Below are 288,358 nucleotides of genomic sequence, written 5' to 3' on the forward strand. Positions count from 1 at the left end.
AAGAACTCACCCGCTCTGGATCACAGGAGGAGACTTCAATATGATAACAAAACTAGAAGAAAAGACAGGAGGTAGGAATAAACTAGATAATAAAAGCAGCCATTTAAAAAACTTCATCCAAAACAATTGGCTCATTGATATGCCATTTAACAATGGAATCTATATATGGAATAATAAAAGAGTAGGCTCACAATAGATAGCCTCTCGATTGGACAGATTCCTGCTCTCCGACAATGCAATCCATTTGGGCGGGGACCTCTCAGCTTCAATTCTGCCTCTCTCAGGCTCAGACCATTGGCCAATTTCGCTTCAATGGATAAGACCAGGCAACACTACACGTCGGCCCTTCTGCTTTGATGCTTTTTGGCTGTCACATCCAGATTTCAATAACCTAATAAATACGGTCTGGAATAGCTTCAAACCTTCAGATGGCTCAAAAATGTATCAATTCCAGCAAAAACTCAAAATCTCAAAATCAACATCAAACGGTGGAACCACTCTACCTTTGGTAATATCTTCTAGAAACAAATTGCTCTAGATCAAGACATGAAAAGACTACAGCAGAGGATCATCATGGAAGGAGGATCATAGGAACTCTCAGAGCAGGAAAAACACCTACAATCATAAATATCAGAAAGAGCCAAGAAAGAAGAAATACTTTGGAAGAAAAAATCAAGAGTTAGATGGCTTAAGGAAGGCGAAAGAAAGAAAAAGTTTTTTCATCGCACTACTGTTCAAAGGAGAATGAACAACAACATCACTCACATCCAGAATAGAGAAGTGGAAAGAGTAGAAAATCATGAGGATATAGAGCAAGAACTTCTCACCTACTTCAAGCAAGTTCATCAAGAACCACAGATAGATAGTAAGTTGGCCATAGAGAAAATAACCAAGACTATACCAAAAGTCATAACAAAGGAACAGAATCAGCTCCTCCTCAGATCGATTTCTTTACAGGAGGTGGAACATGCGATGCACCAATTAAAAGAAGGAAAAGCGCCTGGTCTTAATGGCTTCACATCCAACTTTTTCCACAACTACTGGGATCTAATTAAAATGGAGGTTTGGCAGGTAGTTGAGGAATCCAGGACACTTCGATGGATGCTTCCCTCCATGAACACAACCTTCATCCCCCTCGTTCTCAAGGAAGCACAATCTCAGACCCCTACAAATTTAGGCTTATCTCTCTATGTAACGTCATCTACAAAATTGTCTCCAAAGTCATTGCCTCAAGACTCAAACCACTGCTACCACTACTCATATCGCTTGAGCAATCAGGCTATGTGGAAGGCCGATAGATCACGGATGGCATCATACTCACTCACGAGATTATTCATTCCTTGAAGTAGTCCAAAAAAGCTGGTATGCTTCTTAAAATAAATCTCTCTAAAGCCTTTGATAGTTTAACTTGGAAGTATAATCAAAAGATGTTGATTGTCTTTGGTTTCTCCCCCACCCTAGGTTAGATGGGTCATGAGTCTCATAACCTCAACCTTTTTTTCCATTTTGGTCAATGGCACCCCCTCCACCACTTTTCATCTCTCCAGAGGAATTCGACAAGGAGATCGCCTATCCCCTTTTCTATTTGTCATGATGGTGGAAGGACTTGGTAGAAGCATCGAAAAAACTCTTCATTCCCAAAAATTAAGAGGCCTTTCCTTTCCTAACTCCCCTACTTTTACCCACCAGCAATTCGTGGACAATAACATGCTATTTGGCCATCCTTCAGTCTAGGAAGCTCTCAAATTAAAATCCCTGTTGATTGATTTCTCGGATGCCTTTGGAGCAAGCATAAATAAGGCTAAATCCCATATTTCCTTTTTTCATACCCCTACTATTACCCAAGATTCTATTGCTCCTATCGTTTGTTTCCCGGTAGTTTCTCTCCCATCTAAATATCTAGGAGCTCCCATGACTGATACAACTCTGAAGCACTCATCTGGGCACCTACTGTTGGAAAAATTGGAAGCTTGCCTCTCTTCCTAGACTCACAGATCCCTCAATATGGCCAGTCGCTTAGTCTTAATCAAAGCTATTTTACAATCTATGCCTCTGTATCTCTTTTCTGTCCTGGAAATGCCAAAATGGGTCCTCAAGGAAATCAAACATCTCCAAAGATCCTTTCTGTGGGGAAACTCGGGCCAAAATCGCAAATGGGCTCTGGTAAAATGGGACATAGTTTGTCTTCCAAAGACATCAGGAGGCACAAGGCTTCACGATCCCTATCACAGCAATGTTGTCATGGGAGCGTGCATCTGGTGGAAATGGCTCACGGTGCTGCATACTCCCTGGGCTACCCTCTGGACATCTAAATATGCCAAAAACCAACCTGTAGATGATCTAATTCGACTCACAGAAGTTGGCCCAGGATCCTTAATCTAGAATGTAGCTAAGAAACATAATAACTTAATCCAGCAGCACAGTCTCTGGGAAGTTAGGGATGGTAAAACTGCAAGGTTTTGGGAAGATTCATGGCAGCAGAAACCTAGGCTAAAGGCACTGATCAAACCTCACCAAATACTGGCTTGGGAAATGAAAATGCTAGATAAGGTCAATCAACACTGGAGGCCTACCATAACGCAGGGATACATGGATAATCATGGACCACATAATCAGGCAAGGCATGGAGTCTGTTCAACAGATTATGGGGACAGAACTCTCTAATAGGAACATTCGTTATTCAGATGAGAAGGATGTTCTCAAATGGGGCTACAAGGTAAGAGGAACATCTACCACACATGAGGCTTACAATATAATCATAAGGGATCACATGATCAAAGATCCTCTTTGGAACAAATTCTGGGCCCCTAATATCTGGCCAAAAGTGAACACTTTTCTTTTTTTCCTATGTCAAAACAAAATCCTTACTTGGGACAATCTTCGGAAAATAAGCTTCCACGGACCCTCCATATGTCCCAACTGCAAGCAAGAGGAAGAAACCACTCTGCACCTCATGAATACATGCCCATTACCACACAATCTCTGGGAAAAAGTGAGCTTTTGTTGCCAAAAGGATGGAAGAATAAAAGAGGACATAACCACCACTGTACGCAATTGGGTAGAGAATCCATATAAGAGAAAATTACTAAACTCCTTATGGAAACTCATCCCAGGCCTTCTTGTGTGGACAATATGGAAAGAGAGAAACTAACGCATCTTCAAGGACCAATCCTTAGCTTTGGAAATCCTCTGAAACATTGTCTACCAAAACCTCAAGGAAACCTTATCGCTACAAACTTGGCACTAAGAAGACATTCCATCCCTTCCACAGAAACAGAATATATGGGTCAACTGGAATCTACAGTGGAACCAAGAGTTGCTAATCCATGGTAAACCTTCAACAAAGAGCAAGATACGAGACAAATGGCTCCCTCCACCCCAATACATGATACAACTGAACTTTGATGGAGCCTTGAAAGGAAATCCAGGCAAAGCGATATTTGGAGGAATATTTAGAGATCATAAAGGTGCACCCCTTCTAACATTCATAGGCTCAATCAGATGGGATACAAATAACTCGACAGAATTAGAAGGCTTATGGTAGGGGCTCCTTCTAGCTCAAATTCATGGTTTCTTCCCACTCATGATTGAAGGTGATTCACAAATCCTAATAAACATGGTGAATAATATTCTGCAGGGAACTCTTTCAAGCAAAGTGGGCAATAGCTGGAGATTGGCAGAAAGACTGGAACTCATTGAACTGTGGCTCTCTACCCACAGAGCAGTCAATCTCAAGAACATTTGTCAAGATGGCAATAAAGTGGCTGACCTTTTAGCTAATATAGGAGTGGAGAGTGGAATGGATCTACATGCAGCCTCGCTAAGCATTATAGCCACTGGGCTCCAGCTAAAGGATTACAATGAACTAGTGAAGATTGAAATGGCACAGGGAGAAGAAGCACACCCAGATGTGGGTGAAAATCAAGGTATTAATGAAGATTAAATTGGTAGGCGACAAGAGGATAAGCCATTTGGCCATCAGCGTTCCCTCCCAAGGAAACCTGATCTAAATTCATGGTTGCCTGCAACCAGCATTTAATGGGTGTTGCGGCCAAGACCTAGCCATTATTTGCATAGCTATGGACTCCCCTCACCATGTTGTTGTCCCTCCCCCCTGCTCCATTGCAATAATCTACCCCAAGCTGCTACACCCTGCTCTCGAACTGTCACAGGGAGCCGTTGCTAGTTAGTGAGTTGTGTCGACCTTGGAAATGGGCATCACTATTCTCAATCCAGGCTTTGCAATTTGACCTCTGCCCAACCTTGCCTTGTTCATCCTCTGCTTAATTCCTTAGCCATCTCTCTCATTGAAAACTCAGCCTGGAATTTTTCCATGGTTCGCTTTCATCATCGCATGAGGAGCCGCAGAGGTGGTAATCGTGGTGGTAGCATCTACCCTCAGGTGACGCCGAGCCCTGACTCCGCCTCCCCCTCTCCTTCCCCTGAACTTACTTACCCCCATAGCTCTATTTCAAGCAATTATCCTAATACCCGTAGTGGTCGAGGTCGTGCATAGTTGCCAGGTGTTTGCCAAAGTGATGTCGCTATTCACACTGCCAACTTCCCATTGCCCCCTCACCCAACTCCCCACTCGACCCAATTAAGATTCCATAGCAACCTGAAAAGATCAGTTATTACTGCTACCATTACCATTGTTTTCACTGAAGAAAATGAGCCACAAGCCGCCCTGTCAGGAAGTACTAAAGTGTAGCAACAGGAGGCTCACAAACATAAGAATGGCCGAGATACTAGAAAGAATTCGGTGGATGAGGAAATGGGTACTCTACATGGCAAGGCCCTGGGTGGTGGTCAACATGCAGTGAGAGGAAGTTCTGGAGCCATGCTGTTATAGACATTTTTGTGCCTTGCATCACTGAGCATGAAATGTCAATAATTAAGGGATCCAAAGTCCCTAAACATGTTGTTCCTACCCCTAGAGGAACAAGGCCAACAAACCACAACAGTTTATAAAAGTTCTCCACCTGAAAACACTAAAAAACAAGCAATTTCTGGATCATGTCAACTGCTCCACTGAGCATCTGCGCTGAATGTCAAGTGCTCCACTCTGTACCTGCGCTGAATGTCAACTGCAAAGAAGGCCACCTGCGCTGAGCATACTTGGACAAGTGGCAGACTCATTCCTCAAGGTGTCAATGCCCAGGAAGCTTCCAAAATGACACTTGGATCAAGGAATTCGACTGGTGATGAGTAAGAGGTTCCAAATCTCCAAGTGGAAGTAAGAATCTCCAAGTGGACTCAAGAACTGAAGTGGGAGAGGACACTAGTCAGCTTCATGCAAGCCTCAAGCTGACTCATCCTTTCTCCAAAACTCCTATATATAGAGCTCTCTCATGAGGTCTAGGGAGGTTGGATTGTATTGTAAAGAATTGTTGTTGGATTGTGGTCGGATCATTGGGTGTTTATGCTTTTGAAAGGGGCTGAAGAAGGAATTCCTTGCTGCTGGGAAGGAGATGCTGGGTTGGAACCCTATGGGTTGTATCTCTTCCTGAACCCTGTTTATCAATCAATAAAGCTTCTTGGTTCTTTCCTATATGCTGGTGTTTATTGTATGATTTGCATTAGTGTATTTGATTTACTTCTAATCCTGAATCATTTATGAATATGTATATTTGCCTTTGTATTGTGTCCTTCTCTTGTTGCATGTAGCTGCTCTCTTGTCACAGGTAGCTGTTCTCTTGTGATCTTGTGAGTGTAAAAGCAAGGAGGCAAGTAGCTGTGGACACACAAAGCGGAGAGGATCTAGATCGAGGGACAACCGAAAGATAACGGTAAGTCTACCAATCTCCTCTCTTTCATTTTCATAAAGGAAAGAAACCGAAGTAGCTACATTTGTTTGTTGCTAAGGCACTATCACGCCTTAGGTGGATAGGATCGTCCTGCATAGGCATTTTTCCCCACAACACATGCAACCACCAAATGGAAGCATGGTTGATGCGTCAGGATTGCATGCAGCTGCTGGCAGCTCTGGTGGCGTCCAACCTGTGCGTGGGCCACATAACGGCATGTCGAAGGAGGAGGATGATTGGTATCAGTATGTGTGCCCTGTCGAAGAGATACATGTCTTGGACGATATCAAATGACGACGCGTAGTAGCCAGGTGCCATCCATATGCCAGCTAAGGTCTCCTTTCCTGACTGGCTCTTCTCTGTTATGATTGTTGTTTTGGAACTTTTCTGGGTTTCTGATTGTCTCGTTGGAACTTCTCTTGTTTTGTTTTTCCCTATTTTAAAGATTGATATCCCATATATGGGTATTTTTTTCCCTTGTTGACTAGTTTCCCCATCGATGGGGTAGTCAAGTTATTTTCTGAAAACAATGTTCAGCATTGTTGAGGCCTGTGCCTCATTGTACTCATATTTTGTTACATATTAATAGATTAAATTTACTTAGAAAAAAAATGTATCACGTCAGTCCACTGGAAATAATTCTGTAAACCATGACATATAAGGCCCAAAATCCACATAAGACAAACCAAAATAAATCACCCCACTTGTATAAAAATTTAAGAGGATCTGTAGCCAGCAAAGTAATGTATTAATATGATAAGACACGTATAGGTACAAACCCCGAGGAAAGGAATGTATTAATATCACAATACATGTACCAACCCCAAGGAGGAGACTAGCTTAACTTTACCCTAAAGAATAACAATTAACGTAACAACATATTATCTAGAAGTCGGTCAGAAAAGGTCCTTACAGGTGAGCACAAGTAAAGATCAGACAAAATAAGATGGCTTGGTGTTTTCGTTTGTTGAAAGATTATATGGAATTAACATATCTGGAAAGGAAGCATGGTAGTGTTCTATATGCCTCTCCTCTAGGCGCATGCAATGGGCTTCAGAGGTTAGGGAACAAATTGAAACTATGACGAATATGAACTTAATATGGAGATGAAAGCTTTCTGTATGCAATTTCATATACGCAACGTATTCCCAAGAAGGCGGACGAGGAGGTTTCGAGCGTATGGCAGGATTCTACAATGAGCTACCCCATATGTAGAAGATGTAATCCTCCATAGGAATAATCACAAACATAATTTCCAGTTTTAGTGGACTTAGTACATATGGTTTTCTAAGAGTCTAGAGCTTGGCCAATTGAAAAGATTAAAAATCCCTCTTCTTATCTTATCTAAAGAATACTTCATCGACCAGTATATTTTTTATTTTTTCTTGTAATTAGTCCATAAAATAATTGAAGAATTAGATTACACATTCTGTACATAGAGAGGAACCACACAAATATTTGGTTTATTTTTAATGGAATTCTTAAGGCCATTTTAATGAACAGATTTCATGCACCACTATCTTCAACTTTATTTTAACTTGTAAATATTCCACAAAATAATTATAGAAGAGTATTATATATATCTATGGTTTATTCCTACTGGAATATTATTATGGCCATTCTAACTAATAGAGTTGAAGTTTAGTTTATCTTTCTTGTTGGACACCTAATCCTCTAAGGGTTAGTGTGGAAGCCGAATAGACTAAGGAATTCCAAGAGACCTTGGGATGTGGAACTCAATGGTCACACCATGTACTATAAATGTATATCATTTGTTAATAATAAATGTACTCTCATGTTTTATCTTTCATACTCTTTTTGCCATGTGTGTGTTTAACATGGTATCGGAGTGGGCGATTACTGGCTCTGCTCCATTTTGAGCCATTATTTTCTTGTGAATACTCATATATCATTTAGGTTGCCTTGAGCGCTTTTCAGCCATGCGCTCCGTATATTCTCCTATATTCTCCTATGCAAAAACGCTTCTGCCATTATTCTCTTTCCAATGTTGCTGCTGTGAGCGTGGAGACCAAGCAGTGAACGTGGAATAGTTTGAAAGTTGTGGAGGATTGAATGCTGGTGTGCTCAGGAGTGATTGGCGAAGGCTCAAAATAAGGTAATATCGCTCCTCTTATGAGCACGAATTACACATTGTCAGCGTGACTGTGGTTTGGAAAATCTCATGTTTTAGCATCAAACTGTCATTGTTTTGGCATCAGAACATCATTGTTCTAGCATCGTGGCATCAAACCACCATACCACCCATCGTGGCTCCACCGAACAGTTTCTCCCATTCTACAGTTTAAATAATGCCCCAATATGCTGCTCTCTGAAATCTGCAGCATAACGCCCCAATACGTTGCTCTTTGTGTAGCTATCATAAAAATTCCTCGCAAATAATTATCTTTCATTCTGCTCTGTGTAGCCATCATCAAAAAAAAAAACCCTCGCAAAGTTGTCCTAAATAACGTTGGGCTGACATATTAATGCCTCTCACCTACACGTTGTCCATTAATATAATTGTGTCTCAGTTGAATGAATACTTAATTAGTGCAATACCACCAGTTCCTCCCATATCTGGTCATTGTTTACCTTGTCAGAAGCATTTCTTTTTCCCACTTTCTGAATGAACTGATGGCACAGTAACCGACCAGTTCTCTTGTCATATTTCTTCAAAATCTTCGCAAGCCCTGTATAGTTGAGAGCATTGTAATTGTCAAGCATAACCATATCGCCATGAAAATTCACAATGTATTTCCTTAATTTGATCATTTCTTTGTTGTACTCGATTTCGAAGAAAAATGCCCCGTTCTATCTATTGTTGCTCTTCAACCTTTCCATCCTGTTCTGTAACTCCTTCTTACGGATGATGTATTTTTACTCTTGAAGTCATTAAAATTGTCGATCTTAGCATTAAGCAAATCAACGAAGTCAGACTCCTCTATAGTCGTTTTGTGCTTATTGCATTCAAAATCTAGAATCGGCGAACCCTATTCCAAGCACAGGTTCTATGTGTCCTTAATGCCATCCCTACCACCATTTGTTCTTTCACTCTCACCACTTACGAATTGAAAGTTTCACATTCTATTTCTTATTGAATTCATTCAAGGCAAAGCTCGCAAGAGATCAATGAGGGGGCTATGTTGAACTATTGCTAGTGGTGCCAGCGCAGGAATGGCATCATAAGAAAAACCGTGGTAACAAAACCCTAATGTGTGTGATGTTGAGTAGACATGATTTGCTAAAATAATGCGCTTCTGAAGACCAAATATGAGCGAATGGCAAAAGAAAATGAGAAGAGTCAGGATAGTTTTTCTTGAGTAAATTGTGTGCCCTGCCTAACTATCAAGCCTATGTTTGTCTGATACAATTGTTACCACCGAAGTCAAACACTCTGTCCCTTATGAATGCTCAATGCCTTTGAACCGATGAAGATCATTCTTGTTATACACTGCATACTCGGAGCATTGAATTGATTGTGCGTTGGATCTGCATTAACCCCTACAAATAGTGATTGTCATCTTGCTAAGTTGATTGACGATGTTGAGAGAAGAGTCCAGGTGGACTCGACGTGAATATGGTAGTCGAACGCTGCTTTAGTGGTGTTGTGATGTCCAAGACCTAATGTCCTGAACTGTTGTGTGTTGAAATTTTGAAGGCCTCAGCAAGCCATTGTTGCACAATGCTTGATAGACAGATTTCTAGGCAACACATCGAAGGTATACATTAAAGAGCTACAAAAGGTACGAGAAGTCGATTTGTAGAGGGTGGAAGAGTCATGGAACGATGCCACCATTGCACAAATAAGTTGAGACATGCAATATATGCATAACAACTTCGGTGATCTGACACAGAAGAAATCCAACGATTTTCAGAGGGTGGTGCCCGGGCGGGATCGCAGCAAGCGGCACAGAAGCTCATGAGAACCCAATTATTGCCTATGCATTGGACATTTATGCATGAGTTCCCGTCATGAAGGCAGTCATGATTCTGAGATCTAAGACTTCGACTTCGATTAATCCAAATTATTGGTAAATGCTGGGCCCCTAGCGATCCTTGCAACATAGATCAGCAAGACATAAAATCTTTAAATAATTATTGGATTCCAAGGATCAACACTAACTCATCAACATTAGCTTCGATCCACATGAAAAAAATTGAAATGGATCACGCACTGTTGATGCAAAAATGAAAATAAAACAAGGCGAACATAGGGAAGGAATAAGGTTGTAAGTGGGCACATGTACATATTATTGGCACTCTTTCATCCCAGTATAGCTAAGTTCGAGCCTCCAGATATTGTTGATTGACCATTCTACATTGGTGTGGCACTCGATGGCCTCATTTTCAAGGTCTCATTTGTTCTTGGTTTTCGTTTCCAATAAATTCGTTGAGACCCTATAGTGCATTATGATCTCTTCCCAAGTGCATTGAAACATCATTTGTTGTGTTGAAATTAGTACTGGGTTCTTTGCTACAGTGACTTGCTAACATTGATATCCTATTACTCATCTAATAGTTACGGCTATTTATCAGTTTATAGGTCAATTTGTAGCTCAAGATAACTCACTTCTCTGAATATATTGGATTGAAATGGATCAAATAGATGATGTATTGAAACTACTGAATAATTTAATACATTCTACTATTGATGATATGGTTAAGATCAACAAAACCTCTCTTTCCAATATTAAAATTTGTCTCCAAAATGCACATGAGAATATTGAGTTTTTGCAGCTTGAATATCAACTACAACAGGAAGAATTACAATAGTGGAGTCATTATTCTAAACATGTTTCTATTCAGAACATTGAAATAGACTCCCATAAGAAGCATGTTGATTTAGATCTAGTGCCCAATAAAGTAGTAGAATTACGTGCAGATGTAGAAATTTAGTCTACACTTCCCAAGTTGGTCATCAGACCTTGGGAAGAGCTTGTCCACAACAAGCATAGAACTGGTTTTGGATATGACAAGGACATGTCCTTTCATATTCCAGACTACCACAAACCAATCCAATTTCAAAGTGATATATTTCTTCAGGACAATTCATCTTCACTTGCTCGTCATGACAGTTCACCTCCAGCTGTTCCATATTCTACCCATCTTCCACAACAACAGCAACAACAACAAATTGTGAAATGCCAATACTGTGACTGAGTTGGCCATCTGAAACATCATTGTTTTGATCTTCATGCATGTAAGAACTATCATAAAATGAGTCATTCTTCAAACAGATGCTTCAGAAACAAACCTCTTGCAAGAACAAAGATTCATCTTGGATGGATTGCTTCTTGGCAATGTCCATTAACAGCCAAGAAGATATTCCAGTCACATGTTAGAACTTGTTCTAGAGAATTGAACAGTCTTGCAGTTGAGATTTCTCCATCATCTCACCTTGTATCTAACAGGGGGGGAAATGATGGTCATCTACAAGCTTCAAAGCCACATCAAGCGAACTTGAGTCACAACCTGTCATACCAGACTCAGAGTTGTAGCTAGAGACAAAGGTGTACCTAAGCATGCCTTTAGTTGGTAATTTGGGACACTTCCTCTAGCAGAAGACTTCAACTTCTTGCCAGGAATTGCATTAAGCATTCCAGAGTTGTTGGTCATCCTTAAACCATCGAAGGTTGAGACTTTCCTTTTCAGGTTGAATTTCTCCCTTTTATGCGAGGTGAGACCTCCCTTTATTGGTTGAAGGTTTCCCTCTTCAAACATTAGGAGCACTTCCTCTAGCAGAAGAGCTGAGCTTCATGCCAGTCTTGGAAGACTTCCGGGAGCTACACTAAGCATTCCAGTGTTGGTGGTCATCTTTAAACCATCGTCCTTTATACCGACATTTCAGAGAGCACATTCAACCTAGTGCTGCCATGCATTTTTGCACATTTTGTATTACAACTCTCTTCTTGGACTCATACATAACCCTTCGGATTAAGGGGATAATGTTGGACACCTATTCCTCTAAGGGTTAGTGTGGAAGCCGAATAGACTAAAGAAGTCCAAGAGACCTTGGAATATGGAACCCAATGGTCACACCATGAATTATAAATGTATATCATTTGTTAATAATAAATGTACTCTCATGTTTAATCTTTCATACTCCTTTTGACATGTGTGTGTTTAACATTTCTATTTATTTTTTAAAGATATGTTCTTTGGGTTCCATTAAAGTTCATTTAATTATTATTTAAGTTTTAAAAAAAAAAATTTAATAGTAAAATTAATATTTTTTTAATTTATAACATAATTTTTTAAGTTTTAATTCATTATTCTTAAAATGGAAATTGAAATATTTTGTTATTAACACTACTTTTAGACGGCATACATTCACTTATAGATATCTTATAAACTATATGCTTCTTATATTATAAGATTGATATTGAAATAATTTAATTTATAAAAATATTTAATTTAGTGTTCTTTTATTATTAATATTTTTTTTTGGAAATGTTCACCCGCAAGTCTATATTAAATTTAAATACACCCCTTCCTCTCCACATGAACACAATAAATGACAATGGATCAACTTAATTGGAATCATATAAATGATATAAAAAAAATTATATTTTTAAATATTTGTTTGGACCTTTAATTATTTTCTATATAAAAAGTTGACATGAAATAATATATTTATGATAAAAATTTAAATAGATTTGGTTATTAGTATATTTTTTGAAAGGTGAAATGTCAATTTTTATATTTAACATATAAAAAATTACCCAACACCGAGTTGTAAAGAGAACCTCTTGACATACTAAATGAATGAAGAATTATAATAATTTTGATTAGAACTAGTCATATATCTATATAATTATTTTTTCCTTTTATTATAATTGACATTGTTTTTAGTTTAGTTTAAATTTTATTTTACTTTATTTTAAAATACAGGTCTATTTTAAATTAGGAAGGAACTATAGATGGTAAAAGTAGTTCAGCTATATAAATTAAATTGATAATAAAATTTAATAAAAAAATTTCATAATAAACATTATAACATTGGTTTATGATACTTGCTAAAGTTATAAAAAATTATTACTATTTTTAAAGTTATTATTATTATTAATCATAAAACAATTATATATATATTCACTTTAGGCTGATTCTCAATTTGTAAATAGGTTGTCTTATATTACGAGGCGTTACTATCATGGATTATCAATACCAAATGTGTAACAACTAAAAACCTTAATTCTATGGAAGTTACACACATAATAATAAAAAGTTTAAAAAATTAAACCATAACTATGACCCACATCTGCCATCAGGTAATGGGTCTCTCGTAAGGTTACAAAACTTATTAATGTGAAATTGAATTTTAATCCATAACACTGGACAATATTCATAAGTCTTTCGTGTGTGATATCACATTACGCAGTTAACAAAGTATAAATGGTGGCTAAAATTTACTGCGCACATGGCCTTTGACGAGGTATCTGAACCTGAATAGACCTTTGATAGCTATCCCTTGTACGCTGCAACACATGGCACACTAGTTGCCGAGGTTGTTTCATGCATCTGCCAGTTGGTAATGATCTCTTGCAACACCTATCTTGATTCATGTCCATTGATCTCTGCTAAGCAATCCGACGGTGGAGAGGGTTTAGGGTTTAACCCCCTAACTAATTTTTCACGCTCAGTAGACGGTGGAGTCATTGTTGTCATCAGCCCTTGGTATATATCTTCTCTACAATGCAATCATCTGGTGAGGGTTTTAGGCCGGCACGGGATCCTTCAGTGGTTGCCATGGTAGCTATGGTCAATCCTGCGGAGGCAGGTAGCCCCAACAGCCTCACATTACGTTATTTCACTTATCTGCTTTGTGTGGGTTCATGTCTCACTTTGGACATCTGCCTGGTATCAAGTTTGATTGATTGCTTCCATTGTTAAGGGTGGCTCAAAGGTCTTCCATTCCTACGGAAAATACTCTGCTCTGACAATCCTTTCTGAAAGGTAAGCCCAAAGATCTCAAAAATTTGAAACTATAGAAGCTTTCTCCGAGTTGTTTATATATTCTCAGTTCCATATTTGGTTAATGATGAGTTTTGTTGTCATGCCAGTGGACTGTTCGATGTGAAAATCCTCCAGTTTCAGGTAAGGATACCCCTCTTCTCGGCATCGTGCATTATACATATTTCGTGGGGTTAATATTATATTGACTCCATCATTGTGCGGTTATATGGAGGTATTTTACAATATATGCCTAGTTAATAATGTCTTGGACTACATTCTTCCAGGGTTTAGGAGCTTACATCCTCCGTGGTTGTTTTTAGGTTGGAAAATATCATGCTTGGTTTTTGAATGTCTAGCTGTTAAAGGTTTAATTGCTCAGCGAAGGGAAACGAAGTCTCGAGCTGAGGCCTTACGCCGAGACTTGATGGGTTCTCTGTTAGTTAGTTAACTGTGTAAAAAAAAAAATTGAATGCAGTGCACTGCACTTGGAAGGTTTTGAATAGTCGGCACTTGGCCGACTGTGAGTTTTCTTGAATATTTCCTCTGTTATGCGTTTTAATAGCTACAGTTGTATACAGGAAGGTCTTTTGGGGTTTTCTTTCATGTTCACGAATTCAGAGAGTTGAACCCGTGCTATTATCAAAACTTTATTTTAAGTTATATTTTCCAGCAAATTATATTTGTGTGAGCACAATCCATCTCATTAAATGAATGGATGTGTCACTAGTTTTTTTCTGTTTAATGATGGGTATCTGTTACCTCTACTACATTTCTCACGGTAGTAACTTAACGAGTTTATCTTAGTTCTTCTACTTGTACATTCAACATTTCTAGAATGGTTCCTTTTAAGGTTATTTACAATGATTGTTTCTGTAATGATTTTGTGATACATTACTCCGAAATCTCTATAGTACTTTTGTATCATTTTACATAGATTACTTCTACAGTAATTTTGTGATACATTACTCCGAAATCTCTATAGTACTTTTGTATCATTTTACATAGATTACTTCTACAATAATTTTGTAGCATAAATTATTTCTACTCTAGCTTGTACCATTCCACATAGATTATTTCTACTATGACTTATCTCTACATTAACCTTGTAGCATTTTGCACAGATTATTAATATGTGACTTTATATCATAATACATAGATGAATTCTACAGTAACCTTATAGTGTTTCAAACATATTGTTTCCACTACTTATTATAAGAAATTACTCTCAATGATTTAAGAGAGTATGAATGTTTATTATAAGAAATTACTCTCAATGATTTAAGAGAGTATGAATGTTTATCTGCTATATGAAGTTATTTCTCCATACTTTACTAGTATTACTTGCTACCTTTCATGCATTGCCATAACATATTGTCTATTGTTTTGATTGCGAAACTGGTAATTTCTATTCTCTTTTTTAATGCATTTTCAAGGAATTTCTTTCCTTAGTTTGTTCTGTCACTTAAGTAATTCTTCTAGCATCAATTCATAATGAAAAGTTATATTTTATCATTTAAATAATTTTCCACAGTCCAACATTAATTTGTAATGGAACTTCTATGATACTTATCTGTTCAATATTAGCAAACATGTAATATTCAATCCTTTCTAGAAAGTCTCTCCTCACAGTCGCGAGCCTAGAAATTATGTCTAGACCCTCCCCTGAGCACTTTCTTCTGTTTTACAGTTAAGATAATTCTAGCAACATTCAAGTACCTTAGGCCTCCGGACTCCTGTCCCACCTCAAATCCTGTACTTTTTACCAACTGTTCTTGAGAATTCTCCCACTGGTTTATTCGACCCAGCTCTAGGATACCTCTTGGATTCTTTCCCCCATCTAAATCTCCCTTTAGGGAGATGGGTACCTGTCTTTTGTAACCGTTTCTTTTAATTAACACAAACAATTTCTATTTTTTGTTAAAGTATCTGAACTCATAACTACCAATAATTTAGGTAACCAAATATATGTTTCTTGGCATTCCAACCTCAGTCATTTATTATTTAAAATCATAGGGCAAGAAAACTAAAGTAATAAATGGTAAAGATCAAACTTAGTAACCATAGTAATTTTTATGCATCTTGGGGTGTTACATCTCCCCCGCATATGAGGAACATTGTCCCTGGTGTTCTTTATGCTTTCAGAAAATAATGACGAATAAGATTTCTGCATAAATTCCTCCTCTTCCCAAGTGGCCTCATCTTGGCCAAAATGCTTCCACTTCTCTTTAACCTGGGTGATGGCTCACTTCCGCAAGGTGGTTTCTCTCTGATCGAGAATACGAAGAGGTTTTTCTAGAAACTCTCCTTTTGATTCGACCTACACAAAAACAATTCATAGTCACAACCTCTTCAAATCAGTCTATTCAAAATTCATATATTCCACTTGACCAATTACCTAAATATTTTCCCAGTTAATGATATGATGAGGATTGTATACATATTTGTTTAGCAAAGTCACGTGGAACACATTGTGGACCTCTATGTGGCTTGATAACACAAGATTATAGGCTACCAGCCCAATCGGTTCCAAGACTTGAAAAGGTCCACAGTACCAGGGTGCTAACTTAGCACAACCCCTCCATTGTAAGGAACCTTTTCGGGGCTTTACTCTTAAATATATGTGATCTCTCGGCTAAAATTATCTATATGTCCTCTTTCTATCTACATACACTTTTTTCCTACCTTGGGAAGCCCTTAGATTTTGTCGAAACTTCTTAATAGTCTCCTTCGTTTGTGATAACATGTCAAGACCTAATGCTAGCTTATTAACTAGATTATTCAAATCTATGGGTACACTGCGCCTTCTTCCATAGAACACCTCAAAGGGGCTCATGCCTAGTAATTCATGATGTTCATTATTATATGAAAATTCCACTAGGTGGAGATTGTCTTCCCACTTATGTGGCTGTTGCATAACAAACATGTGTAGCATTTCCTCCAACACTTGATTTACCCGTTTAGTGTGTCCATCCATTTGACTATGGTAGGTAATACTAAATTGGATTTGAGTACCCAATCCTGAAAAGAGAGTTTTCCAGAATGTAGATGTAAATTTTACATCCCTATTGGAAATTACCACCTTGGGTATTCTATGCAGACGAAAAATTTCTTTCATAAATATGTCTGCAATTTACACAATTTTGTAAGTGGATTTCATAGGTATGAAGTGAGAAATTTTGCTCAATTTGTCTACTACCACCATAATTGAGTCATGCTGCTTCCTGGTACGAGGTAAGATGATGATGAAGCCTAGGGATATGGTCTCCCATTTCCATTCTGGGATGGGCAATGGTTGCAACAAACCTTTGGGATGTTGATGTTATTCTTTCACCAGCTGACACTTCAAACATTTAGATAAGTACTAAGTAACATCCTTCCTTAACCCGGGCCAAAAATACCATTTCTTAATGGCTGAAAATAGTTTCTGGTAACCTGGATGGCCAACACATGGTTTCCTGTGAAACTAATCCAATATTAATTGTTTAACAGAGTTTTGGTTAGGAACATAAATTCTCTCCTTGAAAGTAAGGATGTTGTCGAAATTTATTTTGAAATCTGATTTTTCCTTTTTTAACAAAGCTTTCTTTTTCTGCTGCCAAAGAAAAATGTACTCTAGATCTTTGATAGATGCTTCTTTTATGATTTTAAGAATGTTTGGGTGTACTTGACTGATTTGGACCTCATAAAAACAGTATACTTTTCCACTTAGTGCGTTGGCCACTCGATTTTCCTTCGCTTTAATATGTTTCATTTCTAAATCGAACTCACTTAAAAATGATGTCCATCTAGCCCATTGAGCATTTAATCTAGATTGGTTGAAGAGATTTGTAAGGCTATTATGATCCGTCAACAACAGAAATTTCTTCCCCAACAAGTAGTGGTGCCACATTTTAAGTGCATGCACTATCGCTGTCAATTAAAGGTCGTAAGTAGAATATCGATGTTCATAATCCTTCAATTTCCATGATTCATAAGCAATAACATTTCCTTCTTGTGTCAGCACTCCACCAACACCTTCTTTACTCGCATCCATGCAAACCATGAAAGACTTTTCCGTATCTGCTACTTTTAACACAGGTGCAGTGGTAAGTAGGTGTTTCAGCCTTTCAAAGCTTTGATGAGTTTGAAAGTGCATCCCTTTTTCTGTAAAAAGGTCATTCGAAAGGCGATTTTTGAAAATATCTCGATGAACCGACGATAGTACCCGACCAAACCTAGGAATGATGTGATATCAATGACATTCATTGGAGCTGTCCATTCCATAATGGTTTTGATCTTCTCCGAGTCCACCGCTATTCCATCTGCTGATATAATGTGACCCAAGTATTGAATCTCATATTTGAAAAAGTTACACTTGCTAAATTTAACATATAATTCATTTTCCTACAGAGTTTCCAATACTATTCTCAGATGTTCTTTATGCTCATCCTGATTCTTAGAGTATATTAAAATGTCATCAACGAAAATTAGTACAAATTTATCAAGGTAGGGTTGGAAAATACCCTGCATCAGACTCATAAAGGTAGTTGGGGAATTTGTGAGGCCAAATGGCAACACCACAAACTTGTAATGACCATAACGAGTGCAGAATGCAATCTTGTAAATGCCGTCCTCATTTATCCTTATTTGATGGTAGCTCGATCTTAGGTGGATTTTTTAGAATACTTTAGCTCCTTTAACCTCATCAAATAGATCACCGATACGCGATAAAGGATATTTATTCTTGATTTTCTATTTATTTAATTGATGATAATCGATCCATAATCTTAGGGTTCCATCCTTCTTTCGTACAAATAGTACGGGGCTCCCCAAGGGGACACACTAGGGTGAATATACATTTTCTCTAGAAGATCATAAAGTTTCATTTGAGTTCTATTAACTTAGGTATAATCATGCGTTAAGGGGCCCTGGATATAGGGGCTACACCCGGAATTAGTTCAATGGTGAAATCAATATCACACTTTGGTGGTAATCCTGGAATGGATTCAAGAAATACATAAACAACTTCCTGAATGACAGGAATGTTTTCCAAGGAGGTCATTTTATTTTTGGTGTTTGTAAATCCCACCTGAACAACATATATTTGACAGCCCTTCCTAATACATTTTCCTAGCTGACTAGTAGTGATAGGAAGTAACTTGGTATTGGTTTTAATTCCTTGAAGTTCCTTCCTTTGGCCTGATTCAATGATAAAACTGACAGTTTTTTGTTTGCAATCAACTAGGGACCAACATTTTTCCATCCAATCCATCCCGATTAAAATTTTGTATGAACCGAGAGGAAGTATATTAAGGTCAACTTAAATTGGTTGTCATCAGATTGTTATGTGACAACATTCTGTTTTTGCATTTACCCTTTTTTTTGTTCGAGTGGCTAATTGAACTAGAAATGGTTATGGAAACTTACTCCTATGAAGTCGACACTTTTCTACCACCTTAGGACTAACATAGCTTAAGCTAGCACCGAGATCAAATGAAACAAAAATAGGTTGCTTAGCAATCATACCTTCACATTCGATCATGGTTGGCTGATATTCTGCTTGATGATCATCCAGAGTAGCATTAATTTTGGGCATGCTCCTTGCCACTTCTCCAACCGTGGATGCTTCCTACATATTTTATAGTTGTTTCATCCTTGCCTTATGCGAACAATTTTTGTAATATTGGTGTTCTCTGCATCCCCAACATTCTAGCGACAGATTTGACTGCTGGTCATTAACAGATTTAACAACTTCTGGCTATATGTTTTCAGAATATGCAGCTTTGGGCTGATTCCTTGCTGGAAATTTTCTGAGAGGTTTTTGTTGTATATTTATGCCATTAGAAAATTTTGGGTGTCTGTTTGGGATCAGGCTTCTACCCTTACTCTTCGACCCTCCTTTAGGTCCTTCATTTTTATGTTCCATTTGCTGGTATCAGATGCAGCCATTCCATACTGCATCATCCATTATCTTGGGGTAATCAAACTCAAGTTTCTCCTTCATAAAATTGGGTAGGCTACTGATGAAGCACTAGACTTTGGCCTTTTCCTCTTGCACATAAGGCACATAGCACAACAAGGAGGTGAAGCGTGTCACATATTCATCCATGGTTAAGGTTACCAATCTTAACTCATGAAATTCTTTTGCTTTTTTGTCATAATAACGTTCAGTTAGATACTTGTTTTTGAAATGTTTTTGGAATTCAGTCCATGGAACCTTCTCTTCGTCAATTTTCCTTACTGTTTTGATTTTTTCCCACCAAAGGGTAGCCTTACCCCTTAACTGATATTCTATCAATTGTGCCTTTAGTTTATCAGTGTACTCATAAATCTAAAAATATTTTCGCATATCAATTAACCAAGCTTCTGCTGCCTCTTCAAATTCCCCTTCAAAGAGTGATGGTTTAATCTTTTTAAATTCTCCTTGTAATTCAGATTCTTTTCCTTTTGTTTTGCATTGGTGAGAGACTTGTTTGAGATCCCTTCTTTGTCTTCCCCTTGTTTTTCAGTTGACTCAATGTTTTCCTCTCCATGCTGAGCTGTTGGGGTCTTATCCCTGTCTTTGGCACTGGGGTTTGGATGTCATTGCTTTTGTCAATTGGATAGAATGTTGAGAATTTTCTCCTGTTCCAAACATAACCGTTCATTGTCTGTTCTTAAATTTGTCATCTCAGCATGCAACTACTAAACCGTTTTGAGTAAAACCACATTAGCTTGATGAGATTCCTCCTAGATGTATCCAATTATCAGGATTAGCATTCACATACATTGTTTTTTGCCAGTTGGGTGGTCCTGGGCTCCTTTGCATTCTGACCTTTTTGTATTGATGCGATCTTTGTGTTCACACATATATTTACTTAGCAAATTTTAAAGAAATCATATCCATATCAAATATATATATTTCCCAAAGAGTCTCAGTGTACGAACCTGAGCTATGATACCATTTGTAACAACTAAAATCCTTAATTCTAGGGAAATTACACACAATAAAAAATAAAATTAAAACCATAACTATGACTAACATCCGACATCTGGTAATGGGTCTCTCGTAAGGTTACAAAACTTATTAATGTTAAATTTAGTTTTAATTCATAACATGAGACAACATTCATAAGTCTTTCACGTGTGATATCACATTACGTGGTTAACAAAGTATAAATGATGGCTAAAATTTATTATGCACATGGCCTCTGGTGAGGTATCCAACCCTAACCAGGCCTTTGATAGATGGCCCTTGTACACTAGAACACATGACACACTGGCAGTCGAGGCTGTTCCATGAATCCGCTAGTTAGTAACAATCCCTTGCAACACCTGTCTTGCTTCATTTCCATTGATCTATGCAAAGTGATCTCATGGTGGAGTGGGTTTAGGGTTTAACCCCCTAGCTAATTTTTCACGCCCAGCAAATGGTGGAGTCATTATTGTCGTCGGCCCTTGGTATCATTTTGCTCTGCAACGCAATTATCTGGTAAGGGTTTCAGGCTAGAAGATGATCCTTCTGTGGTTTCCATGGGTGCTATGGTAAATCCTGCAGAGGCAGGTAACCCCAACAGCCTGAAATTATGTTATTTCACTTATCTGCTTTGTGTGGGTTCGCCTCTCACTTTGGACCTCCACCTGGTGTCAAGTTTGATTGATTGCTTCCATTGTTCAAGGTGGATTGAAGGTCTTCCATTCCTGCGGAAAATACTCTACTCTGACAATCCTTTCCAAAAGGTAAGCCCGCAAATCTTAAAACTCTGAAACTATAGAAGCTTTCTCCCATTTGTTTATAGATTCTTGGTTCCATATTTGGTTAATGATGATTTTTTTTGTCATGCGGGTGGATTGTTCGATGCGGAAACCCTCCAGTTTTAGGTAAGGATACCGCTTTCTCGTCATCATGCATTATACATATTTTGTAGGGTTAATATTATATTGACTCCATGGTTGTGCGGTTGTGTGCAGGTATTTTACAATATCTACCCAGTTAATAATGCCTTCGATTGAGTTCTTCCAGGATTTAGGAGCTTATATCCTCTGTGGTTGTTTCCATGTTGGAAAATCTCATCTCTGGTTCTTGAATGTCTAGTTGCTAAAGGGTTAATTTCTTAGGGAAGGGAAACTAAGTCTCGAGTTGAGGACTTATGACGAGACTTGATTGTTTCTCTGTTAATTAATTAACTATGTAAAAAAAAGTTGAACGCAGTGCACTGCACTTGCAATATTTTGAACAATCAGCACTTGACCGACTGTGAGTTTTCCTGAATATTTCCTCTGTTATGCATTCTTATAGCTACAGTTGTATACAGGAAGGTATTTTGAGATTTTCTATCATGTTGATGAATTCAGACTGTTGAACCCATGCTATTATCAAAACTTTATTTTAAGTTATAGTTTCCAATGAATTATATTTGTGTTAGCACAGTCCATCTCATTAAATGAATGAATGTGTCGATACTCTATTTCTATTTAATGATGGACATTGGTTACCTCTGCTACATTGCTGTGTGTAGTGCCTTAACAAGTTTATCTTAGTTCTTCTTCTCGTCCATTCGGCATTTCCAGAATGGTTCTTTTTAATGTTATTTATAGTGCTTCGTCTAGATTGCTTCTGTAATGATTTTGTGATACATTACTCCGAAATCTCTATAGTACTTTTGTAGAATTTTAAATAGATTAATTCTACAGTAATTTTGTAGCATAAATTATTTCTACTATAGCTTGTAGCATTCCACATAGATTATTTCTACTGCGACTTATCTCTACATTAACCTTGTAGCATTTTACACATATTATTTATATGTGAGTTTGTAGCATAATACGTAGATGAATTATACATTAATCTTATAGTGTTTCTTACAAATCGTTTCCACTCCTTATTATAAGAAATTATTGTTAATGCTTAAGGGCATATGAATGTTTATCTGCTATATGAAGTTATTTCTCCATACCTTACTAGTATTACTTGTTATCTTTCATGCATTACCATAACATATTGTCTACTATTTTTATTGCTAAACTGGTAATTTCTATTCTCTGTTTTAATGCATTTTCAAGGAATTTCTTTCCCTAGTCTGTTCTATCACTTAAGTAATTCTTTCAACATCAATTCACAATCAAAAGTTCTATTTTATCATTTAAATAATTTTCCACAATCCAACATTAATTCGTAATGGAATTTCTATGATACTTATCCATTCAAAATTAGCAAACATGTAATATTCAATCCTTTCTGGAAAGTCTCTCCTCCCATCTGCGAGCTTGGAAATTACGTCCAAATCCTCCCTAGCCACAGTCAAGTACCTTGGGCCTCCGAACTTTTGTCCCGCTTCAAGTCCTATAATTTTTACCAATTTTTCTTGAGAATTCTCCACTCGTTTATTCCACCCAGCTCTAGGATATCTCTTGAATTCTTTTCCCCCTTCTAAATCTCCCTTCAGAGCAGATGGGTAACTGTCTTTTGTAGCTGTTTCTTTTAATTAATGCAAACAGTTTCCATTTTTTGTTAAAGTATCTAAAGTCCTAATTACAAGTAATTTAGGTAACGAAATATATGTTTATTGGCCTTCCAGCCTCAGTAATTTATTATTCAACATCATAAGGTAAGAAAACTAAAGTAATAAATTGTAAAGATCAAACTTAGTAACCACAGTAATTTGTATGCATTTTGGGGTCTTACAATATGACCAAAAAACGATAACCCATAATTAGACACTTGTTCATGTAGAATTTTTTTAATTAATCAATATAATTAAAAGAGAAAAATGAGCATAAATTCATTGGAGATAAATAACAACATTTAATTTGTATATATGATTATTTAAATATTTTGTATGAAAGTAAAAACCATGTTATTCATTTAATAAATATTGATAATTAATTTTAATGTTTAGAAACTCAACTTCAAAATAAACACACATATTTAAATAATAAAATAATATATTTTCCTTATCTTTCTTAAAATATAAATTTATTTAAAAAAAAAATTATATAAATTTATTTATATAATTCTAAACTATTTTTTTCAACTACCTTTTTTATGTGAGAATTTCTCTTATTTTAATTTTTTTTTAAGTATTTCTTGCAAACTATGTTGGCTGTGTAATTAAATAGTGCAAGCTATGTTAGTTGTGTGATTAAATTTATCTGGTTGGATATTAATATTATATTTTTGAGATAAATATTTAAAATTGTATATTAATTTGAATATTATTAATACCTTAATTATATAATAATATTTTATGGCAAATGGTTTTTATTTTTCAAAGATGAAATTTAACATATATGTCATTTTATTTTTATTTCCTTCCAATGCTCTTGATAATTTCGATAGCATATTAAATAGTTAGATTTATGTCATATAAATACCAAATTATTTATACATAATGAAAGAGTTGGTGAACAAAATTAAGAAAGAGAAAGAATAGTTCTATAGCATAACTCCAAAATATATTTTTAGTTTTAGGTATGAACTAATTGAGAAATGGAAAGTGGCTAAGGTTTTCACTTGAGATTGAAAAGTAGGGATTGACATGTAAAATGGTAAGGTTATATTCTTATTACACCATGGAAAATGGTAAGGAATTAGCTTAATTTCTTGTTACACTTCTATTTTAGGATAAAGGGGATGGTAGAGAGTCCAATCGAGATGAAATTCTTTAAAAAGTAAAGTTAAATATTGGAAATATTTAACATTTAAAATTCAAAGGATTAGATTAATTATATGGAAAATTTTATTTTTATAAAATAAAATTTCAAGGGTTAATAATTTTTGGTAGTTTAATTTTGCATACTTTAAAAAAAAATCATCAATTTGTATTTCTTTTGTAAAAATGATTCACTAACTAATTTATAGTATACAAATATTTTACTCAAAAAATTTCTTAATTTTTATAGATACTATATAAAATTATTATAATTTGAATGTGTATAATAATATCACAAACATTTTGGACCAGTAAAATTTGCCAACATTTACTAACTTTAAGATAATTTTTTATCCTTAAAATTTTACTTGATTGCCACTCAACTCTTAGATGATAAATAAAGCATTTTGAGTGGCATAATCTTTGTTCAGAACTAGGATCTTCCTCAAAATAAGAATTATATGATCGTGTGAAGGAAGATTGGCGGGAGCGAGAAAATATAAAAAAATTGAATGTTAGGGAAAAATAGAAAAGAGGCGAAGTACATCAAAAAGAAAAAGAAGTGGTGGGGAGAGTATGGGAAATGACATAAGTGTGGAGGATATTTTCCCTTTAATTTAATTTTTTTTATAAAAATAGTTCATTGGCATGTTAGTATCATAAGGTCCTAAAAAAATAGTTCATTGGCATGTTAGTATCATAAGGTCCTCTATATTTATGGATGAACATGATCTCATTAGGGTTTGAAAGTTGTACCCCAATGTTTCATCTCCCAAATCATAGTTGATTTTCACTTCAATATTGATTTGAGGTTGATATGGAAAATATCTTAGTAAAATAATATTATAGGGTTATCTATATGAAGGTTTCCTAGAAAATATGGCTGAATTTTATAGGTCTTTCCATAGAAATTTATAACAAATAGGCTCTATAGATAATGGTGGAAGGTTTAGAAAAGCCAAATAAATTACGGGTGAATATTTACTCCAAATTTGATATGAAATTTATTAAAATTTAGATACAAATTGATCTTGACGATGGTATTCCATGAGAATTAGTAGAAAATTAGGGTAAATGGAATTTATTCAATCATTAAAATTCTAAATTTCTTTTTACACACCTAAATTTTCATGTCATAGGGCATTTATTAGAATTATGGGTCTAATGGAAAGTTGAGACATTTCCAATAGACACTTTGAATGTGGAATATATTATTGTTATATAATGTGAGGTTAAAGAAAATATACAATACATCCTAGCTCGTGTAGGAAGAAGATAAATGGATAAACTAAAGGGAGATGTTGTAGCTAAAAAATCACTTAGGGATGATTTTGGATAGGCTCTTATATCACATATAGAAATATGATGTAATTATCTTGCTATTCAAAAGAGGTGCAATAAAATTGTATGGTATGTTTTCTTACTCCATTCTTGGCTAAGTTAAATTTGAACTTGGATAAATTTAGTGATAAATATTCAGAGTCTCCTAAACCCAAATTCATCTAAGAACTCTTTTATTTATGTCCTATTATTGCAAAAAAATCCAAAATACCATTTTTTTTTTAGGAGATATAACATATGGAATATCTTACATTAATATATTCTAAACGATTGATGGCCTTTAGTTCTTATAGCAACTTTCTAGTTCATTTGAAGAGGTGAAGAATATATAAATTAAAGAAGAAGGCATCAAATTGTCTCAATATAAGTTAAGGATTAAGAAGAAAAAACCTACAAAATGAAAAGTAGGATAGTGGGAGGTTTGGTCTTACACCCTACACAATTTTCCATGACTAGAAAATAAGGATCCTTTTGTTCTATATATGAAATGGAAGGTTGATGTGTACAATAATAGAGTGATCCTTTTGTTCTAGAGATGGAATTGAAGGTTTATGTGTACAATAATAGAGTGATACTTTTGTTCTATAGATTAAAATGAAGGTTCATGTGTAAAATAATAGAATAGAATAACTTGATTGAGATCATTGATTCATATTTTATAAATGTATATGTTAAGATAGAGTTACAGTTAAATGAATAGGTGAAATCTGTTGGGTTGTGTTATATTATTCCATGACTAGCCCATGTAGTTAACCAGGGTGTTAGAATGGGGGCAGAGCCCCCCCTTCGTTGCGCTGATTGCATAGCGGGGGGAGTCATAGGGGGTTTGAGGGGTGCAGGTAACCCCACTCTAAAAATTTTCTTTTGGACCCTATATTAGGTTGGGCAGACCTACCTATGGTTTTGTGCATGTTTTTTGCACATGGTTTTGGATGAGTTAGTTTTCAGTCCATGGTTTTGGACATGATTGTTTTTTGTCCATGGTATTGGATGCTTCGACATATGTATTGTAACATTGAAAGGAAAATGATGAAAAATAAAGCTAGTAGTCTTGGTTTTGGGATCCAGGAGAAAATATTTGTGTATATGTGTTTTATGTGTTATGCTCTCACATTGTTTATTTTCTATGTTTTAAGAATTTGTCTATGCTGCATGGGTTCCCGAATCCGGGGTGGGGTTCTCGAACCCGTCCCGGGTTCTCGTCCCCAAGTACTGGATTCGAGTTCGGGTGCTTTTGAGAACAACCCATAAGAACCGGGTTCTTCTATGAAGAACCGGGTTCTTCATTAAAAAAAATTGGGTTCTTTTGTCTTGACGGGTACGGAGAACCCTGATGATGGGTACTTGGAACCCCAAAATCAGGTTCTTTTGGGTTCTTTGGGGTTCATTTTAGTTTTTATATTTTATTTTTTAATTAATTTAATGGGCTTCCCCTAATATTCTAGGTAGCTAGTTCTTCATCTTGTGAGAGGAATTGGAGTACTTATGCCTTTATCCATTTAGTAAAGAGAAATATGTTGGGCTCAAAGAAGGCAAAGAACTTAGTGTACGTTCATAGCACACTTCGTCTCATATCTCGAAAAGACCCTGGATACGAGGGTCCTTTCAAGAGATGGGACCAATACACAAACGATGCTATGTGTGTGGATGAGGAGATACAAACATATGGACTTACTGAGCTACTTCAAATTGATATGGATGAGCAAGAGCCTCAAGATGAGAGTGATCCATACCTGGAGAGCATGCTAACTGAAGATCTGAGTGATGTTGATGACATCGCTTGAGGAAGTCATTGTTCACTCTTAGATACTTTTATTTTAGTATTTTAAAATTTCCCAGTTCTTGTTTGGAGATGCCTTAAGACAAATTTTGAATGTAGTATGATGATGGACATATATCATGATTCTTATTAATATGTAAACTTCAATTTTCACTCGATATTTAACTAGAAATTTTGAAATTTCATTGTGAATGTTGAATGTTCAATGATGTGCATGTTTAAATATTTAAAGTTTAAATCATAAATATTTTAGTTTTCTTGTTTAAATTTGAAAAATATACAAATTCATATATATTATAATTTATAAAATATAATATTTATATTATATATATAAATTATAATATACCCCCGACGAACCCACGCACCCTGTTTCAAAAAATGACGTACCCGTCCCCGTCCCCACACCTGTACCCGTCCTCGAACCCACGTTTCCTGGCAACATAGGAATTTGTATGTAGGTAGTTTATGTACGGGGTTAAAACCTACATTTGGTATCATAGTTGTTTTGGTTTCAAGGGGATTCCTTTGTTGCTGAAGGGTTTCGCTCAGGCCTGTGGTAGACCCTATTCAGTGAGAGATCTGCGAGATTGATTCTGGTGGTGAAAGAAAATGGCGATCAGTGGAAAGATAGAGATCGAGAAATTTAATTGTCAGAGTTTTGAGTTGTGGAAACTCAAGATGGAGATTTGTTGGTGGATAAATATCAGTGGATTGCGGTAGATCTGGGTATTAAACCAAGGGGAGTGTCCAATGAAGAAGGGAAGAAGTTATATCGGAAGGCAAAGAGCGCAATACGATTGTGTGTCTTAGATTTAGTATTGTTGAATGTATCAGGGGAAGCTACGACTAAGGCTTTGTGGGACAGGTTAGGGACTTTGTACCAATCCAAGTATCTGGTGAATAAACTGTTCTTACGGAAAAAGTTGTATAACCTGAGGATGAAAGATGGAGACTCGATGACTAGGCATCTGAACACATTTAATACTGTGGTAAATCAGTTATTATTTGTTGAAATTAAAATTTCAGATGAAGATAAGTGCATCAGTTTGTTGTGTTCTCTACCAGATTTGTGGGATAGTCTGGTTATTGCAATAGGTAGCAATACAACTGCATTGCAGTTTGATGAAATAGTCTCATCCTTGCTAACAGAGAAGATGAGGCAGAAGAATATAGAGAGCCAGAATTGTGATGCCTTGTCTGTACGACGACGGTCCCAGAACAAAAGCAAAAATAAGTCATCGAGTGGGAGATCTAAATCTCCAAGAAAACATGTAAAGGTGGTGTGCTGGAAATGCAAAAAGGAATGGCACTACAAAAGGGATTGTAAATCTAAAGATCCTAATAAAGGATAGGGATCTGATGATGCTCCTTTTGCAGAGGCGAAAACCACCTCAGATGAAGGTGGGGATATGTACATGGCTTCTTCAAGTACACATGTAGATCATGAGGCACGGTTGATTGACTCAGGTGCATCCTTTCACTTCAATCCCCATAGAGAGTGGTTCTGCGAGTATGAAAAATACGATGGTGTTGATGTCTTCTTAGGGGATGATAGGAAGGCTAGAATTGTTGGTCGCAAAAAAGTAAAGTTGAAGTTACAAGGTGGAAGGGTTAGAACACTTCCAGGTGTTCCACAGATTCCTGCATTGGCCAGAAATTTGATTTTTGTAATCAAGCTAGATGATGCAGGTGTAAAAACATTGTTTGAGAAGGATACCTGCAAGATGGTTTAGGGAGAGATGGTATTGATGCAGGGAGATCGAATTGGAACTCTGTATAAGCTGCAAGGTAGAATTATTGTTGATGGGTGCAACAATTCTTTGGTTCTTGAAAGTGGAGCAGAAAATATTGGAGAGAAGGAAGGGCTTTTGAATACTTTATGGTAAAGGTATGGTAGAAAGTATGAGTAATAGCTCTTTGAATTTTGATTTCTATGAAAATTGTGTATATGGGAAGAAGAATCAGGTGAGTTTCTCCTTTGGTGGTAAGAGGGCGAAACAGATATTAGAGCTTGTGCACACTGATGTGTTTGGACCTGTGAAGGTTCCATCACTGGGTATATCTGTATACTGTGTATCATTTATAGATGACTTCTCAAGGAATACATGGATATATTTCTTTAAGATTAAATCTGAAGTCTTTGATACATTTAAATAATTTAAGGCTCTGGTGGAAAACCAGACAGAGAAGAGGATAAAAGTGCTAAGGACAAATAACGGTGGAGAGTTTTGCAGTAAGGAATTTGAAGAATTCTGTAAGAAGTGTGGTATAGCATGGTAGAAGACTTCTCCATATACACATCAACAAAATGGAGTTGCAGAAAGAGTGAACAAGACATTGATGGAAAGGGTAAGAACTATGCTCAGTGGTGCCGAGTTACGACATAAATTCTCGGTAGAGGCGGTGGAGGCAGCACGTTACCTGGTCAATAGATCACCTTCATCAGTGTTGGAGGATATGACTCGACAAGAGGTATGGGCTGGTAAGAAACCCTATATTTCACATCTTAGGGTATTTGGATGTGATGCATATGTACATGTTCCAAAGGAGAAATGAACCAAGTTGGATAGTAAATCTAAAAAGTGCATCTTTATCGGGTATAAGGATGGTTTAAACGGTTATAAGCTTTGAAACCTAGTAACAAGGAAGATTGTGTACAGCTGAGATGTGGTGTTCAAAGAGGTAAAAGATGTTATTAAACATGAAGTCCAACCAAAGGAACCTGAGAAGAAAGAGTTTGAGCTAAAGAAGGAAGAATTAGACCCTACAATAGAGGAGGAATCAGAAGATGAAGAGCCACAAATTCCAGGTGTGAAAAGATTAGTTCGAGAAAGAAGGTAGCCAAAAAGGTATAGTCCATCTGCTTTCAATTCAAATTTTCCTTTATCTATTACTGATGGTGATCCCAGAACTGTGAAGGAAGCAATAGATTCAGAGGATGGAAAACTATGGAAAGAGGCCATGGTTGATGAAATGGAATCTTTGCACGAAAATGAGGCTTGGGATATGGTGGAATTGTCGGTTGGAAGGAAACCCATTGGCAGCAAATGGGTATTCAAGAAGAAGACAAATGCAGAAGGAAAGGTGGAGAAATACAAAGCTCGGTTGGTAGCAAAAGGTTATTCCCAGGTGCGGGGAATTGATTTTAGTGATATTTTTTGTCCTGTTTCCAAGGTAACTTCTATTAGATTACATTTATCTGTTGATGTTGCTTTTGATTTTGAGGTAGAATAGATGGATGTGAAGACAACATTTCTTCATGGGGATCTGGAAGAGGAGATCTACATGAAGCAACCTAAAATCTTTGTGGTGAAGGGCAAGAAAGAATTGGTATGGAAGTTAAAGAAGTCTCTGTATGGGTTAAAACAGTCACCAAGGATGTGGTATTAGAAATTTGATACACTTATACAGAGACATGGCTTCACTAGAAGAAAAGAAGATCATTGTGTGTACTTTAAATTAATTGGTGACTGTGTTATTTATTTGGTCTTGTAAATGGATGATATGTTGTTGGTTGGAAATGACAAAGAAAGTATCTAGGATTTGAAGACCCATTTGTCCTCCAAATTTGACATGAAAGATCTTGGTGTTGTAAACTATATTTTGGGCATGGAAATTAAAAGAGACCGGACAAAGAGGAATCTCTCATTAAACCAAAGGAAGTATGTCGAGACAATATTGCAGAGGTTTAATATGTAGGATAGTAAACCAGTGAAGGTTCCTATTCTTGTAGGTGTAAATTTATTTGTTGAATAGTGTCCCAAAACACAAGAAGAGGAAGAGGACATGTCCCGTGTTCCATATGCAAGTGCAGTCGGTAACCTGATATATACGATGGTTTGTACTAGACCAGACATTGCACATGCAGTGGGAGTATTGAGAAGGTTTATGTCTAAACCAGGGAATGAGCACTGGACAATAGTGAAGCAGGTTTTCAGGTATTTGCGTGGCACTAGTGATTATGGTTTGTTCTACCATGGAAGACCAGGATTAGACATAGTGTTGGATAGTCATGGCTTTGTTGATGCAAACTGGCCTTGAGATCTAGATCAAAGAAGATCTACAAGTGGGTATGTGTTTAACCTATTTGGAGGTGCAGTCAATTGGATGAGTAAGAAATAATTTGTAGTGGCACTATCAACTACAGAGGTAGAATACATAGAAGCCACCCATGCAAGCAAGGAAGCAGTTTGGTTGCATAGATTGTGTTCAAGTATGGGGTTAGTACAGGGAGCTATAAGGATAGATTGTCACAACCAAAGTGCAATATTACTGGCAAAGAACCCTGCATATCATTGAAAGACAAAGCACATTGATGTTCAGTATCACTTTGTGAGGGATATGATAGAAGACAAAAAGGTGTTGCTGGTAAAGGTGGACACTTTGAAGAATAATACAGATGCATTGACAAAATCTCTGAGCTCTGAGAAGTTCTCTTGGTGTAGAGAAACAATGGGCATTGCAGGTCTGGATACTAAGCTCTCTTGTGGCCCCCTGTGGAAATAAAAGAACAAGTGGGAGAATGTTAGGTTATGTTATATTCTTTTCACGACTAGCCCACGTAGTTAACCGGGGGTTAAAATGGTGGTAGAGCCCCCCGTTCATTGCGCTGATTGCATAGAAGGGGGAGTCACAGGGGGTTTGAGGGGTGCAGGTAACCCCACTTTATGGGGTCTGGGGCAGCTCCCTGGAATTTTTTTGTTTGGGACCCTATATTAGGTTGGGCAGACCTACCTTTGGTTTTGTGCATGTTTTTTGCACATGGTTTTGGATGCGATGGTTTTTAGTCCATGGTTTTGGACACGATATTTTTCAGTCCATGGTATTGGATGCTTCGGCATATGTATTGTAACATTGAAAGGAAAATAATGAAAAATCAAGTTGGTAGTCCCGGTTTTGGGATCCAGCGGAAAATATCTGTGTATATGTGTTTTATTTGTTATGCTCTCGCATTGTTTATTTTCGATGTTTTAGAATTCGTATGTAATCTGTAGAAATTATTATTTATATAATAATATACTTTATGCCATAATTTATGCCGTAATTGAATTGTAAGTTAATTTTAGAGCTTAGATTTTAAATTTAATTTCAAAGATAAATTTTTAATTGTACATTGATCATCGTCCCATGCAGTAACTCAACTTCTTCAAACGGCACGGGGAAGAATCTTTAATTCTACCTAAACCTGCACAGAGAAATAATGACATTAAAGGGCCAAAGAAGACACTCAAAATCGAGAGAGTGACCGTTAATGATTTTGGGTGACAGTAAAGTTATGATAACCAGAGACCCTCATCTTCTCGACACAAACCCAAATCATGATGGCCAAAGACCTAAACATTGCAAAGACGAAATAATGTTGAAAATATCTGTAAAGAGGAAATAAAGTCGAAAATATTTATAATAATGAAATTTTATATACATAAGATTCAAATCCTCCATTTTTATAGCGATAAATATCCGGTGATAACTATGCTTAGTGAATCATTAAGAAAATACAAAATCAGTTTTTGGTATGCGTAACAGGGAAAATTAGAAGCCATGCGCTTGCGGAATCCTCAATAGCTACAGGCCATCCAATGACCTTAAAAAACGGTAAACACAAATTGAAATCCTTGTACTTTGGCACATACCTAAAACCCTACCAGAGACATAACTTTGACACAAATCGAATCAGAGTTATATTATCAAAATTTCATAAACATTTTATGAAATGGACGCTATTGATTATGAAATAAGCACATGTCAAAATTTCATAAACCATTTACAAAGTTGATGTGATTGATTATGAACCAGAGACAGATTCATGTAAACAAGAATATACAAACTTTTTGTGACTCCCAAGATCTCTACAAAATGGAAAGTCTCCTCCTGGAGGTCGCCTTTACGATTCTTTCACAAACCGGTATGTTTGCACATGTTTATGTTTGTATGTTCTCATCGATACATTACCTACAGTACAATTCGAATTCCTAAGCTTTTACAAATGAAATATTTCAGACATAATTGAATATCAAGGATAATTAGACTTGCATTCAAACTTCACAACAAATGTTCTGTAGTTCAGCAATTTTCCCTAGTCCCGAACACCAAAAAAAACAGCTGAAAGCCCTAAAAACATATTTTTGTGCTTTCAATTACGACAATCTCTCTTTAAATTTTAGAAAATTTATAGACTAAAACATGTTGGAGATTGCATACAATGATTTCGGGTATGACAAGAGGCTGTCGAATTGGCTTGAGGAGTAATATCGCTTAGGTCTAGTTCATCCTCAAAACATAAAACTTTATATAAGTGACCAATTCTGATGAAGAGGAAATCAGAAAGACTGGCAGAATTAGGGGCACAAACCTTGAGCTGGATATTGATAAACATATTTGATTCAACAAAAGTGTAGTTGTTCTGCCAAACCATGGACCAGGCATAAGGATTCTGCTATGTGCAAACCACTTTTATAACTACTAGAACGTTAATACCTTATTCAAGTCTGGTTCCAACTGTTTCCGATGGCGTACAGTGCGAAAGAAATATAATGACCACTTCCGTGGTGGTGACAAATTCTTCTGCGGTCTCAATATTACCGATGGGAAATTGAAACCGTTGATTCAAACGGACAGACATTGGAAGACCACCAATGGAATGGACAGGCACGAAATGCACAGATCAGATGCGTCGTTTAGATCTTTTAGCTCTTTTTTAAATTTTGCCAGAGCAAAAAACTGTTAAAGTTAGAGTTTTAAATGAACAGCAACCCATGCTTTTTATATACAACCAATGATAATAGCTTCAGGTGGCTTGTCCAATTGATCTTCAACAATTTGTTATTCTTTACACCCTTTTTGAAGATCAGCTTGTGTGTCTTGAATCTCATGATCTTGCACAACACACTGTGTCTCTTGATTCTCGTGGTCATAAACAAAACCACATTGTTTTTCTGAGATTTCATCTCACTAGAACATACTACTCATGCTAATGCCTCCAAATGCCCACATGAAAAAAACATCATCATCAGAATAAAAAAATATCTGAAGAAATAGACATGTTAAAGTCCAACTTATCTCGCTTTAGGTTGCCTTGAGATTTCTTGTTAACTCCACACGATCCTCTAATGAGCTCCAACAACTCCATTACCACGCACGCAAGAAACGTCTCCCTTTGGCAGCTCTTCAACTATAGAACCTTGTAGACTGTGGCTTATGTGCCACACAGGTTTCAGTGCCCTTGGCTCTGGCGACAAGCATCAAAACAACCTCTCACAAGCTCGAAACGCTATCAATATCCTCCCACAAGCTCGAAACGCTATCAATATCTAATTCTGATGTATGTAATTAGCAATTTCTGATAACACATATTTCTGAAGATGAGTTCAAATTAGCAAGAACTTTCGCATTTTCGTTGTGGCATATAATAACTTAGAAGAAAATTTACCCAATCGGTTTTGGAATCTCCTCAATCTGCAACTTGAATTTCTAAAACAATAAGATTTCCAAGACAAATCTGGTAAATGACGCTCTGAAACATGAAGCTCTTCGAACACGCCTGAACAACACGCTACCTCCACGCAACTTTCTTGCTCCACCGACATCACTGGGAATCTGCTTTACTGGAGATGTTACTACTGCAACGGCATGAGAATGAGCCAAACCCATGAAGAATTGTTGGGAATTGGATAATCCAACGTTCCCCATTAATGGCAGTGTAGAAAGATAATTCAACGCTCCCCGTGTGTTTCGTGGCATGTGCTTAACACTAGCGATGTGTCTGTGTACTGACACTTGCGGGTTTTGGTGTAACGACAATCATGACTCCAACAAGTGGTATTGAAGCGAAAGGTCTCCAGTTCAAAACACACCAAGCTCATATTAAGGGCGAGATTGTTGGGAATTGGATAATCCAACACTCCCCGTTAATGGCAGTGTATAAGGATAATTCAACGCTCCCTGTGTGTTTCGTGGCATGAGCTTAACACTAACGATGTGTCTATTTAATAACACTTGTGGGTTTTGGTGTAATGGCAATCTTGACTCCAACGATAATTAGATGGCTTCCACATTGAATTCATGCTAAAATTCCAAAAGCGCTTCTTTCTTGAGATGTAAATGTTTAGTGCCTCATTGTTTTACCATGGAGAAAGAATGTGCCAACTCCTTCTGCAAAAAATTAAACTCCACGACCTCCACACCTCAATCACGATCTCCTTCCTTCTTGGAAGACCACAGCAACCTCAGCCTTAGGATCATATCCACGACAATATGGTAGCGAAACCATGCTTACGTAGCAAATCTTTGCCACCTTTGCTACTACAGCAGGACTCCTATTCCACTGTGCAAGTCTCCTCCACGAATCAACAACTTATTCCCTAGATCAAAATCCACCACACTACCTCTGCTCGATGCACACCTCTAGGCATCTGTGTCCTCTACTGGTTGAAAAAATTATGACACTCACTCAGGAAGGATCCATTGTTCAGACAAACCAATCATGGATGCCAAACTTTGCACACCATCGCCTGTTTCAACATCAATTACACCCAAATCCATTGTATTGCCGAGGCACCCGAACATTCGAAATTTAGAAATTATTGCGATTTCCAAATTTAGAATTCATGTCGAGTCAACGTTGAGGGAAACATCACAATGGCTATATATTTACTGGAATCTGAAGACGTTGAAATCACAACACTTGTGGTTGAAGAATTTGAATTTCCTGAGGTTTTTCCTTTTCCTTCTGTCAGTACCCGGGCTGATCTGTTCACAATGCCCCACCCGATTGATGAATACCATGTTAAGATTCCAGCAGACGCAAACATTTCATCTCAAGGCATCCAACACGACCTTCAGAGGGCAGTGAGGAGGAAGACTACAACAATTTCACACAGCAAGCTGTCACAGGGTCGATGAGATTTTATGCCAAGCCCTCGCACTGATTTGCAAAATAAAAACCACGTAAATATTTCGAGTGAATCGGCACGATTTTCTCGCTGACACACGCGAATCAGAACTATTTCGTGCCCAAACCATGCGATACTTTTGACTCAGGTGTGCAAGGCAGATTCTTCACTCAGCATATAGGTTCCTCCGTCCTGTAGCTCTGATACCATGATAAAATCTGAATATATTAACTATAAACTAAATGGCTCTCCAGGTGAGATACCTGGAGAGTGTACAAACACTCATACAAGCCCACTTACATTGAGTCAGATGAGCCTCAAATATATAGGCTTTCACACTAACAAGATGGTTTCAACCACTCCCTAGATATTAGGATTTGAGGTCTAAGATTAGAGTCTCAAACCTATCATCATCATAACAATAATCTAAGTTTAGCTTTCTCCATTACTTCCAACAACCAATAAATATTTCAGTGGTATGAAAGCACAATCGTCCATCACAATCCTCTATCTAATTTCTTTTATACAAAATGTACATGCTCTGTTTCGAAATAGATACAGCTATTGGCATAACGAGATAATATAGTTTTTTCATAAAAAAAATATACATGCTCAATTTCGAAATAGATACGGCTATTGGCCTAATGAGATAAGATCATATAGTTTTTGCTCCATTTATCTCAAAGAACTCTTTTTTTTTTGTAAGTTTGGTAAGATTTTTTTTTCTATTCATTTTCCTCGGAGAAATATCTTCTTTTTTTTTTTAAGTTTGGTAAGATTTTTTTTTTTCTATTCATTTTCATCAAAGCAGATTATAACTATAAAAAAACGTAGCTTCAACCTGTCCATCGGAAAACAAGGTTTATTGTCCACCGAACCCCATTATATGTCATCTAAAAATGCAATAAGTTAAATATGTCTAACAAAGCCTTATAGGACTAAAGATTGAATATCTGGAAACCATCTACTACCTAAGTAGCTAGAGTATAGATTACTAGTCAGCATATACTTCCAAGAAAATTAAACTAAAATAGGTATTTCCATATTAGAGCAAATTACTACTCATCTGAGTGCTCCATACGAGTTGGGTCCTTTGCATTGGAACCTACTAATTCGAACTGAGGAAGACACAGAATGTGTTGCTTGATGCGGCCAAGATGAACATTCCTATGCTAAATTTGGAAATGGATAAGCTAGAATTCTCTCTGGATTTCTTGAAAACCTAGATTTGATTTGGCAGAGCCTGAAGGATAGGTCATGATAGCTTTGGCCACAATAAATTTCATCAACCAATAGAGATGGACAATTTGCTTGTATTGAGTAGTGTGTCCTCGAATATGTCCTGAGTTAGGAACCAAGTCATGCCAGTATTCAATCTGTACTTCAACTTCTGCCTGCTGATTTAAATAAACTTCCCATGTTGATATCAATTGTTTAACTTGGGTCGGAGTTCTTGTATGATAACCTTGACCTGCCTCTCTCATGATTTGAGCATCAATTTTATGACCACTTCTCCTCGGCTACATGGCCGAGAATGAACCCCTGCCTCTTCATTTCCCCGACTGTCAATTGTGTCCTTGGTCCCCACTTCCAGAGGATATAGCTTCAAGGGATTGGTGAGCCATTTGAATTATAAACCAAACAACAGTGCTGCAAGCCGTCAACCAAACAAAACAAGCCACAATCGAGAACCAAACTATCTGCTCACAATCAAGGTGTTTACAGAAGTTCTGAGGACTTGACACAATAACAAAACATGAAAGCAAGAGGCAAAGTTTGTTAGGTTCAAGCCTTTGATAAAAACTAAGGGTCGAATGGAGCAGCCACCATCGACGCTCATGACGGTGTTTCAACACCCCGTGCCCAATTGAGATGATATATAGAGATAAACCAAGGTTAGTTTGTTGCCTCAGGGAAAATGCTCCACAGACCGGCGCCCCGAGCCCAATTACAGTGAAGTCCACACCATAGTGGCCATAGCTTAGATGAAGGGAATTTAGACTCTTTCCAATGCCTAGGACTAACAATTCAAATATATAACTAGCACTGACTAACATAAAAGTATCCACAGAAGATTCCAAACCAAAGGCTAACCATACATTCCCATTCGAGAGAAGAATGCCAAAGAAGACAGATACCAACATAGAAAAAGAAAACATTACATAAGGAAAAAAAAAAAAAATTCTAATTTCCTAGAGATCGATTCCCAATTCTCACGAGAAACATATTGTAGAGAGTGCCATAAAGGTTTCGAGAGACATTAGAAGAGTATAGAGGCTAAGGTCGAAGAGGGGAGATAAAGAGAAAAACATACCCAGCGAGACAAGCCATGAACCAAAGAAGACCTGCTGCGTCTGAGAAATAGACCCCCTAGCCTTCCTTGGAAACAAGGAAGCACTTACCCAAAGCGTTCTCTTACCACCGAGAACCAAACCCCAACAAAAGACAAATAGATACTTGGAATGATGAGCCCTTCCCACTTAGAGATTAAGAATCCTGCTACTCGTCACATCACCATTTACGCATCCCATGTGCTTTACCACCCCCACTGTCACGCCCCCAAGCCTACGGTAGTCTTTCAACTGTGCTAGCGAGGTGCGCACCACCGAACACTTTCTTTTCACCAATACTCGTGCACATGGACTACGCCTAATTCACTTGTCCTTACTTAGTTTGTGTTTCGCAACCAAGTAAAATGCATTTATCCTTTATACTTAATGAAGCCCATACTCATTCATTATCCATATGCAATTAACCAAGAACATCAACAATTGCAAACAAGTATAAAGGGAGGGGCAACTCCTAAACAGTCTGCCCAACAATAATATATTATAACAGTTCTTCAATAATACATCATCAAGTATGCTTGGCAAATCTCCAAGTCTATACTTAGAATAATTTACAATCAAGGCATAGACAGCCTTTACAATACATGTGCCAACCTCATACGGTAGGAGGGTGCTCACCCGAGACACCAAGAACTCCACCTCTAAGTTCTGCACACAACCACCTCAAAACTGCACTCTATCAACCTATGACTGCTTCCGGTAAATCTACACACTTCCTCCTTGAGCGCATGAGTTATGCGCACTTAACTGCGCCCTTTTACCCCTGCTCCAAGCGTAGAAGAGAACTGCGAGTTCGTTGAGCGATGATGCTCCAAATGAGCTTTAGGCTCACCAACTTATACACAAATCTGCGTGAGGTTTGGGAGGGGTGTCCAGCCTTAAGGCCGACCCCTTAAACCTTCGCTCAACACCCAAATGTGCCTTTCCACAAGTCGGCCTAGCTCCACTTGCCATCGCATATAAAGAGGGTTCAACACTTACTTTAATTTCAAGTGTTCGTCATATCGTCGCATATGTTCGTCGCACAAGTTCGGAGGTTCGTTGCACTTTGCTGCCCAAGGTGCGCCCGCCCGTCGCACGACCGCCCGCTCGTCGCACCAAGGCGCACCCGCCCGTCGCGTTAACCGCCCGCTCGTCGCACCCGTGTGCGCCCGCTGTGCCGCGCGCTCGTCGCTCGCCTGCCCGAGTTGCGAAGGCCTTACATCCTCCTCCACTTGAAATCGTTGTCGTCCTCGACAACATACCATCCCGGTAGCTCTCCACCAAGAGCATCATCAACCATGATGTCAACTCCTCCACATAAGGCAAACATCCCTGCAACATATGTAGAATCCCATCTCCATCATGCTCCATCTTAGCAACCAACTGTCACCAAGATACTTCATACTAATGTATGTCATATATCAGATATCCATGATGATTGACCACCTTGTCACAATCTCCCCATGCTGCTCTCCATCATGGAAGGTTGATCCTCCCAACTCAAGCTACATGTCCACCGCAACAATGTGTCAACTCCATCATATCATCATCACCATGTGCAAAACTGCCCATGATATGTCAACAAGTGCTAACACACCTCAACCATGTGTCAACATCTCATCTCAATATATCAGATGTCATCTCAATCCATGATGATCAATCATCATGTGTCACCATGTGAACTGCTGCCATGATACTCCAACAAAATGCCAACACATCTCTGTACACTTCGCGACCCCATGTCTGAACTAGTTGGGTAGCTAATCCAACCATCACGCTCAATCCATGAGAGTGAACATCCTCATGCCATCATCTGTTGTTCCTCAAACATCTGCCACATCCTTGACTCATCAAGAATCCATCTCTACAATCCATGCTCAGGTCCATGGAAACTCCATCCATCTGCAACATGTCATGATGCTTGATGCCAAGCCATCCCTGCACCATCAATCATACCTGCTCAAACATGTTTAAGGACTCACTGCCATGAGCAGCTAACAATGAGCCCCATCTTCTCTTTTCATCTAAGAAGATGTAGAGGGAGTAGAGCCTGAAGGCTCTCCCTCACTAATCAACTCAATCCATCTATCAGGATCCTCAACCTCCATCCTTTGTAGATATGCCTCCCGGTCTTCCTTTTGGACATCCGGTCTCACATACACCTCTTCAACATCATCATCGTCCTCCACTAGTTCTAGCCTTCTTGTCAAATCCAAGATGCTATCTGAAAGTGATCTAATGACCAATGACTGCTCCACAAGCTTTGCCTCAATAGTGGACAACCGCTTGTTCACCTTCTCCTTATCCTCCATTTGCATTCCTCCTAATTTATGATCAGGTTTTGTTACACCAATGGTTGGAACACCAATGGGTACATCTTCCCTTCCATCATAAATGTAGAGTTTCCTCAAATGTGGTACAACCATAGCCTCAAATTGTTTCATGAATTCCATCCCCAATACAGCTTCATAGTCATCAATCCGCACTATAATGAAGTCCACCTTCCCGGTCCATTCACCAAGTGTAGTGTCCACCTTCTCAGCTATACCAAGAATCCCCATAGGAGGAGAATTCACTGTCTTCATTTGTGCCTTTACCGGTACAAATTTCAGTCCAATTCTTCTCGCAGTATCTTCACTCATGAAGTTGTGAGAAGCCCCACTATCCACCATAGTGAGTACATCCGCACCTCCAACCTTCATCTGGACATACTCCAATCTGTTTCTTTCAGGATCTCTTCTAGAGACCACTTCCGTAGTAGCAGAAGCACCAAGTATCTGCATCATCCCTACAGAATCACTTTCATTCTTTCCATCAGATTGTGCAATAGCAGCCACCTTGACCTTTGTCTCATCATCAGATAGACCCAACCGTTCCAAGTATTGCTCCATGTCCCATAGAAAGTTGCCAAGAGTTTTTGCATTCCTTGTGCCATCATAAGATTCCGGTTCCTTGATTTTCATATGAGGTACTCCTCCACCTGAGTTGTGCCTTACTGCCTTCTTCAACACCGCTATCTCATCATTGGCCGTGTCAAGAGTTTTCCTCAAGTTCACGATCTCTGCAAGACCTTGATCCCTTGATTCTTCATCCTCCTTGACCCTTACTTCAAGTTGTGTACATATAAGATCAATGTACTCATACTGTGCTCGGAGTTAATCATGTTGTACCTGGAGTTCTTCAAGCTCTTCCTTGGTCTTCAAGTTAGTCTTTTGCTCTTTAGCAAGCAAGTCCATCTTCTTGTCCCAAGAAGTCTCCAAAGCCTCCATCTTTTCAATCACCTTTTCAATGAACCCAAGAGTAGTATCCTTCATCGTATGACTAGACCCAACCTGAGATTCAGTTGCCATCTCTAACAACTTCTTTCTCTTTTGCAATCTAGTTTCAACCATTCAACAGCTTCACCAAGTCACCTGCAATTAGAACCAACCCTTGTTCCACTTCGTGTGAAACGGTTTCCTTCACCTGTAGTACCTGTCAAATTTCCAAGTGTGTGTGCATACACTTGCTTCATCCAGCTTCCTGCAAGACTTCTCCAAGTCTTCAGATCTGCTCTGATACCACATGTCACGATAGTGCAGTGGGATCAGCACCTTATCATCAATCTGAAAACGAGCAACCTGGATCTGATACCACCTGTCACGCCCCCAAGCCTACGGTAGTCTTTCAACCGTGCCGGCGAGGTGCGGCACCACCGAACACTTTATTTTTACCAATACTCATGCACATGGACTACGCCTAATTCACTTGTCCTTACTTAGTTTGTGTTTCGCAACCAAGTAAAATGCATTTATCCTTTATACTTAATGAAGCCCATACTCATTCATTATCCATATGCAATTAACCAAGAACATCAACAATTGCAAACAAGTATAAAGGGAGGGGCAACTCCTGAACAGTCTGCCCAACAATAATATATTATAACAGTTCTTCAATAATACATCATCAAGTATACTTGGCAAAACTTCAAGTCTATACTTAGAATAATTTACAATCAAGGCATAGACAGCCTTTACAATACATGTGCCAACCTCATACGGTAGGAGGGTGCTCACCCGAGACACCAAGAACTCCACCTCTAAGTTCTGCACACAACCACCTCAAAACCGCACTCTGTCAACCTACGACTGCTTCCGGTAAATCTGCGCACTTCCTCCTTGAGCGCATGAGTTATGCGCACTTAACTGCGCCCTTTTACCCCTGCTCCAAGCGTAGAAGAGATATGCGAGTTCGTTGAGCGATGATGCTCCAAATGAGCTTTAGGCTCACCAACTTATACACAATCTGCGTGAGTTTTGGGAGGGGTGTCCAGCCTTAAGGCCGACCCCATAAACCTTCGCTCAACGCCCAAATGTGCCTTTCCACAAGTCGGCCTGGCTCCACTTGCCATCGCATATAAAGAGGGTTCAACACTTAGTTTAATTTCAAGTGTTCCTCATATCGTCGCATATGTTCGTCGCACAAGTTCGGAGGTTCGTCGCACAAGGCGCGCCCGCCCGTCGCACGACCGCCCGCTTGTCGCATCAAGGCGCACCTGCCCGTCGCGTTAACCTCCCGCTAGTCACACCCGTGTGCGCCCGACATGCCGCGCGCCCATCGCTCGCCTGCCCGAGTTGCGAAGGCCTTACACCCCACATTCATAATCAAGCATGCGAGTGTGTGGGGTTGAGCCGCCCTCCAACCCTTTGAATGATCAATTTACATCTGACGTAAGTCCGGAGATGGGTAATGAGCTGTCTCACACCCCGATTATGGAATTTTGGAGAAACATCTCAGTTTTCTGTATGTTAACAAACTCATGATTCCGTTGAAACGGCATAAGAAGGTTTGGAATGTATAAACATGCAAAATATGGTTTCTATGTTTGACAAAGTTAAATTTGACAAAGATGTACGACATTGTAAGCGGGAACTACGTCAAGTTAGTGCTAGTTTGTATAGGGATGAGTATACATTATGTGAATTGGATTATGGAATGTTCTCTTGTTCTTCTTTATGCAATTTCAATAAATGAAATATATATATATTTCCTTTTAGAGTCTTTGAAAGGTTTTTTATTTAGTTTATTTTAGTAAGAGGGAATAGTTTTCGACAGGTTTTTTATTTGGTTTATTATAGTAATAGAGAAAATTTAGCGGAATGAATTATCTTATAAGATATACGATTTTTTTAGAAAGGTTTGAGAAAAGATTAATTAAGGATAAAAATATTTTACTAAAAAAAATTCCAAAGAAAAATATTTTACTGCAAAAATTTCCCGGGTTTATTAGATAGTATTTAATTTTTTTATTAATTTAATTTTACATTTATAATGATTATTAACTTTCTCTAAAATTTCCACCCTTTATAAGTATTGAGCTTTAATGTGTTCCTCATTTCCTACTGTTATTGGTTTCCAAAAGGTAAAAAAAATGGTAAATACTTCAAAAAGGAAAGATACCATAAAAATCGTGAAGATTGGGAGTTTTCTTTCTTTGTCTCATTTTTCTTTTGTAGAGTATGTTATTCTATTTGATTTTGTTTAGGTAAGGGAAGAACAAAGCTATAAGGAAATTCTTGATTTGTACAATGATGCAAGATAGATGAAACGAATCTCTCCAAAATTTCAATTCATGGATGAGGAATCAGAAAGATAACTAGGTTTATGAAATTATATCATTTATTATCTTTCCCTTTGATAATATCGTTGAATATATGTGATTCTAGCTAAAATTTAATGACTATATGTCTATAAATTGGAACTAGCATTATAAGATAATTAAAATCATAGTGACTCATTGGTGTTGTATGATGTTATAAGGTAAGGTAGATAGATTGATTTTGGTAAGATTAATATGGGAATATATTAACATATATTGACATTTTTTATCTTACAACTTAAAATAAATGTTTTTATTTTACCACTCAAAATAAATGTTATAAGTAAATTTGAATTTTTTTTAAAATAGTTTTTTATTGGCAAAAGAGAAATAAAAGGTATTTTATTGGTAAAATGAAAATAAATAAAAAATCAAGATGTAGGTGGATGGCATTCAAATTTGCGTTATTCATATTGTTAAGAAAGTTAAAAGGCCGAGGAGATTAACACAAATAAATGTTATAACTAAAAATAATGATATTGAAATAGTTTTTTTAATTGGGAAGAGAGAAATAGAAGGTATTTTATTGGTAAAATTAAAATAAATAAAAAATGAAGAGGTAGGTGGATGGCATTCAAATTTACGTTATTCATATTGTTAAGAAAGTTAAAAGGCGGAGGAGATTAATAAAAATAAAGGTTATGACCAAAAAACAATGATAGTGAAAGATATAATGCTAGGCTCAATAGATAATTAGATTAGATGTTTGGTAAAATGTTATGAAAATATTTTGGTTATTTGGAAAGAACTAGCTAAACGTTTTCCATTGTTAGCAAAATGGTCGATATGGGATGTTTGAAAAAGTGATAGAGTAAGAGTAGGGAAGGGTCCTTGGATGGGATGAATAGATAATTTTAAGATATCCAAGTCTATAAAAAGTGTAATTTGATGTTAAGGTATTTATTTTTAATAGGTGTAGTCGATTAAGGGTAATTTTCCATATAGATCTATTGATAAATAATTGTTAAATAATGTAAATTGGTGCTCTTAAGCTTAATATGCATGAAAATGAAATTATTTTTGTGAAACAATAATATTTCTAGAGGATATGAGGTTAAAATGGAAGAAAATGAGTAGAGGAGAAGGAACAGGTGGTGGGAAAATTTATGGAAGATAAGAATTCAAATGATAAAAAAACATATTTTTATGATTCACATTATCAAATAAAAAATGAGTAGGACAATTATAAGAAGAGGACTTGAAAGGGCCCAAAATATGTATTTTCTTATAAGAAAAAGTAATGAAATAATTGCTCACATATTAGCACAATTTCATTAAACAAAATAAGTTCGATCTAATGCTCTAAAAGTAATAGATCGGGAGGAAAATAAGGAATTCAATATCTCATCTTATTGATAGATATTTTAAGGATAAATTGTTGTTAATGAATAAAGATATTCTTTGCATTATAACACAGAGATGATATTTCAAAACATGGATATTCCTCATGTGTACATTACTTATCAAATTGATTATTCTCATGAAACCATTTAGAAACATACAAAAGAAAGATTTTGAAAATCTTGAAAATATCTAGAGCAAATGGTTATGAATATATTTGATGGGGCTTGTGAGGAAGAGATGGTGTGTATAAAAGAGAAACACAATCTATCATTTAAATATGACATTAGAGAATTAATACAGTAAAATTTAATTATTTGTTCTTTAATTCATCTTGATAATTGCTTCATAAGGAGATATCGAAAGTGTTAAGGAGGAATTTCATGTTTTTTATAAATCAAATAGAAAAAAAAAATCATCATTCTTCCAAATTTTTTTGTGAAGCTTGGCAAGACCATTCCATTTTCTATTAAAAACAAGCAATTTTACACCACACAAATTTACAAGGTGGCCTCAACTTGCCCCGAAGTGAAACCAAGTATGTTGGCCACCGGTCCACATTGTAGGCCATCCAAAAACAATACAATATTAATCTTTCCAAGCAAGATAGATATGTCTCTATTTTGTTTCAATACACTACATAACTATATAAACTAATATTTGCAACATAGAAATTAAAATCTATCCGCATAAAACAAAATAATGCATGGGTAATAGTCTAATCATTTTGTTCCTCTGAGGCAGATGCAATAGGTGCAAGATCCTTGGTAGACGCCCTTGTCATATCATTCAACTCCAGTATGCAAGGGATATGGAGATCAATTATGTCCAACCTGATATCTTGTTTCTGCAGCTGAAAAGGGATTTTCTCCAAATAATTCTTATAGCTCAGCATTCCTTGAAGTGTCACCACCATTCCCACGGAGATATGCTCCATCGCCTTGCCTAATAAACTATTCATTAACCAATACAAGTACAAAGTTTGCTTGAACTGTGTGATTCTTCCATGGGTGTTGCCCGGATCTGGGACTAAGTTCCTCCAATTATCCATTTCTTCCTAAATCTTGTTTCCTTGTTTTACTTCCTCTTCCCATTCTTCCATCACTTTCTAAATTCCAGCATCTGTCCCCTCTCAATAAGCCTCTGCTTCTTCAGTGATGAGATGTTCTACCGACTTCCTGCTCGTGCATGGTTTCGACATGCTTGTCTCCTTGTATTTCCTTGTTGCTGGGCCGCTCCTACCATGCCCACGACCTCTTGTAGCACGAGCGACGACATGATTTCTAGAATGCTCGTGACATCCACAATTAGTTAAATAAAAACATAGAATTTCAGTTTTATGCCACCCCCTAGTGGATCTGTTCTGAGTGTTGTTTCTAGCGTAATACGTCGTTCTTTGTGTCTACTCTCCATTAATTCTCACCATATTCAGGTTGGGGTGGACAAAAGCCTGCAACCCGAAATGGGGAGGTCCATAGCCCATAACCCCTGTTACGCCCTTTTCCCCTCCTACTTGCTAACATTTGCATGCAGGTCAACTAACCATTGCCCAAGTCAAGCTCTCAAATCCCCCTTGCTTCTTGCAATTTTCTTGTTGTAGTTCAGGTTCTTTTCCCCCTCTTCCCAAGGATTAGTGGCTCTGCCTCTCGGTTCCACCCAACTAGGTTTCCACCCAGAGTTTCTAGCCTTGTCATCATTCCGGTAGGGGTTCTAGTTAGCCAAGCACTTGCTTTGCAGGCCGTGGGAATGGCTGCACCCCAAGCCTCCTACCAGCTACTTCCCCCCTCCTACCTTTGTCTGCCCCTCATGCATTTTCTTACCATAGTCAAACTCCCACCAGACCTTGTTTAAGGAGTGTGGAGCTTCCAAAACCAGCATCACGCAATTTCCTCCCCAACTATCATGGGTATTACCCACTTAGAAGAAGGTATGGACACAAAACTAGTCAATGGAAAGCAATTGCCTTCCCCATTTCCACTAGCAGTTTCCTACCCCCAGGCTCTCTTACTAATTACCCTCCTTTCCCCCCAGCAAAACCCCAACCAGAACATAATTACAATGTTGGAGCAAAGTCAAATTACATAACCGATGTCCGTAGGCATTCATCGTCAAGCTTGGTTCTTCACGTTCTGACGTCCTCCCGCAGCACTGCAATGCCACCCTTCTCCACAAGATAACTCTCTAACACTGTGCGTCAAGTTACCTCTCCCACCTATATGCCCTGTCTTACCTCCAGTCCTGCCACCTTTCCCACCTCCCCAACATGCATTCGTGCCAAGGGTCACTGCACCCCCTACCTTGAGCATGTGGGGGATGATAGTACTAATTGCCAGGGTACCAGTTATAACTACACCCAACCTATCCCAACTGTCGACCTGTATCTCGATTGGGATATTGAGTTACTCATGGTCTACATTCTTAGCTCTGTCTGATGTCTTGAACCAGTATTTCCCCAAGGGGTTTGAAGTTTTCATCCCAGGGTTGAACTGGCCACTGTTTTTCAAACCTTTCCTATTGATGATTGCACCCCTAGTTGACCAAGAAGTCAGCCCCTTTGTTCTCCTCCCTCCTGACATGTCTAACCTGAATGTAGTCAAACTTGGGGATGATTTCACTATCTCTTGGATGAGCCTTGTTATCTGCCAGCCCTGGCTGAGCTTATCCCACTTAGTGCCATTGTTTAGTTTTTCCAATGTATTTATGACCAAGCTTGAATCCCCTTCCACCTCTAAGTTTTGATATCCCATTCTGACAGCTATTAGGAGACCCTATTGCACTGCAACAAACTCTTCCTCATTGTTACAGGCTATCCCATAGCATTCAGCATAAATGAGACAAGTGTTAGCATGGGGGTCCCGGAAGAGGCCACCTAGCCCTGCCTCACCTAGGTTCCCTGTGGATGCCCCATCGAAGTTTAGTTCATGAAGCCTTCTTCCAGACAGGTAAAATGGAACTGGGATGTTGAGCCTACCTTGTTTATCTTCCATGCCATGGTGGCAATGATTCGTGGGGATAATTTGAACTTCTAAAGGATACGGGCTTCTTGGGGGTGCATGTGCCAGTCATCTTGATGCCATGGCTCAACAAGAATTGTTTCCCTGATATTCTGGACTATACTTTCCCATACTTTCTCCTATGTAGTTTCTTTATTTTTAAAGATTCTATGGTTTTGTTCCTTCCAGATCGCCTAGAGGTTGAATCCTAGGGCCAGACCCCATGCTCAATTTACCACTGGGTTTGAGTAAATATGATTTCTCCATAGGAGGATTGTTCCTTTAATTATATTTTGGTCTCGGTCCATTCTTTCGAAAACTCCTTGCATTTGCCTCCACTTTTGCTCCACAAATGGGCATGTGTTGAGGATATGCTCCATGTCTTCTCTGTGTTGATGGCATAGCCAGCAAAAGGAAAGCCCATGAAATCCTCTTTTCTGCAATTGGTCCCAGGTCAAGATGCACCCTTTGCAAACCATCTAGAGGAAATGAGTTACCTTGGGCCACCATCCTCCCTTCGAGATTTTTTCCATATGATATCTTTCCTATCCTAGTCTTGTCTTACTTAGATGTCATAGGCTTCATTTATAGTAAAGGTGCCTTTAGTGGTATGTCCCCATCTCAAAATATCTGGATCATGATGGGTCGTTAGTTGTCTTGACCTCAATTATTTGTCAAGAGCTTTCCATTGTTCCGTTTCTATTGCCTAGTCCCAGTGTTCCCTTGTCTTCCATCTCCTCCAGCTTCCCATTCCTTGGTATTCTTTCCAGAATTGTTCCACCACATGCTTATTCCTGTCTCTCTTTCATTTTTTCTCTTTGGTTCCATGAATCCATCCAGAGTCTTGATGTTTTTCCATTACGAACCTCCCAAAAAGCATGCTAGTTAATAAGGTGTCTATTGCGGGCTACCAGATTCCACATCGTCGATCCCTTTGGGGGATATTTATATCTTAGGATATCCTCTATTCTCTCAGGCATATTATATTTCCTTGTCAAAGTTTGTTTCCATAGATCTTTTCCCCATCCAATCCATCGCCACCAAAGTTTTTCTCCCATTGTTTGATTCAGAATATAGGGATCTCTACGGCGTAGCCTGTGATCAATTTTTTTTTTGGTAAATGCTTGGCATAATACCAGTGCCCATTTCCTGATTTGTTGTGCTTTGCCCCACAAGATATTTTTGAATATATCTAGCATTTTGGAACACACTCCTTTGCGGGAAGCCATGCCTAAAAATTAGTATATGGGAATCGACTACAACACAGCATTGAGAAAGGTTGTTCATCATTCTTCCAATTATTAACATAATTTAAAAAGATAAATTCTAACCTTCCTAATCTATATTTTCAGCATGTATATAGAGCACCAAATATAAATGTAAGTGAAATTATAAAAAAATCCCCATCATAATTCTTGCAACTCCTAAAATAATGTAGAGGGTGTTATTTTTATCTTAAGATTCCTAATATAGGAAGGTTCTATAGCCTTTTATTTTGGGTTTAGAAATTATAAGGAATAAAGTAATGACTATAATATTTATATATTTAGTGTATATTTACTTGTATTGTATACACAGAGAAAGAATTTATCAAAAATATGTGATTTTTTAAAAGAAAAAATATACGTCATTTTTCATATTGTATAATTTTATATTAGCAAATTGCTGGGTTACACTAACCATGTAAATATTCTAAACTGTTTTACAAAATAGTGTTATTTTATAGACCCCACATCTCTATAAATATATACTACATCTATGCATTACTATAATTTAAATATATATTTTATGAGTTTTTTCTAAATAAAATATATAACTAAATTTACATGATATTCATGTGACATGAATACATAACTATTATCCCTAATGTGAACTTGGTAATCATAGCTTCATTAAAGAAGTAAAATAAAAAATACCATAAAATTCACAAAACTTTTACATAATTTGCAAATAAACTAGCATTAAAAAACCCATGAGTAGTAAAATGAAAAATATCGTATAATTCACAACACCTTTACATAATTTGCAAAAGAAACTAGCGTTAAAACACTCATGAGTATTTTAAGTTGGGGATGCACCCTTCCCCAAATATTATACTAATAAAAAAATCGAGGATGTAATCCGAAATGATTTAGGAAGCCGCATATGTGGGGAACATACCAAAGCATAGATTAGATGCCATTTCTTTTATGAAAAGAACACTGGTTCTACATGGAGGAATCGTTGTTGTCGTATGTTTTATATTGGAAGAACTGGTACTGTGCGTACTTTCGGGAGTGAGTATTATAACACATTCGATATATAGTTCACTTTGAATTGTTTAAATTATTTTAATGGAAGATATCATTGTAATGTTTTTTTATAATATATATCTCGTTAAAGATTATTGTTAATGGTATTTTTATATTAATTTTATAATAATAAGCTATATTTCAAAATTAAAATTATTTTTTTTTTAATTTATTTTCTGTGCATTTTCAAAACATGAAATATTTATTAAATCAAATATAAGTGAGATACGTTTTAATCAAAATAAGGGAGATTATGAGGCAGTAAGTCTCTGCATTGAGTAGGTTCAGCTTGAGAATGTAGATAATACAAGTCACCAAAAAAATATATTCTGTCAAACTGAATTGGAAACACTTTTGCAGAGAACGCTTTTATGGTTATCCCCAATCAATTGAAGGTTGACCGAACTAGATGATGAGAAAGTGCCACTCCTGCATGCTAGGTTATATCAATGAACGGTTCCAACTTTAATCTACCTACATATCCTCCAACAGTGATATACATTGCAGCGTTGATATTGCATTGACATTGCATGGTTTTGATAGTGCAAACAAAGTTGGTTGCAACTTTTTGGTAGAAGTATTACAAGCAGTGTTGAGTTGATTTTGCAAGGAGCATTGAGTTGGTATTACGAGAAAAATTGGTATTAAAATTGTAAGCACTGTTGGTGAGAGAGGAAAACAATGTTATTATGAATGCACTTTTGAATTAAGGTCACTGGCACTGATACTAACTATTGCTTAGAGAGAGATACAGATAAATGCTTTTCTATGGCAATGGGCATGACAGAGGCCTCGATATAAAACCAAAGCATAATGAATATCTAAGCCCAAAGTATTATTCAAAGGGAAATTATGGTTGCATCTATGTTTATAAGCTATGAATGCATTGGGATTGCAGATTTTTTTCTTATTGTAAACACTTTTGTAGAGAACGCCTTTATGGTTATCCCTCTTTTGAAAGAGAGGCCTGAACATAACATGAAATAAGTATGAGACATCCAAAACTCTATACAACTAATAATCACTTATAACGATGTTCCAAAAAAGAACTACAACAAAATGTAACATATTTTTGAGCTAGAATACAAACCTCAAGGTGATACATAGTTCATTGCAGAGAACTATCCACACGTCAATGAAATTAGCTAATATACACAATTGACTCCATTAGAATTATTTGTTATCCAAGAAAAGTATAAACCAGGCACTGTATGAGAGGATTGGAAAGAGCACAATGGTTCAAAAGTTGGTTCATATCCACCAGCAGCATCTCCAGTAGCATAAGAAGCAGTTGGATAGCCACTAGCATCTTTCCTAGCATCCCATCTTGTTCCAGCTTACTTTCCACTAGCATCAGCTTACTTTCTACTAGCATCTCCTCATAGTTAGAATGTGATCATATATAAATCATATATTGAAACATAGCATGTCATTTGAAACAGAGACTTATTCTTTGTAATCATCTGAAGATTTAGAGTTGGAGAACAAATTAATTGTGAAACAGAGAATGTGCTTGACTTTATAGACTTTGTAAAATTAGTTCAATATGTGCATTAATCTGCAATGTTGCATTACCATTGTCACTTATAACGATGTTTCCAAAAAATAACTACAACAATATGTAATATATTTTTGAGCTAGAATACAAACCTCAAGGTGTGCCTCAACTCACTGTTGAGAAAGTGCCACTCTGTATGCTAGGTTATATCAATGAACAGTTCCAGCCTTAATCTACGTACAAATACTCCAACAATGATATACATTGTAGCATTGATATGACATTAAAGTATTGAATAAACATAGTTCATTGCATTGCAGCATTGATATGACACTAAAGTATTGAATATACACAGTTCATTGTAGAGAACTATCCACCCATCAATGAAATTAGCTAATATACACAATTCACTCCGTTAGAATTAACTCTATACAGCTAATAATCACTTATAACCATGTTTCCAAAAAGGAAACCACAACAAAATGTAACCTATTTTTGAGCTAGAATACGAACCTCAAGGTGTTGCCTCAACTCGCAAGTCGCATTATAGCAATACATGTGAACTAGATGCTGAGAAAGTGCCACTCCTACATGCTAGGTTATATCAATGAGATCAGAAGGTGTTGCCACAACTCACGAGTCTCATTATAGCAATAAATGTGAACTAGATGCTGAGAAAGTGCTACTCCTGCATGATGCTTTCACCAGACCTTCGAGAATTGAAAATACACAGTTCATTATGAGAGAACTACCCACACATCAATGAAATTAGCTAATACACACAATTCACTCCACATAAACAAAACATCTTCATGCTTTATGACAAGATTGTAGATGAAATCTTGTAATGCGATATGTAGATCAATTGTACGTAATCCATTACTACTGAATTTTGAAAGGACTTTTAGAAACCCATCATGGAAAGGATGAAGTATCTTAGGCAAGACTAGGGACCACTATCTTGTCGTCGGCCATGGACTGATGAAACTAGTTTTTTTTCTTTAATATGATGTAATGTAACCTTTTGACTGTACATAAGCCTCCTGGAGATTTTCACACTGCCTTTTTTTTAATATAATCCAAATAAAGCCTTAATGACTAAGAAACCCACCTCTTCTGATGAAAAGGAAAAAGGAAGATAATAGAGTATAAATCATTGTATTTGATTTTTGGATACATTAGAGACAATTTCCTTCAGTTCTCCCAAAGAACAGAAGGTCGGAATTATGCTCTAGGGAGTAACTAACAAATTGAAAAGAATAATAAATGAAATAAAAGAGAGAAAATGAATCAGTTCCTCTACATATGAAGGCCATTAAAAAGGAGAGAAATATAATTATAGTTGTGCAAGATGCTAAAAGTAGTAAGAAGAAAGAATATCCAGAACTATATCATATCCTGCTGGTGCTGGTAATTTGGTTGTAAAAATTGTCCTAGAACTCCACTAGAGACAACTATAACTTCTCTTCTCATGCTTGTCCAATAACTGACCTTGATTGCAGAAGTCACCAAGAAATCAAGGAAATGTTGAATGCATGGGAAGGCTGGGTAAAGAGCCAAAACTCAACAAGCTTCATCTCATGATAGATTATCAATACAAGAGGAAATTTTGAGATTCACTAAGGAATTTGTTGTCCGTGGTCCACCTAACCAATGGGTGGTTTAATTTAGGAGATTTGAGTAGATTATTTATACTAACCAATTCATATCCTCTTAGGGGTTTCATCATGCAGTTAGCAGTGAATTCTACAGTACAAAGAATGATAATAGATCACATGCTCATGTATACACAATTCACTCCATTAGAATTAACTCTATACATCTAATAATCACTTATAACAATGTTTTCAAAAAAGAACTACAACAAAATGTAACATATATTTGAGCTAGAATATGAACCCTTAAGGTGTTGCCTCAACTCACGAGTCTCATTATAGCAATAAATGTGAACTAGATGCTGAGAAAGTGCCACTCCTCCATGTTGCTTTCACCAGACCTTAGAGAATTGAATATACACTGTTCATTGTGAGAGAACTACCCACACATCAATGAAATTAGCTAATACACACAATTCACTCCACATAAACAAAACATCTTCATGCTTTATGACAAGATTGTAGATGAAATCTTGTAATGCGATATGTAGATCAATTGTACATAATCCATTACTACTAAATTTTGAAAGGACTTTTAGAAACCCATCGTGGAAGGGATGAGGTATCTTAAGCAAGACAAGGGACCACTATCTTGTTGTCATCCATGGACTGATGAAACTAGTTTTCTTGATTTAATATGATGTAACGTAACCTTTTGACTGTACATAAGCCTCCTGGAGATTTTCCCACTGCCTTGTTTTTTAATATAATCCAAATAAAGCCTTAATGACTAAGAAACCCGCCTCTTTTGATGAAAATGAAAAAGGAAGATAGTAGAGTATAAATCTTTGTATTTGATTTTTGGATACATTAGAGACAATTTCCTTCAGTTCTCCCAAAGAACAGAAGGTCGGAATTATGCTCTAAGAAGTAAATAACAAATTGAAAAGAATAATAAATGAAATAAAAGAGAGAATATGAGTCAGTTCCTCTACATATGAAGGCCATTAAAAGGGGGAGAAATGTAATTATAGTTATGCAACATGCTAAAAGCAGTAAGAAGAAACAATATCCAGAACTATATCATATCCTGCTGGTACTAGTAATTTGGTTGTCAAAATTGTCCTAGAACTCCACTAGAGACCACTATAACTTCCCTTCTCATGCTTGTCTGATAACTGACCTTGATTGCAGAAGTCACCAAGAAATCAAGAAAACGTTGAATGCATGGGAAGGCTGGGTAAGGAGCCAAAACTCAACAAGCTTCATCTCATGATAGATTATCAATACAAGAGGAAATTCTGAGACTCTCTAAGGAGTTTGTTTTCCGTGGTCCACCTAACCAATAGGTGGTTTAAGTTAGGAGATTTGAGTAGATGATTTATACTAACCAATTCACATCCTCTTAGGGATTTCATCATGCAGTTAGCAGTGAATTCTACAGTACAGAAAATGATAATAAATTACATGCTCATGTATACACAATTCACTCCATTAGAATTACCTCTATACAGGTAATAATCACTTATACCAATGTTTCCAAAAAAGAACTACAACAAAATGTAACATATTTTTGAGCTAGAATACAATCCTCAAGGTGTTGCCTCAACTCACGAGTCTCATTATAGCAATAAATGTGAACTAGATGTTGAGAAAGTGCCACTCCTACATGCTAGGTTATATCAATGAGATCAAAAGGTGTTGCCTCAACTCACGAGCCTCATTATAGCAATAAATGTGAACTAGCTGCTGAGAAAGTGCCACTCCTGCTTGCTGCTTTCACCAAACCTTAGAGAATTGAATATAAACAATTCATTGCGAGAGAACTACCCACACATAAATGAAATTAGCTAATACACACAATTCTCTCCACATAAAAAAAATACATCTTCATGCTTTATGACAAGATTGTAGATGAAATCTTGTAATGCGATATGTAGATCAATTGTACATAATCCATTACTACTGAATTTTGAAAGGACTTTTAGAAACCCATCATGGAAGGGATGAAGTATCTTAGGCAAGACTAGGGACCACTATCTTGTTGTCGGCCATGGATTGATGAAACTAGGTTTTTTGCTTTAATATGATGTAACATAACCTTTTGAATGTACATAAGCCTCCTGGAGATTTTCCCACTGCCTTTTTTTTTAATATAATCCAAATAAAGCCTTAATGACTAAGAAACCCACCTCTTCTGATGAAAAGGAAAAAGGAAGATAGTAGAGTATAAATCTTTGTATTTGAATTTTGGATACATTAGAGACAATCTCCTTCAGTTCTCCCAAATAACAGAAGGTGGGAATAATGCTATAGGGAGTAACTAACAAATTGAAAAGAATAATAAATGAAATAAAAGAGAGAATATGAATCAGTTCCTCTACATATGAAGGCCATTAAGAAGGAGAGAAATGTAATTATAGTTGTGCAAGATGCTAAAAGTAGTAAGAAGAAAGAATATCTAGAACTATATCATATCCTGCTCGTGCTGGTAATTTGGTTGTCAAAATTGTCCTAGAACTCCACTAGAGACCACTATAACTTCCCTACTCATGCTTGTTCGATAACTGACCTTCATTGTAGAAGTCACCAAGAAATCAAGAAAATGTTGAATGCATGGGAAGGTTGGGTAAAGATCGAATACTCAACAAGCTTCATCTCATGATAGATTATCAATACAAGAGGAAATTCTAATATTCACTAAGGAATTTGTTGTCCGTGGTCCACCTAACCAACGGGTGGTTTAAGTTAGGATATTTGAGTAGATTATTTATACTAACCAATTCACATCCTCTTAGGGGTTTCATCATGCAGTTAGCAGTGAATTCTACAGTACATAAAATGATAATAAATCACATGCTCTGAACATGTTTCTTATTCGGTCATTATGCAACTTGCAATTCAAAGACACATATGCATAATGAATTTTTTTTTGTATGAAATTCAAGATCCCTCTGACTTAGTGTATATTAGATATCTTAGATCTTGGCCCTACCGTATTCTGGATCTCATGTATTAGGGTTTTGTCTTACCAGATTAAAATAGAATGTTGTCGGAATAAGTTCTGAAGCATTGCAGCCTCGAGCTGAAACTCCACGAAAACTACAGAGACAAAAAATGCAAGTCTAAGATCCAAGAAGCCATGAATTGGCGCTACAAGTAAGCCCAAGAAGCCATTCCAGACTGCCTTGCCAGCACTTTATGTGGGGAGGCCATTGAAGGTTTGAGTTACCTTCATCGTTGGACTTTGCGGAATTTTACACTACCTAGGCCAAAAAGCCAAATGGTCACTCAGAGTTTCATTGATTACTCTTTTCTTACCATTCTGAAGGAGAAGGTACTAATGGACAACACTGTGGAATGTATTCATATTTTTAATGAGATTTCAGGCCTACGATCCAACCAGCCTATAGTCACTGCTATCAGTGAGCCCAAGAAGTAAGAAACAGATCCAAACTCAGCCAGAAGAACTGATCAAACCCTCTCACAACATAACATAACGTCACTTACCATTAAAAATAAAATGAAAACCATTTCTCAAAAACCCAATAAATTCATCAAAGAAAAACCCTTATTCCCAAAAGGAATACAAAATGTAACCCTAAGTCTACCGATAAAACTCAAAAATCAACAGAATCATCTCAGAACAAATACATATGAAAGCCATCTTCAATAAGGTAGTTGAAGATATGATTATCACATTTGTATGTGAACTTGTTGTTGCTGGCAGGAAGCTTTTGCAAGCACTGAGCAACAATACTTGTAAAATTGCCTTTGAATTCTGTGTACTCTGCAAGCACCATGGTGCCCCTCGCGACAAAACTATATATCAGAGATTGCTGCCCCATAATACCTTCATATCTAAAGGCCCTTCGCTGATATTAACCGTAGATAACACTATAAAAACCCAACCCTCGAAAAAATTAGAGAACTTAAGGGATTTTGTGGAGAAAACTGATGAAACCACACCCGATTTACTAAAGGATGAAGAGGCCTTTTAGAAGGGAAGAAATCACATGTAAACCTGTTATGAGAAAGGAGGAAAGGAGTAGCATTATAACGCTCAAAAAATGAAAATATATGAAAAAGGGGAAAACAAAATTTTATAAACAATTTAATATATAATATAAATGTAAGTTTCAATTATTTATAATAACAACTTCGCTTACATGCATTTTGACAGATGTTTTCCTGCTCCTGACGCTTAGCTTGTACTTTAGTGAACGACCTCCCACTTCTTGAACTTCGAAGATGAGAAGCGAAGACGTGTGGAAGGTGACCCTAAACACATTGATAGATGCTTGTCTAAAGCCACACCCTTGAAGCCTTAGTACTCGCAACGAAGGTGTCATATGTTGCAGCAGCCACCCCCATGGAGGCTCAGTATGCGCCATGAAGGTGTCATCAGCTACAACAATGTCAAAATAAAACCAGATGGGAGAGGCATATGCTTCTGAAACCTCCTTTACCGTTGGAAGAAACATTCTTGGTCATTGTTTTTGTATGCATTCATAATGGAGGTCAGTAGACGTGGGAATGAATTCATAGTGAACCCTGAGAAGGCATTTTCTTATGGGAATGAATTCATAGTGAACCTTGAGAAGGCATTTTTTTATGGATATTTGAAGGGAATGAAGGCTTATGTATATGGGAAAGCATTAATTTTTGAATTTATTGCAGGACATTATAGTTTGGCCTTATTGTTTGGATTTTTGAGGGCATTGAAAGAGTTTAGGGAGCCTCAGAAATTGATGAAAATGCCAAGAACAAGAAACAAAAGGTCAACCATGGCCCTTCTAACACTAATTATGAACATTCAGCATATTAAAAAATGAATCGATTCGAATTTAGCGAGAATGGTCAAAATAGTAGGGTTTATCTAGAACCCTCTGAGTTTCTTTCAGTCATCAAGAATCTTGCTCTGATGAAGCTGTAGCCCAAAGATGGTAAGCCTGTATGTGAGGGCTTTTTAGTTTTTATGATACGAATTCATGCCAGAATTCAATGTAATGCAGTACGAACATTGAATGATTCCCCCCCCACTCTGAACCCTTTAAGCAACCCTTTAAGCAACTCAATCTATTTGTGCCATAGCCAGATCTTTTCGAGGCTCCACCTCTCTTCAGGTCGCAAGGTCGAAGCAGCAAGCAGGCCCAGGTCCATTTCATTTCATCTCCCAGCCCGAGTTTATTTGAGCCATCCTAGCCAAGTTCTGAAGCCAGAAATCTATCCAGCAGCGGCAGCAGCCGTGCATTCATTATCTAGCCTACAAGTGATGCTACTTCAGTCATGCGCCTCCAGTTACTGGCTGTTATGGACTTCAAACATATATATGTGCTATAGATGGTGGGACTGCTTATTTGACTAGACAAAGAAAAACCTGGTAAGCTTCTAGCTCTAGGTCTTATATATAATTTGAATATAGGGGATATGCAAGTGGGTCTACTCAAATAGAGACTGGGTCTCGATCTAGGGAATGATAAAGGGAAACATACTTATGTAGCACTTAGTACGATGAATAACAGGCAAACAAGACTATCCGTAGGTCGATCAAGGCAGAACATAATTATTTATACCTAATGGACTTCTGGTATTTCCCTTGTATCCTCTGTATATCCTCCTGATTGAGTTCCTCCATGACATTTTGAGGGATTGTGAACTTCTCCAACAGAACGGACTCCCGGGGGTTATCCCATACTGGGGGAAAGACTAGCTAAAGCTGCTTGGGCTAAAGCTGATGAGCTCAGTAGGGGTTTCATAGCATGCCTACCCAGTTCCTGCATCTGCTGCAGTTGGATCTACTAGTGCTGGTGCCTAGAATTGGCTCTGAAACTGGCGGCTCTAAATAGGCATCTCGAGGGGATGGCTCTGCTGCCCCTGCCGCCGAATTCGGAAGAAGCTGACAAGGAATTGGTTTCTTTGTTGTCCAAAGTTTGAGTTACCAGGGGGGGCTCCAGTTGGATACCCTGTGCCTCCCACTATTGACGGAGGAGGTCTTTCGCGGGGGCCTCAGGTGACAATACCCATGGGCATAGCAGGACTCGAACCTGCGACCATTAGCTTAAGAGAACAATGCTCTACCATTTGAGCTATATGCCCTTGCCAAAGGCTGCGAATCTGTCTGCCAGACCCTGGACTGGGGACTGACTATCCCAATTGATTACAGATGATAAGCCATACATATTTTTTTTGAATTAAAAAATAATTAATATTTTTTTTTTAAATATAAATTTATAAGCTTTTTAAAAAATAAACTTTATATTATTAGTTTAGTTTTTATAATAAGCCATACATATTTTTTTAAATTAAAAAATAATTAGCATATTTACGAGTCAAATAAATTTTAGAATTTTGTTATTTATTTATATGTATAATTATATCAAAGTGGGGATAATAAAACTTAATAATGCATTAATGGACAATAGGTTTATCTCAAGCAAATCTATGGTGGTGTAAAAGAAGAATTCATGCTCTCACTTATGGTGACGTACAAGGAAAATTCATGCTCTCATTTCTTTATTGTTAAGCACTCTGTCTTCTAGTGTATTTATCAAACATTCATTTAAACTAATTTTTGGTTAGAGTTGAAAATCTACTATAATATAAAAGTGTTTGTAAAGCATTTAAAAAAAAAATACAATATTATGTTTCCATGAACTAACTTTGAGATCAATCGTCTCTCACACATCTACACTACTTAATTCCATCATGCCTACTTGTACTCTTTTCTCAAAAAATAAGTATGTCTTCATTCATCATTATCAAACAAATGTTATTAGAAAAATATTTCAAAATTTTCAAAATCCAACCCATGAAAACTAAAGAGAATATCACAATTAATGGCATGTAATTATTGTATTAGGTAATATTACATATTTATATTTTCTTTTATCAAGGATGATGATGATTAATGTTCACTAAGACTATATAGTCTACCACACCTTAAGAAGGTAAGGGATCAAAATTAGTTAACATTTTATTTCTATGCTAAAAAAGAAGTCAGAGATGTATTCCTAGATCAACATGGTCTGATTTAGTTGAGTCACTCAAAAGGTCAAGAAGGTTGATAGCGTGACAAATTTTGAAAATTAGATGATGAAAATTTAGAAGAAAGTTTTTTTCATCCTCAACCTTCTTAGGATCTCATAGATAACAAACTATCTTTTTCCATATCCTTTTAGGAATTGAACAATGCCTATCCTCACTAAAAATTAAATCAGAATAGGTTCTAATCTTGGTATTGTTCATTTCTTTCTTAACACAAGTGAATGCAGAAAGATCATTTTGGTTTGGAGATAATGTTGATCACTTCTTTACAATATCCTAATTTTTATTTTCCTACAATTTCTCCTTAAATTTAAAAGTACTAATATTTTTAATTTTATCATAATCTTATTGTTTATTTCCTAAAAATATAAGTAAATTAAAGATCTTTATATATTTAACAATATATAAATATTATCATTTCTTTTAATTTCTTTAAATAATATTCTTTTAATTTTAATTTTAATTTAAATCTATATTTTTTAAAAATTATATATATATATATATATACACACAATTCACTTTTAATTTAAATCTATATTTTTTAAAAATTATATATATATATACACACAATTCACTTTAAAAATTTCTTTGGTGATATAACAAACTAATGAATCTCCGTCTCTTAACAAATATTTAAGTTAATTACTAAATTCACAATCATGTATAAGTGTCCAGCAAGCAATACTCCCAAAGATGTTCGAGAACGTTAAATATTAACTCGATTATTTGAATTCATTTTTATCACATTTATTAATAAAAAGATTCTCGGCGAGTATATCAATTTATTTGAGTATAGAGGATATGACATCTCAATAAGTACTATTAACTTAATTCATTTGAGTATAAAGGATATGGCATCACAATAAGTACTAAATAAGTTAATAGTAGAATATATATAAAACTTGTTGATATAATATATTTTAAAAGAAAAATAAAACTTTTTTTATTTGTTTTTAATACCGGTTGATTCAATTGTGCTTTAGGTCACTTCTAATGTTTAGATGTTCGCTCATTATCGAGGAGGATAAAAGTGCGAAAGAAAACAATACTAAATAAAAGAATTCAAAAAAAGAAAAGGAAGTACTTAATATCAATAATAGAAAAGATACTTGATATTTGAAACAAGAGCAATTGATTATTTATGTTCCAAAGAGATGTAGAGAAAGTAATATTTCCAATGAGAGGAAAGACAACAGGAGCAAACACTTGTATTTGAAAGCTTAGTTAAAAGTTTGATGAACAAAATAAACTGCAAAGCATTCAAAGATATCTTAAAAAAAGAGTACTGCGATTCAAGAACCGGAAAACATTGAAAAATATCTACAGAGTGAGTACTGTGATTAAAGAAACCGAGGACAGGAGGTTCTGCGAATAAAAAATTGCTGTTAAACAAAAACCAAAGAGCAAAGTTTTTATAGAATCGCCGATTGTTTAAGAAGAGCGTCATTGTTGTTTTTTTTTTTTTCATTTTTTCTCTTTAAATAGCTGGTGTTTAGATCGAGTCAATTTTAATGTTGAAATGGAAGAACTATTTCTCAATAACTTACTGTTACTATTTTTATTTCAAATTCAATCAAACCTAACAAATGTATAAAGATTATCTATTTTCGCAAAAGTAATAACTGAGTTAAAAAAAATAATTAAAGATAAAAAAACATAATTAAATATAATTAAGCAAAAATAAGACAAAATAAACCAAAAGAAGACAAAATAGTATAATTAAGGAAAATAAAGTACGATGACTACCTGTAAAAAGAGGGACTCGCTGCCCATTGTATAAATTTTGTGTTGTTGCTACCCGTGAAAAGAGGCGATTCGCTGCCCATTGTATAATTTTTTGGTTCTAACTATCATTCTATAATTTTGATATTCTCGTTGCTGCCTCTTTGGTTACGGATAATCTATAATGTGGTGAAGATTCAAAAGTTAAAAATACCTATTACATATTTATGTCATCATCAGGAATGATTGGCCACAACGGTTTTCTTTATTTTGCCCTTCTTCCTTCCATAGATTCCACAAAAGTTGGCATCAAATAAGAAGAATACTGAAGTGACCACTCAGCGACACTGCTTAACATATTAAATTTCCATCTCTTCCTCTCGCAGGGTATTCATGTATTAATAATATCATATCAACACTATAACAACATATATATTAATTACCTAACTTTTAAAAATATGATCATGCTCAGAAGACCGTTGCATCGTCGTAATGTCAACGTCAGCAGGTTTATATTTCATTTTCCAAGTCAGAGTCCTTAGCTTATTCCAAGCACAACCGTGTATCCTGTTCTACCTGCACAGAACTTCGGAGTAATACAGCAGTATTGGTAGGGCAGTGGCCTACACGATTATGTTTACTAGCCATTGAACCTATAACTCTAGGTTGTCATTCACCTTCAAAGGACCGTTTTCCGATGCAGTAATAGCATCCTACTGCTACACATAGCTGCATTAAACTATATATATTTTTATGAACTGCTTTGTCTGTTCATGTTTAATATTTTTATAATCTTAAAGTTTAATACATGTTTATATTAATACCTACTATTTATAATAATATATAAGGGTTTATAATATTAATCTTAAGTTTAATATATTAATTCTGGAGTTCATAATATTAATATTAGGGTTTATATTCTCTAGGTTTAATATTAATACTAAGTTTATAATATCAATTTTAGTATTTAGTATTAATAACCTTGGTTTATAGTATTAATACTCCCCTTGTTTATGAATATATTGGATTTTTTATATTAATCTCTTAGGTTTATAACATTAAGTGCTTGATACATTACATTGCAATTTCTCAATGTTGCAATATGACATTGAATAAATTAGGATTTCATATTATGGTTTATAATATTGGGCATAGTGTTTATTCAAGTTTATTATACTAGGTCTAGTGTTTATAATCTTAGCACAAGAACATTTACCAATGATAAACCTTCATCAACCATGATAAACCAAGATTAACCATTCTTATTATAGGTTTATAATATTTATTTTGGGGTTTATATACCTTGGGCTTATAATGTTTATTCCATGGGTTTACCATTATTCACTTGGGTTTTAATATATTAATATTCGTGAGGCTTGTGTTATTAATGTATTAATCTTAATTTATTAATGGTTTAAAATTTATCGATGGTTTATATACGTTGGGTTTATAATATTAGTCCCTTGGGTTTAATGTTATTCCCTTGGGTTCATAATCCCTTGGGGTTTTAGTATTAATCCCTTGGGTTTATAATATCAATCCATTCGGTTTATAATATTAATCATGGTCAACCATGGCCAAACCATATGGATATGGAAATCAACCATGGTCCAACATGGCATTCTGATAAAGATTGTCTTGATATGAAAATCAATCATGGTCAACCATGGTTAAACATGGTCCAATATTGCATTGTGAGAAGGATTGCCTCTATATGGAAATCAACCATGGTCAACCATGTTTATTTTAGGGTTTATAATATTCATTTTAGGATTTATATACTTTGGGTTTATAATTTTTATCTCATAGGTTTATTATTCCCTTGGGTTTATAATATCAATCGCTTGGGTTTATTGATCTAAGGGTTTATATCCCTCGGGTTTAATATTATTCATCTATGGTCAACCATGGCCAACCATGTTCAACCATGGTCCAACATCGCATTGTGACAAGGATTGTCTTAATATGAAAATCAACCGTGCTCAACCATGTTTATTTTAGTATTTTTAATATTTATCTTAGGGTTTTTATACGTTGGGTTTATAATATTAGTCCCTTGGGTTTATTATTCCATTGGGTTTATAATATCAATCCCTTGGGTTTATTATTCCCTTACGTTTATAATATCGGTCATGGTCAACCCTTGTCAATCATAGCCAACCATGGTCAACCATGGTTGAATGTCGCATTGTGACAAGTATTGTCTCACAATGAAAATAAACCGTCTTTATTTTAGTGTTTGTAATATTTATATTAAGGTTTACCAATGTTGGGTTTATAATATTAGTCCTTTGGGTTTAATATCACTCCCTTGGGGTTTTAGTATTAATCCCTTGGGTTCATAATATCAATCCCTTGGTTTTGTTATTAACATAGGTTTATAATATCAATCATGGTCAACCATAACCAACCATCATCAACCATGGTCAATCATGGTCAAATCTCGCATTATGACAAAAATTGCCTCCATATAAAAAACATGGACGATCATGGAAAATCATGATGAACCATGGTTAGCCATGGTTGATCATGGTAAACCATGTTTTATAGAATCAGACATAGTCAAACATGTTTGAACGTCACCTTGTGACAAAAATTGTCTCGATAAGAAAATCAACTGCATTTACCAATGTGGAAAGTCCTGTGGAACATCGCATTGTGACCGAGATTGTCTTCATATGGAAATCAACCATGGTCAACCATGGTCCAACATGGAATTGTGATAAGCACTGTCTCAATACGAAAACCAACGATGGTCAATCATATTTTTTTTAGTATTTATAATATTTATCTTAGGGTTGATATACATTGGGATTATAATATTAGTTCCTTGGGTCTAATATTATTGCCTTCGGTTCATAATCCCTTCGGGTTTTAGTATTAATCCCTCATGTTTATTATTCCCTTGAGTTTATAATATCAATCCATTGGGTTTATAATATTAATCACGGTCAGCCATGGTCAATCATAGACAACCATGTTTAACCATGGTCAAACCATATAGATAAGGAAATCAACCATGGTTAACCATGGTCCAACATTGTGTTCTAACAAATATTATCTCGATATGAAAATCAATCATGGTCAACCATGGTTAATCATGGTCCAACGTTACATTGTGACAAGGATTGTCACTATAAGGAAATCAACCATGGTAAAACTTGATCAACCATGTTTATTTTAGGGTTTATAATATTCATGCTAGGGTTTATATATCCTGGGTTTATCATTTTTATCCCTTAGCTTTATTCTTCCTTTGGGTTTATAATATAAATCCCTTGGGTTTATTGATCTAAGGATTCATATTCCTAGGGTTTAATATTATTCAACAATGGTCAACCATAATCAACCATGTTGAACCGTGATCCAACATTGCATTGTTACAAGGATTGTCTCACTATGAAAATCAATTGTACTCAACCATGTTTATTTTAGTATTTTTAATATTTATCTTAGGGTTTTATACGTTGGGTTTATAATATTAGTCCCTTGGGTTTAATATTTTTCCATTCCTTGGGGTTTTAGTGTTAACCCATTGGATTTATTATTCGATTGGGTTTATAATATCAATCCCTTGGGTTTATTATTCCCTTAGTTTTATAATATCAATCATGGTCAACCATTGTCAATCATAGCCAACCATGGTCAACCATGGTTTAATGTGGCATTATGACAAGGATTGTCTCACCATGAAAGTAAACCCTGTTTATTTTAGTATTTGTAATATTTATATTAGGGTTTACCAATTTTGAGTTTATAATATTAGTCCCTTCAGTTTAATATTATTCCCTTGGGTTCATAATCCCTTAAGGTTTTAGTGTTAATCCTTTGGGTTTATTATAACATTGGGTTTATAATATCAATCCCTTAGGATTATAATATCAATCATGGTCAACCATTGTCAATCATAGCCAACCATGGTCAACCATGGTTGAATCTCGCACTGTGACAAGGATTATCTCACCATGAAAATAAACCATGTTTATTTTAGTGTTTGTAATATTGATAGGGTTTACCAATATTAGGTTTATAGTATTAATCCCTTGGGTTTAATATTATTCCCTTGGTTTCATAATCCCTTGGGGTTTTAGTATTAATCCCTCAGGTTTATTTTTCCCTTGGATTCATAATATCAATCCCTTGGATTTATTATTAACTTGGGTTTATAATATCAGTCATGATCAACCATGGTAAACCATAACCAACCATGGTCAATCATGGTCAAAGCTCGCATTATGACAAAAATTGTCTCCATATAAAAATCACGGTCAATCATAGACAATCATGGTTAACCATATTTTATAGAATCAGACATGGTCAACCATGGTTAACCATGGTCAAACATGTTCGAACGTCGCCTTGTGACAAAGATTGTCTCGATATGAAAATCAACCATTGTCAACCATGGTCCAACATGACATTGTAATAAGAATTGTCTCAATATGAAAACAAACCATGGTCAATCATGTATATTTTAATGTTTATAATATTTATCTTAGGGTTTATATACATTGGGTTTATAATATTAGTTCCTTGGGTTTAATATTATTCCCTTGGTTTCATAATCCCTTGGGGTTTTAGTATTAGTCCCTTTGGTTTATTATTCCCTTGATTTTATAATATAAATCCATTGGGTTTATAATATTAATCATGGTAAACCATCGTCAATCATAGCCAACCATGTTTTACCATTGTTAAACCATATGGATATGGAAATCAACCATGTTTAACCATGGTCCAACGTTGTGTTCAGACAAAGATTGTTTCAATATGAAAATCAATCATGGTCAATCATGGTCCAACATTGCATTGTGACAAGGATTGCCTCTATATGGAAATCAACCATGGTCAACCATGTTTATTTTAGGGTTTATAATATTCATGTTAGTGTTTATATACCTTGGGTTTATAATTTTTATCGCGTAGGTTTATTATTCCCTTGGGCTTATAATATCAATCCCTTAGGTTTATTGATATAAGGGTTCATATTCCTAGGTTTTAATATTATTGAACAATGGTCAACCATAATCAACCATTTTCAACCATGGTCAACAATGGCCAATGTTGCATTGTGACAATGATTGTCTCAATATGAAAATCAACTGTTCTCAACCATGTTTATTTTAGAATTTTTAATATTTATCTTATGGTTTTTATACGATGGGTTTATAATATTAGTCCCTTGGGGTTTTAGTATTAATCCATTGGCCTTATTATTCCTTTGGGTTTATAATATCATGTTCAACCATAGTCCAACGTTGCATTGTGAAAATGATTATCTCTATATGGAAATCAACCATGGTCAACCATGTTTATTTTAGGGTTTATAATATTAATGTTAGGGTCTATATAGCTTGGGTTTATAATTTTTATTGCTTAGGTTTATTATTCAATTGGGCTTATAATATCAATCACTTGGGTTTATTGATCTAAGTGTTCATATTCCTAGGATTTAATATTATTCAACAATGGTCAATCATGGTCCACCATTGCATTGTGACAAGGATTGCCTCAATATGAGAATCAGTTGTGCTCAACCATGCTTATTTTAATATATTAAATATTTATCTTAGGGTTTTTATACCTCGGGTTTATAATATTATTCCCTTCGGTTTAATATTATTCCCTCGCATTCATAATCCCTTGGGTTTATTATTCCTTTGGGTTTATTATTCCCTTAGGTTTATAGTATCAATCATGTTCAACCATTGTCAATCATAGTTAACCATGGTCAACCATGGTTGAATGTCGCATTATGACAAGAATTGTATCACCGTGAAAATAAACCATGTTTATTTTAGTGTTTGTAATATTTATGTTAGGGTTTACCAATGTTGGGTTTATAATACTAGCCCCTTGGGTTTAATATTATTCCCTTGGGTTCATAAATCCTTGGGGTTTTACTATTAATCCCCTGGGTTTATTTTTCCATTGGGTTCATAATATCAATTGCTTGAGTTTATTATTAACTTGGATTTATAATATCAATCATGGTCAACCATGGTAAGCCATAAAAAACCATGGTCAAATCTCGCATTATGACAAAAAATGTCTCCATATAAAAATCATGGACAATCATGGACAACCATGATCAGCGATCGTTGATCATGGTCAGCAATGTTTTATAGAATCAAATATGGTCATCCATGGTCAATCTTCGGTTTTTACTATTACTCCCAATCGTTTGTTTTTCCTTTGGGTCAAACATGGTGAATCATAGTCAATCATGGTCAGCCATAGTAAAATTTCACTTTGTGACAAAGATTGTCTCAATATGAAAATCAACTATGACCAACCACAATCAACCATGGTCCAACATCACATTGTGATAAAGAATTAATGATCATTATTAATTATTATTTTGTAAAAATGAATGAATTAATTTTTTTATTTAATTAATTAATATTATTATTTAATAATATTTAATTAAAAAATAATATTATTGTTTAACCATAATTAACTAATTAACGATTATTTATTAATTATTATTAGTAAATTATTATTATTATAACTTATAAAATAAAATAAAATAAAAATATATATCATTTTTCTAAAACAAATATTACAATTTATTTATCTTTTAATAAAAGAAGTAATTATTTATTTGCATTTTATAAAAATCTAATATATTATTATTATTATTATTATATATTTATGAATAGTTTGTATCAAACATAAAAATGAAGCTTTATGTTTATATCAACCACATTTACTAAAATAAATATTGCTATTAAAAATGTTATTATTAATTAATATTAATAATATTTTTATCAATAATTTAAAACTAAATAATATTAAATAAAATATTATAAAATAACTTAATATTATTTTAATATAAAATATAATAATCATAAATATACAAAAATATAATGGATATTATTTAAAATGTCTTTAAATATATGCTACGCCTAACCATATTGGTAAATGTAATTTTTCTATTTACCTATTAAAATATGATCATGCTAAAAAGACCGTTGCATCGTCATAAGGTCAATGTCAGCAGGTGTATATTTAATATATTTAGTCAGAGTACTTAGCTTATTCCAAGTACAACTGTGTATCCTGTTATACCTGCACAGAACTGCGGAGTAATACAGTAGTATTGGTAGGGAACTCCCCTACACGATTATGTTTACTAGCCGTTGAACCCATAACTCTAGGTTGTCATTCACTTTCAAACGATCCTCTTCCGTATAAGTCAGTGCCAAGAGTCAGACGCTAAAAGATGCAGTAATGGCATCCTAATGCTACACATAGCTGCATTAAACTATATATATTTTTATAAACTGCTTATCACTCCATTTCGCACACCTTCTCTTCATTAAAATTCTCTCGCATGTCAAAATAGGTCTTATCCTAACAGAGATTTCATCGATCTCTAATGGTTGGAATTTGGAAAGAGGGTTTCTAACTTCCAATAATTTCAGCGTATTTGGCACTGTTTACTGTATTTTTTATGTGTTAACTTTCACACTGTTCACTGTATTTTTTATGTGTTAACTTTCACACTGTTCACTGTATTTTTTATGATAGGGCAACCCAGAATTTTGATAAATATTTGACATCTAAAATGAGACAATTTTGTCGGCAAATTCCAGTACTGGTCCCTTCATCTAGTATAATTCTCGCTAAAATAGTATAGAGACCAAGGAGGAGTAGGTGAACCAGTGAATTCCAAAAGAAACTCAGTAGTGTGTGGAAAACGGAGGTCGCATCGTCATCATGATTTTTAGGAGAAGGTTAGACAGTCCTCAAAGGGGGGGAGTTGTTGCGATCACGCTTCATGAAAACTGATTATTAAGATATTTATGTAAGTCAAATTAAGTATGGATAATGACGAATAGGGCGGTCTCCATTCGGATGATAATAAAATCTAACTACCACAACAGTTGACGGTTTGGAAGGTGGAGTTTCGGTTGCGGGGGACTCCTCTAACAACAAGTCAAATGCATGCGCGCTTTACTGGCCCTTCGATTTCAACCCAACTACCCATATGTACATATTGCATTTCACCTAATTTTTGCATAGCTATAACTATACTTTTATTCGCTTTTACTCAGGGGCCTGCATTTCACCTAATTATTGCATAGCTATAACTATACTTTTATTCGCTTTTACTCAGGGGTTCGGGCCCAAAACCCTGTTCAGGTACAGCGAGCGAGCATGCAAGGAGACAATCGCAAGGAAAGCTAACAAGATGCAGAAGCGTGGTGTCCCAGGTATGTTTACATGTTCCAGAAAGTTCAATTGTAATCCTTATGAGCTTAAATTCATGATTACTGCAAAGGTTGTACAAAGTAAAAACTGTTTTTCTGTTGCAGACAATTGATTTATGGAAACAGTTACAGCGCTTTATCAAGTCAATATTATAAGTCTCTGGTGCAAATAAACATTGCAGTTATTCGTTAATTCGTTGTCTGTTCGACCTTGAATATAACTCTGAATTAGTTGATGAGTTGCATAAACATTTTCCCTCATAGCATGAAAGAGAATCTGAAAACATCCTTATTTCAGCGTAATTTTTCAGACTGTAGTCCTAGAATATTAGAGGGTTTTATTTTGTGGGCGAGGACAAACAGCCAGCTAATGTAGCGAGTCTTTGAAACTACCTAGTACATAAACCTACTCAGATTGTTCATTTAGTGAAAATATGATACTGGGCCTAGTTTCAAACCTGCAGAGATTTATTTACTTTTAGCTCCAGAACAGATTACAACAGTGGTTTTCCGTTTGGTCTGGACGTTCTAGCGTAAGTAATTTTTCGAAAGTCTGCGTTTGTTTCGAGTTCAGTGAATAGTGAAAACCTGTGCGATTTTGAAACCAGTTCGGGCTGTCAGATATGACGTGTAGTGATTCGATTAGTGACTCAAAGAGATGCCCATTCAATGATTTCTATATGCAAAGAGATAAATGGCTAACTATCACAATGAGAGGACATTCGTTGAGTACTGATAAAGTTTTATATCAGGAATAGAAAGCTGCGTGAAGGATAACAACCGTCAGAGAACAAATTTAGTGTCCATAGTCAGTACACCCACCCATTGTGCTGGAGTTTTAATTGGACCTAACCTCTGGCCGATAATATATATATACCGAGTTAGAATATTTAATAATTATTTATTTGTATACCGTATGCATCTTTCAACCTTTACATAGGTTCGTGAAATATCCTTCGAAAACCAACAAACGAGATAGGCCACAATTTCTGGCTCACTTTAAAGATGACTACCTATGTCCACTCATACGTTATTAAGGATATTGAGTACCTGGGTTGAGATTTTTCTAGTGCGCTGTTCGACGCATAAAAGCGCAGAATGCGTGAGCAGAGACGGCATTTTTTTATCCACATTACATCTTTTGAAAGAATTTGGGATTAATAACGATGATGTCTTGGGTTAGAAAGCCATGGATTCTCAATTACTGTAATTCGAAACCTTGCGGTAGATAACTAGGAATCGTTTCTTTGAAACAAGACATTGAAATATTTGCATAGAGCACATAAATATCTTATTCCAAATTTATTTTATCTCAAATTTGTATGTGATTAGGTGCGTTAAGAAAATTTGGGATTAGCGATGAGGATTAGCTAAATTGGTTTATTATTTTTGTTCTTAAAAGGTCAAGGGTTTGATGGTTTAGCTAAATTGGTTTATTCTCTATAGTAAAAGTATTTTTGTTCTTAAAAGGTCAAGGGTTTGATTGTTTAGACATTTTGGAGTTAGACTTTATGATTGAGCCAACAAGAAGTGATCTTCTCTGTTATTGAGAAGTCATGGGTTTGATTATATCTATATCCTAGAATCACGCGCTGTTGTTGAGCTAGAAAAAAGTGATCCCTCCACCTAAATGAAAGCTTTCAAATATTTTTATTAATTACTTCCAATAAAAAGTCTTAGATTTCTTTTTAGTTACCAATTAAGCCGTCTCTAAAGGAGAAATCAGCTCCATAGTTAAGCCAGTAAAAAATCATCCCTCCACCTCAATAAAAAACTACCAATTTCTTTGTTAATAACTTCCAATATGATGTCTTAGATTTGTTTTCGGTAAGCCAGACCCTCTTAATATCTTAGGAGGAAACCAATGTTAATTAATAACACCACTAATCGTCATACAATATAGAACTCGAAGTGAGAGCTAGCTAGTGTATTGAAAGGAAGTGTTTTTAATGATCTATCCATATTAAAATATCATCATAATTGTGCCAAACTAGGTCAGGTTTTGATAACTTTTTGATGATTTAATTTTCCAAAAATGATTTTTATCCTCAATCTTTCTATAAAACTAAAACTTAATAAAAATTAATTACTTTTATTTTTAATAAAAATACTCTCTAAAACTAAAGTCCACAAAATTATCAATTAAATTATCAATTATAATAAAACTTTTCCTAGAGTATTAAATTTTAAAACTTTTATATTATTTTTATAGATTAAATTCTTCAACCTTTCAGATTTAATTTGTATTCTAAAAATTTAAGATAAAATTATAATTCCTTATTTATTTTATTTTTTAAAAATAACTAAAAGCTGAGCCCAAATAGCAAAGAAAACTTAATTCATTTTAATGGAAACATATTATAATAAATATATTGCATTGGTTCTAATATGGCTGTACTAGAAGATTTGGTTTGTAAAACATAAAATTTTAATATATATATATATATATAAAAAGCCTGATACGTCTTTTTGTTTAATATTCAAAGTATTTATTTTGAAATGAGATTTTCCGAATGTTAATTTCGTTATGAATAATTATGATGTGAACGGTTTTTTTTCAAATATATATGAAATTTAAATTTATTTAAAATATAATTATATCTTTTATTTTTCAATTTAATTTAAAATAAATTATATTTATATTTATTAAATTAAATTAAATTTTTCTATATTATATATATAATTAATAACAATTATTTAAAATAAAATTATAATTTAATTTATTTTTATAGTTTTTAATATTAATAATATAAAATTAATTATAAAATAAAATCTAATAGTTATAATATCTAGTAGTCATTTAATTGATATAATTACATTAATAATTAACCTAACATTCATCATCTAATTTATATAGCCTCATTAATAATTAACCCAACATTCATGATTTTGTTATGCCATCTTCACGACTTGTATTTCAAATTGGTTGTCTACATTGGTAATCATCATTTACTCACTGGTTTCGATTTAAAAGCAATATGTTATAAAATATACCTCATCAGTCTCAGATTATCTGACACATTTCAGATGGAAAATATATATATATATATATTCAAATTTATTCGGATCAATAATAAATAATATTTTAGTCGACCAGAGATTATGTGGGTCAATTGGATGGAAAAAAATATATTTTTTTTAAAATTTATTCAGATGAATATTACGTTCATGTATTCTTGTTGAATGTGTCGAGTTTCTCATTCATGGATTTATTTTATCAATAAACTATTCGACACTAGCTGAGGATGTGCGGCCCGTCACCACAACGAAAAATTTTGTTGATATAGATGTCGTAGTTGCCCATAAATATATGCTCGGGATAAAAATTACTTGCAAAACAACGGTGGTCCAGGCAGTATTTTAGTGCTGTACACCGATTAATTTGTCTGCGGTGAACGCTGACGTTCATGCCTGTTGTAAATATTGGTCGCCTGAACTTCCTCCGAAATCATGAAGGAGAATACGCTGCAATTGATTTACAGCATTGTTGAGCATACAAAATAAAATCTCGTGATAGATTATCACCGGCCCCTTTTAACTATCAATTTAAGACTCGTCTAGTTTAACATTGGCGTTTATATATTGTCTTATACACAGTTTTTTCAATTTGGAAGTATCTGGAAAATTTAATTTTCTCTTTTTTTGTGATGTTTTTTGAAGTATAGGATTGGTGTTTGGAAGTTTGTTGATATTTAGTTGGTTGATAGATTTTTTAGTAGTTAATTTATTAAATTGGATTTGAATTCAGAAAATAAATTAATTATTACTAAATATATTTTTTATATTTTTAGTTTAATTGGTCCCTTTCTGCAAAAGTCCTTTGGATTAGGCCTAACTATCCAGAACTGGCTTGGCTTAATACCCTGATCAAGCTCAAATATTAAAAAAAAAAAAACTTTGTTATATTTATATTATATCATTATTTTGATTTCAATAATATTTTTGACTATCTTATACAAATTTAAATTAGTATTGTATGGGCATGGCCTCCCGAGCCTAGGGAAATAGAGAGTATAGTATCTGTTTTCACAGTGTATTGTGTTAAAGTGTGCTTTTATCTGAGTTTGTTGTCCATAAAATAATCCTGCGGGGTGGACGACCTGACCTGCTAATGCTCGTGAGGAGAGCCGTATTGGGTTAAGTTGATGCATTCTACGGTGAAGTTGTCAGGAAGGGATTGCTGTGTTTTTAATAGCCGTTGGGAGAAGCACACAAGCGCACCAGTCTGTCGAGAAGAGTCTGCGTGCAAAGGAGTCTCCGGTGGGTGGAAGACCCATTGCCAGCCGCAACCAGAGGTGGAAAGCTGTGTGCATAAGGAGGACGAGCTTGGCACACGTCTGTGTGGAGACACTGTCAGTGGTGCTGTGGATTATTATTGCTGAAGAGTTGGAAGACCTGTGTGGAAGAGTCGGACCAGGGTTGCTAAGTTCGTGTGGTTGCAGATCGGTGGTAAGCTGTGTAGAAAAGCAATATTCGACGGTATGAAGGAGAAGACCTCTCCAAATATTGAAACCTCTGTGTCGCTGGATTCCGCGTTGGATATAAATGACACAATTTACAAGGTATTATGATATTTTAATGGGAGTGCTTGGGTGTTTTTTTATGTTTTTGGGAATTGTGGTCACCAATTAAGGGTACAGGACACTCTTAAGGTAGCCTCTTTTATCGCAATGTTAAAGAATAAGTTGATATTTTATTAAGTGATTGGCTCATGTGTTCGCTCGTTAATGGATTTATGGTAAGTGGTTGGATGATTGAAGATAATGTTATTGAGCTTAGAGGTAAAGGAGCAGTGGTAGAGATAAAAGGATCATGGAAAATTTAGTGAATTTTTTTTTAAATTGGTGGAATAGATGGGTGATTATGCTGTATTAATTTTCACATATATGTATTAGTAAGTAAGTTTATCATGTTTTGTAATGGTCTTTCAAAAGTTTGTAATATTATGTACTTAAAGTTGTGTTGTAATTTTTGGAGGACATATGTATCCCATCAAGTTCATGAGAATCTTAAAACTATTTTGTAAGTGTAGGTTTGTGGTTAGTTAGAAACCACTTTGTAGTGCATATTTGTGGTAGGTCAGAAACCACTTGTGAGAGTGAATTTCACAGAGATTAGTGTAGCATGTTTGAGGTTTGATGGACAAAACCCTGAGCATGTTTTGTGGTAAGCCTATAAAACCCAATGCACGGTCAGTGTAATCCAAGAAAACCCAGGTTGATAATGATAGAGGGGGACTTACAAGTACACGTATAGGTATGTAGATATAATAGTTGACCGAACCATGTACATGAAGGACATCCTAATAGGGGTTGGTACCTATGCATTCATGTAGATAGTTTGTCTTTTATATAGATGTGGGCATATTCTTTTTTATCATGTTTGTAAATATTAGGAGTAACTAGATTGAAATAGAGAAAAGTAGTGACTAAGGGGCTGACTTGGAAAATATATTTCCTGGTTGCAGGGGTTGGTACCTATGCATTCATGTAGATAGTTTTTCTTTTATATGGATATGGGCATATTCTATTTTATCATGTTTGTAAATATGAGGAGTAGCTAGATTGAGATAGAGACAAGTAGTGATTAAGGGGGTGACTTGGAAAATATAATTCCTGCTGGGATTACTTTTTATTGATTAAGGGGGTGACTTGGAAAATATAATTCCTGCTCCTATTACTTTCTATTCTTTGCATGTATAGGAGTTTGTTGCTAGTGTTTAAGAGTTTATTGAGGCTTAGTTGGTTGAGAGATTCTCTCCAACTAATTAGCTTCCTAGATTGGTGTATGGTTGACATATACACTCAATTAATTAGTTTCCGAGATTATTGTATAGTCGAAATGTACACTCAACCCATAAATTATATATCCAAAATATATTAAATAAATAGAAACATGGCTAATTTTAAATCTTATAAACAGTTTATAATTTGAATGTGAATACAATTTTGAGTAATTTATACAAATTTATATAAATTTAACTGAAGTCTGATAGGCTTTAAAAATTTAATTATTCTTTTTTGGTAAACCAAAAAGTTGGAATATCCCTGTAAGATCTAAACCTAAGAAAGGGAATAACCGCACCCAACTAAGAATCCCTGGCCAACAATATATTCTTGAAAATAAACATTATACCGTAGCGAATGTATAATTTAAAAAGTTCCACTTTCTCTTCTCCTTAATAAACGTTATAGGCAAGCAAATGTATAATTTAACACGTTATACGTCTAATATGTAAAATTAAAAAGGTTTGGGGAGTTAATCATGGAGTTTTAAACATTTGTCAAGCAAACTGATAATATGAGCAAGATGAAGCTAGCTAAGCAGTTAAATAAAACTGTGTACATCACATATCGTGTTTTTTTAATTAATATGATTTTTTTAGATAATATTATGAAATTTTTGTATTTAAGTTTATGTGATTTATAATGAATTAAGCAAAGTATTTCGGTCACCAAATGAAAAGTTAGATTATGGAAAAAGTTTAAATACACAGTGATGTAAAAACATAATTTCAAGTAACCGTAAAAAATTTCTATTATATAATTTCCACAATTTTTTTTTGCTTAATTATTAATTTTTTTTTATTAACAAAATTTGAATTCTAATTTTCAATATATAATTTTAAATAGAATATAATATCTTTTAAATAATGTTATGAAAAATGAAATTACTATAATTAATTGTTAATGTAACGATGAAATTATGATATATAGATTTATGTAATTTATGATTAGTTAATTTTAAATCATTTATTTATTTTTAATGGAAAAAGTTTATGAAAAAATAAAATTTCAAAATGTATATACTATCATTATTATGCTGAATATAACTGGTTCATAAATCTTACAAATGGACCAGTTATAACATATTTTGGGAGGCTTAAACATAAACTTATTCACTAAACTAATTAAACTAAATTTTTTGATTAAATTTAAATTAATTTTTATTAACTTTTAATTAATATATTATTTTAATTTTACTCAATAATTATAATAATAATCTTTTATATTTAAAATAAATAATATATTTTGTAAATTTTTTTATTTACTAAAAAATAAATTATCATCTAAATAAATAATGTACAAAATTTTACAAAAGCTAAATTATATAATCAAAATTTAATATATATATATATATATATAAACAAATATATTTTATATTATAAATATAGACACGATCCACCAATTGTATTTCATTCTCTAAATATACCAAAGGGATTTATATTTATAATCATAGATATTAGTGGGTAGAAGAATAATTAATGCATATTATTTATTCCTAAATCATGTTATAAGGCTACTCTCATGAGACCTGTCAAAATGCAGTTTGTTATTTATCATAAACACTATTACTTATTATTAACTCTTTTTCATATAATCAATAATTTATCTTGATATAATGAATCATTCATAATTAAGCAATGAAATATATATGATTTAATCTCTCATTTGGCTACTACAAATTTATTTATAGTATATTTAAAGTGAAAATATTATATTATGAATAATTATAACATTATTTGATCCATAAATAGAAATTATTGCATGTAAATTATTTAATATTAATACTGATGTTTAGTATAGGAAAACAAATAAATGATTATTATAATTTTAAAATTAAGTCTATTAAAATTATTAGACTTATGTATTTTTGGATATTAAAAAAACTAATTTATTGTTGTTGAGAGGGGATTGAATTACTTTCATTTGAGTGTGTACAATTGTTTGAGGGAGGTTGGAAATGGTTTAATGTTGTTTCACAATGTTGTAAGAGTATTATATTACTCACAAAACTTATGTGAAAGTACATAGAAGATCTCCATTATATAGCAATGGAGGAGGCCCACTATCAGATAAGGATAACTATGACAACTAGACATTTGAAGGTCTCTATGTGATATTATAACTCACCATACTTAGGTTACAGGGAAATTAAGCGTTGGAAAAGACAACTCTGACACCCCCCCTTAAGAGAAACATAGGGAGTAAGTAAAGAAGAAAACAACGAATGGATCCAGACAATGAGGCGTGATAAGGTACCCATGTACAAACTCTCATAAGTGGATAAAGAGAGAAAAACCCATAGGCAAAAAAAAATTGCCGCCTAAAAAAAGAAGAGAAAAATGTTAATGCTCAAATTATCATGGAGTTGAAATTGTACATCCCATAATGATACACTAATTGGAAGGAACATAGTTCTTTTCCAATCAAGAAGTACAAAATGTTGAAGTACAAAAAATTTGAAGATGAGATCTATGAAACCTCAATGAGGTTGGTCTATTTCTGAAGTAAGATTGTCAGAGAGGCACAAAGGTAGCAAACACTGTCAACATGTCCAAAAAATGCTTCAAAGAAACTATGTGCTAGTAAAGGACCAAGACAAAGGCTTCAAATAGAAGCAACATCATCAACCAGTAAAAAACCAATGATTCTTGTAAGTATGTAATATGTCATACAAAAAAACTCCTGAAGTTGTCTAAACATCGTCACCATCACATAGGTCAAACACAAAATAGGACAATATTTGTCACCATCTAATTCCCCTCGGTAAAACACAACTGCAGAAGGAGTGAGAATCAATAGTCTTCATTGTTAACTAATCCCCCATTGAAACGAAACTGAGGGAATAGTGACGATCAACAACAAACAACTAATGCAACATAATGATATGAATTCTTCAACCATTGGTCAAATGATTTCATGACCATTCATCAATTCATCCACTATCGATCCTGACTATTGGAACTAGTCCACAATTCATTCTTTCACGTCTCTTCTATAATGATCTTAATGCAGGACTAGTAATTGTCCAAGAATGTTGATGTTGGGGTAATTTATTCTGATGAGGATGTGCAAAGAGGTCATATTTTGTTTTTTTAGACTGAAAGTTGAGTGCCACAACATTTTCATCTACGATGATATTAGGAGCCATGTCATCAATGTGTTTATCACAATAAGCAGGAGCATTTTCTTCAACTACCTCACAGTTGGATGAAAGTGATGAGGAAACAACAGGATCATATCCAAGACCTCCTCGTGATGCCTGTAATGTAGGATTAATAGGAGAAACAATTCCATTTCCATTCTTCCCAAGTCCTCCTCTAGTATATATTATTTTTATCAACAATTGAGACCTGATACCATTAGTATGCTTTTCAAAATTGGGTGTGATCAGTAGTATGGTTTTCAAAATTGGGTGTGACGAAGGCATGTGATGAGTCAATGCCAGGCTTCACGAATTCAAAATCATCAGGTGTGGAAGAAAGAGAGCTTGGTAGCTCAACATCAAGTTTCTTCGTCTGACATTTCTGAAGACGGTAAACTTCTAATACAAGTTCCTTCTTAGGCTCCTACAACTTTTGAATAAACTCATATTTCTCAATCATTTTTTGTGATAATGCGTCATATTTTTGTTTCAAGAGTTGATATTGTTTGAGAATTGTTTCTTTTAAAAAATTAATCTCCATAACCTACTGATTGGTTTGATTTTTTAGTTTCTTCCTCACATTTGAGTCCGGAAAAGACTCAAATTCCTCCTACATGTCATCAAGGAGGTCAATCTTCTCTTGAAATTCATATGCAAGCATCTGGAAATATTTCTCCATGGTTGATTCCAAATGTTCAACCTTGTGGATTTTCTCAGCTACTGATCTTTGCAACCTATTTTCAAGTGTTTCATTATGTGCTTGTAATATATCTACCACCAACTACAATTGGATGACCTCTCTACGGAGTTGATTTGCTGCCATCTTTTCAAATTTTTCCTACATCCTTTTACCCATCTTGATAACACCATGTTGGAAAATGTGTTTCAAAACTGCTACAAAACAAGGTTGATGATGAAAACAATATATGCTTTTACACTCCAAGGCATGATACCTAGTGAAAAAATTGCCAAGGATTTTTGCAAGAAAAAATGTCAATTTTCCCAAATTATTCTTTTTACCCAAGTCAATAATTCTTTATGAGTAAAAAATCTAATCCAAAAGTGCCTTTCATTCTTGCCCTCATTAAAACATTATTTTATTTTCACACTCACCTCCTTCAGGTGGACTAACTACCACTCTGCCACTAAAAAGGTAATGATAATGGTTTGGAAGTTTACTAACGCTTGTAGGTTTTTCCGTCACACTTGTATGGTATCAAAGCCTTGGCCCAGGTTCGATTCCACGATTTTATTTTTAGGGGGTGTTAGATTTTCACACTCACCTCGTTGGGAATCAATCACGTGGACTAACTACCACTCTACCACTCAAAAGGTAATGATAATGGTTTGGAGGTTTACTAACAGAACAAATGGAGTGACTAATAAGTTGATTCCAAACATGATGTAAAGTTTGATTATGGTAAATAAAGAAGCACTTTAAGTGGCTAATAGTTTGGTGTAACAGAAAACTCAATGAATAGAATGGCTAATAGGTTGATTTGAGACATGATCTAAAGTTTGATTATGGTAAATAAAAACTAATTTTGAGTGGCTAATAGGTTGATTCTGAAGATGATATAAAGTCTGATTATGGTAAATAAATAATTCTTCAGAATCGCTAATAAATTGATTCCGAAGATGATATAAAGTCTGATTATGGTAAATAAAGAATTCTTTAGAATCACTAATAAGTTGATTCGAAACTGTTAAGTGTGAAGCCAAATTCATGTAGGATTCTAAATCCTTCTACACTGCCAGTAGTTTCTAGAATCACATGCAGGATTCTAGATCCTCCTACACTGCCAGTGGTTTCTAGGTCATTCCGGATCTCCATCTAAATCACATACAGGATTCTAGATCCTTCTTCTGCCTCTATAAATTTGTAATTTCTCTGGCCAAGGCCCAAGCCTGTTATGTAATGCAAAGTGATTTCTGTTCTCTAGTGATTGTTTTATCTATTCCGCTGTTTCTAACTAAGTAATCTTGTTGTTTCTCCATTTGTCTATCTCTGTGAATTATTCTCTGCTATTGCCGTCTATGTCTCTGAGTATAAATCCGCTGTGTGTTATGTATGCTCTGGACTAACAAATGGTATCAGAGCTAGGTTCACCGTGGAAGCCGCTTAGTGCCATCGCCTTGCTCTGGCAGTGTTCATTAAAACATTGGTTGTCACCCCTGGAGCTGTTGAAGGATCTGTCCAGGAAATAGCTGAGGAACGTTGGAACTAAAAGACAATTGCTACAAGAAAAACAAGGTCGTGGACCTATATTGAAACGTGTTGCTGGAGTTTGAAAAAGTGGAGATCCGTCGAGATTGGAGTTGAAACATGGTGTTTGTAAGTTTTTTTTTACATCAAGCTCGCACGTATACGTCAAGTTTTTTTCTCAAACCAACATATGTATGTGTGAAATGTGAAAAGGTTAAAACATTATATATGTTTTTGTATTTATTATGAAACATATATGATTATATGTTGGAATTTTGAAAAGTATATTTTAAAAAGGAGCAGGAATTTTGAAAAGGGTATTTTAAAAGGAGGAAGGTCATTATTACTAAATTTTAAAGAGTAATAATTAAAGTTTTATGTTTAAATGGAGGTTTTTGTGTTTTGGGGCGTGAATTTGATTGAAAATGGAGACACCACTTGCAGATATGGAGAAGTTGAGTGGGGCTAATTTTGCCCTATGGAAATCAAAGATGGAGGATATAATGATTTTAAAGGATCAGTATTTGTTGATTGAGGTCACAACAAAGAAACCCTCATCGATGAAAAATGAAGAGTGGAATAAGCTAGATAGAAAGGTGATTGCAACAATCCACCAATATTTAGCAAAGAATGTTTATTTCAATGTGTCCGGAGAAAAGACGGTTGAAGGATTACGGAAGAAGCTCCATGATCTATATGAGAAGAACACAACATCAAACAAAATTTTCTTGATGAAGAAGCTTTATAATCTCAAAATGAAGGAGGGTGCTTCAGTTGCTGAGCACTTGAATGCATTTAATATTATTACTAATCAACTTGCCTCTGTTAAAATCATTTTAGATGATGACATTAGAACTATTTTGCTAATGTGTTCTATGCTAGACAGTTGGGAAAATTTAATTGTAGCTACGAGCACTTCAACAAGTATAGGGACCGTGAAGTTCGATGATGTCAGCAGCAGTTTAATGAATGAGGAGCTGCGACGCATGTCAACTGCAGAAAACCAGGGAGGAGAGGCTCTAGCTCTAGCTGATCGTGGTAGGAGAATGGATCGAGGCCGGCAAGGGCGATCAAGATTGAGAGGCTGATCAAAATCAAGGAGAGGCAGAATCATCTGCTTTCATTGTGGCAAACTCGGGCACATTTAGAAAGAATGTCGATTCTGGAAGAAAGGACAAAAGGATCATAGACCGTCCAATACAAATCACAAGTCATCCAGCACAAATGAAGGTGAGACTACTGTTGTAGCCATAGATGGTGATGTGTTGTTTACTGTTTCAGTAGAGTATGCATGTGTATATACATTTAGCAGTAGCTTTGATTGGATCCTTGACTCTGGGGCATCTCACCATGTAACCCCATGCAAAGATAGTTTTGTTTCATATAATCCTGGTGATTATGGTAGAGTGCATTTGGGAAATAATCATTTTTACAGTATTGTTGGAGTGGGAGATGTCCAGATCAAGATGAAAGATGGACAAGATATATTGTTGAAACAGGTTAGGCATGTACCATAAATGTGCATGAGCTTAATGTCTATGGGATGACTAGATGATGAAGGATATTCGACAAGCTTTGGAAACAGAGGTTGGAAAATTAGCAAAGGTGCATTGGTCGTGGCCAAAGGACCCAAGACAGGAACATTATACACATTGAAGCCACTGATAGGAAAATCAGATTTGATTGCTGTCACAAACGAAGGAAATTCAGCAGATCTATGGCATAAGCATTTGGGTCACATGAGTGAGAAGGGCTTAAAAATCCTTGTTGGTAAAAATTTATTGCCGGGTTTGAAATCCTATAATCTTGATCTTTGTGAGCATTGTATATATGGTAGACAAAGAAGGGTTTCATTCCTTAGAGGTGGCCATGACAGAAAGACAAATGTGTTAGAATTGGTACACTCGGATGTGTTTGGGCCTATTGACATAAAATAAATAGGAGGAACATCATATTTTGTAAAATTTATAAATGATGCATCTAGGAAAGTTTGGGCATATCCTATGAAAAATAAAAGTGAAGTGTTTGGAATATTTCAAAAATTCCATGTTGCTGTTGAAAGAGAGACTAACAAATTGTTGAAGTGTTTAAGAACAGATAATGGTGGAGAATATTGCTCAAATGCATTTAAGGAATATTGTAATAGGTTTGGCATAAAGCATGAGAAGACTGTGCCTAGTACTCCTCAACAAAATGGTGTCGCAAAAAGGATGAATCGAACCATTTTGGAAAAGGTGCGAAGTATGTTGTCCACTTCCAGTTTGGAGAAGAATTTTTGGGCTGAAGCAGTCAGGACTTCTTGTTACCTCATAAATAGATCTCCAACTACAGCCTTGGATGGCGGTATCCCTGAAGAAGTTTGGACTGGTAAGAATTTGAATTATTCTCACTTGAAAATCTTTGGATGTGAAGCATTCGTACATATTCCAAAAGAAAATAGAACTAAGCTAGATGATAAATCTATGAAATGCATATTTTTGGGATATGTGGATGAAGATTTTGGTTATCGTGTATGGGATCCAATCAAACATAAAATTATTAGAAGTAGGGATGTTATATTTAATGAGTCAGAAATGTTCAAGAGGACTGTAGGTGAGTTGGAGGTTAATAAGGTTATTGACAGGTTTGAAGAGCAGCAGGAAAGCATACCACCAATACAAGAAAATGAACAACAAATTTAGGAGCATGAAGAACAACAAGTGGAAAATAATGAACAACAAGAAGGAATCTTGCAGGAACATTTACAGGAGATTCAACCTGATAATGCACCACCATAGTTGGTTCGCAGATCTTCTAGGCCTCATAAGCCTTCACAAAGGTATCCTCCTTCAAACTATATTTTGTTGACTGATGAAGGTGAACCTAATTGTTTTCAAGAAAATTGTAAAGTTGAGCACAGTAAAGAATGGAAGAAAGAAATGGAAGAAGAAATGAACTCTTTGAAGGAAAATAAAACTTGGGAGTTGGTAAACCTCCCAAAAGGTAGAAAGGCTCTACAAAACAAATGGGTGTACAGGATTAAGCATGAAGGTGACGAAAAGAAGGAGAGGTATAAAGCAAGACTGGCGGTGAAAGGTTTTGCCCAAAACGAAGGTATGGACTTCACTGAAATTTTCTCACTTGTTGTTAAAATCTCATCCATTAGAGTCATTCTTGGTCTAGTTGCTGCTTTAGATTTAGAATGTGAACAGTGAGATGTAAAAACTGCATTTCTTCATGCTGAATTAGAGGAACAAATTTATATGTAGCAACGAGAAGGCTTCATAGAAAAAGGAAAAGAAGGCCTTATTTGTAGGTTGAAGAAGAGTCTCTATGGGTTGAAACAGGAACCTCGACAATGGTACAAGAAATTTGATTCATTCATGTTGGAACATGGTTTTCAGAGGTTGGAAGCTGACGATTGTGTCTATATCAAGAGGTATGATCAAGGAAAGTATATCATATTATTGTTATATGTGGATGACATCTTGATTGTTGGGCATTATAAGAATAAGATCAATAGGTTGAAGAAAGATTTGGGTAGAAAATTTGCAATGAAGGTTTTGGGACCAGCACAACAGATATTGGGCATGCATATTATGCATGATACTAAAAACAAAAGGTTGTGGTTGTCACAAGAAAAACACATCAGGAAGGTGCTTGATAGGTTTAATCTGAAGGATGCCAAGCGAGTTTGTACACCACTTGCAACCCACTTCAAGCTGAGTACTGAATTATTTCCTAGTAATGACAAGGAGAAAGAAGAGATGAGCAAGATTCCTTATGCTTCAACAGTTGGCAACTTAATGTATGCCATGGTATGCACATGACCAGACCTTGCATATTTAGTGAGAGTAGTGAGCAAGTTCCTTACCAATCCAGGCAAACAACATTGGCAAGCAGTAAAATGGATTTTAAGGTATCTCAAGGGTACTAGTCATTATTGTTTATGTTTTGGTTATGATGAGATTATGCTTGAAGGATTTACAGATGCAGATATGGCTGGAGATATGGATACCAGAAAGTCCACTATAGGTTATTTGTATACATTTGCAGGTGCAACAGTATCTTGGGTGTCAAAGCTACAAAGAATAGTAGCCCTCTCTACAACAGAAGTAGAGTACATAGCTGCAACAGAAGCTTGTAAAGAGATGTTGTGGATGGAACGATTCCTAGGAGATATAGGAATAAAGCAGGACAAGTATGTGTTATATTGTGATAGTCAGAGTGCCATTCACTTAGCGAAAAACACAACATTTCACTCAAAAACCAAGCACATTGACTTAAGGTACCATTGGATCCAGCATGTGTTGGAGGAAGAACAATTATCCTTGGAAAAGATCCATACAGATAGGAACCATGCTGATATGATCACTAAGATTCTACCACGAAATAAACATGAGTTATGTAGAGGCATGGTAGGACTCGGTGTGACTTCATCGCTCTTATTTGGCTTCAAGTGGGAGAATGTTAAGTGTGAAGCCAAATTCATGCAGGATTCTAAATCCTTCTACACTGCCAGTAGTTTCTAGAATCACATGGACGATTCTAGATCCTCCTACACTACCAGTGGTTTCTAGGTCATTCCAGATCTCCATCTGAATCACATAGAAGATTCTAGATCCTTCTCCTTCCTTTGTAAATTTGTAATTTCTCTGGCCAAGGAAAGCAAGCCAAGGCCTAAGCCTGTTATGTAATGCCAAGTGATTTTTGTTCTCCAGTGACTGTTTTATCTATTCCACTGTTTCTGACTAAGTAATCTTGTTGTTTCTCCATTTGTCTGTCTCGTGAATTATTCTCTGCTATTGCCATCTATGTCTCTGAGTATAAATCCGTTGTGTGTTATGTATGCTCTGGACTAACACAAACCTGATATAAAGTCTAATTATGGTAAATAAATAATCAATTTTCTTCACAAGGGATGCATGCAACAAAGACAAGGCAAGGCGGGGAGAAGGGACACTGGAATAGAAACAAATAAAAAATGAACTTTTCAAAACAATCTATTTCATATGAGGTAGATATAATTTTTTAAATATAATTGTAGAAATTGAAATACTTTATGTATAAAGAAAACTATTTTAGTTATTATTTTCACTTAAAGTCAAGAATGTAGTTATATAAGTTTTGTATGATTTAATGTATTTCAAATTTGGATATAGATGTTAAAAGAATATCTCAACAATGTCTAGATAACTTTAAAGTAAGCATTAATTGTAATAACCTCTTTTAATTCTTACATCAGAAATAATATTATTAAAATCACATAAAAGTACTTTTTGATTGTGATGCATACCTAATATGGTGTTGATACATATTTTTGTGCACTTTTGAACTCTTATATGCTCAGCTCATTCAATCTCCTTTAATGTTTACATCAGAAATAATAATATTGATGTCACACAAAAGTATTTTTGGACTCCGATGTCTACCTAATTTGGTCTTGATACACATTTCTATGCAGTTCTTAAATCTCAAAGGCTACACTCATTCTAAAGCATTCATTCTAAGTTATAACTTCGTCCAATGAAGATACAATCACTTTTGACATTCAATAATGTATTTATAGTGACTAATGACTCTTAAAATACTTTAAAAAAATAGTCTATATACTGAACGATTTTATTGACATACTTCCATTTGTTGAAATACATAGCTAGATGCATTATATGGTTATATACGAAGAAGCCAAGATATTGAATATTTCCAATAGTCAATCATACAACTTGACCTTTTTCACATAAACAGGCTGACATACACACAAAGATTATTAGTAATTATTGTTTCTTAGAGAAACGAACTACAATAAGAACAACTAGCTTATAATAGACCGTACATAATCAAATTAATGGATGCGTTATTATGGGACCGAAGTACATCAAGAACCACTATCTTAAATTATATGACACTGTTTAATGATTAGTTCTTCATCATATAAGTTTTTCACTATATATATAACATACATAATTTGTTTCAAAGGCCTACACGATTCTTGTTGCTCGTGGGGTTGATTATCTCACTCTTAGGGACAAACATAGGATCAGTGGAAAGTGTTCCCAATTAATGGCATGTGTAATGTATTGGCCCTCTATAGGATAAAAAATGTGCTCTGTAGACAACATCTTAACAAAAACATACACAACATGTTTACTTCAACGAGGGACATGAGATTCAAAAAAATAATTGCGTATGGGACTATTTTTTTGAAGGTCTAGTTTTTGATAAAGAATTTGTCACGCAACCACATGGCCTTTGTATTAAGGGGGAAGGGAAGTCATGAAGTAATTAATAACCGACCACCAAGATTTGGAACTTTCCAACTAGAACTATGTTGTCAACAAAATCAATGCTAAGCAACGACAATAATTATCTTTCGTCTATAATAATGAATTATTAGTTTGTGTTTTGACTGAAGTATTCTCCAAGCCTTGGATGTCGGTACTTATTGTGCCAATATTTAAGACTAAGGATACAATTTGTCCCTCTAATTACAAGACAATTTTGATTAGCCAGATTTTAGTGAAGATGTACATGCTTATTTTGAAAAAATATATTAGCCTTTGGCTTGAGAGCCATTGTAAAAGAGCTAAAGGTCAAACTAAAATTAGGAGATATCGTCAAATATGCACCATCTTGTTACTCTTAGGATTATTTATTAGGAATTCCACAATAATAAAACTCATCACTTTTGCTATTTTGTTCACTTTAAAAAACATTTTGATAACATTCCTATAACAAAGATATGAAAGAGGTTAAAAGAGATAATATTTCCTCTCAACTTGAGGATTGATGCGGCAAGGCTATATGAGAATATTAATTACAAGATGAGATACAATGAGGGTTGGCTGAAAAAATTAAATGCAATATTGGAGTCAAGAAAGGGTAACCATTATTCCTTACCCTTTTTGGTATATATTTGATAAGATAGAAGACTATTTGGAAGATGCAGTTTGTGTTGGCCCCATGCTCATTTCTAAGGTGATAATTCTTAGCCCCATGCTCATTGGTATGGTCATAACTCTTATCCTTTATGCTAATGTTATTTTTCTTTTAGAAATGGGTCATATATCTTATAGTTTGAGGCTTATGCGATCTAAGTTTTGTTGAGAATCTGTTTCTAGATGAATCACAAGAGACTTTTGGATTATTAATGTTTCAAAACTACTGATGAGGTTCATCATAAGAATAATAATGTTGAAGAAATATGATGATGCCAAGTAGTAATAAGTACGGAATAATCTAAGGTTACTTAGAAACCCTAAATAGGTCATGTATAAATTTTTATAATTTTATGGTTTTTCATTATAATATTAATATACATTAATATAATGTATTAATAATAAATTATTAATGATAATGATTAATATCAATACTAGTATTAATATTTACTCTATGTATTATATATGTTATATGATAGAACCACAAATTGACTATTGATATTTATCTTTGATTATCAAGTAATTAATTAGAAATAGTATATTATAATTATAGCATTAGTATATTATTATACCCTTTTTCTTGGGTAAATATAATAATTTTGTTTTCTATATCAAAAAAATAGGTATTAAATAATGATAATAGCCATGCTCATATCCATACAACCCCCTTGATCACATTATGAGTAGAGCTCACACAACATGACAAACTATTACAATAACCTAAAAGCACTTGACCAAAAAGCCAGGAGTCCATTCAAACTAAAATCATACTAGTTCTGCGCACTAGAGAATACACGTGCCACTAAGAATGAAAAAGACACAAAGACATCCATAAACCAATATTAACTTTACATGGTCTCACCATATGCATAGAAAACGAACAACGTGCAAGACCAAAAGAAAACAAAAACCTCATGCCATAAGAACACATAATAAAATAGGATTCTATAGCTAAGAGGAAAAGATAGAATTCAATTGCATCCAATTAAATAAGAATTTTGCATATGCATTCTTGAGACACAACTATGGTTCAAATTTATAACTACACCCACCAAACTAAGGCCAAATACAATTCAATGGAGTTCCAAAATTTTCCCTCATATTAGTTGTAGACACTTCAAAAGTAAGTAAATCCATTTCATCCAGAAATTGAGCAAAGACCATCGGCATATAAAAAACCACTAAAACCACATGACCCACAACTCTTGGAAGAGAAGAAAATGAGCTAATGCCCCATGAGGCTTCCCAGAATAAACTAGAACAGAGGAACACTTACAAATATGAGTGACAAATTACTTGAGAGCATTGTTCTAGTTATGATCTGAAGAAATTAGAGTAGGTTTCTAAACACTATCATCCATAAGATTAGTGAGATAACCAGAATATGAATCACTTAGATAGAAAATTTCCACCTATCATAAAAGAGAGTCGACATTGTCCAAAGAGAAACTCTAGTTTCAAAGCATTCATTTAATGTCCTCTAACTAAGAGAAAATATTATAATTTTCCACTTGTTTTTCCTTGAATATGACATGAAACATAGTTGTTATTTGTTGATTTAATTCCAAAGAACTCATGAAATGAATCCTCCTTTTCTTGAATCTACTAGGATCTACAAGCCATTTTGTATCCTCTCCCACCAATTCAAATTCGAGTAATAGGGATGATCCCCTACCTCCTTACTTTCCAGTACCTGTATCTTCTTTCTCACCTCCAAAGCAAAAACTTCAAAAGCACTAGAAAAAAAAATAGGAAAATGGGTGAACCCTTTTGTGCCCAGTGTTACCTCCACCATCTCTCCAACTACTCATTCTCTATCTTGGAGGAATGAGCACCATTGCAAATAAACACTTAGGAGAATGAGTGGTGTAAAATATACTTATAAAAGAGGATGAAGAATGATAAGGAAGGCCATAAATTCCAACCTGAATATAATTATGTCATCACAAAATGATCACACCACTCGACCAAAACCTAGAATATTATTAAGTTTGACACAATTCAGTTTCATGGCTTAGGAAAAAAACATGGAAACTCTTTACAACCCAAATTTGACACTAAGAAATTATAACAAGGTCCAGACCCTTGAAATGTCCCAATAAAAGAGGAGATTGAGGCACTTCGAACCAACTACAATTGACTCAGAAAATTAAAATCATGAGCTATCCACACCAACACTAATGATTTTAGAGTCCAATAAAACCTTGCCAAAATTACCTCAATTACCCACAACAACTGAGAATTTGTCTCCAAAGGCTCACTTAAACAAAGGAACTAATAAATTTTCCCCAAAGGCCCAGACAAAATAATGCACACAATGAGTGAACCAAAGTTATGCCTTAAGAAAAAAAACGAAGACGTAAACTCATGATAAAAAAGCTAAAATTCGCCCAAAAAAAGTGAATCTCGATGCTTACCAGAATGGGTATAAGCCACAAATGACATCACTGAATGTGAAATTCCAATACTTGAGGATCGTACATAAGAATATATAGAATGGGCAAACCACATCTATGCCCTAACAACAATGAAGGAAGGTGTAAACTCGTGACAGTTAAACTAAAACTCATTGAAACAAAGTTAAGGTCAGTGCACACCAGCATAATTGAGAGCCAGAGAAGACATCACTGAATGAAAAAATCCAACAATAAGAAGTTGATAATGGAGGTTCGAGAACTGTCCTTTCCATTAATGACTCCATGTCATGCCCAACTGAGGAGGATCCATGTGCGCTAATGGCACCCTCATTGATGTAACCCTGGAAATCGTATTAACACTCCCATTGGGGTTTAGTTTATCTACCTCCAAAAAAATTTTGATGCACTCAAATTTATCCTCTAATATGGAAAAAGGCTATGTCTCATTATATCTAGATCTCTAAAATGACAACCCATATTGTCCATAAAAAAATATACCTTATTTCCTACTCTCCTAGTGTGCTAGACAATTTCATATTCTATAGTTCCAAGCAAGAGATTTATGCCTTCCACTATCCCCTCCAACCTCCAAATATTCACTACCATCCTTGTAAGTTTTCTAGTCAAGCGTTTTTAAACACACTAGATTACAACCTATGAATCTCCATCATTATGCAAGAATTTAAAACCACTACTAATAAAGACTTGAATAGCTTTCTCCAATGCCATTAACTCTTCTACATTGTTACTAGCCACACCACAACTCTGAGCAAAGACTCTCAATGTAGTTGAGCTACAATCACGAAATATCCCTCCAAAACCAACTATCCCATGATTACCTTTATATTCTCCATCAATGTTGAATCTAATAAATCCTCTTGGAGGAAGAGTGAAAGAATATTTGGAAGAAATAGTTGAATCCAAGAGTAGCTTTTTTTAGAGTGGTTATCCATTGATCTAGGTTCAATTTTTTCATAATATCTGCCTCTACACCATCAACCTTCTAATGTTCACTTGACCATGACACAATAAGGAGGATTTTTGTTGTATTTTGAAAAATCATATCTCTAATCTCTTTGCATGTTCTTCTATTTTCTATAAAAATTATATTTTCCCTTCCCTTCCATAGATTCCAAAGGATAAATCCTTTGACTAGAATACAATCCTTGTTAGCCACAGGGTTCTTCGATATCAAATAATTCCATTGAGCCAGCAAAGTGACTAAATTCCCTTGACTAAGAATTTATATTCTAACTATAAAATAAAGGAAACACCATACCTTTACAAATACATAGAAAATAAATATATGATTCATATTATCTTTAGCCAGAAAACATAGAAAAAAAAGAGATTGTCCTTCATAACGTTTCCTTCTTACCTAATCCTAGGTAAGAATTCTACGCCTTCCAACCAACTAGAGAAAATGAGTAATTTTCTTCCAATGGACTCCAAACCAGATATTACTCTAGATAACATCATTCACCATAAATAAATGACCCATAATAACCACATAAGCTTATTTAAGAGTAAGAAAACTGATTGGGTGAATATCCCATCACAATATGTCTCCACTTTAAGAAAAATGAATCTATCATTCCTGTAGTTCCTATTGAAAAACTTCCCAAGGAAATTCTTATCAAGTGTAAGGATAATCCTCTATAAATTTCCACCTCCTCCAAAATGTAGAATCAATATATAGCTTCCAATAATCACTAACCCACGTTGATCACAAATTAGTTGTGAATGCTTTAAAATTAATAAGTTTTAGTTTATCATTTAAACAATGCAATTGTTCCTGAGATTATTCCAAAAACAAAGCTAAATGTCCCTTCTTTATTTTTAAGAGAGCATTCTTTCTCACTAATGCCCTGTTTTCCTGCTCCAACATCCATAAGCTTGAACTAGTAATATTTGAATCATATCTATGTCTTTCCTCTTGAGACATAAGAGGAGCATATTTTCTCAACCATATTCTCTTCCATAATTCATTACCTTCTATAAATCACCTCCAACATAATTTCGCCCCAAAAGCAACACTTAACATTTCAAGATTATGCAAGCCAAACTCAAATATTTTTGCCTTAACTAGTGTTTCCCAACCAACCAAATCCTATATACTTTCTTTATTTAAACCACACTAAAGGAAATCTCTCCACATTGAATGAAACTTACTATATACATCTTTTGGTTTAAAAATAGCTGGCATTTTATAAAACTAATATGAGATACTCTACAATGTGTTCCCCTCTTCCCATGCTACCCACGATCAAACACACCCCTCAACCCTCCTATTTCCCTCCTATGATCTATAATACGTCTGGTATCCTGGCACCCATTGGGGGAGGATCACAAGCTCCTTCGCTCCCCAAGATTACACAGTCACCTTTTGTTGCCTCTAACCCAAAACACTCTGCCCCTCTACTCAATCTACCAATAGCGGTATGCAAAGTGATAAAACTAATGACCTTATCATGCAGGGACCTCAGGACCTCTGTGAGTCTAAGCAGAGGAACACCAACACATGTAAGGTCAAATCAGAGAAGATCCCAAGACTACACATTCCCTCAGTGATGTTAAATAAAAACATTCAGTTCATGTAAGACCACACACTAATTTGTAATTTGATTAGGGTTTGGCAAATAAAAAATATTCTCATGCATTAGATCATTATTCATCAGGGTTTTGCCAATGGAAAAGGTGCTCATGCATTTGAGTGATGGAAGCAAAAGGGCAATTACAATGTTAATCTCATGTCTAAGAGATTCTTTATTGTGATCTTTACATATCAATATGGCCTTAATTTTTTATGGAAGGGTGACCTTACTTCATCCATTTTGTACGTATATACATGCAAAAGTGGACATTGAGCTTCATCCTAGAAAAGGAGGAATTCTCATGTGAACCCATATGGATTGAACTCTAGTCTTTACCCTACAAGTATTGGGACCCTAATACTCTCCATGATAAAGGAAATAGTCCAGTGAAGTTCATCTCTCGCTCAGAATAAACCCACCAAGGTTTAGACACAGCCTACACGTGAATGTGTGTTTACATGGATATATTTGGCTCTCTCCCTAAAGCCATAACCCTGAAATCAGAAGATGGGGATTGGTTACAAATGCTTGATTATGAGCATGTATCATTTAGATGCAAAAATTTCCTCCAACATGGCCACCTGTTCAGGTACTATCCCCTCAATGAACGTAAGTTAGAGGCTATCAATGGCAGTCCCATAAATTAGGAAATTTTTACAAACATCCCCACCAAGTGAAGGCATAGAAAGAAGTAAGGTCCCTCCTCATAGCCCAAGCACCCAACATCTAGAAATATTTTTGAAGTATTGGAGGACCTCCTAGAAGAAACCCTAGAAAACTTAGAAAAACAAGTCAAGGCGACATCTTAGCTCAAAAGAATACCTGAATTCGAAGGACTTGTAGCCATTGAAAGAGGATTACCCCATGGTAGAAGATGACGACTTCACCTACTTAGAAGGTACAGACCTCATTAATATGGAATATAATTATCATTAGAATGTAGGAAACACCATTGTTTTCAAGCAAATACATCTTCTTGTTAAGGCACTCCAAAAAGAAAAAACCAAGATGTAGCTATGGGTTCAAAATACATCAAATAAAGAAGGGGAAAAAAGTGGCAATGATTTTAAGAAGAGAGGAAGAAAGTACATGCTCTAATGACTGGACATTATAGGTCATAAGCTGGTTAGATATGGACAATACAAGCATATCTTAGAGACACACTCCTCCCAATCTATAATTTCCATATGAATATCTTCTCCTGAAACATACGAGGCATGAAGAACCCTTCAAAGCATCATCCTCTCTGTTGAAAGATCTAGCAAGATCTTCCTACAATCTTTCTCATTTAAGAAACTAAGTGCTCGATTATGATTTTGCTCCCATCATATCAAAACTTTGGAAATCTATCAAAAGCATTGTAGTTAATATGGCAACCTAATAATCTCTTAGAACCCTTATCAAATAGGTATTGAACCCCTCTCCCTTAATCCTGCTATTCTCACTTCCTCGTTTCACCTTCTGGGAACTAATATTCATGGTTCCCATTCCAATTTTTATGGACCCCATCCCCTTCCAAGAAGTAGGCCATGTTAGACCATCTCTCCTCTCTTACGAACCAACATGACCCCACCAAATGGGTTATCGGGGGTGACCTCAGTATCATACCCTCTCTCTAGGAAAAGAGGGGGAGTCGAAGATAACTGAACCATGAATTTGAACTTTTAAGATATTTTATAGAAGAAACCAGCCTGATGGAAATAAAATCTACCAAAGACATATATAATTGGAATAAAATAAGAGGTGCATCAACCCAAATCTCCTCATGCTTGGATAACCTTTTGGTTTCTGAAGAACTTCTGGTCAATGGGCATGAGATCTCTACAGAAATCCTACCCTTCTCTGCCTCAGATCATTGGCTTGCCACCCTTTCTTGAGACCTTTTGCAAAACCAATGAGGAAACCTTTCAAACTTGAGAAATTTTGGTTCTCAAACCCCAACCTCATCTTGCAGATTGAAGGTTGGTGGAAAGGGATGAACCACTACAAAGGATCCAAACTATATATATTTCAGAAAAAGCTCAAACAAATCAAGCTCCTCATTAAGAAATGGAACAAAGAGGAGTTTGGAAACATCTTCAAAGAGAAAGAATCTCTTGAGAATGTTATGGCCTCCCTCCAACAAGAGATCATCATACATGGCCGCTGAGAGGAAACTAATGCTTGAGAGACAAATATTTCAGAGCGGCTCGAGGAATGCTACAAGTAGGAATAAATTTATTGGAAGTACAAATCGAGGGTGCACTGACTCAAATAAAGAGAGAAAAACACCTCGTTCTTTCACAAATCAACAATACAAAATAGAGACAAGAAAAGGATATCCCTTCTCAAAATAGAATCAGGCATCATGGTGGACACCTCGGAAGACATATAACAAGAGCCTGTTAGCTACTTCTCCAACATCCACCAAGAACCTCCCATTCCATGCAAGGATGCTATCAGCCAAATCACAACTAACATACCCCATTTGGTATCAACAAATCACAATGCAGCTCTCATAAGACTGGTAGTTGATTCATATTCTCTTTAGACAGAAAACATAGAAAACAAAGAGATTGTGCTTCATAACATTTCCTTCTTACCTGATCCTAGGTAAGAATCCTACGCCTTCCAACCAACCAAATAGAATGAGTAATTTTCTTCCAATTGACTCCAAACCAGATATTAGTCTAGATAACATCATTTGCCATAATTAAATGACCCATAATAACCACATAAGCTTATTTAAGAGAAAGAAAACCGATTGGGTGAATATCCCATCACAATATGTCTCCACTTTAAGAAAAATGAATCTATCATTCTTGTAGTTCCTATTGAAAAACTTCCCAATGAAATTCTTATCAAGTGTAAGGCTAATACTCTATAAATTTCCACCCCTCCAAAATGTAGAATCAATATCTAGCTTCCAATAATCACTAACCCACATTGATCACAAATTAGTTGTGAATGCTTTAAAATTAATAAGGTTTAGTTTATCATTTAAACAATGTAACTGTTCCTGAGATTATTCCCAAAACAAAGCCGAATGTCCCTTCTTTATTTCTTAGAGAGCATGCTTGCTCACTACTGCCCTGTTTTCCTGCTCCAACATCCATAAGCTTGAACCAATAATATTTGAATCATATCTATGTCTTTCCTCTCGAGACATAATAGGAGCATATTTTCTCAACCATATTCTCTTCCATAATTCATTACCTTCTATAAATCACCTCCATCATAATTTCGCTCCAAAAGAAACACTTAACATTTCAAGATTATGCAAACCAAACTCAAATACTTTTGCCTTAACTAGTGTTTCCCAACCAACCAAATCCTATATATTTTCTTTATTTAAACCCCACTAAACGAAATCTCTCCACATTGAATGAAAATTACTATATACATCTTTTAGTATCAAAATAGCTGGAATTTTATAAAACTAATAAGAGATACTCTACAATGTGTTCCCCTCTTCCCACACTACCTACGATCAAACACACCCCTTCAACCCTCCTATTTCTCTCCTATGATCTATAATACATCTGGTATCTTGGCACCCATTGGGGGAGGATCCCAACCTCCTTCGCTCCCCAAGATTACACAGTCACCTTTTGTTGCCTCTAACCCTAAACCCTCTGCCCCTCTACTCAATCTACCAATAGTGGTATTCAAAGTGATAAAACTGATGATTTTATGATACAGGAACCTCAGGACCTCCCTGAATCTAAGCATAGGAACACAAACACATGTAAGGTAAAATCGGAGAAGATCCCAAGACTACACATTCCCTCAGTGATGTTAAATAAAAACATTCGGTTCATGTAAGACCACGCACTAATTTGTAATTTCATTAGGGTTTGGCCAATAAAAAATATTCTCATGCATTGGATAATTTTTCATCAGGGTTTTTCCAATGGAAGAGGTGCTCATGCATTTGAGTGATGGAACCCAAAAGGAAATTACAATGTTAATCTCATGTCGAAGATATGATTTATAGTGATCTTCACACATCAGTATGACCTCAATTTTTTTGTGGAAGGGTGACCTTACTTCATCAAGTTTGTAGGTATATACATGCAAAAGTGGATGTCGAGCTTCATCTCAGAAAAGGGGGAATTCTCATGCGAACTTGTATGGATCCAACTCTAGTATTTACCCTACAAGTATTGGGACCCTAATACTCTCCATGATAAAGGAAACAATCCAGGGAAGTTCATCTCCCTCTAAGAATAAACCCACCAAGGTTTAGACATAGCCTACATGTGAATGTGTGTTTACATGGATATATTTGGCCCTCTCCGTAAATCCATAACCCTGAAATCAGAAGATGGGGATTGGTTACAAATGCTTGATTATGAGCACGTATCATTTAGATGCAAAAAGTTCCAGCAACATGGCCACCTATTCAGGTACTGTCCCCTCAGTGAATGTAATTTAGAGGCTATCAATGCGAGTCCCATAAATTAGGAAATTTTTACAAACATCCCCACCAAGTGAAGGCATAGAAAGAAGTAAGGTCCCTCCTCATAGCCCAAGCATCCAACATCTAGCAATATTTTTGAAGTGTTGGAGGACCTCCTAGAAGAAACCTTCGAAAACATAGAAAAACAAGTCAAGACAACATCTTAGCTCAAAAGAACACCTAAATTTGAAGGACCTATAGCCATTGAAAGAGGATTACGCCAAGGAATAAGATGTCGACTTCACCTACCTAGAAGGTATAGACCTCATTAATATGGAATATAACTATCATTAGAATATAGGAAACACCATTCTTTTCAAGCAAATACATCTTCTTGTTAAGGCACTCCGAAAAGCAAAAACAAAGATGTAGCTATGGGTTCAAAAAATATCAAATAAAGAAGGGGAAAAAGTGGCAATGATTTTAAGAAGAGAGGCAGAAAGTACATGCTTTAATGATTGGACATTATAGGTCGTAAGCTGGTCAGATATGGATAATACAAGCATATCTCAGAGAAATACTCCTCCCAATCTATAATTTCCTTATGAATATCATCTCCTGAAACATACAAGGCGTGAAGAACCCTTCAAAGCATCATCCTCTGCATTGAAAGATCCAACAGGATCTTCCTACAATCTTGCTCATTTAAGAAACTAAGTGCTCGATTATGATTTTGCTTCCATCATATCAAAACTTTGGAAATCTACCGAAATCATTGTAGTTAACATTTAAGGAAAGCCTATGGCAACCTAATAATCTCTTAGAACCCTTCTCAAATAGGTATGGGACCCCTCTCCCTTAATCCTGCTATTCTCACTTCCTCGTTTCACATTCTGGGAACTAATATTCAAGGTTCCCTTTCCAACTTTTATGGACCCCATCCCCTTCCAAGAAGTAGGCCATGTTAGACCATCTCTCCTCTCTTAAGAAGCATCATGACCCTACCAAATGGGTTATTAGGGGCGACCTTAGTATCATACCCTCTCTCTACGAAAAGAGGGGGAGTTGAAGATAACTGAACCATGAATTTGAACATTTAAGATATTTTATAGAAGAAACTAGCCTGGTGGACATAAAAACTACCAAGGACATCTATAATTGGAATAAAAGAAGAGGTGGGTCAACCCAAATCTCCTCACTCTTGGATAATATTTTGGTTTCTGAAGAACTTCTGGTCAATGGGCGTGAGATCTCTACAGAAATCCTACCCTGCTTTGGCTCAGATTATTGGCTTGCCACCCTGTCCTTGAGACCTTTTGGAAAACCAATGAGTAAACCTTTCGAACTTGAGAAATTTTGGCTCTCAAACCCCAACCTCATCTTGAAAATTGAAGGTTGGTGGAAAGGGATGAGCCACTACAAAGGATCCAAACTATATATATTTCAGAAAAATCTCAAACAAATCAAGCTCCTCATTAAGAAATAGAACAAGGAGGAATTTGGAAACATCTTCAAAGAGAAAGAATCTCTTGAGAATGTTATGGCCTCCCTCCAACAAGAGATCATCCTACATGGCCGTTCATAGGAAACCATTGCTTGAGAGATAAGTATTTCAGAGTAGCTGGAGGAACGCTACAGGTAGGAATAAATTTATTGGAAGTACAAATCGAGGGTGCACTGGCTCAAAGAAAGAGAGAAAAACACCTCATTCTTTCACAAATCAAAAATACAAAATAGAGCCAACAAAAGGATATCCCTTCTCCAAATAGAATTAGGCATCATACTGGACACCTGGGAAGCAATAGAACAAGAGCTTGTTAGCTACTTCTCCAACATCCACTGAGAACCTCCCATTCCACGTAGGGATGCTATCAGCCAAATCACCAGTAACATACCCCATTTGGTATCAACAGATCACAATGCAGCTCTCATGAGACTGGTAGTTGAATCTGATGTTATGAAACGTCTCACTTATATTTCAAACAATAAAACCTGAAGCCTAGATGTCTTCAATGTCTCCTTTTTCAAAATATGTTGGCATTTCCTAGGAAACAAAATACATGACATAGTGGAGGAGACGAGAGGTACCATACCCATTCTTTAGGAATTCAATTCCACCTTCCTAATCCTCATCCCAAAGGAGGACAATGTTTCATTTCTATGTAAATACATACCTATAACCCTTTTCAATGTTATTTACAAAATTATTAGCAAAATCATTACAAATAGGCTCAAGCCTCTCCTTCCCCTTCTCATCTACCCTAATAAATGAGGCTATGTGAAAGGAAAGAAAATTATTGATGGAATTATCCTTACCCATGAGACCATCCATTCTCTCAAAGCTCTCAAAAACTATGGTATACACCCCAAAATAGACACATCGAAAACCTTTGACAAACTAAGATGGGACTAAATTGAAAGAATCCTAAAAGATTTTGGATTTCATTCTCACTAGGTTCAATGGGTCATTTCTGTCATCTCTTACCCCTTCTTATCCATCCTAGTCAATGCATCCCCCTCTGATGCCTTCCTTCTAGGGGTATCAGATAGGGATACACCCTCTCCCCATTCGTCTTCATACTCATGGCATAAGGCTTGCGTCAAACCATAAAAGCTTCCAAATCTATTGGATCCCTCAAAGGCCTCTTAGTTCATAGTAATATAACTCACACTGACTATTAGTTCATGGAAAATACCCTCCTCATGAATCATCCCTCTCTATTGGAAGCAATAGAAATCACAACCATTCTTAAGCTTTTCTCTTTGGCCTCTGGAACTGAAATCAACCTCGACAAATCCCAAATCTTCTTCTTCAACACCACGATCATCACCCAAAGGAAAATTTAACATATCCTTGGATTCAATATTTCCTCCATCCCCTCTAAATACATAAGAGCCCCCCTTAGAGACGCAACTATCAAGAACTCATCTAGCGGGATCTAATCGACAAAATTTCCTCTAAACTTAGTTGTTGGACTCATCAAGGCCTAAATATCTCCAACATGCTTTTCCTTCTTAAATATTTTCTCCAATCTATGCCCCTCTAACTATATTATGTTCGTGATACCCCTAAATGGGTTCTCAAATGCCTCAACAACATCAAATTCTCCTTCTTGTAAGCGGGGAGTGATTCTTCGAGATACATAAGTAGTCAACAAGGTCTCTGTGCTAAGATTGGGTGGGAATAGATTAAATAAAAACAGGAACCATGGGTCTAGCTATGGAATGTAAAATATGTTAGTAACATACTCCAATAAGATCTCATCTAATTTACCTCTACCCCACCTGGCTCTCTAATCAGAAATATGGATAGTTAGGGCCAACAACAAGCTCACTCTCATTTCTTCCAGTAGGTTATAGATGGAAACTATCCCTATTCCTAGAAAAGTTCATGGCAACAAAAATTGCACTTGATAACTGTCCTTCCCACCCCCTTAATGTATACTCAATCTCTTAGCACAGGGCACATCTCCATTCACAAATTTCGGATGAATATAAAAGGTAAAACGCATCATAATTGGGATTCAAATGTTCTATGTGCTATGGAAGACAATGAACACAACCATTATCTCCTTTAGAATGAGTTGCTAAAGAGAATAACTATACAAAAAGAAGGAAAGGATACTCTCTGATGGGGTTATCAAAATTCAGGAAGGTTTTCAGTAAAGGAGGCCTACAAACTTCTTACAAGAAAAAATATCCTAGATTTAGATCCCTTTTGGACCAAGCTATGGAGCATAAACACATGGCCTAAAATAAAAAAATTTATGTGGCTCCTCTCCAAGCATCAGGTCCTCATATGGGATAACTTATTAAAGAAAGGAATTCAATGACCATCTTGGTATGTCTTCTACTTTGAATAACAAGAGACCTTAGACCATCTCTTCCTTTCTTTCCCATTCACCATAAGTCTCTAGGACAAGATAAAACATGGCTTTATCAAAACCTCCAAAGATGAAAGTTGCGTTGACCAAACCTTCAACAAATGACCCAATTATCCCTGCAACAACCACATTCTAAATTTCATCTACGTTGCTACCCCCTTATTCCTTGTCTCAGAAATCTAGAAGGAACACCATCAAAGAATCTTTAACGATTATCTCAAACCCCATGAATGTATCTATCTCCTTTTCCATAACCATCTCAAGGAATCCATTACCCTCACCAACTAGACACCCATGGAATTCCAAGGTCTTTTCTCTGACAATGAAATTCTCTCCTAGTGGAATGTCAAGCCCCCAACCTTGCTTCTGATGCTCCTTCCTCTAGAATTACAAACCCCTTCACACTCCCCCTGGTGCCTCCAACCCCCCTCCCCCCACCCCCCCCACCATTTCAGGCTCATATTTATTGGAGCCTCTCACTAAAACCGATACGAAGCAAGCATTAGGGGTGTCTGCAAGGATCAAACATGGAAAATCATATTACACATCTAAAGGGGTAACATAAGATTTGAGAGAAACAATGTCACAAAGTTGAAAACATTAATTGAGGGAATTCAAATAACTAAGAGCAGTCACCACCTCCCCCTAATTATGGAATGATACTCTAAGGTTATAATTAAAATAGCCACTCACACTATCAACATATCACCTACAACAAATTAGGACATCAATTGGTGCCTGGAATATACTGTACAACACTTGGATAGTATCATTTTTCATTATGAAGCAATCTCCTTTTCCCATGTCAAGCATAAGGCTAACTCCCTTACCAAATTCATTGAAAATAAATGAATTGAAGATCATCAACACAAAGAGAATTGGCATCCCTCCTCTCTTTCCATTACAGCTTGGTTCCCCAAATTCATGAAGCTGGTGGAGCGAGACCTTTAGTCCCTAGATTTCGGTGCTGGACAAAAGAATGATATGACCCCATAGACAGAGAATGACATGCAGTGCTCCCTAGCTAGCATGGGCCTTGCTTAAAATGGTATAAATGTTTCTTAATTACGTTATTGAGTGAATGATGACCTCATACTCATGCCTTCCTTTCCTGCCTATCAAGTCTCCTAACTATTTATTTCATTGGTTATCATTATCAAGGCCTTGTCCACTTCCTTTCATTTCTGCTTTGCATTCGCTGACCTCTATAGGCTTACCATGAATCATGATAGAGGTCATTGTCATCGTCCTCATATGAGAAGAGGATCTAAATGTCCCTCCATCACCTTCTAAGAGGCCTTCATTGTACCTCTATTTGATTATGGGATTCCTACCCACATTAGGCATTAAGCAATGGATTTAGAGGAGGAAGAAATGATTTGTGGCTAGCCAATGCTATGGGCTCTCTGCAACATTCTTTCTCTCCATATCAAGGAGAGGGAGTAGGAGAAACTGGGAGCTACAAGCTAGATTGCGGAGCTCGTTACCTTAGACAGCCACTCCACCTCCCCCCTCAAGCTTATAGCTAGATATTTGAATTATATTTTCATCCTAACATGCCATCTCCCCCCTCTTGTTGTCCCACCGTCACACTCCCCTTCTGTGGGATTATCTTCTCCTCTCTCCACTTGAGATATGATGGCTCACCCCCCTCCCTGTTATGCTCCATTGCCCCTATTTATAATGCTCCCCCATCCTCACCTCCCCATCACAACCACTATGGGTGTTATATTCTTGAAGAAGTTTGAGGTGACTCAAGCAGTGCGTGCGCTCAAGGAGGTACTCAGGTGCATGGTGGCTCCAACATGGCCTCAATGCAACTCGAGTGTGATCCCTACACAACTAAGTGTTACCTTCTTGGATTCCATGGAACACTTAAGGCTGGTTTCTCTTAACATTTTAGTTCGGTTTGCTAGCTATTGAACAAAGCCAATAGGCTCACTGTTTGAAAGTTTGATTTTTTTCAACTCCCTTCCAGTCGTAAATTGTTTCAAGGTTTTTGGATCTATTTGCCATGTCCAGGGGTAGAGAAATTTTGGGCTTTCTCTCTAGTTTCCTTAATTAGAGGTAAAGGTTCCTGTTGGGTGAGAGGCTTAGTATCCCATGCTCTCAAGATTGTAAATTATATATTTTTTTGATGTTAATATAATATAAATATGCTTTCTTACAAAAAAAACCATAGCTTACATTTCATAATTTGGAATAGCATGCAGTACATACTTGGTTAAAATTAATCACCCTACTAAATTCAAGGGTCAAAATGTCCAATTATTGATCTTGTTGGAGAGTTCCTAAAGAAGTTCCTACCAACAAGAAATTATTTCATGATTTAAGACTAATGGTACCCATAGATAATTTGATGGAAGAATTAGTGTATTATTATAACTAGAATATATTAGTATATGTATTAAATATGTATTTAATTGTATCACGATATGGAGGATGGTAAAATAAGAAAAACAAAATAATGAGATAACAAAAGTGAGCGGGGGAAGGAATATATGGGGACAAATTTTGACTATATTGTGGGAATCCAATTTTCCCTAATTTTCCACCCATCATCTCTGTTGAGTTTATTCAGATGCTTCTTGATTTCAATTTCCTCCCTAAATTTTCTAAGGTGTTAGTGGTCAATCTTGGCCAAGGTACTTGCATTCTTAATACAAATGTGATGTTTCATTTTTACTAAGTGTTTTTCTAGAACTGAGGAATGGGAGCGATTGTGTTTTATGTTAGCACAATGTTCTTGTATTATAATTTTTATAGAGTGAACAATTAATCCAACATAGATTTTACCGCATGAACAAGGGATTAGGTGTGGACGTTTTTGATTGGTGGGATCAATGGGATATTTGATAAATCTAAGGTGGATATAAATAGTGTTAATAAGTTTAAAGGTAGTGGTGATGTTTTTATTTCTAAGGATATAGGAGATGTTGATAGTTCCATGAATGTAAGAGAGATAGATTTTGGAGACTACATTGTTCAAGTCATATCTTGATCTAAGCCCTTTACTAGAATCATTTAAAGCTTTAATACCTTGGTCGGTACTGTAACAATCTTAGCAAACAATTCATACATCCTCAGATATTTATTCTCCACGATGAATATATCATATCACTATAAATATCCAAAAAAATAAAGTCATGATAATTAAATCCAAATGGATCACATATGACACTTTTATTTGTGATAACAAATCCTTGGATGAATTTCATTCATAAAAATATATGAGAATTAAAATCCATAATAAGGTAAATTGGAATTACAACATTGAGAAAATGATCAAGTTGGAAAGCTTACTATAAGATTGAAAACAATTCTAAGTCAGCAGATATTTTGATTTGAGATACTAAAAAGGCTCCTCTTGGAAACTATTTTCACTCCTGACTATTTTGACTCCTTTTATTTTATATGGTTGTGAGGTTTGATATTGTAGTATACTAAATAACCATAGAGGAAGATTAAATAGATTCAAAAGGAGTTAACCTACAACCTCAAAATTAAAATAAATATTCCCTACCCTATCATCTTCATTGAAGAAAATATTTTCCCCATTGAATGTGTCACTATGATCAGTTATCTTATGCATAAGAGGAATTTATACAACATGGATTTGAAGAGGTTTCCTAAAATTGCTTCTAACTTTCACAAAATCCTCCACCTTTGGTTCAAGCGAGGGTAGCATAAGGTTGTGGTGTGTTGGCTACATCATTGGGGAATAATAGAGGAGATCATATTTTATAATACAAATAATATTAAACATATTATTACTTACAAATTTAAAAGGAAATTGTGAGGCAGGGTTGCACAACATAGGCAATGATGTGAGAGCATCATTAATGACCAGGTAATCCTATGAAAGCCACAATCTAAAAATAGTGTATGCCTATTTATTTGATTGATTTGAAATAGTTATCATACAAGTTCAAAAATAAATTGTTATTATTGTAGGAATTTTATATTTTTGAAAGGATTATTTAAGTTAATTGCTGTAAATTCGATGTCTAAGGAGATGATGTTTTTATTGGTGTAGTATGATCCATATTATCCATAGTATTATATTTATCATGTCAACGTTTCAAACCCCAAAGGGGGTCGATCATCATGACCAAAAACTGGTAGATTTCGTTATTTGAGAGAAGAATCCTCTGACCAGCATATATATAAACCTAATTAATCCTAAATAGTGATAAATTTTTTATAGAAGCTGACTTAACCTACATATATGAATTTTTTAATTTAATTTTTTTTATTATTATTTTTTTTAATGTGTAAATTTTAAATGTTCTATTTTTCTTTTAGTTAAAAAAGTATCATATAATTTTTAGTGAAGTAAGAATTGATATTATTTAAAATTTATAAATGAATTTAGTGACTTGAAAATTTTTCATATAATTAAATTGCTTAAAATAAATAACTTAACTTTATAATTCTAACACATTTTTTAGCAAAATTTGAAAACAAAATTCATAAAGCAAATAAAAAAATGAGAGCTCTTGCTTTTATTTTTCGGCATTGATTGGTAACTTGTATTAAGAAAAAATGTGTCAAACGCACATAAAAAGTACATAGTAGAGTCCGTTTGGAAAAAAAAACAAAATCTATTCATAAGTATATTGGGTCCATTATTAGCCATTTTTCTTTATAAATATAAAGGATTAGATATACTTGGAGTTCTATCTCAGTAAATGTATAAAATACATGTCCAATTTTATAAAACTTAACGATCAAAGAAATTTTAGTGTACATTGCAATTAGACATAGCTTTCGGTAAATTTAGAATTACTAAAGGGGTATTGAAGTCAAGTTGAACCATAAATTGGCAAGCCAAATTCACTGAGGATAACAAGATGTCCACTAACAAGGGTGATTGAATTTTTTTCAATTGCAAGTCTTCCAATTTACCTTGTATATTATAAATATTTCTATTCCATTGTTCTATTAAAGTCTTAAGCTCTACCAACATTTTCATTGTAGAAGAGAGGGTTTCTACTAGTTGATCCATTTGTAAACTAAGGGTCATGCATGCTCACGGGAGCTCCCAATGCTCTGATTTACTTGCAAATTTTCATCTTGTTTATCATTTCTTATTACCCTTGTGAAACACCATCCTTTCACCTTTGTTTCAAAGTCTTCTATGGACCTCATTTGTGCTACTAGAATTCAACACCTAAAGGAAAATTAAGGAAATGGAAATATAGTTTACACATTGAGCCATGAAAATATTAAATTTTCATGTTAGGAATGAGGAAGTGGATGTGATATTGCCTGGATGAGAGGCAACCTCTAAATTCCAATCATGAATGCTAACATTTTATTATCCTAGTGCCACATTTCCTATAGCTCCACAATTCTCATGGTCAAATTAATTCACCCATGACAATGAAACACTAGGTGTATTTCACCATTCCATTTGCACAAACAAGAGATGGCGATATGACTGGTGTTTTTATCCACAAAGATGAGAATGTTGTCACTCCACATGATGAAACCAACCTTTAAACTATTAATAAAATCCCTATGGGATGTCACTCCACCATCTGTCACCATTTTGTTGGCAATAGTTAGTAATTGTATGGCATAAACTACTTATTTTTCATAGGTGCAGAGGGTCTTCATGGAATATGATGGAGGAGGTATGTTTGGTTAACCCAAAGGGTTTTTAAGGATCCATTTTTCACGTAAATTCCAAGCTTGTATACCATGGTGTCCACTTCCCATAGGATATGAGAAGAATTAAACACAAAGGATGAATGAAAACAATGAATTATTATTTTATGAATGTGATTAAGTGTAAGGTTTATCAAAATAGTACCAAAGTTCAAATTTCAATTGATGTTGTTGGATTCCCATCTAATAATTATCTTGTTGAGAGATGGATACTTTTGACTAGCTTTAATACTTTCCAGAATGCCTATTGTTCATCGTGGTTACTTAAATATTTTCCTAATCTCTACAAGTAATATTTTTCATTTTTTTTTATCTAGGGAAATACATCACTATCCCTCCACCATCCACTTGAATCTACCAACCTTGAGACACGACATTTTTAATTACTGTGTATAATGCATACAAAACTAAATCGATTAATGGGAGATGAAAATAATGGATATACCTACTATCAGTGGTTTTAAGTAGAGGGAAGTAGATTCAATTTGGATATATCACACAATATTAAATTACATTTTCGAATAATGAAAGTAGAAGTCATTGTTCATGCATATTTTTACATCTCTAATTACTTATTTTGGTTTGCATAGGTTTTTCTAAAATATGAGTGTTGGCTTCATTTATACTAATGAAAAAAAATCATGGGAAGTATTCTCAAGGATGATATACTATCTCACTGTGAATTAATTAAAGGAAGTAAAGTTAAGGGTGCCCCAAGGTTGATGTTAAAGAGAAGTTATAGAAAATATATTTGTCTGTCATTAAAAATGGAAGAATACACACTATAGGATATGGAGTTTGAATTATCATGCTACAACACTTCTATTATATGTCATAAAAGATGTGGGAATTAAGAGAAATATTGTGATAAGTAATAATTGACAAAAAAAAATTAAAATTAAAAATAAAAATTGGCAAACCTTAGAGACCTTCAGAAAACTATTAAGGAGAATGCTTCAATGGAATACAAAAAATTTTCTAAGGAATTTTATCAACTAGGTTTAGGCTTTATACTATAATAAGTGAAAACACGTGACCCAACTAACTTGTTGACTTGAAAACATTTAAGAATTTAGTTAGTGATGTCATGTTGATAATACCCATATAATTGGAGTAAAAGTACAAGATGATATCATAATATAGTAATAGAAGTGACATATATAATCATTAAAATATTCAATGTCGAAATGAAAATATTAACATTGTAAAAGTTGTGGGACAACGAACAAGATGTGATTCTTAGGTTTACCAATTGAATAATAGTAATAATAATAATAATAATAATAATTTGTATAATAATAATATCATTGGGCTCAATAGTAATAATAATAATATTAATGAGGTTAATGACTATGTTTTCAATGCTAATTGTAATAATATTAGAATTGGTAATAAGGCTCTAAGTTTGGATAATAATGTTTGTTCCAATTTTCTCTCCTCTTCTAGTAATAAGGTTGTAAATCTCTCTAGATTTTCTTTTGATCCCTGTGTCTTTAGTCTTTTGTAGAAAGGTTTAAATTTTTCTCTTGCTCATAGAAATATCCTGGTTGATAACATCATTTGTGACATTGAATATGGTATTAGAGACTTACTGGATGTCACTAAATATATCATTCGTCAAGACTGTGTGGTTGTCCCTAGAAAGGCAAAGCCCCCCAAGAACAACATTAGCAAACCTAAGTTTGATGCTTACAAATCATTAAACAATAATAAGAATATTGTTGTTCTCAAAGCTGACAAAGGTGGTGTTGTGGTTATTGTTGTTAAAGATGATTACCATTGGAAGATGTTGGACCACCTCCATAATGGCGAGAGCTACAGAAAACTTAACAAGGATCCCCTAAAGAAGATTTTCAAAAGTGTGGTTATTTCTATAAAGGCTAGAAGTTCAGTCAGCTCGTTCATTTGTAAGCTTATAGAAAGTTTCCTTCTTACCCCCATAATCTATGGCCTGCCAAAGATTCATAAGGAAGGGGCTCATCTAAGACCCATTTTCAACATGATAGGAGGGCCAACTTATCTTCTTGCTAAATATTTAGCCGAGAATCTTAAGCCCATTGTTGCCCATATAGAATCCTTCATCAAGGACTCTGCATTGTTTGTCAATGAGTTAAAGAGTTTCAATATTGATCAGGATGACAAGCTTGTTGTTGGAATTATGATACAGGCATTGTCCTTGATGGCAACTCACTGAGATGAAAGATCACAGTGCAGTAGGTCAACAACAAAGAATTACAAATCAGACTCCAAAGAATGAAGAAAGAGAGGTATACGCAAGTTCACCTTGTCCAAGTTGCGTATACACGCAGGTTTACTAAACAAAAGGAGAATAAACGTACAAATGCACTTTCATAGAAGGAAAAGCGTGTCTATCTTGGAAAACCAAAAGTTTTTGGTCCAAGGTATTTGATTGGTCCGAGATATTTGGTCCAAGTTATTGGCCCTAAGAAGTTTTGGTCCATGGTATTGCGAAAGGCCTAAAACTATATAAGGAGGAGAAGATCATTAAGCCATGGGTGTAGGGATTTGAATATCTTATGAAGTGTTGGATCATATGTGCAGGTTAATGAGCCTCTGATGGTTTGCTTGATCAAATATAAGGATGCACCTAGATGGCAGATTAAGGTTGATGAATTGGGATCATAAAGGCTTAAGAGTATTGTCATTATGTGGTTTGATCTTGAACAATCTAGATCTGAATACTAACGCATTTTTTATTCTGTAAATGTGATGATATGGGTATGACTGAAGTATGGAATAGTTGTGATGTTTTAAGTTAGAATTTATAGATCTGTACATAGGTTTGCTTTAGTAAAAGAGCGTATACATGTTGGTTTAGCATATCAAAGTAGCGTATACATCATAAATTTGAATTTGAAAATATGTACGCTAATTCCCTTTGGTAAAAGTGTGTATACATGCTGATTTGACACATGGAATTAACGTATACCTTATGAAGTATGATGTTTAAAGTTTCAGTTATTTCTGTTTGTTGTTACAGAGTTCTGGGTTTTACTTTGTGTTTTGGTGACTGTATTCTGGTGACAGTGTTCCAAATGATCAGATTGATTGATTGTGATTTTCTTCAGTGATGATGGGTTTTCAAGTGATTGATTGATTCAGTTGTGGTTGATTCAGAAATGGATGATTGAGTTTCAGTGATTGGTTGATGCAGATGTATTTGATAGTTGTATTGCAGTTATGATTTTTTGAGTTTCAATGTTATTGATGGGTCAAGTATGAAAATTGGATGAAACATGGCCTTCAGATTGTGGTGTTGTGTTCCAGGAGCATCCAGTCTGAAAATTCCTGAAACGTGGTCCCTGGTGGAAGAGTGGAGTTTTCTGTAGGTTGGAACCTACGTACTAGTAAACATATTGGCTAATACAAGAGCTAGGGGGTTGTACCTCCCTTCCAGTAGTAGCTGGAGAATGAGAGAAGGTTGTAGCCTTCTGCAGGTGGGAGCTTGCATAGTGGTATGAGTCTGCACCAGTACAATATTGTAAACAGATTTTCTTATTATTAAAAGGAAGACAGAGACAAGATCAGTAGGTGGTTTTTACCCACATTGGGTTTCCACCTTATATCTCGATGTTCAGGTGTGTTGCTTATGTTTCATGCTTTATTCTACTTTTACTGCATTGTCTAATAAATCTTTGATATACTGGTTTAAGATCAATACATGATAAGTTGTCTAAATCAAAAGGTCTCTGCATATACGCTGGTTTCTTCAAGTATAGTCATGTGTACATGCTAGTTCACTTCACTGAAGTAGCGTATATAAATCTATTTGGGAAATAAAATTATAGATATGATAATACTGATTCACCCCCCCCCCTTCTCTTAGTATTATTTCCAACGCTTGTGAGCTCCGTTGTGGTCTCCCTCCACACTAATACCCCTATCAATGAGGCCACAAAATAACTAAGTGTGTTATGTTGGAAATAATATTGAGAGGGGGGGTGAATCAGTATTATCAGATTAATCAAACTTTTTAAATGCTCAGAAACATATACGCTACTTCAGTTAAGTGAACCAGCGTGTACACGCTACTGTGACGAAGTAAAACAGCGTATAAGAAGAAAACTCACAATTTAGTTAGCTTATTCTTCAATTAAGTGCATCAGGACATTATTCACCACATTAACAGTAAACATGTGCAGTATAACAGAACAGATAGAAAGCCACACACATGAACACTAAGATATAAGGTGGAAACCCAATGTGGGTGAAAACCACCTACTGCAAGTTGTCTCTATCTTTCTTTAATATGAAACTTCAGTTTACAATCTTTTGTACTGGTGCAGCCTTATACCAGTACGCAGGCTACAACCTGCAGAAGGCTACAACCTTCTCTCGTTCTCCAAACTTCCTTGGAAGGAAGCTCCAACCCCCTTTGCTCTTGTACTAGCCAAGATACTAGTACGTAGGTGCTGACCTACAATCTTCCTTCTTTCAGATATCACTTTTCATACATTTTCAGACTTGGATATTCCTGAAGCACAACATTACAATCTGAAGACCACAAATCATTCAATTTCCACAACAGATCATTGAAGCATAAAACAACCAAACTTTGAATCACTGAACCACTGAACCCTGTCAATCACCAGTTACCAGAACACAGAGCAGACTACAGAACTCTGCAATAACAGTCAGACCCCACTGTAAACCCAAAATCAAGCTTCAAAAGATATACGCTACTTCAATGAGCAAAACCCGCGTATACACGCGCTTTTACCGAAGCCAACCTGCGTACAGATCTAAAAATAACCTTTCTCAATTTGCAGCTGTACCAGACATTAGTTAGATCCAAAACATAACATTGCGACAATATGCAGATCTAGAAATACGCATAATCAACCATATCATGATAGTGCATTTCAAACCATTAGATCCCGATCTATCCTTAGATCTAGTCTTCCATCAACCGATGTGATCTCTCCTTGGCTTAGATCAAGCAACCCAGAACCTGCATATCAGATCTCTTTCTCTCTTAGATATTCAAGCCTTGTCGAAAGATGATTTTGCCTAATGATCTTCTTCTCCTTATATAGTCTTAGGCCTAGCTCAATACCAAGAGCCAAAACCATAGTAACACAATACCATCAACTTCAAAACTAGGGATCGACACGCCCGTCGAGACACAATGGTCCGAAATCATAGGCACAACTTCCAAGGACTAACCACCATGGACCAAAGGAACCTTTCCACATACACGCGCTTTTTATGAATCGAACTAGCGTGTACACGCGACTTGGGCTTAACGAAACGGCGTGTATGAGCTTCCTTGGCATGCTGTACTGAGATCTGTCTTCTGATTAAGTTGCCATCACCTGTACCAACCTCTGAGCACCTGTACCATCCTCTGAGTGAGTTGCCATCAAGGACAACACTTGAATCATAATGCCAACAATCTCCCCCTTTGGACTTGATGGCAACCACCACACCAAGTCACTCTCCCCCTTTGACATCAAGGGCAAAGGGCTGTGCTCCCCCTGAGGACATGCTGATACCTCTGCTTGGCTGTGCTGACTCGTGCTCCCCCTGACAGTAGGCCAGATCTGAAAAAGATGTTCTTCAACAAGAACCAAGACTTATACACCATAAGGGACCTTCCTATCACCAAAAGACTCAATACATACATCCATACTCCCTACCAAGAGGGGACATATCAGAAACAACCAATTATATTACAGCATTCATCCCAGGCATAGTGGGGAAACCAACATAGGCCGTTACATGACCTTGACACCATAAAAGAGATATGACAAGAGAGATACATGACATAGAGACAACAGATCTAGACCAAGACTTAGGAAAGACACCAGCAGCATCTGATAAACATCTTGTTAGATCAGCAACCAGAATTTCTTTCTGAGCTCCTTCTCCTGAAACCAACAACCAAAACATCTGAATGCCAACAATGCTTTATGAGACTTTTGAGCTGCTCCCCCTGAACCTGTGCCTGTTGCACTCCCTGAAACTGTGCCTGAAGAATTCTGACATTCCTATTGCTGTTCAGAACTTCAGAGTTTTCCCTTGCTGTTCAGAACTTCATATACGCGTTTTATCCTGTATAAAACAGCGTATGTACGCGGATATTCTTTCTGCAACAAGCGTCCAGCATACACGCGACTTACCCAACATGAATCCGCGTGTATACGCTCATATCCCTTCCGTAACCTGCGTATACCAACTTTTCTGTAGAACAAACAAACTTCAACAACAGGATGAAGCATCAACTACTCCCAGCTTTTGTCTGAGATATTCAAAAGTTTCCCTGGGCAGTGGTTTTGTGAGAATATCAGCAACTTGCTCCTTAGAAGGAACATACTCCAACTTGACCTTCTGCTCAAGCACTTGTTCCCGAAGAAAATGGTACTTGATTGGTATGTGCTTGGTCTTTGAGTGCATGACAGGATTCTTTGAAATGCTGATTGCACTTGTATTATCACATAAGATAGAGACAGGTGGAGTGCAAGTGATTTGAAAGTCCTGCAAGGTCTGCATCATCCAAAGAAGTTGTGTGCAACAAGATGCTGCAGCCACATATTCTGCTTCAGCTGTAGATAAGGCAATCGAACTTTGTTTCTTGCTGAACCAAGATACTAATCTGGAACCCATGAAGAAAGCACCTCCACTTGTGCTTTTCCTATCATCCACACTTCCAGCCCAATCTGCATCTGTGTAAGCATGAAGAGTGAGATCAGTATTTCTAGGATACCATAAGCCATAGTTTTGGGTCCCTTGAAGATATTTGAAGATTCTTTTGACTGCCTGAAGATGAGTTTCCTTTGGGTTGGCTTGAAATCTTCCAACCATTCCTACTGCATGTGTAATATCTGGTCGAGTACCTGTCAAATAAAGCAAACTCCCAATCATGGATCTATAAGTGGGTTGGTGAACTGCTGCTGATTCATCATTTGCACTGAGGCTGCATCCTGTAACCATGGGTGTACATACTGGCTTTGACTCTTCCATGCCATACTTCTTCAAGATCTGCTTGAGGTATTTGGTTTGAGACAAGAAGATACCTCCTTCATTTTGTTGGATTTGCAATCCAAGAAAATATGTCAATTCTCCAAGAAGTGACATTTCGAATTCTTTCTGCATAACCAAGGCAAAGTTTTGACTCATGGTCTCTTCATTGCTGCCAAAAATAATATCATCTACATAAACAACAAGAATTAGCAATTTGTTATTTTCAACTTTTATATAGAGATTGCTATCTGCTGATCCTTTTGAAAAGCCTTGTTGGTGAAGATATTTGTCCAACCGATAGTACCAAGCCCTTGGAGCTTGTTTGAGCCCATAGAGTGCCTTTTTCAATCTGCATACAAGGTTTGGATCATTTCCAAGAATGAACCCATCTGGCTGCTCAATATATACTTCTTCTTCTAAGTCTCCATTCAGGAAGGCTGATTTCACGTCCATTTGAAATACCTTGAAGTTTTGAAAGCTTGAGAGAGCAAGGAACATTCGGATGGCCTCTAGTCTTGCCACAGGAGCAAAGGTCTCTTCAAAATCTATTCCTTCTTGCTGTGCATACCCTTTACAAACAAGTCTGGCCTTGTTTCTAATTACTTCTCCATTTTCATTTAACTTATTCTTGAAGACCCATTTTGTTCCTATTACATTCTTATCTTTTGGTCTAGGAACTAATTCCCAAGTGTTGTTCCTTTCGATTTGCTCAAGTTCTTCATCCATTGCTTTGACCCAACATTCATCTTTGCATGCTTCTTTCACATTTTGTGGTTCAATGGAGGAGAGTAGAGCCAAGTAGCTTGAAGCTTCTGCAAGTGTCCTTCTTGTTTGTACTCCTGCTTCTTTCTGCCCCACAATCTGAGTTTCTGGATGATTCTTTTGGACATATCTGGATGGAGTCTTCTCTTCTATTCTTGTCTGCTCCTCTGGTTCTTCTTGAGATTCTTCTTCTTCTTGAGGTTCTTCTTCTTCATCATTTCGCCTTTGAGAGTAACCTTCATCTTCTTCAATGTCTTCATGATGAACTTGCCTAGGAATATATCCCTTCTCATCAACCACTATATCAATACTGTCAACAATTCTGCCAAGTCTTTTATTGTAGCACTTGTATGCTTTGCTATGTGGAGAATAACCAAGAAGAATGCCCTCATCTGCTCTAGGTTCAAGTTTGCCAAGTTGCTCATCAGTATTCTTAATATAACATTTGCTCCCAAAGATTTTGAAATGCTTCACGGAAGGAGTTTTACCACTCCAAAGCTCATGAGGTGTTTGAGTGCTGTTTACTCGGACATTTGTTTTGTTAAGAATGATAACAGCAGCATGTGCAGCTTCACCCCAGAAGGTTGCAGGAGTACCTGATTCATCGAGCATAGCACGAGCCATTTGTTGGATAGTTCTGTTCATTCTTTCCACAACCCCATTTTGCTGAGGAGTTCTAGCTGTAGAGAATTCTCTTCTTATCCCATGTTCATCGCAGAAATCGAAAAATTCATTTGATGTGAACTCCCCACCTCTGTCAGATCTGAGGCACTTAATTTTGTGTCCTGATTCATTTTCAGCCAATGCTTTGAAGGATTTGAATTTTTCGAATGCTTCATCTTTGTGCTTCATAAGCCCTAACCAAACAAACCTTGAGAAATCATCAATGAATAATATCAGATATTCTTCTCCTCGAGGTGTCCTTTTCCTAAATGGACCACATACATCTGTATGGACTAGCTCAAGAGGCAAGCTAGCTGATCCTTCCTTTTCTGGAAAGTTAGTTCTGGTTTGCTTTCCAAACTGACAAGATTTGCATATGGTGTTGTCTGGAATTTTGATATCTGGAAGATCGCGAACTGCCTGATATTTGCATGCTTTTCTTATTTGTGAGAAGCTTAGATGTCCCAACCTTCGATGCCATAACCAGTGCTCTTCATCCTTGCTAAGATAGCATTGTTGTTGTCCTTCTTCAAATATGTACAGATTATTTGGAGTTCTTTTGCCTTTGAGAACTGTTTTACCTGTATCAAGATCACGAACAAGACATCCATTCGATCTGAAAATAACCTCGGTTTTTTGATCACACATCTGGCTGACACTTAGAAGATTATGCTTCAATCCATCAACATACAAAACATTTCCAGCCTTGACCTTTTCTTTCAAAGGAGCAATACCTTTTCCTTTTATAGTTGCAGGAGTATCATTTCCAAAAGAAACTTTCTTTCCCTTTTCTAAAGTAGAATAAGATTCAAGTTTTTCTTTATCACCTGTCATATGTTTCGAACATCCACTGTCAATGTACCATAGATTTTCCTGTCCTTCTGCATAAAACGCTATCCCACATCTTTCTGTCTGAGGTTCTTTTATTCTCCATTTTTTGGTGCTCGTGGCTTGTTCCTTTTTCTCCTGAAACCTGCTCCTGCATTCAGATTCTTTATGACCAAAATTATTGCAAATAGAACATTCAACTTCATTTTCAAGAACCGAAAAGTTGTTATAGGTCCTCTTTGTAATCCCTGTCATACTTCTTTGTTTTTGAGCTTCCCTAGTCATGATTGTTTTATATGCAACACATTGAGCTGCTTTGTGACCAAAGTTATGGCAAGAAAAGCATTGTCCATTGAAGAAGCTTCTGCGGTTATTGAATCTACCAGCCAACTGATTGTAATTTCTATTTTCATCTATTCTTGTGCCAAACTGAGAAGATTTTACCTGTGGTTGGTTGTAGCTTTTGTTCACCCTTAAGAAGGATTGTCCCTGATAGTTTCTGTTTGTAATTCGTCCCTGCTTTACCTGATTATCTTCATTGTTCTTCTGCTCATTTCTTCTTGCTGCATCAAGATAACTTTTTGAGGTGGATGCTTGAGAGGTTTCTCCATTATAGCCCAAACCTGTCTTGTTTAGAGGAGACCGCTGCACATTGATAATCTCATCCAAAGTTTCAGATCCTTTGACAAACTTAAGATTAATAGCTTTTGTTTTCTCAATTTCTTTTCTGAGACCAACAATTTCACCTTCTAGTTTTTCAAGATGTTTTTCCTTTTCATCAATTTGAAATTGCAAAGTATCAATGATCACACTCTTTTCTTCTATGCATCTCTTGAGTCTAGTAATTTCATTATAGAGATTATCCACATCTACAGCATCCTCATAATCATCATCTTCAAATGCCATTAATAGCTTATATTTATTACCTTGTTCATCTTCATCACTGTTTGATAAGCCATCACTATCTTCATGGGTGTAGTAGCTTTTCTTATTTGCACTTTGTTTCTTATTCCATCTAGCAGGTTCTTTTCCTTTATCCTTATTAGGACATTTTGCAGCATAATGACCTACTCTTCCACAAGCAAAGCATTTGAAAGGTAGCTTACCTCTGAACCTTCCAGCACCCCTTTGAAGATTTCTGACAAAATTTGATTCTTCTTCCTCTTCTTCTGGAACATGGCTTGCTTCATAGTAATCTTCTTTTCTTGATGCCTTAAAAGCAGCTTCCCTTCTGTCTGATGGACCTCCCTTTCTCATTTCATAAGCAGTTAGAATTCCATGTAGCTGAGACATAGTGAGAACTTTGAGATTTTCCTTTTCTTCTATTGCAGATACTTTAGATTCAAACTTGGGGGATAATGATCTTAGAATCTTTTGAACTACTATAGTCTCTTTTATTTCTTCACCCAAATTTTTCATACAATTAACAATCTCATCTACCCGAAGAAAATAATTAGCCACACTTTCATCATTATACATCTTGAGGGTCTCATATTGAATCCTGAGAGTTTGAAGTTTAGCTTGCTTTACCTGTTCATCTCCTTCATAGCTAGTGATCATTTTGTCCCATATCTCTTTTGCTGATTTGAAGTGCATGACCTTCATGAATTCTGTTTGAGATATACTTCCTAATAGAGTACTGACTGCTTTTGCATTTGTTTCATATGCCTTTTTCTCAGCTGGATCTGTAGGAGTAGCTGAAGGAAAACATAGCCTGTTTCTACAATGTCCCAAACTTCTGTACCAAGAGATTGAAGATATGCAGTAACTCTTACCTTCCAATAATTGAAATTTGTTCCATCAAAAACCGGTGGCCTGATTGATGCTTCTTTCTCGTAGTTGCTCATGATGAATGATCTTCCTTCAAGCGATCAAGCTTCTCTGAAGGACCTGCTCTGATACCAATTGTTGGAAATAATACTGAGAGGGGGGGTGAATCAGTATTATCAGATTAATCAAACTTTTTAAATGCTCAGAAACATATACGCTACTTCAGTTAAGTGAACCAGCGTGTACACGCTACTGTGACGAAGTAAAACAGCGTATAAGAAGAAAACTCACAATTTAGTTAGCTTATTCTTCAATTAAGTGCATCAGGACATTATTCACCACATTAACAGTAAACATGTGCAGTATAACAGAACAGATAAAAAGCCACACACATGAACACCAAGATATAAGGTGGAAACCCAATGTGGGTGAAAACCACCTGCTGCAAGTTGTCTCTATCTTTCTTTAATATGAAACTTCAGTTTACAATCTTTTGTACTGGTGCAGCCTTATACCAGTACGCAGGCTACAACCTGCAGAAGGCTACAACCTTCTCTCGTTCTCCAAACTTCCTTGGAAGGGAGCTCCAACCCCCTTTGCTCTTGTACTAGCCAAGATACTAGTACGTAGGTGCTGACCTACAATCTTCCTTCTTTCAGATATCACTTTTCATACATTTTCAGACTTGGATATTCCTGAAGCACAACATTACAATCTGAAGACCACAAATCATTCAATTTCCACAACAGATCATTGAAGCATAAAACAACCAAACTTTGAATCACTGAACCACTGAACCCTGTCAATCACCAGTTACCAGAACACAGAGCAGACTACAGAACTCTGCAATAACAGTCAGACCCCACTGTAAACCCAAAATCAAGCTTCAAAAGATATACGCTACTTCAATGAGCAAAACCTGCGTATACACGCGCTTTTACCGAAGCCAACCTGCGTACAGATCTAAAAATAAACTTTCTCAATTTGCAGCTGTACCAGACATTAGTTAGATCCAAAACGTAACATTGCGACAATATGCAGATCTAGAAATACGCATAATCAACCATATCATGATAGTGCATTTCAAACCATTAGATCCCGATCTATCCTTAGATCTAGTCTTCCATCAACCGATGTGATCTCTCCTTGGCTTAGATCAAGCAACCCAGAACCTGCATATCAGATCTCTTTCTCTCTTAGATATTCAAGCCTTGTCGAAAGATAATTTTGCCTAATGATCTTCTTCTCCTTATATAGTCTTAGGCCTAGCTCAATACCAAGAGCCAAAACCATAGTAACACAATACCATCAACTTCAAAACTAGGGATCGACACGCCCGTCGAGACACAATGGTCTGAAATCATAGGCACAACTTCCAAGGACTAACCACCATGGACCAAAGGAACCTTTCCACATACACGCGCTTTTTATGAATCGAACTAGCGTGTACACGCGACTTGGGCTTAACGAAACGGCGTGTATGAGCTTCCTTGGCATGCTGTACTGAGATCTGTCTTCTGATTAAGATGCCATCACCTGTACCAACCTCTGAGCACCTGTACCATCCTCTGAGTGAGTTGCCATCAAGGACAACACTTGAATCATAATGCCAACATGTTACGCATCCTAACATGGCTAATTTAGTTGGTATTTGTCTTACTTCTACTTTCTTTTCATTCGATTGGGAATTCTATGAGCAAACCTGTTGTGTTGTCATGGGTTTCTCCCCTCTCCTCTACGGTAGCTAATCTATTCATGGAGCATTTTGAATCAAATGCCTTAGCTTCTTCTCATCTTCTACCTAATATGTGGATGAGGTTTGTGGATGACACTTGTGTCATGTGGTCCCATGGTAAGGAAAAGTTGGAATTTTTTTCATCCATATTAACAATCAATATAGTTCCATTAAGTTCACCATGGAATTTGAAAGTAATGGTAGTCTACCCTTCCATGATGTTCTCCTCTCAAGGAATGATAATGGCTCTTTTTATCATTAGGTATTTCGTAAGAAAACTCATACGTAACAATATCTTCATGCTAATTCTCATGATTTCCCAACTCAAAATCTTGGTGTTCCCAACACTTAAGTGACTAGAGCTTTAAGAGTTTTTTATGACAACCATCTCAATGAAGAGAAAGCACATCTCCTAAGAGTTTTATTTAATAACGGGTATGGTAGACACCAATGTATGAAGGCTTTCCTCATAGCTAAAAAAGGTCCTAGTGCTAAGAAAGATACCAAGGATCAATTTTCTGGTGTTCATCTTCCTTTTATCTAAGGGAACACTGACAAAATTGCAAGGAACCTAAGGAAGCATAAGGTGGCTTCAACCTTAAGGACTTTAAATACCATATGGAGCTCCCTTAGATTTTTAAAAGAGTCAGTGGACCCCAAGAATAAGAAGGGTGTTTACATTATCCCATGCTCTTGTGGGACTCCCTACATTGGTGAGACTGATTGCTCAATTAATCAAAGAATTCATGAGCATGCTCCTGACATCAGTCATGGTAGGACCCACTACTTTGCTTTGGCAGAGCATGCAGATAAATCTAAGCATCACATATGCATTGAGGAGGCTCAAGTCGTTGCTATGGTTAGTCATTTCCATCATCGTAAATTGAGGGAGGTCCTAAAATTAAAAAAAGACCCAATAATTTGAATAAAGATGATGGTTGGATTATTAGTAGAAGTTTGATCCCTCCCTTGTCCTCCTAGTTTTTTAGGTATCTTTTTGAGATTTATTTTGTTTGTTTATTTATCTATGTAGGCATTGATGTCCTTTTTATAGTATTTTTTGTTGGTTTAGTCTTCATTAGAGTTTATTTTCTTGATCCTTCATTTTTTTTAAGTATTTTATCATCCTATTTGTTCTTAACTCCTTTATGTATTTTTGTTATCTGTTTAATGGGTCTCAACCCCGTATTTTATTGTTGAACATGTTTTATTTATTGGTTACTTTTCCTTGAATATATATATATATATTTCTTTTGACTTGTGTACATTTTTGTTTTATTTTATTATTTTCCATTATTTATTTTTATTTATTAAATCATCTTGTCTCGATTAGGGTCTTGACTCCTTTTTATAGTTTTTTACTTCCCTCCTTGTTTGGATTTTCATTTTTTTTCTTTAGTAATAGAATTTTTCAATAATATTTGATTTTAATAAATTAATTTAAAGATTGTTTTTCAAAAACTAGTCGTTTAATGTAGTTGTTAATTATTAATATTTTTTTAATAATTAATAATTTAATATTTTTTTTTTTTCAAATGTTAGCCGTTTAATATAGCTACTAATAAATTAATATCACAATTTTAATATTATTGTTCAAATATAGTTGTTACCTGAAATTATGGTCTCTACATTGCTCTCTATTTAAGCCTTTTCAATGGTCTGCCTCTCCATCTAGCCCTGATAATGAACAAAACTTGTTGGTTTGAAACATGTCAACCAAAAATTTCTCTTATGTAATTTCTATTGAAATACTTTTCTTAATTCATTATGGATCACACAAGCTAGAATTCAAAAAAAAATAGATAAGATTAAAAATAATGGAAGGAAAAAAACTATAAATATCAAGATGAATGTGGAGTAATGGAATGAATAGCTTTTGAAAAGGAAAATTATTTATTAAAACATGAAATGAAATAAACTAAATATTTAAGGATATAATCCAAATATTTGGGCGAAATGGTCAAACCATAAAAGGAAAGTGTACAAATTCACTACGGTCAAAATCAAATAATGGTTAAGAAGATAAATGACTCTCTATAAAAGGAGAGTTGGGATTAAAAGGTAATGGAGTATGTTTAATAAAAAAATATTGGTGTCCTCATGGGATGACATGATGGTTGTCTCACTAGGATGTTATCCCCTATACGTGGTTTCAAATTCTATGAGGGGAGATTATGATCTGTTATAGTAAGGCTGAAAGGATATGTGTCACAATAGAGCTTACAATATTGGATCCAGTTCTGGTGGTGGTCTCTAGACATCTCAGTCCTAGGCTAAACTGAGTTTCTGGTATATACGGCTTGTGGGTTATTTGATATACTCTTGGTGTTATAGTGGCGGCTACGAGGTTTGATCTTTCACTTTGCCTAGAGTCATCTAAAGAGTTGTCACTTCACCAAATTAAAAATGAATAAATATCATAGTAATTTAATAATAAACTATAATTAAAAAATGAATAAAAATTGAAAATTGATATGATTTATTTTAAAAGAGAAGATTAAAAAATACAAGAAATAAGAAAATTTAAGAGCAATTAATATGTAAAAATAAAAAATCTAAAAGAAATATAACGAAAAGCGAAGAATACATAAAATGGTAAATGAAAGATAAAGAAAGAAGGAAAAATAGTTTGATAAAAACAAAATATAATAAAACTTGAGGGAAATTAGAAATATAATAAGTATTAGAGATGGTGGAATAAATCTAATGATAAATCACCAGACACCAATATGAAAAACCAAAATAACTAGCATTTGCACCAGATGTTGCAAAGAAAACGCCGTAAGGCAATAGATAACATATAACACTATGTAAAGTAATCGATAGAAATCGATAGCATATAACACTAATTAATGCTTCTAGCATATCACACTAATTAATGTTTCTTTGACAACTATTGAAAGATAAAAAAAGAGATTAAAAAAAGGAAGAACCATGCTATAATGAAAACAAATTAATTCTTCTTTGAAAAGTGTTGAAAGAGGAAAAAAAGATCAAGAAAAGGCAAAGGACCATGCTATAATGAAAACAAATTAATGATTCTTTGTCGCCTATTGAAAGACAAAAAACAAAGATAAAGAAAAGGAAAGGACCATGGCAAGAGCTAACCAGCTTCCTATCGGGCATTTAATGCACCCGATAGCGTCCTCACCATACACACCTGCCCATACCATCCATCATTTCTCAGGGAGCTCGACGGCAATTTTTTCCGGGAACGGGTGACCCACCACCTCCGAGCTGGCACCCGCTGTGATGACAACCAACACCTGCACAATTTCAAACGATCCCTCGCGCCAAACATTCATTTGCTCCATTCGCACAACCAGAACAAGTCCTCTGCAACCCTCTCGAGCATTCGTTTCTCCTGCTCACAGTGCTCGCTCACCTCGTAGGTCCGCTCGCGGTGTTGAATCCCTACAAGCTGTGCCCCAGGCGTAAGGTAAACTATACTCTGTGAACAAAGACATCCACCATTTTGGCGGTCGCCCGGAAGGCCCATGCATACAAATCCCACCCCGTGCTGCTATAAATTATCTACATTGGCAGCTCCTAGCGTCTCGCGGAACAGATACATTCAAGGTCTGCATTTGGGCGCAGGTTCGAGCGATGCTGAAGGTGTTTTCCCATTGCATCATAATCAGTTACCAGATTTATAACGAACCACTTAGCCATTCAGAAATCTTCAATAGTTTTTAGGACCTGGTTTAATGGTTAATAGTTAAGTAGGGAGGTCTAATCTCAAAGAAAATTATATATATCTGAAAATTGCTCCAAACGCAGTCCAATCTCAAGCAAACTTATATATATCTGAAAACTGCTCCAAACACAATTTTTTTAGTTGAAAAAAATACAATAAACCACCGCCATTACAATTGCAAACTCAAGCTCCTACATCCAGTGTGCTTGATTGTGTACTACCCACTTAGCCATGGAGGCCATGAAAATCAGATAATCCTAAACCACTGCCATTGCAAGCTTCCTGCATCCACTGTGCCTACCTGTGCACTTTTCCAGGTGCATAGTTTATTTGGGCTTTTCATTGGGGTGAGATTTTGAGTACAAATATATTCAATTCTGTGAGAGGAATTTGGTGCACATTAATTTTCACATGCTTGCTAGGAAGTATGACCACGGAAAAATGCAAGGGCGCCAACTGGTGGAGCATTGATGTAAGTTGTAGGCTCAGACGGCCTGAAGTATGTTGCCACATTTGCTTTATCGTCCTTTTCAACTGAAAACATTTTCCAATGCTCCTTTTGTGTGGTGCCATTGCTTTCTGCAATAAATGAATTATACCTTGCTATTTTAGCAACAAAAAATATAATTGCAAGTGAATCTCATTTTCGTGTCAGATCAACAACCTTTTTCTCGAACTTCTTGTTCTTACTTGGTGAAAGAAAACTGTGTTTTTTGTTATCAACCTTGAATATTTCTTTCATGTCTTCTCTTGCATTATTATGGCGATCTGGGCTATGTCAAATGAAGTGACCAGACTGTCATAAGATTAGGCTAGTAATGCAAGCAAGGCGATGACTGCATGTACATTTTGAATTGGTGCATCAACAGGTGCTAGGAATCTCTAACAATTTTTTGAAGTGATTGATGTTGTTGGCCACATCTTATGTTGTCATCTTTATTTGTGAAAACTTCCTCAGCTATATCTTAGGATGACAACTTGATATACATAAATGTTAAACAACTTGAATTTCAATTGATTGTTGTGTTTGGCTACATATTAGGAGCCTCCTCTTTATTTGGTGAAGTTCCCTCAGACAAATCTCACAGTTACAACGTTATTTTCACACACGTGTGCCCCATTTTTCTTTTGGTGTTTTGGCACTACTGATGTGAGTCATTTGATCATTAATGCTCAAAATGCTACAAGTAAGAGTCCTGTGATTATTAGTTTCCCATTTGTTGATTCTTGCAGTTCATATGGTATGTTTGACTTCATCTTCTTCCAAAATGCTAAATGATCTTGTTCAATAATGGAATTCCCATTTACAGCTTCCAGTTGAAATCCCATGCTGTTAGATTTTACAACCAGATCTATTTTAGACAAAGAAGAAAGTCAAGCTAGCTACAGCCATGGTTCTGGTGTACTTTGAGACTTCTAATTTGCATGGGTGTTTGTTGTATTGCTTCTTCTTTTTCAAATAGGTAACCAACCTGAAAATTAAAGTCTAGCCTTCCTTATGAACAAACCATTAGCTTTGGTATCAAATATTGGAAAAAATTTGAGTGATCAAAAAGAGATATTGAACTTGTGTTCGCAACACTAGAGTGCTCAGCAATTGGAATCAAATTTATTTCTTAAGGCATGAATGTACAACAAATAAAAGACATACCATCCACTGAAATATTTTAATTTTAGCAAAAAGAATGTTGTATTCACAGTGGAAAAATATTAGAGAGTAAAATATACGATAGAGAATTGCAGTGCTTGGGAAATAAAATGCATGAGTCAACCTTACATTATCTGGAATTCTCCCACACTTACAGAGTGTGACTAAAATTTATCTATTCAAGTTGTTGCTTGATTATCATGCTGTCTTCTCTATTGCATTCTCCTCTGTCTTTTTTTTTTTGTGACAGTTTTTGTTGCCTCATTATATATTTTTTTATTATTTAATTAAATGTATTCAATACTTCTCTATAGATAAAGGCTAAATTAATTTTTTCTTCCTAAAGGGCTATTCATAAAGCAAGGGTCAGTTAACCTTCCTAAAGTACTATTCAGCTGTCCTTACATAGACAGTAAGACAAAACCTTGCTTTCTAGGAGATGCAGGTCCAGAGGATATGTGAAGATTAACAAAAAATCTAACATTTAGTATATTTATCTTGCATGTTTTAGTTGATGTATTTCCTACATTTTCTATCCCTGATAAACATGATTAGTTGTTTGCCTCTTGTTAGAAAGGGGTAATTCAGGGATAATTGCTGCACAAGGCCTTGGGCTAACTTGGAATGTGTGTTACTCAATTTAAAATTTTGTTGTTGTTAACTCAATGTATCTTAGTGTTACTGCCACCTGATTCAAGAAAAAACGAAGTTGGATAAATAAGCTTAGAGTGTATTGTCTGAAGATCCAAGGCCCAAATTATTTGTTGAAGCCTGAATTTTATATTACCATGTATTGACTGAAAATCTAGAAATATATGGTAGTATTTTTTTCCTTGAGCTTTACTGTGTTATCGAAAAGCCCTATTTCTTTTCAACTTGTATGGATGTCTGGGGCTTGGCATGGTTTTTTGGCTGGATGTTTACACATCAGCTGTGTGAAGGCAAAACACTCTTCTGCTTTATATTTGTTGTAATTTGTTTTATGGTGCATCTATAGGCTGCAATAGTCAGTGCACAAAAAATCTGGAAGCAAGTCAGTTATTTACACAGCAGAAACTTGAACAACACAGAAGATGCCATAATGCCACTACACAACATATTCCCAAGAGCCAGTAAGACATGTTTCATTTATAATTTATGGCAAACTATACTTTAGGAACTATTGAAACTGTAGAAAACTTTGGAACGTTAAGAAGGAATTCCACAGTTAAATAAGCCACCTTTGATGCAATACATGAGCTTCCAGCGTTGGTTGGTAGTTTGACTTCTATTAATCCTCCAGACAAAACACCTTCGATGCTATTTATGAACTTCCAGTGGTGGTTGGTAGTTTGACTTCTATATTATCATTCTCCAGCAAATGTGAATCAGTGATTCAGACCTTGATTGCATGTTGACCCATTTCAATTCCCAAATAAAAATGTATTACAAATCCTGGCAGCCCAAATTAACTTAGGCATTGTTTACGAAGGTACCATGCGGTGATTGTGAATCCAACCTCCACTTCAATGACTTATTCCTTTGTGAGGTCCCAACATGAATCCTAGACTGTTTCTCTTTTCCAAGGTAATGGTTATCAGAGTCTAGTGACTATCAGTAATACAAAGTGTTGGAGTTGATATTATTCCCTTGAGAGGTCCCGACATGAATCCTGGACCATTTATCTTCCTCCATGGTAATGATTATCAGACATGTGGATTGTCAACTGAATAGTAAAGTTTACAAATCACAATTGTTGACAGAATGTAATCCAATTCAAAACGTGATGCAAGCCTTGGAAGTGTTTTACAAAACCAGAATTCTATACAGGGTATGATCTCTATTGTCCGACATCTTCCGGGTTTTGTATCCATGTTGCTAGTGAATCCCATGTGGAACGAACTCCACAGCGCGAATTCCATAACATAAATGCCTGTCAGCTTCAAATAAAGCTTTATTTTTTATAGAACCTGCCTATCGCATCCATATTCTTTCATGCCGAGAAGGGGGGGCCTATTCATGTGTCGTTCGCAGTACTTTTGGTCCGGAACGACGTCTCTGGAGCAATGCCATTTCTTATCGTCTATTGTCCAACATCTTCTGGGTTCTCTATCCATGTTGCCAGCGAATCCCATGTGGAACAAACTCCACGGCGTGAATGCCATAACATAAAATGCCTGCCAGCTTCAAATAAAGATTTATTTGTTACAGAACCTACCTATCGCATCCATATTCTTTCGTGTCAAGGGGGGGAGGACTATTCATGTGGCGTTCGCAGTACTTTTGGTCTGGAACGACATCTCTGGAGCAATGCCATTTCTTACCGTCTATTGTCCGACATCTTCGGGGTTCTGTATCCATGTTGCAAGCGAATCCCATGTGGAATGAACTCCACGACGCGAATGCCATAACATAAAATGCCTATCAACTTCAAATAAAGCTTTATTTTTTACAGAACCTACCTATAATAAACTTGACTATTGCACTTAGGGGTAGCGGAGGAAGATGATGACGAGGAGGAAGCTTAGGAGATCTTTGGTGAAGAGAAAACAAACTTTTCTGAATAGGAACGATAATCTCAGGCGGCACGGGGACATAGGCCATCATGTACTTGAAAATCAAACGCCTGGTGTTCCAGTTCCTACCACTGCACTGGACTGAAGGGAGGACGTACTGTTGTTCTAAAAACATGCATTCCTAGTCGCGCTTCCATTATAATAAACTTGACTATTGCACTTAGGGGTGGGGGAGGAAGATGATGACGAGGAGGAAGCTGAGGAGATCTTTGGCGAAGAGAAAACAAACTTTTCTGAATAGGAATGATAATCTCAGGCGGCACGGGGACACAAGCCATCATGTACTTGAAAATCAAACACCTGGCCTTCCAGTTCCTGCCACTGCACTGGACTGAAGGGAGGACGTACTGCTGTTCTGACAACATGCATTCCTAGTCCCGCTTCCATTCCGTCCGTGTGCCTTCCCCTTGCCATTGATCTAACGCTTGAAGTTTGTGTAATCGTCTAACATCTAATCGTATGGTGCACAAAATGACACGTAGGCAAGGAGGGGAGTTGATTTCAGAGGGAAACGCCTTACGGCGTAAATATTTTATTTTATAACATTTTATAATTAAATTTAAAAGAAAAAAAGTATGGGAAAATGTTGTAGTGGTGTAAATGTTTATAAACTTTTATATGTGAGCTCAATTAAAAAATAATAAAAAGTTAAAAGTACTTGTCTAGAAAAGACGCTTTCCAACCCAATATATAGAAATATAGTAATATTTTGTAAACATTTTAATTGGGTCAAAATAAAATTAAAAAATTGATAATTATAATTATGAATAAACATTTTCCATTAATAAAATTAGTAAAACTAAAACTAAAAATATAATAAAATATAAAATTAATAAATATAATTATAATTAATAATAAAATCAGCTTAAATCTATTTTAATTCTAATTCTAGATTTACTAAACGTTTAGTAAAAATCAAATCCCTTAAAACACTTGGTAATTCCCAAATTAAAATGGATTCACAACCGTAATGACCCCGTATGAAGGTTTCATCTAAAACCTAATCAACGTTGCGTGTTAGCAATTCACCATAATTAACCCAAAAGAAAAACACAATACATACGTGAATAACAATGCCATTACACCGTTACATGCTTCGGGGTTCGTGTTTCCAGCTCCAAAAACTCTCTTCTAATGTTGTGGGGCGGTGCATAATGCTGGCCTGCTCCACCAGATAACTGATATCCTTTCTTTTTTCCTGCGAAAACACCATGGTTTTGGTGCCATAAATGGAATTGAGGGCGGTCTTACATAATCACGCTTGTTTCAATTTAATAGATCACAAACACAGTTATTTCTGCTTTCTCCTTTATCTTCATGTACACGCCCTTCCTGCTCCTACTGCTGTTATCACTCTGAATGAAAAGCCCACTCAAACGTCACATCACACTCCTCATCCTAACAATGTGAACATTTTATCCACACAGTTTCCATTGGGAATCCGCATTGTAATCTTGCAGGCATGTAATGACGTCAAATCTCTCGGCGCGAATGCCATAACATAAAATGCCTGCCAGCTTCAAATAAAGCTTTATTTTTTACAGAACCTACCTATCGCATCCATATTCTTTCGTGCCGAGAGGGGGGGCCCTATTCATGTGGCATTCACAGTACTTTTGGTCCGGAACGACGTCTCTGGAGCAATGCCATTTCTTATCGTCTATTGCCGGAAATCTTCCAGGTTCTGTATCCATGTTGTCAACGAATCCCATGTGGAACGAACTCCACGGCGCGAATGCCATAACATAAAATCCCTGTCAGCTTCAAATAAAGCTTTATTTTTTACAGAGCCTACCTATAATAAACTTGATTATTGCACTTAGGGGTGGGGGAGGAAGATGATGACGAGGAGGAAGCTGAGGAGATCTTTGGCGAACTTTTCTGAATAGGAACGAATGGGGACACAGGCCATCATGTACTTGAAAATCAAACGCCTGGCATTCCACTTCCTGCCACTGCGCTGGACTGAAGGGAGGACGTATTGTTGTTCTGACAACATGCATTCTTAGTCCAGCTTCCATTCCGTCCCTGTCTCTTCCCCTTGCCATTGATCTAATGCTTGAAATTTGTGTAATCGTCTAACATCTAATCGTATGGTGCACAAAATGACACGTAAACAAGGAGGGGAGTTGATTTCATAGGGAACGCCTTAAGCGTAATTAAAATGTTAATATACTGATGATGATAATAAAATTTTAATAATTATAATATCAAATTTAGTTTCTAATATTACATATAAATGTTAATAATAATTTGCTTAAACCTATATTAAAAATCAAAATATTGATGCCAAATGACAGTGACCAGCGAACTGCCTATGGATTTTTGTTCACTGCTGGCTCTCGAGAAAAACCTCAAAAGTAGAAGCTACATAATGATGTTCGCTCTCCGTTATCGAAATGTCAATACAAAACCATACTTGTGTTCTTCAATATTCTCTCTTATTTTCCATGACGAAAATATGAGTGATAAGAATTTTGGCACGCATTCAGTTTACAAATTGGAAAAGAAAATACACATTTTCGGCACTGTATTTTGATATATTCAGCGTACGCACATCAAACAGAAAGCAAAAAATTATATTGTATTGTATTTTGATATTTTCAACGTAACCACATAAAACAGTTCCAATATTATTAATGAATACCTCGCTGCTTACATGATACTGTGGGCATCACCAAACAGCGACAAACCAGTATGTTCTAATGTAATTCCTTGATATAACTACCATAACAATATCTAACTGCATTCTAAGACTATAAAAAAAATGAGAAAATGGTGTCGCTACTTAATGTTTCTTAAAGATTTTCCTCTTACTGCTCATTCTGCATTCTCTTTTCGCTGGCTACATGACCGAGGAGTGGTGCAACTCGATGAGTCACTGTCGTCATTCTTCGGACTTTCGTCCTCGTTTTCATACATTCAGCAATACCCACTCTGACTGAAATTCTCCACCTCTTACTCGTTCATTCTACAATCTTTTGCCAGTTTATTTTGCAATCTTTCTTCTTATGCATCTAGACGATTCACTAACCTCGTTCTTCCTTTTTTTGTCCTCATTTTCATACTTGATCTTGAAAAAGAAAGTACCCAAAGGCGATCCAAGTGCATTACTACGAGCAAAAGTTTTGGTACTGAAGCATTCCCGCGAGTTGGGTGGAGCGATGCGCTGATTTTCAGAAATCTTGAACAATGTGAGAACTAGCATGTGGGCACCCCATACTGGAGATTCGTAGCCAGCCAGCTCCATCGGGAGCCTATCGAATATTGCTTCATAAAGAAACAAACATAGTTAACAATACGACGCACTTTTGATCAATTTCAAGGTCAGACAAGAAACGCAACCATATTGATACCTGGACCATGTTGGTTCGTGGAAAGCAAATAAACACCTGACCTGCAAGACGGAGCGATTAACACTGTTATTAAGAAACTAGTTAACGGATTCTGCGTGACATGTTATCTTGAATTTGTTCTGATTTCAGGCGGATTATAACATACCAGTGCAGATACTCGCCTCCAGGACATCTCGATCCGTCATAACCTAACTATGGTTTTAAGAATTGATTAACGATATGAATTTCAGTTTGACCAACGACAGATTAATAAATAAGTGTTAGCCAACATGTTGATAAAATTGGGAATTAAGCTTACGAATGCTACTGATTTGGGTTTTCTGAAGATTTGCTCCAACTCTACATCGGAAGCATCCATATAGTGATGAAAACGAGTAGGACGGCTTTGCACCTCGGTAAGGGTTACTTCGTCGCCTAAGCTGATTGGTCTAAGCTGATTGGTCTATCACGAACTTTTCTGAATAGGAACGATAAGCTCAGGCGGCACGGGGACACAGGCCATCATGTACTTGAAAATCAAACGCCTGGCATTCCAGTTCCTGCCACTGCGCTGGACTGAAGGGAGGACGTACTGCTGTTCTGACAACATGCATTCCTAGTCCCGCTTCCATTCCGTCCTGTCTCTTCCCCTTGCCATTGATCTAACGCTTGAAATTTGTGTAATCGTCTAACATCTAATCCTATGGTGCACAAAATGACACGTAGACAAAGAGGGGAGTTGATTTCATAGGGAAACGCCTTACGGCGTAATTATACTTAAACATAACTGAAAAATAGTTGAAATTAATGAAAACACATAAGAGAGAAATTGAACATGTTTTTAAATTAAATCTACAAAATGAAATGAAATTTATCCGGGGAAAAAGATAGAAAAAAGGTAAATAAAGGTAGGAGAAATATAAAAGAGAGAGTGAAAAAGACAAGAAAATTAAAACTAGGGAAAGAAAAAATGTTTAATTATCTCACCCTATTATCTCATTGGAATTATCTCAATCCTCTGCAGGGTAGAATTATTCGACTACGTAAAATAGATTTTTTTTAGGGTTAGAACAAGAATTTAAGGAAGTTCAAAATAAAAAACTCTGAAGTTTATGTATTTTTAAGGGTTTCGAGATCAGCGAAAGGAATAAAATTCAAATTCTCAATAACTTTGATTTTATCCCTTTTAGGTGGCTGAAAATATTTTCCTTGGAAAAAATTTGAAGTAGTAGTAACTTTTTAAACTTTTGTAGCTATCTTATACCTAGTAGGTTTATTTTCAACATTTTTTATTTCGCATTTTCAATTTTTTTAGTTTTGGTATTAGTAGAGCTTTTGGAAGTAATTTTCAATAGTTTTAATTTCCAAAATTTTATATTTCAATACTTGCAATTTTGTAGTTTAGGTTTTAGTAGAGCTTTTGAAGTAATTTTCAATAGTTTTAATATTGTTATTTTCCAAAATTTTAAATTTTAGTATTTGTCATTTTATCAAATTTTTTCTATAAGCTAGTTATTTTACGAGTAATATGATAAATATTTTGTTTAGTATTATCAAAACTATGGACATATCTTAATTTCTACAAATTCAGCTAATACCATGTTATAATTTGTGAAAGAACGATAAAATACTTGAAATAGTTATAAAAGTGGTGAGACTTAGTATTCCTAAACTTTAGTGGGTGATTTTTTTATCTTAATTATTCCATTCATTAACGCAAAACTAACACAACATGAGAAAGGTGATCAACTAAACATCTAGGTCCAAGCATTTTGAAGGAATATTTAATTACTAGAAAAAGGTTATTCATTTCCATAAAATGAGTATCATCTGGACTATGTTTTAAAGATCTCATAATTCCATTCTCGATACGATCTAAAAAAAATTTAAATGATCAAGAATTTGGAAATAAATTCAATTTATTTAAGAGGAATGGACAAATTTCCATATTTCTAAGGATGTTCACAAACAATGGATCAGGTTTAATGGATCAAGTTGTTGAATTGAGGCTTCTGTGATTCATATTAATTTTATGAGAGATTTTTCGGCGTAAATCACAAGATATTTCATTTGTCGACACGTATTGAACTAACTTGTCCTGACGATGAACCACACTAATTGGTTCGAAATGCGTCGACAAATGAAATATCTTGTGATTTACGTTGAAACATCTCTCATAAAATGAATCAAGTTACATGATTTTAGGGTTACTTCATCAAAATTATAGATATTATAGATGTTTGATTGTCTTAAAGAAAAATCACATGTAGGTAAGATGTGGTGAGACATCTTATTGCTAAAAATATTTAACTCTCATTTAATCAAATACCTATGGCAATTACTACTCCGTGGAACACTGAGTTATGCTTCATGAAATGTACTTCTTTGTACTTATTTTACATTTGATGTTGAATCATTGAAGCTAAAGAATCGAGACACACTAAATTATCATCATGAAATGCTTTAGAGGAACCTATTGATTTTCGAGATAAGATAGGGTCACTAGAATAAAATTATTTTTTTCTTTTTAGTTAAATAGTAAAGTTAAAAGAGTTTATCTTTTTCTTGATGTGTTCCCTCTTTTTTAGATTTCAATGAATGTAGAGTTCTAAATCAATTATGAATCATATTTTCTTTTAATTTCATAAGAAATCAGTTTATCTTTTACATTATTTTAATATTTTCACATAATGTTTATTTTCAATTCGTTTAAATATGTTTATCTCTCATTGATTTTGCACTTCCCTATTTGGAAGCCTCGCTTTAATATTTACCGAGGAGAACCTATATTCTACACTCACAAAGGTTAAAATGAAGTTATATTTTGGTTCATAAGAGCGATACATTAGTTATTATGTAATTTAATAATTAATTCATTTTATTCATTTTCATTAATTGAGCTGGCCAAATTTCAAGTCTAATTTATAAATCGTGCCAACCTTTTTCTTATTTAATTTCACTTTGATCTTTCTATTGAATTTATAGTTTGATATCAAATTTTCAATCAAGCCTATTCATCAAGATTTTGAATCGTTATTCCTTTTGATTTCAAGAAATATCGTGATATTGTATTCAGGTTGTTTTTTCTAAATTCTATACCCCTTATCTCCTTTTTCGTTTTCTTTAGGTTGAATTTTTAATCAGTATAAATTTAAAAATTAGACCCTCACTTTTACTTTTTGAACAAGTAGTTTTTTGTTTCTCCTTTACCTCATTCTCCAAATTAGGGAATTTTGATATGTCCGTTCCATAATTTGTTTTTACTTTTAAATTGAACAAAATCTATGAATCTAGGATATCAACATTTGCATTTCAAATTCTTTCGAATATATCAGTGAATCAATCCATACTTCTCATTTTGGTTGATATCCTAAGTAACACAATTTTCCATTTTCTTTTAGTTTTTATCTTATTTTTTGAATCAAGCCTATGTTGTTTAGTATTTTTCAAAAATATAGTTGAATGAGGCTTAAATTTTCACTCAGACTAGCTTTATTGATTATGGTATTTCTAAATTTAGATTATGGTATTTCTAAATTTAGATTTTAGTTTTTTTTTTCAATTTTAATTTTCAAATAAATCCTAATTTTTCAATTTTGAGAACTTGTGAAATGCAACTCAGTCATGAAAATTTTATGAATTTTTTACATCATCACAAATTTGGGGCCCTTTCATTACTATTTATACTATGTTTTGGTATCAATTCCCCAACTAAGCCATAATCTCAAATTGGAACCTCTTATGTTGACTTCTTGGAAAAATTATTGTCCTTGATCCTTGCTTCTTATCCCAATTTGCTAATTAATTAATAATTCATTTGATAGTTTAGAAATATATTATACCATTAAACAATAAGATGTTTGCATTAATGAATATCCCATACTCATACTTGTTTTGTAGTCTATCATATAAACATAAGTCATTCCAAATATTCACCATAAACGGTCTATTAACAAAATGGTGTATTATTGTTAGGAAAAAATATCATGATTACTTCAAAATAGATGGAGAAGATGACATGTTTCTTGAGAAATAGACGTACGAATAAAGTATGCTCATCTTGAGGTGGGGAATTTATTTCTAGAATAGAATAATTTTTTTTTTTTTGTAGGCTAGTGCGGGACCTTTACATTTTTCCAACTTACAACATTTTCCAACTTACAACATCATACACCTGCCGCAGCAGGACTCGAACCTGGGTGGGGGGTGCTACAGCCATCCGCCCCTACCATTACACCGTGCACCTCATGTGCTAGAATAGAATAAATTTATAATAATGAGATAGCATAATTTTATGTAGATCTCATTTGTATAAGTATAGGAGACAAAGGGTATAATCACAACTAAAGGGTGTAAACAATAAATAATAAAGGGTGTAAACAATAAATAATAAAGGGTGTAAACAATAAATAATAATAGTAAAAATTATTTTAAAGATAACTCACCATATAGTAATTTATATGGGGATTTGTGCATAACATGAGACATTTTCTATGAATTAACAATTTTAGGTTGATATTTAAATAAAATCAAGGTTTTACATGTTTCTAGTTTATAGTTGAAAAAATTCCTGTAATATCCCTTTGTTGTGGTAAAACTGCTCTAGTTAGTTTGAGTTAGGTTAGAAATAATGTTGGAAATTCCAAAGAATAATGTTGAGAAATTTATGTAAATGGTTATTTATTAATAAATGAATAGATGGGATGTATGTACTTGGGAATGAGACACCGAGAAACGAGACTCTTGCCAAAATAAAATAAAGAGAAAATCTCATTGATAAATGAGATTTGATAATTCGTTCATGATAAGAATTCTAGATGGAATTCTAACTAAGACTAATGGATGCAAGAGAAAAACCCATTAAGTTTCTTAGATGGAGAAAGATGCTAAGCTTGGATAAGCATAAAAGCATCATGCAAGTGAAAGGTGGGCTTTTATGGAAAAGCCTAGGCAATTGGATAAGAAAATCAACAAAAGTGGAATGCCGCTAAAGGAAAGATTATCATGAAAGAAAGGTATTAAATACCCGTTGAAGGGATCAACAAGGGGGGTTTCTGGTTGGATACCCCGGAAAGAATTTTTAGCTTAGGGGTAAACTGAAGGGAGCAGTTATAGGTTGGGTGCCAAAGGTATTAGATTCACACTTGTAGTTCTTCTAAACGATTATGGTTAGATTGGTTGTTATTTTGTAATTTGGTTGTAGCACATAAAGTTGTAGTTGGATAACGTCTTTGATTGGTAGGTTGTCAACAACTATTTACTTTAGTTTTTAGAAGCTTGGTATTTTGTTTAAATTTTGTTGTGAATTGTTGAGTTCTGTTGAAAGTTATTAATTATGTTAAAATAGGTTAATATTGTGATCATGTATGTAACTAATTATAATTAAATGTTTTGGTTCTGCATGCAATTTGTGAAATTACACTTAATAATAAGAGGCAAAATTAACTTTATGTAGCAGACTTGCACCTATGTGAAACATGCACCTGTTCAAATACATTATGTTTATGACGTAATTACTTACACCGAATTAGTGGAATATTGTTAGGTCCCTATAATATTAGTGATTCTCCCATTACTATTGTCGTTGTATCCCTTATTGTTATTATTGTGCCCCTATTGTCCCCATATTGTTATTATTGTGCCTCATAGAATCCCTCTATTGTTATTTTTGTGCCTTTATATTATTATTGTTAGGTTGGCTTGGTTATATTGTGACCCTATAGACTCCTATATATAGAAAGGAGGTTTTGTCATTTGAATCATCTAATTGTTCATTTGTGTAATGTAAAGGAGGTTTCCCCCTTGAATAGGCTTATTTCCAAGGCATTTATCTATCTTTTCTATCTTTTTGTGAGTTGGTTTCATAACATTTGGTACCAGAGATTTGGGTTCTAGGGTTTTGCTGCTCCAAACAAGTCATCGTGCCATTTTCGCTATTACTTTTTTCTGCACTATTTCAGAAGCTAAAAGAAAACCCATTTGGGCCGAAATAGTTCTTAACTTTGGGTCCAAATTTCAAACCTTTTCTCACTATATTTGCGGAGATATGATCTGAGGAAGTTGGCATTTTTGCAGACATTGGAATTACATTCCAAACAGGTGACCTTGGGGAAATCATCAAAACTTTGGTTTTGAGCATCAGATTGAAATATCGTCAGAAGTTTCAGAAAGATGACAGCCTCTAGTTTTCTATGTATCAGTTTCAGGAACTAAGGTTGAAACAGTGACACGTGGCATGTCGTACAAGTTCGTTCTATTGAACTAGTCTATAATCAGGTCACCGTGGGAGATTTGACATAACTCTTCCTTGGAGAATCAAATTTTGATCGGACTGGTGGCATTCAAAAGAGGAAGTAGAGTGCTACTGTAGGTCACGATTTCAGAACCAGGAGATCCAAAATTACAGAGGTACATCAGATTCAATATCGAGATCCTACAAGTGAAAATAGGTGTGTATTTTTTAAATTTTTGCATAAGCTTGGTTTGAAAAATTAGTTTGAAGGAATTCAAAGGGAATAATGAAGCATTATTATTAGTAATTGATGCCCCGATGAAAGAAATGGAAACACCTAGTAAACAACATGAAAGCTCTAGCATGACTTATGAAGAAGAGAAAGAAATGCAACATGATATATCAATATTATGAAACCAAGTGCAACAAGTTTCACTTGCACAAAAGGTAACAAAAAATAAGATGGATGGTTTAAAAGAAAGATGCAGAAGGTAAGATGGATGGTTTAAAGAAAGGTGTAGAAGCTAAGATGAAAGACTTTGAAGCTAAGAAGGACGACGTGGAAGCTATGATGGGCAATGTGGAAGCTAAGGTGGATGGCATGGAAGCTAAGATGAATGGCATGAACGATAACATGGAAGAATTGAAGATAAATTTGAATAGGTTGCTACAAGAAATGGTCACTAATGGTCAAAGGGTAGTAAAGGAAACTCATGATGGGAACAAAATAAATGTTCATCATGATGTCATAGACTCTAATGTTGGATTGAAGATCCACCATGTTCCAAAAATCGATATGAGGAAGTTTGATGGCAAGGATCCTGGAACATGGATACTATAGATGGAGCAATTTTCTGATCTCCATAATGTGCAAAACGCACAAAAGGTATGTATTGCAACTTTATATTTGGAACCAAATCAGTTTGTATGGTATCAATGGCTTTTCTCTTGTAAACAAATTGTCACTTAGGAAATTTTTACAGAAGAAATGATAACACATTATGAGGATACAAAAAGAAACACCTTTTTTAGCTAATTGATAAATCTCAAACAAAAGGGTTCAATGAGGGAGCACATTGACTTCCAAAAATTGAACATAAGGGTAAAAGATATTCTAGAGGAGCATAGGATTGATCTGTTCATAGGGAGTTTAAAGGATAATATACAACATGAGGTTCGCCTTTGGGAACCTGATTCATTGGAGAAGGCATTCAGGTTAGCAAGAAAAATGGAAAGCAAAATTATGGCAACCAGGAAGCATACCACTCACAACTATAAAGATGGAAGTGATGCTATCCCTAGCCTTCCACAACCTACAAGGTTGACACCACAACAATTGGAAGAAGAAAGAGCAAAAGGGCTTTTTTATAGTTGTGATAGCAAATACACTAAAGGTTATAAGTGTCTGAGAAGAAATTATTCTACATAGATTGTGAAGGGGAGGAAGAAAAGGAACAAGAAATGTCAAAAGAAGAGGATATACTCCAAGAACAAACCCTAGATAAATAAGAAATGAATCTGACCATATCTTGTAATGCATTGGCTGGAATTACCACTCCTCAAACTCTCAAGATGGAAGGAAATATCAAAAAGAAAAAGGTAATAGTGTTGATTGATTCGGGAAGTACCCATAATTTTATTCATTGTAAGATAGCAAAGGAATTGAATTGCTTCCTATATCCAGCACTAGAGTGTCATGTGATGGTTGGAAGTGGAGGAACCATAAATTGCTCTGGAAAGTGCCATAATATCAAGTTATCCATGGGAGAATATGTATTGAATAGCACAATGCTTTCCATTCCAATGCGTGGTTCTAATGTTGTACTAGGAGTCCAATGGCTACAATCCTTAGGTACAATAGCTTTTAATTTTCAATAACCTTTCATGTAATTTTCTGCAGAAGGAAAGGAAGTTGAATTAATGGGTATTGCAGGGAAACCTAGAAAGATAATTAGCTCTAATGGTATGATGAAGTTTCTAAAGAAGGAAGAACGAGGTGTAATTGCACAATTATGTTCAATAGAGGTTCCCACATCGAAATCATTTATTTCTCCAGATCTCCAAAAAGTCTTGGACAATCATTCCAAGGTATTTGAGACTCCCAAAGGTCTCGCACCTATTTGTGATCATGATCATGCTATTCATTTGATTCTAGGAAGTGTTCCTCCAAACATCAAGCCATACAGATATCCATATGCCCAAAAGAGTGAAATTGAATGTATGGTTGTAGAAATGATAGAGGATGGTATAAATCAACCTAGTTAAAGTTCTTTCTCTGCTCCAGTGGTATTAGTTCACGAGAAGGATGGATCATGGCACACGTTTCCAGATTATAGGGAGCTCAACAAGCTCACTATTAAAGATAAATTTCCAATTCCTATCATTGATGGATTATTGGATGAATTGCATGGATCAATTTACTTTACCAAGTTGGATCTTCATTCATGATATCATCAAATCAGAATGAAGACTGAAGACATTCCAAAAACAACATTTAGAACTCATGAGGGTCATTATGAATTTTTGGTCATGCCTTTTGGCCTTACTAATGCACCTTCTACATTTCAAGGTTTGATGAATTCCATTTTCAAACCCTTCCTTAGAAAATTTGTGTAAGTATTTTTTGATGATATACTAATCTACAACAAGTCTTGGAAGGATCATGTCCAACATGTTGACATGGTGCTCAAACTATTGGAGGAGAAACAATTATATGCAAAAATCTCCAAATGTTTCTTTGGAGTACCAGAGGTGGAATATCTAGGTCATATTGTATCTCATGAAGGTGTTAAGGTAGACCCTAGAAAAATTAAAACCATTAAGGAATGGAAAATCCCCACATCCACAAAGCATCTACGAGGATTTCTTAGGTTGACACGGTATTATCGCAAGTTTGTTAAGAATTATGGGAGAGTAGCAGCACCTCTCACAACATTATTGAAGAAAGATGCATTTTCATGTACTCCAAAAGCAACGAAGGCCTTTGAACATATTAAAGAGGAAATGTGCCAAGCACCAGTCCTAGTTACACCAGACTTCACCAAAACCTTTATTATGGAGTGTGATGCCTTAGGAAATGGAATTGGTGTTGTTTTAATGCAAGAAGAAAGACCCATTTCTTTCAAAAGTCGTCCAATCAAAGGAAAGTATTTACACAAAGCTGTTTATGAGAAGGAAAGGCTGGCATGCACTTAAGAAATGGCAAGTGTACCTAATGGGAAGACACTTCAAGGTAAAAACAGATCATGATAGTCTTAAATACCTTTTAGAACAAATATTATCTTCAGAAGAGTAGCAAAAATGGGTCACAAAGATGTTGGGTTATGACTTTGAAATCATCTACAAAAAAGGGAAAAAAAATGTTGTGGTGGATGCACTCTCAAGAAAGGATGAGGATGTGGAAGCATTTCTTTGCGCCATTTCTATTATCCAACCAGATTGGATAAATGAAGAAAGGGATGAGTGGAAGAATGAAAAGGAAGTGTGGGAACTCATTCAAAAGATACAACAAGATCCTAGTACATTTGATACATTTATCTGGAAAAATGATTCGTTATGGTACAAGGATCGAGTATAACTATCTAAGAATTCCCAACTCAAACAAAAGATTATTAGGGAATTGCACACCTCTACCTTCGGAGGGCACTCAAGATTTATAAAAACCCACCACAAGGTTAAGAAGGATTTTTTTGGGATGGCCTTAAATCAGATATTCAAATATTTGTGGTGGATTGTTTGGTTTGCCAACAAAATAAAGTTGAAAGAATTAAGACTCCAGGATGATTACAACCTTTATCCATTCGAAGCCAATGTCGGGAGGAGGTTTCAATGGATTTTATCATAGGTTTACCCAAGTCCGAAGGAAAGAGTGTTTCAGGTGTTAGTGGACAGACTTACCAAGTATGCACACTTTTGTGCGTTATCTCATTCATTTAAAGTGAGTACAGCTTCTATTGCATTTATGGAAACAATTCAAAAGCTACATGGAAACCCAAAGATTATTGTAAGTGACAAAGATCCCATTTTCAGTGGAAATTTTTGGACAAAACTATTTTATTGTCTTGGTACTCAGTTAGCTCATAGCTCATCTTATCATCCTTAATATAATGGGCAAACTGAGATAGTAAACAAATATTTGGAAGGACATCTTCGTTGCTTTGTATCTAATAAATAGATGCAATGGTTCAAATGATTTCCTCTGGCTTAATCGTGGTATAACACTTCCTTCCATATTGTAACAAAAATGACCCCATTTATGGCACTTTATGGATATCATCCACCATTGATCAAATCATATTTAAGAGAAAATTCTAAGTTTCAAGCAGTGGAAGATCACATCGAGCATCAACAACAAGTTCTCCAACTCTTAAAGGATAACCTCACCTTGGCACAGAATAGAATGAAACAATAGGCAGATCAACAATCTTTGTGAAATAAGTTTTGATGTAGGTGATTGGGTATTCCTACGACTACAACCATATAAACAAATGTCCCTCAAGCAAGCTAAGAAGGATAAAAAATTATCACCAAAGTATTATGGTCCATACAAGGTGTTGCAAAAGATATGTACTATGGCATACAAATTGGAGCTTCCTGAAACTTCTCAAGTGAACTCAGTTTTCCATGTTTCATGCTTAAAGAAGGTTATAGGTGACGAGCTTCCAGTTCAGACAATATTGCTAGAACTTGATGAGGAAGGAAAAATCATATTGGAACCTGAAGTAGTCAAAGAAACAATAACTCGACAACTACAAAATAGATCAATTTCAGAGTATCTCATCAAGTGGAAGAACTTACCCATTGAAGATTCCACATGGGAGGAGGAGAATTTTATATAGAAGCATCCAAAACTACTGAAGCATTGAGGACAACACCTTTTTGAAGGAGAGGGGCATGTTAGGTCCCTATAATATTAGTGATTCCTCGATTACTATTGTCTTTGTATCCCTTGTTATTATTATTGTGCCCCTATTGTCCCCATATTGTTATTATTGTGCCCCATAAAATCCCTCTATTGTTATTTTTGTGCCTTTATATTATGATTGTTAGGTCGGCTTGGTTATATTATGACCCCATAGACTCCTATATATAGAAAGGAGGTTTTGTCATTTGAATCATCTAATTATTCATTCGTGTAATGTAAAGGAGTTTGCCCCCTCGAAGAGGCTTATTTCCAAGGTGTTGATCTATCTTTTCTATCTTTTTGTTAGCTGGTTTCATAACAAATATAAAACCTGATTCATAGTTATTCAGTGGGGAAGCGATCATTATAAAAGGTTTAATTTAACTAGATTGATAATAGGACTACAAGCAGTTGAGTAAAATCGAATTGGAAGAGGTGATTAGGTGATTCACTTAAACAAAGGTAATTAGGGATCGGAAAGAGATTAAAAACATCGATGTTACCAAGAATTATACATGTCTTTGAAAGTCTACTTACAAAAAAAAAAAAAACTAGTAATGTTACAAAGATATTAAGGAGAGGGAAAAGGACAAGACCTCAGTGTAGTAACATAATTTGAACAGGAAATAAACTTTTAAGGAAATAACAAAAAGCTCCAGTTATCGTACAATGAGTTCTACATCTACGCATAAAACTACAAGGAGAAGAAAGCAAAGAACAAACATATTCTGACAATGAGAAAATAAATCCTTGATGGGTTATAGAAGGTTTCTCTTTTGGTTATCCACTAGGCTAAAAATAGAAATATCTATATCAGAATTAAATTCTATGGGAAAATAAGTTTTCAAAAAAGAAATAGAAGCTATAAGTCATAAGAAATTTTATGTAAGTAAATTAAAATAAACATTCACCATTTTGAAGTGAGCATAATAAGAAAATATGAAATCATATGTGTAGATTGTATTACACTTTACGATAGTGAGGCTTCCATGGAAAATGGACTTAATAGTTAATATAAAACAATTCCAAAGAATGGGATTAGCATCTAACATAAATGAATTTCAAAGGATGCAAGAATGTAGCCTTCAAGAAATCATACAACAAGAATTACCAATTGCATCACTTAGCAAGGAAATGTAAAATCGTTGGCAGAGCCTTATATACATTTTAGTAACACACATAAATTTGGTAATTACTTTGGCAGTAATACCTTTACGCATTAAAATAACCCTTAAAACAAAAGTGTATTAATTTGAACAGGGAATTGTTTCAACTGGTTGCAGAATTTCATCCTATGCACACAACATATCAAAATTTTAAAGAAATTTCAATGATTCAATTATGAAATCAAACTGCTAACAATTTTAGGAAAGGGAATGGATATACAGTCAGAATATAGTAATGACTACAAATATTTCCATAGCGACTTCCAGAATGAAGAAACTACACAAGCAGGTCATAAAGAAAGCAAATGTTGTTACTACAGTAAGAGTGGGTGGCACTCTTGTTAGAAAATTATATATTATGAAGCAATGGAACACATAAAATATTGCAAAAATATAAACAAAGAAAACGCATAAAGAAAGAGACACACAGATATACGTGGTTCACCCATTTTGGGCTACATCCACGGAGAAACAGCCAGTCCTTGTTTTATTATATTATCCAGCAAACTGAAGAGATACAACCTATAGTAGATCCGCTATAACACCCTCTTCACTCTCAATCTCCTCTCTCTTCCTCACTCGGAATATAGATATATATAGATGCAATACAATTCCCTCATATATAGTGAGGGGTTTCCTTCTAGGGAAAAAAAACCCTAAATTAAACATAACTTCTACCGTTAGATTATCCGCCTAATGAACGACCTAGATTGACTAGAAATTACTAGACTTTTACAAGGCAATTTTACATCTATAGCTACGGGGGTGCTACCACTGAACCCCATCCAAGGGACCTCTGGCCCTCGAACCCCCCAACTGAGGAAGATTTACCCCCCTAGACCCCCACGGGGGGGACAAGTCCCCCCCACACCCCCCCCCCCCCCCACACGTGGAGGGGTGTACAGTCTTCCTGGGGTATACATCTGGCTGAAACCTTTGAATATAGAAGATAATCAGGCTCCAAACCCAACAATCTCCCACTTGGAGACTGATTATAGCCACCGCTACTTCATTTTCTAGACAATGGCTCCACTTTGGGTATGGTTATTTCTCATCTTCTTCATCATACTTGAAGACTAATTGAAACTGAGCAGATTCTCAGTTTCTACCTGGTTACAACTTTTGTTAACATATCTGCAGGATTCTGGCTAGTGTGTATCTTTTCTAGCTTCAACTGTCGATCTTCCAACATTGACCGTATGAAATGGTACTTGAGCTATATATGCCTAGCCTTGGAGTGAAATGCAGAGTTCTTTGCAAGATGTATGGCACTTTGGTTGTCACTGTATAACCTGCCCAACTCTTGCTTCTTACCCAATTCATCCAGAAACCTTTGTAACCAAATCATTTCCTTACTAGCCTCTGTAGCAGCAACATACTCTGCTTCTGTTGTTGAAAGTGCAACAACACTTTGGATTTTTGAAACCCAACTGACAGCTGTTCCACCTACAGTAAACACATTTCCTGTAGTGCTCCTCCTGTTATCTCTATCACCTGCCATATATTCATTAACATATCCTTGTAGTGCAATTTTTGAACCACCAAAGCATAATGCTTGATTTGTGGTACCTCTCAAATACCTGAGAATCCACTTCACCGCCATCCAATGTTCTTTTACTGGATTGTTCATGTACCTCCTTACAACTCCCATTTCATGTGCAATATCAGGCCTTGTGCAGACCATTGCATACATTAAGCTTCCAACTGCTGATGCATATGGAACTTTAGACATATGAGCCATTTCTTCCTGAGTCTTGGGACATGCCTCCTTACTTAATTTGAAATGGCTAGCCAAAGGTATACTAACTGGTTTTGCATTCTGCATATCAAACCTTTTCAACACCTTTTCTATGTACTAACTTTGAGACAATGTTAATTTGCAATTCTTCTTGTCTCCAGTTATTCTCATACCAAGGATTTGTTTTGCAACACCCAAATTATTCATTGCAAATGAGTTTGCCAATTTCCTTTTGAGCACATTTATTTCCTGCATGTTAGAACCTGCAAAAAGAATGTCATCTACATACAATAACAATATAATATAGCTGCCATCATTTTTCCTTTTGAGATAAACACAGTGGTTAGAGTGACATCTAGTATAACCTTGTTCAGACATAAACCTGTCAAATTTTAGATACCACTACCTTGGAGCTTGTTTTAAGCCATACAAGCTCTTCTTCAACCTGCACACTAGTTTCTCCTTCCCTTTTACCTCATATTCTTGTGGCTGTTGCATATATATCTCTTCCTCCAGATCCTTGTGGAGAAAGGCTGTCTTTACATCTAACTGCTCAAGATGCAAATCTTCAACTGCTACTAGACTTAAAATAGTTCTGATTGAAGTCATTTTAACAATAGGAGAAAATATTTCATCAAAATCAATACCTTTCTTCTGTGCAAACCCCTTCACCACAAGTATAGCTTTGTACCTCTATTTTCCTCCATCTTCTTCCTTTAGCCTGTAAACCCATTTATTTTGCAATGTTGTTTTACCTGCAGGAAACCTAACTAAGTCCCAAGTCTGGTTATGTGCTAAGGAGTCCATCTCTTCTTTCATGGCTTTCTCCCACTTCTTCCTGATTTCTACCTGCACTGCTTGTTCAAAACATTCTAGTTCACTAGAATCAGTCAACAATACATAATATAATGAAGGAGATTATCGTTCAGGGGGTCTACTTATCCTGGTATATCTTCCAACACCACTTTCAAGTGTTTGAAGTGCTTGTTGCTGTTGTGGTTGTTGTTCTAGCTGTTGATCATTATGATTTTGAGGCACCATCACTTTTCTTGTGATATCGTCAAGCACTATGTATTCTTTGTTTTCTTTTTCCTGTTTCTTTTCCTGCAACTGATTCTTATACAAGACCTTTTCATTGAATATTACATCTCCGCTCCTAATGGTTTTGTGATTTTCATAAGCATATAAGCGATCACCAAAATCATTAACACCATATCCAATAAAGGTACATTTCTTTGATTTTTCCTCAAGATTTGTTCTATTTTCTTTATTAATGTGGACAAAGGCTTCAGAACCAAAAGTCTTTAAAAATGAGTAGTTTACCTTTTTACCTATCCATGCCTTCTCTGGAATACCACCATCCAAGGAACTTGAAGGCCCTCTATTTATTAGATAAACAGCAGTATGTACAACATCTGCCAAAAATTGTAAAAGCAATCCTGCATGCAATCTCATGCACCATGCATGCTCCGTGATTGTCCTATTCATCCTTTCTGACACACCATTTTCTAGTGGTGTTCCTGGAACTGTCTTCTCTCTGCAAATTCCATCCTCTGAACAGTACCTATCAAACTCTTTATTGCAATATTCACCTCCATTGTCTGATCTGAGACACTTCAACCTTTTTCCTATCTCATTTTCAACCAAAGCTTTCCATTTCTTGAAAGTATCAAATACATCAGATTTATTTCGAATATAAATCCAGGTTTTTTTGGTTGCATCATCAATAAAAGTAACATAATAATGAGAGCCACCGAGAGATGATACCTAAGCAGGTCCCCATACATCTGTATGCACAACCTTTAATTTTCCGCTCTTCTTTTCTTTCCCAACTCTAAGGAATCTGACTCTCTTCTGTTTTCCATAAATACAATTCTCGCAGAATTTTAAATCAACATGCTTCAAACCTGGAAACAAATTTCTTGAGTGAAGAATCTACATCCCCTTCTCACTGATGTGCCCGAGCCTATGATGCCACAATGCTGTATCTTCTCCTGTAGAGGTTAAAGCATTAACGGAAATAGAAATGCCATTGCATAAATATAATGTACCAACCTTTCCTCCTTTCGCTATTACCAGGGATCCTTTAGTGACCTTCCAGGTTTTATCTGTGAAAGTAGTTACGCAACCTTCACCTCCCAACTGCCCTGTTGAAATTAGATTTTTCTTCATATTTGGAACATGCCTTACCTTCTTCAATAGTCATTGATTTCCATTCTACTGTTTTATGAAAAATGTACCCATTCCAATGATTTTATAGGCTTTATCATCACCCAATCGAACTTGTCCAAAATCTCCTTGAACACAGTCATGAAAATTTTTCTTATTAGGTGTGGCATGAAAATGAGGCCCCTAAATCTACCACCCAAGCATCAATAATATTTTCTAATGAAAGAATCGAAGCATATTGCAACACATTACCTGTTACATTCGCTTCATGATTAGTTTCTTGTTGCGCGTCTCCTTCTTTTCCCTTCCGAGAATTGCAATCTTTCGTCAAGTGTCCTTTCTTCCCGCATTTCCGGCACACTATCCCTGATCTAGACTTGGATCTGCCTTTTCTTGACTTACTGCGATATCCTGGGCTCTTTCCTCTTTCCATTTTTCTTTTCCTAGTCTCTACAGTCCATGCATTACCTGATGTCTCACTAGAGCTTTTCTGTCGCATTTCCTCACTAAGGATTGCATCGACAACATCATCAAACTTTAAAGTACTAGATCTAGAGACAGAGTTATTAATGGCCATAACTAAACCATTCCAACTTTCTAGCAATGAGCACAGAAATAAAAGAGCCATAACTTCATCATCAAAGTTTACCCCTACAGAACTTAACTAACTTGTAACTGTATTAAAATCATTTAAATGGTCTGCAATAGATCCACCTTCTAACATCTTCATATTAAATAAACTCTTCATAAGAAATACATTATTTGATGCCGAGGGTTTTTCATATAGTTTGGCTAATCCCGACATTAAACCTTGCATAGTTGTTTCCTTTGAAATATTAAACACTACCGACGCTGTTAGGCACAACTGTATTGTTCCAAGTGCCTTTCTGTTGAGAATATCCCATTCTGTGTTTGTCATACTCATCGGCTTCTTTGTCTTTCCACTCAATGGTAGGTACAGGTCTCTCTGATACAGATAATCTTCAATCTGCATCTTCCACAATTGGTAGTTTTGGTCGTTGAAGTTTTCGACCCTAAACCTACCATCTTCCACCATTGCTCCCCCGCGAACTAGGAATCCTTTTCTCCTGTGAGTTTATCAGCCAAATAGACCTTCGGCTCTGATACCAGTTGCTAGAAAATTATATATTACGGAGCAATGGAACACATAAAATATTGCAGAAATATAAACACAAAAAACACATAAAATAAGAGAGACACAGATATACGTGGTTCACCCAGTTTGGGCTACATCCACGAAGAAACAACTAGTCTTTCTTTTATTATATCATCAAACAAACTGAAGAGATACAACCTACAACAAATCCGCTGTAACACCCTCTTCGCTCTCAATCTCCTCTCTCTTTCCCACTCAAAATATAGATATATATAGACACAATACAATTCCCTCACATATAGTAAGGGGTTACCTTCTAGAGCAAAGAGAAACCCTAAATTAAACATAACTTCTACCGTCAGATCATCCACCTAATGAATGGCCCAGATTGACTAGAAATTACTAGACTTTTACAAGGAAATCTTACATCTATTTTTAGCTTCGGGGGCACTGCCCCTGAACCCCTGCCGGTGGACTGCTAGCCCTCAGACCCCCCAATGGGGGGGAATTTACCCCGTCGGATCCCTGCGAGGAGTGGTGTACAGTCTTCCTAGGGTATACATCAGGCTGAAACCTTTGAATATAGAAGATAATCAGGCTCCACACCCAACAACTCTCGCCTCTAAAATTATCAGAGATAAATTCCACAGGAGTACTTTCATGGCTCTTGGAACCCCATAAAACAATGTGCACCAACATCAAAGGAGCAGAGCCATGAAAAACATGATCCTGTTGCATAATCAGAAGTTGTGACATCCAAACTGCATCAACAACGGGAAACACTTACCTGCGCAACCCATGCAAAATAAAACAAGTTAATTAAGAGTGAAACAAGTTGTAGTTCTAATATATTTACCAAATAAATGAAAGAGTAGGAGTATTATACACTTACCCTAAAAATGAAATGACCAACTGGGAACTTGACACACCTCCCCTTGTATCCATAAAGGATTAGAGGTTAATGTCTCACAATGTTGACCGACGAGAAGTAAAATACAAAGGAGAGTAATATATCACCTATGGTTATAAAGTGGAAGAATTCAAACTATTTAGGGTTAGATAAATTACTCTTGAAAGAAAATTTTCCGGGATGGGATTTCCCAACTGCCATGGGTTCAAGATCCCAAGCCACCCATAACACCTATCAAAAGAAAAGGAAAATGATTTGGGAAATTAAGGATTAAGATATAACATACAAAGTCAAAGGAAATATTAAAAGTTCTTTATTATTCCTACCCTTAAGAGAAATTTCACGACTAGTAACAATGAGCGGTACCCTGGAATCTGCTTAGAAGAAGCTTCTTTTAGTTTCCAGTAAATTGTTACCAAAACAAACTCAAAAGTTTAACTGACAGACAAAGTGAATAGAACAGATGGTTAAAACCAAAAGGAAGTGAGACAAGAAAGATAATGAAATTTGGTTTATGTATAAATTTATCACTAACCCCATTCATGGCGACTTTCCAGTGTGTCGCGTCTTTTGAAACTGATGGAAACCACTGTGGAGGAACCCTATATGTGAAGGCAATAAATGAGATACAGGGAATAGGGATCAGAATATCAATGATAAGCAATTGGATTTGAATCTAGACCTCCATTGGAAACCCACTTGGTCGACAAGCATATTCTTGAGCTATCATGAGACCAGAGGTCGGGTAGGTGCTGAGAGATTCCAGAATGAAGAACACTGGTGGTAGGAAATGCCATAGGAAATGAAACCAAGTTTTAATTTAGGGTTAGAGACACAAATCCTCACCATTGAATGTGGAGTGCACATATCAAGCCTCCAATAGTTGTCCATGAGAAGTCATTTAGAGAGCCACACGTTGGCCATGTGAAGAGGTAGAGGTGTCATTTAGTGAATGGTTTATAGTTAATGCCTCGCATGAAATGGGACAAGTAGTAAAATTCCGTATATTGGGATGTGAGCCATATAGGATGAGGATATAACCATTGATACTTCAATAATATGATGAGAGATGTAATATTCTAAACATTTAGATGGAAACATGCCATTCCTTGAAGAGAAAGCCACTTAATTCATATATTTTGTTATCCTAAACTCACTAACCAAATTTATATGACAAAGAATTTTCCAAGGCAATCCACGGGAACTAACATGGTAAGACAATGGGATAGGTGTGACCATTGGCTAGTATAGACATAGTTCTGTCAACCTATGGGGGGGTTTTTTTAGAATTAAATCCTCTTTAAGTATATATTATGGATATTGGAGCTTGTAAGATACCTTCACCATTTAAATTCAACAAACAAAATAATGGATAGGTGGTTGATATTAAACCCATAATTTTATATATATGATATAAAACCTTTTTTCTCCTTTTTCAAGAAATAGAAATAATATATGGGTTTGTTACAGATGGTATCAGACCCTAGGTTCAACTCTTGGACCTAAGGGGCTTGAAAAAAAACTCAGTGTGATTACATTTTATAGGAATGAGATATGTAGCATTCCATCAATTTAACGACAATAATGGCTGGCTTAATGTAGGAGAAAATACTCCAATCTTGATTGTGAATCAATAAAAGCCTAATACTCTAGGTTCATGGAAGGTTACCATTGAGAAGAGGTTTCTAATGCCATTGTGAAACCCCTAGCAAGGGTAAGTTATATTACAATAAATGCACCAAGCAAAATTAGTTTGTTATGGCAGTTGCATAAGAAAATTGTTTAATTTGTGGATGAATAAGAGTAGGGGAGGTCATATTGACAATCAACACAATGGACTCAAATTCTAGATATGATACTTTAGTTGTACAATTCGGCAAAAATTAAAACAAAAAAACATAAATATGAAATTAGCATAACAACCTATTGTTCTAAACAATCCATTGAATGGTAAAGTGAATATACCAAAGTTGGGTATACGTAGAGTTGAAAGGATATTTTGATTGGATGGATAATATATTAAAGATTCCTCATCTGTTTAAACATATTTGGTCAAGGTTTTAATTACTAATAGGATAACTTTAGTTACAAAAAAATGGAATGCTATAGCTCATCAATTCTTTCTGGATTCACCATTCCAACATTATTCCAAGAGTTATATGGTTATGAGAGTTAGAAGGGCGAAAATGGAAGGAAGCCAATAATTGATTTGATAACCCAAGTATATGCATCTTCAATGATAGTTATCTGATCATTGTTCATGCCTATTTTCCCTTCAAATATATTCTAGGATAATCTGTTTCACCGCATTTGTAAGGTATTCTCTATCTAAGGCATATAAGCAAGGGGCAAAAGTCGAATTGTTAAAATTACATCTTGCTTAGAGCGCTCAGAATTAGGCAAGAATGGACCATTAAATGTTAGGAGACTCTACCCAATGCGAAATTTATGAGAAGAAGTGGTCATGGAAATCCTCGGCCTTAAGAGGACCTTTATATATGCTTCAAAATATGAGATTTTGTAATGATACAAATTCTTCATAAAAAAAAATGATGTATGAGTACTTGGATTTCAATTGAAATTATAACATATAAGGATTAGGGTTGTCAAAACTGAATTCTGCAGAATTCTTATTAGTTTTCTTGTGGGGTGATGCCTAATCCTAGATTGGACCTAGCCTACAAGATTAATTGGAAGAATAATTAACTATTTGTATGATACATAAATGGAGGGCCTTTCAACCCGTAGAAAAAGAGCTTCATGCTTGTACTTGAAATCTTTCACATAGCAGTTCAAAAGACAAATTTTAACAATGAAACCAAAGGAAAAATACATGTGAGTGTTGTCTTGGAATCTATTTAACATGCTCTTATTAATGGATTGATAGATGTTGATTTTCCATTAGGTTTTTCATGAGCATTAAACTCCAAAACCTTCTGTGGTTATCCCATATGAATAAAATATAATTATAACTTAGCCATACATTGAACATGTAGTGGTCACACTCCAAGTCCAGTACATGAATGAATGGCAGGCAATAATAGGTCTTTGTATTCAAGATATTTCATGGTGAAAATAGGCTAGGAAGTCTTAACGCTAGAATGTAATTCTCCTTGGTCTTCTCTAATATATTGAGGGTTGGACTAACATTATAAGGGTTTTTCTCTTCTTCTTTTTTTTTTTAATTAACTTTATACAAGTCCAAAACATGCACTAGAAATCAGGCCATGTAAAGGGTATCTTCGCTCAATTTATTGAGCTTCGGATTACCCACCTAAGCGAAGGCCACCTACAATGGTTTTCAATGCAGAAAAACAACTCAGCTTCTTAAATGAGAGAAGAAGCACACGTGGCGAATTGCACATAGTATTAAGGAAAGTGATATTCCTTAGTAGGTTTGGGGGCAATGCTCTGAAAATAAAGGAATCATAAGATTTGAATGGTGTACATACACAAATAAATACCCTATATTAACCGTTAGGTTACGATCATTTTCAACGATAGAGATATGGAAGTAGATAATTGCAGTGATTATGCGCTAAAGGAATGGGTAAAATTCTGGAGATTACAAGAAGGAAAAAGATAAAATCTAATCTTTATGGACAAATGGGATGGAGAGATTGGGTTACACTAATAATGGATTTAAAAAAAAATTGTTGATAATGTCTTATCGGCTAAAAATTGAGTCTAAAGAAGAATCCGTAAGGAGAAGGATGAGAAATTGCACTATCAATTGAGATAATCTGTAGGGATATATCGATGAATATATCAAAAATACAACTAACAGAGAAAAAATAAAAAGAGAATGAAAAGTAACAAAAATAAATAAAAATGAATAGTCGAATAGGGGAAGATTTGTATTGAGGGTGCACTCATGAATAATCGATAAACTAAGTGGCATATATACGAGACAAGATACAATAAGAAAAAAAAAATCCTTGAGTCGACATCAATAATAATGAAAAAAGTCTTTGTAGAATTAGAGATTATTTTGGTGGTCTCGTTAAAACCTCATAAAATGGATGAAAAATGATTATAATTTGGAGGATTGTGGAAATATGACCAAGCGAGTTACAATTATTCCTTAGATATCATGACGGTATGAATTAAATACCATTTAATTATCTACGTTGATGTGGACAATGAATTTTGTTTTAAAAAATTCCACAATTATGTCAAATTTTACAATTCTTGGGAAGGATATGGAAATAAGGGCAGAACTTGTGAAATGGACCATATGAGTCCACCTTAAAATTAAATAAGAAGAGACTAACCATCAAAGTGGTTGGGATAATAGACTAGTTTACACCTAAAGTCTACGGAATTGATGTATACACTAGTACCAAATAGTAGCGGAAACTAAAACAATGCAAGTATTTAACAACCATTATTACACTTTAAGTATATTATAAAAAGGGAAATTGGTGATTATGTATTTCGAATGTCAGGGTACTTGATATAACCGTGAAACAAATATATGACAAATATACATTTTATTATATTGTTAATGAACTTGTACAAATTTGTATGAAAGGTGGTTGAGTGTAAGTGAAATACACACTGATGATAAAATGTGTGGAAGCATGCTAGAAGAGAAACATAACATAAATATAGGAATATGTATGCTAAGACTTTGGCTATCACGAAAAAAAAAAAGATATCAAAAAGATATCAAAAATAAATGTGGATGGAAAAACATATATAAGAGATTTAACTTTGGAGGCCATGCTTATTTGGGAGAAAATAAGGAGGTATTAGAGCCTATGCTCCTTTAGTGACAACTTCCTGAACTCCAACCATAAATCGAAGTTTAGTAAAATTTACCTCTGTGAGAGCCTTTGTAAATATGTCTGCAACTTGATCATCAGTTGGACAATATTGCACTTCAAGAACATGGTCATGAATGAGCTTTCTGATGAAGTGAATGTGTAGTTCAATGTGTTTGTTGCACTGATGTTGGACTAGATCTTTGCATAGCTGAATGACACTTTGATTTTCACACAAAAGTGTAGTAGGATGCTGCTACTATACACCAAACTCTGAGAGGATATGACGAAGCCACATGGCTTCCTTACTAGCTTCTACAATGCCACGATACTCTGCTTGTACTGAAGAAAGAGAAATGACACTTTGTTTCTTACAAAGCCATGTAATAGGTCTAGAACTAAGAGTGAAGACATAATCGGCAGTAGACTTCCGATCATTAGGGTCACTAGCCCAATCAGAATCAGTGAAACCAACCAATAGAGGAGATGCTTCTGCACTGTAATGAATCCCAAACTGAATTGTACCTCAAACATAATGAAGTATTATTTTAGTTTCTTTCCAATGACTTTCATGTGGGTTTTGAATAAATCACGCAATAAGGCCAACATCAAAGGAAAGGTCAGGATGAGTATGAGTCATATACAAAATTTTTCCTACAAGTTGATGGTATAAGGTAGCATCAACTTCAAGGAAAGTACAAGTGCCTAAAAGTTTGGCTCTAGACTAGAAGGGAGAATGGGATGTCTTACAGTCTTCCATGTGAAAGTGGCGTAGAAGATCACATGCATACTTGGACTGGGAAAGGGAAATACCTTCCTTGGATTGCAAGACTGGGAAAGTGTCCTAAGTCTGTCATTTCAAACTTCTGTTTAAGTCTGGATTTTACATGGTTTATAAGGTTGGGATCACTACCAGTAAGGATAATATCATCAACATAAATAACAAGAATGATAATAAAATTACCCACTTTCTTGATGTAGACAGTACTGTCAAAATGACACCTAGAAAAACCAGTACCTAAAAGAAAGTTATCCATTTTGGCATTCCAAGCCCGAGGGGCTTGCTTGAGACCATAAAGGGATTTCTTAAGATGACATACACAGATGGAGTCTGCTTGTATAAAGCTAGGATTTTGTTCCATATATATTTCTTCATGCAATTCCCCATGCAAGAAGGAAGATCTAACATCCATCTGATGGACTTCCCATTTGAAAGAGGAAGCAAAGGAAAGAACAAGGGGGATAGAGTTCATTTTAGCAACAGGGGAGAAGGTTTCAGTATAGTAAATGCCTTCAACTTGTGAAAAGCCCTTAGAAATAAGACGATCTTTATGTTTATCAAATTTTCCATCTGGTCCAATCTTGGTTCTTTAAACCCATTTACATCTAAAAAGATTTCTTCCCTTTGGAAGAGGAACAAGATCAGATGTATCATTTGCCAATAATGAATGATATTCTTCATTCATAGCTACGTCATAATCTGGATGGCCTGAACCTTATGCAAAGGTGTTAGGATGATAATTTGTTGAAGCTTGAGCCAGTAAAGAAGAGGCTCTATCAAACTGCGAGTGTGTACGTCATTGATCTGTAGGATCACTTGCAAGAGCACCTGCTGCATCCTGAGTAGCACATACCGATTTTGGAAACTGACGAGGAGAAGGAGGATCTTGAGAAGGTGGGGGAGGATTGTCATCCTGATATGGAAATGAAGGTCTTATATTATTTTTAAGGTATTACAGACTCATGTACAAGATTTACCTATATTACTTAGTGAAATGGATTGAAAAGATTGCGAATAATATAGAAAATGAACAGTTAGAGAAACATAACAGGCACACACACATAACACAAGAAATAATCAAGGAGTTCACCCAAAACTCTTCGGCTATGTCTCCTGGTCCAGATTTCAGTGGTGACCTCTCTATTATGTCTTCAAGAGTGGATTTTTTAAAAATGTGAGCTCAAATTGAATCTCAACACAACAAGAACAAAACAATAGGGTTTACTTGAATCCCTCAAGTATTTCTGAGTACACAGACTCTCCCTCTCGCTCTCTGTCTCAGCACTGCCTCTTCTTGTCTCTAACACTGAGTGACTTTTAAGCCTATCGGTGCTTTTTTCTTCATCTTCCCTTTCGGGTTCTCTGGCTCCTGGCCTCTATCCACTCAAATCCCCTCTGAGCGATAAACAATCATTGTTAAATTCCTTCAGGTATGGTGGCCACTTGTTCTGCAACGGAAAGGACCACTGGCACATTGAAATCCCAAAAAAATCATTTCTCTATTTACACAAAGAAATACATGGAAAACACTGAAAAATTCACCAAAATTCCTTTTATCGGACTTGAAATATTATGGAATTCGCCCTAAAATCTATCAAGTCTGCCTTTAGATCACTATCACAAGTCGCTCATTGTGGTTTCCTTCATATTTGGGTTTATAATGAAAAACCCCAAATACATAGGAAAACATAACAAACTGCTCCATATCGGACTTCAAATATTATCATATGGCCTTCATAACCCTATCTGGTCCAACTATATCGCATGTTGCATAACCATTTTGACTTCTGATCGCCGATTGCTCCGATCAGCCTTATTGGCTATCGGCGCATCCGCATATCACATGGTCACATCTCCTTCTTGACCCTCAATCGCTGATTGATCTGATCAGTCTTATCGACTATTGGCGCATAAGTGTATCGCATGGTTGCTAGCCTTTGGCATCACCCCTTAGATAGCTGCAACGCGATATTGCGATTAGATCTTGATCATTGATCTGCGTGCTTGATCAATGGACCACGTTTAATCATGCTGATCGCTATCGCGATTTCCATAAGGCTGCCTCCAATTGAATCCAATTGCCACCTCCGATTGTGATATGCCGATTAGATCTCGACCGTTGATCGGCCAGATATGATGGCTCGTGTGCATTATTGCGATAGACTTTGATAGGCTCTATTTTCACCATTTCCACGTGTTTTTCTCGTCCGATAATGTTTTCTGCCATTCTCGAAGGTTTTTCCTTTGCGATAGTTTTTGAGTATTCAAAGACTTATAGGGTTCTTAGGATACATTTTGGATCATGCCTTCCCACTGAAAAGCTTTTGGACCACCAAAAGTTGATTTTTAAGCATCAATCAAGTGAGGATACAGCTTCCTCACTTGTCCAGTTTCTATCCATCATGCATTGCTTGGTTTTGAACCTTTGAGTCCAATTCTCAGGTACTCTACATTCCCTCTACACGTAGTTCTCACCTTCCTGTCTAAAACTGTGTCTTCCTGCAACTCATTAAGATATTCAGGCAACAGATCATCAATAGAAGGCAACTGACTTTGCTCTTTCGGATCTTCAATCAATGAAGGTTCATACAGTCTCAAGTTTTCTGCATTAACGACTAAATAGATATGCATATAAGCTGGCAAATAAAGGTAAAAAGAATTTTCACCAATTTTCTCAAGTATCTTGAAAGGCCAATACCTTATTTGCTTTAGCTTCTTACCTTCACCTTGAATTCTGCCTTTGCTGATGTACAACCAGTATTGATCACCAACTTGGAAACTATGCTTAATTTAATGCTTGTCATGGCTTGCCTTGTATTTGGCTTGACTTCTTTCCAGCTGTTCCTGCACTGCCTGATGAATTTCTTGGATCTGTTCAATGAACTCGGTCGCTTTGTCCACATCATTGTGTCCATCAACTACTATGTCTTTACCAAAGACAAAATCCAAGGGAGACTTTTGTGTAAAACCAAAACAAGTCTCAAAAGGAGATCTCTGAGTAGAAGAGTGTTTGGCATGGTTGTAAGCATGTTGCACATAACACAAATTTTCATCCAAAAACTTGGGATGCTTGCTGCAATAACCTTTGAGCAACTAGATCACTATCTTGTTGACCACCTCTGTTTGGCCATCTGTTTGTGCATGAAATGTTGTGCTCTTCTTCAATCTATTGTCCATCAATTCCCATAGACTTGACCAAAACTTCCCAACAAATCGGGAATCTCAATTTGATACAATGGAAGTGGGTAACCCAAAATGAACCCAAAATGAAGTGGGAATCACTATTTGTTCATCTATAACCTGCTTGCTACAAGGTATCAAAATACACATTTTGTTGAACCTATCCACAACAACATACAAGTAATCATGACCTTTTCTAGATTTTGGCAATCCCCCAACAAAGTCCATGGAAATACTTTCCCTAGGACGAGAAGGAACTATAAGTGGAGTGTACAATCCTATTTTTATATTACTGGGCTTGCTTTTAGCACACGTAGTACACCCTTTAATATATCTAGAAACTATTCAATGCATTCTTGGCCAATAACAAAACCTCTGCAGATGTGCAACTATTTTACTTACCCCAAAATGACCTGTTATAAGAGAATTATGTGCTTCTCGGATTATGTTAACTCTTTCAGTTTGTGGAATGCATAACTTTCCTAAATGATACAAGAGTTGGTCCTTAACATAATAATCCAATTATTCCACTTGTTTTCCATGACTTAAAGTCGTATATACATCTTTAAAATCTACATCTTGAGCATATTGTTCAATGTAACTTTCATGCATTACTGAGTTATGCTTAAGTATAATAGATGCATTTATGATTGGTCTTGATAGTATATTTGTAACCTTATTGTGTATGCCCTTCTTATATCTGATGACAAGATGAAATTGTTGTCGGAAACCCATCCACCTATAATGTCTTGATTGCTGCAATTTAGTTTGTGAGTGCAAATATTGAAGTGGTTGATGATCTGTATGTATGATTATTTCTTTCCCCATTAGGTAATGTTTCCGTTTTTTCACACTTTGTACTAATGCATACAATTCTTTATCATATATGGGATAATTAACTAATGTAGAATTAAATGTCTTAGAATGATAGCATAGGGGTTTACCATGTTGCATCAACACTACTCCCATGGGATAGTCACTAGCATTTGTTTCAATCTCAAATAGACGTTGAAGATCTAGCAGTGCTAGTACTGGTGTTGTACTAATTTTTTCTTTTAGGGTGTCGAAGGCTTTCTTCTATTTGCTTCTGCACTGAAACACCTTGTTCAATATTGTTAAAGCATGTAAGGGAGATGTAATCAAGGAAAAGTTAGCAATAAACTTTCTCCAATATTGTGTTGCTCCTAGGAAACTCCTAACTTCTGTAGCAGGTTTGGGTTTAGGCCAGTTCACAATGACTTCAACCTTAGAGGGATCTATCTTCAATTCACCACCCCCTACAATATGACCCAAATAATCTAAAGATGTTTTTCCAAATTCACATTTTGATAACTTTACATAGAGAGTTTCTCTTTTCAAAACATCTAAGGCCTGCTTTACATGCTTCAAATGGTCTTCCCATGTTTTACTGAAAACAAGAATGTCATCTAAATATACAATTACAAAATCATCAATAAAAGGTTTGAGTACATCATTCATAACTCTCATGAAAGTGGCAAGAGCATTAGTTAAGCCAAAAGGCAGAACCAACCATTCATACAACCCTTACCTTGTCTTAAAAGTAGTCTTCCATACATCTTTTTCTATAACTTTGAGCTGATGATCAAGAAAATTTAACTAAATCATCTTTCTGTTTAGCATCACAACATTCAAATACATTGGTTTTATCAGGGTTCTTTTCCTTTACAACCATTAGTAAAAATTGCTTGCATGAATTTACAATTCTTTTCATCTGCCCTGAGTTTATGAGAGAATAGTTATTTTTGAGTTTATGAGCTCTTACAATATATTCTGTTCCATATTTAGTGAGTTGATACTTATTTTCAGCTCTATAGAAAATGGCTTTTCTATCATACAAGTAAGGACTTCCTAAAACAATACCACATATATGCAAGGGAACTATATCTAAATCAACCTCATCTACAAATGTTGACCCAATAGCAAACCTAAGTTTACATTGCCTTGTCACTTGTAGCTTTGCTTTATCACATACCCAACCTAATGGATATGGCTTCTTGTGAGGTGTCGTTAGTAATCCCAACTTCTTTACAATTGTTTCAGAAATCAACTTTACTTGTGATCCACTATTAAATAAAGTATCAATCTTTTGGTGCTTGGAAAAAACTATAATATGAAAAAGCTCATGTCTTTTCCTCTCATTATCTTCATTATCAATAGATTGTGTAAAATTACTTGTGGATGATTCAAAAATTTTATCTTTTATACCTGTGGCTGTGGCTATTGTTTCATCACTTGAGTCTGACCCCAAGTCTTTTTGAATAGTTGTAGCAGTTTTCTTCTTCTTACCACCGAACTTTTTAGGTTTTAGCTCTGGATCCAAAGACCATAAGTGTGCATCATTGTGCCCATCCTTCTTGCAATGAGTGCATGAAGGTTTGTCTTTCTGTAAAGCGTTTGTATTCCTCTCTTTCCATTTCAGCTTCTTCTTTTCCTTGTTCTTGCTTGTAGAGGGTTTTGATGATCCCCCAACCTCTGGGTTCACATTCTCACCTCTAGCTTCTAGATGTGTAGCCCGAATTGATACATCATCTAGGCTAGTGGGATTAAACATGAGAATGGTGTGCTTCAAATAGCCATGCAGACCACCTATATACTACAACAAAGTTTCAGGTGAGTCTAGAGATATGCCTATAGTTAAAGATCTTTTTCTAAATTCCTGGGTATAACTTTATACACTTTGACCCTTTAATTGGCGAAGATTTTTGCAACTCATAATTGCTTGCTGCATATAAGCTAGAGGATAGAATTGGTTTTTAATGGCAGAAACAAATTCATTCCAGGTGGAAATAATTTTACCATTTTTCTTTAGATCAGCTTGTGTCTTGCCTTCCCACCACACTAGTGCAGTTCCTCCAAGGCGAATGCTAGCCAACTAAATATTTCTCCTTTCTGAATCAATTTTCTACACCCTGCAATATAAATCAATCTGTCTAATCTAGTTATCTAGCTTTTCTGCATTTAATTCTCCATCATAAATTGGCAAATCAAACTTTACATCTAATTTAATCAAAGAAGTCTTCTTCTTTTTCTTATCAGGGCTAGTTTTATGTGAAGAAGATGATGAGGATGATGAAGGTGATGATGGAGTAGATGGTGGAGAAGGCCTCTCCTGTTTTCCTTTACCTTCTGGATGGGCAATTAGAAGAGGTTCCTGTGCTCCTTTATCTGGGCTAGGTGTTGAAGTACTTTCACCTCGGCCCTTCTTAAATTCCTGATACATCTCTTCCACCATGGCCTGAAGTGCCTTAAAACCTTCCATAAATTGAGATTCTGCTCCCAAGGGAGTTTCTTCTGCGATTTTCCTCCAAGAATAGACTCTTTTTATTTCTGGATTAGCCTCAACAAGTCCTCCTTTTCCCAGTTTGAGCTTTGACCTAGTTAGCATCCAAAAAAAAATCCAGCACAAGCTTGTCTAACCTGAACAAACCAAAAACCAAAAGCTCTGATACCACTTGATCTATAAATGAAGATCTTAGATTAGTTTTAAGGTATTACTGACTCATGTGCAAGATTCGCCTCTATCACTTAGTGCAACAGATCGAAAAGATTGCGAATAATATAAACAATGAGAAGATATAGAAACATAATAGGCACACACCCATAACATAGCAAATAATCAAGGAGTTCACCCAAAACTCTTGGGCTACAACTCCTGGTCCAACTTTCAGTGGTGACCTCTCTATTATGTCTTCAAGAGAAGGGTTTCTACAAATGTGAGCTCAAATTGAGTCTCATCACAATAGGAAAAAAACAATAGGGTTTACTTCAATCCCTCAAGTCTTTCTCAGTACACAGACTCTCCCTCTCGCTCTCTATATTTGTTTTCTCTCTGTCTCAACACTGCCTCTTCTTGTCTTTGACACTAAGTGACTTTTAAACCTATTGACACTTGTTTTTTTGTCTTCCCTTTCGGGCTATCTGGCTCCCAGTCTCTGTCTGCTCAAATCCCCTCTAAGCATTAAACAATAATTGTTAAATGCCTTCAGGTATGGTGGTCACTTGTACTATAATGGAAAGGACCACTCACACATTGAAATCCAAAAAAATCATTTCTCTGTTTACACAGAGAAATACACGGAAAACGTTGAAAATTTCGCCAAAATACCTTTTATTGGACTTGAAATATTATGGAGTCCACCCTAAACTCTATAGGGTCTGCCTTTAGGTCACTATCGCAAGTCACTAGTCGTGGTTTCCTTTGTATTTGGGTTTATAACAAAAAACCCAAAATACATAGGAAAACCCGACAAATTTCTACATATCAAACTTAAAATATTATCATATTGCATTCATAACCATGTGGGGTCTGGCTATATTGCATGTTGCATATCCCTTTTGACTTTCAATCACCGATTGCTGCAATCATCCTTATCGGCTATCGGTGCATCGACGTATCGCATGGTCGCATTTCCTTCTTGACCCTCGATCGCTAATTGCTCCAATCGGCCTTATCAACTATCAGCGCATCGATGTATCGCATGGTTGCTGGCCTTTGGTATCACCCGTTAGCTGCGATGTGATATTACTTTTAGATCTGGACCGTTGATCTGCACACTTGATCAATGACCCTCATTTAATCGCGCTGATTGCTATTGTGATTTCCATAAGGCCGCCTCCGATTGACTTTGCTTGCCACCTCCAATTGCGGTATGCCAATTAGATCTGGATCATTGATCAGCCAGATCCAACGACTCCTGTGCATTGTTGCGATAGACTCCGATAGGCTCTATCTTCACCTTTTTTGTGTGTTTTTCCCGTCCGATAGTGTTTTCCACCATTCTTGAAGGTTTATCCTTTGTGATAGTTTTTGACTATTCAAAGAATTAGAGGGTTTTTAGGATCCATTTTGGATCACTTCCTCACTATCATCATCTAAAGAATAAATATTTTCAAAAGTAGAAGGGATAGAGAGAGGTGGCACATCCTCCAAACTAGGCTCATAGGCTGATATATTTTCAGCAAACTTTACATCTTTTCTAATGATAACATTTTTTGACTTAAGTGGAATATGTATATATCCTTTGACATCTTCAGAATATCCAACAAAAATTCATTTTTCACTCTTAGGTTCTAAGGCGTTATGTTTCTCATCGGGAATATGGGCCCATGCTTCACTTCCAAAAACATGAAAGTGACTTACATATGGTTTAATTGAGCTCCATACTTCTTCTGAAGTGATATTCTTTAAAACCTTTGTAGGAATGTGATTTACTATGTAATTTGCATAGTTAATTGCTTCTGCCCAAAAATTAATACTATGTCCTTTAGGTTGAAGCATACAATTAGCCATTTGCTTTAAGGTGCGATTCTTCCTTTCAACTACACCATTTTTTTGTAGGGTATATGGAGCAGTCTATTGCATTTGAATCCCATGCTTAGTGAAAAAGTCGATGAATTTGTTGTTAACATATTCTTCGCCATTATCAGAGCTTAGCTTAAGAATTTGATGTCCATATTGTTTCTCAAAAAGGGCCTTAAAGGCCAAGAACATGTGAAATACTTCACTCTTGATTTTTAAGAAGTATACCCAAGTGCGTCTAGAGAAATCATCAATGAAAGTTAAGAAATACTTGTAGCTAGAGAGTGAAACAACTGGAAGAGGACAACATAAATCACTATACGCAAGTTTTAAAGGGGTTGAGGCATGCCAAGAGGCAGGTTTTTGAAAACTATCCCGATGATGTTTTCTTGGTACACATCTGGAATAAACACCATCTCTGCAAGATACCATAGGAAGACCTGTCACCATATTTTCTTTACATAGATTTTGAAGGGAGCGATAGTTTAAGTGACCAAATTGCTCATGCCAAAGTTTGCTCACTTCATTATTATGAGAAAAAAATACAGAGGGAAGTTTTGATTACCCAAAGTTGTTAAACTTATACAAACTTGTAGAATCATCAGCAATGCCAGTAGCTAAAATCTTTCTAGGATCTCTTTGGTCCTTAATTATGACACCATGAGGTGAAAATTCAAAGATTTTACCTTCACCGGAATGAGTTATATGATATATAGATATAAGGTTCTAGGATATGGTTGGAACACATAGTACATCATTAAATTAGCCATTGTCTATATGAATAGTTCCAGTCCCTACAACACTAAGAGATCTATCATCATTAACATTTATATTTTTGGTGTTACAATCATTTAAATAAGAAAACATGGCTTTGTGTTTGGTCATGTGATAAGAAGCTCCAAAATCAATGAGCCACTCATGAGAATTAGAAGAAGAAGATACATTTAGTGCATAACCAGATCGAGCTACTTGACAACCACATTCAGAAAGTGTTATTCCCGAAGATGAAGTTGAAGTTGAAGAGTGATCCAAATGGATGTTATGCTTCTTCTTTGTTGTTTCCAAGGCTTCCATCTATTTAAAGCATTTGGATTCAAAGTGGCCATCTCGATTACAAAAGTTGTAATGCCTATTAGTCTTCTTCCCTTTGCTTTTATTTACCTTATCATTCTGTTGAATTGATTTTTCATTTTGAGAATGAAATTTCTTAGGACACTTATTTGGTTTAGGACCATTCTTTTTAGGATACTGCTTCTTAGGATTCTTTGAATTTGGTTGTTTCTGGGAAGCTAAGGCTTTCTTAGAAGAGTTTCCATGATTAAGAAGACCAAGATGTAAGATTTTTTCTTGTTCTCTTATTAAAGAATCACAAAAGGAATCAAAAGAGGGGGACTTGTAGTATTGTCCTTGAGAAATAAAGGTTTCTCTATTAGAATGGAAGGTCGAAACAAACAGAAAGTAGGCTGGTCCCAACTTAGTAAGAATGGAATAGATAAGGCTCCATCTTCTTTCTTAACCTTAACACCTTCCAAGAGAAGTCTAACGGTCTCAAACTTGGACAAAAACTATTCAATGGAAGAAAAATTATTGGGGTCTAATGTAAGAAACTCATTTTCGAGTTGATGGAGCCTAATTTCATTTTTAATACCAAAAACATTAGTGAGATGTTTCATTGCTTCATTAGGGTTATCAAGTTCTGCGATATGGAATCTATGGTCTGGAGAAATAGACATCCCTATCAACACATGTGCTTGATCTTTCCTATTTTCCCAATTGGTTGTCTTATCTTCATCTTTAGGTTTAGTTTCTTGGCCCGAGGCTATTCTATAAAGACCTTAACTTCTAAGTAAATCCATAATGTAGGACCACCGTTGGAAGTAGTTGGTGTTATCAAGAATAACTTGTCATGGAATTTCAATTTTAGCAGAAATAGAAGCTGTAGATACTAAAATTAGGTGCTCCAATGGAAAGGTCTCAAAAATTTAGGCAGCTTAAAAACAACAGCTCTAAAAACAACTTTCAGATGAAGAAGTTATGGCTTTTTGAAGAAAAGTTGTTGAAGATGCCAACGAAGTGCGTGAATGTGCGGAAGTGTATGATAATGTTATATTTAAAAAAATCCCCCTCCTTTCCAAACTTAATCTAATTAGCTCACTTTAAAAAAAAATTATGTGACCCACTTTTATAAATAAGTCAAAGTCACTTTTACAATGGTACTTTATGAGATACCCACTAAATTGTAACTTAAATAAAAAATAAAGAGACTTTAGAATTATAAGTGACTCACTTTTTATAATGGGTGAGAAAACTTCTACATAAAGTAACTTTAAAACATAATTTACATGTGCTTTTTGAAAAGGTAACTCAACAAAAAGAAAGACTTGAACCCAAGAGCTCTATTCTCATAAAGTAACTATGGACCAAGTGAGTTAGTTTAAAAGGTTTGTCATTTTTGGAAAAGAGGAAGGGTTTCTTTTTTTAATCACTAAAGCTTTGGGGTGCATGCTTACTTGAAAAAAAACCTTTTTGCCTACAAAAAAAAAAAACACCACACAACCCAACAGGGACATGCAAAAAAAAATAAACGTTATGGCTTGAAGTTAGCTTTTGCCAGAAACTAAATATTTCCTCAATGTTTTTGATTTTTCAAGATCACACTAAGGCACGGTAGAAAAGAGCATACGCATGAGAAGAATCCTTCCTTTCTGTTTCTGATTTTCCCAGATTGCACAGAGTCACAGGGAAAAGAGAATACGTAGAAATGAAAGGTATAGATATGGTAATAAAAAACAGAGAGCTAAATAAACCAAAACAAATAGAGAGATGAATAATTAAAACTGCAAATAAAGATTGTATACCTCTAGATCTTAAAAATGACATAGCAAGGGCTACCAGAAATTTTTTTGCATGAAACGAAAGGGGTTCCTCACTGGGACAGACGCTTCTAACACAATAGAGTAGTCCACTCAGCTTGAAAGAAATCAAAAATAATATATCTAAGAAATGACAGTCGGATGAAGTTGTACCGACTTCAGATTTAGATCAACAATGGATGTGGCACTGAAATAGCTCTGATACCATGTAGGAATTTATAGGGTAAGTTTCTCAGATAGAACACCAAAGGAAACCACTCACAAATAAATCACAAATCAATACACCAGTATTCTTGACGTGATTAAAACCCTCAAAGAGGGAAACAGTCCACGGCTTGAGCCAACATGACAACTTCAGGCAATTTATTAATAAAAGAATGAAAATTTAAATAAGCTTCTCTCATGAATGGTCACCCTACAAATGAATCTCCATGTTCTTTAAATAGATATCATGGACCAATCGGGTGTTAAGCCACAGATCAAATGTCGGTAATACCAAGGAGAGAATGAACCATCAAATCAATTCATGTCTATAACATATCGTGATCGTTGGATTGCAAGTTACAATAGTACATAATAAAGAAACACACTTTACCTAACTCTACACTAGACCAGGTTATACTTAACTATTTCCTATGTGTCAGAATATCCCAACAAGAAGTACCACAAGTTCATCGGAAATGCACAATTATCTGTAGCTTATCAGTTAACATTTCCCAGTCATCTTATAGTTTATAATATTTTAGGCATTCACTCTTTGTACATGGTAAATATCATGTAATGAATTAGGAAATTTTACAGGTATAACCTAAAGAATGTTGGTAGGCAGAGTGTTTCTCGTATCCTATATCGGAAAGAGATCTAACCCCGGAATCAAGTTTTTCTCATGATAACATGTAATGGAAGCCTTCACCTATGAAGGAATGATATGAGAACAAGACCTTTAAAATAATAAAGGTTATCTAGCAAGATTTTGAGAAGAAGAAACCAGACAGTAAACACCAAGGACGGTGTTAATAGAAGGGGAGGACAATGCAATATCCCTCCGTTGCGGTAAAACCGCTTTGGTTAGACTGATTTGGGATAGAAATAATGGTGGAAACACCAAAGAAGAGTTTTGAAATAATTATGTAAATGGTTATTTATTAATAAATGAATAGATGGGATGTATGTTCTTGGGAATGAGACATAGAGAAATGAGATTCTTGCAAAAATAAAATAAAGATAAAATCTCATTGATAAATGAGATTTGATAATTCGTTCATGATAAGAATTCTAGATGGAATTCTAACTAATCTTAATGGATGGGAGAGAAAAATCCATTAAGTTTCTTAGATGGAGAAAGATGCTAAGCTTGGATAAGCATAAAAGTGTCACGCAAGAGAAAGGTGGGGTTTTATGGAAAAGCCTAGGCAATTGGATAAGAAAATCAACAAAAGTGGGATGCCACTAAAGGAAATATTATCATGAAAGAAAGGTATTAAATACCTATTGAAGGGATCAATAGGGGGGTTTTTTGGTTGGATACCCTGGCAAGAATTCTTAGCTCAGGAGTGAATTGAAGGGAGAAATTGTAGGTTGGGTTGCAAAGGTGTCAAATTCTCACTTGTAGTTCTTCTCAACAAATCTGGTTAGATTGGTTGCTATTTTATAATTTTGTTATAGCACATAAAGTTGTAGTTGGAAAATGTATTTGATTGGTAGGTTGTAAAAAACTATTTACTTTAGTTTTTAGAAGCTTGGTAGTTTGTTAAATTCTGTCAAGAATTGTGGAGCTTTGTTGAAAATTATTAATTCTGTTAAAATCGGTTAATCTTGTGATCATGTATGTAACTAATTATAATTAAATGTTTTGGTTCTGCATGCAATTTGTGAAATTAGATTTAATAGTAAGAGGGAAAATATCTCTGTGTAGTAGACTTACACCTATGTGAAACATGCACATCTTCAAATACATTTTGTTTATTACGCAATTTCTTCCACCAAATTAGTGAAATATAAAACCTAATTCATAGTTAGCGAGTGGAGAAGTGATCACTATAAACGGTTTATGTTAACCAGACTGATAGTATGATTACAATAAGCTAAGTAAAATAGAATTGCAAGTAATTGTTGGGTGAATCACTTAAGAAAAGGTAATCAAGGATCAGAAAGAGATTAAAAAGATCATTGTTACCAAGAATTATATATGTCTTTGAAAGTATGGTTACAAAAAGAAAACTACTAATGCAATAAAGATATTAAGGAGAGGGAAAAGGAAAATACCTCAATGTAGTAACATAATTCGACAAAGAAGGACACTTTGGAGGAAATCTAAAAATGATCGAGTCATCATAGGTTTAGCTCTAGATATACACATAGAACTAGGAGCATAAGAAAACACAAAAAAATAGATTCTAACAATGGAAAAATAAATCCTTGATGGGTTATAGAAAGTTGTTTTGTTGTTTATCCACTGGCCTAAAATTGTAAATCGTCATCGCGAAATCAAATTCTATGGTAAATTATGTTTTCAAATAATAAATGGAAGCTATTAGTCATAAGAAATTTTATATAAGTAAATTAAAAAAAACATTCACCATTTTGAAGTGAGAGTAATAACCAAAGACAAAATTGTATATGTGTATATTATATTACACTTTATGATATTGAGGCTTCCATGCTAGATGTAATTAATAATTAATATAAAATAAATTCCAGATAATGGTGTTAGCATCTAACAAAAATGAATTTCAAAGGATGGAAGAATGTAGCCTTCAAGAAATCACAAAACAACAAATACCAATTGCATCACTTAGCAAGGAAATGTAAAATTGTTGGCATAGCCTTATATACATTTTCATAACACACATAAATTCGGTAATTACTCTAGAAGGTAATACCTATAAGCATTAACAAAACCCTTAAAAAAAGAGTGTATTAATTCAAAAATATAATTGTTTCAACTTGTTTCGGAATCGCATGCTATGCACACACCATATCCAAATTTTAAAGAAAGTTCAATCATTCAATTATGAAATTAAAGCATTAACCCTTAAGGAAAGGGAATGGATGTATAGTCAAAATATAGTAGCAACTGCAATTTTTTCCATAACAGCTTCCAAAATGAAGAAACTACACAGCCAGGTCATAAACAAAGCAAATGTTCTTACTACGGTAAGAGTTGGTGGCACTATCAAATCTAAGATTATAAGAGATAATTTCCATAGGAGTACTCTCATTACCCCCAGAATCCCATAAAATGGTGTGCATGGACCTGGAAGGAGTACAGCCATGAACAACATGATTCTGTTGAATAATTTGAAGTTGTGCCATCCAAATTGCATCAACAACAAGAAATTCTTACCTACAAGACCCATGCAAAATAAAAAAAGTAATTAAGAGTGAAATGAGTTGTAGTGCTGATATATTTACCAAATAAATGAAAGAGTAGGGGTATTATACAGTGACCCTAAAAATGGAACAACCAACTGGGAACTTGACGCACCTCTACCTGTATCCATCAAGGATTAGAGGTTAACATCTAACCTTGTCTACCAATGAGAATTACAGTAAAAATTAGAGTAATATATCACCTAGGGTTAGAAAATGCAAGAATTCAAACCATTTAGGGATAGAGAACTTACTCTTGAAATAAATTTTTCAGCCTCATGATGGGATTTTACAACTGCCACAGGTTCAAGATCCCAAGTCACCGATAACACCTATCCAAAGAAAAGGAAAAGGATTTGGGGAGTTAAGGATTAAGATATTGTTGGCATTATGATACAGGTGTTGTCCTTGATGACAACTCACTCAGGTGACAGATCATAGTACAACTAGAATGATTAGAGCGGTATATGCACGTGTGCTGTGACCAAGAAGCGTATATACGCGGGTGCACCATATACCAAGTCGTGTATACGTACATATGCACATTTACAGAAGGAAAGGCACATACATGTTGGGAATCTAAGTTTTGGTCCGTGGTATTTGGTTCATGGTATTTTGGTATTGGTCCATGGTATTTGGTCCAAAGTTTTGACTCCAGGTATTGGGTCCAAGATGCTAGTTCTACATGGCTTTGGACCATGGTATTGAGAGAGGCCTAAAACTATATAAGGAGAAGATCATTAGGCCAAGAGTAGCAAGTGTGCAAGTGATGAATATCTGATGAAGTGTGAGATCTAGTATGCTGGTTATGGGTTTGTGATGCTTTTCTTGATCTGAACGTAGGACGCACCTATGCGGTTGATAAAGGTTGATGGACCGAGATCATGAAGACTAAAATGCATTATCATTATATGGTATGATCATGAATAGATCTTAATACTGACGCATGTTTTATCCTTTATATATTATGTTCTGGGTATATTTGAAGTTGAAAATTGCAGCGAAGGTATAAGTAATTATTTTCAGATCTCTACGCGGGTTCTCTCTGGTGAAAGGGCGTATACATGCTGGTCTGACACAGTCAAATAACATATACATTATGAGATTTGATGTTTAAGGTTTTTTTTGGTTCTAGTGATTGTTGCAGAGTTTTGGGCTCTGCTCTATGTTTTGGTGACTGTATTTTGATGACAGGGTTTCAGTGATTCAGTTGTTGGGTGATTCAGAGTTAATGATTGTATTGCAGTGGTGACTATTTTGTATTTGTCGATCCAGTCTAAAAATTTATGAAATGTGGTCCTTGAAAGAAAAGAGAAGTTTGTAGCCTTCTGTAGGTCATCATCTACGTAGTAGTACATCAGCTAGTACAAGAGCCAAGGGGGTTGTAGCTCCCTTCTAGGAGAAGCTAGAGAACGAGAGAAGGTTGTATCCTTCTCCAGGTAGAAGCCTAGGTACTAGTATAAGACTGCACCAGTACATAAATATTGTAAAAAGAATTTTCTTATTAAAAGAAGATAGAGACGAATTGCAGCAGGTGGTTTTCACCCACATTGGTTTTCCACCTTATATCATGGTGTTCATGTGTGCTTCTTATGTGTGATGATTTGATCTATTTTACTGCACCTATTTACTATTCATATGATTAATAATATTCTGATGCACTCATTGAAGATCAACTAACTGAATCATAAGTTTATTGGATATATGCTAGTTGCATTAAACACAGTTGTGTATACATGCATGTATCCTTAACTGAAGTAGTGTATATGAATATGATAACGAAAGGAAAAGGTTATTGATTTGCTAATAATGATTCATCCCCCTCCCCTCTCATTATCATTTCCAACAATTGGAATCAAAACATGTCCTTTAGAAGAAGCTTGATCACTTGAAGGAAGATCCATTAGGATGAGTAATCATGAAAGAGAGAGATCGATTAGGCCACCAATCTTCGATGGGAGCAATTTTGTCTACTGGAAGATAAGAACCACAACATATCTACAATCACTTGGAATGGATGTCTGGGGAATCGTGGAAGGAGGATATACATATCCATCAAAAGTTCCTACAGATACAGCAGATAGAAAGAATTATGAACTCAATGCCAAAGATGTTACTATATTATTGCGAAGTTTGTCACAATCAGAATTTGTTAAGGTCATGCAGTTCAAATAAACCAAAGAAATATGGGACAAAATCATTCTAAGCTACAAATGAGATGATCAGGTAAAACGTGCTAAGCTTCAAACTCTCAGAATACGGTATGAAACTCTTAAGATGCATAGTAATGAAAGCATATCTAATTACTTCTTGCATATAGATGAGATTGTCAATTGTATGAGGAATTTGGGTGAAGAAATTAAGCTGTCTTAGTTGAAAAAAATTTGAGATCCTTGTCTACTAAATTTGAATCCAAAGTGTCCGACATAGAAGAAAAGGAGGATTTGCAGAAAATCACTATGAAGTAGCTCCACGGAATCTTAACTGGTTTTGAAATGAGAAAAGGAGGACCATCAAATGAGAAGCCACATTTAAAGTATCAACAAATGGAAAAGAAAAACTCAGTGAATTAGGATACATTTCAGAAGAAGAATATGAGGTAAATTTTGTCAAGAATCTTGAACGGGGATTTGGAAGGTTCAAAGGTAAGCTACCTTTCAAATGCTTTTCATGTGGTAGAGTTGGTCACTATGTTGCTAGATGCCCTCATAACAAAGAAAAGATGTCTAAAGAAGGTAATAGAAGTTATTATACTCATGATAAAAGTAACGACTCATCAAATAGTGATGAAGACATTAGACTCCTCATGGCATATGAAAATAAGGACGTAGAAATAGAAGAAGTTACCAGATTAAAAGAATACCTGGAGACAGTAACCAGAGTAAGGGAGCAGCTACAGGATGTAGTAAAATATCAGAGCATAACAATTCAGAGACTTGAATCTAAGATCCTCTCTCTAAAAGAAGATCTTAAAGAATCAAAGAAGCAGAATAAAGAAGATCTTGAAGAACAAGAACATGAAGTGCTTGAATTAAGGAAACAAGTGGAAGAAGGAAGAAAAGCTGAAGAAAACATAAGGAAGCAATATCTGGAAAAGGAAGAACAACATCAGGTTGAGGTAAATATCTTAAAAGGTAAATTAGAAGAAAAGGACAAACTGTTACAATTTCAAGACAGTACTAAGATTTTGGATGATATTCTTAGTAGTCAAAGATCCCTTGCTATCAAAATTGGTCTTGGTTTTTATGAAACTGTTGAAGGTGAATCTAGCTCACAAGGTGGGGGAAGGAATTCTAATGCAAAATATGAAATGATCAACAAGGAGATAAGTGGTCAACGCCAGTAGGAACCAAGGAAAGAAATTCGTCAAAAAAAATATTTTGTTCCTAACTTTGGAAGTGATAAATTGTTACTTCCTCCGATGAGTAATGTTGAATGTTATGAATATCATAATCTTGGACATGTTGCAGCCAAATGTAGAAGAAGAATTGTTCAAGACCGTCACACAAAAACATCATCACGTTCCAGGTACTTTAACGGATATTGTTTTGCTTGCAATATGTTTGCTCACAAAGAAATTGATTGCAATCAAAGGAACATGAAACATGTAAGATGTTATGCATGTAACAAGTTTGGACATAAAGTAAGGGAATGCAGGAGCAAAATTCGAACTCCAAAGCAAGAGGAAAATAAATCATCGCAATTCCAGGTATTGAAGAAGACAAAATTAGAGACACAAAGATGTCGCATAACTCAGTTGGATGACATAATAGACACAGGGGAAACTGAAAGTGTAGACCTTTAGTATTCCAATTTGCATACGCAGAAATTATGAAGATACGTCACGTATATATGCGAGTTAGAGGCTGCAAAGTCACATATATGGAGCTTTGAAGAAAAAGCAACAGAATAGACTCAGGAAATTGTTTGGTCATGGTATATGATGGTTGGTACAGGCTGAAGGGGAGCATATACTTCGAATAATGCATTGTTGGCATTATGGTTAGAAGTCTTTGGTGATCATGCTTATTGACACATCTTGCTATTGATTGTTGATTGGCCAAGAGAATGGATTGCAGGTTACAGGTCTAGAAGCTAGTGACAGATGCTTATGGTATAGATCATATGGTGTATGATAGTTACTGATGACTATCATGGTCTTGTTTAGACTCAGCATGTGCTCAGGGGGAGCATTGACGGATTGGTACATATTGGCATGTACAAAGGGGTCGCTCAATCAGAGATTTCAGCATGCACCCGGGGAGCGTATGGAAAACTAACTGCATATCAAGGGAGTGAATATCTTGGTCCGCCCTCTGCCCTTGATGTCAAAGGGGGAGAGTGACTTGGTGTGGATGTTGTCATCAAGTCCAAAGGGGGAGATTGTTGGCACTATGATACAAGTATGATACAGGTGTTGTCCTTGATGGCAACTCACTCAAATGACAAATCATAGTATAGCTAGAATGATCATAGTGGTATAAGCAAGTGTGCTGTGACAAAGAAGCATATACACACGGGTGCACCATATACCAAGTCGCGTATACGTACACATGCACGTTTAGAAAAGGAAAGGCACGTACATGTTGGGAATCTAAGTTTTGGTCCATGGTATTTTGGTATTTGTCCATTATATTTGGTCTGAAGTGTTGACCCCAGGTATTGGTCCAAGGTATTGGTTCTATGTGGTTTTGGACCATGGTATTGAGAGAGGCCTAAACCTATATAAGGAGAAGATCATTAGGCCAAGAGTAGCATGTGTGCAAGTGATGAATATTTGATGAAGTATGAGATCTAGTATGCTGGTTATGGGTTTGTGATGCTTTGCTTGATCTGAACCTAGGAGGCACCTATGTGGTTGATAAAGGTTGATGGATCGGGATCATGAAGACTAAAATACATTATCATTATATGGTATGATCATGAATCGATTTGAATACTGACGCATGTTTTATCCTTTATATCTTATGTTTTGGGTATATCTGAAGTTGAAAATTGCAGCGAAGGTATAAGTAATTATTTTCAGATCTATACATTGGTTCTCTCTGGTGAAAGGGAGTATACATGGTGGTTTGACACAATCAAGTAGCATATACATTATGAGATTTGATGTTTGAGGTTACTGTTGGTTCTAATGGTTGTTACAGAGTTCTGGGCTCTGCTCTATGTTTTGGTGACTGTATTTTGATGAAAGGGTTTTAGTGATTCAGTTGTTGGGTGATTTAGAGTTAATGATTGTATTGCAGTGGTGACTGTTTTGTATTTACGGATCTAGTCTGAAAATTTATGAAACGTGGTCCTTGAAAGAAAAGAGAAGGTTGTAGCCTTCTGTAGGTTAGCACCTACATACTAGTACATCAGCTAGTACAAAAGCTAAGGGGGTTGTAGCTCCCTTCCAGGAGAAACTAGAGAATGAGAGAAGGTTGTAGCCTTCTCTGGGTAGAAGCCTGCGTACTGGTATAAGACTGCACCAGTATAGAAATATTTTAAAAAGAAGTTTCTTATTAAAAGAAGATAAAGACGAATTGCAGCATGTGGTTTTCACCCACATTAGGTTTCCACCTTATATCATGGTGTTCATGTGTGCTTCTTATGTGTGATGATCTGTTCTATTTTACTGCACTTGTTTATTGTTCATATGATTAATAATGTTCTGATGCACTCTTTGAAGATCAACTAACTGAATCATAAGTTTACTGGATATACGCTAGTTGCATTAAACACAGTTGTGTATACAAGCGAGTATTCTTAACTAAAGTAGCATATATGAATCTGATAATGAAAAGAAAAGATTATTGATTTGCTAATACTGTTTCACCCCCCCGCCCCCTCTCAGTATTATTTCTAACAGATATCATATATAGAGTCAAAGGGAAAATTAACAACTTTGTATTATTCCTACCCTTCAGAGAAATGTGGAAACCAATAATAATGAGTGGTACCCTAGAATCCGTTCAGAAGAAGCTTCTTTTAGATTCCAGTAAACTATTACCAAAAAAAACTCAAAAGTTAAACCGATAGAAAAAGTGTAATAGAACAAATGCTATCAAACAAAAGGAAGTAAGCCGCGAAAGATAATGAAATCAGGGTTATGTATAAATTGATCACTAACCCCATCTATGGTGACTTTCTAGTGCACCGCGTCTTTTGAAACTGATGGAAACCACTATGGAGGAACCCTGCATGTGAAGGCCAAAAATGACATATGGGGAATAGGGCTCAGATCATCAGTGATGAGTGATTGGATTTGAATCTAGACCACCATTGGCAAGCCACCTGGTTGAAAAACATATTCCTGAGAAATCATGAGACCAGAGGTTGGGTAAGTGCTGAGAGGTTGCAGAATGAATAACGCCAGAGGTAAGGAATTCCATAGGAAATGAAGCCAAGTTTGAAGTTAGGGTTAGAGCAACAAATCCTCACCGTTGAATGTGGTGTGCACATCTCAAGCCGCGAAGAATTGTCCAGGAAAAGTCCTTCAGAGAACCACAAGTTTGCCATGTGAAGAGGAAGAGGTGACATTCTGTGAGTGGTTTGTAGGTAATACCTCATAAGAAATGGTAAATGTAGTAGAATTCCCCATATTTGAATGCAGAGCATATAGGATGAGGACATAACCATGGACAATTCAATAATACAATGAGAGAAGTAATATTCTAAATATTTAAACGAAAACATGTAATTCTTGGAAGAGAGCTCCACTTAATTCATAATTTTTTTTTATCATGACCTCACTAACCCAAGTTATATGGAAAATAATTTCCCAGGGTAGTCCATGAGCACTAACATGGTAAAGAAATGGGATAGGCATGACCTTTGGCTAGTATAGCCATAATTCTATCGACCTATGAGGTTTTTTTTAGAATTCAATCCTCTTCTAAGTATATATTATGGATAATGGAGGTTGTAAGATACCTTTACCATTTAAATTCAATAAACAAAAAAAAGGATAATTTTAGAATTCAATCCTCTTTTAGGTATATATTATGGATAATGGAGGTTGTAAGATACCATTACCATTTAAATTCAATAAACAAAAAATGGATAATTAGTTGATATTAAACACATATAACGAAAAAAAAAATTAACGAAATCGAAAACTTTAAATTATTTTTCACTATCCAAAATAATGATGTTACGATTCACTAAACATGGATTCTATCATTTGTAATATTCAAAGGATAGGTACACATGCATGTCATTTTACTTACTTTCTCTCTACATTCAAAAAAAAACCTAAGTACTTAACTGAAAATTTGGGGTCGTAATTGCTCATGAAACTTCTAATTATAAAATTTCCATTTAAATTCATTACAAAATTATTAAGATAAATTTTATATGATTCAAAACCTTCTTTAAAATCCCGCCTTTTAATAGTCTTAAGAAAAATTTAAATTTAAATGAGATTCTTTAGTTAAAATCTTACGCCCATCTTATTTCTCTTTCACATTGATTTTAGGTTTTAATCTTAAACGTGTATCATATTATAATTTTCTCATGGGAAACCTTCAATTCTACTTCCAATGTAGAATTATCTAAGCCGAAAAATGCATATAACATTGTTTCCGGTTTCCATATAAACATGCATGTTTAATTGCAATAATTTAACTACTATTGAACATTACATTTCCTTTACTACTTTCACCATTTGTTGCATTGTTATTTTGAAAGATTCACCATATTAAATGCAGCTTTTATTTCAAAATGAGTAACTGCGTTCATAATAATTTGGGAGAAATATTTGCTCAAATCAATGTAGGTCATTTGATACTTAGAAAAGATAATTCAGCCTTGAATCATGAGATTGGATTTTTCCCGTCATAAATTTTTTATTCCTTAAGTAGAAAATTTCATGTGTCATGTCAATGAATCGATAAAATGTAGGTCTCTATGATCGGTTGCATTGTTACTTTAACAAATAGGTGTAAAACAATAACCAGTAGTAAAGCCGATTGTTGAAGAGAATCTCGAATAAGTACAGATGCCAATCAATAACAAACAAAGAAGGAGAACTAGTCGTACATGGAAATAGTGGCTAAATAATTCTGGTAACAGTGGATTACAACGCACATTCATAAAGTTAATTCGTATTGTGTATTAAGGATATAAAATGGATATCTAACAGTTTGAAACTAGTTCATTGAAAATAACACGAACTTGACGGAGCGTAGAAATTAGGAAAATTAAATATGCGTAATGCTTCTATATAAGATGAAAGGTATTTCCATGTGTAAATGTTATTACATGGATAATATATGTCAATGATGTGACCCAAAAAATATATAATGATTCAGGTAGTTTCATAGTAACGTTCTTTCCTACTAAGTTGGAAGTATATACACTCTCATGAAGGTGGAATAATGCTTGAAAACTAAATGTGTGTGAGAGCTTACTTATGCCTATGAATATTAGGCTATTCTTTGTGAATGGTATGATTAAGATAATATTTTCAAATATAGAGACTCTACCTTATTTCTCACTATTAATTTTAGGGGTATATACATGATTTATATTCGAGTGATCTATTAATTTTAAGGGTATATACATGATTTATATTCGAGTGGTAAGTAAGTTATATAAGGAAAAATCACCTTTTCATTTCAATATAGGCTATATTCCATTAGATTAAGAAATCACTAAATAGGAAACCATATTGTCTAATTCATTAGCGTAATCTATAATGAAATATAGGCCTCATTGATATCTTAATCCTTAAAAAATGTTCATGTGATCTAATTTTGTGCAAGCAATATGCACTTCTAACCCTTCACAACAATGATATAGTCTTCTTCACTGGAGTAGCTTCATTTTTATATACAAATGTCTATGAAAGCATAAGTAGGTTAGCAATTACTAGTGAAGATATATAATACTATATGAAGAAACCAAGCATACTAATTTATTTCTAACCTATTTAACAATAAGCCTCTAATTCAAAAAATGTATATGAAATTGATCTTCATGATTTTATAACTTATCTTAAAAATAATTATAAGAAGAAATGTCTCACATATTCCTTATTTGTAGGATTATATTGGTTGACTAATTCCCCATGGAATATAATGGAATGAAAGAAAATGGCACTTATCACTTTCCACTGAAGAGATATCAAGCTCATAATCCTTTAGGTAATTTTAAAAAACATAAGGTTGAAGTGAATAATGTTTCCATTATTAGAATTAAGATAATGAAATTGAGAAACAAAAAATAATATCCCTTACTTTTTATAGAGTAAGAGGAAAAATGCAACAAATAGATATAGAAGAGAATAAAGAACAAGAATGGAAGAATGAAGAAGGGCAACTACAAAGCACAAATATTTGTAGAGAAAGACAATATATCATATTGGAGTGTATACATAAAGCCAAAGTTCATAGTAATGATATGAAAAGCCAAGAAACATATGATAAAGCATAGTCAATGAGTACGAAAATAAAAATGAATCTAAAGGAAAATGAAATATTTTAGTTTGAGGCTAATAAGAATATAGAAGTTGAGGAGAGCAAGAAGAAATAAGATGAATAAAAAATAAAATTGGATTTAGAGGCAAATATATTGAGAAAAGAATAAAATTTTAGGAAATAATATGAATCTCAAGTACAATACCTAAGAAGACAAGGAAAATCTCAAGTAGAAAACATACGAAGGGAAGAAGAATTGAGGATACATGTTGCGAATAATGCTACAATTGATAAGTAATGAAAAGAATAGAATAAAAGGAAGAAGTAGAAATGAACCAAACTATTACTAATAAAATAGATCAATAGTTAAAGGAAGAAGTATACATCCCTTGAAATTTTTCTATTACAATCCATTTAACAATGGTTATTGTAGTAGAAGGACATTTTCCTATATCGTGATGAGTTGGCCCACCTAAAAAGAATTAGCTTTGCAAGAAAGGGGAAGCAAGTGATGAGAAAAAGATATGAAAACAAAAGGGATTATTGTTCATAAAGAATTGGTATTGTGATTGATTCTTTTGTAATAAATACCAATAAATTTGGCTTTAGATGAATTTCTTTAGTTGGACTTGCACTAACACAAGCCGATGTACATGAATATGAAAAAAAATAGTTGCTACAAAATCAAATGGATTATTACGAATCCAATCAATATGATGTTTAAACGTTCATTGTATATGCATTTAACATTTTGAATGAATTAAATGGTGTTGACAATTATATTTTTATGAAATATCTTATCCATTACCATTACAATGCCAAGAAATTTCAAATCTATTGACTTATATTCAACACTAGAATATTTCATATGGTTGTGATGAATTCTAGTTTGACACTACTCAGAGATGGAAATCATACCTTGGGAAAATTTCTCCAAATTATTTTCCATTTAAATAAAAAATGATTTGTCAAACATTAAATATGGTTTTAAGTATTAGAGGGATCTAACTCTAAATTATTTAAAAGGAGTCCTACTTGAGATATAAATTTATTTTAGTATGTAGTTAAAAATAATGAAAATAGTTGAACAATGTCATCTCCCATTTTTAGGGACTGTTGACGGTGTTGTACGTGCCATCATTCAAGGGGTCACCCAATATGTCATCCCAATTAGACCTCACACTGTTTGGGATATGATCCCCATCCAAAATATGGCCCGGTTGTTGGTTTTCCTAAATATATGCCTTAGATTTAACTGCTAGAAAGAGAGAGGTGTGTAAATGTTCCTTCAAAAAGCAAGGGGGTGTGCCTGGTGAGTGTCCAGTCATATGTGTGTCAAAGTTATTTTATTATAGAGGGGGAGGATAAGTGATCTAAGAGAGAGGTAATAGTACCACCCTAGTAAAGATACACATAAACAAGAAGAATGCATACAACATCAAGTAGAATAGTCCACAAAGATGTGAGGGTCATTGCAACCAATTTAACAAGGAATATCTCTCTAATATCTAGTGGAATAGTCCGCGAGGATGTGACATATATAGTAACAGTTACATCACATTCTCATTATGATAAGTACCAAAATAATTGAAATATTTCAACTAATTTAGCACAGATGAAAGCAAATAAAAATTACAAGTATTCAAAAAATAGCCTTACAAATATCCCTGACCCATGAATGAAGAACGTGCAAACCATAAGTGTTCTTATATTAAGTAAAAGTTCCAAGACACATGTATACAATGAACACGACTAGCTTATCTCTCAATTTCTTTGTGGGAGGAGCCAAGTTGAAAACTCATTTTTTATTACAATGAGGGTGTATATATATCAATGAGGAGGTGATGCTTCACCTTCTTTGTGAATGTTCATCTTACCTCATGACTATTTGACTTCCTATGAATTTTGAACTTTACATGATTCTTCATATTCCATACATGTACTTTGGAATTTCACTTTACAATACATTTTAGAAACATGAATTACATAATCCACCATAATGGTGTGGCATGTGATAACTAATGACATGACATGACACTACTAACATAGACTGGTTGATGAAGTGGCAATGCCAAGCCATTGCTACTGTTGTGTTTTGATTGTCTCCTTGAGAATGATTTTCTTTCCACCTATGCATGCCTTGGATATAAGGAATCTTCAATGATTTCCAGTCTTGAGTTGTGATAACAAACTGGCGTCGCTTTGGTTTTTCTAAGCTGAGAAGCCTGCATACTTAGTTACAAACATGTTTTTCAACATGTTTCCCTTCTTCATCATCTCACAATGTCATGATAAGGTACTTGCATATGCAATTCAATCATGATGAGATGACATTAGTCTGAAAAACCCCTAGCCTAAGATAGTGCATATTGACAAATTGACTGAGTTGGAACGAGGTAAAAAGCTGGGAGAGGGGCTCAGTGACTTCACAATTGCACAATTCAAGCAGTCAGGGGTGAACCTTGAGCCTTGATACTACGCAATGCGTAGTCTAGGCTCGACCGAGGAAGAAAGCTAAGAAATTTTGGAGGTCAGTGTGACATGTTGAGGGGATGGGAATATAACAAGACATTGAGCAGTTTCAAGAGTCAGGGAAGGATTTTCCATTGCGTGATTGCATAGATCAATGGTAAAGGGATGAGCTTGAGGCTATATATTGTGCAATGCATAGTTGAGGCTAGGATGGCAAGATGGATTGTGTGATTTTGGGAGACAAGGTCGGGGCTTGAGCACTGCAACTACGCAGTGCAACAATCACAAAAGCTAGGAACAACATATTGTGGAGTGCCCAGAGGTAAGGTCATAGCTAGAGGACTGAGATCGCACAATGTGCAGTTCAGGGAGGCCATGTGAAGCTAGGTTGCCTGGCTGGGAAGCCTTTTAGAAGTTGGCTAATTGTGGGATCAATGAGGCTGATGTAAAAAGTGATGGGAATTCAACTATTATCACACACTTAGAATACTTGACGACACAACAAGATATATAATCCAAGACACATGAACAATGCATTTCCCTCAGTGCAACACCTGAAAACTTACGACAAGTGTGACACTAAAGACACACATTGCGATGGACATGATGACACTTGTGTGACAGTGGTTGAAACTCGTGAAATGAGTGCGACAAATGTTTATAAAAAATCATCTACACAAATATGACCACTTGAAACCACTAGAATAGGCTTATACACATTGTGCGACAACTAACATGAGAAAATATAGTATTTTACCTATCTTGCAAAAGATACCAAAACACCTCAAGAAAACACATAGAATGAGTTTCAATATTTATGACGACAATGCAAACGACCATAGAAATCATGAAATTAAGCGTAGGCTAAAACATTGGAGAGTTTTGTAGCATCAATAACATATTCCATGTTTTTTCGAAAAATATGATTTCTTCCCTTCATTCCCTTCCTAACACATAGTTATGGTTCTTGAAAAGAATATTTGGAATATAAAAAAATTATTTGGACAATCCCAATGTTAAAAACTAATTTAAAAAGAGACACATTGAAGGTCCCAGATATAACATCACTTTAATTAATGCACTATTCATGAAGCTATCGAAATTCATGAAAATAAATATTCGAATTATAATTATTATGAAGCTCCTTTAAAGAGCTATCTAATTTATAAAACTTTTCAAACATGGAAAACATATATTAGGAAAAAAATATTAATGAATACAAAGAACAAGCATCCACTAGAGATGTTGAGAATGTTAATAATCAAGAAAGTTGGATTGGTATATATCCCATAGCCTTTGATATAAAAATTATGGATGCTAGAAAGAATTTTTATACTACAAATGATTTCCATGATTAATTGAGAATCTAAATCTAACGACTTTAAGATTCCTACTTGTAGTTTCCAGACTTTTTTTTAAATAATGGATGCAAGAATGTTTTCCTCTAGTGTATTTTTTTTGGTGGTTTCTTACTAAGTTATTGGTCACTTAATGTGAAATTATTTGTAATTGGAATATAAGATAACTTTACTACATTGTTGGTTATGTAAATGTTTACATTATTTCAATATTAATGTGCAGGAGATTGTAACATGCGTTAATGGTTGGAATTTAGATTTAAATAATTTTTTTATTTGAAAATGAAAATTTGTTTATAGAGTATATGTTTACATTATTATTAATGTGCAGGAGATTGTATCATGGCTTAATGGTTGGGATTTAGATTTAATTTTTTTTTTAATTTGAAAATGGAAATTTGTTTATATCTATATAGTAGAAGGAATATTTGTTTATTTTTGAAATGATAACATTTTTTCTCTCTATTTTTCTAATAAAATATACTTCTTCCTCTTTATTATTGAAAACAAATATCACATCCAAAAAGCCATGATATACTCATATTCTCTAGTTTCTTTTGCCACTTCCTTTCCTCTCTGTTTTGAGCACTACTTTTTGGGCATGCACTTTCAATAATATATAGTGGCCAAACTATGAAATATGGTTTTCTAAATTATTAGGTTGATGCATTTAGAGGAAATGATACACATGAACATCTTTTATTCTTAAATTGTTTTTTACTACGGTTTTATTTTATTTTATTTTATCCCTAAAAGTGGATTAAAGAAAGATTTCTAATAGTTTTTGCCTCAATCTTCTCTTTTCATAATTACTTTTCAAATCCATAATGTATATCGACATCTTATATTCTTAAAATATTTTTCCTTATCAATTTTTTTTTGCTCATTTTTATGTAGAACAATATATTAAAGAAATGTTTCAAATATTTTTGAGTGAATAATATCCTGTCATAGTCATTCCTTAAATCCATAATATAATTTGGTATTTTTTTACCATTCTTTGTAAGTATTCATGGTGATATCATATTTATCTCATATTTCGAATTCTCCATGAATAACATTGAGTTTGAGTATTTCTTTGTTATTTATGTATTCCTTCCATATTAAACAACGTTATTCCTCGTTTAAGCTCTCCATCTTGTTTACACTTTTTTGACCTTTTAAGGATGTCTTCCAAAGAGTCTTCTTTTGCTCTGATAATAATCATGGAAATGTGTAATGGTGTTATAGTGAAAATAAATTTTATTTTTACATTTTGATTAATTATGGATTTGGTTGAATTCTTTTACGAATTCATATAAATATTTGATGAAAACATTTAATTGTTGTTTTTTATTGTTTCCTTTTGATCACCTTACAAACCAAAAATTAATTATCCCATCACCAGATTTGATGAAAAAGGTTATTTCAAATTCATTTGAAATAATTTCTATTTTAGCTTGTAAAATAAGATATTAGGGATAGTCGTTATTTTTGAATATGTATAGTAATGAGTGATTTAAAACACCATAATAGACTTATAAGATATTAGGGATAGTCATTATTTTTGAATATTTATAGTAATGAGTGATTTAAAACACCATAATAGACTCATAGAAACATTTTTAAGTGGACTTGTTTTCTTTAGGTCAAATTTGGGTATTGAATGGATAGATGCTTGGTAAATTCATGAAGATAGCATAATATGACTAAAGCATTTCATTATATCTAAGGAGGCTAGCTTTAATTTCTATACATGTGAAAATGAAAAAAAATGTGAACTATGTCATAGAGTCAATGTTAAATTTAAAGTATAAAGAGTAGGTGGAAGGAGTAGGAGGGATTTAATTCTATGACTTAGGGAGTTCTTTAGGAGTGTTTATAGCCAAATCAACCAAAGTTCTTACGTGTGTGAATCAATAAATATGTATTCCACTTTCTATTGAGATGTAGAGATGATAATTTGAGGTTTTAGATATATTTTAGATTAAAGGCATTAATACCCATAGAGAAATCATAAATTTTTAGATATAATAAAAAAATAATTTAAAAAGAATTAAATAATTTTTCTAACATTACATTAAAGAAAAATAATGACATATAATGTGTCAAACTCACATTTAAATAAATACCTCTCTTTTGAATTAAAGTAAAATAAAACAAGTATATTTTTGTTTCCAACACCTAAAATAATCCATAATATATATATTTTTAAGAAAAGAAAAATAACGTATTGAAATAGAATGTAGTAAAGAATACTTTTTATATTTATAATTTTTTTAAGAAAATTATATAATTTGTATATTTTAAAGCTAACAATTTAATATTTGAATTATAATTTATATTTCAGTTTGTCCTATTTTAAAATTAAAAACATTACAAAGCGTATTGAAGAGAAAATATCAATACAGTGAACATAGACACACACAAAGCTTTTAATAATAATGTCGAATATATTTCTATTACTTTTGAAAAATAAAATTTATGAAGTCAAAAATGAAAAATAATTTGTAATTGTAACCGTAACTCAAGTCCGCCACCTTCTATTAAAGATGTGAATGGATGTAAACTATTGGAAGTTATGGCTGCATGAAAACACCAAAACTATGGTAGGGTTCTTGATATTGAAGCCTTAACTTCATCATATATTTCCACCTGATGTGTGTTTGATACATATATTTGCACTTGATATGTGTGCGTTCTTGTTTGAAAAAGTTATAGGTAGTTCACATGACTATTAGGTAGTTATAGGTAGTTGATATGAAGGAAGAGTTGAAATTTAGGAATGTGGTTTGACTGACTTTAATAAGGTGACCGTCAAGAACCCAGATTCATTATATCAGAATAAGAGTTGAAATTTAGGAATGTTGTTGGACTACTCTCAATAATCAAGGTTCATTGGAAAAAATTGATTAATTGCGGGGTGAATTATAGGATGTATAATACTTCACATAAGTGGTCATTAAATTAGAATAAAAAGAAATATTAAATTACAATAAAATGAAATATATAATAGGTAAAAGGAAAAATGTTATATGAATTTTAACTATATTTATGTATTTGGAAAATCATGTATTATATGTATATTTAGATTTATTTATAATAATGTATTTTAATAATATATTAAGATTTATATAGGAGCAGAATTTTTGATATTTAATTTAGGTTTTACAGATTTTGATTAATTATTGTTTTTAGAAAATTTTAATAAATATGGTTTTTTTCCAAGGAACAATATTGCAAATGTAATAGGTAATTTGTGTAGTAAAGGTGAAGAGGAATATAATGAATATCTAGACCATTTATCAAATGACTAATTACTATTAATTTTAATATCTTAAAAATATTTATGGAAAGTAAACTAACATAATATTACATCATTTTTGGGATTCAACTGCGTTAAGTAAGTCATTCACGTATGACCATTTCCATGAGAGGTAGTCGTAACTGACTAATTTCTCATGATTTTTGAATAGTTCACTTAGCACTCATTGCATCGGGTGATGAGAGGTAATTTCTCATGATTTTTGAATAGTTCACTTAGCACTCATTGCATCGGGTGATGAGAGGTAGTCGTAACTGACTAATTTCTCATGATTTTTGAATAGTTCACTTAGCACTCATTGCATCGGGTGATGCTCACAGGGGTGAAGAAGTGGGATTGAAACTAGTGAAATGAATCACATAGCATCAATCATCACTTCCGGGGCTTGCACCCGGTAACCAGGACTTCCCAGGAGGTCACCCATACCATAACTCCTCTGGCTCAAGCGCACTTAACTGTGGAGTTTTCCCCATAATCAAGCCCACTTAGCTTGCTACCCCATTTGCAAAACCTTAGCAAATATTGTGCCTCATGAACCATTCAAGTAGAGATCCCTTGACTCTTTTTGAATTTAAGTATGGGGGTTCACGCAGTGCATTATATTACATCATTTTTGGGATTCAACTGCGTTAAGTAAGTCATTCACGTATGACTACCTCTCATGGAAATGGTCATACGTGAATGACTTACTTAACGCAGTTGAATCCCAAAAATGATGTAATATAATGCACTGCGTGAACCCCCATACTTAAATTCAAAAAGAGTCAAGGGATCTCTACTTGAATGGTTCATGAGGCACAATATTTGCTAAGGTTTTGCAAATGGGGTAGCAAGCTAAGTGGGCTTGATTATGGGGAAAACTCCACAGTTAAACGCGCTTGAGCCAGAGGAGTTCTGGGATGGGTGACCTCCTGGGAAGTCCTGGTTACCGGGTGCAAGCCCCGGAAGTGATGATTGATGCTATGTGATTCATTTCACTAGTTTCAATCCCACTTCTTCACCCCAGTGAGCATCACCCGATGCAATGAGTGCTAAGTGAACTATTCAAAAATCATGAGAAATTAGTCAGTTACGACTACCTCTCATGGAAATGGTCATACGTGAATGACTTACTTAACGCAGTTGAATCCCAAAAATGATGTAATATAATGCACTGCGTGAACCCCCATACTTAAATTTAAAAAGAGTCAAGGGATCTCTACTTGAATGGTTCATGAGGCACAATATTTGCTAAGGTTTTGCAAATGGGGTAGCAAGCTAAGTGGGCTTGATTATGGGGAAAACTCCACAGTTAAGCGCGCTTGAGCCAGAGGAGCTCTGAGATGGGTGACCTCCTGGGAAGTCCTGGTTACCGGGTGCAAGCCCCGGAAGTGATGATTGATGCTATGTGATTCATTTCACTAGTTTCAATCCCACTTCTTCACCCCTGTGAGCATCACCCGATGCAATCACACCCGATGCAAGTGCTAAGTGAACTATTCAAAAATCATGAGAAATTAGTCAGTTACGACTACCTCTCATGGAGTGCAAGCCCCGGAAGTGATGATTGATGCTATGTGATTCATTTCACTAGTTTCAATCCCACTTCTTCACCCCTGTGAGCATCACCCGATGCAAGTGCTAAGTGAACTATTCAAAAATCATGAGAAATTAGTCAGTTACGACTACCTCTCATGGAAATGGTCATACGTGAATGACTTACTTAACACAGTTGAATCCCAAAAATGATGTAATATAATGCACTGCGTGAACCCCCATACTTAACATAATATTAATAAAGAAAAAATATATTTATTTCCAAATATGAAAAAAATCCTTTCAAATATAAATAGATGCAAGTATATGTGCTATGGAATGGATCTCTTCTATTAATATAAGTTATTTTATTATAATTCTAAGTTATTCCGTAAAATATATAGAAACTACCATATATGAAACTCATATCTCACTCGTTAAATATTATTAATAAATAGAAACATCGTATACTTCATAAGGATACCATAAATTCATACTGATAACCAACCTCTATAATATTTAAAGTAATAATCTAATTACAATTACAAGTAAGAAAAACACTACAAATTAATGAGTAATGAGTAGAAATTGTATACCACTTCGTTTATTTTATTTTTTCAATTTTACTAAATTTTATATTTTTTTGCAATATTGTTATTATTTTATATATATAATGTTTCACAATAAGTATATTTAACTATAATTATATTATAAAATCTGTTTATATTAAATTTAATAAAAATCTAATTAAATTTAAATATTTTCAAATATTTTTTATGATTTATAATTGGTTTATTTAAAATAACAATATACTTTTAATAATAATAATAATTTGTATTAATAATTAAATATAAATTATTAGTGTATCAAATCATTTAATAATACAGGTTCCTAATCATTTAATAATTTGTTTTAATAGATACAAATATCTTATTTTTTAGGATTTGAATTTGTAAAATCTATGTAATTAATTATTAAATTCTCTATAATATTTAGATAAACTTTTGAGAATATTATGTCACGATTAAATAGGGAAATTTGGTTTCGATAGATTAGTGATCGAATTCCAAACAAAACTATGTCTACCTCAAAAATGCTTCATATATAATTTCTTCCATTAAAAAAAATATAATATTTAAATAAAAAATAACATATAAATGATTATTTAATAATTATTAAAATTCGAAACTATCATTAAAATCATAATATCTAAAACAATTTTAAGCCATTTAAGCATTCGAGTGATTCTTCGCGGTTTCAATCATCGAAAGCGATAAGCTAAAATTACAAGTTAAGAGAAATTTGTGTGTATATCTATAAAACATAATTTTTTAAAAAAAGAACTCGCTCAAATTGAGAAACTAAAACTACAACTTTGATGTAACTAACTATAACTAACTAACTATAACTAACTATTATAGGCTTCTCAGAGGAATATGTGTGTATATCTATGAATCTTAATTTTTTTTAGAAGAACTCGCTCAAATTATTATCCTGCATACGGTTTACACTTTTCCATGGTATATATATTTTCAGGGAAACTCCAAAGAATCCAAATTTCGTCATATAGATTATACCATGTCTCCGGCTACCATCGCAAAAGACGCAGGCCGGTATTTTCTTGTTCTCCATCTCTCAAAGAGCGCTCCTTGCTCTTTGAATGTGCCGTCATGGAATCCAGTTGTTTGAACGCGCCACCATGCAATTATGCTGTGGTTAGACGCATAGTTATCACTTATTACAGGAAATTCCACGGCCTAAACTTCAATACGGAAAAATTTAGTATATTTTTACTATTATTTAAATATATCATTTTTTAATATTTTTGAAAATTAAAATAAAAAAGGGTAGTTTTCATAATTTCAAAAACTTTTTAAAACGCAAATAAAATTATATACCAGAACAAAGTTTATAATTTTAGATTTACTATGATAAGTTATAATTTTTTTTATATTCATTCATATAATCTATACTGTAGGTTATAGATTATAGTGAGCTGGGGAGGCTTCTCTCAAAGCTTTTTGAACATAGAAATAAAATCTTAAATCAAAATAAATAATTTGTTTCTTTAGGTCCCATAGACCATTGTTTGGTCTGAGCTTACGTTAACCATCATCATTATAAACTAAATTTCTATACAAATTTTATTATCATTTATTTTATATTATTAATATCTTTTTTTTTTGTAATATAATAAAATATTTTTACCATTTTACACTTACTCAAAATCCAGAAAACATATCTTGGAAGATGGTCATAATTTTTTTCTATTTTTATCTAAATTGGATAAATATATTTCATCTCCCCGCCTATTTACAAATTATTAGTTTATGAATTAAAAACACTGCTTTATAAACGTTCGACTCTCCTAACCTATTTTTAGGTTTTGTATATATCATAGGCCAGCCATATTTCATATTAGCTTTTGGTATACATCTTATCCATAGGTTAATATATATTACCATGAATTCATTAAAATCTCGCCTCCAAAATTTTATTGAAATGTGCATTGTTCTCCCTGTATTACCGAACGTCGAATCAACGTATCATTCGATAAACCGAATCGAACAATCGAATTTTTTCCGTCAGTACCGTCCGATTTGGTAACTATGGACAGACTTCATTCACTAGTGAATTTCCAGCTATTGGTTTCTTGTCTAAAGGTTCAGTCGTTTCAGCGCTGTCGCAAGTCTTTTAACTGTGGTGTGAAGGACTCCATTCAGTACTCAATTGCCAACAATTGGTTTCTTGTCCGAAGGTCAAGTCAACGTAGCTCTCGTAAGTCTTTCTTCTGTTGTGTGAAGGATGCGATGGACTCACACGCTGAGAATGGGAACGGAATGGAGGTTTCAGTGAATGGCAATGAACCGCAAGCGGAGGTTTTAAACAGGATCCCCACGTCTTGAATATGTGAAGGCTCTCACATTGTCATATTCTGCAGATAATAATTTAGGCCTCCATCATCTTATTCTGTGTGTTTTTGTTCGCAGCCTGTCAATGAAAATCTATGTTTTTTGATGTGAAACCGGAGAATCCATAGTCATAGGGCTTTCTTTTTCAAAGACGAGAGTGTTAGGTTATCAATAAACCAACGATAATGATTAGGGCTTTCTTTTTCTGATGATAATGATTACCAATAAACCAACGAATCTATGAAAAGTAATGGTAGGGATTTTATAAAGCCTAAAATATTTGGTATATATATATATATAACAGTTACGCTTTCGGTATAAATAACCGTTATGTCTTTTACGTAAACGTCTGGATTGCATATGTTGCAAAGGAATGCACATACGTAATTTTTTAGATATCTCTTCCAGAACATATTATAACTACTTGAGGTTTCTCCGTTACTTATTTAATCTGGGTACATTTAGAAGGTTTATACATGGGCTTCATAAATATTGTACACAGAATGATCACTTGTACGAGTTGGAAGGACCCCAACGTCTAAATCATAAGACATGTTAGATATCATAGTAGGTCAGTACAAAAATTATTCCTATTCAAGGTTGATAAGACGATGAATTATCGGAAAACTGCAATGGTTACTTGTGCCATAAACTTGAACGAGAATCATCACCATATGCCAAGCATATTAGAGAACAATGCGAGATGCGAGACATGCTGCAAATTTGACCTCCTTCTCTAGTATAAAGCTTAAGATGGTATGTGGAAATATGGCTGATATATTTCCCTAAACATTATTTTATTTATTTTGATTTATCTTTGAAGTTATCATGAATATTACATAATGAATGCAATCGTAGATCATAATTTTCGTAGATCGTAATTTTCTTTTATCTTTGGGAATAGTATTATAAAACAGTTCTAGAGCATCTTTATTTTTCTTTTTCATCGGAATGACGTATTGGTTTAAAAAATTTTCCTTATAATTTTCTTTTATCTTTGGGAATAGTAATATAAAACATTTCTAGATCATCTTTCTTTTTCTTTTTCATTGGAGTGAGGTACTGGTTAAAAGATATTCCTTTTAAGACACCAATATGACCTGTTGTATGTTGTTGATTGTATTATAAAACACACATATATATATAGTTTCAATTTGAATGAGTTACTTGTCAAACATTTTTCCCTTATAGGACTGCAATTTCTGAGATATTTAACATTATATATTTTGAATATTTTACTGCTTGACCATTTAAAGAAGCAATTATAGTTCTATATATATACTTGTGGATAAATTAGGAAATTAAGTAAATAGAATTTATTAACTTATAAATGTAATCTTTAATACCATTAATAACATAGATGTTAAAAATAAATAGAATTGTTACATTATTTTTAATAATTTATTTTATATACAATATTAAATATCATGATAGTGATGCAAATATTTTATTATTTTTAATTAAAAATATTTGATGCACATAAATTATGCAACACAAATTTTTATATAAGAAATATTTATACAAATTTTCTTTGTAAATTGTTTATAAATTTCCATGTGAAAAGTAAGCATCAGCTCAACACTTTAAACCTACGTGAGATTTCATTCCCCTAGATATGCACTAACTAGCTAAGTGCTAACTACAGAGACCTTAATCCCCGAGCTAAGCACTAAAGCTAGACACTAACTCAACAAATGTAGGCACCAAACTACAAAGACCCTAATCCCCCCAACTAAGCACTAAATCAACAAATTGTATGTACCAACCTACGTCTTCAAGTTGTTCCTTGGATCTATCATCAATAACTTTTAGACCTCCAAATTCTTAAGTGATTTTTCATTGCACTATGCAACCCTCAACTATGCACCTTCAAACTTGATAACAACCACTTGATTTGTACACTTAACTTTTTTCTCTTCAACTAGGCTTCTTAACATGTCTCTTTAGACTTGATCTCCTACGTAGTTCTCTGTATATGATTAGAAACAGGTCTTTCTATCTAGAACTTTAGCTTCCTGAACTCTTGTTGTTCAATGTTATGTTTTCACTTCTTAGGCTTTTCTATGTTCAAAGAGAAGGTCTTCGCATTTTGCACCTTGTACTCAACATTGTAGATTTCTTGCTACAACATAGGGATTTGCAACACACTTAGAAGTAAAAAGGACTTTACAACCATGCAGGTTTTCTTGTTTTGGTCTATAAACCTTTGCACTAAACACTCACCTTATGCAATCCACGTGCCTACCATAGAAAATTGTCCATGATAGCCTTATTCTTACTGCGCCTCCATCCATAATAGCACTATGTCCTATGATCACCTTAATATGACAACTACTTCAACTAAAAGATCCCTTAAAACCCACTTTTTCCAAATAGAATCCACTCCTAAATATACCTTTAATAATTTTATAATAGAGCTCATCCACGTCAAAAATTAGACCAAAAATTGGTCTATAATAGGACTGCAACTACATCACTTCAGCTCGAACTTCAAAAAATTCAAAATATGCCTTTAAAACAAAGCTAAACTTGGCCTTCAATGCACCAAAATATCACCTTCAAAGAAAAACTTAACTCAACCTTTAAAATTCTTGGAATCAACCTTTAAACTATGCCTAAACTTGGCCTTCAAATGTTATCATTTGCCCCCCTAATAGACTTGAAACACGACCCCAATAAGACTAAATTTTGGCCTTTAATAGGGCTAAAACTTTCCCTCAACGTAGCTAAAACTCAACCTCTAGAATGAATATGTTTCTCACCTTCTAAACAAGACCAAAATCCTTTCCAAAGAGTACAAAAAATCCTTCCAACAAAAAACATCTCCAACCCAAATTGACTTCACTTGGTTCATGATGCACGAACCTTATAACGGCTCCTTCGAGTTCTTACACATAGCTTAATTGACTTGCATGACTAAGTCCCATGTTCCTCCACATAACACCTATGATAATCTACTTGACCCCCATAAGCAAGAAGCACTTGTATACTACCTTCGATGACATTTGGATGAGCTAGGTTAACTTGGAAGAGTATGTAATGAATAATAAAAACATAATTTCCTCTGAATTGTGAGGAGTTAGAGGGAGTTCCATATACCATTGAGAAAGTATCAAAAATATTTCCAACCAAATATGTTATTCTCCCATTTGATCTAGGTAATTGGAGTAAAAATGCATTCAAATATAGGGTATCTAAATGGCACACCAAAAAATAAAAAGACAATATTTCCAAGAGGCTCAAAAATATTATTTGGCTATATGACTTTCTCTTCCATTCAGATAGTCTTTGACATCAATAACAACCATTTTAAAATATCTCCCCTTATCGATTGAAATAGTTTGACATCTTCTCTCCCTATCTACATTCTCTTCGTACTTCCTGTAAACTAGTCCCTCTATCTACATTCTCTCTCCATTTGACATCAATAGCAAAGGTTGCTCCATCTATTTTAATATTTCAATACTTCCTAACATATGTTCCTCTTTTTCTATGCAACAATATTTATTTTGATATTTAGGATTTTCAATTAATATTGAATATGGATGTCCCTCTCCATGAATTAGAAAATTGTTTGTATGTAGCTCATGTATAATACAACTATGTTGCATCTTGTTGACCATTATATGCATCTATAGAGTGCCTTCAAGACTAGATAGGCCTAACTACATTGAGGTCTGTCTTGGTGTATCCATAGAAGCCTGTTAAAGAATAGGTTTTAGGATCATGGATTCTTGTAATTTACCTAAATCTTATTATAAATGTTTTAGGAGCATGGATTCTTGTAATTTACCTAAATCTTATTATAAAAATTTCCCTCAAAGGGAAATTCTTGATACACATTTCTATAATGCTTTTCCTATAAATCATCCTTATTTCCATCTAGTTCATTAAGTTATTCAAAATCATGAATTGGAGGTTCCTCTTTATACAAATCCTCTTACCCTTTCTCTATATTCTAACCAAGAAAAACTCCAAGGAAGTACACTCAAAGGATGTAAATAATGGAAACAATTTGCAAATGTAGTGAGCACTTGCAAATTGTTTTCATCGAGAGCAATATTGGGGGAGTTAGAATCCATGAACCAGATCACAAATAGCCAAAAAAAAGTTCTAGGATGAAATTCTCACATTTTTTGTTTCTAAATTCATTTTAATGGCACACACAATTGCTATATGCTCCTTGTTTAAAAGTTTGACTTTAGTCATTCCTAGGTCCACTACACAAAAATTAACTAACAAAGCACAAGTTTCAAATACATATCAACTAATGCATAAGAAAGGAATTGTGTCATTTGGGAATGGAAGAGAAAATAACATTAATATTTTTAGGGATAAAGAGTGCTGGACAAATAACTACATTAAAACATAAAAGAAAATATTGGAAATATAATTTTTCTTTAACATCCCAAATAGCTATAACTGTGATATGTAATAAACATGTTCTTTACCATTCACTCCATGAGGATAATAAATATGAACCCAACCTTCAAAAATACTTCCAACTTGTTCCAGAAAACCAATAATGCCAGTTGATCGACCATCTTGGGTGGTTATTTTGATGTCATCCCTATTTTCCCCAAGTTAACGAAGAATAACCTTCTTATCTCTAGGCTCTTTAGCATTCTCCTCTTTGCCAACTGAACATGGATTTTGACCAGCTGCATTTGATGACAAAGTTATTACATCAATTAATTGTTGAAAGAACACAGATGAGCCTGAACTTTACGCCACCTCTCCTTAAGCTCCAATAAGACTATAGGGCTTAGATGCACTAACTCGGGTTCTTGAATAACGTATTTTTGAACAAGAAACATAGAAAATTTGGGTGCCACAACATTATTTCCTTCATCCACAAGTTTAAAAACATGTGCAATATTATATGTAAGGTTGACTTGTTCATAAAAAATAAGTGAAATCTTTACATCCTTATTTAATTTCAAATCCTCATCTAAATACACAACCTAGCTTGCCATTTCCTTCAAAACCAATTTGCAAACATTGTTGATGGTCACCAATACAACAATATGGGTTGAAAAATATAAGTTGGTTGATGGATTCTCATGTAATCTCTTAATAAAAATTTATGCTATTTCCAAAGCTACCTCATCTTTACTAAGACATTCCAAAATAATCTATGGAATCTTTGAGACAAGTCCTTGGGTTTCATGATCACTCACACCCTTTGATGTTTTAGCCTCCATATTTTGAGACATGACTTGATACTCGTCCAACACTTCCCTTTTGTTTAAAGAGGGCCCCAATCCATCAGTATCCTTTTACACTCCTATTCTTCTCTATAATTATGTTTTGTCTCTTCTTCTCCACACCTTGGTGTATTTTTATTAATTCCTAGTAGACATATATTCTTCCTTGATTTATTTAGGAGACCATCCCATGTTTCTTTTGCAGTCACATGCTATAAGATTATAATTGTGGAATTTGTAGGATTTTGTACTTTACTTGAATAAGGAAGTAGACAAATTATGATTTATGTTGCTCTAGCCATGTGGCCCTCTCATTTTATCACCTACAATTTTTCTTCTATTCTTTACATGAGGACATTTATAATCATTCATGCCATAGGCTATATAATTTCTTTCTTTTACGTTTAAATTGTTTCATGTAAAAAAATGATCAATAAATATAGCTTGATATCTAGTTGATAAGGATTGTCTTGATGAAACAACTCTTCTATGGTTTCTCTTCTTCAAAGATTATTAAATTCATAGTTGATCCTTGTTTTTTATTTCACAGCTACTTTCATATCTTATATATGTAGTATCCCTACAATACTCATCCTAATTTCTTCTTGTGCTTCTATTGGGTTGGATCATTGAAGAATATTAACATGACTTTTAGGATTTTCCCTAATCATATTTTTTGTTTACCTAAGGCTTCCATCAGCTTTGTATGAAATATTACACACAAAACCAAGGAATTTTTGGTAGTATGAGAAAATTTCTTGTTCTTATTGAGCTTGTCTACTTTATTCCTTAATGGGAATTTATATTTCAAGCCTCTCACAATTTTCTTCTCTTTCCTTCAGATGGATTTTTATCACTTCTTATGTTATCTTAGCTTCTTGTAGTTGAGTTTTCAAGGAGATGAATTTTTCAAACTTTTACTCTTGGTATTCGAGTCTTTGATCAAATTCTACTTCGATATTCTCATAATCCTCAACCTTTTCATTCAAGTAACTTGATAACATTTCTTCTCTCTTTTTTACTTCCTTTCATCCACATATTAGGAATATAACTTTTGTCTCAGCAATGCTATTATTCCTCTCTTCATGGATTTTCAACTATTCTTTAAGCCATATATTTTCTTTTATGAGTTTGACTATTTTCTCATAAGCATCCACAAATTTTACTCCATAATCAATAGTGTAACCTTCTTCTGGATATAACTATCTCTTTTGATTATATTCATATTCTTTAAAAGATTGTTTATTCATGACCATGTAGGATATTTCTATTTAGGCTTTAAAGTCACGGCTTTTTGAAATTTCCATCTATGTTTTTGAGGTATACCTATAAGCTTTTAGGTTGTGTTTGAAGGAACTTATTGTAACATAAATATTTGGAAATACTGAGATAGGGTTGGTGGCTCAATATTTCATTATTTTCAACTAAAAACATTTGACACAGATGAATAATGAAACACAAATATTTAACATAAGAAATACTTATACACCTTTTATTTGTAAATATTTTTTAAACGTCCTTTTACAAATTAAGCACAAACTAAAAACTTTTATAGGCACTAACCTATAGGAAATTCCATTACCCTACCTAAGCATTGACATAAAAAATGTAGGCACCAACCTATAGTAGAGAGAAAACCCCCTCAACTGAGTACAAAATTAGAAAACTATAAGAAGAAACCTACATCTTCAACATGTTACATGGATCTGTCATCAATAAATTTGGGTCCTCAAAAAATTCTTTAGTGAGTTTTCATCTAACTATGTTATGTCAAGTTTTTGCCATCAATCTTGATAGCAACCACTTGAACTATACACCTTAACGTTCTTCTCTCCAACTATGCTTATTGAGTTGGCTCTCTAGACTTGATCTACGACATCTTAGTTCTTTGTATTTGATCATAAAGAGGTATGCCCATGTGACAGTTCAACTTCCTGAACTCTTATTTCTAATTTCTCGATTTTCACTACCAAGGATTATAATATGTTCAAATAGAAGGTATTCCCACTTGGAAGCTTGTACTCAACACTTCAAATTTCTTTCTACTACATAAGGCTTTTCAACACACTTAGAGCTATTAATATCTTTACAATATTGATGTTTTACTTCATGTAGCCTATCAAAATTTTTAATGAATGCTCACCCTATGCATCCCATTGGCCTACCACAAAGGTTTTCCATGATATACCTCTTCTTACGACACCTCTAACCACAAAAGGACTTAATCATATAGTCACCTTAACATCACAACTACTCCAAATAATAGCTTAATTAACAAATCCTTGCTCAACTACACTTAGCCCCCAAATAACCGTCCAACATTTCTATAACAAATCTTGTCCACCTCCAAAATCATACTAAAACTTGGTCTTTAATAGGATTGCAACTTTGTCAAAATACCATACTTTAACTCATCCATCAAAACAATAGAAGAAAGAATTCAAACCAAACCTTAACTCAACCTTAAATTCACAAAAATCCTTCAAACAAAACATAAAATTAGCCTCCAATGTGTAAAAACTATTCCTTCAACTAGACCTGAGTTTGGTATTCAAGAATCCAAAATTTGTCTTCTAAACTAGGTGTAAACTTGACCCTTAAACACCAAAAAAAGGCCATAAAAATAGACCAAATACTTAACCTCAATAGGACTAAAATTTTTCCTTCAAAAAACCTAAAAGTTACCTTTAATAATTTTGAAACTCAACCTCTAGAATTGATTTACAACTTGCATTCAAATGAGGACCAAAAACCTTTCCAAAGAGTGCTAAAAAATCTTCCAAAAATGTGCCAAAAAAGCTTCCCACAGAAGAGGTGATCAATCTAACTTCACTTCACTTGGTTAAAGAGGCGTGAACCTCAGAAATACTCCTTCACTTTCCTAGACAAACCCAAATTGGATTGAGAAAATGTGTCTTATTTCCTGCACATAACACTTATATATAGTTGGTTAAAGAGGGGTGAACCTCATAAATACTCCTTCACTTTCTTAGACAAACCCAAAGTGGCTTGAGAAAATGAGTGTTATATTCCTCCACATAACACTTATATATAGTTCATTTGATCCCCAAAAGTAGGGTCGACTTGCCCATTGTGTGAGCCAACTTGTGCAATGCTTGGGCTAACTTGGTAGATTGTATGATAAAGATTCAAAAGTTAACATTTCTCCTCAACTATGATGATTTAGAGGGAGTACCATATACTATTAGCACTGTATCCACATATTCCCTCCTACCATATAAATTAGGGACCCATTTGAGTTTATGTAGCTATATTAGAAATGAATTCAGAGATATAATATCTAAATGGGGCAAAAAAAATCCAAAAAAAAAATTTAGGAACCTTGAAATATGTTATTTAGATACGTAACTCTCTCTTCCAATTGGATAGTCTTTGATATCAATGGTAACCATTTTTAGCATATACTTATATAGGTTATGCACGATACATTTAACTACATTCTTCACTTATATTTAATTATATAATATGTAGAGAATTATTATATCATGGCCAATCACTTGCTAATCTTTAATAATAATTTGAATAAGGATTCTCGACTTTATATTTTATATAATTTTATATTATTTCCCTCCAATCTAAGTTGATAGTGTTCCCAACGTCTTCTTAATTTATGACAGGTGTTAAATTGATTACAAAAGTAGTATTTATGTAGGAAAATGTAAAAAAGTGTATATGTGTTCAACTTTTGCTAATTTTAGGAAAGTTTGTCCAAATATTTATATATCTAGTAAACATTTTTCCAAATATAGAAATTTACCAATATCAGTCTTTGAACTTCATCCTTTATTCTATCTTTTTTTTCCTGAATTGAAAATGAGATGGTATATATTTTAACTCTATGATGGTTAATATAGATAGAAAGGATATTAGGCATAGTCTAAGAGGATTAAGATGGCCTGATGATAGATGTAAATGTGCAATAAGATATGGAGAGCCACCTATGTCACAATATAATAAAATATATGGGGTAGCTAAGGGGTGGTTGATGAGTGAAGTAGTATGTGAATCCATCCTTAGTGACTATGTAAGAGATAATGTTATAGCCATATTTTTTATAACCATGCAAACTAATAATGAATATCTAAAAAAATGGAAACACAACTCATAAAGTTTGTGTTTCATAAATTCATGTAAACTAAATAAGGTCTAATGAAAAAATGTCACCAAAAATTATTACGATTCCACAAAAATTATCATCTTATTTTACCCTACGAAGATAGTATGGGTGGGGATAATGATTTATGGATAGAATTAGTGTCCTAAGAATAGTAAATGAGGCCAAATTAATTTAAATATAATTTTTCATAATAATATAAAAAACATGACTTTTAATTTGGTAGTTGTGAGTAAGGATCATTGATGATGATGAAGTAGATGAAGGAAGAGTAATAAGTAAAATCAATTTTTTTTTTAGTGGGATTGTCTACACTAATCATGTAATCATGTGATCCAATAGATGTGGCTAGCATGTAATATAAAGTTACAGTGGAATTTATGAGTTGAAGTGCACATATATCTATTCACTTATATAATGATAAGAAATTTTATGAAAACTACATTGTTTAGGAACAGGCGTGTAATGTCAAGTAACATGGTGGTCATTGGATATAAATATAGCTAAGACTGTTAATGAAAATTAGAAAGAAACTTACAAATTTTCTTCTAAGCTGCAAGAGTAATTGGGAAATTCAAGGAAATAAATGTATTATGGAATAAGGTGGATTCATGACATACATGAAGGTAATGAATTATAATTAAACTTCATAATTAGTATATACTTTAGTTTCAAAATGGATAATTTCAGCTAGATTGTGTAGAAAACATTAATATCTTGGTGCACTTTTCGCTTGAAAATTATTATAGTTGAAGTCATTTTTCAAATAATTCTTTATTACACTTGGTAGGATGGAAATTATCGTTAAGATTTGTGGAAAAATATACGATTACAACAAATAATATTAAACATGATATAAACATATATAGGAGATCACATATATCATGCCCCTACAATATTTCCTATATCACCTCAACTAAATAAAAATGATGAATAATAAATACATATAAATTATCCACCATATATCATCTAATTAAAATGACGGATGAGAAAAATAAATGGATTTCACTCCAAATCCTCCAATATGCCCAAGTTCCTTATAACTAGCATAAGATCACCATTAGAAAATTCTTCCACCATCTCATTAATGTCCTTATAATCACGATGTAAACAAATTTGATCAAAGGCTATATTTTGTTCTTTGGATTTCCTTAGATATATGTTTTGATACAAAAATTCTTAACCATTTATTTCCTACATCTAATTTATCATAATTAGGGAGTCACAAAATCATTAAATAAAACTAAGATTCTGACATCAAGATCATTTTTCACATTTCTCTAAAAAAAGTTACACTTATTTCATTTTTCCATAAAAGATATTCAACCAATTTCATAAGAATAAATTATTTTACTACCTAAAACCACTAAATTTTTCTATAAACTCTATGAAATCATTATTTTTTTATAATATTTTAACCAAAAAAAAGTTATAATGTGCATTTAGTAATTCTTAATATTTTCTGTTCCTTAAAAGTTTCCCTATTGAAAATGGATTTTCCAACTACAAGCATAATGATTAATTTTGAGGCCGGTGAAATTATTTTCCCCCTTTCCCAAATATACATAAGATATAAGGCCGGTGAAATTATTTTTCCCCTTTCCCACATATACATAAAACCTTAATATATAACTATTGTTTCAATATAATACTTCTCATAGCCCACTAAGATATGGGTCCCCTTTAGATGCATCATTAAAATATGTCCATGTCCTACATGTTCCAAATTATTGTACAACAATTTACATTAGAGGTTTTTCATCTTCTAATTATTTAAAATTGATGAGAATATTCATTCATCGCGAAGAACTTTAAATATAAAGAACACACTTATCATTAAGAAAACTAGTATTTCGTCTAAGCCAAACATTATAGTAATAATGGTTAGAAAAATATACATCTATTCAAAGTTAAATATTGACACAAACTCCTCAAATTACACTTAAATAATAACCTCCGCCCCGCCCCAGCAAGCATCTCTCAAACCAAGTAAATCCTCTACTTCCTTCAATACTTCAACGATAATTGAGCATGATAACAAATAATGTTATATGATCTCCTCATTTCCCATGAACAATAAATACTTGATAGACCCATTTCAACCCAGCTTTTATATATTATCCCATTTTAACACCTCATTTTCCAAGGCCCAACCATTTGAAAATCTTTGATTTAAGTGTAGATTTACATTTACAAATAATCTTATTTTATAGCACTAAATTTTCCGTAAAATTGCCTGCATAAAGAAATATTACAGACCACCTTGGAGTGTAAAACCCTTTTGCTTGATTATTAGACCAAATCATTTCGTCCTCAAACTCATTATTTCTAACATGAATACTATACCTTATAATTGTAATGCATCCTTCCGAGACTACATCAAACTTAACATTTAGCCCAACCATATTTGTTTATTTACACTACTATCTCCAAACTATACTTAGCTCTTGAAATGTGAGCTGAGTTATACTTTAATGTCCCTTTTCACATATTTTATTTATCGTATTGTATCGTAATCTATGCTTACTATCTTAAAGTTCTTCCCCCACTCTATATCTATTCCCTTTACCCACTTTACATACAAGCGAACTTTGAGGTAACGAAAATGATAATACCACAACTGTAGATATTATTGAATCATAATGGGATAACTTTATAAGAGTCCCAATATAATCTTTTACTTTATTATATTATATATAATTTTGTGTGATTGATTGGAACTAAAAAAAATTTAAGGATGAAATTCTATCCTAATGTGTAGAAATATTGGTGAATCTTTTTAGTTTTAGTATTTAAATGTTAAAATGTTTACTAATATTTTGTTAAATCATTGAAATCCGTAAGTATTTTATGCAATTTTTTCAATGTTTTGGTAATTTTATGGGGAAAATGGTTTTTTCCTATAAAATTTAGAAAATCACTTTAGGAATATTGGAAATTGGAGAATACTTTTTTTGGGAGAAAAAGGAAGGAAAAAATATCCCATGGAAAAAAATATCTTCTAAAGTTCCCTTTATGTAGAAGAAAATCCTCCAAACATTTTATGCTTATTTCCATTGCAAATTTCATGAATTATTAATCATATTGACCTGCCACATTATTTAGGATTTTTTTTTTTATTTTTTTTTTTTTTATATGAAATAAATACTCATCTTTTATTTATCAATCAACTAAAGGAATCCAAATCTAGTACATGTAAACAAATGTTATTGACATCTAGTGAATGATGATCTCTTCCAAGAGTGAATTGGATAATATAGGCCTCCCCCATGCATAACCATTTATTATTCCAAACAAAAAGTCTTCTTTCAATTATTTCAATAAGTTTCTCCTAGTCATTTTAACAAAGGCATTAGATTTTGCATAAAATGCGCAATAAATTAAGCCATTATGATGGTCTATTAGTTCATAAAGTAACATATAATAAAAAACTATTATTCCATCCTTATCAACATCCATAAAAGGAGATTTATGAGCCACCGATATTAAAATTCATTCTCTTTGTACTGTACTACAACCCTAAAACATCCTCATTTCTTATGCATCTCTTATAAACTAGCATAAAATAATAAAATACAATCCATAAATTTGGGATGTGACGAGTATAAATATATTTAATTTTTAATACATTTGGAAGAAATATATCTCAATATCTATAAAAATTCCTTAACTAGATCCCCCGAGAAGGGTTTCGAGGAGCGGACATTCCTCCCAATGCCACCACATGCCTGTATATGATGTTATCTCACACAAAATGGGGTTGTGTATCCCACTATGCTTGGTGCATTTCATGTGCTCTTTTCACTTCGTCAATCATGGAATGAAACTAGCAGAGGATTAAATATCATTTTACTATTGCAAGAAGCATAGGGAGGTATGGGAATACTTAGTAGCAGAATTCTATCATATTGGAAGAGTTGGAGGAAAAACTTAAAAATATAGACTGCAAGCCAACCATTTTATCTAGGATATTAGCCAAAATATCCTTCTCCGTGGATGAGGATAATGACGATTCAACGCAGATTGCTGGAGATTCTTTCGAATTGTTCTTATGAGTCATTTATTTTTCCTTGAAACACTAGTAATCATTTTTTATTCTCATGTCAATGTATGCCAAGGTCTAGCATATATTTCCTATTTTTATACAATTTTATTTACAAAACACTCTATTTAGATGATATCTTAGCAACCTAAGCACTTTGAACTTATTTTACTAGTTTGGTTTCCATTCCACAAAACTGGTAATAGAAATATTTTGGTCTTTATAATCATCATTTGATCTCATGCAAAGTTCGTAGCTTCAAAAGAAAAAATCCCTTTATTATAAATACTACCCTAACGGAATGTAATAGAGTAGATAATGGATACGATTGTACCAACCCCCTACTAGGCCTATGAAATGATGTGGTAGAGCCATTTATTTTAATAGCGGACACAAGAAGAGAAAAATAACTCATAACCCAACTTACAAAATGAACATTGATACCTAGGTGGGCTATTATCAATATTAGAGATAACCAATTTTCCCTATCACAAGACCATGATAAATCCAATTTAATAATGACATACGATAGCCTCTTAGTCTCTATCCAATGAAGGTTACCCCTAGCAACACCTATCACTCCATGATTTTGTTTATCCAAGAGGAAATCAAACTATTTATTAGAAAAGATACCATATAATACTGTTTTCTCTCATAGATATGATCCTGATTATAAACTAATATATGCAATTAGATAATGAAATGGGTCAAAATTCTTTAAATGAGTAGGTATTATGGCATTTAGGAATGATTGTAATGGAACTAGTATTAAAGTTAGAAATAATATTCTATGATAACTTGATTTTTTCTATAGTTCTCGATAGTTATTCCTTTGTGATCTCACAAAATCGCAAGATTAATTCCATAGGCCATTGATAAGGAACTAGGATTTAGTTTTTATGAAATGAAGGTAACACTATTTGTAGTTCATGATCTCATAATTCCTAATCAATCTCCCATTATATTCACCAATGAAAAAAGTAGAAAAAACAAGTAATTTTAAGTACTTAGGCTATATAAATCCTAACTTCATTCTTATCAATCGAATTAAATTATTTAAATATTTTTCTTGAAATGTCCTAAAAAGTAGATAGCATATTACCTTCACTCAAAACTTTCCAAATGTTATTAAATTATTCCTATCATATTCATAAGGATAAAATGACTTTTTTCTTTCATAACCCTTGACAAACCAAACATATCTAGACATAAATATCCAAATTTTTTCTTTATGACTAGAGTCCTCATTTCTCATTCTCCAACTAATTAGACCTGTTTCTAATGTCCTCTTTTGGAGAATCATGCATATGTTCATTCTGTTGGCATTATGACTAATGTGTTGCCCTTGATGGCCACCTACTGGATGAGTTTCCTTTTAATGGCAGCCTATTTGATGAAGATGTCAATAGGTTGTGTCTACATATGACAGATATTTTGGACAAAGGAATATAGTTTAGAGATAGATGAGTGTTGAAAGTGATGTTTTGATAAATACACATGGGTTTTGTGAAGCAAAGTCATGTGCAATTGTGGGTATGAAGAAGGAAAGGCACATACAATTTTCACACCATGGTATTAACCCATAGTATTGAGCCCAACAGTGGATATTTGATCCCGCCAAAGAATACCATTGACATGAGTGTTGTTTTGACCTATGGTATTGGCCAAAGTCTAAGCTATATAAGTAGATGACGATAAAAGCAATTTTGGTGTGTAAGTGATGAATATTTCATGAATATTTAGATCTGAAGCAATTGTGCATGTAATGGGCTATTAATGAATTGTTTGATCTGAAACTAAGTATGCACTTGAGAATTTGATGATGGACCATATCCAATAGATCTAAAATGACTATATTGATAATGGATTGATTTGATTTGTAATATTTATGTCTAATGCATGTTTTATTATGTATGACGAGAGATGGCCATTTTCTGAAGGTATGATGTGCAATGAAGCTATAAGTCAATAAATGCAGTTATGTATGTGGGTTGGATAACTTGAAAGTTACGTACATACGCAAGTTTAATGTTGTTAATTCGCGTATCGATTCAACACATTGGACATATTTGTATGCGGGTTTGATTCCTGAAAAAATGTATAAAAATGAAATTTTTTTTGGAAAGCGTGTATATAAGTTAGGGTTTTGTTGAATAATATGTCTGATCAATCTAATTAGCCTTGTTGTGTTTCTATTTTCCTTAAATTAATTCTTACTTGATGATCTGGGTTTAATAGTAATGATTGAAACTGAATTGATTGATTGAAGAGTGATGATCCTACTAGCTAAATGTGCTTGAAGATATTTGATGGTTCTATGAGTATTGTAGAGTAATTCAGTGGTTCATGGTGTAATGCAATGATTGTTTTAGAATGACAGTGATTCAACTAAAGGGATTAATGTTTTGAGATTTGTAAGCGGGTATGCTTCAAGGAAGCCATGTATACACACAGACTTGCTAAAGTAAAGTAACATACATATACTAACATTTTATTGATCCATGTTTTTAGTTGGTTCAGTGACTAGTTGACTAAGTTGGTTCAATGATTGAGTGATTTATTGCAATGATCAATTTTAGTTTTGATATTTGGTATTGGGTTTAAATGATGGTAGTATGTCTAGTCTGAGAATTTGATGAAAAGTGGTGTACAAGTTGTGATGTTTTATGTAAGGTGGATCCTGTGTAAAAATTTGTGAAACGTGGTATATAGAGGTGTTGATGGTTGGATCCTTCTGTAAGGTATTCAAAGCTTCCTTCCAGAGGTAGCTGGTAAATCAAATTAGTGGGTTGGAGCTCTGTTTCGATGGATGCAGGTAAATGAGATCAAGGGGTTGGAGCTCCCTAATAGTGGGTAATGGAGAACAAGAGAAGGTTGTATCCTTGTGCAGGTGGGTGCCTACATGGTAGGATGAGTCTACGCCAGTACAATATTGTAAGAAGTTTTTCATTATAATAAAAGATGAAGACAAAGATGCCAACCATAGTGGTTTTTTCCCACATTAGGCTTCCACCTGAAAATTATGGTGTCGATGTGTGTTGATGTGTTTCTTATGTGTGATGGCTTACTCTGTTCTTACTGCACATGGTCACTATTTAATTAATTCCTAATGAAGTAGTGATACAATGGTTCAACTTAGACAACTTATGAATTAACTGAAAAGTTTGTTAATTGTATATACACTAGTTTTCTACATAATAGTCACGTAAATACTTAGTTTTTCTTCATTATATTCACTTACAAGAATCTGTATAATAAAATAAAATTTTAAGTCAATTTTAAAATAATGATTCACTCCCCCCTTCTCGGTATTTTTCCTAACACATTGTACGCATTTTGAAGCTTAGACGTAATAGTACCTATCTGATGGACATCCTTTATAGGGTTCTTCCCTATTTATATGTACTTGACATTTTCTAAATTTTATTCAAATTAAAGAGTTGTTGACTCAGTAATATAAGCAACCTACATATCTTTTACCATCTTAAAAAAATATTTGTGACATTAAATTATAATTTTACTTAAATTAACTTCATGGTCTACCATTTCCAAAAAAAATTGAAAATTATTAGATATCCACCCAAGCAAACTCATTTCCAAATTCTCACATAATCATTACTAAATTTTCTCTATAAAAGTATCATCCCTAACATTTTTACAGCTATTTCCTCCTCCTTATTCCTCTAACTATGTCTCATGCTAATTACCTTGTATTATAAATACCTAGGCCTTCAAATAGTCTCAAGCATAAATTAAAAAATGATTAGTCATGGAAAAATGACCCCATGGTTCTAATATACAAGGATGAAATTGAAACCTCTCATAATGTTAGACATCCCTATATAGTAAAATTCATTTTAAATATCCTTTCCTAATAGTTTTGCCTATCAACATAGGGACTATAAATATTTAGCAATGGAACATCATTTCCAAAATGTTGGGAGTATAAAAATGATCCGATACTTTAGAGAAAACATTACAAAATGGAGAAAGATATAATAATATACCTTCCCCTCATTAATAGAGCCCTTGTTTTATCTATGTAGTCCATAGAAATGAATTCCTAACCCCCAAATGCCATTTATATTTTAGCTATAAATTCCAATGCCTCCCCCCGCATTGATGAATTCTTATAAAAATATAATATATAACTTATGCGAGCCCACAAATGGATGAGAGGGTCGAAGAGCTATGGTTTTTAGGCATCTGCAGGTGTAGAAATCCATGGAAGGGTGCAAAGAAGGGAGCTCCACTCCCTCCTATAGGTATGCAGTGGCCAGTTGAGGTAAGAAACCAATAGAGAGTACCAGAGGTCCTTCAGGTGAAGGGATAAGGAACACGGAAGAGGAGCAAGAAAACAAGTAAGGGAGAATAACAAAAATAAAGAAAATGAGGAAGAAGATAAGGAACAGGGAGTGAAAAGCAAAGCACAAAAGGGGCCATGTAAACCCAAAGCTGAGGTCACACCCAGTGTAGTTTTAAATGATCTTGCTATGCAGGTGCACAGGGACCACATGCGGACATATGCTATCATTTGTAAATTCATGGGATTATGACCCACTGAAAAGGCTTTACAGACATGGATTAAATACAACTAGAAACCAAAAGGAAGCATTGACCTAGATCTTCAGTCAAAGGGTTTATTCAGTATGGTCTTCACAATTATTGAGGATAAAGACAGGGTGTTTGAAGGAGGGCCCTACTTCTATGCAGTAGTAGGCCTCTACATGCAACCGTGGATGATGAATTTTGTCCCTGAGCAAGAAAATTTCACTTCGGTCCCAGTCTGGGTAAGACTCTGCTCTCTACCTCTTGATTACTAGCAAACATAATCGTTATCTGCCATAGGAAATGAATTAGGGCATTTTTTCAAAGCTTTTGAGGCCACCAAAAGGGGAAAGTACACCTCCTTTGAAAAAATATGTGTGGAGATGTATATCTCTCCAGCTCTACTGGATGAGGTCATCTTGGAAATTTTTGATGAAGAATGGGTGCAAGTAGTAGACTATGAACATATTCCTTTCAGATGTCGAAGGTGCCATGAACATGGGCACCTATTTAGAGACTACCCTCTCAGTAAAATAGAGAACAGAAGTAAAGCGACCACAATGAAAGATATTGAAGGCTTTCACAAAGTGGTACATAAAGGAAAAGGTGGCAAGAGGGGGCCAAAACAACATCAAACAGAAGGGAAACAAGCTTATCTGAATAGGTTCCAAGTACTCGAAGAAGAAGAAGAGATAACAAAAGTAGATTAGGTAATGGAAGGAAGCCCAGTGGAGAAGGAGAAAGAAGAAGATAGAGTACAAACACAGGATATTAACAAACAGAAAGAGACTATGTTGAGCGATGTAGAACTGGAGATGGACCAAGAAATGACCTAGAGTGAGATGGAAATGGAGGATCATGAACTACAGGAGATTCTTGATAGGGAACACCTAGATCTGGAAGGGTTCTTGAAACAGGGGACCATGAGTGGGGTAGACTCATTACCACCAGAAGAGTTCAATAGAGTACAGTAGTTGTTCCTATGGAAAACTCAAGCTAAAGGGCTGGACAGGCAAAGAAAAAATGAAAGGCAGGGCAACAAAGGTGTGAAAGGTGTGAAATAACACCTGGATTAACACCCAGAAACCCAAAAAAGAAAAAGGGCAGGAAAAAGTAGAAAAATTTATTAATGGAATGTGGAAAGCTAATGATAGATTAAGGTAAGATGAAAGATCTAACTAGCTACTCCTTTACTAATCTTTAAAAATGAAATTTACATCTTAGAATATCAGAGGTCTAGGTAGTAAAAGAAAACAAAGAATTCTTAGCAATATAATGAAACAAGAAGCTCTGGATATGACCTTTATCCAGGAAACCAAATGTTCCATTCAAAAAATAAAAGAAATTCACAACAAATGGCTCAATAGATTTGAGTTTCTAGAAGTCAAAGTAGATAACACAGCAGGGGGCATACTTACTCTTTGGAACCCTAAAAGATTGGCATAATAGATGCTGAGGCATCTAGAAATTATTTATCAGAGGTTATACAGCTGGTGGGAGATAGGGAGACCTATCTAGTCATGAATGTATATGGCCCTCAAAGAATGGATGATAAACTCAGGTTTTTGGATTCTCTTATGGAGCTTAGAGATAGACATGTAGATGTACCATGGATCTTGTGTGGGGACTTCAACATGATCAAATCACTTTAGGAGAAAAAATGGGGAACCGGAACTTTAAGCAGAGACTCTACAACTTTTAAATATTTTATAGATAATATGAAGCTTGTTGACACTGACACGAGTAATGGTCTCTTTACTTGGAACAATGAAAGAGGAGGAGAGTCTCAAGTAGCCTCAAAGTTAGACAGATTCATAATATCAGAGGAACTTATGCTCACCAACAAGGAAATGATAGCGATAATTCTCCCCTTTGGAGGCTCAGACCATTGGCCTATTCAACTTGAGGTTCAAGGCATTGGTACCCCCAAGAACAGACCTTTCAGATTTGAGAATATCTGGCTCACCCACCCAGACTTCATCAGCAACATTACAAAATGGTGGACAGAAGATCTACATATTCAGGGTACAAGTATGTTCCAGCTACACAAAAGACTAAAGCACATCAAGCTCAAACTTAAATATTGGAACAAGGATGAATTTGGAAATATTTTTGCAGCAAAAAAAGCTGTTGAAGATAAAATGCGGGAACTCAATCAAATCCTTATCTTAGATGGCCTTGATAAAAATAGAAATGACCAAGTCACCAAACACCATCAAGACTGGGATAATTTATGTAAACAAGAGGAAATATTTTGGAGACAAAAATCTAGAGTTCAATGGCTGAAAGAAGGGGAGCGTAACACTAGATTTTTCCACAGATCTACCATAGCGAACAGATCTCATAATAGGATCTCTTCGATCAAGGATGAGGGTGGTCATCTTCTTAATTCCCATGAAGATATAGAAGATGTGTTAGTTCAACACTTTCATGGAATAACACAGGAAACCATTTCAGACAGAGAGAATTTTATCAGGGATTTAACAGGGCATATTCCTAGACTGGTTACTAGAGAGGATAATTTCAATCTCAATAGGCCAGTGATAGAAGAGGAGGTTAGTGAGGTCATCAAAGAAATGCAGAATGGTAAAGTGCCACGCCCTGATGGTTTCAATGTGGATTTCTTTAAAGCTTGCTCGAATATAGTTAAACAGGATATTGTGAATGTAGTGAAAGATTCCAGGCTGAATAGAACTATTTTGAACGTGCTCAATACTTCCTTCATCTCCCTGATCCCTAGCAGGACAATTCTTAGACTCCAGATAGGTTTAGACCCATAGCCTTGTGCAATGTGGCTTATAAGATAATATTTAAGGTTGTTGCTAATAGACTCAAACCACTTCTTCCTGCTCTAGTTTCTGTGGAGCAATCTAGTTATGTGGAGGGAAGACAAATTCTCAATAACATCATTCAAGCACATGACGTGGTTCAATCATTGACAAGCAATAGGAAGGCTAGTATGATTATGCAATTGGACCTAGCCAAAGCTCATAATAAGTTGAATTGGACCTATATAAGGAGGGCCCTTATTCATTTTGGCTTTGATCATAACTGGGTAAGATGGGTCATGGCCCTAGTAACTTCTTCTAGCATTTCGATTCTGGTTAATGGTTCTCCTTCCATGACTTTTACTCCTTCCAGAGGCCTTAGGCAGGGTGATCCGTTCTCAACCTTTCTCTTCATCCTCATGATGGAAGGACTGGGTCAGTCTATCAAGCATGTGAAAGAAGTTGGTAATATCAAAGGCCTCCAACTTTCAAAGACTAGTTAGGCTTTGACCCATTAACAATTTGTTGATGATACTATGCTGCAGGGAATCCCCACTGTCAAAGAAGCTCTAGAGTACAAAAATATCCTATCTGACTTTGCCATGGCTACAGGTTTGGAAGTTAATCTCTCCAAATATAAGATTTTTTTCTTTAATACCAATATTTCTATTTAGAAAAATATATGCAGGATTCTAGGCTTTCAAAGGGATGTCCTTCCCTCAAAATATTTGGGAGTTCCTCTTACTGATAAACCTTTGCACAAGGGTATTTGGAAGCCGGTGATTAATAAGATGCAAGATAAAATCAGGAAATGGACCTTTAGATCTTTAAAATTGGCTGGTCGATTAGTGCTTAGAAAAGTTGTTCTCCAATCAATCCCTGTCTTCATGCTATCAGCCCTTCAATCTCCAAAAGGAGTTTTGCAACATTTTAGAACCATTCAAAGAGACTTTCTTTCGGGCAAGGGAAAGGAAAGAAAGAAATGGACCTTGGTAGCCTGGGAGAAGAACTGCAAACCTAAAAAATATGGGGGTCTTGGACTAGATGATCCAAAAGCACTAAGTAAAGTTTTAGGGGCGAAATTATGGTGGCACTAGGTAAAGGACCCAAAGGCGCAACGAGCTAGAATCTGGAAAGAAAAATATGCCAGCAGTTGGCAAGATAATGATCTCATAAGGATGTCTGGCATCATAAAGGGCTCACACATCTGGAATAAGGCCAAGGTGAATAGAGTATTAGTACAAAAAATAGCTTCTGGGAAATCAGAGATGTTGATCTTGCTTTGTTTTTGGAGGACAAATGGTGACAAGAACCTACACTATTAAGAGAGGACCTTCTGGACCTCAAGAAAGAAACAAATACCAAAAGGTTGTTTAAGGTAAAAGATTTTTGGGATCAAACCAACAGTGAAGGAAAATGGAGAACTTGGAAGAATATGGATCACAGGGAAGATAAAGCACTGAAAGGCAAAGCAGAGGCACTTTTGACAATGTTTGAACAAAGGAAAATATATGTGACAGGGGGGCATGACCAACTTAGATGGGGCAACAATAATGCAGGAACCTTCACTCTTAAGTAGGAAAAACACATACTCCTTGAGCTAGATTCCAATGAACCGGACAGGGTTTGGCCGAACTTATGGAAACAACAAGGATGGATGAATATTAAACTCTTCCTGTGGTTGCTTCATCATAGGAAAATTCTAACTTGGGATAACATTCATAAGAGGGGTGTTCTGGGCCCTTCCAGATGCCAGCTCTCTGAAGCCCAAGAGGAAACAATGGAGCACCTTCTCACTAATTGCATTTTCACCTCGTGGTTGTGGGATACCTTTGCCACTGTCTTCCAGCAGACAGACAGGGACAAAGGAAGCATTACCAATAACCTAATCAATTAGAGACGCAACTTCTTTGATTTTGAACTTCTAGGCTCAACCTGGGCTTTAACGCCAAGCTTCATAATATTGAGTATCTGGAAAGAAAGGAACAACATAATCTTTAAAAATGAAAAATGTTCCTCTCAACGCCTTTCTGAGCAAATCTTAAGACAACATAAGGAGACAGTAAGTTCCATAGTGCGAACTTTCCTTAAGAATCCACCTTCAGAAGCTGAAACGAAAATACTTCTTAAGTTGGGTATGCAGGGGCTTATTCCACAGGGCCTGGAGAGGAAGGTTTTGAAAATGGATACTAAGCAGGATTATTGACATCCTCCCCCTTAGGGTTTTTTGGAATACAACATTGATGGGGCTTACAAAGATAACCTGGGCATTGCTGGCTGTGGAGGGGTGTTAAGGGATGAAAACAACAGTCTCCTTTTCATTTTGCAATGCGATTTGGGAAGAGCCACTAACAATATGGCGGAATTAATGGCTATTGAGCAATGTTTAGAATTCCTAAAGTAGGATAATCTCCAGAATGTTATTGTCGAAGCTGATTCAGAGTTAATCATAAACTCGGTAAAAAGAATCAGCTATGGCATAGAGCCGGAAAAAGTCTCAAAACAATGGAGGCTACTCTAGGTCTTTCAAAGGATTCAGCTTCATCTCCGAGGATTATGTACTGTGAGTTTTAACCATGTGCGAAGGACAACAAACAAATTGGCAGACATCTTGGCCAATCAAGGAGTACTCTGTACCAAAAGCAGGGTTGCACTGAGTTGGCCTGAGATGTCTTTGAATAGATTAAAGGCGCAATGTCATGACCAGGCGGATGAGGACATAATGGTGTTTCAAAACAAAGACACAGAGGTGGGGTCTAGTTGATTTGGATTCTTTATGCAGTGTTTTTTCCAAAGTAAGAACATTCTGGGGATGCAGGTCACTGTCGGCCTCCCCAACCCTCGACAGTACGAACAAAGAAGTTTCAGATGGGAGTTGTTGAGCAGATTCAGTTCTACAGATGGTCGGCGGAATAGATGGATTTTCATTTTGCACGCTACATGTGACCGCAGGGAAGGGATGATTACTGGGGCTGGAATTCCAGCTTTCCCAGTAGTCTTAAAACCCCTTTTTTCCTTTCTGTGGCTGCAATACCGCTCGTGAGGTGGTTTATCATCCATCTCATGCCCTTCACGTGGGAAGCGGTTTTGCAGAGTTGGCAGCGATTCCACTCACCAAGAAATAGTGGCATAGTACATGGAAGGAATACCACCCTCATTGCATGGTGATTATCAGTGTGTTAGGCTCATGCGATATGCTCCTCGGCCGTTAGATCATGCAAGACGAATCCACGGTCAGGAACAAGTGAGCATGTTGGTGGGTCTAGGATGGATATTGCGTGGTTAATCATGAGGATACTTGGTATTTCGATATTATCCTCCATCGTTGGATTTGGCATGGAGGATCGACGGTCAAGGAAAATGGTGCTGATCCAGGGAAGAATATCTTCCGAGCAGGTTTCGCGTCTTGGTGGGAATTAGAGGCTTTCGTGCGCTCTACATGGTTGAGGGTTATCCCCCCATCTAGACCCGAAATCCTTTTAGTTGGGTCCCTAATTCCTCATCGGGTCAGATTCTAAATTTTAATTGTTTGATTGTTTATGGCCCAAATTGAGCCTCGTTCATCCGATCTCTGAGGGGAGATTGAACGATCTCACCTTTGTTTGTATTTTGTGGATATTGTAGTTTTTTTGGGGGACCAAGGCTCAGTGTTTAAGCCTTTAGCTCAGGGCGCTAGGTTGTAAGAGGATGGTTTTTTTTAGGCCCACAATTCCTTTGGAACTGTTGTATTTTATGTAAGTTATTTTTAGATTTAATGAAATAGAAGTTATGAATCTTGCTTTAGTGAAAAAAACTTATGCAAGCCCACTGGCCTTTCATGTCTTGTCATTTTAAGGGATTTCCTAACCTTTGAAAGATAATGGACTCAACAAAATCATTAAACACCATCTACTCAAGTATAATTAGACTATCAAGCCTCTTGTAAACATTATTTCATATCGAATGTAACATACCATGTTCTTCCCTACCATCTGTAATAATAATTGTGACCGTGATAGCTATTATTGGAGCAATAGAGTCACACTATGTTGTGCTATAGTGCAAAGCCTAGGAACATCTAAGTGTGATCTTAACTTCTTGTTACATTTACAATTTTTTATTGAAGTTTCGCATATGGAGGCACGTATTGTTATTCTAAATCTTAATGTAGTTGTTCATGTGTCTCTTAGTTTAATGTTTAAAATTATTCACTCTTTTTATAGAAATTCAAGAAGAATAAAAACCTGACCAAACGCTGTAGCAATCAAGATTGTATATTAATGTGATTTCTTGTGAATGCATTGTTATTAAATGATTGTATAGTTTTTCCTTGAATCATGTTGATGTTTTGTGATTTGGGTTTAGGTTCAAGTATCATGCACTTTATTTTCACATATAAAATTGTCACAAGAAAATAGATAAACATGAAAAACTATTGTAGCCATTGAGTTAGTATTCTATTTAAATATCAATTGTTAATGTATCAAATCATTTTAATAATACCAGTTTTCAATCATTTATTAATTTATTTTAACAAGTACATATATTTTATCTTTTAGGATTTGAATGCATAGAATTTATGGAATTAATTATTGTATTATTAAACTCTGTATATAATATTTACATAAAGTTTTGAGGTTATTTTCTAATGATTAAGTGAGGAAGTTTGGTCTTCACCAATTTTGTGATCTAATCCCAAGCAAAACTACATATACTTCAAAGCTACTTCAAATATGATTTCTTCAATTAAAATAAATATATAATATTTAGATAAAAATAACATCTCATGAAATAATTTACCAATTACGCCTTACGGCGTTTCCCTCTGAAATCCATCCCCCTTTTTGCCTACCTGTCATCCTTGGACACCATACGATTACATGTTAGACGATTACACAAACTTGAACCATCGATCAGAACCGTTACAAATTCTGCTTAAATCGTTGTTGCTTCTAGTTCCTTTCTGCCCTGAATTTAAATCAAGTCCTCGCCTCCCTTTCGGAATTTATATCCTCCTTGCTTTCGATTATCAATTGTCTATGGCTCATCCGTCGCGCACAGTGATCGTTGTCTCTTAATCCAGATATGTGTGTATGCCGTGAAGCAGATTTTTCTCTGCGCCCTGAAGTCGTCATATGGTTTTCCAGTGTGAATTTGATTGATTTCCATCAACAATTTCAACGTTTCAGTGTGAATTTGATTGATTTCTATCAGCAATTTCAACGTTGTTTCCAGTGTGAATTTGATTTTTGATTTCTATTAGCAATTTCGACGTTTGCAGTGTGAATTTGATTTTGATTCCTATCAGCAATTTCGACGTTTACAGTGTGAATTTGATTGATTTCTATCAGCAATTTCAACGTATTTAGGGCATTCAAGGATATTTTTTTTCACTGTCAGTGAGATGCGGTTGGGCTGTACAGGGTGTGGAATGCTGCTTGTTGTGAGAAGGCAGAATAGGGGGATTGACAGGGAGTTTGCAGGGCGCGCGTCTTTTCACTGTTAGTGAGATGATGTTGGGCTTTACAGAGTGAATTTTTTCACTGTCAGTGAGATGATGTTGGGCTTTACAGAGTGAATTTTTCCACTGTTAGTGAAATGATGTTGGGCTTTACAGAGTGAAATTCTTGTTGTTGCGAAAAGGCAGAATAGGGTGATTCTTAGGGCCTCGCACCACAGAGATTCGTTAGGGCCTCACAATGCAGAGATCAAATTGTATCGTCCCTTAGTCTTGTTGCGATCATGATTGGAATGATCCCGAAACTCTATTCCTACCTTGAATTGACTCAGTCGCTGCATGTCGCGGGGTTGTCTTAGTTGAGAGAATTACGATTCCACGGGTCTGTCTCAGAGATCAAACAGAGGTCTCATTTAGTTGGAACAAATGCCTCGGATTGGAGGGATTACTCACAACACAGAGATCAAATGGAGGCCTAGATGGTTTTCCAAACAAACAAAAAAATATATGGATCCTTCGATCCAATTGCAAGAGTGATCTCAATGGCAACTTCGTCCACATAATCCGGGATCACCGAGGAGGCCTCTACGTGGTCGATCAGAAAACGAACGGTCAAGTTTAGTTAAAATTTATGTGCTTCAGGTCTACTACACACTGCGGGGTTTTTGAAAAAATATATGCATCCGTCGATCCAATTCCAAGAGTGATCTCAATGGCAACTTCGTGGGATCAACGAGGAGGCCTCTTATCACTTAAACTTTATGGCAAAGAAAATGAAGAGGGAGAAGAGAAGACTTCATAGATTATTTCGACGCAGGAAAAGATAATACGTAAGAAATCTCCAGGCAGCAATAAACCCTTTGGAGGATGGCAGAGACGTTGTTCACACCCAAACAAAGGGAAAATGCAAATATTGATCATGTCGACGAATAAACTTAATCATCACCATTATTCACAGTTTTCATTTATATCTGTTGGTTTGAAGACCCAGAGTCAAGAGTGTTTCGGAAAACGTCCAGGAACTATCTAAAGTAAATCCATCTGACGAGGGCAACAATTCAAACCTAATTTTTATAGCAGATTGAAATCTGTAGACCTAGCGCAGAACGTACATGCAGAGATCAAATATCTGGTTACGACCTCGCACCACAAAGATTTTAATGTTATTATTATTATCAATAATTATTAATTTCAATTAATTATTATTATTATTAACAAATATGGTTAAATTTATAATTTTATTTAAAAAAATATTAAAAAAATATTAATATTTATAATATTTTTTATTGATATAAATATTTATATTTATTAAAATTATGAATATATAAACCATTATGATTTATTTTTTTCAATGTATTTATAATAAATTATCATTAAAAATAACAATTATTACTAAATATATTATTCAAATTTAAAAGATTTTTATGGTTTATTTTTATTTATTATAACTATTTATTTAATTTTAATAATTAATTATTTATAATTAATTACAATTACAATTAATTATATTTAGATTTATGTAAATATAATTATAATTAATTACATTTTTATAATTTTGATATTTATATAATTAATTATATGAATATAAATATAAATATAGTTTTTGTTTAAAGGTGTTTTGGATTAATTACATTTATAATTAATTATAGTTAATTACAATTATAATTAATTAAACACAATTATTAATTAATTAAACATTATTAATTACAATTTATTAAAAAGAATTAATAATTGATAATTTTAATTTATTGATTATTTGTAAATTAGTATTTATTATTAATAATTATTTATATTAAATATTAATATTAATAAATGTGATTGATATAAATATTGATAATTGTGGTTGATATACGTCTACTAACATTTATCAACCACATTTATTAATGTAGTTGTGCTAATTATTTATAGTTTTTCTCTTGGTAAGTAGAAGTCTAATATGAGAGATGAGGTATATCTTAGTTTCTAGAGAAATGGATCACTCTTTGATAAAGAATAATGCTTATGAAAGCTTAAAATGCTCAGAGTTGAGGTAAATTTTATACAAAAGTCTAAAACGCAAAGAGTTGAGGTAAATTTCAGATAGAAATCTAAGATATTTAAGGTTGAAGTAACATTTTGTTTCTAGAGGAATAAAGTATATTTCACTAGGCATAACATCCAAGAAGGCCTAAGATGCCTATATGCTAAAAACCCGTGTCCCTGGATGCCCTTTAGGAGACATTGTGTCAAATTTTTCCTAGCTTTATGCTTGTTGAAGATATACTCTCTACTCACTCTTCTCTATTACATGTTTTGTAATATTTCCAACAATGACGAGATCACTAGAATTAGGGTTCTAATGCAAGGTTATGGCCCTCTAGATTTTAATTACCAAGTGATAGGGATCTTGTCTCGAGCCTTATTACTTTCCAAATTACATTAAATTATGACAAGTGTCAAGGAAAGACCTTTATCACTTATGAATTCACATTGTCCAATAGCAATGTTGAAGGTGTAGGTTTTAACCCCGTACAGAAATTACATGCATACGAATTCTAAAAAACAGAAAATAAACAATGGTGAGAGCATAGACATAACACCGAGATTTTCTCCTGGATCCCAAAACCGAGACTACCAGATTGGTTTTTCATTATATTCCTTTCAATGTTAAAATACATATATATACATGTCGAAGCATCCATAAACCCCAATCCATTAACCCCGGATTATAACATAACCGTAAATTGCTTGACCGGAACTACAAAATACCATGGATAGAAAACCATCATGCCCAAAACCATGTGCGAAATGCATGCACAAAACCATAGGTAGGTCCGACCACCTAATATAGGGTCCAATTTTTTCTTTCCTAGGGTAATCATGGAAAGAATATAGCACACACCCAACATTCTCCCACTTCTTGTTTTCTTTCCACAGGGGGCCACAAGAGAGCTTATTCATTGATCTATCCCTACAATACTCATTGTTTATCTACACTAAGAGAACTTCTCAGTGCTCACAAAATTTGTCAATGCATCTGCAGTATTATTCAAAGTGTCCACCTTTACCAGCAACACCTTTTTGTCCCCAACCATATCCATCACAAAGTGAAATTGAACATTAATGTGCTTTGTCTTCGAATGATAAGCAAGGCTCTTTGCTAAGAAAATTGCATTTGGGCTGTCACAGGCTACCCTTATAGGTCGATGTACTAACCCCATACTTGAACACAATCTTTGCAACCAAATTGCGTCCTTGCTTGCGTGAGTGGCTACCATGTATTCTTCCTCTGTAGTTGAAAGGGCGACTACAGACCATCTCTTACTCATCCAACTGACTGCACCTCCAAATAGGTTAAACACATATCCACTTGTAGATCTTCTATGATCTAGATCTCCAGCCTAGTATGCATCAACAAAGCCATGGACGTCCAAAAATTTGTCCAATCCTAGTCTTCCTTGGTAGCACAAACCATAATCACTAGTGCCACGCAAATACCTAAAAACCTGCTTCACTGTTGTCCAATTCTCCTTCCCTGGTTTTGACAAAAACCTGCTCAATATTCCCATTCCATGTCCAATGTTTGGTTTAGTACATACCATTGCATACATCAAGCTACCGATTGCACTTGCATATGGAACACGAGACATGTCCTCTTCCTCTTCTTTTGTCTTGTGACATTTTTCAACAAATAACTTTACACCTTCAGGAAGAGGAACCTTCATCGGTTTGCTATCTTGTATATTAAACCTCTGCAATATTGTCTCAACATACTTCCTCTGGTTTAACCAGAGCTTCCTCTTTTCCCGATCTCGTTTAATTTCCATGCCTAAAATATAGTTTGCAGCACCAAGATCTTTCATGTTGAATTTGGAGGACAATTGGGTCTTCAAATCTTAGATAATTTCTTTGTCAATTCTAACCAGCAACATATCATCCACATACAAGAGCAGATAAATAACACACCCACCAATTAATTTAAAATACACACAGTGGTTTACTTTGCTTCTGGTGAAGCTAGGTCCCCATATAAATGTATCAAATTTCTGATACCACATCCTTGGTGACTGTTTTAACCCATACATGGACTTTTTTAACTTGCATGCCAGTTCTTTCTTACCCTTCACCACAAAGCCTTCAGGTTGCTTCATGTAGATCTCATCTTCTAGATCCCCGTGAAGAAATGTTTTCTTCACATCCATATGTTTTACCTCAAAATCAAAAGCAGCAACAACAAATAAAACTAATCTAATAGAAGCTACCTTGGCAATAGGAGAAAAAATATCACCAAAATCAATTCCCGTCACCTAGGAATAACCTTTTGCTACCAAACAGATCTTTGTATTTCTCCAGCTTGACTTCTGCAATCATCTTCTTCTTAAACACCCATTTGTTGTGAATGGGTTTCCTTCCAGCCAACAACTCCACTAGATCCCAAGCCTCATTTTTGTGCAAAGATGCCATTTCATCAACCATGGCCTCTTTCCATAGTTTTCTATCATCTGAATCTACTGCTTCCCTCACAGTTCTGGGATCATCATCAGTAATAGATAAAGAAAAATTTGAATAGAAAGAAGATGGACTATACCTTTCTGTCTACCTTCTTTCTCGAAGTGATCTTCTCACAATTGGAGTTTGTGGCTCTTCATCTTCTAATTCTCTTCTGTTATAGAGTCTGATTCTTCCTCCTTTAGTTTGAACTCTATCTTCTCAGATTCCTTTGGTAGGTCTTCATGTTTAATAACATATTTCACCTCTCTAAACACCACACCTCAGTTGTACACAACCTTCCTTGTTTCTGAGTTCCAAATCTTATAACCTTTTAAACCATCCTTATACCCAATAAATATGCACCTTTCAGATTTACTGTCCAAATTTGTTCTTTTCTCCTTTGGAACATGTACATATGAATCACATCAAAGTACCCTCAAATGTGAAATAGAAGGTTTCTTACCAGTCCATACCTCTTGTGGAGTCTTATCCTCCAACACTAATGAAGGTGATATGTTGACCAGGTAACATGCATTCTCCACCACCTCTACCCCAAATTCTTGTCCTAACCTGGCACCACTGAGCATGCTTCTTGCCTTTTCCATCAATGTCCTATTCATTCTTTGTACAACTCCATTTTGTTGAGGTGTGTATGGAGTAGTCTTCTGTTGTGCTATACCACACTTCTTACAGAACTCTTCAAATTCCTTCTTGCAAAACTCTCGACCGTTATCTATCCTCAACACCTTTATATTCTTCTTTGTTTGTTTTTCCACCAGAGCCTTAAATTCTTTGAACCTATCAAAGACTTCATATTTATTCCTAAGGAAATATATCCATGTATTCCTTCATAATTCATCTATAAATGATCCATAGTACACAAAATTACTTGAGATAGAATTTTATCATTAGTTGCCAACAAACAAAAAGATACCACTCCTAGCCAGAATTTTGGGAGCTATACCCTCTTCTTGAGCTCCTCATTTGACAAAACCCCATCTTGACATGATTGCTAGGTTTGCCTTCTTTACTGGGCATCTGTCCTGTTTCTTCAGCTTTCCAACAAATTCTGTGTCATCCATTCTTCTAAAATCACCTTTCTATTTCCAAGTTCAACATTGATGATTTTTACTTGCTTTGATTTCAAAGACATCAAGCATTTCTCCAACAGTTTTCATTTTAGTTTTATTTAACATGACCGTATTTCTGGACGCCAGCGAGATTTCTTTTCTCTTTTTTTTTTTTTAATTAGAACATTATGCACTCACATTTCGGCTGGAAAATTCGAAGTCTCCTTGCATATAAATTGCATTACAATGAGAAAAAGCAGGGGGAGATGGGAAGGTGGCGTTTGCCAAGAAATGAACCTTCACCCAAACTCTATGGAGTTATTGCATGCATACACTAGCTCTGTGGAGTTATTACCTGCATACACTAGAAAGATTAGATCAAAAAGGCAAACCATCATATATCAATCTGGGAATTGATGGACACTTATATTTTCGTAGCTACTCTTGTCAAGTCTTCTTATCCTCACGAGAGGTGAGTACAGAGCTGTGATTGCATCCCAAATAACTGAGATCAATGCTTTAGCTACAATTGTAGATGTTGAAGTCAGGGTTCACCTGCTTGTAGTGCATTGTTTAGCTAAGTAGAACAACGTTAGGCATGCTTTGAGTTTATGGTACACTGCTACCTTTATTCGTGCGAATACTGATGCAAGGGCACAAAAAGATGAAAGACAATTAGCCATCCCTACAGTGAATGGTAAGATGAAATTCCTGAGTGAACAGACCTTGACTTGAACCCAATCAAATTGGCCTAACAGGGGTCCCTGTTATTAGAGAGAGCATAAATTGGCTATTTTTCCTTCACTACATGTTTTCTCCCGACAAAGTATATACCTGGAAACTAGCAGAACGTGAGTGAACAGACCTTGACTTGAACCGAATCAAATTGACCTAACAACGGTCCCTGTTATTAGAGAGAGCATAAATTGGCTATTTTGCCTTCACTACATGTTTTCCCCCGATAAAGTATATACCTTGAAACTAGCAGAAGGTTACATAACATAACCACAATCACAATCACAGAGCTTATTCTCCGTGCTATATATATATATATATATATATATATATATATATATATATATATATATATATATATATATATATGTGTGTGTGTGTGTGTGTGTGTATGTATGTATGTATGTATGTATGTATGCACATGCAATACAGACCCAAATGCTGAACACCGACCACCCATGATGGCGCCATCAATCCGTTGCATGTGGGTTGATCACATTCAAACCACAGTGCAAGCTCCAAGTACAGTAATAGGATTTGGCCATTCCCAGTCAAATATGGGTGAGAAAATCAACCACAACATATGCCAGTAATCATAGTTTCCAATCTCTCTTTGTTGGCTACATGCTCCACAACATAGTTGTGAGTGCCGTCGGAGGTTCAAGAACGGAAAAATGTCTACTCAAGGCCTACATTGAACAATGAGAAAGTAACAAGCAGAAGATAATGCACATGTTTTGTCAGCAAAAATCTATGTATCTACATAGAAGGATTGAGAAACAAACAAAATAAAAGGGAGCAGGACACATTAATAAACAAAATAAAAGGGAGCAAGACACAGTAAGTTGGGGCAGGACACAGGAGGAGTCTTATATTCGGAGGAAGCCAAAAACAAATTGTTTCAAAGAAGCATTGGGAGAGGGCACACATAACTGGGCAAAACTGAATTCTCTGTGGTTGCGGATAAGGCTGGCAACGGGAAAAGGGGTCTACATAATTCAAATTTTGGGAGATTCCAAGATAGCTGACTAGATCAATAGCAGAGTGTAAATCTCCAGAATTAGATCCTTTCCCCAATCTTCTCGGAAAGGATCAAGCAACTAAAAGAAAATTTCAACACGCATATGTAGAGTTCAATCTTTCCGCTGATGAGCATCCTGAGCAAGCTTTATCTGTTTGGACAGGTGTGGTTTTACCACATAGGGAGGGGGGTGGGCTATCATATTAACACCCAATGAGGAGACTAGCCACAGCAACCGGCCTAAAACTGCAGGACAGATGCTGATAAATCTGTGCTGTTTCATTTTTGGTTTTTCCATGGGGAAGATCTGGATCCAAGTTTTTGTTAGAAGAGCCTATAGGGCAAAATCCGTTTGATGTGTGAAGTAATTGGGCTTTCTGGAGGAAGAACAACAAGCAGAATTATATCCCTAACACTTTTTGGGTTAGCCTTTGACATTGGCACAACTTTTTCTCAATGCTTGGCCATTCGCAATGTATGTTCAAATTTCGATTTAAAACAGTAAATATACAATCAATGTATGTTCAAATTTCGATTTCAAACAGTAAATATACAATCGATATTCAAATTCCTATTTCAAACACTAAATATATAATCTATATATACAAATTTCTATTTCAAATAGGAATTAGACATATCGTGTTTTTTTCCTTTCCTTGAAAAGGATTAGGAGCACAAACATTGCGTCAGAAAACATATCATGATGATCCAACAATTTACTAGAAGAATGCAAAACAAACTGCAACTGCCCAAAATTGCCTCTTTCAATGGGTTGTTGGAGAGTGACGATCCTTTCATAGATGGTTTTTTAAACGATGAAGCCATGGATGGCAATGGAAACAGTAGCAGACTACCTCAAGTCCAGTCCTCCAACCTCTTTCACTACAATTTCAGCAATAGCAATGACAACAATAGCGATTGCTGATATGCAGTTGTCCCAAAACAAGAAGAATTAGCAGTTGAGAATGACAAAAAATTCAATTCTCTCAAGAGGACCCTCTCCTTAGCATATGGGCATGATGAAACCAACCCTGCAAAGAGATTCAACAACATGCAGAACAACTAGAAGTTCTACAACGTCAACAATAATGTTTCAGCGTTGCTTAATTCAATGTATCCCAATCAAAGTTTCCAACAACAGAACTTCCTAAGCGCATTGAATGATAGTCAACAGAATTTCAGACTTCCCTACATTCATAAAATGCATTGGACCACCTAAGCACAGGGATGCGAATGCGTTCGGCCTTGATGGCAGTTGTATATCAGAAACAACTTCGACTATCCAGTCTAGGAAGACAAGGACATGCCAATGGTGAGATTGTAAACTACATAGCTGTAGATGCATATCATTTTGGAGAGTTCCTGTGGTGGCTACATTGGGGTTGGACCGTCCCTTTGCAAATATGTTTAGCAATTGGCATCCTTTTTGCCATAGTTGGATGGGCAGCTATTCCAGGTTTGCTCATCATCATTCTTACTCTCATTCTAAACAAACCTCTGGCCAAAACCCTCCAGAAGTGCCAAGCTGAGTTCATGACTGCATAGGATGAAAGACTCAAAATAACATCTGAAATTCTTAATAGTATGAAAATAATCAAACTACAAGCATGGGAAGAAAAATTTAAAGAGCTGATAGAAAAATTCCGAGCTATGGAGTTCAAATGGTTGTCTTCAGCACAATTTTATAGAACATATGGTACCATACTCTACTGGATGTCACCCATCATTACTTCATCTATAATTTTTGTCAGGTGTGCTATCATAGGGGATCCACCGTTAACTGCCACAACCATATTTACAGTGCTTGCAACATTCCGTGTGATACAAGATCCTGTGAGAATGCTACCTGAAGTTTTGGCTATATTAATTCAAGTTAAAGTCTCCTTAGATCGTCTAGACAAGTTCTTACAAGATGACGAGCTGAGACCGGATCCTGTTGTGAGGAAAGCACTTGCCGGATCCCAGTATACTATCGAAATTCATGAAGACATACTCAGCTGGGATCCAGAATCTTCATTGACCAAGCCAACATTGAAGGGAATAAATCTACACATTAAAACTGGAGAAAAGTTAGCAATTTGTGGCTCAGTGGGATCAGGGAAATCTGCTCTGCTATATACAATTCTTGGAGAAATCCCAAAAATTTCAGGAGATGTAAGTTGAACATTAACTACTCTTCTTGAGCAAAAGTAACCATTTCATAGTTCAACAAGATTGTAGATGCAACTTTTTTTCTTTCTATATACAAAAATTCTCCCATAAACTTTTTTATTGGACTACGTGTAGATTGAAGTATATGGCAATGTTTCCTACGTGGCACAAACAGCTTGGATTTAGAGTGGTACTGTTAGAGATAACATACTCTATGGGAAACCAATGGAAAAAATTCAATACAAGAAGGCAATAAAAGCTTGTGCATTAGACAAGGATATAGAGAGTTTTGCTCATGGATAGATGACAGAGATTGGGGAGAGAGGATTGAATATGAGTGGAGGACAAAAATAGAGGATTCAGTTTGCTAGAGCAGTATATAACGATGCTGACATTTATCTATTGGATGATCCCTTCAGTGCAGTCGATGCTCATACAACTTCAACTCTATCAAATAAGGAGGAGACGTTACATAAGAGAGACTCCAAGACTTGCTAATATTGCTTGTCATAGTATGAAAAATCTGGTTTACCTCTACATCAGATCTGTAAAGATCTTAGAATGAGATCTAGACATATTAATGTGAAAATTTCTGTGCATATTAGATATAAAAGATTTGAGTTTTGGGTTATCAAAGCTATAGATTGAGAACTACATGGATTGCTTGATAGGATGGGTAGTTCGATTTGTATATCAGGATTGCTAGCTTCTTTGTGGTGGTAGTGTGAGATCAATTAGGAATTGCTACTCGTTTCATACTTCAAGAGGGAAATGAATTTTCCAATGATGGTGGTGATGAAGGAACCCAACAAAAGCACAAAGAATAACATAGTTGATTGAATAAAAAAATCAATTGTGTAAATACAAATAACACACCCTACAAAGTGATGTCTTCTTGAATATTGATCAATATGAATGATTTTCCTTTCACAGTTCTTGTGTTTTGATTCTTTATGAATAGGAATTGATTCATTCAACTAAAATTGGTATTGTTGATTTTGATGGCACTTCTGTTCTCCAGCTTGATGATTGGGTGATGTGCCGAATTTACAAGAAAAATGGTAATTCTCAGAGAGTACAAGGGGTAGAACGATATGAATCACCAAGTGCAGATGAAGTGATGGCTTCTTTGCCTAATATTGATCAGCAAAACAAACTGCAACTACCCAAAATTGTCTCTTTCGGTGGGTTGTTGGAGAGTGATGATCCTTTCATAGATGGTTTTTTAAACGATGAAGCCATGGATGACAATTTAAATAGCAGCAAACTACCTCAAGTCCAGTCCTCCAACCTCTCTCACAACAATTTCAGCAATAACAATGACAACAATAGCAATTGCCGATATGAAGTTATCCTAAAACAAGAAGAATTAGTAGTGGAGAATGACAACAAATTCAATTCTCTCAAGAGGACCCTCTCCTTAGCATATGGGGACGATGAAACCAACCATGCAAAGAGATTCAACAACATGCAGAACAACTACAGCTACAACATGAACAATAATGTTTCAGCCTTGCTTAATTCAATGCAACCCAATCAAACATTCCAACAGCAGAACTTCCTAAGTTCATTGAATGAAAGTCAACAGAATTTCAGAATTCCCTACACTCAAAACATGCATTGGACCACCTAAGCAAACAAAATAAAAAATAAAAAAATTAAACAAAAAAAAATAAAAATCAACAGCTGCAAAGCCACTGACATTTGACACACAGACAATATATCTAGGATAGTGATTTCATCTTTATCGAATTTAAATGTCATAAAAACAATGTATGAAACAACTAAATTCCCCCATTTCACAATTAGTATAACAACACATGCATGAACACCATAACATTATAAAAACTAGCACGCTATGAATTGGGCAATGGAATGAAAACAGACAGGACAGTCTTCATCCCTCTTGATCAGATTGACATGTACTGGAACCCTCCTGTCTGCTGGCTCCAATTCTTTAGGGCTTTCAGACTTCTAGATACTCTGCAAAAAAACAATTCAATGCCTATAAAAAAAATTGTAGTGTAGCATGAAAATCAGATTATGCTTGTTTAAACTGACATAATATGCAGCTTTCATCATAAAAACAAAAATGCTAGCACATACTACTTTAGACAACATTACCATTTAGAATAACCATAATTGTCCAAAAGACATAACTGGCACAAATTCTGCTTGAACGAAAATAACGCTGAAGCACAATTCCCATTCTAAAATCTAATTTCTGCATCCCTGTAATAAAAGTGGCATCATATAGAATGCTTCAAGATAGCTCTGCAATTAGCTAAGTAATTGGACCGTTGAGAGGCCATGATGGATGAAAGTTGTATATATTATTATTCTCCAAGGACCACAGAGCTAACTCAAATCCATTTTTATATGATTTGTGACACAGGCAAAGTTAGTCAATATTACCATACTAGCTGACAATAGAGTTTCAGATAACAATGTGATATGGTTTAAGGTCTTCATATCACACCAAATTTTGAATTGAACAGTGAGCCTTATGATAAATACAACAAAATGTATCTTCACACATTGTTTGATTTCTCCACTGGATTTGGTTTTGCAAGGATCATAAAAACAATGTATGAAACAACTAAATTCCCCCACTTCACAATTAGTATAACAACACATGCATGAACATCATAACCTTAGAAAAACTAGCACGCCATGAATTGGACAATGGAATGAAAACATGTAGGACAGTCTTCATCCGTCCTGATCAGATTGACATGTACTGGAACCCTCATGTCTGCTGGCTCCAATTCTTTAGGGCATTTAGACTTCTGGATACTCTGCAGAAAACAATTCAATGCCTATGAAAAAAATTGCAGTGTAGCATGAAAATCATAGTATGCTTGTTTAAACTAACATTATGCAGCTTTCATCATAAAAATAAAAATTCTAGCACATACTACTTAACACAACATTACCATTTAGAAAAATCACAATTGTCCGAAAGAAATAACTGGCACAAATGCCGCTTGAATGAAAATAACGCTGAAGGACAATTCCCATTCTAAAATCTAATTTCTGCATCCCTGTAATAAAAGTGGCATCATATACAATGCCTCAAGATAGGTCTGCAATTAGCTAATTAATTGGACCGTTGAGAGGCCATGATGGATGAAAGTTGTATATATTATTATTCTCCAAGGACCACGGAGCTAACTGAAATCCATTTTTATATGATTTGTGACACAGGCAGAGTTATTCAATGTTACCATACTAGGAGTAATGAGCAAGAGATGTCTCTGTGTACGATGTTGCCATGGAATATAATAGGCATAGGAACAGTGTGGGCTGAAGGACAATACAGAGCTCCTTCATGAGCCCAAGCATTTGTTTTCACCTCCTTATCAACCACCTGTAGCTTCTTTGCGTCATAAGAAATATATCCTGGCAGGGATTCAGTTCATCACAATGTGATATGGTTTAAGGTCTTCATATTTCTAGGCAAATACATTAGAATGTTGTTTGAAAAGATTAACATACCTCTCCTTAAAATTTTGCATATTGATATGGATACCCAATTGTTATTCGCGTGAATTCATTTGTTTAACTTCACCTTCAACTAGGCAATCTTTAAGGTATCTAAACAAGTTCAATGGATATTTATGACTACGTTTATCCCATTTCATAGCCACTTTAACCCTCAAATAGGGTTTTCTGCATGGCTTCCTCAATTCAAACTCATTATCATCGACCTTTGCTTTCAAAAAATCCCATTCACATTTCAATATTCTTCCACACACTATGCCTTACGGCGTTTCCTTTGCAACATTAAATGCAAATGCTAGTTATTAAAATTTAAAACTATCATTAAATTCCATAATATATAAAACAATTTTACCCATTTAACCATGGGAGTGATTCTTCGCGGTTTCAATCATCGTAAACGATAAACTAAATTGACGAGTTAAGAGAATTTTTTTGTGTATATCTAAAAAAAAATGGAAAGAACTGGCTCAAATTGAGAAACTAAAATTACAAGTTTGATTTAACTAACTATACAAGTTTGATTTAACTAACTATTATATGCTTTTTAGAGAAATATGTGTGTATCTCCGAAACTTTTTTTTTTTTTAAGAACTCGCTCAAATTATTATCCTCCATACGATTTACACTTTTCCATGGTTTATATATTTTCAGGAAAACTCCAAACAATTGAAATTTATAGATTATACCATGTCTCCGACTACCATCGCAAAAGACGCAGGCCGGTATTTTCTTGTTCTCCAGTTGTTTGAACGTGCCACCATGGAATTATGCTTTGGTTAGACTCATAGTTACCATTTACTACGTGAAAAATTCCATTGCCTAAATTTCAATACCGAAAAAATTTAAAAGTATATTTTTTACTATTATTTAAATATATATATATATATATTTTTAATATATATATTTAATAATTTTAAAAATTTAAATAGGAGAATTTGATTTTGGTAATCTCAAAAACTTTTTAAAATGCAAATAAAATTATATATGACAACAAAGTTACAAAGTTTATAATTTTACATTTAGAATAATAAGTTATAAATTTGTTTAGATAATCTTCGGCAAAATCACATAACCAATCTTTTGTCGAAGCGTTTCGAACCAACCAGTGTGGTTCATCGTCAAGACAAGTTTTTTTATATTTATTCATATGATCAATAATAGTATAGACCAGAATATATAATATAAAGTAAGTTATAGACAATATAAAATAAGTTATAGATTATACAATATGATTTTCACTATAAACTGAATTTTTATAAAAATTCCATATTATCATTTATTTTATATTATTAATATTTTTTGTTTTTTATAATATAATAAGATAACTTTACAATTTTACATTTACTCAAAATCCCAAAAACATATCTTGGATGATGGTCATAAATTTTTTCTACTTTTATCTAAATTGGATAAATATATCTCATCTCCTCACCTATTTACAAAATATTATTTTATGAATTGAAAACTCTGCTTTATAAGCATTCGTTCTCTCTTAACCTATTTTTAGGTTTTGTATATATCATAGGCCAGCCATATTCCATATTAGCTTTTGGTATGCATCTTATCCATAGGTTAATATATACTACTATGAATATTTAAAATCTTGCCTCCAAAATTTGATTGAAATGTGCATTGTTCTCCCTGTATTACAGAACGTCGAATCAACGTATCATTCGACAAACCGAATCGAACAATCGAATTTTTTCCGTCAGTACGGTCCGATTTGGTAACTATGGTTAGACTTCATTCACTAGCGAATTTCCAACATTTGGTTTCCTGTCTAAAGGTTAAGTCGTTTTAGCTCTGTCGCAAGTCTTTTAGCTGTGGTGTGAAGGACTCCATTCACTACAGAATGGTCAACTATTGGTTTCTTGTCTGAAGGTCAAGTCATCTTAGCTCTCGTAAGTCTTTCTTCTGTGGCGTGAAGGATGCGATGGACTCACACGCTGAGAATGGGAAAGGGATGGAGGTTTCTGTGAATGGCAATGAACCGCAAGCGGAGGTTTTAACCAGGACCTCACGTCTGGATGAAGGCTCTCATATTGTCATATTGTGCAGATGATAATTTAGGTCTCCATCATCCTCTTCTGTGTAATTTTGTTCGCAGCCTGTGAATGAAAATCTATGGCTTTTTTATGTGAAACCTGAGAATCCATAGTCATAGGGGTTTCTAATGTTTGGGATATATATATATATATATAACAGTTACGCTTTCGGTCTTTTACGTAAATGTCTGGATTGCATATGTTGCAAAGGAATGCACGTACGCAATTGTTTAGATATCCCTTCGAGAACATATTATAACTACTTGAGGTTTCTCCATTACTTATTTAATATGGGTACAGTTAGAAGGTTTAAATAGGGAATTCAGAAATGTTGTACGCAGAAGATAACTTGTACGAGCAGGAAGGACTTCAACGCCTAAATCATAAAATATATTAGAGATCATAGTAGGTCAGTACAAAAATTATTCCTATTCAAGGTTGACAGGACAATCAATTATCTGAAAACTGCAATGGTTACTTATGCCATAAACTTGAAAGAGAATCATCACCGTTTGCCAAGCATATGTAGAGAACAATGCGAGATGCAAGACATGCTGCAAATTTGATCTCCTTCTCTAGTATACAGCTTAAGATGGTATGTGGAATATAGCTGATATTTTTCCCTAAACATTATTTTATTTATTTTGATTTATCTTTGAAGCTATCATGAATATTACATAATGAATGAAATCGTAGATCATAATTTTCGTAGATCGTAATTTTCTTTTTATCTTCGGGAATAGTATTATAGAGCATCTCTATTTTTCTTTTTCATCCGAATGACGTACTGGTTTAGAAAATATTCCTTATAATATTCTTTTATCTTTGGGAATAGTAATATAAAACATTTCTAGAGCATCTTTCTTTATCTTTTTCAATGGAGAGAGTTACTGGTTAAAAAAAAATTCCTTTTAAGACACCAATACGACACTTTGTATATTGTTGATTGTATTATAAAACCTTTGGATATATATTTTCAATTTGAATGAGTTACTTGTCAAACATTTTTTCCTTATAGGACACCAATTTCTGAGATATTTAACATTATATATTATGAATATTTTACTGTCTGAATGAGTTACTTTTCAAACATTTTTTCCTGAGAAGACAGCATTTTCTCAGATATTTAACATTATATATTATGAATATTTTACTGCTTGACCATTGAGAGAAGCACTTATAGTTATATATATAATTTTGGGTCAATTAGGAAATTAAATAAATAGAATTCATTAACTAATATATGTAATATTTAATACCATTAATAATTTAGATGTTAAAAATAAATAGAATTGTTACACTATTTTTAATAATTTATTTTATATATAATATTAAATATTATTATAGTGGTGGAAATATTTTATTACTTCTAATTAAAAATATTTGATGCACATAAATTATGAAACACAAATTTTTATATAAGAAATATTTATACAAATTTTTTTTGTAGATTTTTTATAAATTTTCATGGGCAAAGTAAGTACCAAGTCAACACTTTAAATCTATAGAAGATTTCATTCCCCTAGCTAGGCACTAACTCACTAAATGTAGGTACCAAATTACAGAGATACCAACCCCCTATCTAACCACTATTTCTAATCATTAACTGAGCAAATGTAAGTACCAAACTACAGAGACCCTAATCCCCCCAACTAAGCACTAAATCAACAAATTGTAGGCACCAACCTACGTCTTCATCTTGTTCCTTGATTTCTAGCCCTCAACAACTTCTTAATTGATTTTTCATCGAACTATGCAAGTGTCAACTATGCACCTTCAAACATGATAAGAACCACTTGATTTGTACACCCTAACCTTTTTCTCTTCAACTAGGCTTCTTGACATGACTCTTTAGACCTGATCTTCTACGTGGTTCTTTGTATATGATCAGAAAGAAGTCTTGCTATATAGAACTTTAGCTTCCTCAACTCTTGTTGTTCAATGTTATGTTTTCACTTCTTAGGCTTTTCTATGTTCAAGGAGAAGGTATTCGCATTTTGAACCTTGTACTCAACGTTGTAGATTTCTTGCTACAACATAGGGATTTGCAACACACTTAGAACTAAACAGGGCTTTACAACGATGAAGGTTTTCTTCTTTTGGCCTATAAACCCTTGCACTAAACAATCACCTTATGCAATCCACATGCCTACCATAGACAATTATCCATGATAGCCTTATTCTTACTGCACCTCCATCCACAATAGCACTATGTCATATGATCAACTTAATATCACAACTACTTCAACTAAAAGCTCCCTTAAAAAGCACTTTTCCAGATAGAATCCACTCCTAAATACACCTTTAATAATTTTACAATAGATCTCATCCACGTCAAAAATTAGACCAAAACTTGGTCTATAATAGGACTGACACTACGTCAACAAAACATACTAGAGCTCGAACTTCAAAAAAAATTAAGATATGCCTTCAAACCAAACCTAAAATTGGCCTTAAATGCACCAAAATATCACCCTCAAACAAAACCTCAACTCAACCTTTAAAACTCCTGGAATCAACCTTTAAACTATGCCTAAACTTGGCCTTCAAATGTTATCATTTAGCCCCCTAATAGACATGAAATGCCACCCCAATAAGACTGAATTTTGGCCTTCAATAGGGCTAAAACTTGCCCTCAACACAGCTGAAACTCAACCTCTAGAACAACTATGTATCTCACATTCTAAACAAGACCAAAATCCTTTCCAAAGAGTGCGAAAAAACCTTCCAACAAAAAACATCTCCAACTCGAATTCACTTCACTTGGTTCATGATGCGCGAACCTTAGAATTGCTCTTTCAATTTCTTACACATAGCTTAATTGGACTGCATGACTGAGTCCGATGTTCCTCTGCATAACACCTATGATAATCTATTTGACCCCTAGAAGCAAGGAGCACTTGTATATTATCTTAGATGACATTTTGATGAGTTGGGTTAACTTGGAAGAGTATATAATGAATAGTCAAAAAATCATTTCCTCTCTTGTGAGGAGTTAGAGGGAGTTCCATATACCATTGAGAAAGTATCAAAATGTTTTCCTAAAAAATATGCTATGCTCCCATTTGAGCTAGGTAATTGGAGTAAAAATGCATTCAAATATAGGGTATCTAAATGGCGCATCAAAAAATCAAAAGACAATATTTCCAAGAGGCTCAAAATGTTATTTGACTATGTGGCTTTCTCTTCCATTTAGATAGTCTTTGACATCAATAACAACAATTTTAAAATATCTCCTCGTTTCTTATCGATATAAATACTTTGACATCTTCTCTCCCTATCTGCATTCTCTTCATACTTATTGTAAACTAGTCCCCATATCTACATTCTCTCTCCATTTGACATCAATAGCAAATGTCGCTCCATCTGTTTGAATTTGTCAATACTTCCTAACATATCTTCCTCTTTTTCTATGCAACAATACTTATTTTTATATTTAGGATTTTCAATTAATATTGAATATGGATGTCCCTCTCCATGGATCACAAAATCATTAGTATGTAACTATGTTCCATCTTGTTGACCATTATATGTATCTATAGAGTGTCTTCAAGACTAGATAGCCCTAACTACATTAAGACTGGTCTTGGTGTCTCCATAGAGGCCTGTTGAAGAATAGGTTGTTGGATCATGGATTCTTGTAATTTATTTGAATCTTATTATAAAAAAATTCCCTCAAAGGGAAATTCTTGATGCACATTTCTATAATGTTTTCCCTATAAATCATCCTTATTTCCATCTGGTTCAATAAGTTATTCCAAATCATGAATTGGAGGTTCATCTTTATACAAATCCGCATACCCTTTCTTTACATTCAAGCCAAGAAAAAATCCAAGGATATACACTCAAAGGATGTAAATAATGGAAAGAAATTGAAAATGCAGAGAGCACTTGAAAATTATTTGCATCAAGAGCAATATTAAGGGAGTTGGAATCCATAACCGAGATCAGAAATAGCCAAAAATAAGTTCTAGGATGAAATTCTCACTTTTTTTGTTTCTAAATTCCTTTGAATGGCACACACAATTATTATATTCTCCTTGTTTAAAAATTGACTTTAGTCATTCCTAGGTCCACTACACAAAACTTAACTAACAAAGCACAGGTTTCAAATACATATCAACTAATGCATAAGAAAGGAATTGTGTCATTTGGGAACGTAAGAGAAACTAACATTAATATTTCTAGGGATAAATAGGGTTGGAAAAATAACTCCATTAAAACATAAAACAAAAGATTGGAAATATCAATTTTCTTTAACATCCCAAATAGCTATAACTGTGATATGTAAGAAACGTGTTCTTTGTCATTCACTCCATGAGGATAATAAATATGAACCCAACCTTCAAAAATACTTCCAACTTATTCAAGAAAACTAATAATGTCATTTGATCCACCATCTTGGGTAGTTATTTTGATGTCATCCCTATTTTCACCAAGTTAACCAAAAATAACCTTCTTATCTCTAGGCTCTTTAGCCTTCTCCTCTTTCTTAAGTGAACATGGATTTTGGCCAGCTACATTTGATGGCAAACTTATTATATCAATTAATTGTTGCAAGGACATAGGGGAGCCTACCCTTATGACACCTCTCCTTAAGCTTCAATAAGACGATAGTGCTAAGATGCACTAACCCCAGGTTCTTGAATAACATAGCTTTGAACAAGAAACATAGAAAATTCGGTTGCCACAACATTATTTCCTCTATCCACATGTTTAGCAACATGCAAAGTATATTATGTAAGGTTGATTAGTTCAAAACGAATAAGTAAAATCTTTACATCCTTATTTAATTTTAAATCCTCGTCTAAATACACAACCTAGCTTGCCATTTCCATGAAAGCCCATTTTCAAACATCATTGATGTTCACCAATACAAAAATATGGGTTGAAACATATAAGCTGCTTGATGGATTCTCGTACAATCTCTTAATAAAAAATTATTTCATTTCCAAAACTACCTCATCTTTACTAAGACATTCCAAAATAATCTATGGAATCTTTGAGAAAAGTCCTTGGATTTCATGATCACTGACACCCTTTGATGGTTTAGCCTCCATATTTTGAGACATGACATGATACTTTTCCAACACCTGCCTTGTGTTTAGAGAGGGAACCAATCCATCAGTCTCCTTTTAAACTTCTCTTCTTCTCTATAATTATGTTGTGTCTCTTCTTCTCCACACCTTGGTGTATCTTTATTATTGCCTAGTAGACATATATTCTTCCTTGATTTATTTAGGAGACCATCCCATGTTTATTTTGCAGTCACATGCTATAAGATGATAATAGTGGAATTTGTAGGATTTTGTACTTTACATGAATAAGGAAGTGGATGAGTCATGATTTATGTTGTTCTAGCCATGTGGCCCTCTAATTTTATCACCTACAATTTTTCTTCTATAGTTTATACGAGGACCTATATAATCATTCATGTCATAAGCTCTATATTTTCCTTCTTTTATGTTCAAAGTTTTTGCATGAAAAACAATGATCAATAAATATAGCTTGATATCTAGTTCATAAGGATTGTATTGATGAAACAACTCTTCTAAGGTTTCTCTTCTTCAGAGATTATTAAATTCTTAGCTGATCCTTGTCTCTTATTTCATCACCACTTTCATATCTTCTATATGTAGTATCCATACAATACTGATCCTAATTTCTTCTCGTGCTTCTATTGGGTTGGATCTTTGAAGAATATTACCATGACTTTTAGGTTTTTCCCTAATAATATGTTTTGGTTACCTAAGGCTTCCATCTTCTTTGTATGAAATATTACAAACAAAACCAAAGCATTTTTGGTCGTATGAGAAAATTTCATGTTCTTATTGAGCTTGTATACTTTATTCCTTAATGGAAATTTATATTTCAAGCCACTCACAATTTTCTTCTTTTCCCTTTAGATGGATTTTTATCACTTCTTATGTTATCTTAGCTTCTTGTAGTTGAGTTTTCAAGGAGATGACTTCTTCAAACTTTTACTATTGGTATTCGAAATTTTTATCAAATTCTACTATATTCTCATAATCCTCAACCTTTTCACACAAGTAACTTGACAACATTTCTTGTCTCTTTCCTACTTCCTTTCATCCACATATTAGGAGTATAACTTTTGTCTCAACAATGTTATTTTTCCTCTCTTCATGGATTTGCAAGTATTCTTTAAGCCTTATATTTTCTTTTATGAGTTTGACTATTTTCTCATGAGCATCGACAAATTTTACTTCGTAATAAATGGTGTAATCTTCTTCTAGATATAACTATCTATTTTAATTATATTCATATTCTTTAAAGATTGTTTCTTCATGACCATGTGGGATATTTCTATTGGGGCTTTAAATTCACCCCTTTTTGAAATTTTCATCTATGTTTTTGAGGTATACTTGTAAGCTTTTAGGTTGTGTACGAAGGAACCGATTGTAATATAAATTATTGGAAATACTGAGATAGGGGTCATGACTCAATATTTCATTATTTTCAACTAAAAACATTTGACATGGATAAATAATGAAACACAAATATTAACATAAGAAATACTTATACACTTTTTCTTTGTAAATATTTTTTAAACTTCCTTGTACAAAGTAAGCACCAACTTAAAACTTTTATAGGCACTAACCTGTAGGAGATTCCATTACCCTACCTAAGAAATGGCATAAAAAATGTAGGCACCAATCTATAGTAGAGAGAAAACCCCCTCAACTGAGTACAAAATTAGAAAACTATAAGAAGAAACCTATATCTTCAACATGTCACATGGATCTGTCAGCAATAAATTTGGGACCTCAAAAAATTCTTTAGTATGCTTTCATATAGTTATGTTACCGTCAAGTTTTTTCCATCAATCTTGATCACAACCGCTTGAACTATACACCTTAACATTCTTCTCTCCAACTAGGCTTATTGACTTGGCTCTTTAGAATTGATCTACTACATCTCAGTTCTCTGTATTTGATAATAAAGAGGTATATCCATATGAGAGTTCAACTTCCTGAACTCTTATTTCTAATTTCTCAATTTTCACTACCAAGGATTATAATATGTTCAAATAGAAGGTATTCCCACTTGGAAGCTTGTATTCAACACTGCAAGTTTCTTTCTACTACATAAGGCTTTTCAACACACTTAGAGCTAATAATATATTTACAACCTTGATTTTTTACTTCATTTAGCCTATAAAAAATTATAATAAACACTCTCCCTATGCATCCCATTGGCCTACCACAAAGGTTTTCCAGGAGATACCTCTTCTTATGACACCATTATCCACCAAAGGACTTGATCCTATAGTCACCTTAACATCAAAAGTACTTGAAATAATAGCTTAATTAACACATACTTATCCAACCACACTTAGCCTCCAAATAACCGTCCAACATTTCTATAAGAAATCTTGTCCACCTCAAAAATCATAACATAACTTGGTCTTTAATAGGATTGCAACTTTGTCAAAAAAACCATACTTGAACTCATCCATCAAAACAATAGAAGCAAGAATTCAAACCAAACCTTAACTCAACCTTAAATGCACAAAAGTCCTTCAAACCAAACATAAACTTAACCTCCAATGCATGAAAACTATTCCCTTTAACTAGACCTGAGTTTGGTCTTCAGACCTCCAAAACTTGTCTTCTGAACTAGGCCTAAACTTGACCTTTAAACAACAAAAAATGGCCCTGAAAATAGGCCAAATACTTAACCTCAATAGGACTAAATTTTTTCCTTCAACGAACCTAAAAATTACCTTTAAAAATGTTGAAACTCAACCTATAGAATGGATTTACAACTTGCATTTAGATGAGGACCAAAAACCTTTCCAAAGAGTGCTAAAAACTTTGTGAGAGATTTTTTGGCGAAAATCACATGGAATACCATTTGCCGACGCATTTCGAACCAACAAGTGTGGTTCATCACACTAGTTGGTTCGAAATTCGAAATGAATCGGAAAATGGTATTCCATGTGATTTTCGCTGAAAAATATCTCACAAACTTGATATGGATCACAGAAGCCTGAACTCTTTAAGTGCTAAAAACTCTTCTAAAAATGGGCCAATAAACCTTCCCACATAAGAGGTCATCAATATAACTTCACTTCACTTGGTTAATGAGATGTGAACCTTAGAAATACTCACTTTCTTAGAAAAACCCAAATTGGCTTGATAAAATTACTCTTATATTCCTCCACATAACACTTTTATATAGTTCATTTGAGTCCCAAAAGTAGGGTTACTTACCCACTGAGTGAGCTAACTTGTGTAATGCTTGGGCTAACTTGGTAGACCGTATGATAAAGATTCAAAAGTTGACATTTATCCTCAACCATGACAAGCTAGAGGGAGTGTCATATACCATTAGCATTGTATCCACATATACCTTCCTACCATATAAATTAGGGACCCATTTGAATTTATGTGGCTATATTAGAAATGAATTCAGAGGTATAATATCTAAATGGGGCATCGAAAAATCCAAAAAGAATATTTCTAGGAAGCTTGAAGTATGCTATTTAAATATGTAACTCTCTTTTCAATTTGGATAGCCTTTGATATCAATGGTAACCATTTTTATCATATACTTATATAGAATATGCACAATACATTTAAGGACATTTTTCATTTATATTAAATTATATAATATGTAGAGAATTATTATATCATGACCAATCATTTGCTAATGTTTAATAATAATTTGAATAAGAATTCTCGAATTTATATTTTATATAATTTTATATTGTTTCCCTCCAATCTACGCCGATAATGTTCCCAATGTCTTCTTAATTTATGAGAGGTGTTAAATTGATTACAAAAGTAGTATTTAGGTAGGAAAATGTAAAGAAGTGTATATGTGTTATCAATTTTCGCTAATTCTAAGAAAGTTTCTCCAAATATTTATATTTCTAGTAAATGTTTTTCCAAATATAGAAATTTACCAATAATAGTCTTCGAACTTCATCCTTTATTGTATCTTTTTTCCTAAATTGAAGATGAGATGGTATATATTTTAACTCTATCATGGTTAACATAGATAGAATAGATATTAGGCATAGACTAAGAGGATTAAGATGGCCGGTGGATGTAAAGGTGCAATAAAATATGGAGAGCCACCTATACCACAATATAATAAAATATATGGGGTAGGTAAGGTGCGGTCAATGAGTGAAGTAATATGTGAATCCATCCTTACTGACTATGTAAGAGATGATGCTATAGCCCTATTTTTTATAATCATGCAAACTAATGATGAATATCTAAAAAAAAATGGAAACACATTTGACAAAGTCTGTGTTTCATAAATTCATGTAAACTAAATCGGGTCTAATGAAAAATGTCACCAAAAATTATTATGATTCCAAAAAAACTTATCATCTTCTTTTACCCTACGAAGATAGTATGGGTGGGGATAATGATTTATGGATAGAATTAGTGTCCTAAGAATAGTAAATGAGGCCAAATCCATTTAAATATAATTGTTCATAATAATATAAAAAACATGACTTTTAATTTGGTAGTTGTGAGTAAGGATCATTGAAGATGATGAAGTAGACGAAGGAAGAGTAATAAGTAAAAATAAAAAAAATTAAAAATTGTGCGATTGTCCACACTAATCATGTAAATGTGATTCAATAGATGTGGCTAACATGTATTAGAAAGTTACATTGGAATTTATGAGTTGAAGTGCACATATATCTATTCACTTATATAGTGATAAGAAATTTTATGAAAAATACAATGTTTAGGAACAAGTTTGTAATGTCAAGTAACATGGTGGTCATTGGATCTAAATATAGTTAAGACTATTAATGAAAATTAGAAAGAAACTTACAAATTTTCTTTTAAGTTGCAAGAGTATTTAGGAAATTCAAGGAAATAAATGTATTATGCAATAAGGTGGATCCATGAAATACATGAAGGTAGTGAATTATAATTAAACTTCATCATTAGTATATACTTTAGTTTCGGAATGGATAATTTCAACTAGATTGTGTAGAAAACATTAATATGTTGGTGCACTTTTTGCTTGAAAATTGTTATAGTTGAAGTCATTTTTCAAATAATTCTTTATTACACTTGGTAGGATGGAAATTATCATTAATATCTGTGGAAAAATATACGATTGCAACAAATAATATTAAACATGATATAAACATATATAGGAGATCACATATATCAGGCCCCTAAAAGATTTCCTCTATCACGTCAACTAAATAACAATGATGAATAATAAATACTTATAAATTATCCACCATATATCATCTAATTCAAATTATGGATGAGAAAAATAAATGGGTTTCACTCCAAATCCTCCCATATGCCCAAGTTCCTTATAACTAGGTTAAGATCACCATTAGATAAATTCTTCCACCATCTCATTAATGTCCCTATAATCGTGATGAAAACAATATGATCAAAGGCTATATTTTATTTTTTGCATTTCCTTAGATATATGTTTTGATATACAAATTCTTAACCATTTATTCACTGCCTCTAATTTATCATAATTAGCAAGTCACAAAATCATTAGATAAAACTAAGATTCTTACATCAAGATCATTTTTCATATTTATTTACAAAAAAAGTTACACTTATTTCATTTTTCCATAAAATATATTCACCAAAATTTATAAGATAAAATTATTTTACTACCTAAAACCACTAAATTGTTCTAGAAACTCTATGAAATCCTTATTTTAAAAAAATATTTTAACCAAAAAATAAAAAAAAAACATTTTATAATGTGCATTTAGTAATTATTAATATTTTCCATTGTTTTATACTTCGAATAAGTATCAATCCTTAAACGTTTCCCTATTGGAAATGTCTTTTTCAACTACAAGCATAATGATTAATTTCAAGGCCATTAAGTTTGTGAAATTATTTCCCCCTTCCCAAATATACATAAAACCTTAACATATAACTATTGTTTCCATATAATAATTTTCATAGCCCACTAAGATATGAGCCCCTTTTAGACGCATCATCAAAATATGCCCATGTCCTACATGTTCCAAGTTATTGAACAACAATTCACATTAGAGGTTTATCATCTTCTAATTATTTAAAATTGATGAGAATATTCATTCATTGTGAAGAACACACTTATCATTAAGAAAACTAGTATTTCATCTAAGCCAAATACTATAATAATAACAATAGTTAGAAAATATACATCAATTCAAAGTTAAATATTGACACTGTTAGTACCTAAATGTACCTCAGGCTGAAAGAAGGCAGGTCTAGGGTTACATCACACCACACTTAACCTGGTAGCTAGCCCTACCAGGTCGGGAGAGGGCTCTCTCCTTGTCAATGTCAAATAGAATATGACAACTAGGGCTTGAGATGACTGAAATGAATGCTGATTTTAGGCTAGGTATAGTAGATTATGGTTTCTAGTTTGATTTTAGGGTTTGGTTGTTGGATCAATTGGAGAAGGAAAATTGGATCTGGGAAATCAACTCAGGGATATAGTCATGTCTTGTTAGGCAGGGTAGAAAAGAGCTTAAGTACTAGCAAAAGGATTGAAATGGTAGAGTAAGACTGTTGAGGAGTTGAGGAGGGCACAAAAAACTATGAATCCTCTTCAAACGGTGAAAACATTGAAAACTAAACGTAATCCCAAGACAAAGCACTATAAATCTAGTGCATTTTGTCTATTCACCTTGATTCACTTAGTTTAGAAGAAATAGAGAGATGTGGATACATATAAAACATAAGAAAAACTCATTACAAAGAAGAAAAAATATATAAACTCACCATCTCAAGAATCCCACAAAAATAGCTGTGAAACCTAGTTTTATTCCTTGCCAATAGCTGATACAAAATGTTCAGTGAGTCCAATAAATAAATAAATACTAATTAATTAATTAAACTATTTGAACATATAATTAAAAATTAAACAATTCTATTACATAATTAAACATTTCTTAAAAAAATAAAAAAATAAACAAAACTAATTAATTAATTGATTAATTAATCAAACTATATAAACATAAAATAAAAATTAAACAATTCAATCACATAATTAAATATTTCTAACTCAATTCTAAAAATAAATAAATAAATAAATAAAATAAAATAATTTATTCATTTATTAATTAAACCAAATAAAATAAAATAAAAAATTATTAAACAATTCAATTATGATACTAATATTGAAAAATAAACAAACAAACAAATAAATAAATAAATATTAATTAATTAATTAATCAGACTATATAAACATAAAGCTAAAAATTAAACAATTCAATTACATAATTAAATATCTTTAAATCAATTTAAAATTATTAATTTAATGAAAACCAAAGTCGGCTTCCATTCCCTGTGCATCTCTCATCCCTATTTATTAAAACTCAAGGAGATATGTCCTACACAATTACTGATCTATCCTGATGATGAGCCAAAGTGAAGGGATCGAAACGATGATAAAAAAATCATGGATGTGAAAACTCTGGAAGAAAATGACACACAAAGCACTGATCGCAGAAGCCTCAAAACAATAAAAACGAATCATGGATGCAAAAACTCCGGAAGAAAATAACACACAGAGTCCAACACTTCTGCCAAAGTCCAACATTTTCAAATGAATAAAAAGGTATATGATATAGGCAAGGAAACTACTCAATATAGCTATCAGGGTCAAATCCATGAGAAAAGGAGTGGATTCAACCATATCTAAACTAGGAACAGGAATATAGGCAGTGGAACAACTTGCCTCTAAAACCAAGGAAACCAATTCATTCAGCTCAAAACCAACTTTGATTTGATGTATATACCCTATTAAGTTTTTTACATCCATAATTACATCATTTACCATGCTAATTTCACCAAGAGAGCAAGAAAAGGTCAATTGTATAGAAAATTAGGCGAAATCTTAAAAATCAGGCAAAACTGGCAAAATTCATCCTATGCGCAACACCATTGATCCTATGCATAGCGCTTTTTATAGGCCAATTTTGGAAGGCTTCACGAAGTCTAAATTAGGTATAGGATAGCTCACTAAAAATATTGTCAATTGTACTTTCTAGAACAACTTGAATTTGTGAATTGGGAGTTTATTTGCCCGGTCAAAATTCAAATCTCCCAAGACTGGTCAAAATGTGCAAAATGAGGCTGCTTAAATTCACAGTGTTGTTGCAGTCAACTTTTAAAGGTCTTCCTCAACTCCAAATTGAGCTCAGGATAGCTTATTAGAAATCTCTCTCTATCTAGATAGAATTTCACTCATCAACAAAGACATTTGGCCAACCAAGCTAGGAGAAATCTTGATTTTCCCAAGGCCACTTCAAAAGTGCAGCAACCCTCTGTGTAAAAAGTGAAGAAGGTTTTTATTCCTTGGCCTATTTTATTCAAAAACCTCTCTCAGTTTTCCCAAATTCATTTTGTCTTTCTCAGAAACATCATTTTAGTAAAAACTATCCTGATGTGTGGAACAAGGGATTTGTCGAAATGAAGTGAAATGAAGGGAATAAGGGGCTTCTAAATTCTTGAGAAAATTTTGGGGAGTAGGAAGGGATGTTAAGAAATAGGGGAAAGTGGAATTTCAAAGATTGAGTGAGGGGAAGGGGTCCAAAAGGGAAAAACACAGGCTTAGCCTAGAAAATTGTCAAATTATTGCAAGAAAATAGGGTTTGTTGGAAAATGAGGAATTTGAGGGATATCAGTGATGGGAAGCATTTAATAAGGTAAATTAAGGATAGGGTAACATATATGAACATCAGGACACAAGTTTTGTTGATGATTTGACCATCCAAGAGAAATTACCTTCAAAACCCTAGGAGAGGGAAATGAGCCTTACCCAAGTATGACTGAATCATGAACAAGGTGTAAAATGACCTGTGGGAACCTGAAATGATGATGAAAACTCTCTAAATGATGGTACACTCAGCTGAATGGTGACATGGACTGACACTTGAAAACTTTAGGAGTGAAAACAAATCCTAGACCTAATACCTAGTGACCAAATCTTATTTGAAGATTCTCTGAAATGACAAAATTTGACTTTGACATACTAAGACCACTTTGTAAGATCATGTTTGATCGTTTGTAGAAGGGTTCAAATACTGATACTAACAGACACAAAATCCTCAAACTACACTTAAATAATAACCCCACCATGCCCCGGCCCGGCCCGGCTTGCCCCGGCCCAATAAGCATCTCTGAAACTAAGTAAGTTCTCTACTTCTTTCAATAATTGAGCATGATAGCAAATAATGTTATATGATCTCCTCATTTCCCATGAAAAATAAATACTCAATAGACCCATGTCAACCCAACTTTTATTCATTATCCCATTTTAACACTTGATTTTCCAAGGTCCAACCATTTGAAAATCCTTGATTATAGCACTAAATTTTCCGTAAAATTACCTTGATAAAGAAATATTGAAGACAACCTTGGGAGTGTAAAACCCTTTTGCTTGATTATTAGACCAAATCACTTCGTCCTCAAATTAATTATTTCTAACATGAATACTATACCATATAATTGTAATGCATCCTTCCGAGACTACATCAAACTTAACATTTAGCCCAGCCATTTTTGCTTATTTACACAGTCTCTAGACTATACTAAGCTCTTGAAATGTGACCTGAATTATACATGAATGTCACTTTTCACATATGATATTTATCGTGTTGTATCGTAATCTATGCTTACTAACTTAAAGTTCTTCCCCCACTCTATATCTATTCCCTTTACCCACCTTACATACAAGCCAACTTTGAGGTAACGAAAATTATAATACCACAACTGTAGATATTATTGAATCATAATGGCATAACTTATAAGAGTCCTAATATAATCTTCTACTTTATTATGTTATATATGTTTTTGTGTGATTGATTGGAACTGAAATGAAATTCTATTATAATGTGTAGAAATGTTGGGGAAAATGTTTACTAATATTTTGTTAATTCATTTAAAAATCTAAATATTTTTAAGTAGGGTAAGTATTTTATCTAGTTTTTACCATGTTTTGGTAATTTCATGGTAAAATGGTTTTGTCCTATAAAATTTAGAAAATCACTTTAAAAAAATTGGAAATTGGACAATATTTTTTGGGAGAAAAAGGAAGGGAAAAATATCTCATGGGAAAAAAATATCTTCTAGAAATTCCCTTTATGCAAAAGAAAATCCTCCAAACATTTTATACCTATTTCCATTGCGAATTGATGAATTATTAATCATATTGACCTGCCACATTCTTTAGGAATGATTTTTTTTACAAATTTATGAAATAAATACTCATTTTTTATTTATCAATCAACTAAAGGAATCCAAATCTAGTACGTGTAAACAAATGCTACTGACATCTAGTGAACGGCGATCTCTTCCAAGAATGAATTGTATAATATAGGCCTCAATAACCATTTATTATTCCAAAAAAAATGTCTTCTTTAAACTTTTTCAATAAGTTTCTCCTAGTCATTCTAACAAAGCCATTAGATTTTGCATAAAATGCAGAATAAAATAAGCCATTATGATGGTCTATTAATTCATAAAGGAACATCTAAGAAAAAATTATTATTATCCATAAAAGAATATCTATGAGCCACCAATATTAAAATTCATTCCCTTTGTAGTGTACTACAACAGTGAAACATCCTCATTTCCTATGCATCTCTTATAAACTAGCATAACATAATAAAATACCATCAATAAATTGGGGATATGATGAGTATAAATATATTTAAATTTTAATACATTTGGAAGAAATATATCTGAGTATCTATAAAAATTCCTTACCTAGATCCCCCAAGGATGGTTCTAAGGAGCGAACATTCCCCCCAATGCCACCACATGCCTGTATATGATGTTATCTCACACAAAAGGGGGTTGTGTCTCCCACTATACTTGGTGCATTTCATGTGTTCTCTTCACTTCGTCAATCATGGAATCAAAGTAGAAGAGGATTAAATATCATTTTACTATTGCAAGAAGCATAGGTAGGTATGGGAATACATAATAGCATAATTCTACCATATTGGAAGAGTTGGAGGAAAAAATTAAAAATATAGACTGCAAGCCAACCAGTTTATCTAGGAGATTAGCCAAAATATCCTTCTCCATGTATTAGGATAGTGATGATTCAACACAGATTGATGGAGATTATTCTGAATAGTTCTATTGAGTCATTTATTTTTCCTTGAAACACCAGTACTCATTTTTTTCTTCTCATGTCAATGTGTGCGAAGGTCTCGCATAGCTATCCTATTTTTATACGCTTTTATTTAAAAAGCACTCTATTTAGATGATATCTTAGCAACCTAAACACTTTGAACTTATTTTACTAGTTTGGTTTCCATTCTGAAAAATGGGTAGTAGAAATATCTTGGTCTTTATAATCATCATTTGACTCATGCAAAGTTCCTAGCTTCAAAACAAAAAATCCCTTAATTATAAATCCTACCATAACGGAAAGTAATAGAGTAGATAAGGGATACGATTGTATCAACCCCCTACTAAGCCTATGAAATGATGAGGTAGAGCCATTTATTTTAATAGAGGATGCAAGAAGAGAAAAATAACTCATAACCCAACTTACAAAATGAACATTGATACCTAGGTTGGCTATTATCAATATTAGAGATAACCAATTTTCCCTATCACCAGACCATGATAAATCTAATTTAATAATGACATACAATAACCTATTAGTCTCTATGAAATGAAGGTTAGCCCTAGCCACACCTATCACTCCATGATTTTGTCTACCTAAGACGAAATCAAAGTATTTATTAGTAAAGATACCATATAATGTTGTTTTCTCTCATAGATATGATCCTTACTATAAACTAATATATGCAATTAGATAATGAAATGGGTCAAAATTCTTTAAATGAGTACGAATTGTGACATTTAGGAATGATTGTAATGGAAGTAGTATTAAAGTTAGAAATAATATTTTATGATAACTTGATTTTTTCTATAGTTCTCCATAGTTAGTCCTTTGTGATCTCACAAAATCGCAAGAATAATTCCATAGGCCATTGATAAGGAAATAGGAATTAGTTTTTATGAAATAAAGGTAACACTAATTGTAGTTCATGATTTCACAATTCCTAAACAATCTCACATTATATTCACTAGTGGAAAAAGTAGAAAAAACAAGTAATTTTAAGTACTTAAGAAATATAAATCCTAACTTCATTCTTATAAATCTAATTAAAATATTTGAATATTTCTCTTGATATGTCCTGAAAAGCAGATAGCATATTCCCTTCACTCAAAGCCTTCCAAATGTTATTAAATTATTCTTGTTGTATTCATAAGGATAAAATGAATTTTTTCTTTCATATCCCTTTACAAACCAAACATATCTACTCTTAAGTCTTTAAATTGCTTCTTTATTGACTAGAGTCTTCATTTCTCATGCCTCAGCTAATTAGACCTGCATTTAATGTCCTTGTTTCGAAAATCATGCATATGACCATTGTGTTGGCATTATGACTAATGTGTTTTCCTTGATGGCAATACTTAATGACTTGTCTTTTAATGGAAACCTACTTGATGAAGATGTTAATAGGATGTGTCTACATATGACAAATATTTTGGACAAAGGAATATAGTTCAGAGACAGAGGAATGTTGAAAGTGATGTTTTGAAAAATACAAATGGGTTATGTGAAGCAAAGTCGCGTACATATGCGGGTATGAAGAAGGAAAGGCATGTGCAATTTTTGTACCATGGTATTCTTAATACCAAGGGTCTTTACCATGGTATTTACCCATAGTATTGAGCCCAGCAGCAGATATTTGATCTCGTCAAAGAATACCATCAACATCAGTGTTGTTTTGACCTGTGGTATTGGCCAAGGGCTAAGCTATATAAGGAGATGAGGATAAACGTAATTTTGGTGTGCAAGTGATGAATATTTCATGAATAGTTAGATCTGAAGCAAGCGTGCATGCAATGGGCTATTAATGAATTGTCTGATATGAAACTAAGTATGCACCTAAGAATTTGATGATGGATCATATCTAGTAGATCTAAAATGACTATATTGATAATGGATTGATTTGATCTGTAATATTTATTTCTGACACATGTTTTATGATGTATGATGAGAGATGGGCATTTTCTGAAGGTATGATGTGCAGCGAAGCCATAAGTCAATAAATTTAGTTTTGTATGCGGGTTTGATAACTTGAAAGGTATGTACATACACGAGTTTAATGTTGGTAAGTCTCGTATTGATTTTGCACTTTGGACATATTTGTACGTGGTTCCGATTCCTAAAAAACATGTATACACACGAAAATGTTTTGTGGAAAGCTTGTATATAAGTTAGGGTTTTATTGAATAATATTTATGATCAGTCTAATTAGCCTTGTTGTGTTGCTGTTGTCAGCAAATGAATTCTTACTGTATGATCTGGGTTTAATAGTTATCATTGAAGATGAATTGATTGATTGAAGAGTGATAATGCTTCTATCTATATATGATTGAAGATATGTGATGGTTCTATGAGTGTCTCAGAGTAATTCAGTGGTTCAAGGTGTAACTCAATGTTTCTTTCAGAATGACAGTGATTCAATTAAAGGAATCAATGTTTTGAGATCTATAAGTGGGTATGCTTAAAGGAAGTCGTGTATACACATGGATTTGCTAAAGTAAAGTAACATATATATACTGTAATTTTATTGATCAATGTTCTTAGTTGGTTCAGTGACTGTTGATTCAGTTGGTTCAATGATTGGGCGATTTATTGGAATGATCAATTTTAGTTTTGATATTTGGTATTGGGCTTAAATTATGGTAGTGTGTCTAGTCTGAAAATTTGATAGAAAATGGCCTACAAGTTGTGAAGTTTTATGTCAGGTGGATCCCATGTAAAAGTTTATGAAACGTGGTCCATAGAGGTGTTGATGGTTAGAGCCTTCAATAAGGTAATTGAAGATTCCTTCCAGTGGTAGCTGGTAAATCGGATTAGGGGGTTGGACCTCCCTTTTGGTGGGTGCTGGTAAACAAGATCAAGGGGTTGAAGCTCCCTACCAGTGGGTAATGGAGAACAAGAGAAGGTTGTAGCCTTGTGCATGTGGGTGCTTACATGCTGGTATGAGTCTACATCAGTACAAGATTGTAAGAAGTTTTTCGTTATAATAAAAGATGAACACAAAGACGAGAACCATAGTGGTTTTTTCCCAAATTGGGTTTCCACCTAAAATTCCTGGAGTTGATGTGTGTTGATGTGTTGCTTATGTGTGATGGATTATTATGATCTTACTGCACATGGACACTATTTAATTAATTCACAATGAATTATTGATACAATGGTTCAAGTCAAACAGATTATGAATTAATTGAAAAGTTAGTGAATTGTATATACACTAGTTTTCTACATAATAGTCACGTAAATACACAGGTTTTCTTTATTATAGTCGCTTACAAAAATCTGGATAACAAAATAAAAGTTTAAGTGAGTTTTAGAATACTGATTCACCCCCCCCCAGTATTTTTCCCAACACATTGTACAAATTTTGAAACTTAGATGTAATAGTACCTATCTGAAGGAAATCCCTTATAGGGTTCTTCCCTATTTATTTCTACTTGAGATTTTCTAATTTTTCTCCAAATTAAAGAGTTGTTGACTTAGTAATATAAGCAATCGACATATCTTTTACCATCTTAAAAAAAACCTTGCGACATTAAAATAGAATTTAACATAAATTAACTTCATGGTTTACCATTTCCAAAACAAATTGAAAATTATTAGATCTCCACCCAAGCAAACCCATTTCCAACTTCTCACATAATCATTACTAAATTTTCTCTACAAAATTTTCATCCCTAACATTTTTACAATTATTTCCTCCTCCCTATTCCCCTAACTAGGTGTCATGCTAATTACCTTGTATTATAAATACCTAGGCCTTCAAATATTCTCAAGCATAAATTAGAAAAATGAGTAGTCATGGAAAAATGACCCCGTGGTTCTAATATACAAGAATAAAATTAAAACCTCTCATAATGTTAGATATCCCTATATAATAAAATTCATTATAAATATCCTTTCCTAATAGTTTTGCCTATCAACATTGGGGCTATAAATATTTAGCAGTGGAACATCATTTCCTAAACCTTGGGAGTATAAAAATGATCCTATACTTTAGAAAAAATAATATGAAAGGGAGAAAGATATAATAGTATACCTTCCCCTCGCTAATAGAGCCCTTGTTTTATCTATGTAGTCCATAGAAATGAATTCCTAACCCCCAAATGCCATTTCTATTTTATCTATAAATTCCAACTCCTCCCCCCTCAATCATGGATTCTTATAAAAATATAATATAAATCTTATGTGAGCCCACCAGCCTTTTCATGTCTTGTTATTTTGAGCGATTTCGTAACCTTTGAAAACTAATGGACTTAACAAAATCATTAAAAACCCACTATTCAAGTATAATTTGACTATCAAGCATCTTGCCAACATTATTTCATATCAAATGTAACATACCCTGTTCTTCCCTACCCTTTGTAATAATAATTGTGACCATGATAGCTATTATTGGAGCCATAGAATCACACTATGTTGTGTTATAGTGCAAAGCCTAGGAACATCTAAGTGTGATCTTAACTTGTTACATTTACAGTTTTTTATTGAAAGTTTGCATATGGAGGCACATATTTTTATTCTAACTATTAATGTAGTTGTTCATGTGTCTCTTTGTTTAATGTTCTAAATTATTCACTCTTTTTATAGAAATTCAAGAAGAATAAAAACATGACCAAAAGCTGTAGCAATCAAGATTGTATATTAATTTGATTTTCTGTGAATGCATTGTTATGAAATGATTGTATAGTTTTTCCCTGAATCATGTTGATATTTTCTGATTTGGGTTTAGGTTCAAGTATCATGCACTTTATTTTCACATATAGAATTGTCACAAGAAAATAGAAGAATATGAATAACTATTGTAGCCATTGAATTAGTATTCTATTTAAATATCAATTGTTAATGTATCCAATCATTTTAATAATACCAATTTTTAATCATTTATTAATTTATTTTAACGAGTACAAATATTTTATCTTTTAGGATTTGAACTTATAGAATTTATGGAATTAATTATTGAATTCTGTATATAGGATTTAGATAAAGTCTTGAGGATATTGTCTAATGATTAAGTGAGGAAGTTTGGATTTCACCAATTTTGTAATCTAATCCCAAGCAAAACTATATATACTTCAAAGCTACTTCAAACCTGATTTCTTCCATTAAAATAAATATATAATATTTGTATACAAAATAACATCTCATAAAATAATTTACTAATTATTAAAGTTTAAACTATCATTAAAATCCATAATATATAAAACAATTTTACCCATTTAAGCATGGGAGTGATCCTTCGCAGTTTCAATCATCGTAAACGATAAACTAAAATGACAGGTTAATAGAAATTTGTGTGTATATCTGGAAAAAAAAATTGAAAGAACTGGCTCAAATTGAGAAACTAAAATTACAAGTTTGATTTAACTAACTATTATATGCCTTTTAGAGAAATATGTGTGTATCTCTTAAACTTAATTTTTTTTTAAAGAACTCGCTCAATTTATTATCCTCCATACGGTTTACACACATCTCTAAATGTTCCAAGTTATTCTACAACAATTTACATTGGAAGTTTATCATCTTCTAATTATTTAAAATTGATGAGAATATTCATTCCTTGTGAAGAACTTCGAATATAAAGAACACAATTATCATTAAGAACTAAAATTTCATATAGGCCAAATACTATAATAATAATAGTTAGAAAAATATACATCTATTCAAAGTTAAATATTGACGCAAACTCGTCAAATCACACTTAAATAATAACCCTACCCCACCCTAATAAACATCTCTCAAATACAAATAAACCCATGTCAACCCATGCACAATAAATACTTGATAAACCCATATCAACCCAGCTTTTATAGATTATGCCAGTTTAACACCTCGTTTTCCAAGGCCCAACCATTTGAAAATCCTTGATTTCGCAGTAGATTTAGATTTACAAATAATCTTATTTTATCGCACAAAATTTTCCGTAAAATCACCTTCATAAAGAAATATTACAGACCACCTTGGGAGTGTACAACCCTTCTCTCGATTATTGGACCAAATCAATTCGTCATCAAACTCATTATTTCTAACCTGAATAATATACCTTATAATTGTAAAGCATCATTCCGAGACTACATCAAACTTAACCTTTAACCCAACCATATTTGTTTATTTACAATACTATCTCCAAACTATACTAAGCTCTTGAAATGTGACCCGAATTATATTTTAATGTCCCTTTCCCCATATGATATTTATCATATTGTATCGTAATCTATGCTTACAAACTTAAAGTTCTTCCCCCACTCTATATCTATTCCCTTTACCCACCTTACAAGCCAACTTTGAGGCAACGAAAATTATAATACCACCACTGTAGATATTATTGAAACATAATTGCATAACTTTATAAGAGTCATAATCTAATCTTCTACTTTATTAGGTTATAGATGTTTTTGTGTGATGAAATTCTATCCTAATGTGTAGAAATATTGATGAACTTTTTTAGTTTTAGTATTTAAATGGTAAAATGTTTACTAATATTTTGTTAAAATATTTTTATAATGTTTTGGTAATTTTATGGGTAAGGTAGTTTTGTTCTATAAAATTTAGAAAATCATTTTAAAAAATTGGAAATTAGAGAATTTTTTTTGGAGAAAAAAGAACGAAAAAATATCCCCAGGAAAGAAATATCTTCTAAAATTTCGTTTATGCAGATGAAAATCCTCTGAACATTTTATATATATTTCCATTGCGAATTCATGAATTATTAATTGTATTGACCTGCCACATTCTTTAGGATTTTTTTTTTTTTTTACAAATTTATGAAATAAATACTCATTTTTTATTTATCAATCAACCAAAGGAATCCAAATCTACTACATGCAAAACAAATGCTACTGACATCTAGTGAACAATGATCTCTTCCAAGAGAGAATTGGATAATATAGTCCTCCCCCATTGATAACCATTTATTATTCCAAACAAAAAGTCTTCTTTTGACTTTTTCAATAGGTTTCTCCCAGTCATTTTAACAAAGTCATTAAATTTTGCATAAAATGCACAATAACTTATCAACATCCATTAAAGGAGATTTATGAGCCACAAATATTAAATTTTTTTCCCTTTGTAGTGTACTAAAACCCAAAAATGTCCTCATTTCTTATGCATGTCTTATAAACTAGCATAAAATAATAAAATATCATACATAAATTGGGGATGTGACAAGTATAAATATATTTAAATTTCAATACATTTGAATGAAATATATCTCAATATCTATAAAAATTCCTTAACTAGATCCCACAAGGAGAGTTCCAAGGAGTGGGCATCCCACCCAATGTCAGCGCATGCCTGCATATGATGTTATCTCACATAAAAGGCGATTGTGTCTGCTACTATACTTGGTGCATTGCATGTGCTCCCTTCACTTTTTCAATCATGGAATGAAGCTAGCATAAGATTAAACATCATTTTACTATTGTAGGAAGCATAGGGATTTATGGGAAGACTTAGTAGAAGAATTCTATCATATTCAAAGAGTTGAAGGAAAAAATTAAAAATATATAATGCAAGCCAACCATTTTATCTAGGATATTAGCAAAAATATCCTTCTCCATGGATGTGGATAGTGATGATCTGACACAGATTTCTGGAGATTCTTTTGAATAGTTCTCATGAGTCATTTCTTTTTCCTTAAAACACTAGTAATCATTTTTTTCTTCTCATGTCAATGTATGCCAAGGTATTGCATAGCTATCCCATTTTTATACATTTTATTTACAAAACACTCTATTTATATGATATCTTAGCAACCTAAACACTTTGAACTTATTTTACTAGTTTGATTTCCATTCCGCAAAACTGGTAGTAGAAATATTTTTGTCTTCGTAATCCTCATTTGAACTCATGCAAAGTTCCTAGTTTCAAAGAAAAAATCCCTTAATTAGAAATCCTAACATAACAGAAAGTAATAGACTAGATAAGGGATATGATTGTATCAACCCCCTAGTAGGCCTATAAAATGATGAGGTAGAGCCATTTATTTTAATAGAGGACACAAGAAGAGCAAAATAATTCTAAACCCAAGTTACAAAATGAGCATTGATACCTAGGTGGGTTATTATCAATATTAGGGATAAACAATTTTCCCTATCAAAATACCATGATAAATCCAATTTAATAACGATATAAAATAACCTATTAGTCTCTATAGAATGGAGGCTACCCCTAGAAACACATATCACTTCATGATTTTGTCTACCTAGGAGGAAATCAAACTATTTATTAGAAAAGATACCATATAAAGTTGTTTTTACTCATAGATGTGATCCTTACTATAAACTGATATATGGAATTAGATAATGAAATGGGTCAAAATTCTTTAAATGAGAAGGAATTATGACATTTAGGAATGATTGTAATGGAAGTAGTATTAAAGGTAGAAATAATATTCTATGATAACTTGATTTTTCCTATAGCTCTCAATAGTTAGTCCTTTGTGATCTCACAAAATCGCAAGATTAATTGCATAGGCCATTGATAAGGAACTAGGATTTAGTTTTTATGAAATGAAGGTAACACCATTTGTAATTCACGATTTCACAATTCCTAAACAATCTCACATTATATTCACTAGTGAAAAAAGTAAAAAAAAAACAAGTAATTTTAAGTACTTAGGTTATATAAATCCTAACTTTATTCCTATCAATCTAATTAAACTATTTGAATATTTTCCTTCAAATGTCCTAAAAAGTAGATACCATATTCCCTTCACTCAGAACCTTCAAAATGTTATTAAATTATTCCTATTTTATTCGTAAGGTTAAATGTCTTTTTTTTTTCATAACCCTTTACAAACCAAATAGATATACTATTAAGTCTCCAAATTTATTCTTTATTGACTAGAGTCTTCATTTCTCATGCTCCAACTAATTAGACCTATTTTTAATGTCCTCGTTTGGAAAATCATGCATGTGTTCATTGTGTTGCCTTTATGACTAATGTGTTCTCCTTGATGGCAACCTACTTGATGAGTTGTCTTTTGATGGAAGCCTACCTAAAGAAGGTGTCAATAGGTTGTGTGTACATATGACAAAGAGTTTGGATGAAGGAATAGTAGTTCAGAGATAGAGGAATGTTGAAAGTGATGTTTTGATAAATACACATGGGTTCTACGAAGAAAAGTTGTGTACACACGCGGCTATGAAGAAGAAAATTCGCGTATAGTTTTCACACCATGGTATTCTAAATACCAAGGGTATTTACCATGGTATTGACCCATAGTATTGAGCCAAGCAATGGATATTTAATCCCATCAAAGAATACCATTGACATAAGTGTGATTTTTAGTTGTGGTATTCGCTAAGGGTTAAGCTCTATAAGGAGATGAATATAAAAGTACTTTTGGTGTGCAAGTGATGAATATTTCATGAATAGTTAAATGGGAAGCAAGTGTGTATGTAATGGGATATTAATGAATTATTTGATTTGAAACTAGGTATGCACTTGAGAATTTCATGATGGATCATATCCAATAGATATAAAATGATTGTATTGATAATGGATTGATTTGATTTGTAATATTTATGTTTGACACATGTTTTGTTATGTATGATGAGAGATAGGCTTGTTCTGAAGGTCTAATGTACAACGAAGTTATAAGTAAATAAATGCAGTTATGTACGCGGGTTTGATAGCCTCAAAGGCACATACATACGTTGGTTTAATGGTGGTAAATCATGTATTGATTATGCACTTTGGACATATTTTTACACGGGTTTGATTCCTGAAAAACGCAAAAATGTTTTGTGGAAAGCGCATATAGAAGTTAATGTTTTGTTGAATAATATGTTTGATCAACCTAATTAGCCTTGTCGTGTTTCTGTTGTTTGTCAATGAAGTCTTACTTGATGATCTGGTTTTAATAGTAATGATTGAAGTTGAATTGATTGATTGAAGAGTGATGATGCTGCTACCTATATGTGATTGAAGATATACGATGTTTCTATGATTATTTCATAGTAGTTTAGTGGTTCACGATGTAATTAAGTGTTTGTTTTAGAATGAACGTGATTCAATTTTAGGGATAATTGTTTTGAGATCTGTACGTGGGTATGATTCGAGGAAGTCTCCTATACACATGGATTTTCTAAAGTAAGGTAACGTAGATATATAGAAATTTTATAGATCAATGTTTTCAGTTAGTTCAGTGATTGGTTGATTTAGTTCGTTCAATGATTAGTGATTTATTGCAATGATCAGTTTCAATTTTGATATTTGGTATTGGGATTAAATGATGGTAGTGTGTCTAGTCTGAAAATTTGATGAAAAGTGGCCTACAAGTTGTGATGTTCTATGTTAGGTGGATCCAGTCTAAAAATTTATGAAACGTGGTCCATGGAGGTGTTGACGGTTGGAGCCTTCTATAAGGGAGTCAAAGCTTCCTTCTAGTGGTAGCTATTAAATCTGATTAGGGGGTTGGAGCTCTCTTCCAGAGGGTGATGGTAAATGGGATCAAGGGGCTGGAGCTCCCTATTGGTTGGTAATGGAGAACGAAAGAAGGTTGTAGCCTCATGCAGGTGGGTGCAGACATGCTGGTATGAGTCTGCGGAAGTACAATATTGTAAGATTTTTTTATTATAATAAAAGATGAAGAGAAAGTTGACAACAATAGTGGTTTTTTCCCACATTGGTTTTCCACCTAAAAATTTAGGTGTTCATGTGTGTTGATGTGTTGCTTATGTGTGATGGTTTATTCTATTCTTATTGCACATGGTCACTATTTAATTAATTCCTAATGAAGTACTGATATACTGGTTCGAGTTAAATAGAAGATCAATTAACTGAAAAGTTAGTTAATTGTATATACACTAGTTTTCTGCATAATAGTCATGTACATACGTAGGTTTTCTTCATTATAGTCGCTTAAATTTTTTTGGATAATAAAATAAAAGTTTAAGTGAGTTTTAAAATACTGATTCACCCTCTCCACCCGCACCCCCCCCCCCCCCACACAACTCTTAGTATTTTTCACAACACATTGTACAAATTTTGAATCTTAGACGTAATATTACCTATCTAATGGACATCTCTTATAGGGTTCTTCCCTATTTATATCTACTTGACCTTTTCTAAATTTTATTAAAATTAAAGAGTTTTTGACTCAGTAATATAAGAAATCTACTTATCCTTTACCATCTTAAAAAAATCCTTGCGACATTGAATTATAATTTAACATAAATTAACTTCGTGGTTTACCATTTCCAAAACAAAGTGAAATTATTAGATCTCCACCCAAGAGAACGCATTTCCAAACTATCACATAATCATTACTAAATTTTCTCCACGAAAGTATCATCACTAAAATTTTTACAATTATTTCCTCCTCCTTATTCCTCTAACTAGGTCTCATGCTACTACCTTGTATTGTAAATACCTAGGCCTTCAAACATTCTCAAGCATAAATTAGAAAAATGATTAGTCATGGCAAAATGACCCCATGGTTCTAATATAAAAGGATAGAATTAAAACCTCTCATAATGTTAGACTTCCCTATATAACAAACTTCATATAAATATCCTTTCCAAATAGTTTTTCCTATCAACATAGGGACTATAAATATTTAGCAGTGGAACATCATTTCATAAACCTTCGGAGTATAAAAATGATCCCATACTTTAGAAAAAATAATATAAAAGAGAGAAAGATATAATAATATATCTTCCGTTGACTAATAGAGCCCTTGTTTTATTGATGGAGTCCATAGACATGAATTCCTAACCCCCAAATTCCATTTCTATTTTAGCTATAAATACCAACTCCTCCCCCTTTCATTGATGGATTCTTATAAAAATAAAATATATAACTTATGTGAGTCCACTAGCCTTTCCAAGTCTTTTCATTTTGAGGGATTTCCTAACCTTTGAAAACTAAAGTACTCAACAAAATCATTAATCACCCACTACTCAAGTATAATTTGACTATCAGGCCTCTTGTAAACATTATTTCATCTCAAATGTAACATACACCCGTTCTTCCCTACCGTTTGTAATAATAATTATGACTATGATAGCTATTATTGGAGCCCTAGAGTGACACTATGTTGTGCTATAGTCTAAAGCCTAGGAAATTTTAAGTGTGATCTTAACATGTTATTACAATTACGGTTTTTTATTGAAATCTCGCATATGGAGGTACTTATTGTTATTCTAAATATTTATGTAGTTGTTCATGTGTCTCTTAGTTTAATTTATAGATTATTCACTCTTTTTCTAGAAATTTAAGAGGAATAAAAACATGACCAAAAGCTGTAGCAATCAAGATTGTATATTAATGTGATTTTTTGTGAATGCATTGTTATGAAATCATTGTATAGTTTTTCCTTAAATCATGTTGATGTTTTGTGATTTGGGTTTAGGTTCAAGTATCATGCACTTTATTTTCACATATAAAATTGTCACGATAAAGTAGATGAACATGAAGAACTATTGCAACCATTGAATTAGTACTCAAATCCATTTCGAGTATATATATATCTATGTTAAATGTAGTAGGATTATCAGAATTAACAATACTTAATTGCATAGGAAAACTTGCATCTCACATGAATCATCATATTAAAATAGTTTTTCCTCAACAAAGCACAAATATCAATGAAATAAATCTCATTCAAATTAAGTCCAAATTTCTGCTTCAAATTCGAAATTCTTCAGAGGATCGGGGTAAGGGAAAACCCATCAATCTTTACAACAATTATGTTGGGAGCATTTCCACTAATTATTAGTTGGATCATTCATGAGCCTTGGATTTGACATAAATAACTTTAAAATTTTGGATAAATGGAAAAATGGAGCACAAACCTTTACACATTTAATGGAGTAGTTAAGCATGCCTTTACACTTATTAGAATTAGATGGGTAGTTGAGGAATTAAGAATTCAACCACAAAGAAAACATGATAATTTGAATTTTTTTCATTTCATTAAAAAATCCTATAAAGCCAATCAAAGAAAGCAAGATACTCTTCCAGTAACATTGATAGATTTTGCAAAAATAAAAGTAAACCATCATCTTGATACAAAATTCACTTCAATTTAACAGTCCCATATTAGTTTCACAGCAACCATGTTTACAACACAATTTGGCATGAAATTCCTTAAAATTGTATTTGTATTGTTCAAAAGTTCAAAATATTATGTGGGTTCATGGAGTTACATGTAAAAGGAGGATAGACAACCCAAAACTCCCTACAGAATTCCATCCATAATATCTTTGAGACTCCTAATAGATCCTAGAGAAACTTTGACGGAGTTTTCCTTAAACCAACATATTTCCCCCCTTTTAAAAATACAAAGTGTGGCTTATATATAGGAAATCAAAGCCTCATACCCTATCGTAAACCACTAGTGGTATTTGGTAAAAAACTAAGCATCTTTAAAAAATTGCTAGTTGTAATGTAACACACTTATTCTAGATGCTTCTTGAAAGATCCACGAGTTTCTGGTGGGTCCCTTTAGATTTAGCTATAGTGGAACATCCATAAGTCTCCTTCCCGTTCACGTCTTGAGTTAGGAGCTACTTTGGATGAGCTTCCAATGGTACCAATTTTAGTTTCAATGACACTATTGATGCTAGCGCTGATTGCTAAAGTCGTGCATGCTATTGTGGTGGAGACCTCGAGTTGGAACCTGCCTCTCTTAATGTTCCTTGTGACACTAGTGTAAATTATTGTTAGAGAGCTCATTCATACAACTTCATAAGAGTCATCAACTCCCTACCATATGGAACATCACATGGCTAGGCCTCTGCGATAGCCCTTTCCAAATTGTAATGTCTTCATAATAAATTATTCCTCGTTGTTTGATAATAGCCTTGAGCATAAATAAAACTTCATATTGATGATTATATAATTTTACAATCTCCCACCTGTGAAGGGATTGATCATTTTCTTAGAAACCCTTATGACATTATTTAATATCATGAAGATTTTCATGAAGGACTCTTTTGGGTTTGGGTTCCCACCACTTTCAAAGAAGGTTGAAAACTTCTTCCAGTAGAGAATCTCAAATTCCCTTTTAAATCCTTCTATTTCCTCAGTTAGTTATTTCATCTCTTCTTTAGACATCATCACTAATTCATGCTCTTTTATTATTTGGTTTGCTCTTACTACCCATTCTCACGAGGTTATATACACCTTTACCACTTCTTCTTTAGGCACCTAGATGAGGAATTCTATAATTATTTCAACCATGGAAGGAGAATATCGAATAGTGCTCTCAATGGCTTATTTTCCTCTATATTCTCTCCTAGCAGTCTTGATAATTTCTTGGATGAATTCTAACTGATTCCAGTGTTTATCCATTGTCTTTGTTATTCATCCCCATACTATCTTGCTAATTGCATTAACACAATATTTGTTAGAATTCTCCTTTCTTAGATGCTCGAACTGAGTTTCCACTCTCCTAATGTGTTTTGTTTCCCATAGGAGTTTTGTCTTGGAAATTTCTAAATATTGTCTTTGATTTGGAAGTGGAAACAGTGAATCCTCAATGACCTCTAACATTACTAAGGATTCAAATTTCTCAGCTAAAACAATAAATTCCTTTCTCATGTTAAATGATTCCATGAGCAAGTCCTGGGTGTTGATATCATCATCATGACAACATATTTCTTCATTCTTTCACTTTTCTAGAGTTTTGGTGGAAGTTCTAGTAGATAAGGAGGCCATTTTGACAGTGAATCTTGGTAGAATGATTAATTGATTTAGGGAAGAGGAAACAGAAAAAAGATATATTCCAAGAATCAAAGGATACAAGTAGAGGATGTTGGCATTATTGACAATATGTTGTCCTTGATGTCAACCTAGATATAATATGATGTCAAGTTGTATGTCAAATGTGTTGTCCTTGATGTCAACTTGTGTTGTCCTTGATGATTACAAAGACCTGTTGAACTATTGTGGGTGACATGAATGTTGGTACATGTATTAAAGAGGATAAGGATGAGTATTAGCATCTTAGTCATGGGATGCACAAAACTATGAAGTTCAGAAAAATATATCTGATTCTTGTGAAGCACAATGAGATACATATCTAAGTTTAATGAACAATAGCAACATACAAAACCCCTAAGGATGGAAAATAAAAACCATGATAATTTCCCATGTTAATCTCCCATTGTTTTTTTATGACAATGTCTATTTGATCCCATCAACAAACCCAATGGATTTTCCTATGGTAATGGAAAGCAAAAGAAACTATAAAAAGCACAAGGAGAATGAGTAGTAGATTGTGCATTCACTGGATCATTCATTTGTGGTATAATTTGAAACTGTTGTGCACTATGGAAGAAGGTGGAGGTTAAGCATTGAGATATCTAAATATGTTTAAGAGAAATAATTGATGTGCTTCTTGAAGGTGTAATTAGGGGAAAATTTTTAAGTTTCTAAAAAATGTAGGAGATCTATGATTTTGACAAATTGCTTGTCAATCAAGAATTAGTTATGTATAGAGTTGACTTGCAAAGATTCAATGTGTTGAATGACTAGACCTATACATGGGTTTTATTCCCGAATTTCCCTTACATATGCGGATATACTTTATGACAATCATGTATACTATTTGAGTAAATGTGGTCTAGTTAATATTTATGTTTGTTGTTGGTTTTGGTTAATTATTGTCAATAACATGCATGTGAGTTTTTAGTCGACGATTTATTTGCTACTGATCGATGAGTATAGTGATGGTTGATGAGAACTTGTTGGCTTAACATTTTGAATCCTGATAAATTTGTTGAAGAGAGTGATCCAGGTGAATATTGGTGGCCACCCGACTATTCCACGTGCACACCCATCATTGTTTTTTTAGTTTGCTTAGTTATAACACAATTTTAGTTTCCTTAATTGTAGTGCAATTTAGTATTTTTGATATTTTTTTGGGTCCTAAACTTCTGGAGTTGTTTTGAGGCCCTAAATGATGTTTTTTTGGAAAATTGGAAAATGTGAGATGCTAATTCACATTTACATTCAAAATTTGTATTCCTCGGATATATATTTATAATTAGGTGATGTATGCACAAAACAAAGATTGTATGCCAAAGTTACAACCCCAGGAAGTTGATGTACCAATTTACCTCAATGAGGCCCATAGTTTTCGCACTTCATATCCTGGGCTAAGTTTTTGGATGTTTAGGGTTTTCCATTCTTTCTCAATGATAAATAGGCCTTTGATCCTAATTGTAACATAATTCAAAGGCATGTAGATGACACATCTCTTCTTAGAGATAAGCTATGATCATCTGGGCTAGATTATTTCCATTTTGTATGTAAGCATATTTCAGTTCTTTGATATTAATGAAATCAAGTTTTGTTTATGTTGCATCTATGTGTTTATGTTTATATTTGTATTTTGTTTTATTCCTACATATATCTGGATCAATGGTATCAAAGCGGTCTTCTCTTTCTCTATTTTTCTTTGCATGTCCCAAAAGAGGTTAGGGTATAAAGAGTTAGGGCTCGAATTTGCTGAACCTTTGCAACACCAACCTCGCAAACCTTGACGACCTACCGTGGTGGAAGAAATGAAAGATAAGGGGGATGGATATTCTTTCAAAATATTGATTGAGGAGGCCCTTGAGTGAAAGTGGAATGTGACGATCAATAAATTTTCCTAGATCCTTCGATGGCTACCCACAGGTGACGAATCTTCATCTAGTATCCACTTTGGAGCCACCACTCCCTAGAATATATAAGTTAATTTTGACATTCCCATATTTGAAGGCCAAATAGATGCAGATGCCATAGATAGATGGCTAAATTTTTTGGAAGGATATTTTTTGGTTCATGAATTTTCTAATCAAGAAAATATTACATTTTCACTCCTCAAAGTCATCACCCATGACAAGGATTGGTGGGAAACCTACTGTGAGCAAAAGGACGAGAGGGAATCCTTACTCTTCTCATCCGCACCCACTTGGAATAATTTCTGAGACACCATCAAGGAACAATATTACCTTGTTGGGAGCTACGAAGATAATTACATAAAGTGGACCACAATGTGGTAGGGAAAGGACCAAGATGTATCGAAGTTCACAAATGATTTTCATACCCTTCACAGAAAGCTAGTTATTAAGGATTTTGAGTGACATTTGGTACTCATGTACCACGATTGTCTACATAATTACATTAAAGAATAAATGGAGTTCCTAGAAATCTCCTTTCTTTGTGCTGGATATCGATACACTATCAAGATCAAGAAGAAGTTTAAACATAATAAGCGATAATTTTGAACTTTGAATCTGAAGCAAATGAAGGGTGCCCCCAAACCGTAGAGTAAAGGACAAATCCAAGGTGGGGTGACCAAGGATGGCCTTCCAAAGGAACAAGCAAGGAAAAAAACCACGAAGATATAGAAGAACATGATAAATTGGTGTGAGTTGCATAGCATCCAAACTCACAATATGAGTGAGTCAAGCCATGCAGTCGCTGGTGGCTGCGGTGAAGGTTTCCGAATCAGATGCATATTCTGATTCTTATTCAAAACCCAACAAGGGGAATGACAAAAGGAAGCATATTTTTGATGCAGAGACCCATACCACTATTTCCACCACCAAGATCCGAAATATTGAGCCCAAAGATCTAAAGGAGGGGGAGAGCCTCTTCCACTCACATATTTTATTGAAGGTTTCCTCGCTATGGTTCGTTGTTGATAGAAAGAGACAAAAGAACCTCATTTCAGTAGATTTCATGAAACAGATGGGCCTACCGACCACACCACACCCATAGTTGAATACCATTGGGTGGCCTCACCAAGGACGAGATCTCTACATCAACCAGTAGTGTCATATCCCCTATAGCATCAAGCCCTTCACATATGAGGTACTGTGTGATGTTTCTCCTCTTGAAGTTTGTGATGTATTATTATGCCAACCATACTTCTGGAAACGTCATGATGTGTATGATTCTAGGCCTTGCACTTTTATTATTACTTTAGTTAGTAAGTTATACACGATACAAGAGGTAGACCTCCTACCACCCACCATCTCTTTGATCTCTACAAAGAAATTTTGTAACATCATTTCTCATATGAGGAATTTTGTCTTCCTCGTGATTCACCCTAAGGGAAGGAAGAAGATTTTGGCCACCTGCATGGCCTCCAGATAGGGCTTCGCGACACAACAAAAACAAAGGAGAAGGTCATGGAGGAATACAGGGACATCTTCACCTCACCCAAGTGGATACTCCTTCATTTTCAAGTCAAGCACTACATCGACTTGACCTGGGGCATGTCACTACCTAATGGACCAATATACTGACTCTCTGTTATGTGGAATGACAAGATTAGAAGGCATATTTAGGAGTTGTTGTAGAAAGGGAACATTAGGCCAAGTTCATCATCCTGTGGGAGCCTGATCGTGTTGGTACAACAGAAGGATGGAACTTGGAGGCTCGATATTTACCATCAGGGGTTGAATAGGGTCACTTCCGGGAATAGGTATCCAATCCCATAGATTGATGACCTTCTGGACAAGCTCAAGGGTGCCAAATAAGAAAGATTGCCCTAAAGTTTTGTTATCACCAAGTACCTATTGAACCCTCTGATGTATGGAAGACCACCTTCAAATCCAAGGAGGGAATTTTCGAATGGTTGGTCATGCCTTTTGAGTTGACGAATTTCCCGGCAACCTTAATGCAGATGATAGACGACATCTTGCAACCCTTCACAAATTCATTCGTAATAGTGCACCTAGACGACATCTTGATCTTCTGTTTGAGCTGGGAAGAGCACTTACACCATATTTGAGAGGTCCTCTAAACCTCGTTACAACACAAATTGTGTGATAATTTGAAGAAATTCACTTTTGGTATTACCTAGGTTCAATATCTAGGGTACATAATTGATTAGCGAGGTGTGCATGTGAACCAATCCAAGATACAAGTTATTTGAGATTGTCTAGCTGCAACCACTCTAACAGAGCTTAGCAGCTTCCTAGGTCTTACCAATTTCTATTGCAGGTTCATGTTGGGAATCTCTCATATCACTTCGCCTTTAAGTCAAGTCACCAAGGGCGGAGTGAAAGCAACTTTATTTTTGTTTGAATCCCAACATAAGGCATTTGTCGAGTTGAATCATCACCTCCTATCTACAATAGTGCCCACATTTCTAGACCTACAACAATCATTTGAAATCAAGACAGATGTTTATAACTATGTTATTGTTGTATTTCTTACCCAACAAGAGCATCTGATGGCATATCATAGCGAGAAACTTTCATATATAGTCTGAAAGCATCCCACATATGATAAAGATATTTATTCCATTCTGCAGGCCTTATGATAATGGAAGCACTACATTTTGGTAAAGAAAATGATCATCCACATAGACCATCGATGCCTGCAGTTCATACAGGCATAGGGAAAGTTGCTAAATGATTGCCATCAAAATTGGTCCACATATCTACAACAGTTCCATTCGAACATGAAGTAAAAGAAGGGAAGCACCAATAATGTCATGGATTGTCTCAACTGACCATTGGTAATGGTGCTAACCACTATGCTCGACTCTTACGAGTACGAGATTTTGGGATGGCCGCATCTTTACAAGAGCGATCCATAATTTGGCAACACATATTAGATGCTCCTAGAAGGTAGGAAAGTTCTAGATTTTGACATCCATGGTGCATTGTTATGCCACCTGGGACACCTTTGTGTTCCTTTGAGTGAGCTTGCCAAGATGATTTGGGAGGCATACTACAGTTGCGTCATTGGACATTTTGGAGTAAAAAAAACATGGCAGTGTTGCAGAAGTATTTTTATTGGTCAAAACTTGGATAGGATGTTGGGATGTACATCAGATCATGTACTTCCTATGCCATTTCCAAAATGACAATAAAAAAGAAAGGCCAATATACTCTGCCTACTCCTAGTTGGCCTTGGGAATCCATATCCACGGATTACATGGTGGGCCTTCTTTCTGCTAAGCATGGAAATGACTAAGATTTTGTGGTAATCAACAGATTCTCTAAGATGGTCATTTTGAAAGCCTATGAAAAGAGTATAACCACACAAGCCACTGCTAAGCTCTTCCTTGAATTAGTGTAGGTACACTTTTGGATCCCACAATCCATTATCTCAGATTGGGAAAACATGTTTCTAAGTACAATTTGGTCAAACCTCTGGTCAATGCTAGATACCAAGCTCACTAAGTCCACCACCTCGCACCCCCAAACTAAAGGCCAAACAAAAATCTTCAATAGGATGATCATGTGCATTCTACACATGTACAACTCAAAGGATCCTCGAACATGGGATGAAAGCCTTCACTATGTCGAGCACAACTACAATAGGTCTCTCCATATCTCAACTGGACACAACCCCTTTTAGGTGGGGTTGGGATTCCTACCATTATGTCCCCTTGATGTAGCCATACCATTTGCTACTACTGAGGAAAATTCGTCTCATGTCCAATCTGAAGTTGATAGGGATAAAAACTTCATTGAGCACATTCATCACATGTGCCAACAGCTCCATGACATATTGTACAGAGCCAATTCTAAGTACAAGCAGTGTCATGATCAACATCGAGTGCCACACAACTTCTAAGTGGGCAACAGAGTTTGATTACATTTGCCGAAGGAGTGCCTCACTGGGCCCAACAACAAGCTACATCCGCTCTGATATAGATCAAAAACCATGATCAAGGTTGTAGGACATAATTCTTTCGAGATCAACATCCCACCATTCCTTGGCCTACTCCTAGTGTTTAATGTGGACTGCCTTCGGCCATGCTTTCCACCATTACAGAACACATTAAACATTGCAGAACAACTCATGCCAACTAATCTAAACCCATACTCCATGAAACAGGCCATAATTGATCAGATCATGGACACATATATGTGATGGGTCTAGCCCCCTTGTGATACTTACCAACGTTAATAAAAGGATTATGAGTGGATTTAAAAGATGAGCAGTTTGATTAAATGTAATATTTGTTCATTTGGTGGTTGATTACAATGATTTAATATTGATTTGGGTTCCAGCACTTATGATTTGTACCTGCACTGCTGGTTATTGGACAAGTGTCCACTCCTCGAAAACTTCACTTCCGCTTTGGTAAGAGGTCCTCAAACCCTATCTCCCAGTCATTTTTCTTGTCAAGCTGTTGAGGTTAAGGGTTTCGCAGTATGGTTCTTCTGTGTCGTTTTCTCTGTAAAATGTTATACTGCCTCTGGTATTCTAGCTCAGCTTTTGACCTGGAAACTTATTCGGCTTCTCCGTATGGTAAGGGACTCTTATTCGACACTGGTTTCCCTTTGTTTGTTTCTCTACCTGGCGCTTAATCTCTCTGCTGAGTTATGGGCAGTAGCTTTCTTGTTAGGATTTGGAACTTTTCTGTGTACAAGGTTAATACTAGTTATTTTGCTGGACCATGCGACTGCTCTTGTCTTGACTTGTTCTATGCAACTATTCGTTGAGTTCTCTGGTTACATTTCTCTATTTCGTTGACAGGTTGCGGTCTCAGGGTCATCAGCTTTGGCTTCTTCTGCAATAACAAGGTAAGAGTTCATTCCCTGCTATCATTCCTTTCTCCTCTTCATGCTTTGGTCTAACTCACTCACTGCTTCATGAGTAGAGTGACCCTCCGTGACTGCAATGTAGGTGCCCTATCTCTGTAAGGTAAGTTTGAACCCTTGTCTCAATATTTTCTTTCAGTCTCTTCTTTCTCTGCCATAGAATGCTCACAAATTTCTGTTGGTGTTGGTCGTTGCAGGTAGTTTCGTTCTGGAGGGTTTCGGTCTCGGTTTCTCAGCATGCTGGCTAGACCTGGGTAGGGTCACTCCTTATTATTCTTGTGACTTGTTTTATGTTCGTCATAATCTAGTGTTATAGTAGCCTGTTGTGATGACTAGTGAATCACCGACAGCATGTAGTCGAGGTTCGCAAGACTTTCACTGTTTCTTTTATGGGTAGTTGTTGTAGGTTTGGATTATGGCTAGGGTTTCTAAACCCGTCTGCTATGATAAACTTATTGAAACTTGTACAATGTTATTGCATGGACTATATGTATATTTGAATAGAGGTTTTGTGACTGTATGTATTAGAAAAGAGGTTTTGTGATTATTTTGTAAATAAAAGAGAGAGGGCTTATTCTTCAGAAATACCTGTGTGGTTTGTCTACCTTTACTATTCGAAATGCATGCGACCTATCTATGTCTTTGATGCTCGAAATGAATAAAACGTCCAAGATTCCTCTGTGCTCTTTTGATTAACAAATTCTGGAACTGTATGCCCTCGTTTCTGTAACGTACTCCGTAGTTATATTTGCAAGCTTGCTTTGATTTATTGACCTGCTTTAATCAATACAAATAGAACCATATATGTGTACATGCTTGTGGAATAAAAAAAACCAGAGAATGTGTTTTCCCTGTATCAGGCAATTTAACAAGATGATAGATAGAGAGTTAGAGGATATTAGAAAATAGATTGTGTGCTCAAAGATATTTTATTATATTTCATCCTCTCAAAAGGTCGAACCTCTTATAATCTCATTCTATTCCTTTTCAATAATTGTCTGGAAACTATTTTCTCCTAACCATTGTTGGTTACATTCTGTTGGTTACATTTTTTAGTTCAAAAATTGTTTATTGTCCTACATTACAACCTATAAAAGTTGACATGAAAATAAAAAGAATTACTTGCAACAGTTTGAATAATTAATCCTCTACCTTCCTAAATAATGTTCTTTACTAAATTAAAATAACACAAAAAGACAACTACAGTGTTCACTTAGCAATTTCCTTCTCAGTCCTCTCAGAGACCAAGCAACCTTCTATCATGATGACCCGCTAGCTAGATGCTCCTGCATCAGGCTCTCGGGTAAGAAAAAGTCATGGATCTGTTCCATGAGCTCCTCCACAGAATAACCCGCGTTCTATATCTGCGCTGCGTCGAGCCACGAACTATCCTCGATTGGACAGTTCTTCCACTTGACAAGGTATCGTAGGTACTCCTTCCTACGAGTCCTCTTGGCCACTTGTGTGTTGAGAATCTTCTCGATTTCATGGGGTTGAGCCGAAGGCATGTGCCTCATCCAAGAACTACCTCCAACTTTGGTGCCCTGTTCTGGCCGTACCAAACTATCATCTTTTGGTTTGGCAATATATGGGAATAGGTCTACCATGTTGAAAATAGGCGATATGCCTATATCTGGTGGTAGCTGTATTTCATATGCGTTGGCTGAGAATTTATGCAAAATCTTACAGGGACCAATCTTCTTAAATTTCAGCTTGTTATATGCACCCTTAGGAAATCGTTCTTTGCATAAGTGTGTAAGGACTTCATCACCTACATTGAATTGTACTTCTTGTCGCTTTAGATTTTCCTGTTGTTTGTATTTCTGAATGTTGTCCTGCAACTTTGATTTCACCTGTTCATGTAGTTCATTCATCGCTTCGGCAAAATCTTCCCCATCAGCACTTCTCTTCTCCAACTTTCCTAGATCCCGCAACTCATGTACTCCGTAAGGATGCATGCCGTACAGGATCTGAAATGGACTGTGTCCAGTGCTGCAGCTCGGTGAATTGTTATAAGAGAATTCTGCTTGAGCAAGCACACAATCCCATAACCATGAATTTTATCTAGTCAAACTCTGTAACAAGTTCCCCAAGCTCCTGTTCACCACTTGTATTTGCCCGTGAGTCTGCGGATGATAAGTAGAGCTGAATTTCAATTGTGTGTCCAACTTCTTCCATAGGGTGTGCCAAAAGTGTCCCATCAATTTTATGTCCTTGTCAAAAATAATAGATCTAGGTAGGCTGTGTAATCTAACAATATCCACAAAAAACAGGTGAGTTACATGAGTGGCATCACTAGTTTTTCGACAAGGGATGAAATGTGCCATTTTCGACAATCTGTCTACCACTAACATCACCAAGTCATAACCTCGATGTGTTCTAGGCAGTCCTAAGATGAAGTCAATGCTGACTGAGTCCCATGGTCTCCTTGGAACAAGCAGTGGTGTGTAAAGTTCGGTGTTTTGACTATGTCCTTTTGCCAATTGGCAGACTTTACATCTACTCACATATCGTTGCACATCCCTTCACATTCTTGGCCAGTAATAGAAGTGTTCGAGCTGATCCAACCTTTTTTCTATGCCGAAATGTCCAGCTAGACCTCCGTTATGCTTCTCCCGTATAATATTTTCTTTCATCGAACAATCAGGGATACATAACTGTCCCCCTCTAAATAGTAGTTCCTTTTGTAAGTTTTAGTCCAACCATGGACTATTTTTCCTGCTTAAGGGATTTGACAGGCTTCATAAGCCTCCTTGAAATCTGTGTCGGTCTAATACAAGTCTTTCAAATGCTTGAAACCCAACACTTGCACCTTCCACCTTGTTGGCCTACCTACTGATGTGTTTCAATGCAAAGGTGAAACTCTGCAAATACGTAACCCTTTTGGCATGATTATGGTTCAGTTTATGCTATTGCATCACATATTGCAATGCTGAATTATCAGAAAATAACACAAATTCACTCCCCAACAGGTAGTGTCTCCAATGCTTCAGAGCTTGGACAACAGCATAAAATTCCTTGTCATAGGAGGAATACTTCTGCCTACTGTCATTCAGCTTCTCACTGAAGAATGCAACAGGTTTGTCTTCTTGGCTGAGTACAGTGCCAATAGCTGTACCACTTGCATTGCAGCGAACCTGGAAAAGCTTATTAAAATCTGGTAACCTTAAAACTGGCCTTTCTGTAATTTTCCTCTTTAGGAGCTGAAAGCTTTCCTCTGCTGCCTTAGTCCAACAAAAAGGCTAACTTGCCTTTTTAATAGTGTCCAACATAGGCATGCAGATTTCACTAAAATTTCTTATAAATTTGTGATAAAAACTCGCTAGCCCATGAAAGCTACATACCTCAAACAAGCTTTTTAGAGATGGCCAGTTAATGATTGCTGCAATCTTTTCTGGGTCCATCTTCAACTTGTTTTCTACAATTACAAAGCCCAGATAAACTAGTTCTCTTTGTAGGAAAGTACATTTTTTCAAATTTATCAGCAATTTATTCTGTTGCAAGTTCTCCAGCACTCTTCAAACATTTTGAAGGTGCTCCTCCTTAGTCCTGCTAAAAATTAATATGTCATCAACGTGCACTATCACAAACTTTCCGATAAACTCTTTCAACATTTTGTTTATCAATCTCATAAAAGTACTAGGGGTGTTACTCAAACCGAATGGAATGACCAGCCACTTGTACAACTCTTTATTAGTATTGAAGATTATCTTCCACTCATCTCCTTCCCTGATCCGGATCTGATGATAGCCACTCTTTAGATCAATCTTTGTGAAGTATGCTACCCCACTTGGGCAGTCCATCATATCATCCATTCATGGTAGGGGAAACCTCTACCTAATGGTGATTTTATTGATGGCTTGTGAATCTGTGCACATCCACCATTCTCCTCCTTTCTTGGGAGCGAGAACTATTAGTACTGCAGAAGGGCTCAAGCTTTCCCTTATCAGCCCTTTATCTAGCAACTCTTGTACCTACTTTCTAATCTCCTCATTATCTTTGGGGCTCATCCGATATGCTGTCTTATTCGGTAGGCTTGCTCTGGGTATAAAGTCGATATGATGAATGATGATTCTTTTGGGAGGCAACTTGTCCGGCAAATCATCAACTACAATGACACTGAATTCCTACAACATCTCTTGAATTTCTGCAGGAAAATCATATATTTTTGTGTGCAACAGCACCATCTTTGCCCTCCTCACAACAGCATAGTTCACCTCACTTTCCTCGATCTGTTTCACAAACTGTTTCCCACCTATTAGCAATGCTTTCACCCTGCTTGCTTCTGTTGTCTCCTCTTCCTTGATGGGTACAAGCGTATGCTTGATTCCATCTTTAAAAAACTTGTAGCAATTTGTTTTCCCATCATGTACTACCTTCCGATCATACTTCCATGGTCTTCCTAGTATTATGTGACACATGTCCATTGGCATAATATCATAGATAACTTTGTCTTTGTACCTACCAATGTGAAATTCAACTTCACACAGTTCATCAACCAACAGCTGGTGGCCTTTCTGCAACCACGACACCTTGTAAGGGGTGGGGTTCTTAAGCTGCTTCAAACCCAACTTCGCTACCATATTGGTGGCAACCAAATTATCTGTACTCCCACTGTCTATGATTAACTTGCAGCACTTTCCGCGTAATTTTCAAAATGTCTGGAATAGTGCTTTCCGTTCGATCCATTCAATTGTTTCTTTAGCTAGTTTTAGCAACACTTTGTTCAGAACTAAGGCCTCCCCCGTTTTCGGTACATTTTTTGCTTCTTGGGGTGGTGCCTCAACTTCCTCAAGCTGTGCAACAAATGTTCCTCTCTGGCCAGCTTGTTCTGCTTCAGGGCATTCAAACGATCTGTGCCCCCACTTGTGGCACCTGTAGCACTGATAATTGGCTCCTCTACCTCGGCCATTCCCCCTTCATCACTGATATGGCCTGCCACCTCTAGTGCTGTCTCCTTTTTCTATTGTTCCTCAAGCGTTGGAGCTACTGCCCTCTTCACTATTACTGGCAGTTCATCCTCTGCCATAGGACTGTTTGCGTGCTCTGCCATTTCCCTATCCTCTCCTAGCATTTTTTTTCTAGTAATCTTTTCCTCAACCTTCACAGCACTCTGATAGGATTCTTCTATATTTCTCAGGGAAAGAATTTTAATTTCATCAAGTATCTCCAATCTCAAACCATTTACATATCTTGCCATCTTCTACAGGGTGTCATTGGTATAACCAGCTCTCAAGTTCACCATAGAATTCTTCTGTATACTCCCTTACCATCATCCCTTTTTGTCTTAAATTCTACACTTGTCGATACAGTGCAACTTGGTAATCCTTAGGAGAAAATCTGCCTTTTAGTTTGGCAACCATCCTCGACCACTTCTTTATCGGTAACTTGTTCATCCTTCTTCTCTCAGCTTGGACACTATACCAAAAAAGGGTTGTGTGTCCCTTCAACTATGTCGCAACGAACTTGACTCTCTGGTCCTCGCTAACCTCTTCACTTCCAAAATACTTTTCCAACTCGCTTACCCAATCCAATAGAACTTCTGTAGATAGGCTGCGATCGTAATTAAGAATCCTTGGTTTGGGCTTGCTACTGGCCAACAAAACCAATAGATCTGATCCGTCTATTGTAACTATGGCTTCTTTCTCACTGTTATCTACTATTTCTACATCCCTTCTCCTTCCTGCCTCCACTACCTCCAAACGAGTAGTAAGGATCCTTATTTCTACTCTCAGTCCTTCATCTGCTGCTCTGTGCACACCTCTCCTGCGTCCTCGTCTTCCAACTTCCATATCCTGACACTTTAAATTTCCTGCCCTGATACCACTTGATGGGTCCAGCCCCCTTGTCACACATACCAATGTTAATAAAAGGATTATGAATGGATTTAAATGATGAGTAGTTTGATTAAATGTGATATTTGTTCATTCGGTGGTTGACTACAATGATTTAATATTGATTTGGGTTCCGACATGTATGATTTGTACCTGCGCTACTAATTACTGGACAAGTGTCCACTTCTCGAAAACTTCACTTCCGCTTTGGTAAGAGGTCCTCAAACACTATCTTCTAGTAATTTTTCTCGTCGAGCTGTTGAGGTAGAGGGTTTCACAATATGTTTCTTCTGTGCGATTTTCTCTGTAAAATGTTATGCTGCCTCTGGTATTCTAGCTTAGCTTTTGACCTGGAAACTTATTTGACTTCTCTGTCTGGTAAGGGACTCTTATCCAACACTAGTTTCCCTTTGTTTTTTTCTTTTCCTAACGCTTAATCTCTCTGCTGAGTTATGGACAATAGCTTGCTTGTTAGGATTTGGAAATTTTCTGTGTACGAGGTTAATACTAGTTATTTTGCTGGACCATGTGACTGCTGTTATCTTGACTTCTTCTATGCAACTATTTGTTGAGTTCTCTATTTACATTTCTCTGTTTCATGGACAGGTTGCGATCAAAAAGTCTTCGGCTTCAGTTTCTTTTGCAATAACAAGGTAAAATTTCATTCCCTACTATCATTCCTTTCTCCTCTTCATGCTTCGGTCTAACTCACTAGCTCCTTCATGAGAAGAGTGACCCTTAGTGACTGCAATGTAGGTGCCCTGTCTCTGTAAGGTAATTTCAAACCCTTGTCTCTAATTTTATTTCAGTCTCTTCTTTCTTTGCCATAGAATGTTCACAAATTTCTGTTGGTGTTGATCGTTGCAGGTGGTTTCATTCGAGAAGGTTTCGGTCTCGGTTTCTCGGTGTGTTGGCTAGACCCGGGTAGGGTCGCTCCCTATTATTCTCGTCACTTTCTTTATGTTCGCCATAAGCTAGGGTTACAGTAGCTTGATGTGATGACTAGTGAATGACCGACAATATGTAGTCGAGGTCTGCAAGAATTGCATTATTTCTTTTATCGGTAGTTGCTGTAGTTTTGGATTACGGCTAGGGTTTCTAAACCCATCTGCTATGATAAACTTATTGAAACTTGTATAGCATTATTGCGTGGACTATATGTATATTTGAATAGAGGTTTTGTGACTGTATGTATTAGAACAGAGGTTCTGTGATTATTTTGTAAATAAAATAGAAAGGGTTTATTTTTCAAAAATACCTGTGTGATCTGTCTACCTTTACTATTCAAAATGCATGCAGCCTATCTTTGACTTTGATGCTCGAAATGAATAAAACGTCCATGATTCCTCTACGCTCTTTTGATTGAGAAATTCCAGAACTGTATGCCCTCATTTCTGTAACGTACTCTGTAGATATATTTGCAAGCTTGCTTTGATTTATTGACCTACTTTTTTCAATACAAATAGAACCATATATGTGTACATGCTTATGGAATAAAAGAAACCAGAGAATGCATTTTCCCTGTATCAGGCAATTTAACAGGCTGATAGATAGACAATTAGAGGATATTAGAAAATAGATTGTGTGCTCAGAGATATTTTATTATATTTCTTCCTCTCAAAAGGTCAAACCTCTTACAATTGCATTCTGTTCGTTTTCAATAATTGTTTAGAAATTGTTTTCTCTTAACTGTTGTTGGTTGCATTCTGTTGGTTACATTTTTTAGTTCAAAAACCGCTTATTTTCCTACGTTACAACCTGTTAAAGTTTACATGAAAATAAAAATAATTACTTGCAATGGTTTGACTAATTAATCCTCTACCTTCTTAAATATTGTTCTTTACTAAATTAAAATAACACAAAAAAACTACATGGTTCACTTAGAAATTTCCTTCTCAGTCCTCTCAGAGACCAAACAGCCTTCTGTCATGATGACCCACTAGCTAGATGCTCCTACATCAATATGAATAACACTCGTCAGTAGAAGATCCAACTATATCAATTAGTTAAAGCTGGCCAACTATTGCACCAAGGAAAGTGGCTCACCAAGGGTCAAGTTCAGCAGAAGTTTCCCCATCTGATGGAGGCACTTAGACGCAATAGCGCACATTGCCTCCTAAAGGGGGGGGGGGGGGGGGGGGGGGGGGGGGGGGGGGGGGGCGGGTTGAATCAGGTGGATATTGGTGGCCACCTTCCTATTCCACTTGGACCACCACCAATGTTTCTTTTAGTTTCCTAAATTAAAGCACAATTTCGGTTTCCTTAATTGTAGCACAATTTACTATTTTTGGTAGTTTTTAGGTCGTAAACTTTTGAAGCCATTTTGAGGCCCTAAATGACATTTTTTTGGAAAAAACGAAAACAGGAGTCATTGACTTACGTTTTTTTAGAAACTTGTATTCCTTGGATATATATTTATAATGAGGTATTGTACACATCAAACGAACATCGTATGCCAATGTTATGACCCCGGGAAGTTGATGTACTAATTTACCCCAATGGGTTCCATAGTTTTGGCGCTTCATTTTCTAGGGTTGGGTTTTTGGATGTTTAGGGTTTTCCATTGCTTCTCAATGACAATATAGGCCTTTGAGCCTCATTGTAACATAGTTCAAAGGCATTTTTTCGACATATATCTTCTCAGAGATAAGTTACCTTCTCCCAAGCTAGTTTATTTCGATTATGTATGTAAGCATATTTTAGTTCCTTGATATTAATGAAACGATGTTTTTTTTCTGCTACATCTCTATGTTTATTTTTATATATGTATTTTGTTGCATTCTTACATAATTCTGAATCAAGGAGGGTTTGGATGGTTTTATTATCTTGATGAACTTGTTGCAGAAAGTATTATTTTAAGAGGCTAAGATTGTTGGAGAGAGAGTTTAACAAATATCGTGATTTGGCTAATACATATTTAAGATATGTACACCGATATTAGGCATGAAAGACAGGTATATATGTGGGTTTCCCTAACGATAATCACATATATGTTCTTATTTGATGAAGGTTTTACTGCTGGTTGGTAATGATATTTGATTGGTTTTTTATTGTTTGTTTCTAATTATCAAGGATGTCCTAATCAAGATGTTTAGTATCTGACAATATTATTTGAAGATATAATTATTTTTATTTGCTTTGAGTTTAATTAGAGGCATGGATGTAGAGGAGTGATTAGTATCTTGGTTTTCAGCTATTCAGAGAGAGGTTATTGGTATTCATTGTTTGAGCATATTGTTGGGTGTGGGTCTAGTTTGAAAATTTAATGAAAGGCAGCCTAAAAGTTTTGATGTGTATTTAAGATACGTTGATCTAGTATGAAAATTTTAAGACGTGGTCCACAAGGGTGCCAAGGGTCATATCCTTCCCTGAAGGAGTTAGAGCTTCCTTTTCGTGCTAGCTAGTAAGCTTGTTGAGGGACTAGTAACTTCCTTCTAGTAGGAGCTGGTAAACTTGATTAAGGAGTAGTAGCTTCCTTCTAGTTACAGCTGCAGAAATGGGAGATGATATCCTCTTGCAGGTAGGAGCCTACACACTTCTAAGAGTCTATGCCAATACAAGATGTAAGCATATTTTTTCTTTACAATAAGAAAGAATACATAGAAGAAAAAAGTTGTGGTTTTCTCCCAAATCAAGGGTCCACCTGAAATCGCAGTGTCCCTATTTGTTGATGTGTTGATTATGTGTTATGATTTATCTTCTCTTTACTACTCATGGTTAATGGATAATGAATAAGTAATGGAATAATTATTGATGAAATAGATTAAATTAAGTAATCTGCATATATGTTGCTTATGTTCATAAAGAATGTGTACATACATGAGTTGCTTAAATAGAAGTCACATACACTTTTAAAAATACGTAATTAAACAATTAATGGGAATGAAATATTAATTCATCCCCTATCAGTATTTCTATCAATTAGTATTAGAGTAGGTCTCTTTAGTAAAGCTTAACTCCTTGAGAGTAGATCAAGGACAATGAGAAGGAAGCAAAATAAGAAGGTAGCACAAAGGAGGAGATGAAGTCGGGAAAGCAATGATATTTATGTATCTGATATTATGGTAATATCACCATTCATAAGTTAAGGGAAATCAAAGATAGCAGAACAATCCAAGTCAGAATGTATAGATAATAAAGATATCCTCATACTTAATGATGTTAACTATTAGGATTGGAAATATTTAATGAAATCTACGATAATATCTCTTGAATATGATTTTTTGAATTTAGTAAGTAATGACCATAATAAAATCCCACCATTAGGATAGGAATTCCAAAAGGATAGTCAGGAGATAAATTAAATCTTTTTTGGTGTATCTGATTTAGTATTATAGGAGACTATGAATTATGCAACCACAAAGGAGGTATTGGATAATATAGAGCCATTCATGAAGAAAAATGAAAGACATTAACCAAGGAATTTTGTTCATAAACTAAGAAGACATGTAATCTTGTTTTTTAAAACACTAAATGAATCTAAAGGAAATTGGGGTCTATCAGAAGATGAGAGTGATCATGAAACATCCTTCATTTTATCAGATGGAGGCACTCATTCAGAAGAAGATAGGTTAAAGGAGGTATTTAAACTTAGAAGAAAAAAATGGTTTGCTTTGAAAATGATTAGCAGTCTTGAGAACAAGTTGTAGGAATATAATGACAGGGACCATGACACCATAGTAGTAACATAACAACTTAACGAAAGGAAACAATATTGTGAAGGACTTGAAGCAGATATAATCTCTCTCAAATGTGATCTTGAAAATTCTAACAAATGACATGAGGAGATACTTCAAGTATTTTAAGGACATTAAATAGCCCTAAAGAAGAAATTATCGATTTAAGAACACATCTTCAAGAGGGAGGGAATATTGAAGAACAAATGAGAAAGAAGTATAAGGAACGGGAAGATCAGTGTTCAAGACTATAAGAATATGTAAGCATATTAGAAGGTAAACTAGTATAAAAGGATAGACATTTCAGATTTATAAATAGTTATAATATAATGCTTGCCTTATTAACAATCAAAGGTCTCCCTACATTAAATCAAGCCATGTTTTTCATAACACTGTGAAAGGAGAATCCACCTCACAATATTGTGCATGAAGCTTTAAGAACAACAAATAAATTTCTAAAAATCGTGATAAAGAATCAAAGGGTTGACCAAACCAACAACGAAGAAAAGTGAATTTTCAAAGGCAATCATTTTCTCCCAGTAATAGAAATAATAATCCATTCTCTTCGTTGGACAATGACATTGAATGTTTTATCTGTCATAACTTCGGACACATTGTAGCCAATTATCGAATCAGATTGTTTAGACATCAAGCAAATAGTCTCTCCATGGGAAGATCTCTAGTTCTCAAGTACTCAAGTTTCTTTAAGGGGTATTCTTTTACTTGCAATATATTTGGTCACAAAGCTATTGTTTGTAATAAGAGAAATATGAAGCAAAAATATTATGATTCTCATGCTTCCTTCTCTGGTAATGGAAGATGTTATAGATGTAATATGTTTTGACATGTAAAAAAAGAATGCAGGAATGAGGAAATGAATTAATTTAGACAGTAAATAGACTCCCTCTGAAGAAAGAAACCAGACAAGAATATTTTTATCAAAATATCTGAAAAAGATGGATCCTCTAGAACTCCTCATATTAAGAAAAATGAAGAGGAACAAGTAAGGTATGTTCTTGTTGTATGAACATTTGCAGAAGAAGATCAATGGTACATAAATAGTGGATGATCTCATCACATGTCTAGGAAAAGAGAAAATTTATCTCTCTCAAAAAAAAAAAGAGTGGTAAGGTTATTCTTGGAAGTAAAGTACCTGCAAAGGTACTGGGAGAGGGGAATTATTATATTGATGTTAAGAATAAAGAAGAAATGAATGTATTATTTGATGGTGGGCTAAAACAGAACATCATAAGTGTAGGAAAAATAGCTTATAAAGAGCATGTAATTATATTTACATCAATTGAATGCTAAATTATAGAAGAAGACATGGGAAAAGTTATAGAAAGAGGATTTAGAAATGTATAGAAATTATATGTTCTAAATAAAAATCTAGGCATAAGTAAGAATTCAAGTTCCTCCTCTTTAGACTCAAATTAGGAGAAGATAGTCCCCACTGTAATCAATTATATCTAATGCTTATACCTAAGGAAACACATAACATGTGGAGTCATTCCTAAATTAATGATAATTCGGTCCACAAGGTCAATGGTGCATGGTCCCAGGGGGAGCTATTGTTATGAATCCAGCTCAAGAAAAGATAGAAAAGATAGATCAACGCCTTAGAATTCAGCCTCTTCGAGGGGGCAACCTCCTTTACATTACATAAATGAACAATTCTTGGATGATACAAATGACAAAACCTCCTTTCTATATATAGGAGTCTAAGGAGTCACAATATAATCCAGCCGACCTAACAATAATAATATAAAGCCACAAAAATAACAATAGAGGGATTCTATGGGGCACAGAAATAATAATATGGGGGTAATAGGGGCACAACAATATAAATAAGGGGTATAACTACAATAGTAATGGGGAATCACTAGTATTATAGGGACCCAACATGCCCCTCTCCTTCAAAAAAGTGTTGTCCTCAACGCTTGAGTAGTTCTGGATACTTCTGCATAAAATTCTCATCCTCCCATGTGGAATCTTCAGCGGATAAGTTCTTCCACTTGATAAGATACTCTGAAATTGATCGATTTCGTAGCTGTCGAGTTCTTGTTTCTGTGACTGCTTTCGGTTCCAATATAATTTTTCCTTCCTCGTCAAGTTCTGGCAATATTGTTTGAACTGGGAGCTTGTCGCCTATAACCTTCTTTAAACATGAAACATGGAAAACTGGGTGCAATCGAGAAGCTGCAGGAAGCTCCAATTTGTATGCCATAGTACCAATCTTTTCCAACACCTTGTACGGACCATAATACTTTGGTGATAATTTATTATCCTTCTTAGCTTGCTTTAGGGACATTTTCTTATATGGTTGTAGCCGTAGAATACCCAATCACCTACATCAAAACTTCTTTCACTGCGATGTTGATCTGCCTGTTGTTTCATTCTATTTTGTGCCAACACGAGGTTATCCTTTAAGAGTTGGAGGACTTGTTGTTGATGTTCGATGTGATGTTCCACTGCTTGAACCTTAGAATTTTCTCTTAAATATGATGTGATGGATGGTGGTTGGTACCCATAAAGTGCCATAAATGGGGTCATTTTTGTTGTTGTATGGAAGGAAGTGTTATACCACCATTCAGCCAGAGGCAACCATTTGACCCATTGTGTCTGTTTATCAGATACAAAGCAACGAAGATATCCTTCCAAACATTTGTTTACTATCTCAGTTTGCCCATCAGATTGAGGATGATAAGATGAGCTATGAGCTAACTGAGTACCAAGACAAGAAAATAATTCTGTCCAAAAATTTCCAGTGAAAATGGGATCTCTGTCACTTACAATAATCTTTGGGTTTCCATGTAGCTTTTGAACTGTTTCCATAAATGCAGTAGAAACTGTACTGGCTTTAAATGGATGTGATAATGCACAAAAGTGTGCATACTTGGTAAGTCTGTCAACTACCACCATGATGACACTCTTTCCCTCAGACTTGGGTAAACCTGTGATAAAATCCATTGAAACCTCCTCCCAACGTTGGCTTGGAATGGATAAAGGTTGTAATAGACCCGGTGTCTTAATTGTTTCAACTTTATTTTGTTGGCAAACCAAACATTCCGCCACAAACTTTTGAATATCTGATTTAAGGCCATCCCAAAAAAATTCCTTCTTAACCCTGTGGTAAGTTTTTAAAAATCCTGAGTGCCCTCCTAAGGGAGAAGTGTGCAATTCCATAAGAATCTTTTGTTTTAGCTGGGAATTCTTACAGAGGTATAAGCGATCTTTGTACCATAACGAATCATTTTTCCAGCTAAATGTATCAGAAGTACTGGAATCTTGTTGTAGCTTTCGAATAAGTGCCCACACTTCTTCGTCATTCTTCCATTCCTCCTTTGCTTCGTTTATCCAATCTGGTTGGATAATAGAAATGGCACACAACAATGCTTCCATATCCTCATCCTTTCTTGAGAGTGCATCTGCCACCACATTTTGCTTCCCTTTTTTGTAGATGATTTCAAAGTCATAACCCAACATCTTTGTGACCCACTTTTGTTGCTCTTCAGAGGATAATCTTTGTTCTAAAAAGTATTTAAGGCTATCATGATCCGTTTTTACCTTGAAGTGTCTTCCCATTAGGTAGGGTCGCCATTTCTTAAGTGCATGGAGTATTGCCAACATTTCCTTCTCATAAATAGCTTTGCTTAAAAACTTTCCCTTGATTGGACGACTTTCAAAAGCAATGGGTCTTTCATCTTGCATTAGAACAGCACCAATTCCATTTCCTGAAGCATCACATTCCACAATAAAGGTTTTTGTGAAGTCCGGTGTAGCTAAGACCGGTGCTTGGCACATTGCCTCTTTAAGATGTTCAAAGGCCTTTGTTGCTTCCGGAGTCCATGAAAATGAATCTTTCTTCAATAATGTTGTTAGAGGTGCTGCTATTCTCCCATAATTCTTAACAAACTTGCGATAATACCCTGTCAACCCAAGAAATCCTCGCAGATGCTTTATGGATGTGGGGATTTTCCATTCCTTAATGGCTTTAATTTTGCTAGGGTCTACCTTAACTCCTTCATGAGATACAATATGACCCAAATATTCCACCTCCTGGACTCCAAAGAAACATTTGGATCTTTTTGCATATAATTGTTTCTCCTCCAATAGTTGTAGCACCTTGTCAACATGTTCAACATGATCCTTCCAAGACTTGCTGTAGATTAGTATATCATCAAAAAATACTAACACAAATTTTCTAAGGAATGGTTTGAAAATTGAATTCATCAAACCTTGAAATGTTGAAGGTGCATTGGTAAGGCCAAAAGGCATGACCAAAAATTCATAATGACCCTCATGAGTTCTAAATGTCGTTTTCGGAATGTCTTCAATCTTCATTCTGATTTGATGATATCCCGAACGAAGATCCAACTTGGTGAAGTAAATTGATCCATGCAATTCATCCAGTAATTCATCAATGACAGGAATGGGGAACTTATCTTTAATAGTGAGCTTGTTGAGCTCCCTATAATCTGGACACATGCGCCATGATCCATCCTTCTTGTGCACCAATACTACTGGAGCTGAGAAAGAACTTTGACTCGGTTGAATTATACCAGCCTCTAGCATTTCTGCAACCATACGTTCAATTTCACTTTTTTGGACATATGGATATCTGTACGGCCTGATGTTTGGAGGAACACTTCCTGGAATCAGATGAATAGCATGATCATGATCACGCATAGGTGGGAGACCTTTGGGAGTCTCAAATACCTTGGAATGATTGTCCAGGACTTTTTGGAGATCTGGAGAAATAGATGATTCCAATGTGGAAACATCTAGCGAACATAATTGTGCAATTACACCTCTTTGCTCCTTTTTTAGAAGCTTTGTCATGCCATTAGAGCTGATTATCTTTCCTGGTTTCCCTGCAATACCCCTTAATTCAACTTCCTTTCCTTCCACAGAAAATTTCATGAAAAGTTCTTGAAAATTAAAAGCTATTGTACCCAAGGATTGTAGCCATTGGACTCCTAGTACAACATCAACACCTCCCATTGGAATGGAAAGCATTGGGCTAGTCAATACATATTCTCCCATGGATAGCTTGATATTATGGCACTTTCCAGAACAATTTATTGTTCCTCCATTTGCAATCATCACTTGACACTCTGGTGCTGGATATAGGAAGCAATTCAATTCTTTTGCTACCCTACAATGAATAAAATTGTGGGTGCTTCCTGAATCAATCAACACTATTACCTTTTTCTTCTTGATTTGTCCTTCTATCTTGATGGTTTGAGGAGTGGTAATTCCCGCCAATGCATTACAAGATATGGTCGGATTTATTTGTTCTTCATCTAGGCTTTGTTCCTGGAATATATCCTCTTCTTTTGACCTTTCTTGCTCCTTTTCTTCTTCCTCTTCACAATCTATGTAGAATAATTTCTTCTCAGCACACTTATGACCTTTTGTGTATTTGCTATCACAATTGTAACAAAGCCCTTTTGCTCTTTTTTCTTCCAATTGTTGTGGTGTCAACCTTGTAGGTTGTGGAAGACTATGGGCAACAACACTTCCATCTTTATAGTTGTGAATGGTATGCTTCCTAGTTGCCATAATTTTGCTTTCCATTTTTCTTGCTAACCTGAATGCCTTCTCTAATGAATCAGGTTCCCAAAGGCGCACATCATGTTGGATATTATCCTTTAAAGACCCTATGAACACATCAATCCTATGCTCCTCTGGAATATCTTTTACCCTTATGTTCAATTTTTGGAACTCCTCAATGTGCTCCATTATTGAACCCTTTTGTTTGAGACTTATCAATTGGCTAAAAAAAGTGTTGCTTTTTGTATCCTCATAATGTGCTATCAATTCTTCCGTAAAAATTGCCCAAGTGATAAATTGTTTACGAGAACAAAGCCATTGATACCATACAAACTGATTTGGTTCCAAATATAAAGTTCCATACGTACCTTTTGTGTGTTTGCACATTATTGAGATCGAAGAATTGCTCCATCTGTAATATCCATGTGGCGGGATCCTTGCCATCAAACTTCCTCATATCGATTTTTGGAATATGGTGATTCTTCGATCCAACATTAGCGTCTATGGAATCATGATTAACATTTCTTTTGTTCTCATCATGAGTTTCCTTTACTACCTTTTCACCATTAGTAAGTATTTCTTGTAGAAAATTAGTCAAATCTGTCTTCAAATCTGCCATGCCTGTCTTCAAATTTGTGTTCAAATCTATCTTCAAATTGTCCATCTTAGCTTCCATGCCATTCATCTTATCTTCCACGCAATTTATCTTAGCTTCCACGCCATTTATCTTAGCATCTGTTAACTTTTGTGAGCGTGACATTTGTTGCACTTGTTCTTGTAATTTTGATATATCATGTAGCATTTCTTCCTCTTCTTCATGAGTCATGCTAGAGCTTTCAGGTTCCTTACTAGGTGTTTGCATTTTCTTTCCTCGGGGCATCAGTTACCGATAATAATGCTCTACTATGCCCTTTGAATTCCTTCACAATAAATTTTCAAACCAAGCTTAAGCAAAAATTTAAAAAATCTACACACCTTTTTTCACTTTGTAGGAGCTCGATATTGCCTCTGATGTATCTCTGTACTTTCTAGTCATCTAGTTCTGAACTTGTGACCTGTAGTAGCTCTCTGTGTCCTCTTTCCAATGCCACAAGTCTGACCCAAATTGGATTCTCCAAGGAAGAGTTATGCGAAATCTCCCACAGTGACTTGATTATAGACTAGTTCAGTAGAGCTAACTTGTACGACGTGCCGCGAGTCACTGTTTCGACCTTTGGTTCTAAAAAATACCCACAAGAAACTACATTCCATCCTCTTTCTGTACCTTTTTATGAAATTTCAATCTGATCCTCAGAGAGAAAGTTATGATGATTTTCCCCAGGTCACCTGTTTTGAATGTAATTCAGGAGTCTGCAAAAAGACCAACTTCCTCAGATCATATCTCCGAAAATATCGTGCGAAAAGCTCTGAAATTTGGACCCAAGGTTCAGCGCCAATTATTCTCAAATGGGTTTTTTTTGTGACTTCTGAAACGTCACAGAAACAAAGTTATAGCGAAAATGCCACGATGACCTGTTTGGAGCAGCGAAACCCTAGAATCCAAAGCTCTGATACCAAATGTTATGAAACCAGCTCAAGAAAAGATAGAAAAGATAGATCAACGCCTTAGAATTCAGCCTCTTCGAGGGGACAACCTCCTTTACATTACATAAATGAACAATTCTTGGATGATACAAATGACAAAACCTCCTTTCTATATATAGGAGTCTAAGGAGTCACAATATAATCCAGCCGACCTAACAATAATAATATAAAGCCACAAAAATAACAATAGAGGGATTCTATGGGGCACAGAAATAATAATATGGGGGTAATAGGGGCACAAAAATATAAATAAGGGGTATAACTTCAATAGTAATGGGGTAATCACTAGTATTATAGGGACCCAACAGCTATGCATGCGTGTTATTTCACTAGTTCAACCTTGATGATAATTTCATATATTACTGATGATCTATGCTACTAATATTGCATCTATTGAGGTCAACGTTTCAAAGAAAATAAATGACATGTTC

At 34.9% G+C, this 288,358-nt stretch overlaps 2 long non-coding RNA genes and 1 other non-coding gene across 4 annotated transcripts; 2 read left to right on the forward strand and 1 right to left on the reverse strand.

The window, feature by feature from the left end:
• Window positions 1–13,457: 13,457 nt before the first annotated feature.
• On the forward strand, window positions 13,458–14,434 carry LOC149235504 (uncharacterized). The gene is made up of 4 exons (XR_016268294.1): window positions 13,458–13,584; window positions 13,699–13,760; window positions 13,868–13,901; window positions 14,081–14,434. It is a non-coding gene; the product is annotated as an uncharacterized LOC149235504 (long non-coding RNA).
• Window positions 14,435–60,094: 45,660 nt separating this feature from the next.
• TRNAK-CUU (transfer RNA lysine (anticodon CUU)) lies at window positions 60,095–60,167 on the reverse strand. The gene has a single exon. It is a non-coding gene; the product is annotated as a tRNA-Lys (tRNA).
• Window positions 60,168–70,902: 10,735 nt separating this feature from the next.
• LOC149235506 (uncharacterized) lies at window positions 70,903–233,232 on the forward strand. 2 transcript variants are annotated; one of them, XR_016268295.1, is made up of 2 exons: window positions 70,903–71,056; window positions 232,260–233,232. It is a non-coding gene; the product is annotated as an uncharacterized LOC149235506 (long non-coding RNA). The 2 variants fall into 2 exon arrangements; XR_016268296.1 differs by lacking the exon at window positions 232,260–233,232 and adding an exon at window positions 111,342–111,777.
• Window positions 233,233–288,358: the final 55,126 nt, after the last annotated feature.

The sequence above is a fragment of the Pinus tabuliformis genome, chromosome 8 (assembly GCF_031772625.1).
Source record: "Pinus tabuliformis cultivar Carrire ecotype Pingquan chromosome 8, CPIR1, whole genome shotgun sequence".
In the NCBI taxonomy this organism is placed as follows: Eukaryota; Viridiplantae; Streptophyta; class Pinopsida; order Pinales; family Pinaceae; genus Pinus; species Pinus tabuliformis.